The sequence below is a fragment of the Elephas maximus genome, chromosome 14 (assembly GCF_024166365.1).
Source record: "Elephas maximus indicus isolate mEleMax1 chromosome 14, mEleMax1 primary haplotype, whole genome shotgun sequence".
In the NCBI taxonomy this organism is placed as follows: Eukaryota; Metazoa; Chordata; class Mammalia; order Proboscidea; family Elephantidae; genus Elephas; species Elephas maximus.
Window position 1 is genome coordinate 98,817,498 of NC_064832.1, and position 288,358 is coordinate 99,105,855.

The following is a 288,358-nucleotide window of genomic DNA, read 5'->3' on the forward strand; positions in this document are numbered from 1 at the left end:
ATGAGTCTCAATGGCGTTATCACCAAATGCAAAGTAAGGGCGTATTTGAGATAATTTCCCCCCAAATTCCTAATGGAAATGGCAGGCAGCGGGAGAGAAGCACTGACTTTTGAACTGACTGACTTAAAGTTTTTTTAAACTTTTGATTGGATTAAAAAAAAAAATCATGTGGCAGTGTGATAAAAAATTAATGATTTACAAATGACAGAAAAGATATGCTATCTACAATATATGCTGGGTGACTTATTTAAAAAAAAAACAAAAAAAACCCCACATCCATCACCATTAAGGAGGGGACATACCAGAGTTTTTTCTTGTTCTCTCTCATGAAAAGAACAACAAAAACTCTGACCAGACAGAAACAGGAAGCGAACCTTCACTCTTTGGTCCCGGCCCTATACTACAAACTTCAGCCTGGGGCACTTTTTTTAATGGTCAAGTTAAAAACCTATGAAAATAGAAGTTGATCATGGAAATGCTGACCAATCTTTACCCAGGGAAGGGCTGCCAGATAGCACAATATTGAGAAAGCTTTCCCTCAGCACAGTGGCACGCAGCATGGGGGATACATCGTCTTATGGGTGCCCTTGGCCACCAAACAACGGTGATTTAATGTGCTAGAGCCCTGGCCACACGGCAGCTCTGTGACCCTCTGAACCAGTTTTTCTTTCTCTTTCTTTTTAAACTGAAATACGCCTCAGAGGGTATAGGATGGCAGTTTCAGCCTTCATCCAGGAATCTATTGCTTTCTTTCAACAATATCTGATGGCCTTGTTAGCTGCCACCCAGGGTTGGGGTGATGGGCTGGTGGCGTGCGGCCGCATTGAAAACAACACACCAAGGACTTTCAGCAGTTTATTTGCATTTTTTTCTCTGCTTATTTTAATATGCACCACGTGTAAATTAGATGAGGGCTACTGTGAAAACATTTCCAATGACTGAAATCTTAACATTTCCTTCTAACAGTCTGGAGCAAGTCACATATCCATTGATCATGAAGAATAAAATGATTTCTGCTACAATGTCGAGAAAAAATGTGTTCATTCATGTGAACAGTTCCCATCTACGGAGATGGTTTACACAATGCAAGTAATGAAAGAGTTTTCTTTAACTAGTCTACTACCCAACTGAAAAGTGAACCTTAAAATTCCCTTGAAAACACCACATGGTTGGGTCTTGACAAGAAAGGAAGATAGTCCCCGTTCCCAGGCCACCATCGTAAGAGCTATATTAAATACTTGGAAGAAAGGAAATATGGAAATACTCCTGGCATGATTAAATTGGTAATTACAGAGAGACCGTCATGGTACGTATTTGTTCTATGATAAGTGAAATAAAAAATAAGATCGATTTGGTTATAGAAATCCCTTGAAGAACGCCACCACTTGTTTCAAACTTGAACTATCTGAAGAATGTCATGAAAGAAAAAAAAAAAGGACAGCACTGGGCTGAAAGCAAAGCAGTCTGGATACACCCACGGAATCAGCAGGCCTTGAGCTTGTCTGCTAACCCTCTAAGCACATCTCTGCCGTTCAGGATCTCGGCAGCTCAGGGCAGAAACAACTGCGTTCCATCTGATGACTCAATACTTCTACTTGACAGGCCACATTCCACTGTTCACTTGGCACAGATCACTCACATTCTACAGCCGTGCCATGGCACCCTGTGCCAAACAGGCCCTGTGTTCTTCCGGGTGGCCTTTCTGCAGTGGGCAGGGAAAGCCACCCCCAACTACGCAGGGACACAGAGTTCCCCTCAGGTGGACTGGGGCGGTCTGAGCTGCACCCTGTAGGTTCTGTGTACGAGATGCAGTGACAATGCACTTAAAGTCCCCGGGAAACGCAGAATTTGCAGACCAGTAATTTAAAGAAAGAAAGGAAAATGACAGCATGCTGTGGGGAAGCCACCTGCCCGTGGGGCTCTTCATTGCCACCGGTTCAGAGCTGAGGCCCTGCTGAGTCTCCTTAGTCTTAGAGCGGCGCTTCGCTTTGCAGTTTCTACAGAAAGCAGCCATTTCTGATCCGTTCAGGGTCATTTTGTTGTTGTTGTGGAGTGCTGTCGAATTGATTTCGACTCATAGCAATTCCAAGAGACAGAGTAGAACCGTCCCACAGGGTTTCCTAGGCTGTAATCTTTACAGGAGCAGATCGCCAGGTCTTTCTCCCAAAGAGCCGCTGATGGGTTCAAACCAACAATCTTTTGGTTAGCAGCTGAGCGCTTATCTGTTGTACCACCAGGGCTCCTTAGGCTATTTAAGTATGGTTTAAAATCTCCTGAAGGGGGCAAAATTCAAAACAGAAAAAACAAGAACAGCTTAGCCAAGCTAAGCGATTCAGTCAAGCTAAGCACATCAGCCACGCTAAGATGCTAATTTTGTAAGACACCACTCGCTGGTTGTCTCCTAAGCCACAGAGCTGAGCAAACCTCTGGAGGGCATCTAGGTAGGGCCCCTGCTTCCCAGGCACCAGGGCTACACTCTTCTTGAGCTTTGCAGTAATGTGAGTTCCCAAAGAAACAGGAAGCAGCAGGCCTCCGTTCTGAAACGCGATACACTCCGTAAGAAACTCTCTGGGGAGACAGATTTGGTAACAGGAGGGAAAACACCAGCTTCAGACAGATCTTGGCCCAAAAAGAGTGAAAGGGAAAAAATAAATAAATAAACACGTTCCTCTGGACAGCTGCAAATGGTGTTAGAAGGTCATTTTAGGGAAGTTTGATGCCCAGGGGTATCTTCTAGGTCTCCCCGTTCTGTTCCTCCCTGGAGACTGTATGTAGGAAATGACAAAGGAGCCATTTCTGGAGTTCACCAGGCTGGCCGAGGAAACTGTCCGTTGGGGCATTCTCCACCAAGCTTCCAACAGTCACCACCGTTGGCTGAGGACTAACAGTGTAGCTTAAAGGTGTACAGTGACTTGTCTGCCCAGCAGTTTATTTCCTTAAAAACCCCTTCAGGATTATTCCAGAACATTCCGGAACAGTTTTCCCACCTTGTTTTCCCCTCAGCCACCTTGCTAGCACCTGGCTGTCCTACATGTGGACCTCACACCTTGTGTGGCTCTCATACTCAAGACGGCAGTGCATGAGAAGCCAGGCGAGACAAAGAACAGGCTCCAGCTTCCACTTTCTGTTTGAAATTCTGGCCCCACAGAGCACCTGGCAATGTATTGCTCTTGTCCACGAGTTGTTTTCCTGTAGAAGTTGATAAGGGACCGGCAGACCCTACCTCACCAAGCACCAGTGGGGGATGGTGAGCTGCGCGTCCACCCGGCACAAGCAGCAGATGTAGAAGCAGCATTTCTGGGGCGTCATCAGCACATCTTCACATGGAGACAAGTTTTTGGGGGTCACCACCTATTTTCTGGGTCAGGCTGTTATTTGCCACAAAGCCAACTCCCTCCAACTGGGACCCGGGCCTGACAGTTACACATCTGTTGCCAAAATCATTTCTTAGTAGGATTGTGAAGAACCAAAAACAAAACCAAGCCTGTTGCCTTCAAGTTGATTCCAAATCACAGAGACCCCACGTGACAGAGTAGAACTGCCCCACAGGGTTTCAGACGCTGTAATCTACAGGAGCAGGTCACCAGGTCTCTCTCTTTTGGAGCCACTAGTGGGTTCAAACCATCAACCTTTGCCTTAACAGCCAAGTGCTTAACCACAGAGCCACTAGGGCTCCTTCCAGTCATTTATACCAAAAAACCCACTGCTGTCGGCTCGACTCCAACTCATGCGACCCTATAGGACAAAGTGGAACTGTCCCATAGGGTTTCCAAGGCTGTAGTCTTTACAGAAGCAGACCGCCATGTCCATCTCCAGAGGAGTGGCTGAAGGGTTTGAACCACCAACCTTTTGATTAGCAGGTGAGTGCTTATCCACCGTGCCGCCAGGGCTCCTGTGAAGAAAGAGGGGTGCTCATGCCTAAGTTCTAGGTCTGCCATTTTTGTACACTGACGTAAAGGGATAAGCAAGATGTCATTCAGATGGCCTCTTGCCGGACATCTCAGCCTCGAATCAACAGCCCTGAATCTGCAGCGAGATCATGAACCGTGTAAGCAGACGTCCAAAGCCTGGAGAGTTCCCTAAGAGGTGTTCTCAGTAGAATTCTATGCACTCAGAGGGTTATCGTGTGCTATTTTACATACTGCAGATCCTAGCTTGACAGATAAAAACATTCACTGCTTCTAACTTATTAAAAAAAAAAAAAAATGGTGCATTGCTCTTAACCCTTTGAGCACCCTAGCAGCAGCAAGTCGCCATTCTCACAAAAACCCCGTGTTGTCTCACTCAGTGAAGGCTGACCACCACCAAGAGACCAGAACACACTTCCCATGTGGCCGCCCCAGCACCAGCGCTAGATCAATCAGATGGAACCGTTGGACATCAATTTGGAAAACCTCACGAGTCTCAAAGGGTTAAGCTAGGGCTTTCAGTCCGGGGGTCTCGTTAAAAGGGTGAGTTGGGAGAGCGGACCGTCTCGGAGGAGCTTGGGGAGTAGTCTTCCGATTCTGAGTTGAGTTCCGGGGGAGCCGGCTGGGCCTTGTACCTCACATCCTGGTGGCGTCTTCGTCGGAAAACCTGCCTCTCCTTATCAAGAGCGGTGGTCTGGCGGGGGCATAAAATGAGAAAGAGGACAATTAGGCCGCGGGAAATGACAGCATAACCAATGCTGGAGTTCAAGGCCAAAGCGGACCAAAGAACCCGTCTACCAGGGTGCTCTCTGCCAAGTTTTCACAGTCAACACCGCTGGGGAGTTCTCTGCTCCCCACGACCCTTACGATTCAGCAGGCACTGGCAAGGTGGATGGAGGTCTGACCTGGCCCCAGCCCCACCCACATTTCCACTAGCTCCCATCCCAGGCCAGCCAGATGCCCGTGATGGTGGAGGGCAGGCTGACGACCCACGTGCGTCAGCATTCAGCTCAGGGCGGCTGTGCGATAAAGAGGAAAGGTGATGAAGTTGTCAGACAGGGAGACAGAACCACAGGCTCCACACGTTAGCACCTCCTCATTCGGGACGATCTTATTCCCTGCTGATGAGGCAGCCAGGCTGAAACCCTGGGTTAATGTTAATGAAACCAGTGCCTGGAACTGAACGCTGCTTTGAATGAAATTAAACCGAATGGAAAGATCCCTCCAAGTTCCCTTGAAACGTTCATTTTCATTGTGGTGTGTGGCCATTTGTGAGGCTGGAGTTGAGCTGCATAGGTCTCTACGCCTTACTCTTCCTGGGGAAACCTCAGGTGATGTCCAGGATGGGATATCTCCCGCCTCAGCTCTGGAAGTTACTTTGACATCAAAATTGGGAGTGGCATGACTTCGCCCCAGATTTAGTGGGTGTGGGGAGGACAGGCAGTCATTACAGAGAAAGCTCACACAGAGAGCAGAAAAACACAGAACACACATAGAATACACAACGGAAGAAAAATACAGCAACACACATAAAAGTTGAAGGCATCGGCGTTTGGAAGTCCCTCTTTACGAGGCTGTAGCCTGGAGGTCAGCCTGCTTTTTAAAAGGTTCTTTTTCCTCCACCGGGCTCTGTGCCACCATTTTGCCTCTTGAACATTTACTGTTAACTTCTTCAAAGGACAGAGAGAAATTTACAGCCAGCCTGGTCCGGAGAACCAAGTGAAAACTGAGCCCCCTCACACAACTGCAGTGCAGTGTTAGGGTAGCCTCAGGTCTCAAACAGGACTGTCAAAGCCCCAAAATGAAGACAGAGAAAGGGAGACAGCCTGCAGGACGAGCAGAGAAAGCGGCTTCGTCAGGCTCAACCCATCTGCTTTAAAGATAACCCACACGCTGCACAGCAGAGTTACAAACCAGCGAGTGAGGTCAAGTTTAATAATCCACTTCTCATTTCTCTAGGCTGTTAATACAATGATTCAATAGCTGTTTTGTTGAAACGTCCACCTTTGATTCTTTTACTTGTGGAATTTTTTAAGGACCCTCCTATATACTTCTTGGTTCTTATACCCACCGGTTTTACGTTATTTTCAGCATTATAAAATCCAAATTCCTAACTTTATTTAAAACACTGTAAAGTTACAACACATGGTATCTTGCTTTCAAAGCACACTGGACAAGTTCTGTTTGTGGAGAGTCGAACGCCTGTGGAAAACCGATGTTCTATTTAGTCTGACTCACATTAAACCATTCTGTCATTAATCGAGGAAGTAACACAAACTCTTCTCCTCGTCATAAAAACTTTCCACTTCTACCTTCTCCAGAGAGAGACAAATGGCTACTGGCCACGGGCTGAGTTCCGCTACCGCATGGAGGCAGTCAGGTGTAGGACGCGCAGACGGCCCTGAGGCGAGGGATTCTAAGTCCAGCCTCATCCACAGGTGGATGAACCCTTCTCTCTGTTCTCTCGGCCACTCGATAGGAGCAAGGATAATTCTCAACCACCCTCACAGAGAGGTTGTAGGTAAAAACAGGATTCTAAACAGCCAGGCTGTGTAGCTAGGCTCTTTTTTTCCTTTACAATTTGATATAGGAAACCTTGGTGGTATAGTGGTTAAGAGCTACAGCTGCTAACCAAAAGGTCGGCAGTTGGAATCCACCAGGTGCTCCTTGGGAACTCCGTGGGGCAGTTCTACTGTGTCCTACAGGGTCACTAAGAGTTGGAATCGACTCAACAGCAAAGGGTTTCGTTTTTTTTTAATTTGATATAAGATAACATTTTAAAATTAAGTGTAGGTCAGAAGCCTGCCCCATAGGGTTTTCAAGGCTGTGAGCTTTCAGAAGCAGATCACCAAGCCTGTCTTCTGAATACGGCTCTGGGTGGGTTTGAAGCACCAACCTTTTGGTTAGTGATCTAGGGCTTAACTGTTTGTGCTATAATTAAGTAGGTAACTGTAGATCAGAAGGCATGGCCCTGGTGGTGCAGTGGTTAAGCGCTCCGCTGCTAAACAAAAGGTTGGCAGTTTGAACCCACCTAGAGGCTCCTCAGTAGAGAGACCTGGCGATCTGCTTCTGTGAGGATCACAGCCTAGGAACTCTAGGGGGCAGTTCTCCTCTGTCCTACAGGGTTGCTGGGAGTTGGAGTCAACTCCATGGCTGTGTGCAAAAAAAACCAAGGCAAACCCACTGCTGTCGAGTCAGTTTCGCCACCAGGGCTCCGGTACTGCGCGCAGCCTGAGACTAAAGCCGTCACCAGGAGTGCAGAGGAGAGATGAAAAGAAACCAAGTCCCCACTGAGCACTGAATTCCTCCATCATGAATGCCAAAGCTGCCTCTTGGACTTTTCATAGCCTACACACTAATGAAGGAGACCTGGTGGCACAGTGGTTAAAGTGCTCAGCTGCTAACTGAAAGACTGGCGGTTCGAACTCACCAGCAGCTCCACAGGAGAAAGACAGGGCAGGCTGCTTCTGTAAAGGTTACAGCCTAGGAAACCCTGTGGGACAGTTCTCCTCTGTCCTGTAGGGTTGCTATGAGTTGGAATCGCCTCGACGGCAGTGGGTATAAACTAATGAATTTCCTTTTTGCTTAAGCCAATTTGATTCGGGTTTTCTTCCTTGGCAATCAAAGCAGTCCTAACGGATATCTCTCTGAACGGACTTTAATCTTCTCATCGCTCTATCTTGGCTCAAGGTGTTCATCAGCCTCCAACATTCGGTCAGGTTTCACCTCCTGCATCACATCTCCTTTTCCCTTCTAGGTGCGTATTGTCCTGATGGAGCTTTTGGCACCTACCGGCACGCTGGCCTCTTTTGTGCGCAATCTCCCAGGGAGCACGTAACTCCTCTATGAGAACCTGAAGCCTCTGCACTTTTCAGGGTGCCTAGCAGAGGCTGGTGCTGTACATCTTAGGCACATAATAAATGGTTCTTAATTAATGCAGGATTAAATTATTTTAAATAGTTACATACTTGACTTTCTAAGTAACAGAAGAATAGAACCCAAAGTAATTCCATAACACAAAAGAGTAAGAAGTTAGAAGTATTCAAGTCAATATTTAAGGATACAATTTATGTCCCATATGATCGAATTATGTCAGGTAGAATTGATAGCCTCACTAATTCTGCTCAGGCATTTCTCTGTTGAAAACACACCTATGGTAGCCCCATTTCTTGGCACAGTAAGCACTGTTGTATAGACTATTTCTAAAATTTTAATTGTGCCTATAAAATTATCTTGTCTCCAAAATTTGTGCAATTCATCTTTGATGACTGAATTCTTTGGCCCTCAACACAGTTTGAGACACAGATGAATTCAGCAAAGAGATGGCCTATCTGCTATTACATACTTTTAAAAAGGCACTGTAAAAAAACTATATATATATATATATATATGAGCAAACTGATAATTTTCCTCCACCAAAAAAAAAAAAAAAAATTGAAACATAATTCATCCCCTGAAGTCCTGCGTCACAAACTTAAACTCTGGGCCCTTTCCACCATTTCTGAGTGACAAATTTTATCAATCACAAAATCCCCAGAGGTCAAGTCTCTGTCCCTGGACCCCTGTCTGTATAAAAGTCAGGCTGCTGTCTTCAGGTGCAGGCTTACTGCTCCACAGATACCTAAGGCTTCCTTGCAGGTTTCTGATTTTATTTGTTATTTTGTTCGAGCTTGGCTGCTTTGTGGGAATCAGTGTGAATGGGCTCACAGCAGACTTTCGCCAGCAGTGTCCCCAAGAGGTCACCACTTCATTAAGAGCAGGTAAGAGCACCTGAGGAAGCCCTGGTGGCATAGTAATTAAGTGCTACAGCTGCTAACCAAAGGGTCGGCAGTTCGAATCCACCAGCTGCTCCTTGGAATCTCTATGGGGCAGTCCTACTCTGTCCTATGGGGTCGCTATGAGTTGGAATCGACTCGACGGCACTGGGTTTGGTGGTGTTGTGGGAAGAACACCTGAAGCTGGCATTATCACCTGTTGGTATTAATCACCACAGGTTAGAGGTGAGCAAAGAATCCCTTGCGTCTGGATTTGACCACTGGTAAACAAATACGAAGCTCTAAGACAGTTGTCTAAAAAATATACAATGCCAGCTGCTGTTGTATGTACTGGGATGTTGTTGTCAGGACCGTCAAGCCGATTTTCAACTCACAGAGACCCCATGTGACAGAACAGAACTGCCCTGTGGGATTTCCTTGGCTGTAATCTTTATAGGAGCAGATCAGCAGGTCTTCCGCCTAAGGAGCCGCTGGTGGGTTTAAATCGCTGATCTTTCTGTTAGCAGTCGAGGGCTCTTCCATTATTCTTCTATTATTTACTTGAAAGTACTGGCTTGAAGCTTTTTGGATAATTTTAAGATCTTTGAGTAATTTTCAGAAATCCCGGTGGCATCGTGGTTAAGAGCTACGGCTACTACCCAAGAGGTCGGCAGTTTGAATCCGCCAGGCGCTCCTCGGAAACTCCATGGGGCAGTTCTACTCTGTCCGTTAGGGTCGCTGTGAGTTGGAATCGACTCGACGGCGGTGGGCTTGGTTTTGAGTAATTTTCAAATTCTCCTGCATGGAGTATTTAGATGAGCCTTTGGGGCTCATTTGCTTAAAAAAGTCAATTTTAGGATACCAAGACTTCAATTCCTCCTGAATGTGGTCACATAACGATGTCTTTGCGACTGCGCGGAGTCAGTTTTTGGCTCACGGGGACCCACGTGACGGAGTAGAGCTGCCCCACAGGGGCCCCTAAGCTGTAATCCTTATGGGAGCAGGTCGCCAGGTCTTCCTTCTGCGGAACTGCTGAGGGGGTTCGAACCATCAATCTTTTGGTTAGCAGCCGAGTGCTTAAACATTGCGCTACCAGGGCTACTTTCTGTGATAATGCGATGATACTATCCTCTGTATACCAAACTAGCTACTGCTGAGTTAATTCTGATTCATGGGCACTCAGTATGCGTCAGAGTAGGGCTGTGCTCCACATCTTGTTTCTTCCATAGGGTTATATCATCCTTCACACAGGACTCTCACTGCCACTGAGGGGTTTTTTTGTTGTTGTTGTTAGGAAACATACCTGGACCCACTGCCACTGAGTCAGTTCCAACTCATAATAGCTCTGTAGGACAGAGTAGAAGTGCCCCGTAGGGTTTCCAAGGCTGTAATCTTTATGGAAACAGACCTCCACGTCCTTCTCTTGCAGAGCGGCTGGTGGTCTCAAACAGCCGACCTTTCCATTGTCGGCCTGACCACTGCGCCACCAGAGCTCCTCTTCCTAGCCACACTGAACCCCAATTTCCTAGTCCCTTTGTTTTTTCAGACTGAGGGGCGGGGACTACATGTATGGTCCCTAGGGAGCTTCCACCTATAAAATTCTGTGAATATGCTTAATATCACTATCAATCTACTCTAACGGGCTATGTTTTCTCTAAGCAAACAGGACACCTTGGAGCCTAGGGATCAAACTATTTCTATTCTGCAGTATGGGCAGGGTTTGCAAGGGATACACCCCATCTGAATCTCGAGGCAAGGCTTTCTGTCAAGTCAGTAATTACTGGATTTCAGTAATTGCATTTTCAGAGCCATGAGGCTGCTTTTCCTTTTTTTTTTTTCCCTTGCTTTTCTTCATTTATTGCTAGCCGTCACAGATAGTCTTCATTTCATTAATAGGAGAACACCGTTGTGCATTTTGCTTTCAGCTGGTCCATCCATTCCTCACAGCACCAGGAGACTGAGCCGGGATGTAGCCGTTGCAGTATGGATCTCAGCAGCTCTTCCCTTTGCTCCACTCACTCTCAGGGGCTGAGTTACGATCTGCTGGCCATCTTGGAAATGTTTTACTTGCTAGTAAAATTGAACTGACCAAACCAAAAACCAAACCTGTTGCCATCAAGTTGATTCCGGCTCATAGCGACTCTATAGGACAGAGTAGGACTGCCCCACAGAGTTTTCAAGGCTATAATTTTTACAAAGGAACCCTGGTGGTGCAGTTCTTAAGAGCTCTGCTGCTAACCATAAAGTGGGCAGTTCAAAGCCACCATCTGCTCCTTGGAAACCCTGTGGGGCAGTTCTACCCTGTCCTATAGGGTCGCTATGAGTTGGAATTCACTTGATGGCAATGGGTTTGGGCTTGGTAATCTTCACCGAAGCAGACTGCCACATCTTTCTCCCATGGAAGAGCTGGTGGGTTCACATGACCAACCTTTTGGTTCACAGCTGAGCACTTCACCACTGCACCACCAGGGCTCCCGATGAAGGAAATATCCATCCTCCTAGCTGTATTTGGCCTACTGTCCTGCTTATTATGGTTCTGTTTTGTTATGCTTTAATACCCTTTTGGGGTCTTACCAGGAACCCCAGAGTATCTGGATACGTATGTCTCTAAATTAAACATGACCATCAACATGGCAAAAGCAGGACTTCAGGGAATGAAACTGGGTAACCTTCCAAGCTACTTCCTAAGTGTCACTCTAACGTTCCTCTAATCTCCCAGGTGGGGCTGGCCCAGGAACCCCAGAGTATCTGGATACATGACGTAGCATGTTACCCTAATGGTCCTCCAGTCTCCTGGGTGGGGCTGGCCCCATGCTTTTCCACTGTTTCTTAGACATACACTTGTCCTTCTGACCCGCTAGCTCTGCTAATGGATCTCTGATGGCCACCATCAGAGGGTTAATGGTACGGCCACTTGGTGGAGGTGGGCTTAGGATTCCAGAAGGCAAAATTCATGTGCTTCCTCTGCCCTAATAACAAACCAGTTGCCGTCGAGTTGACTCCAATTCTTGGTGATCCCATGTGTGAAAGAGTAGAACTGTGCTCCACAGGGTCCTCAGTGACTGATTTTTCAGAAGTAGATCACCAGGCTTTCTTCCAAGGCACCTCTGGGTGGACTCGAACCGCCAACCCGATTTTCTTATTGTTTGTGGCTGTTAGCTGCTGTCGAGTCAGCTCCCAACTCATGGGGACTCCATATACAGCAGGATCGGACTGCTGGGATCCACGGGTTTTCATCAGTTGGTTTTCAGAAGTAGATCTCCAGGCCTTTCTTCCTAGCCTGTCTTAGTCTGGAAGCTCTGCCGAAACCTGTTCAGCATCTAACAACACACAAGCCTCTACTGACAGACGGGTGGTGGCTGCTCATGAGCCGCACTGGCCGGGAATCGAACTTGGGTCTCCCACAGGGAAGGCAAGAACTCTACCCTTGAACCACCAGCTAACTCACCTGCCATTTTGTTTGTACTTCACTGTAGCAGCAAACTAAGGAACTGTCACAGGAATGGTCTGTCTTAAGAAAATCTATATAAATTTAGAACTGGCTAAGCAGGTAAGTTTTAAGCAGGTAAGTTAGAGGGTAATTACAAAAAATGCTTTTACCTTTCCCAAAAGACATGCTCCTGGGTTGCTATAAATGATTGCCAAACTAACATAACCCAAATTCTTCAAAAACACATCTATCCAAAAATCCAGCTGCCTTTTATTAATGGTCCCTTCTTTGGAAAGTTTGTTCATTTACTCCTTAGCTCCGGAAATGTTTACCGAGGGCCTACTCTGTGCCAGACGTTCTATTAGAAAGTGAAGATACAGTTTCTAACAGGCCTGAGTTCCTGTCCTCATAGAATTTAAATGCTTATAAGTGATGCCTTTTATAAAAAAATTTTTATTGTGCTTTAAGTAAAAGTTTACAAATCAAGTCAGTCTCTCATACAAAAGCCTATGTATAACTTGCTGTATACTCCTCCCCCACACATCTGTCAGTTTGTCATACTGTGGGGGCTTGTGTGTTGCTGTGATGCTGGAAGCTATGCCACCGGTATTCAGATACCAGCAGGGTCACCCACGGAGGACAGGTTTCAGCTAAGCTTACAGACTAAGACAGACTAGGAAGAAGGACCCTGTAGTCTACTTCTGAAAAGCATTAGCCAGTGAAAACCTTATGAATAGCAGCGGAACATTGTCTGGTATAGTGCTGGAAGATGAGCCCCCCAGGTTGGAAGGCACTCAAAAGATCACTGGGGAAGAGCTGCCTCCTCAAAGCAGAGTTGACCTTAATGATGTGGATGGAGTAAAGCTTTCGGGACCTTCATTTGCTGATGTGGCACGAATCAAAATGAGAAGAAACAGCTGCAAACATCCATTAATAATCGGAACCTGGAATGCACGAAGTATGAATCTACGAAAATTCGAAATCGTCAAAAATGAAATGGAATGCATACACATCGATATCCTAGGCATTAGTGAGCTGAAAGGGACTGGTATTGGCCATTTTGAATTAGACAATCATATAGTCTACTATGCTGGGACTGACAACTCAAAGAGGAATGGTGTTGCATTCATCATCAAAAAGAACATTTCAACATCTATCCTGGAGTACAACACTGTCAGTGATAGGATAATATCCATTCGCCTACAAGGAAGACCAGTTAATACGACTATTATTCAAATTTACACACCAACTACTAGGGTCAAAGATGAAAAAATAGAAGATTTTTATCAGCTGCTGCAGTCTGAAATTGATCGAATATGCAATCAAGATGCATTGATAATTACTGGCAATCGGAATGCGAAAGTTGGAAACAAAGAAGAAGGATCAGTAGTTGGAAAATATGGCCTTGGTGATAGAAACAATGCCAGAGATCAAATGATAGAATTTTGCAAGACCAATGACTTATTCATTGCAAATACCTTCTTTCACCAATATAAATGGCGACTATACACATGGGCCTCGCCAGATGGAACACACAGAAATCAAATCAACTACATCTGTGGGAAGATACAATGGAAAAACTCAGTATCATCAGTCAGAACAAGGCCAGGGGCCGACTGTGGAACAGACCATCAATTGCTCATATGCAAGTTCAAGCTGAAACTGAAGAAAATCAGAGCCAAAATATGACCTTGAGTACATCCCACCTGAACTTAGAGACCATCTGAAGAATAGATTTGATGCACTGAACACTAGTGACCGCAGACCAGACAAGCTGTGGAATGACATCAAGGACATCATCCATGAAGAAAGCAAGAGGTCACTGAAAAGACAGGAAAGAATGAAAAGACCAAGATGGATGTCAGAGGAGACTCTGAAACTTGCTCTCAAATGTCGAGCAGCTAAAGCAAAAGGAAGAATTGGTCAAGTAAAAGAACTGAACAGAAGATTTCAAAGGGCCTCTCCAGAAGACAAAGTAAAGTATTATTATGACGTGTGCAAAGAGCTGGAGATGGAAAACCAAAAAAGAAGAGCACGCTCGGTGTTTCTCAAGCTGAAAGAATTGAAAAAATTCAAACCTCGAGTTGCAATAGTGAAGGATTCTATGGGGAAAATATTAAATGATGCAGGAAGCATGAAAAGAAGATGGAAGGAATACATAGAGTCATTATACATTACACCAAAAAGAATTAGTCGATGTTCAACCATTTCGAGAGGTGGCATATGACCAGGAACCGATGGTACTGAAGGAAGACGTCCAAGCTGCTCTGAAGGCATTGGTGAAAAACAAGGCTCCAGGAATTGATGGAATATCAATTGAGATGTTTCAACAAACAGATGCAGCGCTGGAGGTGCTCACTCGTCTGTGCCAAGAAATACGGAAGACAGCTTCCTGGCCAACTGACTGGGAGAGATCCACATTTATCCCTATTCCCAAAAAAGGTGATCCAACCGAGTGTGGAAATTATAGAACAATATCGTGAATATCACATGCAAGCAAAATTTTGCTGAAGATCATTCAAAAACGGCTGCAGCAGTATATCGATAGGGAACTGCCAGAAATTCAGGCTGGTTTCAGAAGAGAACGTGGAACCAGGGATATCATTGCTGATGTCAGATGGATCCTGGCTGAAAGCAGAGAATACCAGAAGGATGTTTACCTGTGTTTTATTGATTATGCAGAGGCATTTGACTGTGTGGATCATAACAAACTATGGATAATGCTGCGAAGAATGGGAATTCCAGAACATTTAATTGTGCTCATGAGGAACCTTTACATAGATCAAGAGGCAGTTGTTCGGACAGAGCAAGGGGATACTGATTGGTTTCAAGTCAGGAAAGGTGTGTGTCAGAGTTGTATTCTTTCACCATACCTATTCAATCTGTATGCTGAGCAAATAATACGAGAAGCTGGACTATATGAAGAAGAACGGGGCATCAGGATTGGAGGAAGACTCATTAACAACCTGTGTTATGCAGATGACACACCCTTGCTTGCTGAAAAGTTTAGAGGACTTGAAGCACTTACTAATGAAGATCAAAGACCACAGCCTTCAGTATGGATTACACCTCAACATAAAGAAAACAAAAATCCTCACAACTGGACCAGTGAGCAACATCATGATAAACGGAGAGAAGATTGAAGTTGTCAAGGATTTCATTTTACTTGGATCCACAATCAACAGCCATGGAAGCAGCAGTCAAAAAATCAAAAGACGCATTGCACTGGGTAAATTTGCTGCAAAGGACCTTTGTAAAGTGTTGAAGAACAAAGGTGTCACCTTTAAGACTAAGGTGCGCCTGACCCAAGCCATGGTATTTTCAATTGCTTCATATGCATGTGAAAGTTGGACAATGAATAAGGAAGGCTGAAGAAGAATTGACGCCTTTGAATTGTGGTGTTGGCAAAGAATATCGAATATACCATGGACTGCCAAAAGAATGAACAAATCTGTCTTAGAAGAAGTACAACCAGAATGTTCCTTGGAAGCAAGGATGGTGAGACTGTGTCTTACATACTTTGGACATGTTGTCAGGAGGGATCAGTCCCTGGAGAAGGACATCATGCTTGGCAGAGTACAGGGTCAGCAGAAAAGAGAAAGACCCTCAATGTGTTGGGTTGACACAGTGGCTGCAACGAGCTCAAGCATAACAACGATTGTAAGCATGGCTCAGGACTGGGTAGTGTTTTGTTCTGTTGTGCATAGGGTCGCTACGAGTCGGAACTGACTCGACGGCACCTAACAACAACAACATCATATAGTCCTAGCGGCTCTTCCCAATGAGACAGCACACTCCTTCTCTCCACCCTCTATTCCCATGTCTATTCAGCCAGCTTCTGACCCCTCTGACCTCTCATCTCCCTTCCAGAAAGGAGCTGCCCACATAGTCTCATGTGTGTACTTGATCCAAGAAACTCACACTTCACCAGGATCATTTTTATCCTATAGTCCACTCCAATACCTGTCTGAAGAGTTGGGTTTGGGAACGGTTCCTGTCTTGGGCTAACAGAAGCTCTGGGGACCATGACCTCCGGGGTCCTTCTAATCTCAGTCAGACCATTAAGTCTGGTCTTTTTATGAGATTTTGAGGTCTGCATCCCACTGCCCTCCTGCTCCTTCAGGGTAATGATGCCTTTTAATTAAGACACTTTTTCTCCCTAAAGTATGGGCTGAAAAACTTTTTTTCTGTAAAGGACCAGATAGTAAATATTTTAGGCTTTGCTCTGAAATCATTACTCAGCTCTGCAGCTATAGGGGAAAAGCAGCCATGGCTAATTTGTACAGGAACAGCTGTGGCTATGTTCCAATAAAACTTTATTTACAGAAGCAGGTAGTGGGCTTGATTTGGACTTCAGTTTGCTAGCCCCTGACCTAAAAATCCCAAACAAACCAGTTGCAGTCGAATTTATTCCAACTCATGGCAGCCCACGGGTGTCGGAGGAGAACTGGGCACACAGGGTTTGCAATGGCTGATGTTTCTGAAGTAGACTGCCAGATCTTTCTTCCGAGGTGCCTCTGGGTGGACTCAAACCTCCAACCTCTAAGTTAGCAGCTGAGCATGTTAACTGTACCACCCAGGATGCTGACCCCAGCCCTAGGAGATAACATTTTAAACTTATTCTACATTAAAACATTTGACTACAGCTCCTTTTTGTTGTTGCTTTTGTGTGCTGTCGAGTTGATTCCAACTCATACAGATCCTACAGGACAGAGCGGAACTTCCCCATAGGTTCAAAGGTGGAATCTACGGGAGGAGATCGCCAGGTCTCTTCTCCCGCAGAGCCACTGGTGAGTTCGAACCACTGCACTGACCTCTCTATTAGCAGCCAAGTGCTTAACCACTGCACCAGCAAGGCCCCTTCACCCGCATGCTAACACCAGATAAGGGCCATATCGTATCAGCGAACATCACTGGGGAGCTTCAGGAGCCACCCAAAGCACGGCAGGTACGGAAATACAGAAAACAGTATCACTATTTCCTTTTAAGCCAATAAAAGGGCAAAAGATTTTGAAGGAAGGGCAAAATAAAGATGATTCGATCAATACTGACTCATTGAAAATCTCCCAAAGTGTGGAGAAACCGCACTTCCGTGACACTTACACACAACAGGTAAGTCCTGGAACGCATGGCAACTTCTCATTTCTAGTAATGAGTGAATTAAATATTAAAAAAGGACACGTATGTGTTCTTGGAATCTTCACTGAAGAGAATTCTAAAAACAAAAGGAAACCAGGTACATCCTCACGAGTGAGCAACCTGTTAAGATTGGTAGGATATAACCTCATTCCTGTCGGCTTTCAGTGGCCATTTATGGAACTGGACGTGGCCATAGGAGGTACTGCTCATCTTCTGGGTCTCTGGTGGTGCAGTGGTTAAGTGCTCCGCTGCTAACTGAGAGGTCAGTATTTTGAACCCACCTCAGGAGAGAGGTGGCAGCCTGCTTCCGTAAAGATGACAGCCTTGGAAACCTGGTGGGGCAGTTGTACTGTTTCTCGTTCTGTCCCTGTGAGTCAAAATTAACTTGATGGCAGTGGGTTTGGGTCTAATAAATGACTCACTCTTTGGTACAGCTGCAAAACCAAACCCCACTACTTTCCTGAGACTTGGCTCTGTAACTGCAGTTTGAGTTGTTCTGAAGTTTAAACCTGTTCCTTTTCTATTTGTTAACCTTACACCCCCCCAAGCTTTCTGTTACAGAGGAAGTCTCCAGAGAGGGAGTTTGTTTGCTCCGTTGCTCAAACAGAGTCATCCACCCTTCCAGCCTGCTCTGACACTCAGCGGGAGGCGCCAAGGCAACTTGGTAGGGAACCTGTAAGCAACTTTGCTGTGTGGGGTTTGGCTGCTGGCTGATGGGAGCCACACAGCCCTCCTTACCCCAAGCTATGGCTCCTTCCTGGCTTTCACACCTGCGCTGAATAAGAGGCATTGAGCAGACCTTATTCCTTTTAACAACTGAGCCTGACAGCATTTTACAAATCTGCAAAGACTGCAGCAGCCACGGCTTTGCCTCACTGCTCACTGTTTCTGGACGGTGCTAGAGTCCAGCATGCACGTTGGAGCCCCATCACATCTGGGGACTGAGCCCCCTTTCTGTCCCAGCTGACCTCTGCCTTTCTCTCATTTAGCATTCGTAACATAGCCTTATTTCGGTATTTGTTTTCTTTAATCGGACTACCCCAGTCTGGCTATTGCCCCCTTTGTGTGCTGAAGGCACTGGGGTCCTTCTCCACATGGCTGTGGCTGTGGCACCCACCAAGATGACAAAGTCACTTGAGAAATGCATCTTTGCAAGAGGACGCATGTTCAGGAGGGGGGAAAGTTGTTGTGCTGTCAAGTCAATTTTCGACTCATAGTCACCCCGTGTGACAGGGCAAAACTGCCCTATAGGGTTTCCTAGGCTGTAATCTTTAAGTGAGCAGATCACCAGGTCTTTCTCCTGCAGAGCTGCTGGGTGGGTTCGACTCACCAACCTTCAGGTTAGCAGCCGAGTGCTTAACCGTTGCACCACCAGGGCTCTTTCAGCGATAAATGCACCAATATATACATGCTACCTGGTGGCTTTGCAACAGGGAAATCATGGCTCTCTAGGCCATGGGAATGTGGAATGGCCCAGGGAGCTCCTTCAGGACTCTTGGTGAGGGGAGCAGGGTCTCCTAAATACAAAAGCCAAGAGGAGGGTGCTGATCCCCCTATAGCTGGGCAGCTGCCCTCTGTTAACAGCCAGGAGAGTGAAGGAGAGAAAAGGAAATGGGTGCCCGCGACATCTCCACAGTCGCTTAAAGGCCAATTACGAGAGACTTCCAATTCTGGGCACCCCAGGGGGACAGTCTTCCATGCTAGGGCTGTCCCCACGCAAGCTGCTTTGCAAAAAGCAAGCCAACTCCCAAGTGTTCGGCTCAGAGAGGCAAAAACAGCCAGGAGCACTTGTAAACACTGCAGTAGGGAGCTGGGTGGGAGGTGCGTAATGATTGTTTATGTTAGAAAGTTGGCTGCCACCACGGTTAGACAAATGCACCCACTTCCGTGGAGATAAAAAGCAAACATCTGCAATCAGCAAGGAGGGCGCTGCGTTCTGGGGCTAAATGGTGTTATAAAACTTCCTAATTAAGCATATACGCCCATCAGTTTTTAGCATTCTTTCTCCCATTTAGCTTCACATAATGGGCGTGCTGTTTAGCACAGCGCTGACCATAAACATTGTTGCTACTGCCCCCAGCTGGAAAACAGAGCAGATTATGTGGGGAAGAAAAAAAAGAGATTATCTCCCATCTGCTCCTGCCCGTTTTTCAAGGGTGTGTTGGCTGATGGGAGCCGTCCAATGGCCTTTTATACTCAGCTACGTTCATTAATTACTGCATTTGCTTGCTGGTTCTCTCCCACCCTTAACTCAGCAGGCTTCGTAATTTCATTTCCTAGAGCTTTATCTTGGTTTTTTTTTTGCTTTTTGAAATTAGATGAATTTATATATGTAATTTTTGTTATACAAATATGCACAACTGTAATTAGATGTGCTTGTGCCTATTTTTAATTGCATATCAACTTTACTCATGTATGTTCGGGTAATGTGCCTGAGGTTAGGAGACACATAATTAAACAAGAATGGCACATGGTGTGATCTGATGCACACACGGCACAGAACCAGGCAAAGCTAATCAGTGTGGAGAGAAGCGGGGTCAGTGTTGAGCCCTCGGGTGTCCCGGCTGGAAGGGCCTGGGGTGGGGGTGGGGTTCCTGGGTGCTGGGAATTCTCTGTGTCTGATCTGGGTGCTGTGTACAGGGGCATGGTCAGTTAGCAAAGATTCACAGGATACGATACGCGTATGCGTATGTGCGTTTATGATATATGCACGCTCCCGAACGCACAGCACCCTTCCGTAAACAAAGATGGGTGGATCATCTTCCACATAACAAGCCAGAAAGGAGTCTGCACAAAGGCAAATCATGATTAATCCCCCCAAAACCCCAACCCACTGCCGTCGAGTCGATTCCGACTCATAGCGACCCTATAGGACAGAGTAGAACCGCCCCATAGAGTTTCCTAGGAGTGCCTGGAGGATTCGAACTGCTAACCCCCCAGCCCCCCCAAAAGCAGGTTCGAAGAAAAATACAACCTTCTGTCTGCAGCTATGAAGCTAATTTACTTAGGAAATTAGAAGGTTGCTGCGGAACTGGTACAGGCATGTTAGTCCAGAAGATACGAGAGACCACGTGAAACTAACTGTAAACACTTCATACAAGCCTGGGTGTTTTCTTGCTTCTTTAAACAGATGTGGGAACTGTCAGGACCTCAGTGTTTGTGGATAGTTTGTGAAGTGAGCCCTTTACTCCTTCCTAAGCCCTGTTTGGAGTGTCTAATTATAGAAAGAAAGTTAGGGGTAATAATTAGGGGTAATAATTAGGGATTAAAATTACATAAATACTTTAAAAAATTTTGTTTTTGCTGTCCAGTTAATTCTGACCTGTGTGTGTGTGTGTGTGTGTGTGTGTGTGTGTGTGTGCGCGTATAGTCCTCCCTTGGTATCCGCAGGGGACTGGTTCCAGGACCACCCACTGGCACCAAAATTCACAAATGCTCATATAAAATGGCATCGTCTTTGCATGTAACCTAGGCACCTCCTTCTGTATGCTTTAAATCACCTTTAATTACTTATAATACTTAACACAATGTAAGTGCTGTGCAAATAGTTGTACACGTTCAGTACTGATGCAACCATCCATCAACCCTAGGCCTAACTACACAGGACAGGTCAGCAACATGTAACATGTTTTCCCAATATATCCAATCTGCAGTTGGTTGACTCACTGGATGTGGAACCTGCAGATATAGAGGGGCTGACTGTACACACACACACACATATATTTATATGCATGTATGTATTTATATGTGTGTATATGTATATTATACACATATATATGTGTGTGTATATATATGTATGTACATAAAATTGTAGCAGTTTAATTCATGAAACGATACCCAGCCACCACTAATTGCTGTAGATAGGCTCCATCATTTGGGGGAAACAAATGCTAAACACACTGGAATTTCTCTCAGCCAACACTGAGACATGGAGCTTCACCTGGAGATAACTTCATGAACACTAAGGTGGAGAAAAGGCCCCCAGGACCTCTTAGAGTACATTTCTCAAGCCATCAATAAGACATGCTTGTGGTCAACCTAGAGAGACCCATGCACTACCCCTTGAAGGCAATGCAGGGGCCGTTGATTGGAACAGAAAACGACTGGATAGAATTCTTCACCCACTTTAAGGAAAAAAAAAAAAATCAATACCTCCCACAGTTACTCTTTCTTGAGCAGATAAACCAGCTAAATCAGTTACAAAATGCTGAAAAGTAACTTCATGCAACAGCTAGTACATAGAGGGCTTTCCAGGGAGAGAAAGAACAATAAAAACAAAAACGAAACGTAACGGAAGGTGGCGGAGAACTGGAAAACACAAGCTCGCCGACACACACAATGCATTCTGGAGCTCACTATGCTGGCGGAGCGTCTACCACTAATGTCGATGCATTGGTTCGTCCATCGCTAAGGGCAAGGCTGGGCTTGGTGGCTTTAAAATGACAGTATATACTTCTGCCCAACAGCCACGAAGGCACGGTAGTTCTTCCACTTGTGGAGGGCAGAAGAGCACTGGAAACCATTGCTGTAATCAGCAACGTCAGAGGCAGAACGCTTTGGCTTGCGCACTAAATATACTGTCCTTTTAACCAGAGGGAGAGTTGATACTGAGCACGTGGAATGGAAAGGAAGCTAGCAAATGTCAGTGTGAACGATGGGCGGAAAAAAAGGAATGAAGAGGGTGTGGCATCTCAGTCAAGATTCAAATGAAACCGATAAAGCAGCATATGGACTGGGTAACAGATCTGAAGCATGTCGATCTACTGAAGGACTGGGTGATGGAGACTGCCAGCACGTTGCCATGGAGACACTGACTTCAGCTACACCATCTCATACCTTATCCAATACATTCCTGGTTGCTGGTAGTAGTCCAAAGACCCTGATCTCTTGATGGTAAACCCGTGGTCCAGCTGAGCAGAGAGAAATGGGGCAACTCAGTGGATCGACATTGTGCTAAGGAATCACGACTCCCGACCAAGCTATTATTCATTGTAGGGTGTACGCAGAGACAGTTACGGTGCCATTTCTGCAGAGAAACTAGCTGATACCCTACAACTGCACATTGAAAACAAACGGCAAGGAAAGACATCTCTTGTGACTATCTCAAAGGGCAACTTGTTAGAACAGACCTAGTTTGTCGAGCAAGCTTTTGAAAGCACGTTTCATAATGATCTCTCAATTTCAAAAGCTACAAACACCTCTTCATATGCCAGGGAATGGAAATGGCTTTACGACTTATTAATCAGGTACCGAAACCAGTGTCAGCACCTAAGAGAAGGCAGACTGGAGCCCCCTCCTCCCCAGCCGTACCCCACAAGGCTCAAATTTGAGGGCTTCTTAACGAGGAAATAAAAGATGAAAAAGGATCAGGTTTTGAGATCCCGTCGATCACAGAGATTTGAATTTCTTTAAGAGTTCATCTTCAAAAATAGGGCTATTCTTAAAGGTGAGTCCTAACTGCATTTCTGAACTAAAAAGACAGTATAAAGGTCAGTAAATTTTCTCTGTGAAAATATGGAAAAGTAAAATACAACCAAAAATATTTTTCACTGTATATTGAAAATTCATATGTACAGTTAAACTCTTAGGATTAACACAAGGCACCATGAGCAAGAGATAGGATACGCTCTCAAAGTCTTCACCCTAGAATAAGACGTTAGCCTTTGGCTACCTGGGAATAAAAGATTCAGTCCCAAACCCTGAAGAGCAACCGTCACGCTCGCTGTATGGCCGCTCCCCGGTTGCCCACCTTTCTTCAGAAAGCGCCTGAGTGCCTTCAGGTGTGGTTCTCTGGTGCTGCTCCTAAGTGCAAGGTGTTTCAAAAACACGCCTTTAAACCAGGCATTCAAGCTAAGAGCTGCTTGGAGGATTGGGCGATTATAAACTCAGCTATCCCAGTGTTCAGGACAGCAATGTGAGATTCTAATCTTTTTTTAAGTACATTTCTTTTTATTTAGAAAAAATCCAAGGAGTTTCATTCCGCCCAGAGAGCCACTTGGTAGCCGGTTCTCTACTGCCCTCTGCAGGCCGAGTGTGGTACGGCACAGCACAGGGCCCCAGGCTCGGGCGTGCAGAGAGGTCTCTTCACAACGAAGCCTCCCAGCACCCCTGTTATCTGCAGGCTGATTAGTATGGATTTGTTCAATTAGTCTGAAACGTTCCATTTGCATGAGAAAGATGCAAAAGAAGAGCTTTAGAGCATTAGGAAAATTATTGGTTAAAATAATATACAGCATTAAATGAGGGAAAAGAAATTGGCTCTGACATCTTGGTCGTCGGCTCTTCATCAAGCTGAGCAGATCTAATAACGCCGTCCTCTCCTCCCCGAGACTCCGAACGTCCACGTTCAAATGTCGTCTCTAATTCCATCTTATGTCTACAAATTGCATTTTAATAACCTTTTGTTTCCTTTTCTCTGTGGGTTTTTTTTTTTTTTAAATCCCTCAACTACTGGGAAAGGTATCCTGAGGACAATGGAGGCTTATTGGCGAGGCAGAGGGTTGTGGCTATAAGGACAGCTGTGGGCTCCGCGTAATCACTGCCTGACCTGAAGGCCAGGACACCTCTGCTCCTTTTCAAAAAGGCCGGTGACCCTATGAGCCTCCAGCTGGTAATTACTCCCCTGGCCAAGTCGAGGCCTCGCGACCGACCTTCGTATAGAGTTATCATCTGTCCTTTCTTTGGTCTTAGGAATGCAGGGGTGGGAAGCAGAGAAGGAAAAACTGTCACCATGAGCCAGAGGTGCTTAGGTCCAGAGCCATGGGAACAAATTAAAGTACGTGTGAGAAGAGTCTATCACGACAGTCTGTTCTCTTTATCCTTTGTCACTCTAAGGAAGTGTCACGAATTCCTTTATAAGCATTATTTATTTACAGCAAGGAGTTATGTTCCTAAGTAGGGAAGGAGTTAGGTTTCTAAGTAGGGAAGACTAATAATTTAATTACGGGTTTCCTGAAAAATGAATTGACACTACAAGATAAATATATATATATACACACGCATATATATATAAACCAAAACCAAACCCATTGCCATCGAGTTGATTCCGACTCATAGTCGCCATACAGGACAGAGTAGAGCTGCCCTATAGGATTTCCAAGGCTTTGATCTTTATTGAAACAGACTGGCACATCTTTCTCCCCTGGAGCAGCTGGTGGGTTTCAACCACCGACCTGTGGTTAGCAGCCAAGCACTTAACCACTGTGCCACCAGGGATCATATATATATATATATATATATATGTATATATGTATATATGTGTATATATATATACACACACACACTAATATAGGTGTATATATATAGTCTTTACACACACACATATAGACAGATATTTTTATTTTAAAGAGTATGTATATAAAAATACACATATATACACACATTGGTTACTGGCCAGACAAAATGAACTCAGTTTTTCAGACTACAAATTTGTCTTTCATATGCTTTAGATCTATGAACACACACACACACACACACACACACACACGCGCACACACAGTTTTATTTTAAAGGGTGTATATAATTTTCCCCAAACCGGTTCTCTGACAGAAGCAGTTTAAAGTCAGAAACATTCTTTTATAGCCTCTGGGGAGAGTACACGCCCAAGGAAAAAACTTCTGTCTGAATGAACTTTATGCTGAAATCAATTTTTTCTCAATGTATCAAACAGGAGTCATTACAGTACAGTATTAACTACGGAACTTTTTATCACGTGGGTGAATCAATAATTATGTTGCCGTATTAAACTGTCCAGGGTCTTTCTAGAACACACCATCGGTAAAGCAGGTTCCTTCCACCCGCTGCCTGTATTCTGCCTCACAGAAGCCTAACAGCTTTGGCTGCAACCCTGTTAACGGCAGGGACGCCTTCTTTCTGTGATTGGCCCTGAGACTTAGTCTTTGCACTTTAAGAGTGGAAAACTTTCACAGGGAACACATCGCCTTATCCAGTGCCAATCTGAAAGTGACGGGCAAAGACGGACCCAAATCACCAGTTTCTAATTCCCAGCCCCACCCTCAGACAGGTGACCCCACAGAGCAGTCTGGGGTGAATTTATGGTGATATTCTATTTCATGTCTGAAACAGTAATGAGCAGCTAACATTTGAATGGTACTTTAGAACTGACAAGGTACTTTAAAAAATATATTTAGCTGAGTAACACCCACTTATTTTGATAATTACAGTAGTTAATATTTATATTTTTAAAACTTCTAAATAAGCATGCAATGTGTAAATCAGCATTGCCCAGCCCACTTTATAATTTATAAATATAATACCAATTTGTGCACTTTCCATGGAAAACAAGTTAGTGATGAACTGAGAAACTGATATTAAATTGTATTTGAAATGGTTGAATCACATTATTTAGGGGAAAAAATCAGCGGGCCTTTGATCTTCAGAGACTAACTGTAGTGTTCTGAGATCCCACTTAACCCTGTGGAGCAGTTCCACTCTGTCCTTAGGGCTGTATGAGTCGGAATCGACTGGACAGCAACACGTTTGGTGTTTTGGTTTACATGGAGTTTTGGTAAACTCACGTGGATTAGATTTCAGAATTGGTCCAGGTTTGATTAAAACAGGATTTCCCCTCAAATCTGTGTTGTCTGTTAATTGGAAAATTGCACTGCAGTTTCTCCCCTTCATCCTTATAAAAATACACCACTGTTGTGAGCAAGCCATTGTTGAGCAACCGAAGCAAACTTAACCAAAGACTAAGTGAAATAAAAGACCAAGAGAAAAGTAAAACAAAAGCAGACTGGCGGAGGTGGAGGAAGCACCCTCTCTAGCAGCCGTATCCCCTGGCAGGGGCAGAAAAGCCGTCCGCTTCATGGACAAGCATGCTGGCAGTCTATTCCAAACGGAAATCACAGGATCCAACTTATTGGAATGGACTTCTCTTTGCAATGAACAATGACAACAGAGAAGAGAATGTCTTGCATAACTGAGAATCGTTAGATTATTACTTTCAAAAATTACTGCCTGAGTATCAGATGATCACAAAGACGACTGACAACCTACAGAAGACGTAAGGACAGTATGTTCCTATGTTCAATTTTCTTAGAAAGAGCTGAGGAGAGAGGGTAAGAGGAACCACTTGGAAAGGCAGAGCGTCCGCCACACAGGCGGGCTTCTTCAAGGGTGTGCACTCTGTTTAGCACTGAGTTTACTCGTGAGCCGGGTTTAGGCTCAGCTTCTTGATGTCCCTGCACATTGACTCATTTAAGGCCCGGCTGGAAGGGCTGAATCAAGAAATGCCAAATGCAAACAGCATGTAGGGCTGTGCACGTGTGCCCCGTACCAGCTATAGAAGCTCAGATAGAGTATTTAGTCCCCTGGAAACGGGAATGGCTGCATCGCATACGTCCGTTATTTATCTGTAGCTTTTTTTTCTATCTGAAGCTTTGCTGTAACCAAAACAGGAGTCGGGGAAGACAATGAACACTCATGGGAGGAGTCCCCCAGGCAGTCCTGCTTCTGAGCATGAGGTACTGTGAAGAGCACAGACTCCTGGAACTCTACCTCAGTGCAATGTTCTGTGCCCAGAACGGAAAAACGCTGCAAGTGATTTTCACATTTGAATACTGTGCTAAAATTTACATGCTCTGAAAAAAAGGGCATTATTAAAAAACTCAAGTAATCTGGGACTTGCAATATATTTACTCCAGAATATGACGCCGGGAAGTATGAGGTTTCATTATTTCCCTGCCCAATTTAATCTTTGCCTAGAGCTGCTACCGAATCCCATGTAGTATATGTCTGTATGTACAGAACAGGAAAAAATACGCCCTGTGCAGCCACATCAATAAAATGGTAAAAGTTAAACAAAAAACAAAAAAAAACTTTTAACTGTAAGGACAGAAATTTCTAAGTAGCAAGACATGGTGACTTGGGTGTTCACAGCAATTCGATTTCGCTGAAGAACTTACTGCGTAGGCTCTCTGCTCTATCCTGGTTTTCATTTTGGTCTAGTATGAGGATCTACTGGATTTTTACACAAATAGTGAGCTATACCTTTTCTGCCAGTCATGTCCTTCCCCCCTTGAGGTATTTTCGTAAGCATGCTATGCTAATTTTTTATGTATTGCTGTAAAAAAAAAATTTGTATATTGCCTTTGTGAAAATACCTGGGGGCAGGGAAGGAGGGCGAGGTGGGACAAACAATGTGTAACATACGGATTTGCGTAAAAATAGGACACAGTGTTCCAGTCTCTCTCAGCTTCCCTTCCCTCCTGGGTTCTGGCAAAAGGACACTGTGGACTCTTTTCTTGGAGCCAAGGAGTTTGCATTGGCAAGAGTCCAGTGTCAGAGAGGTTTTTTGCTTTAAAAAAAAAAAAATTATGAAATTAATATATACTGTGAGATACCCTGGGGCTATGGAATAATGGTGTGACTGCCAGGGAAATGAGCTGCAAAAACACATAACATATATAAGCCCCAAACCTCCTCTCCCGGGTTAAGTGGTCAAGCTGCCTAAAGAAATGACCCGATTCTGCTGTCTCTGGGTGGACTCTCCTGAGAAACGCCTGTCTCTCAGGAGGGCTGCTTTTTAAAACAACGTATAGGTGGGTATTTTAGATGCTTACTGCTATGACAGAAACGCCGGCTGCTGTGCTGTTTGGCTTGGGGCCTGTGTTGAAATGCTTCTTTATCTTCCCGGCTACTGACAGCTGGTGTTCATTTTCTGGGAGGCCATCATCCTGGTACAAAAAAGAAAGAAAGGAGAAAAAGAAAAAAAAAAAAACGAGGTAAATGAAAAATGAAGCCAGAGTCTTCTAGAAACAGGCGAGCGATCTTAAAATTCAGAAGGTGTCAGAGATAAGCCAGGCACCCTTCTCATTAACACTGCTCTGGCAGCATTGCCCAGAGTTTCCTTCGCTTCCCTGTCTGCCCTAAAATTAATTTACTCTGTGTCATCTGACCCTCAGAGGTTTATTGCCAAATAAAAGAAAAATTATTTCTGTTCTGGGTTTCTCATAAAAATCTATTTCAATCATGGCTCAAGGAACATATATCAAGGAGCAAGTTAATCTGGAAATCCAAAAAAAAAAAAAAAAATCAACGTAAACATCTTTTCTTTCTCCCATGACTCCAAAGTTTTATCCTCTTAGCCGATCAGTCAGACCCAGTGCCAAGGAAGCTGACAGACCTGGGCTTGCGCACAGCCAGTAAATAAGCTTGTTCCACAGCTTCTCAATCGGCCATTCTATAATCCCAGACAGGCTTCCAGGCAGAAAGCTCGGCCTTAAGTTCTAGACCATCCTCGCTGCCTTCAAAGTATCTGCTCTTAGGACAAAGCCCACCTGGGCACTCACTAACTAAGACTTCTGCTCTCTGCTGGGCCACCTGTGAGGAAGGCTGGACAGATTGGTCTCCTTTGCTAAAAATACTGTTACGATAAAAACAAAAACAGAACAGGACCATAAATGTGTGCTGCCACTCACTCCCTCATGATGAAAAGGCTGCCTGCCCTGGAAGGTAGACACTGGGTTGTACTCACTACAGAATCCCCAGGTCTTAGCTGAGTGCCTTGGCACATAACCAGGAACCAGCTGCTGTCAGTTCCCACCATGCCGGCTCCACGGGGTCAGGGTAGAACTGTGCTCCATGGGCCTCTCAATGGCTGATTTTTAGAAGTAGGTCACCAGGCCCTTCTTCTGAGGTGCCTCTGGGTGGACTCAAACTTCCAAACTTTCAGTTAGCAAATGAGTGCATTACCTGTTTGCACTACCTAGGGATACCAGATGCTTAAAAAACATTTGTGGAATAAATGAATGAATGGATAATAAAGTGCTTGTAACTAATTGTTAAAAACAAAATTTCTGGCAAGACGCCTTTCGCCACTTTCCTTGCCATCATTTTCCACGTATGTCTTGGCTCCATCCAGGAAAATAAACTTGCTGCTTTCCAAGCATGAAGTGCTGGTCCAGCCAAATGGGATTTACTCTTTTTTTTTTTTTTTTTTTAATGTTGTTGAAAACATACACAGCAAAACATACACCTTCAACAGTTTCTACACGTGCAATTCAGTGACGCTGATTACATTTTTCAAGTCGTGCAGCCATTCTCACCCTCCTTTTCCAAGTTGTACCCCCCACAAACTGACTGTCCCCCAAGATTCCTATCTAACCTTTTGAGTTGCTGTTGTCTATTTGATCCTATATAGATAGATTTTAAAAGAGCGCAGTGTTGAAGGCAGACATCCTTTACTGTTTAAGCTAAATTGTTGTTTGACTGAGCAGCCCTGGTGAGGCATTCGTTACCTAGGGCTTGGCTGCTGACTCAAGGGCTGGCCACTTGAACCCACCGGCCACTCCTTGGGAGAAAGACGGGGCAGTCTGCTTTCATAAATATTTGCAGCCTTGGAAACCCTATGGGACAGTTCTACCCTGTCCTATAGGGTCGCTACGAGTCAGGATCGACAAGACGGCATCAGGTTTGGTTTGGTTTTTGGTTATTGTTTGGTTTAAAGAAGACTGCAGGGGATACTTTCGGCTTAAGGTTTAAAAATTCTCAGGGCAATAGTTCTAGGGATTTATCCAGCCTCCACGGATCCAAAAGATCTGGATTCCAACAGAATTTGAAAAGCTGTTCCCCATTTTCCTCCTTTTCATCAGGGTTCTGTAGAATCTTTGACCAAAATGTTGAGTGATGCGATTTACTCCTCCTTTCAGTGTCTGACCATCCATTTATTCAGCCTGGATTAACTGTGTCACCACAGTGGACCAGACACTGTCGTCAGTCATGGGGAAATGACAGTGAGAAAACAGGCCTGGGCAACACTCTTATGGACCGTGTATCCCTCTTCCTTCAAACGTGGGTCCAAATGACCTGTTCCAAGACATTGTTTTCTTCAATTAAACACAATCCACAATCCATTCTAATGGCTCTTTTGTAAACCTTTAATGTTTTCATTATATCCATTTGCACCATTCTTTTTGATGTTGGGTATATTTTACATGTAAACAGAATCTGAACCCGTGCCCTTCAATACCTCATCTTCCTGTTTCCTGGAGTCTTTAATATAAGCACTCGGTTCAGTTCCCTGGATATAGGGGATACTCACTTTATGGTATCTTTTAGACTGATTTACTAATGACTGTTGTTGTTGTTAGCTGCCCACAAGTGGGCCTCTGATTCATGGCAACTTCATACACAATGGAACAAAATGCTGCTGGACCTGCTCTGTCCCCATGTTCGGCTGCAGATCAAACCACTGTGCTCCACAGGGTTTTCATTGGCTGATTATCGGAAGTAGAGTGCCAGGCCTTTCTTCCTAGTCTGTCTTAGTCTGGAGGCTCCACTGAAACCTGTTCAGCATCACAGCAACACACAAGCCTCCACGGATAGATGGGTGGGGGCTGCACATGAGGTGCACTGGCCAGGAATCGAACCTGGGTCTTCTGCATGGTAGGCGAACACTCTACCACTAAGTCACCGTTGCCGCCTATTAATGGCTAGAAGAAGGAATAATTACTATTTCATCAAGTCACATCTGTAAGCAAATGTGGAAGGATGAGATTTTCCAAGGACACAAGAGTGCATTCAATCCTAAGATGTGGAAAGGATCAGGAATAAAGTGAAAGGCAACAAGAGCCACAGCGAGGTGATACTTGGGGAGGAGACAGAAGCAGTGACCCACGAAGCACCTCGAACATCGAGGTCATGTTAGGGATGTGGGGGATGGGGAGAGAGGGACAGAAGAAGTGACCCATGAAGCACCTCCAACATTGAGGTCATGTTAGGGATGTGGGGGATGGGGAGAGAGGGGACAGAAGAAGTGACCCACGAAGCACCTCCAACATCGAGGTTACGTTAGGGATGTGGGGGATGGGGAGAGAGGGACAGAAGAAGTGACCCACGAAGCACCTCCAACATCGAGGTTACGTTAGGGATGTGGGGGATGGGGAGAGAGGGACAGAAGAAGTGACCCACGAAGCACCTCCAACATCGAGGTTACGTTAGGGATGTGGGGGATGGGGAGAGAGGGACAGAAGAAGTGACCCACGAAGCACCTCCAACATCGAGGTCATGTTAGGGATGTGGGGGATGGGGAGAGAGGGGACAGAAGAAGTGACCCACGAAGCACCTCCAACGTCGAGGTCATGTTAGGGATGTGGGGGATGGGGAACAGAGAGAATCACCACCTACCAGGACAAAGTAGGACACACTGTGTCAAACAATAAACTTATCAACAAGATGAGAAAGCCGTCATGAGGTACCGCAGCCTATGGCTCAGTCGGAAATACCAGAGGGGTTCAGTGACGAGGACATGTTTTCAGCTGTGAAGAGTCTCAGTGGAATTTATGAGGATATGGGGTTTGACCTGGCCCTTAACGATGGCAGGTTTTGAGAGGCAGCGAGGAGGGAAGGAGATGTTTTTGTGTACATGTGTGCGTATGGGAAGACCCAAGGCAGGTCTGCCAAACAATGAGTCAGCCCGTTAATCTCCTGAGTTAAGAGTTTATGTGGGAGAGTAATGGCAGGGACCAGTCCCTAGAGAACGACATTAAGCTTGGTAAAGCAGAGGGTCAGCAAAGGAGAGGAAGACCCTCAACGTGATGGACTGATACCGTGGCTGCAACAGTGGGCTCAAACCCACCTACCATTGTGGGGATGGCACAGGACTAGATGGCATTTTTTTCTGTTATACCTGGGGTCACTATGAGTTGGAACGAACTCAATGGCACCTAACAACAACAACAGCTGGGAAAGCTGAAGGAACGGGAAGAGATTGGTCAATCCAAGGATGGAAGCCTTAGTTTAAACTAGAAAAGAGCTGAGCTTTTTCCTACGAGGGACGTGAGCATAGGAAGCATGAAGGGCTGCCCTCTCTCTGTTGTTGTTAGGTGCCATCAGTCAATTCCAACTCATAGTGACCCCATCCACGTGCCCCGATTTCCCAGGCTGTAATTTTTTGGGGAGCGGATTGCCAGGTCTTTTCTCCCATGGAGCTGTTGGGTGAGTTCGAACTGCCAACCTTAGGGTTAGCAGCTGAGCACTTAACCAGTGGGACACCAGGGCTCCTTGACCTCTGTTTACAGTGCAGCATCCAGCTTCCAATGACAAGCGAAAGAGAAGCTGCAAGATAACCATGAAGAATTAGTTAGAATCGCGTGGTCCAGAGTCTAAACCACAAGGTGGACTCACTGTCATACGTAAAACACGCTTTTTATGGTGGATGATCCAATGGCCCCTTGGAATTTAAGTTAGAATTTTAGAGAGTATTTGAACATTCGACAATGGATAAGATGAAGTGCCTTTATTGAAAGTCTCACGGATATTCGTGTTGTTTCCTTGGAATGGTTTGGGGTTCCGTCTGAAAGAAAGAGGACAGAATGATGGACTGTTGCCACCTAGGGGCCAAACAAGGAGTCCTGGTAGCACAGTGGTTAAGCGCTCAGCCACTAACAGAAAGGTTGGTGGTTCGAACCCCACCAGTCGTTTGCAGGAGAAAGACCGGGCAATCTGCTTCTGTAAAGATTTATAGCCTTGGAAACCCAATGGGGGCAGTTCTACTCTGTCCTATAGAGTCGCTATGAGTTGGAATCGACTTGACAGCAATGGCTTTGGTTTTGGTTTTGGTATGGGCCAAAGCTCACTGCTCATCGTTCCTTAACTGCAAGCCAGCCTACTGCAGGCAACGTGAGTTACACGAGCTTTAGATTATACGTGGGTTACACAAGCTTTACATTACACGATAGTTTTAAAAACATCATCAGGAAGCAGGTCAAAGGAAGGCTTTTCTTTTTAGGGCCAAAAATATGTTAGCATATTTGTAGTCCCCAGATAAGAAGCTGGTGGAAAGGGGGGTCGGAAGACAGGAGAGAAGAGTAATGGGTGTGAGGGCAGGGAGGGTGGGTGGAGATGAAGTAGGGTGCCGTGGGGAGGTCAGGTTCACCTCTTTATCTGAAGCAAGACGAAGTGAAGAGAGAAGGGGTGAATCCTGATCTGAGGTGGAGAGAAGTTAGAATGGAAAAGCGGGGAGAGGACGGTGAAGTGAATATTTATCGTTACATGGTGCTGTGCTAACAATTTCCACGTGTGATTTCCTTCATCCTCAGACTACCTTCTAGGACATGCACTACCAGCCCATTTTGCAGATGAGCAAACTGAGGCTCAGCAAGGTTAAGCAATTTGCTAGAGTTCACACAGCTGGAAAGTGGCTCAGTCAGGACCGCACTAGCTGGGGGCACTGTGCTCATTCTAGCACAGCCAACTGCTCCATCCGAAGGCCTTCACTAGCCCAGCATCCGGCCACAAAGGGCTCCATAAATGAGAAATGAAAGGACAAATTGCATCATCCTTTCCATGATAAAAGTAGCACTTTGGAAAAGGAGAATGAGGGCTGGGGCTGAGTGAGGGGCTCAAACAAAGACTGTTTGGGCAGGCCACCGCCCCTCTGTCAGTTTGTCACTGGTCTGTCAGCTTGTCCTACTGCGGTGACTTGCCTGTTGCTGTGATGCTGGAAGCTATGCCACTGGCATTTCAAATACCAGCAAGGACACCCATGATGGACAGGTTTCAGGGAGCTTCCAGACTAAGACAAGCTAGGAAGAAGGACCTGAATGATCTACTTCTGAAAATCAGCCAATGAAAACCCTATGGATCACAAGAGACCAATGTCTGATACAGAGCTGGAAGATGAGCCCCCAGGTTGGAAGGCACTTAGAATGCACAGTGGCAGCAACAATGGACTGGAGCACACCGACGACCATGAAGATGGCGCAGGATCGGGAAATGTTTTGTTCTGTCGTGCCTCGGGCCGCCATGAGTTGGAGCCTATGCAATAGACCTAATGAGCCTGGGAATCGTTTGGAGGTCAAAAAATGGAATGCTGAGTAATTCTGGGGGCCCATCGGAATGAGGTTAGGGACATCTATGCAAGGCAGAGACCTTGTGTCCACTCATCTGGGTGGGGCAAAGGGGCCCATTAGGGCTGGGGCGCTATGATCCCACAGGTAGCAGTTGGCAGTGGAAGTCCTGCTGAAGCTGATGAAATGAAGTTGTATTAGGTCAACCAGCGTGGCCTGGAAGCAAACAGGAAGAAGACAACACAGTGGGGTGTTCGTAGAAGCACCCTCTACTCCTACTGCCTCTTTCTCACTTCTCCGTCACCACCATCTTAGCCAGAAATTTACCTTGCCCCGTCTTACGCCATCTTCACAATCACCGGAATGCTTGAATTCGTTGTTGCGGCCACTGTGTGTTTTGAGTGACTTCCAGACACACAGGAGAAAGACCGGGCAATCTGCCCTAGGGGGCTCATCTTCCAGCACTATATCAGACAATATTTCGTTGTGATCCATAGGGTTGTCATGGGCTAATTTTTGGAAGTAGGTTGCCAGCCTTTATTTCTGGTCTGTCTTAGTCTGGAAGTTCCACTGAAACCTGTCCACCATGGGTGACCTTGCTGGTATTTGAAATACCATAGCACGGGACCCCTGCATTCTCCAGCTAAGTCTGCTTCCTCATCACGCTCACAATGTATTTCTTTATCATTCCCCGGCCCAGCCCTTGTCCTAATCTTCTATCAAGTCTCCCGGAGACTCTTAAATGCTGGACCTGGGGGTTCAGGCCTCCAGCTTTAAATTTTCCTGAAGGAAAGGTTGAGCTTCCCTCGGGTTATTAGTTCACATTGAAGCAATGAAAAGTAGTGAAACAAGCCTCACCAGTTGTCAGAGCTGCTTTTGACTTTATAAATCTTTAGATATGGCAGGATTTTTTTCCTAGTGAAATAAGGTGTCTCGGCTAGAGGAGGTTAAACATACACATGTGCACACACACACAAATAGACATACGCACACCCCACAGCAACTAAAACGTCTGCATGTAGAGTTTTCTACACACGTTTGGAGGCTTTGAGCCTAATCGGATTAAAAGACATAAACAACTGACTTTGTAGGGAACGAGTCTGAACCGGAGCCATGCTGATTGATGATGGAGATTTAGCTAATTTACTGTCTTGCAGCCATAAAATAAATACGGCTATTAAAAACATACATTTTTATGTTTACATCTTTATTGCCATTATTCACAATAGATCATGTGCCAAAAATGTGCTATGAATTTTCTTAACGTGAAAACCTGGCAATATTTTACAAATAGAGGATTATTACCATACGTTCTGGTTTGGGGGGGGTTGTTCCCCAAGTTTGACATGGGCTGGTTGTGGTTTGAGGTTAGTGGGGTTTGATTTAGACATTCCCATCCACCACTTGGCAGAAAATTGCAACGGACACGAAAGAAACTAGCTCGCAAAACAGAAAGAGCATTCACAGCTGTCTGCAGGACACCTGGACTCCTGGTCTCCATTTCTCTAGGGGCAGATAGGAAAAAGGAGCCCTGGTGGTGCAGTGGTTATAGTGCTCAGCAGCTAACTGAAAGGTCGGTGGTTTGAATCTACCAGTCGCTCCGCAGAAGAAAGATGTGCCAGTCTGCTTCTGTAAAGATTATAGCAATTCTACCTTTTCCTATAGGGTCCGACTACAGGTTAGGATTGACTCCACGGCAATGTTGTTGTTGTTGTTAGGTGCCGTCAAGTCGCCTCCAACTCATAGCAACCCTATGTACAAGAGAACAAAACACTGCCCGGTCCTGCACCATCTTCACAGTTGTTGTTATGATTGAGCCCGTTGTTGCAGCCACTGTGTCAATCCATCTCGTTGAGGGTCTTCGTCTTTTTCGCTGACCTTCTTTACCAAGCACGATGTCCTTCTCCAGGGATTGGTCTCTCTGATAACATGTCCAACGTACGTGAGACAAAGTCTTGCTAACCTTGTTTCTAATGAGTGTTCTGCTCATGCTTCTAAGAGGGACTTGTTTGTTCTTCTGGCAGTCCATGGTATATTCAATATTCCTCGCTAATACCATAATTCAAAGGCATCAGTTCTTCTTCAGTCTTCCTTATTCACTGCCCAGCTTCCACATGCAGGTGCACCTTTGCCCTTAAAGTGACATCTTTGCTTTTTAACACTTTAAAGAGGTCTTTTGCAGGAGATGTGTCCAATGCAATGTGTTGTTTGCCTTCTTGACTGCTGCTTCCATGGGGTTGATTGTGGATCCAAGTAAAATGAAATCCCTGGCAACTTCAATATTTTCTCTGTTTATCACGATGTTGCTTATTGGTCCAGTTGTGAGGATTTCTGTTTTCTTTATGTTGAGGTATAATCCATACTGTAGGCTGTGGTCTTTGATCTTCATCAGTAAGTGCTTCACGTCCTCTTCACTTTCAGCAAGCAAGATTGTGTTATCTGCATAACACAGGTTGTTAATGAGTCTTCCTCCAATCCTGATGCCACATGCTTCTTCATACAGTCCAGCTTCTTGGATTATTTGCTCAGCATACAGATTGAAAAGTATGGTGAAAGGATAAAACCCTGACGCACACCTTTCCTAACTTTAAACCACGCAGTATCCCCTTGTTCTGTTCGAATGACTGCCTCTTGATCTATGTACAGGCTCCTCATGAGCACAGTTAAGTGTTCTGGAATTTCCATTCTTTGCAATGTTATCCATAATTTGTTACGATCCAGAGTCGAATGCCTTTGCATAGTCAATAAAACACAGGGAAACACCTTTCTGGTATTTTCTGCTTTCGGCCAGGATTCCTCTGACATCAGCAATGATATCCTTGGTTCCACGTCCTCTTCTGAATCTGGCTTGAATTTCTGGCACTTCCCTGTGGATATACCATTGCAGCCACTTTTGAATCATCTTCAGTAAAATTTTACTCGTGTGTGATATTGATGATATTGCTCAATAATGTCCACATTCTGTTGGATCACCTTTCTTTGGAATGGGTACAAATACGGACCTCTTTCAGTCAGTTGGCCCGGTATCTATCTTCAAAATGTCTTGGCATACATGAGTGAGCACCTCCAGTTCTGCGTCCATTTGTTGAAACATCTCAACTGATATTCCGTCAATTCCCGGAGCTTTGTTTTTCACCAATGCCTTCAGTGCAGCTTGGACTTCTTCCTTCAGTACGATCGGTTCTTGATCATATGCCACCTCCTGAAATGGCTGAATGTCAACCAATTCTTTTTGGTACAATGACTCTATGTATTCCTTCCATCTTCTTTTGTGCTTCCTGCATTGTTTAATATTCTCCCCATAGAATTCTTCAATATTTCAGCTTGAGGCTTGATTTTTTTTCTTCAGTTATTTCAGCTTGAGAAATGCCGAGCGTGTTCTTCTCTTTTGGTTTTCTATCTCCAGGTCTTTGCACATTTCACTAAAATACTTTACTTTGTCTACTTGAGCCATCCTTTGAAATTTTCTGTTCAGCTCTTTTACTTCATCATTTCTAATGTTTTAGTTACTTGACACTCAAGAGCAACTTCAGAGTTTCTTTTGACATCCATTTTGGTCTTTTCTTTCTTTCCTATTTTTTAACGACCTCTTGCTTTCTTCATGTATAATGTCTTTGAGGTCATTCCACAACTCATCTGGTCTTTGGTCATTAGTGTTCAATGCATCAAATCTATTTTTTAGATGGTCTCTAAATTTAGGTGGTATATACTCAAGGTTGTACTTGGCTCTCCTGGGCTTGTCCTTATTTTCTTCAACTTCAACTTGCAAAGGAGCAATTGATGCTCTGTTCCACAGGGCTGATTTTTATTAGTCAGCATGGAATACCTTGGTAGATCATCCAGGCTTTTGTTTTTAATTCTTCCTTTTTTTTTTTAAACACTTTTTCCTATTATAGTAAAAATAACTGCTTAACCACTGTGCGACCAGGGCTCCTTACATAAAAAACCCAAACTCACTGTCAATGAGTTGATTCCAATTCTTAGTGACCCCATGTGACCCCGACTGCCCCGTAGCCTTTCTGTGGTTGCTATGAGTCAGAATCGACTCAACAGTGGGTAATCTTTACGACAGCAGATTGCCAGGTCTTTTCTCCCAAAGGAGCCACTGGGTGGGTTGGAATTGCTGACCTTTCAGTTAACAGGCGAGCGCTTAACCACCTGCGCTCCTTATCAGTAAGATAGCAGAGGTCACGTATACCCAGGGGCACAGGGCTCATACCGAGTCCATGACAAACACATGAGAGCTTAGTGTACTTTTCCTGATGAACGGTTACAACAAGCAACTTCTGCGGACTAGAGTTTTGGACCCCACTGTCCTCAGGCTCTCTGTCTCATCAGACGTTGCCTTTTCAGTTCCAAACGCACTGGGTGAAGGGTCACGACATAAGAAAATCAGGACAAATGAGAGCATGGGAAGAGCTTTTTGACTGTTTCCTTTGGGTTTACATAGTTATTATTACATTTCCCCCTTAGATCAGCGTCCTCTGTGGTGACCAGACACAACTTGATTGCCAAGTGGGGAACATCTTGTTTTAAACCCCACATTTATCTATTTTGATGCCTTGGTGGTTCACTTGGTCTCAACCATGGCTGTGAACACCTACGAATTTTTCCCCATTATTTTGAGACAAAGTAACTAACCAGTCTTCTGACTTAGTTGCTCCATAAATTCCAAAAGTTAAGCAATCACTATATACATCAAGTCAAAAGAAGTTTCTTTTTCCTAAAACCAATATATTTTTCCCTGCAGAATCTAAGATCTGTTTAAATTATACAAAGGTTTTTTGTTTTTTCATTTTAAATCTCCTAGATGATTACTTAAATGTCACCCTTGCTTTTAGGAAATTTTTTTCGGGAATGTGAGAGGGGAGTGAAATGATAGCAGATGTCTGGGTTCCCGAGGGAGCCGGGAATCTAATCACTCGGCAAAGTGGGACCATGTGTACAAACGAGCACCAGCAGAAGGCTACGGCCCAGACATGCAGCTTGGAAGACGAGCAAACGGGTTTTCCAAAGGTAATGACCGGGAGTCTTCTTCCTTTCATTTCTTTACCCCACCTGTGCTGGGACTTCACACACATGAGGCGTTTGGGTCGGAACCGGGGTAAGAGCTGATGCTGATCCCAGCAGCACTGCAGCTATTCCTGTGTTGTGAGCAAAATGTGCTCAAGTTCACAAAGTAATTTTACAGCAAATACCCGTATCCTGCTGCAGCTAACTGCGGGAATTCCCCCTCCCACCTCCTCTGAGGTTGGGCTCTGGCTCATCTTCCTCCGGGAAGCCTTCCATGGCTCCCTCCCCACAGAGGTGTGCCAAGGCCGCCCTAGCCCCGGCTGTAACTCTCTGGTCCCATCAGGTCCTGCAGGGCAGGACTTCTCATATTCACTGTTGTATCCTCAGAGCCTAGCAGGCCGTGATCTCCCTGATTAAAATGAATTTAGAAATATAAAATGGTCATTCACCGTCCACAGGGAGACCCGGGTTTGATTCCCCTCCAATGAGCCCCACGTGTAGCCACCACCCGTCTGTCGGTGGAGGCTGGCGTGTTGCTGTGATGCTAACAGGTTTCAGCAGAGCTTCCAGACTAAGACTAGGAAGAAAGGCCTGCTGACCTACTTCAGAATATCAGCCAGTGAAAACCCTGTGGGTCACAAGGGTCTGGTCTGAAACTTATCGCGGGGACGGAGCAAGACCAGGCAGCGTTCTGTTCCAATGCGCGTGGGGGCTGACTCCAAGGCAGCTAATTACCACAAATTTGTGATCTATGGTTCTCTTTCCTCCATAGCTCTTAACGAGCCTTCTAAGGACACAGTTCAAATTCAGACTTTCCAGTTTATTCTGTGTGGTCACCTTGTTGCGATTTTTCCAGGGTTAACATACACCTGGACAGTTGTGGACCATGGGCTTTTAATTAGCATACAGGTTAGCCAGCACCACCTGCTGCCACCGAGAGAGGCCGCAGCTGGCTTGTCCCCTTCCGCCCTGCACACCCCAGGGAGAGATGCCACGACCTAGGTGGGCGGCTCTGGAAAGGCCGCTGACCTGTGTTAGCAATCGTTACCGTGACCATGACGTACATGTTACTGTCTTTTACACTACTCACAAGGGGCCCTGGTAGCGCTGTGGTTAAGTGCTCAGCGGCAAACAGAAAGGTCAGCGGTTGGAACCCACCAGCTGCTCTGTGGGAGAAAGATGTAGTAGTCCACTCCCGTAAAGATTAAAACAAAAAACCAAACCCAGTGCCATCAAGTCAATTCCAACTCATAGAGACCCTACAGGACAGAGTGAAGCTGTCCCATAAGGTTTCCAAGGAGCAGCTGGTGAATTCAAACTGCCGACCTTTTGGTTAGCAGCCAAGTGCTTGGCCACTGCACCACCAGGGCTCCCCCGTAATGACAGCCTTGGAAACCCGCTGGGCAGTTCTACTCTTTCACTTGGGGTCGCTATGAGCTGGGATTCACGTGACAGCACACGACAACACAGTATGCTCAGGGTTTTCATATTTCATACGTGTCCACAGACAAGACTTGAGGGCAACTGGTCGTGGAATAAGGATGCCTGGCTGCTGGCTCTGGCTCAAGCACAAGATTGGCTGCTTTGAGCAAACATACCATAGGCTCAGTCTCCTCATCTGTAAAATGGGTGCAATTATAACCACTCTGCCTGTTTCATAGGTTTGTTACTAGGCTTCAATGCAATGCCTCCTAACCTTTCCCATTTCATGATGTTGTATGCTGTCGAGTTGATTCTGACTCATATCAACCCTATAGGGCAAGGTGGAACTGCCTCACAGAGTTTCCAAGGCTGTGACCTTTATGGAAGGAGCCCTGGTAGCACAGTGGTTAAGTGCGTGGCTGCCAACTGAAAGGTTGGTGGCTCAAACCCACCAGCTGCTCTTTGGGAGAAAGGTGTGGCAGTCGGCTCCCGTAAAGATTTACAGTCTTGGAAACTCTGTGGGGCAGTGCTACTCTGTCCTACAGAGTTGCAATGAGTCAGAATCGACTCAAAGGCGATTGGTTAATCTTTATGGAAACAGATCGCCAGGTCTTTCTCTGCAGAACCGCTTGGTGGGCTCACACTGTCAATCTTTCAGTGAGCAGCTAAGCGCTTAAATGTTGTACCACTAGGGCTCCTTCTCCCCACTTTATAGAAAAGGCTAATTTCTGCTGAGCAGCCTGGAGTAAACGCATACTCTGCCTGCCTCCACCCCACCGTCCCAAGGGCTGAGGGCTCATATATAGCTCTGCTACATGGGAAGGCTGAGGCAGACATTAACCACTTCTCCACAGGCTCTCACATTCCTATAGTGTCTTCTTGTCTGATTCTAAGCACACCCCACTGGGACTGAGGGATCAGGTTTAGGTATATGAATGAGGAACCAAGGCCCTTGACCACTGGGGAGCAGATGTGTGAATGAGGAACCCGGGCCCTGACCAATCGGGGGGCAGGTGTGTAAATGAGGAACCCGGGCCCTGATCACTGGGGGGCAGGTGTGTGAATTAGGAACACGGGCTCGACCATCGGAGAGCAGGTGTGTGAATGCAGAACCTGGGCCCTGACCATCGCGGGGCAGTTGGGTAAACGAGGAACCTGGGCCTTGACTGTCGAGGGGCAGCTGTGTAAATGAGGAACCTGGGCCCTGACCATCAGGCAGGTGTGTGAATGTGGAACCTGGGCCCTGACCATTGGGGGGCAGGTGTGTAAATGTGGAACCTGGGCCCTGACCATCGGGGGACAGGTGTGTGAATGAGGAACCCGGGCCCTGACCATCGGGGGGCAGGTGTGTGAATGTGGAACCTGGGCCCTGACCATCAGGGGGCAGGTGTGTGAATGTGGAACCCGGGCCCTGACCATCGGGGGGCAGGTGTGTGAATGAGGAACCCGGGCCTTGACCATCAGGGGGCAGGTCATGGGGAAAAGATGCCAGGCTTTGCCACTTTATCACATCGTCTGCCTCAACACTGCAGTTTCAACCATACTGATCCTCAAGAATTCATTATTTTGGGAAAAAAAACATTTGACTCATCACCAAGGTGACAGTTCAGAGATGTGGACCTACACTTTCTCTTCAGCTGACTGCTATGACATCCAAAGCAACAGGGAGGCTGCAGGACTTACGTCCCTAAGCTCACACTTCTCTGCCTGTCCCTGTCCGTGTCCGTGTCCATGTCTGTGTCCGTGTCCCTATCCATATCCGTGTCCCTGTCTGTGTCCATGTCTGTGTCTGTATCCATGTCCGTGTGTCCCTGTGTCCCTATCTGTATCCATGTCCGTGTCCCTGTCTGTGTCCGTGTCCCTGTGTCTGTATCCAAACCTGTCTGTGTCTGTGTCCCTGTCTGTATCCATGTCCGTGTCCTTGTCTGTGTCTGTGTCTGTGTCCGCATCCATGTCCGTGTCCCTGTCCATGTCCGTGTCTGTGTCCGTGTCCCTGTCTGTGTCCATGTCCGTGTCCCTGTCTGTGTCTGTGTCCCTGTCTGTGTCCGTGTCTGTGTCCCTGTCTGTGTCTGTATCCATGTCCGTGTCCCTGTCTGTATCCATGTCCGTGTCCCTGTCCGTGTCTGTGTCCCCGTCTGTGTCCGTCTGTGTCTGTGTCCCTGTCCGTGTCTGTGTCCGTGTTTGTGTCTGTATCCATGTCCATGTCCCTGTCCATGTCTGTGTCTCTGTCTGTATCCATGTCCGTGTCCCTGTCCATGTCTGTGTCCCTCTCTGTGTCTGTGCCTGTGTCTGTGTCTGTATCCATGTCTGTATCCAAACCTGTGTCTGTATCCAGGTCCGTGTCCCTGTGTCTGTGTCTGTATCCATGTCCGTGTCCCTGTCCGTGTCTGTGTCCATGTCTGTGTCTGTGTCCACGTCTGTGTCTGTATCCATGTCCGTGTCCCTGTCTGTGTCCGTGTCTGTGTCCCTGTCTGTGTCTGTATCCGTGTCCCTGTCTGTGTCTGTGTCTGCATCTGTATCCATGTCCGTGTCCCTGTCTGTGTCTGTGTCCCGGTCTGTATCCATGTCCCTGTCTGTATCCATGTCCGTGTCCCTGTCTGTGTCCCGGTCTGTATCCATGTCCGTGTCCCTGTCCGTGTCTGTGTCCATGTCTGTGTCTACGTCCGTGTCTGTATCCATGTCCGTGTTCCCGTCTGTATCTGTGTCCCTGTCTGTGTCTGTATCCATGTCTGTATCCAAACCTGTGTCTGTCATGTACTCTGGCAGTAAGAGCCATTAAGCCTAATCCTGGGGCTTCAGGTTCCTTGTCTGTCGAAAGAAATAACAATACTTGTTGCTGCGTGCTGTCAAGTCAATTTCAACTCACAGTGACCCTATGTGACAGAGTAGAACTGCCCCATAGGGTTTCCTAGGCTATAATCTTTACAGGTTCAAAAATACTTACATACTTCGGACATGCTATCAGGAGGGACTAGCCTCTGGAGAAGGACATCATGCTTGGGAATGCAGAGGGTCAGCAAAAAAGGGGAAGACCCTCAAGAAGATGGATTGACACAATGGCTGCAACAATGGGCTCAAACATGGCAACGATTGTGAAGATGGCACAGGACCGGGCAGTGTTTTGTTCTGTTGTACAAATGTCACTATGATTTGGAATCGACTCGATGGCACCTAACAACAACAACAATAATAAACTTCACAGGAACAGATCGCCAGATCTTTTCTCCTGCAGAGCTGCTGGGGGGTTCAAACTGCCAACTTTTCTGTTAGCGGTTGAGTGCTTAACCATCGCACCACTAGAGTTCCTCATAACAATACTACCTAGGTTATGGAGTTCTTGGGAAGAACGCAACCACTTAATGTCTGTATAGTCCAGATGTGTGAAGTTAAAGGAGTGCTGGGCAGTTCAGCAGTCTGTAAGTGTTGGTGTTAGCTGCCATCCACTCAGGGAGACCCCACACGCAATGGAACGAAGCACTGCCCCACCCCGCACCATCCCCGTGATCTGTTGTGGATCTGACCACTGGGTCCACAGGGTTTTCGGAAGCACATCACCAGGCCTTTCCTCTTAGTCCATCTTTAGTCTGAAAGCTCCACTAAAACCTTGTCAGCGTCACTGCAACATGCAAGCCTCCACCGAGAGTTGGCGGCTGTGCCTAACGTGCCTGGTCAGGAATCCAACCTGAATCTACCGCATGGAAGGCAAGAATTCTACCACTGAGCCATCAATGTCCTCTTCGTAAGTATCAGCTCTTATCATTATTAATCAAAACAAATCTTATCCATCATTCGTGGAGAGATGCAGGGTTAAGTTACAATGACTCTGCTCCGGAGGATTTCTCCGCTAAAGAAGCATCCTTGGTGCCTTGTACTCAAGGAGTGGCAGTAAGGGCCTCTGGTGGTCTCAGAAACGCAGAGCCTCCAAGCTGGGGAATTAGTCTGCATTTAGCAACATCTCCAGGGAATCTGTGAGCACTTTCAGGTGAGGTCACCTGGATGCGTGGCAGAAAGAGCTGTAAGCAGAACTGCTTCAGGAGCTCAGCTCTCTCACGGGGGAGGATGCTGTACAGACCTGGACCGTATTGTGCGGTTGGTGGTGTGGTAGCGACGGCGGCCACGTGCACAGTTAGAAGCCGGTCCCGGCCACGTGCGCGGTTAGGAGCCGGTCCCATCTGAATCAAACGGGAAGCTTTGTGCAGCCACCGTGAGAAGGGACGGCAGCACAGAATTGCCTGCGCCCAGGGAACACGTCTGAGATCCTGCAGCTATCCTGGCACAGCTGAGTTGGGGGAACAAACGCAAATCACAACCCTTGAGAAAGGAGGCGGCGTCATCAGGAAACCTGCCAACAGTTTGCAGAAGGAAGGTGAGGAGTGATTCCAGGGAGGGAAGGCAGCACTCACATTGACCCAGGGATGCTCCAGAACCTGCACGGCTGAGAACCGCTGACCGACATCCACCAGCAGCATCATGGTGATGAGCTCCTGTGGGGAAGAACACAAGACCCCGTTCAGCTAATGCTAAGGCAAAAAGTTGGGGGTTTTAACACGCGTATGTTCTCTTGTGGTTTGGAGAAGCACTTGTAAAAGCGTTGTTTTTGGTTGCCCTGAGTGGATTCTGATCAGGGCTTCGAGTGGGTTCATTCTGGTTGGAACCCCTGCTGAGAATTTGCATGTCTAACAAGTTCCCAAGTGATGCTGCTGGTTAGGGACCAAGTCTGAGAACCTCTAGAAGGTGCAGCGGTTCTCAAAACTGACCACACGTGAGGGCCTGTTGACACGTAGACTCTGATTCAGTGTACGAAAAGAACCTGTTTGAAGCCCTGATTCTGACTCGTGGGGACCCCACGTGTGTAGGGTAGAATTGTGCTCCGTAGGGATTTCAACGGCTGACCTTCCAGAGGGAGGTTGCAGGCCCTTCCTCTGAGGCATCTCTGGGTGAGTCTGAAACGGCAACCTTGTCGCAAGTGATCAAGTGTTTAGTCATTTGTGCCAGGACACCTTACAAAAACTCTAAACCTCGAATAGATCAACTGATCTAACCCAGGGCTACCTGAACAGCACCTTCAGAAGTTAAAAGAAAGGTTTCAAACATTGGGTTGATGGAAAAAATAAAAGGAATTAATATTAAAATCAATTACTGAAAAAGAGAACTTTTCAGTAGAAAAGAAACAAATTATGTACATTAAAGAACTAACATTCTTTTCCTTGTTTACGATCTTGTACTTTAAATAGATTGCTAAATTATGTAGAAATCACATTAAAAAAAATTTAAATTATATCTTCAGCTTTGCATTTGAAAGGAAAAGTGGGTTTTTTTCCCTCCTAACTGCAAGATGACATGCTTAGATTGGAAAGAATGGGAGGAGATAATACATGCTGATTTGCAAACAGAATTGCCAATGGAAACTACCCGTTGGCAGTCAAAGAATTCTAGGAAATGGGTTAAAATTGCTTAAAAATCCCCAGGCCAATCAATACAAAGACAACAGAACTTTTAAGAGATACATTACTGAATAGTTCTGAAATTAACGGGATGTCTCCACGAGAACGGGTGGATTTGGACTATGAAATCACAGTTTGGTGTAATTTGTCAAATTTGTCAACTTTGCACTGGATGTTCCCATGTTACAAAATGGCTCCATGTGTGTTACAGGTTGATCATGTCCCCCTAAAACGTGTGTTGAAATCCTAACCCTTGCAGCTATAAATACGAACCTGTCTGAAAACAGGGGTTTCCTCTGTCATGTTCACGAGGTCACACCAGAGCAGGGTGGGTTCTAAACCTAGTCGCTTCTGAGTTATACAAACAGCAGAAGAGACAGGCACACAGCTAGTGCCTCCACAAGCCCAGGAGTGCCCAGGACCGCCAGCGGCTACTAGAAGCTGAAGGAGCCCTGGTGGCACAGTGGTTAAGTGCTCAGCTACTAACTGAAAGGTCAGCCGTTCAAACCCACCAGCTGCTCCTTGGAAGAAACCTGTGGCAGCCTGCTTCTGTAAGGACGGCAGCCTTGGAAATCCTACGGGGCAGTTCTACTCTGTCTATAGGGTCACTACGAGTGGGAATTGACTCGACACCAGTGGGTTTAGTTTTGGTTCTAGAAACTGAAAGAGACAAGGAAGGACCTCCGCCTAGACCCACACCCTGAACGTGGACTTCTGGCCTCCTGACTGTGAGAAAATAAATTTCTCTCCTTGAAAGCCACCCACTTAGGTTCTATTTATTTATTTATTTTTGGTTGTTGTTAAACTAGTGCCAGGGAACTACGACAATATGCTTTATGCAGTCTCCTACCTACAGGGGTTCTGACTACCTGGTGGTGGTTGACTTATTTCCATTCATCTAGAGATTCTATCTTAGCTTTCCTCATTCCCTTTTGACTGTGGGCCAGAACTTACTAAAGCAACTCCTGAGTGTGATGCCGTGTGCCAGACGCCGGGAGTGGGGTGTAGGAATGGTTCTTTGTGGTCAATGACTCCAAGCCTCCTACTCTGGGGAGACAGCTTTGGTTGCTGGGCAGGTTTTGAAGAGCGTGCCTGCCAGTGAGGACATGTCCATCCCACCCGACCTGTGCACCCACATCTCTGCCTCTCTGTGGCTTTCCCCGACACCTCTAAATGTCCCACATTTTCCTAAGTTTAGCGGCAGAGTGGTGGACAGCTAAAGGAAAGGAGAGACTGGCCCTGAGTGCATCATTTTCTATGGAAAGTGGCCAGCCCTAAGAAGTTGGGTTTCAAATTATCTTCATACACAGGACAGAGCAAAGGAAAGGCGTATACATTGCACAATCAAAAGAGAATTATTTCTCAACGTCAAATTTTCAAAAAATTTAAGCCAGCCCTTAGAAACACAGTTTAAAAGGGACCAATTAAAAAGTGTACTTTTTTTCCCCCAAAGTTTATTAATATCTCGGTGTGAGGTGTTTTACACTTTTCTTAGAGGACAGTTGTCAGCTAAAGGAACACTGGCCGCGAGCTTTGTTCCTCTCGGTCTTTAAACCCTGGCTGTCCTTCAAAGGTGAGCTTCAATCACAGATCCCCCATCAAGTCTTTCCTCGGACTTTCTCTGCTTTGATTGATCGATTCACTTATTCGTTTATGTGTCCACCATACACTGGGTGCCAGTTACGTCCCGGTCACTGTTCTGGGCGCTGACGACACAGTAACGAGCAGAAGAGACAAAAGGTCTTGCCCTCATGGAATCTGCCTTCTAGTGGGAAGAGACAGAAACTATACACTGCCTCAATGAGATCATTCTACCTGGCTATGCACTACAGCCATTATTTACCTAGCGGAACCAGGTGCTCCGGAGTCGAATCTGACGCGTGGCAACCCCACGCACTGGGAAGAGACAGAAACTATACACTGCCTCAATGAGATCATTCTACCTGGCTATCCACTACAGCCATTATTTACCTAGCGGAACCAGATGCCCTGGAGTCGAGTGCGCTCCAGAGGGTCTTCAGTGGCCGGTTTTTCAGAAGTAGGTCACCAGGCCTCTCTTCCAAGCCACCTCTGGTGGACCTGAAACTCCAACCTTTCGGTTAGCAGCTGAGCGTGCTAAGTGTTTGCATAACCCAGGTATGGCATTTATGTAGACAGATAGATGTGGACAGGTGGCTAGACACTATGTCAGGTAGACATGAAGGTATAGGTGCTGTTGTTATTGTTGGGTGCTATCAAGTCCATTCCAACTAATAGCGACTCCACGTGACAGAGCAGAACTGCCCATAGGGTTTCCTAGGCTGTCATCTTCATGGGAGCAGACTCCCAGGTCCTCCTCTTGTCCAGCCACTGGGTGGGTTTGAACCTTCAACCTTAAAAGTGCTACAGAGGCAAGTACAGCAGGCAAGGAGGGTAAGGACAGGTCTGCAGGGTCTAAGAGCTGCGATTTCAAACAGGGGGGCCAGGGAAGACTTCACTGAAAAGATGAAATTAAGTCAACACCTGGAAGAATGAAGGGGTAAAAGAGGCAGAAATCTGGGGTTTCTCAAGCCTGGGATGGGTGAGACAGCCAGGAGCCACAGCTGGGGAGGGGGGTGGCTCTCTATAGACGCTTGCTGGGATGACCACGAACAGACGACTCGCTGACTGAGAACACGAGTAATTACAACTATAATTTAAACAGAAATCACAGGTATAGTGGTTTTGTTCCTTGCACACAATGGTTTGGAATGGATAATCCCATAAGACACCAGGATATAAGGAAGAGGAAGGTGCCAGAAACCCACCTTGGCAGAGTCGGAGACATTGTCCCAGTACGGAGACGGGAAGTCCATTTGTCCCATCAAAATCTGGTCAAAAAGCACCTCCTGGTCATCGCCGCTTCTGCTCAGGTGAACAACAAAGAAAAAAACAACAAAAACCGAAACACTAAATCACAACTCCACGTATGTCTCCTTCTTCTTATGGGTGGAAGCCTGGTAAATGTGTAAAACGTGTGTGTTTAAGCAATTTCAAGCGTTCAATATGGAATTGTTCTGGCAAATTAAGAAAGCATAAGTCTTTAAAATTCTATGAGTCTTTAAAATTCATAATTCTAAAATTATGGAAGGCGTGTAACTTAGCATGCACCACGTGGAAAAATCACAGCCACCACAAGCTAGGTTCTCATTGTGTTCTCCCTGTGGCTCCATTGTGCAAGAGGACGGATGGCCGCTCTGAAGGGAAAGAGGACCGCTCTGAAGGGAGAGAGGGCCTGTGGGTGCTGAACAGCGGGTCGCGGCCTTACCCATGACCGCTCTGAAGGGAGAGAGGGCCTGTGGGTGCTGAACAGCAGGTCGCGGCCTTACCCATGACCGGTCTGAAGGGAGAGAGGACCGCTCTGAAGGGAGAGAGGGCTTGTGGGTGCTGAACAGCAGGTCACGGCCTTACCCATGACCGCTCTGAAGGGAGAGAGGACCGCTCTGAAGGGAGAGAGGGCTTGTGGGTGCTGAACAGCAGGTCGCGGCCTTACCCATGACCGCTCTGAAGGGAGAGAGGGCTTGTGGGTGCTGAACAGCAGGTCGCGGCCTTACCCATGACTGGTCTGAAGGGAGAGAGGGCCTGTGGGTGCTAAACAGCAGGTCGCGGCCTTACCCGCGGAATGGGGGGAAGCCACACAGCAGGATGTATGTGATGACGCCGGCTGCCCAGATGTCCACCTTGAGACCATATCTGGAAAAGTAAACGGTATTAAGAGTTAGCGACATCAGGCCGGGACAAATAGATGCCACTTCCATTCCAAACCAAAACCAAACAAAATAAAGATATCCAACAACACATCCTAACCCAAAACTTCATGGTTAAGAAGAGGTTAAGAAAAAAACTAAAAATTAAAATTAAACTACTGCATGCCTGGGTCCATATCCAAATATGGAAAGGTGAATGGTTTCAGAAAAAAGGGTTTATTATATTGTTGTTGTTTTGCAATATGAAATAGACTCTGATTCGCAGAGACCCCGTGAGGCAGAGAGCTGCCGCATAGGGCTTCCTAGGCTGTCATATTTATGGGAGCAGATTGGGTCTTTCTCCTGCGGAGTGGCTGGTGGGTTTGAACCACAGACCTTTCGGTTAGTAACCATATCAGAAAAAAAAGTTTATTCTAGTCCCCTAAATTTTGATTAGCTCCCTAATTTTATAAACAACAACACTGACATGGAGAATATTTTCCGATTTATAAAGCACTGACATCTGCTATCTTATTCCACCCCCCTCCCCGACAACCTTATAAATCGGGCAGGACTTACACTTCTGTTGTATACTTCACAGAAGAGAAAACTGAGGTTCAGAGGGGTAAGAAATTTCACCAAGTTCAGACAATTAGCCAGTGGCAGAGCTGGATGCCACCAGAAACTTCAAGAGACAAACCAAACTCTCTTTCCACTCCCTTCCAGGCGGTCCTCAGAGTAAGTCCAAGTTCAAAATTGTGGCTAAGCCCAAGGTCACACTGTGTGAGGGAGTCACTCAAATCTGATAAATAAAGAAGTCCATGTGACCTCAAGGAGACCTGGTGGTGCAGTGGTTAAGCACTCAGCTGCCAACCAAAAGATCGGCAGTTTGAACCCACCAGCCGCCCCGTGGGAGAAAGATGTGGCAGTCTGCTTCCGTAAAGGTTCCAGCCTTGGAAACCCTACAGGGCTAGTTCTGCTCTGTCCTGTAGGGTTGTTATGAGTCAAAATTGACTCGACAGCAACAGGGTACTGGACAAGTAAGAATTAAATTCAGTGGGCTTAATCAGGCCAGTTGCCGTGGGATCAACTCTGACCCACAGAGGCCCTACGTGTGTCAGAGTAGAACTGTGCTACATTGTAAGGTCTTCCAAGGTGCCTCTTGGTGGACTTGAACCTCCAACCATTCAGTTAGCAACTGAGCACATTAATAGCCTGCACTACCCAGGGACTTCTTAAGTGAGCCTATAGAGGGTCCTTAAGGAGCCCTGGAGGCGCAGCCGTTAAGCCGTTGGTTGCTAACCAAAAGGTTGGCGGATCAAACCCATCCAGTGGGTCCATGGGAGAAAGACCTGGCAATCTGCTTCCATAAATATTACAGCCTAGAAAACCCTAAGGGGCAGTTTACTCTGTCACTTGGGGTCACTATGAGTCGGAATGGACTCCACAGCTCCCACCAACAAAAACATAGTAGGCCCTTAGCCCCTCCTGGTTAACACACTTGGCTGCTAGCCAAAAGGTTGGAGGTTTAAGTCCACCCAGAGGCTGCTCAGAGAGTAAGTCCCGGTAACCTGCTTCCAAAAAGTCAGTCATTCAAAACCCTGTGGAGCATCGTTCTGCTCTGACACAGGTGGGTCAGGATGAGTCAGAATCAACTCAACGGTGGCTGAAACCGAATGCAAGTATTAAGCCACCCCCTCTTCCCACCTCAGTCTAGGGTGGACGTTTCCATTCATCTGGTTCTGCTCACAGAAACCAGCAAACTCTCAGTGGCCCCGATGCCTGAATGCACTTGTACGCCTCAGAAAAATCAATGGATCCCCTAGAGGGCCAATAGCGGGAGTGGGAACGGACAATAGGGCCACAGAGAGCAAAACCCGAGGAGGCTGCCATCACCGCAAACAGCAATGTCTGTTTCTTTTATCTCCAAAAGCGAGTTAATCACCACTGCTGTATGTTTCCGTTAGCCAGCACATTTTTTACCCTGGGGTTAATAACTGCTCTTCTACCTTTAACAAAGACCAAATGGAAGCCTTAAATAAGATTGCGGTAATTGGCAACTTGATTGGAAAAACAGAGAAAATGGCTCAACTGTAAAAGTTTAAAAAGAGAGAGAGAGAGAATGAAGGAAACCTGATGGCTCTTCTGTGCGATGGCACAGAGCAGCACTACCGCTGATACTCGTGTAACAGGCTGGCTCTTTTTTAACTGCAGCACTTATGATAAACAGACGCAAGAGAACCGCTCACCCGGTTTCAGCAATGATTTCTGGAGCCACGTATGTCGGGGTGCCACAGACCGTGTACAGGGGCCCGTCCACAATGGTGGCCAGTCCGAAGTCACCCAGCTTGAGGGACTTGCTGCCGTCTTGGTGTTCGTACACCTAAAACAGAAATGAAAAGTGTACCGCTTAAAGCCAAGAGTGCAAAAGATTTTACTTTTTTAAATAACATTTTACTATGTTTTTTGTGAAGGTTTACACAGCTGTTTAGGCTTCCATTTAACAATTTCTACACAAATTGTTCAGTGACATTGGCTACATTCTACACAATGCTTGCACGTTCTCATTATTCCCATTCTGGTGGTTTTGTTTCCATTCATCTAGTTTCCCCACCCCCTTGCCTTCTCATCTTTGTTTTAAAGCAATTGTTGACCTTTTGGTCAAAAGCTTTCTTAAAGAAACAAGGGTCATTGTGATAGGAATCTAATGAATTTTTAACAAAAAGTAAAAAAAAAAAAACAAATCAGAATTTTATCTGGTTCTGCTCACAGAAACCAGCAAATTCTCAGTGGCTGATGCCTAATGGTGTACATAATGCACGTCCTTCTTTGCTGTTGTTGTTATGAGGTGCCGTGGGGTCAGTTTCAACTCATATCAACCCCAGGCGACAAAGCAGAACTGCCTCCGTAGGGTTTTCTAGGCTGTCTGGTCCTGTAAAGATTACAGTTTAGGAAACCCTACGGGGCTGTTCTGCCCTGTCACATGGGGTCGCTGAGTTGGAGTAGACTCCAGGGCGCCTAACAACAACAATCTTGACTGGAGCAGATCACCAGGTCCTTCTCTCAGGGAACCCCTGGGTGGGTTCAAACTGCCAACCTTCCAGTTATCAGCCCAGCGGGCTGCGTCTTCGGATTCCTGCAGACGGGACCAAGCTGAACCCTCAGCAGGCGGCTGCTTGTCACAGAGCGGACAACACACTCACGCCAAGGGGGCTACAGGGCTACTAAAACGTGACTGGATCTATACTTACCAAAATGAGCTATTCTTGAGACCTGAGAACAGCAGGTTACAGATCGGTTTGCATAGAACGTTCAAGAAAGAGAAAAAAGACGTGCAAGGAAAAATTCCGTAAGAATACAAAATGTCAGCGCGTTTGTCGCTGGGTGGTAGGGTTATGGGAGACTTCTCTTTCCCTTTTGCTTCGCTATATTTGATGTTTTCTACAGTTAAAATTGATTCGCATACAAAATGAAATGCAAAGTTATCCAGTCTGTGAAAATAATTACTTCTTCCTCCTAATACATGAGGCTTTTCAAATGCAGTTAGTAAACGAACAAAAAATCTGTGCATCTATTGAAAATCCTTTGTTTTCAGTGCCTCAAGTTTCCAATGCGATCTATTTACGTGTTTTATTAATAACTGACAGGGATATTAACACTTCACTTCGCCTGTGGTGATCTGAAAAGTTTTATCACATGTGGAGTCAGCATTCTGTCCAGACTTCCTTATGAAGGCCGTAAGTCTCCAATCCTTTTACCCAACAAACCACAGAAGGGGATCCATGTTACTGTTGAGGGGTGTTTATACTCCTTTAATCTGAGCCCAAGATCAAACCAAATGGATCTGCTCTTAAAAGGAAAAAAAAAGAAAGAAAGTATCCCAAACAACTTCTTTTATTTCAAAGGGAAGATCAAAGGGCATCTGGAGTTTTGATTCACTGCCTTCTATTGGAATCAGAAGATTGGAAAAAGGGAAGGCCCAGTAAAAGGCTAGTGTTTCCAGCAAGGCTGATCTTGGGGAGGTGTTTCAAGGAAATGGTGGCGTCGACCATGTATATCCAGGTAACTCATCCAGCAGGTCAGGCCTTGCCATCATCTATTACTTCTTGAGCAGCTCGGACCTGCTGCACAGCAGTGCCCATGTGCACACCCCTGGTGTGTCGTTACCATTCACACGCCACGTCTGCCTTCCTTTCCAAGAAGCGTGTTCACGTCTCATCACACTTCGGGCTACGGTGCCAACGCTTGACCAGCTAAGCTGCAGCCTCAGCAATGAGCACTCGGAACTAGCTGCTCTGGCAGAAGCCGGCAGTGAGGGCCTCCTCACTGGAGAGACTGTCTCTCTTCTGGACCAAAAATACTCTGACGTCTTCCCCCTCCTCATAGCAAGGAGCTTTTGTTCGTCCTGATGCTTTGTCCATGATCAAGTTTGAGCTGCCCTTGTGAGGAGTCCAGAGCTTGTGAGGTCACCTGCATTTGAGATGTGAGGACAGAGGCAGCCAGGTGACCCTCACAGATGCTGCCTTGACCAGCTGTCATCTGGGGTGGACACTGTCCTTCCTCCTTTATGAAGCAGCTGCTTAGCCCTGGACACCATGGACAGGTTTGGATTTGGGATTTTGAGGCGTTTGTTGTTGTTGGGTGCCGTTGAGTCGATTCTGACTCACGGTGGCCCTATAGGACAGAGGAGCACTGCCCCATAGGGTTTCCTAGGCTGTCATCTTTGCAGGAGCAGACTGCCACATCTTCCTCCCAGGGAGCAGCTGGTGAGTTCAAACCATCGACATTTCAGTTAGCAACCGAGGGCTTAACCACTGCACCACCAGGGCTCTTTTGGAAGTATTAGAACTGCAAAACACAGTATTGTCTCCAGCCTAGATGTTCTCAAAAAGCCAAGACAAACCTGTTGCTATCGAGTCAATTCCAACTCATAGTGACTCTACAGGACAGAGCAGAACTGCCCCATAGAGTTTCCAAGGCTGTAAATCGTTAAGGAAGCAGAGTGTCACATCTGTCTCCCGAGGAGTGGCTGGTGGGTTTGAACCGCCAGCCTTTAATTTAGCAGTCAAGTGCTTAACCACTGCACCACCAGGGCTCCTTGGAGGTTCTCAGGCAGAAGAAATCCATGAATGTAGTCTCTAGTCATCCACGTGCCAAGCAAACGCTCTTCATGAAAAGAAACCTGAGATGGAAACACCCAGGAGATGACTGAGTTTATCTCCCAGACAGAGCGGAGCTGTTTACGTCCCTAATTCCACTTGGTCTCCAGTAAACCTTACAGAACGCAAAGTAGCCTCTGTCTGACGCTCTGCTGGGTCCAAACAGTCGCGGGGCCTGCGTTGCGAGGCGTTGCAGATTCTGACGTATGTGTCCCCGTTGATAATTGTTTGAAACAAATTTTGTGGCTTTTTCCCTAAACACAGTGTCTGTATCAGCTAACTTCACTCGAGTGTGACAAGAGCAGATGCTGGGGACCCAGTTGTGAGTTACATCTTCACGCTGAGCACGGCTGTACAGGTCTCTCAGAGGCAGCAAAGGTTTTATTTTAGAGCGTCCACATTTTTAAAAATAATTTGCTTTATTTATTTTGCTTGTTGGTGAAAATACACACAGCAGAATATACACCAATTCAACAATTTTCATGTGTTCAATTCAGTGACATTGATGATTTCGTTCAAGTTGTGCAGCCATCCTCACGCTCTTTTTCTGAGTCTACACTCCCCCATCAACGGAAACTAAGCGTCCCGTCTGATACCAGGCACCTGCGTTTCAACAGCAGTTCCATCTAACATACACTCATACGCCAACGTCGGTGACATTTAACTGAGCCATTTGATCCAAAGCCTCAATCCCCACCACCTATGCTGTAGGACATTTGTTGTTGTTGGGTGCCGCTGAGTTGATTCTGACTCACGGTGGCCCTACAGGACAGAGTAGGACTGTCCCACAGGGTTTCCAACACTGTAAATCTTTATAGGAGCAGAAAAGTTTCCATAGCTAAGATAAAAAGCACTAAAAAAACTACCTAAAATAAAGAAATGAACGCTACCTAAATGTAACAATGCTTCTAAAATAAACCAAAACCAATTCAAATAAAACACGTAAACCAGTTGCCATGGAGTTGACTCTGACTCACGGTGACCCCACGCGTGTCTGAGGAAGTGACCCCTACTCACGGTGACCCCACGCGTGTCCGAGGAGAGCTGTGCTCTGTAGGGTTTTCAACAGCTAATTTTTCAGAAGTAGATTGCCAGGCCTTTCTTCCAAGGCACCTTTGGGTGGACTTGAACCTCCAACCTTTTGGTTACCAGCTGAGTGCACGGACCACTGGCACCGCCCGGAGACTCCAAATAAAATACACAGAACCTATAATTAAAACGTTCTATTCACCTCTTTCATCACTTCTACAATGTCCCCTTTTTCTGCTTTGGAAATTCTATAGTAGAACCGTCATAAACACAAAGAGGTTAAAAACAGCTCTGGCGGCACAGTGGTTAAGCACTTTGGCTGCTAACTGAAAGGCAGGAGGTTTGAATCCACCAGCCGCTCCGAGGGAGAAAGACCTGGCCATCTGTTCCTGTAAAGATTACGGCCTAGAAAACCCTATGAGGCAGTTCTACTCTGTCATATGGGGTCACTGTGAGCCAGAATCGACTCAAAGGCAGCGGGTTGGGTTAAAGAAGTTCAGAGACGCTAAGGAGAGACACTAGGAGCTTAGAGACAAAAGCCTGTTACATGTAACTGAAAACATTTCTAGATACAAGCACATTAGAAATACTTCAACAAAGTGTTTTTGCAGGTGAAGAGGAGTCCAGGCCTCCAGTCTGGAACTCTGGTTAACTAATGTCAGGCAGGGCAGGAAGCAAGGTGTTTTCTCTGTCAACACTTTCGGAGAACGCTACAGAAGAATAAATTTCAGGGTTTCCCTCCTTCAATGGACGTACGCCCCTCCCTCCTCAGACCAAACCAAAAACAAAAAAAACCCTTAGCGACCCTACAGGTCGGAGGAGAAGCGCCCCATGGGGTTTTCTAGGCTGTGATCTTCACGGAAGCAGACTCCTACATCTTTCTCCCGAGGAGCCACTGGGTGAGTTCGAACCACCCACCCTTCAGTTAGCAGCGAGCACTTTAACCCCTGTGCCACCAGGCTCCTTTTTCTTCCTCATGGCCAGTGGAGTAATGAGCCTCACAACCGGGGTCACCACTGGCGTCTGCCGCAACCTAAGCTGCGTTCACCCTCAAGTCTTACCAAGCCAATTACAGAGGGCGCGGGAGCCCCTTTACAGATGTAATTAAAACTTTGTTAAAGTCACAGATTGCTAAATACATCTGCTTCAAACACACACACGTCCTCCCAAAACCATCTCCAGAGAAGTTATTTTCCCAAATGACAGCCATAAATCTGCTTTGAACTACGTTTTTAATTAAAAGTTAAACATCTGAAAAGCTTCTAACAACCCTACGTTTAAAACGCCGAGTCCCAGGCTTTGGGGTCTTTGAGTGGATCCGACTTTGTTCACTAGCATTGCTCTTCCTCCTGACGTCTCCGGGAAGGAACCTTAACAGGTGACCCAGACAGGTGTGGACAGCCAGCTCCAGCAACAGGGCTCTGGGATGAGCAGAACTTTTTTTTCCCTAAATTTTATTAATTTTGTTGTTGTTGAGTATAAGCAGAACTTTTTGTGATAACTGTATTTTAAACCCTTTATAAAACATGAAAGGAGCCGAGGTGGTGCAGTGGTTAAGTGCTCAGGTGCTAACCAAAAGGTTGGTGGTTCAAACCCACCAGCCGCTCCGAGGGAGAACGATGTCCCCGTCTGCTTCCACAAAGATTTACAGCTTTGGAAACCCTATGGGGCAGTCCTACTCTGTCCTATAGGGTCGCTGTGAGTCGGAATCAACACCACGGCAATGGGTTTTTTTTTTTTTTTTAATATGACCCACACATGAAGTGACAGCACATTACTTGTCAGCTGAAGAATTTTCACAATGTGAAATATAATTTAATGTTCATTTAATGTTCTGTACATGGTCCCCCACATTTTAAACATGGAAGACTACTAACAAGATGGGGATTAGTGCAGATCATCTAGTATGTAGTGCCTTCCCTGTTTTAACTCAGCAATAAAACTCCGTGATGGTACAATGCTAATTGAATGTGGCTACACGGAACTGTGGGCTGCCATATGCATCCTATTACCATAAAGACTGTCAGTATTTTGTAAGCTACCCTTGTGATCACTGCAGATGGCTACAGCCAGAGAAGTTGTTCTCTAGGGTTTATTATATGGCTATAAAGACATCCCGTGATCTGACAGACTAAATGTGTTCAATGGCAACAATTAGGAAAAGGTTCCAGTTAGAAGCTTGAGGCGCGTCCTAGCCAGAATAGGTACAGCGAAAGGTCAGGTGTGTAGGCATGTGGGCACACTGGTATTTTACACAGGATTTTTCTTTTTTAAGAAGGGCTTCACTTTTTGTTTCTTTTTTCACTTGTTTGGGATTTAGCACTGGCTGGGACTCGTGAACAGTAGTTGTTTGGGCATACACTTGGCTTCCCTTGGATGGGAAACTGAGACCATTTGGAAAACTTGTTTGAAGAATAAAAGATTTAATATATAATCACAAAATGCAGATGGTGACCATAAAATAATATGAAAATTCACAGACAACCTGAAGCCAGGCAAACGGTTTCTGGGATTCCCACAATCCTGAACTAATCGCTGACTGGTATAACAGACATGTTGGCGCAAGTCTAGCTCTGGGTGTTGTGATGACGTCAAGGAAAACCATGCTGAGATGTCAGCGGATCAGTCATTAGCAGCCACTGAAGTATTTTCCCAGAGGAGTCCAGCAGGTAGTAAAAATTATTTCGTAAAATAGAATTGAACAAAAGTGGCGTGAAATTGACAAAACCATGGAAAAAGGTCGATGTACTTTTTAGCAAACATGGTACCCCTTTAAAAGGACATGGACCTTCCTCTAGTCACGGTATTTGGTCTCTGTGATTCTTTCTAAGGAAAATGGATTAAATTCCAATCTTTAAGAAGTGAAATATAGCAACATTTAAAGCAGGGCATTGTTCTGCAAAATGTACTTTCCAGTCCACATGCTTCTAAACTAAACCCCTTGGGGAAAAAAATTAACACTCTAAATCCCCATTTTATACTCACATATAAAATCTTTATGAAATCAAGAGCTTAAAGAACTAATAAAAGTTGTTTAGAAGTCAGAAAGGGGCAAGTCTGAAGAGTGGTAACGATGTTAAAGGGAAAATTAAAATCCCTTTTCAAAGTATTACACCAGAGAAATAGGGGAAGGAGGAGGAGTGGGTGGAAACACCAGGGACCTGACTCTCATGGTCACGTAAAAGCAGTCCTGAGCTGTCTCAAAAGGACTTCCACGTGGCTGCAGTTAGTTAGGCAAACTCTGTCAGGAACTGTCCATCCTGGGGTTTTGCTAAAACTGTGGAAACCCAATACCACTGCAATTTTAAAAATTTCATTCCGTTTTCATCACGCAAGTTACGTAAGTCACTGTGGAAAAACTAGAAAAGACAAATAATTAGAGAGGAAAACATTCTGGAGTCTAGATTTCCAGAGCTTTCTCTCTCCTGCTTTTCTTTTGCCAATAGACAATATGTCATGAACATCGTCCGAGTGAATAAACATGTATCTACGTCATCATTTCAGTGGCTGATGAGTATTTCAGGGTCTTAATGATCACACAAATACTTTGTTTTTAAGGAGTCCTGATGGTGCAATGGTTAAGCATTCGGCTGCTAGCCGAAAGGTTGATGGTTTGAATTCACCCAGCAGCTCTGTTGGAGAAAGACTTGGCTACCATATTTTTATGAAAATAACGTGCACCTTCCACATTTGTTTACAGCAACATGTAAAAAAAATTAGCATAGTGGTGCTTACAGAAATACCTCATGGGGGAGGGCAAACAAACCTAGAAGGCAGAAGTTATTTGCATAAAAATACGATTGATGCCTGCTCGCACAAAGATCACAGCCTAGAAGGCCCTAGGGGGCAATTCTACTCGTCAGGTGGGGCTGCTGTGATCTGAAATTGACTTGATGACAACTTTGCTGTCAGCTGTCCCCCGCTCAGCCCCCAACTCACAGCAACCCCATGCGCGACGGGGTGGGTTGTTGTGACTCGCTGAGTGTCCACTGGCTGATTTCTGGAAGTAGATCACCAGGCCTAAAAGCTTCACTGAAACCTGCTCAGCATCATAGCAACACACAGGCCTCCACGGACAGACGGGTGCTGGCTGTGCATGAGGTATGTTGGCTGGAAAGGGAACCTGGGTCTCCCCACGAAGGTGAGAATTCCACCACGGAACCCCTGACCCCACACACCTACCACCACTGCCGTTCACCGAACAACGGGGTGTGCTGGGCGTCACACGGAAGACTTCCGATGGTCCCCTTTGATCTTCACAACAACCTATGGATTTAGTATTTCGCTGATATTTCAGAGATGAGAAACTGAGTTGCAGAAACGTCAAATAACTTGCCCAAATGTTACGCGCTCAGTAAGTGGCAAGGTCAGAACTTAAACTCATGTCTGCGTTCAGAGCCCGGGATTCCAACCAGGGCATTCTCCTGCCGCCTCCCCATCATGCTGTTATTTAACTGACCAATGCCCTGATGTCAGCTGTTCCAATATATTTTGATTTTTTTCCATACAAAAAAGCACAAGATGAACCCCCGCATAAATGCAGACACATCTGATTTTCTCCCCCTTAGGTTAAATTTCTAGTCTGTGGGTGGCTCAAACGGGTAGGGGCTCGACTACTAGAAAAAAGGCCGGAAACCTCCCGGAGGCACCTCAGGAGGCAGGTCTGGAGATCCGCTCCTGGAAGGTCCCGGCCTTGAAAACCCCAGGGAGCCGGCCTACTCTGTCACGGGGGCTGCGTGAGGTGGGATTGATGCTCCGGCAACAGCCAGCCACAGGGTACATTTCTGGAACAGCCTTACTTGGTCTGAGGGTACACATGTCATTTAAAGCTATGGCCTTTCAGAAAAGCTCCGTTAAGTTCCTTTTCTTCTAACACATGTGAGATTATCGGTATCTTCATTACTTTGCCAACCAAACCACACCAGTCGCCATCAAGCCGGTTCCCACTCACGGCGACCCCACGTGTGTCAGAGTAGAACTGGGCCCCACGGGGTTTCCAAGGGCTGATTTTTGGAAGGAGATTGCCAAGCCTTTCTTCCGAGGCACCTGTGAGTACATCTGAACTGTCAACCTTCTGGTTAGCAGCCGAGCACTAAACCGTTGCCAGTATTGTATATTATTATTTTTAACCTTGGCTAGACCAGTAAGACTATGTCGTTTCAAGTGAAACCAACTGTATTATTTAAGTCCTTGGTGACAGGGATGAATCGTGGACCAGACAGATGCAGACCAACTAAGGAAGCACCCCCTTACACCATGTCTTTTTCTCCCTGGTAGAATCACGGTTTTGAAGAAGGGCCCACAGGGAAAGACGTGCAGAGTGGAACATGACTGTATAAATAACGCGCTGGGGAAACGTTGCATTTATTCTATTTCCACTCAGTTTCACCCAAATTCTGAGAGCGGAACTTTCTTCCAAACACTCACGAAAGATCACCGAGCAGCCTCCACCTGGAAACTTCAGTGACCGTGCCACCTGTAGTAAAGGCTGCTTCATTTTCCAACAGGTCTAAGTGGTACAAAGTTTTTCTTACACCACGTCCACATCTCTCACCTGTCAGCGTCTGCCTTCTCTTCTGTTATACTTCAGTGCCCTTAAATGCGGCACGAAGAAGTTCTCCGTCTTCCACTTGGCAGCCTTTTGTGTTTTGGTGAGCACCATGTGCTTCTTCCTCCACCCCTTTTCTGGGCAAAGCCTCGGCCCTGCTCCCTCAGCAGAGGGACAATGCGTGTCATCAAGGAAGAGCACCCCCTTGGCGGTCAAACTCTCTGAGTTCACACTGAGGGCGAGCGAGGTGGTTCAGTGCCAGAAGTCTCACCTTCCACGCAGGAAACCTGGGTTTGATTCCCACTCAGTGCAGCCCCCACCCATCTGTCCCTGGAGGCTTGTGTGTTGCTATGATGGTGGACAGGGAAAGGCCTGGAGAGCTGCTTCCCAACATCAGCCAGTGGACCACAAAGGTCTGATGTGCAACTGATCACGGGGATGGCGCAGGGCCAGACGGCGTTTTGTTCTGTTGTGCGAGGGGTCGCCATGAGTCGGGCCCATTCGAGGAGAGCTGATGACAAAGTCACATTTGTATTTTTGGCAGACATGTCCCACTGAAACTCACACTGAGCTCAGTCAGCAAACAGCCTGTGACCTGCCATCAGGCCAGGCCTTCCTGTTACTGCTCTCCTGTAATGACCGGTAACCTAAGTACCCCATGCCACTTAATCCATAGGGATCCATGCTTATCTCTAAAGAGGCTTGGTGGAGCAAACGGTTAAGCCTTCGCTGCTAACTGAAAGGTTGGTGGTTCAAATCCACCCAGCGGCTCCTTGGGAGAAAAATGGGGTGATCTGCTCCCATAAAGATTATAGCCTAGAAAACCCCATGGGGCAGTTCTCCTCTGTCCCATGGGGCCTCTATGAGTCGAAAATCAACTCAACGGCACCTAACAACACAACAACAGAGGGTCAAAGATATTTCTGAATCCCAGTTCTGTCCTTTGATATCATACATCTTCAGTTCGCTGGTGATGCTGATTTGGGTCAATAGCAGGCTCATGCAAGGTCGCTGGATCTCTTCCTTTGGGTGACCCCAACCACTAATCAACGCATTTCAGTGGCTCCAGTTCTGAGCATAGTAGGCTGACTGCAAATCCACCCAGCTCTGTTACTGCCCACGACCTCTACGTGCGGGATTCCTGCAGCCCTCCTCCTATCTACCAGTCTGGTTAGCTGTCCTATCACAGAACGGAGTGACGACCACAGAGTCGAGGGATGAAAGCAGAAGGAAACCTGCTTCCTCGTAAGTTTGGTTTGAGTTGGAAGCTCAGAAGAGCTGGAGGCACCATCTTTCACTGTCACTTGAGGTGAAGAGGAGTAACTGCCATCCAGTCAGCCCCTGACTCATGGCAAACCCGTGCATAATGGGACTGGATCACTGATCTACAGGGCTTCCACTGGCTGATTCTCAGAAGTAGATCACCAGGCTTTTCTTCCTAGTCTGCCTTAGTCTGGAAGTTTACTGAAAACCTGCTCAGCATCACAGCACACACAAGTCCCTGCTGACAGAGGGGTGGTGGCTGCAGGTGAGGTGTGCTGTCTGGGTCTCCCTCATGGAGAGTGAGAGTTCCACACTGAGCCACCACTGCCCCAGGCAGCTGCTGTGCTGTTGCCTTCGAGTGGGCTCGGACTCACAGCAACCCCACGTGACAGAGCAGAGCTGCCCCATAGGGTTTCCTAGGCTGCCATCTTCATGGGAGCAGATCGTGGGGTCTTTCTTCCCCAGAGCTGCTGGGTGGGTTGACTCCCCAGCCTTTCAGTTAGGTGAGCGCTTAACCATTGCACCACCAGGGATCCTTATTGCTTGCTGCTAGATAAAACCAATTTAGTAAAAACAAGGGCCGTGGAGCCGTGCGTGTCATTGTGGGCAGCTAGGAGCAGGCGCGAACACCTGGACTGAGAGTTTCTGAACGAAATCTCTAACCCAGAGAGGCAGGTTCTCCCAGGGAGGGCTGCGGGTGGGAGGAAAAAGACTTTTGAAAATAAATTCTTGTTTTTTGAGAACATTACTGTGTTTATTTCTAATAAAAACTAGTTATGTAAGTTATATTTTTGTCAGGGAAGACTGTAAGTTGCTGAAGGAGGTCGTATCTGAGAACACATTTTCAAAGACCCACCCGGCTCCTGGAAGAAAACCAGGCTGCTCCCGACGGTTTTTGCTGCCGCGGGTACCAGCCCGCCATCTAGTGGTGAGTCTTGTAAACTGCAGGCGTTCGACCTTAGTAACCAAAACCAAAACCTGATGCCGTGGAGTCCTACAGGGTCGCTATGAGTTGGAATCGACTCGACCGGCAAAGGGTTGTTTTTTTAAGGGTGTGTATGTTTATTGCTGTGCCCAGTTCCTTCTAGTGCCTGGCCCAAATATTTCTTGAATAACTATTGACACTGAATTTCTGATTCCACTTAAGTGAACAGAGGAGTGGTGAGGAACGAGAGAAAAAAGGGTAAATGCTCCTCATAAAAGCAGTGAGGGGGGCAGTTTTTTATGTGTGTGTGTGTGTGTATATGTGTATACATATGGGTGTGTGTATGTGTGTGTATATATATATACATGGGTGTGTATATATGTGTGTGTGTGTGTGTATGTATATACGTTGTTGTGTGCCCTCAAGTTGATTCTGACTCACCGTAACCCTATATGACAATGTAGAACTGCCTCACAGAGCTTCCTAGGCTGTAATCTTCTTTACAGGATCAGATTGCCAGGTCTTTTCTCCCACTGGTAGGTTCAAACCACCAACCTTTCGGTTAGCAGCCAAGCACTTAACCATTGTGCACAAGGGATCCATAAATACACAAATAAACAAGCATAAAAACAATCATGAAGGACGATTAAACAACTAGAGATGCTCTTTTAGAATGACTTGGCTCACTTTTCATGAGCTCCCTATCTCTGGGGAAACAGTGAGTGTTCTGCACACAAGTGAATCAGAATTTATATATAGAGAGAGCGCCCTGGTGGTGCAGTGGTTACAAAACAGGCTGCTAACCAAAAGGCCCACAGTTCGAATTCACCAGCTGCTCCTTGAGAACCCTATAGGGCAGTTCTACTCTGTCCTATACAGTCACTGTAAGTCAGAACCGTCTCGACAGCAACGGGTTTGGTTTTATATGTATGTACATGTGTATATATGTATATGTATGTATATAAAAAACCCATTGCCGATATATATATGTATGTATGTGTATATATATATATATTTCACATTCTCAAATTAGAGAAGAAAGGGAAAAAGGAAAGAAAGAACTTTTTTTTCTTTTGGGGTAATTTCAAGTGAAATATGTCCAAGTGAGCACATAACTTGAAAAGTACCCTGCAAGTTGTAATTTTAGTGAAAGTGCACCTCTACCACCTTTTACGGCACTTGTAGAAACAGATAACGCTCTGGTGAGCAGCCAGCGAACAAGAACTACACGGCACGGAGCTGCCAAGGGGATTGGAGCTTCAGTTTTCAATCGCTGGGTTTTCAGAGCCTAGGGGAGCTTTTAAACAAAGATCCAGCTGTAAGCCTGTTCCCGCGACACCACCCTACATAATTCCGGATGTAGGAATAATGACTGCAGAAGAAGGAAAACTGCTGCCCTTTACAGGGGCAACTACGCAGACGAGAATGTTCAGGCTGCTTCTGGGATGTGGAATTCGAGGGTAATGAAGTCAGAGCTTGGTCATCTGACCTCAGCTGCCTTCACTAGCTGGCAGCTACAAGACTGCTAACGTATTGCAAAGAACTAATAATACTCGCTTGTGTACTTCCTCCTTGAATGCCCGGCTTCCTTCCTGAATGTGGACTCCATGAAGGCTTGTGACTTTCTTGTTCCCTGGTACGGTCAGTATCTGGCACATGGCAAGCCCTCAATAAGCTCCTCTCCCTAATTCAGAGTTTATGTAGTCTAGATGAAGACCCTCAATGAGACGGACTGACACAGTGGCTGCAACAATGGGCTCAAACACAGCAACAACTGTGAGGATGGAGCAGGACTGGGCAGCGTTTCATTCTGTTGTGCACAGGGTCACCGTGGATCGGAACCAACTTGACAGCACCAAACAACAGCTGGTTCAGAGCCTGGGTCTGGAGTAGGTCAGAACTGGGTTGGGATCAGGGCTTCGAACCGGATCATTCTGGTTCAACCCTCTGCTGAGAATTTGGATTTCCACCCCAGATATACTGAATCAGAATCTGCATTCTAACAAGATCCCCGGGTGATTCTTATGTATAATAAATTTTGAGAGGCAATGCTCTACTAGTGGTTCTCAGAACTGGTCTCTAACCAGCAGCATTAGCACCCCTGGAACTTGCTAGAAATCTCAGCTCTTCCACTGATGAGCTGTTTCACTTCGGGCAGTACCTCCTAGCTAGTCCAGTTTCTTTATCTGTGAAATGGGGCAGTGACAGAACTTGTTGTTGGGTCGTGGAGTTGCTTCTGGCTCACAGTGAACCCATGTGACACAGTACAACTGCCCCACAGGGTTTTCTAGGCTGTAACCGTTAAAGGAGCAGATCGCCAGGTCTTTGTCCCACAGAGTCACTGGGTGGGTATGAACCACTGACCTTTGGCTTAACTGTTGTGCCCCAAGGGCCCCTTTTACCCCCATGGCTATTGTGAGGACTCAAGGGGGCCGAGCACAGAGGCGGTTCTGGATAGCAGCGGCCAGGCTCAGCCTTTATTGTGCACCAGGAACTGGGCCGCTCATCTGCTTTTGAGCGTCAGCTTGCACTGGAATCCCCCCGGGCGTTTGCTGTACTGCGGGTTTTCCTGCCCTGTCACCAGATTCTGACTCGGGAGAGCTGCAAGGGGGCCCACAGTCTGCATTTTTAACAGACATCTGGGAGTAATTCTGCTGCAGGGGGTCTTTGGACCACACTTGGAGAAGTACTGCTTTAGAAAGAAAACCCTCACTTCCCGGGTTTCTGAAGGGATGGGCAAACGAGCAGGAGAGCTGGGATCCCATTTAATGCAGGATGCTTAGAGTTAATGAATAACTTCATCTTTGGGGAAGAAATTAAATAGATTTTATTAAAATTCCAGCCTGAACAGCCAGCAAAATTTATGTTACTCCCTTTTACCAGTGACAGTTGCCCCCTTGTGTTTTCAGCTTCGTGGATTCTCCCTCAAACTACGCTATCCCCATTAATTACCAGGCTGGGAGGACCCGCATTTGCTTGTGTGGAGAACTCTCAACGTTTCCCCAGTGAAAAGCAATACACCATGTGGTTCTAAAAAGAATGTCTCTGTTCTTTAATCTTTCTTCTTCATGATTATATTTATGCCTGGGGAGGGGGGCTGACGTCTTTAAAACCCATTCTGATTTATTTCTCTTGGATTACAGATCATATTACCAGTTACGGCTGTGCTGACCCAGCTCATGGGCACCCAGCGTGTATCAGAGTTGAACTGTGCCCCACGGGGTTTTCAAGGCCTTTGCCAGGCCCTTCTTCTGAGGCACCTCTGGGTGGACTTGAACCTCCAAACTTTTGGTTTTCAGCAGAGTGTGTTAACCATTTGCTCCATGCTGGGACTCCTTAGATCCTATTACTGAGGTGTAAAGTTGGGAGACTAAGAAATTCTAAAACGGCTTTCTTTTTTTTCCCCCCAAGTAACAACTTCGTAGCATAAAAATGCTATAGATAAATAATGTTAAGTGCGAACGCTCTTGGCCACGTAGCCGAAGGCGTTAACCGCAGCCTGGAGCTGTCACTCACACGCACGCCTGGTTTTTATTTGCTACTAAGTTAGGTGGTCTTCATGGCACACTCACTCTTACAGATCAGCCTAAGAGGCTAATTTCCAGCCAGACACACCGAACACCGGCTGGAAACTTGCCATGAAGATAAAATGTTTAAAAAGAAAGATTCTATGGAAGAATCCTGAGCAAAAGGGGGAAAACATAGAACAGAATTTCAAATCCTCATGGAATCCAGACTTCCTGGAGCCACTGAGGATAGACGAGCCCCTGAAACTATTGCCCTGGACTATTTTTTTATTGCACTTTAGGTGATGGCTTACAGAGCAAATTGGGTTCTCATTAAACAACTGGTGCACATATTGCCTTGTGACGCTGGCTGAAAATCCCATGAAGTTTCAACGCTCTCCCCTTCTTGACCTTGGGTTCCCCACTACCAGCTTTCCTGACCCCTCCTGCCTTCTTGTCCTTGCCCCTGGGCCGGTGTGCCCATTTAGACTTGCTTTGCTTTTGGGCCTGTCTAATCTTTGGCTGAAGGGTGAACTTTAGGAGTGATTTTTTTTTAGTACTGAGTAAAAAGGGTATCCGGGGACCAGACTCTCAGGGTTTCTCCAGTCTCTGGCAGACCAGTAAGTCTGGTCTTTTTTTTGTGAATTTGAATTTTGTTCTGCATTTGCCCTGAAATAATTTTTATACCTTAAACCAAAAATATCCCCTGAAGTCTTCCTTAAACCAAACAATAGTTAGCTTAGCCAGTAAAGAATGTCTGCCTTGAGCACTGTGCTCTTTTAAAGAACTCTCTATGTGGGAAACCCTGGTGGCGCGGTGGCTAAGTGCTACGGCTGCTAACCAAGAGGTCGGCAGTACAAATCCACCAGGCGCCCCTTGGAAACTCTATGGGGGCAGTTCTACCCTGTCCTATAGGGTCGCTATGAGTCGGAATCGACTCGAGGACAGTGGGTTTGGTTTTGGTTTTTGGATGTGGGATCAAATTGACAACAGCAACTGAAAGTTCAGGTAGGAATCTTAGGGGCAGTGAGTTTATGTCAAAAGGGAGGGTGAGGATGGTTATACGGCTGGAAGGATGTAGTCAGTGTCACTGAACTGTACACGCACAAATCGTGGGATTGGTGTACCTTATGCTGTGTATACTTTCAACAACAATAAAAGCAAAACAAGTTTTTAAAACGAAAGAAGGAAAAGAAATATTTGTACTCATTCCTGAGTGCTCGGAACTCAAGACGCCCTAAGGTGGCATCGCTCTTACCAGCAGGTTCTCCGGCTTTATGTCTCGGTGGACGATGTTGAGGCTGTGCAGGTATTTGATGGCACTGGCCAGGTTGTACAGCATCCCACTAGCGTCTCGCTCGGTGTATTTGTTGGTGGAAGTGATGGCATCGAAAAGGTCTCCTCCCTGAGAAGAGGGAACAGCCGGTTAGCAGAGGGGCCTGACAGACTGTGCAGGGACTGAAGAACGGACGACTGGTCTGGGCTCCCGGGGGCTGCCAGCCGCTGTGTCCCAAAGACCACAGACACTATGGTGATTGATCTCTCCACAGCGGGAAGCCAGCGGCGTCTCCTCCGGAGCAGGTGGCATAATCAGAACCCAAAGAAATAGAAACATCAGGCTTATTCCAAGCAGTTGTTCTGTATGCATATATACAAAAAGCAAATGGCTCGAACTAGTCTAGTTATAGTGAGGCTTATAAAGAGAAGAGGAGGCAGAAGAATAGAAGGCCAACCACTGGCTAATCTTAACATGATTGACTGACCCCTGTCCCCGCCCTTTACTGAGATCAGCTGGTATCCTGTCATGAGGTGGTCTCTGGCTGGGCTGCTAAAATTTTGGCCCTCAGTCCACCTGTGGAGCCCTGGTGGCACTGTGGTTAAGGGCCACGGCTGCTAACCAAAAGGTCGGCAGTTCAAATCTACCAGCCACTCCTTGGAAATCCTGTGGGGCAGTTCTACTCTGTCCTATAGGGTTGCTATGAGTCAAAATCGACTCAAGGGCTAGAGTTTTCTTTGGATTTTATCCACCTGTGGGCAGGATACCTTTTGAAATTTAAATTGAGTAAGCCTAGAGTCTTTTTTCAAAAGGAACCCTGGTGGCAAAGTGTTTAAGCGCTCAGCTGCTAACTAAAAGGTCAGCGGTTGGAACCCACGAGCAGCTCTGAGGGAGAAATCCTAGTGATCTGCTTCTGTGAAGACTACAGTCTAGAAAACCCTGTGGGGCAGTTCTATTCTGTCACATGGGGTCACTTGACAGCAAAGGTTTTTTTTTTTTTAGTCTTTTCCATTAAATCATCAGGTAATGATTTTGTTGTTGACTGTCCTTTTCTAGCAGGAAGAGACAAATTCGTGTTGCTGTACAGCAGCTCCTGGTGGGGGGAGTAGGGGCACCAATGCCTTTGCAGTTTGGGTCAGGCCTTTTTTTTTTTTTTTTACAGTTAATATTTGGTTCCATGGGTAAGAAAAAAAACCTTAAAATCAAAGATGTCTGTTATTCATGTTTCTCTTTGACAACCCCCAGACACCAGCACAGCCAGAGAGGAGGAGGCTGAGCTGGGTCCCAGGGCAAAGCTGGGTGGTGGCATTCCAGTACTAGGTGCCTCAGACCCATCCATGTTCAAACTTATAGTCCCAGACTTCCCCCAGTGAGGCAGGCAACCCTGCAAACAAACTGTTCTACTGCCTGTGGCATTATTCAGACACACACGTGCACACACACACACTCACGCACGCACACATGTGCACACCCACACGCACACATATACACAAGGCACTCGTGCACACCCACACACGGACATATGTGCACACACTTGCAGGCATGCACACACGAACACACATATATACACACAGGCACCCATGTATACACACGAACACACATACACAGACATGCGTGTGCACACACTCGCAGGTGCACACATGCACGCACATGCAGTCACACACACACACACACAAGCACGCATGCACACATGTGCACACACACACCTTCATGCACACACAAAGCCCTCCATGGGAGTGGGCATTGTGTTTTCTTCAACAAAATTTGCATCTTTGTAAGGAGCAGAGAAGGAATTTAAAAAAAAGGGACCTGATATTGTCATTCCAAAGATGAGCCAGAAAAGGAGGTAGGAGGGGAGGAGGGTGGAGAAATTTCAAAGACAGTTTTCTAGGGTTGTTATGCAGCTGAACTTTTGTTTACCTTGTGCCTTGCTAATTTATTGTAATTTGATGACAGAGAATGATTTTAGGGTCCAATTTTAGTCCCATTTATTGAAAACCCTTGCAGAGAACTTGGGTCTGACTTACTAGCAATGTTCGAATCATTCCTGCATATAACGCAGCCACCCACTGAGGACAGGAGCGAGCTGTTCATCTCTTCGCTAAGGTCCTAAGGGGCCCCATTCTCTTTATAAATAGCAAAAACAAAATACAGCGCTTGTTCGCTGACGGTTTTCAAATCTCACTGTCTGGTCTGAAGCCTCTGCTGCTGCAGCTGCTGCCAAGTTGGCCCCTGGCTCTTGGTGACTCCACGCACAATGGAAGGAGACACCGCCCCGTCCTGCGCCAGCCTCATGATCAGTGGCTGACTCGTCCCTTGTCATCTGTACGGTTTTCACTGGCTGATTTTCGGAAGTAGATGGCCAGTCCTTTCTTCCTAGTCCGTCTTAGTCTTGAAGCTCCGCTGAAACCTGTTCAGCATCATAGCAACTTGCCAGCCTCTCCTGCAGACAGGTGAGTGGCCGGGAACAGACCCTGAGTCTCCTGCCTGGAAGGCGAGGACTCTCCCACTGACCCACCACTGCCCCTTGACGCCTGTCACCCTGGACAATCTCCGTTCTGTAAGGCATCTCCCACTGTCCGCTCAACCTCAGCAGTTCCCCAACCAAACCCACACTCTGTCTTCACAGTGAACTTCCTCCCTCTCGGCTCGCACTGATCTCCAAGGCAAGGCTGCTGTGCACAGTTCTGTGAGTTTTTCCTGGCCACTCCGGGAGGCAGGACTTTCACTGCGTACGGGAATAACACCACTGGAGTTACACAGTACAACATGTATGTGGCTGTGTATGGGGACCCTGCAAAGACTCAAGGAGTACTGGTGGTGCAGCAGTTAAGTGCTCATCTGTTAACAGAAAGGTTGAAGGTTTAAACCCTCCCAGTGTCTCCTCAGGAGAAAGACCTGGTGATCTGCTCCTGTCACGATTACAGCCTGGGGAACCGCGTGGGGAACCGCGTGGGGCAGTTCTTCTCTGTCACATGGGGCCACGCTGGGAGCTGGAATCGAGGGCACCCAGCAATACGCCGCCACCACGGTCCTGGTCATGCAGACCCCCAGACACCCTGTGATCTCCTTTCCTCTTCACCCTCCAAGACTCGGGGAGCCCTACACGTCCTCTTCCAGGCCTGTCTCGTATCCGTCCTCTGGTCCGTCCTCACCCACCCAGTGAAAGTTCTTGCCGCACAGACGTAAATCCCGGGACTGCTGTCATGGCACCTCACGAGCGGCGCTGCTCCCACGACTCTTCACCCAAATGCCCCCAACAGCTCACCTCGGTGTTTCTTTCCCTCCTCAAGAAATCATACTCCTCTCCCAACGCCTGTTCTCCCCCAGCCTTTGACTTTTCTAATCTTATCTCTACCCAACCCCAAAGACAAGTTCCTGTAGAGTCAGCTCTGCGGCGTGGCGGCCCCACACGTCCGAGTGGAACTGTGCTCCATAAGGCTTTCGACGGCTGATTTTCGGAAGCAGGTCGCCAGGCCTTTCTTCTGAGGTGTCTCTGGGTGGACTCCAACACTCTCCAGCCTTTTGGAAAACAGCTGAGCAAGGTAACCATTTGCACCATCCATGGACAACACCACTATCTAGACTGGTGATTTTTATTTATTTTATATATATACACATATACACACACACACGTACACACACATACATATATACATATGTGTCTGTGTAGTTTTTGTTTGGGTGACTACTTAACTCTTCAGTTAGATTAAAATAACAGAAAAGGCTTGAAAGAATATAAATTGATGAAAACTAAACATTCAGTTTTTTTAAATTACAAATCACAGAGAATTTCAAATGAACACAAATGTAGAGAGAAGACGTGAAGTACTTTCACCAAGATTTACCAGTTATAGTTAACACGGAACACAGAACACAGTAGCCCCAGAGCTAAAGCCATTCCTGAAGCCCACCCTTCAGACAAAGACTAGACTTGACTATAAAACATAAAAGAATACTGGTGAAGAGTGTGCTTCTTAGTTCAATTAAATACACGAGACCAGATGGGGGGCTCCTGTCCAGAGGCAGGATGAGAAGGCAGGAGGGGACAGGAACTGGTTGGATGGACATGGGAAACCTGGGGCGGAAAGGGGGGAGTGTGCTGTCACATTGGTGTCACGTAACAATATGTGTGTAAATTTTTGTATGAGAAATTAAATTGAGCTGTAAACTTTCACCTAAAGCAAATTAAAAAAATGTAAAAACAAAAACAAAGGTGAGAAGGTAAGTGGGCAGGGAAACTAGATGAATGAACGGGAACAGAACAACCAGAATGGAAATACTAATGAGGATGCTTAAAAAAAAAAGCAAACAGATTTAACAACTATAAACACTTAGCCACTCATGTATTCTACGGTTTCACAGAATAAAAGTGTAATTCTACATGACAGCATGATATTGCAACATTCTCTGACAGGTTGTAGACTGTTGACATGATTTTTAAGAGTGTATTATTTCTCTGTTGTGTTAGTGACAAAGTTTAAAGCATGTTTTTACAAGAATGGGTGATACATTTGGATATAAACCTGTTGCCGTTGAATTGATTTCCACTCACCGCCCTACAGGACAGAGTAGAACTGCCCCAAAGGGTTTCCAAGGCTGTAATCTTTATAGAAGCAGACTGCCACATCCTTCTCCCTTGGAGCAGAGGGTGGGTTTGAACCGCTGACCTTTCTGTTATCAGTTGAGCACTTAACCACTTTGCCACCAGGGCTCCTTCCTTTGCATATAGTTCATGAGGAAGTCGATCATTGTCTTCAACAACCACCACAACCACAATGACAATACTGGTAGCTAAGGTTTTCTATGTCACACAAACTGATGGAGCTGCTGTACAGGAGCCGTCTTTCTTCACCCCCACAATAACAGGTTGTTTTATTCTCAGTTTACATCTGAGGGAACTGAGGCACAGAGAGTTATACCCAAGATCGTGGAGCTATTTAGAGCAAGATAGGACGTGAACCTTCACAGTTCTAGCGGCAGTACCCTTAACCCTGTGCCACGCACAGAAATGAGAGACTGAAGTATAGTGCCTTGTAAACAAACCAAATCCTTTGCCATCGAGTCGATTCTGAATCACGGCGACACCTTGTGTTACAGAGTAGAGCTGGTGCCTTGTGTAATTTGTTCTCTTTTCCAAAACACATACCTTCACTAATTCCATGACGAGGTACAGTTCAGTCGGCACGTCCATCTCCTCAATCAGAAGAACAATATTGGGGTGCTTCACTCTTCTTAAAATGGATACCTCATTCTGTATCATGTGCTCCTGTCCAAGGGGAAAACCACCTTAATCCATACACACATAAAAACACACGAGGCAGGAACTCACGTGAGAAAAACCATCCTATCTGAGAACCAAGGGAGATGCTTTTGGTAAAACACAATGACTATCTTAGCTTCTAATATTCAGATGGCCTAGAATTTCCAAAAGATGTTGGAGGTCCTTAGATGATGCTTCAACATTTCAGAACCTACCACGATAACTGTAATTTCATTTAGAAAGATGGAACAAAATTCAGATAAAAAATCCAAGGAAGAAAACAAGCAAACGCAGATAAGGAGCAGAAGTAACATATAATCCTTACAAATAACTTCGATTTCAGGAATATTGGTAAGGCTGTATCCTAATCGTAAGTATATAACACTGTATTCCACCAAAACACACTGCTAAGGTGAACCTGTGTTTACCTAGAGTTTATCTGGGAGCTGATCTTTGTGTTTCTATCCCCCAAACACTTTGTTTTTAAAATATGAACTTTATACATACTTTGCCTCGACATTTGCTTTTCTTGATAATTTTCAGGGCATATTCCCTAGCCGTCGACCTGCAAAGAGAAAGGTTTTCATCTTATAAAAATCAAACTTAATTTCAAATCTACTGAATCACTCCGTTAAGGATTCATTTCTTACCCCACGAATCTGGCATCACGATGTGAGTATTTTCTAAGAGACTCTCTAGTCTTTGTTTTTTTTTTCAAAGAAACATGTAAAAGTTTGTGATCTGACCCAGGGGTAACATCCACAAATAGGCTAGCATAGAAAGAGCCTGAGCTGTTGATGGCGGCCTACTCGTAATGGAATACTTGTGGATAAAAACACTCTTTGGTCTCTACTCACCTAGAACAGCAGAGGAGGAAGGAGCCTCAGGAATTGGAGAAGGAAATGGTCTGCAGGTCTAACTGCCTCCATGAACAACGTCCATTGCCACGAGACCAGAAGAACTGGATGGTGCCCGGCTGCCATCAGGTTTTACTGCCTCCATGAACAACGTCCATTGCCATGAGACCAGAAGAGCTGGATGGTGCCCGGCTACCATCAGGTTTTTCTGCCTCCATGAACAACATCCATTGCCATGAGACCAGAAGAGCTGGATGGTGCCCGGCTACCATCAGGTTTTTCTGCCTCCATGAACAACGTCCACTGCCACGAGACCAGAAGAACTGGATGGTGCCCGGCTGCCATCAGGTTTTACTGCCTCCATGAACAACGTCCATTGCTATGAGACCAGAAGAGCTGGATGGTGCCCGGCTACCATTACTGAACATTTTGACTGAGAACCACCAGATGGATCCTGATCAAAAGGAGGAAAAGTGTGGAACAGAACTTCAAATGCATGGGAAACCAGGCTCACTGGATCCACTGAGACTGGGGGAAACTCCATCTGTTGCCTGGAAATAATCTTTAAACCTTGTACAGAAACTATCCCATGAAGTCATCGTGAAGCTAAACAACAGTTGGAACAATTAATAAAGAATGTTTGCCTTGAGCACAGCACTTTAGTCTTCCATATGAGCGTAAACCAACAACAGTTAATCTAAAACACAGATGAGCACTGTTAGGGACAGAGAGCCCAGATTAATGGTGATGAAACATTGTGGGAAAAGATGTCATGATGACACAATGTGAAGTGTGTAACCAGTGTCATTGAACTGTTCACATAGAAATTCTGACTGGATGTATGTTTGGTTGTGTATATTGCCACTAAAAATAAATAAAATGTTATTAAAACAACAACAACAATAAAGTGCCATCCCAGACAGGGCCAGAGAACTAGGATGGAACTGTCTGTGATGCTCTGAAAAACCAAAGTAGAGATTTCCATTTATCACTTCCACCAAAGGGCTGAGGGGCTTGGGCCGCTGGTGAGATGAGAGGAAGATGGCTTAGCTTTGGATTCTCCATATTTGTCATTTGATCCTGTTTCCTTTGGATGAGTAACAGCAAAGAGACAGTAAACTCAAAGGGAAAGGGCTGGTGTGGGGCCTGGGAGGCTGAATCCCACTCTACAGCCTGACGGGAGGCCATGCTAGCGGGTCATGCCCCTGAGCCTGCAGCTGAGGGCACAGAGCCCCGGTAGCACAATGGTTAAGCACTCAGCTACTAACTGAAAGGTTGGTGGTTCAAACCCACCCAGCATCTCTGCAGGGGAGAGACTGTCTACATGAACCACGGCCTCATCTGTCCTGAGACCAGAAGAACTAGATGGTGCCCAGCTACCACTACTGGCTGTCCTGATCAGGGCCACAATAGAGGGGCCCTGATAGAATGGGAGAAAACGTGGAACAGGGCCTCAAATTCCTGAAAACAAACAAACCAGACTTACTGAACCAGTTGAGACTAGAGGAGTCCCAGAGATACTGCCCTGAGACACTCCTCCAACCTTGAACCAAAACTACCCCCAGAGGTCACCTTCTAGCTAAATAACAAACTGGCTCAGAAAATAATGACTATTACTCATAAGTACTGTGCTCCTTTAAAAAATCACCTATCTGAGACCAAATGATCAACAATTACCTTAAAACACAGATGAGAATGTAAGGGGGCAGGGAAGCTAGATTAATGGAAATGGAACAACCAGAACGGAAATGAGAATGTTCTCACATCGTGAAGAATGTAGCCAATGTCACTGAACAATTTGTGCGGAAATTGTTGAATGGAACCTGAACTTCTGTGTAAACCTTCACCAAAAACACAATAAAATAGTATTAAAAAAAAAAATTACAGCCAAGAAAGCCCTGTGGGGCAGTTCTACTCCATCACATGGGGTTGCCGTGAGTCAGAATCAACTCAACGACACCCAACAACCACAACAAAACAACAGCTGAAGGGAAAATGAGAGCAAACGTGGGCTCGGTGGCCTAGAGCTACAAGGAAAAAGGACTTCGTGGGTTTCCCATCTAGAATCTTACATAATAGGATTAAACACTTAATTAAATTTACCCATATTTTATATCGGACAAGGGGCCCTTGGAGGGACCAAAATTAGAATTGCAGGTTTTCATTCTTGATTCCTTGAGAGCAGAACTGTAAAGTCACATAATAAAATCCTTAATTACTTGAAGTATATATTTATAGGACAGTAGCTGAGTCTGGAAAACGAGTCTGAAAAAACAGGTGTTAGCACTAAATGCATACCAAAGAATAAAAATCCAACTGCCTGCTCTGAGCTGGGAAATGAAAGCTTTTGGCAAGAAAGAATATCCTTTCAGGAGCAGCCCAGTGCTTAACCGTTGTGCCACCAGGGCTCCTTCAGGGTACGCAGAAAGACGAACGTAGGGAGGCCGATGCATCGTTTAAGGCAGGTGGCGGCTATGGTTTATGTGGGCCATTAGTCCTTTGGACTAATATTTTCCTTGTGTCGTTGGTTTTCTTCATTCTCCTTTGCTCCAGACGGGATGGAACCAATAGATGTACCTTAGATGGCCACTCACAAACTTTTAAGACCCAAGACGCTACTCACCAAAGTAGGATGTTTTGAAAGTACGTTATGCCAATAGACCTTGATGTCCTGAGACCATGGTCCCCAGCCCTCGGCCCAGTAACTCGGTCCCTCAAGGTGTTTGGATGTGTCTACGAAGCTTCTATGTTTGCCTTGGTCAAGTTGTGCTGACTGCCCCCTTATTGTGTGTTGTCTTTCCCTTCACCACCTGAGACACTGGCACTGCTCATGACGGCTTCGCTCAGGCCCTTCTTGTGTGACAATCACAAGTCCAGAGCCCGGAGGCTCCAAGGTGGAGGTGTCACAATCAAGCCCTCTGTGTGTGCCCGACCTCTCCTCAGTGCTTCCTGGGCCCTGGAGGTTGCTCTGGAACCCAAAACACTCCACAAAAGAGCTCCAAAGCAGAGCACATCTCTACCAGCTCATGTCACAGACCACCAAAATCCTTTAGCATTTCTGCTGGGCTCCTAAGGGACCTCTGGTGGCACAGCAGTTAAGCACTCAGCTGCTAACACAAAGGTTGGCCGTGCGAACCCGCCAGTGGCTCTGTGGGAGGAAAGACCTGGTGATCTGCTCCCGTAAAGACTACCCACTGCCATCAAGTTGATTCTGACTCATAGTGACCCTATAGGGCAGAGTAGAACTGCCCCATACGGTTTCCACTGCTGTTAATCTTATGGAAGCAGACCGCCACATTTCTCCTGTGGAGCGGCTGGTGGGTTTGAACCCAGACCTTTCCGTTAGTAGCCAAGCGCTTTAACCGCTGTGCCACCAGGGCTCCTTCCGTAAAGACTGCAGCCTTGGAAACCCTATGGGGCAGTCCTGCTACACTGGGTCTCTGTCCCTGTTGGGGTGACCCTGCCCCTGCAGGTGGAGCAAAGCTTAAGATTCACCACCCCAGGGTAGCTTCATGTGGATGAGCTACCGTAGCCACGGAAGCACCTTCCACAGAGCAGCAAGGGGCCAGGGGAGCCAATAAATGGGTACCAATCAATCCACCAACCCTCATCATATTTGCGGCCCTTTCCAGACTTCCGAAGGGGCCCTGGTGGTGCAACGGTTAAGCTCTTAGCTGCTAACTGAAAGTTCAGATCCACCAGTGGCTTCACAGGACAAAGACCTGGTGACCTGCTCCTGTAAAGATCACAGCCTAGAAACCCCACGGGCAGTTCTGCTCTGCCACATGGGGTCACTGTGAGTCGGAGTCAACTCCACGGCATCTAACGACGACAACGACCAGGCTCTCAGCTCTCACAGGCCGTGGCTCTGTGCCTCTGAATCGGTGCCCCTGGAAGGAACAAGGCCTGGACCTTCCAGCCTGAAACCTCCTCGGCCCTCTTCTCGGCTCCAGGTGGTGGTATAGGGTGTGGGGACATGACTCTCAGGAAGTGTGGAGGAGCAGTTAGGGTGCCCAGCCCCCTCAGGAGCAGAGAGGGATAACTGGAAACATCTAGACCCCAAGCGGCCCCCAGAAAGCCTGCATACACGTTCACTGAGGGGGCTGAGCCCACCCAGCTCTGAGACGAAGCTGCTGGCCGACCCGACTCCGACACACACGACCCCATGTGTGTCAGAGCAGAACTGTGCTCCAAAGGCTTGTCAATGGCTGATTTTCAGAAGTAGATCACCACCCCTTTCTTCTGAGGTGCCTCTGGGTGGACTCGAACTCCCAACCTTTTGGCTAGCAGCTGAGTACATTAATGGTCTGCACCACCCAGGGACTCCACTGGCCCCCCAGCTCCCCTGATAAAACAAGCAATGGCCAAAGCAAAGCACTCCAAGTCTGACGCTGGGCCGAGTGGTTGGGGCTGTAACTTTGTAGTTGTCCCTTCTCCCACTAGTGGGTAACAGCTGCTATGCCTGACTAGGGTTCAAGATCCCAGGGGTAAACCCTTCACTGAAAACCCTGCCCTTTGGCCCACAGAGTGAGTACCTGGATCTTCACGTTGGTGCAGTGGTTAAGCGCGTAGCTGCTAACCAAAAGGTCAGTGGTTTGAACCCACTAAGCAGCCCCACGGCAGAAAGATGTGGCAGCCTGCTTCCATAAGGACTGCAGCCTTGGGAACCCTACGCGGCAGTTCTACGCTGTCGTACGGGGTTGCGGTGAGTTGGAATCCACCCACTGGCAATGGGATGTGTTCACGTATTTAAATACCATCTTTGCTGGGGTCAGTAGATACGCATTTCAAATCTTTTCAAGGTTGCTGTTGTACAGGTGGTCCTGGACTCAGGATGCGTTCCAGTTAGGAAGAACCCCACGTAGGTCTGTCCCATTTTTTTTGTTCATCTTACTGTTAGTAACGTCTACTGCATACAATGTTGCAGCATGCAGCCTGCGGATGTCATCATATTGTAAGTTTATACGTAATGTTTCCAACCCCAAAGACAAGGATCAGATTTATAAAAATACTGATATAAAAGGCAGTAATGATGAAAACTGAAAAAAAATTTAGGTGTTCACTCAGGTCAGAATTGACTTACGACAGAGTTATCAGAGCGGAACCCGTTGTAAGTTGGGGCTCCCTGTATTTAATTTTAGGATTGTGCACATTAGAGACATGAACTCCTTACAGGAACATTCTGACCTCTACAAATGTCGCCTCGAAAAAGCATAGGAAAACTGTTCGCTATGTCTTTTTAACAAAATTAAAAGACTTATCTCAAAGATTTGACAACTTTTTGCTGAGTACATTACAGAATTTTTTAAAAAGCCCTTAACGTATGGATTGTCCCCAGGAATCACCACAGTGTTCAGATCTGTTGTCAGAAGGGCTTTTCTTTTCTTTCTCTCCTTTTTTTAAATTTCTTTTTACATCTGGGGTTGAGACATTAACTTATTCCACACGTGCCGCAGACTGCGAATAAAGACACACAATGCTGAAACTTTTCTTTAAGCCAGTGCAAACCATACCCTTCTCACCTTTCCACGCACTCCTTGACAACGGCAAAATTCCCGTCTCCTATGGTCCTTCCGACTTTGTATCGCTCCGTTATTGAGGCGGGAATCTGGAAGCCTTCCTCCAGCACTTCTGTAAGAACCACGAGTCAGATTTCAGCGGAAGAGGAGACACAGGTGGTGCAAAAGAGACATTTGGAAGTAAGATCAAATAGACCAGAGCGGATTCCGACGGCTGTGTGGATTTCTGTACAGGGAGGCAAGCCCCCAGCCCCCGCTGACATTAAATGTCCTCAACAGTTTTTACTAAGATGGATGATGAACTTAAAGAAAGCCTACGGGCTCCACCCCACCCACAGAAGGCTGCCCCTCCTGTCTGCTGCAGTGGGGATTCAGGGAAGGAAGTTTGCTCTTCTCATTTCTTGCCAACTTCATGAATGGAGCGTTTACCGAACACCCACTGTGTACCGAGAAATGACATTCCCAAGTACAGAGCAGGAGGACAACCGGGTTCGGAAGACTGGTCTGCTTGGCGTGGTACACACAGGCATGAAAACGTCCTGCTGCATGTGCGTACCTTGACTCCATCCCGAAACCAACACCTCCCTAAAATTCCTCAGGAACTAAGCGTGGGTTCCCGCCCCTCCCCAGTACCACCCTGCAGATTTCAGACAAACGTTATCACCAGCAACCTGCGGAGCAGATGTTGAGTTAAAATAGAAGGGTCTATGATGTCTGTGAACAGAACCACTTTGTAGTTTCAGTTATGGTGTCGCCACTAACACAATGTGTGTCCCCTCTCCCCTTAAATGCGTTTTGAAATATCTTACAAATGCTTAATAATGCTTTAAATACGAGGTCGTAAAACTCAATAAGCCACACTCAGGTCACATAAATACGCTGGATAACCTTTAACTTTTTAGGGTGCAAAATGCCTTTTATAGCTGGGTTTTCAAATTTACATGCGTGAAGGTTATAAATCCTAGATCTCCCTCAGGCAACCTGAACACTGAATGTGACGGAGGGCTCCTCACCTGAGCCTCAGTTATCCATGGAGACTAAAAAGTCCTTCTCATAATTAAAGTCACACCTGTCCTGGTGAAGCCTGTGTTCTCTTCTAGTCTGTTTGTTAGGGAACAACAGATAGGAGCATACAGTCACCAGACTACGGCTTTATGACTGCACTCGCATCTCAGGATTCCAGACTGGTGGGAATTTCTGAAAAGTGTGTACAAATGTGGGACTTTCGATGCCACTACTTTTACCTTAAGGAGGCCTGGTAGCACAACAGTTAAGTGCTCGGCTGCTAACTGAAAGGTTGGCTGTTTGAACCCACCTAGCGGCTCCATGGGAGAAAGACCTGGCGATCTGTTCCAGTAAAGATGACAGCCTAGGAGACCCTACAGGGCAGTTCTCCTCTGTCCTACAGGGTCACTCTGAGTTGGAATAGACTTGATGGCACCCAACAAGATGGGAGGGACCAGGTACCTATGACAATCCCCATTTTACAGAAGACGAGCTAAGATGGGGAGAGCTGAAGGAGCCAAGGAACTTGTCCAAAACAATCCAGCGAGTTAGTGAAAAAGTCCTAAAAGTGAACAGAGCCTGAAGAAACAATGGCAGCAATTACACGCGTTCATCTCAGAAGTGGGCAAGACCTGGCCTCCTTACTCAGGACACGTGTGCCCTCAGAAGGTAGGAACATCCCCAAGTTAGGCTAACTCCCACTTCCTGTTCCCATGTTGCTGTTAGCTGGGGTTGAGCAGACCCTTGGTTCATGGCAACCCCACGTACAATGGAACAGAACGCTGTCTGGTCCCAGCCAGAGGGGGACTAGGCCACTGTGGCTGACTTCGGGAGGCAGATCACCAGGTCCTTCTTCCTAGTCCATCTTAGTCTGGAAGCTCCCCTGAAACCTGTTCAGCATCATTAAAAAAAACCCATTGCCATGGATTCCCACTCACAGCAACCCCATAGGTTTTCAAGGCTGTGAATCTCTACGGAAGCAGACTGCCACATCTTTCCCCACGGTGCTGCTGGTGGTTTTGAGTTGCCTATCTTTTGGTTAGCAGTCGATTGCTTTAACTACCATGCCACTTCCACTGACAGACGGGTGGTGGCTGTGCATTGGCCAGGAATGGAACTCAGGTCTCCTGCACATTAAACGACAATTCTACACTAACCACCACTGCCTCCCTCCCTTTTGCATGGAATAGATACAATCTCGGGGTGTGTCTGTGTGGGGACATAGTCAATCCTATCTCCTTGTGATTGATCCTCGAGAGCTTGTCCATTTCTTTCTGCTTGAGAAGTTACATCTTCCTGGAGTACATTGAGCCAGCCCATCCCATGACCCTTGTGCAAGACCAGCCCTCTTCTCAGATACCAAGTCAAAACTCATCACCTTCTCCGGGCCCGTCGTTCTCGTCCATTGAGCTACAGACTTTGGTGGACGCAAGTGAGGTAGAGGAGCCGCCATGCTGAGAGCTCTGTCGGGGAACAGAAAGAGAGTGAAAACATTGGGTCAGAGTGCCCAGCCTGAATCGCGGGAGAAAGCGGCACCCCCACAGGGAGGGTTCGCTCTTCACACTCAGATGGGGGTTCTTAGACTGGCTCAGGGCACCTCTCCCACCCTGTTAACAAATTAAAACATAGGTTGTGTGACTGTGTCAGGCCAGTCCTTGCAAATTTGGATGTTCCACGGCTTTTTATTCCTTGTTCTCACTGTTGAGGTTGTCCAAATCCGGCCACCTCACCTCACCCTTCCACACTCCCTCTGCCAGTGGACCTCAAGTATGGCGCCCATCTTCTCTCACCCACCAATTTTTTTTTTCTATTCCTTAATAGAAAAAAAATGTTTCTTCTGTTTGTTTCTATGGGGTATCCTAAAACATAAAGTCCAGCCTTACCATATCCTCAGAAGTAAGGTTACAGGGTGGATTTGTAAGAGATAAAGACGCAGCACTACACAGGTCAAAGTAGTGTGCTAAACGTTACATGATAAGGCTGAGGCAAAGTCAGAATAAAAACCTGGGCCTGTTGATTTCCTTCTAATTTCGGTGAACTTTGACCAAAGATCCACGAGGGCCAACAGGGTGCCAACTATATTTGAGAGCCTGGACTAGGAGCCAATACCAAAATTTAATATTATGATTAGCTACAGGCAGGATTGTAACAATGAAGTTTCCACCTCTGAATCATTTCCTTGAGGAAACAATTTGCACATTTGAGTGCTGTTTCTAAACAGTGAACACAGCTTGTCCTAAAAGATCTTCCTTCTCTTTCCCCGGGTGTCTCCACCTGGTTGGTCTGATGGGGGCAGGAGGCGGTGAGGGGCAGTACTGGCTCACGGTGGGCCATCTGTGGAGCGAGACAAGGGAGAGAGCAGCTGCAGCGGAGTTAGTAAGGAACAGGTGGCGAGAAGCAACGTTGACCCATTTCTCCTGGCTTACCTGTCTCCCTTCAACCTCCTCCCTTTCCATCCAGCCTTCCCTGAGGTTTTATAGCATTTCATGACGCCCAGCAGTATCCTGTGTAAGGAATTCAAAGATTTCCTCTTTCATTCAAAGACTAACAGAGCTGGGGAAATTCTAGCTAAGTCACCGCAGGGCCAGTCGAATCAACAGCCGTAGGAGACGTTCCTGGAGCAGCTGAGCACATTCACTGGTTGGTCCACCAGAGCTGCCAGCAGGCAGGATTCGGGGAGGCTGGAACCCACAGCAGCGGTGAGCCTAGCGGTTACTAGCGCACCTCTGAATACCACAGTTTGTGTGACGTGCTGATTATTTTCCATACCCTTCCCCCGCCCCAAAATACCACCAATAAGTCTGGTGACTTGAGCTACCTTCCGTCTTCTCTTACCCTAGTGACCAGTGGGACACATCTGTAACATGTCAGGCTGGGAAGAGGGACTGAGATGCTGACTTTCAGGCAGAGTCTGCCTTAGTGTGATGCTGACTAGGGAGTCACAAAGGACCCCGCTGTAGGCGCTGTAAACATATGAGCTTCCAAGTCATCTCTGCTGACTTGTACCAACGCCTGTTTGTGAAAACCTTGGATTTGTAATATTGGGATATGGGGCTGAGACAAAGCAGGTTTATTATGTCAACGTCTGGAAAAAATAAACATTAGCGTGACCACATGCTAGGGTGGAGGTGTGTGTATTCCAGCACAGTGACACGGTTGATTCCCCACGGCACTGCTGTCGCTGTAGATACAATGGTGTTCCACGCGGAAAGGAACTAAGCAAGTGTCTCGAATGCAGACCTTGTCTTCTGGGCTTTCTGATCCTTGAATTTCTTCCTGCAGCATTGCAGATGGTGTTTAATAACGTGGACGCGTTGTGGTTTGGGGCAGCAGGTGCTGTCTCGCCATGTGTGAGTTATATTTTAGAATACAGAGACACATTCTTTCATCAAGCACCCAGATTAATAGACTGGTAATGTGTTTCCCAGCGAAGAATCCCACAGCTTATGTGCTTAATTCCAAGAGCTTGTTCTTTTAATAAGAACATCACACACTCAATACAAAACTCTGACCCAAGTATACGAAAACATCTCTTTAAACTGTAATGTTTTATAAACTTGCTGGATATTATTTAGTAAACTGCCTTATAAACCAATGAATTGCATTTTCAAAAGTGCCACCAAATGTCTGATACTCTCAGCGCTTGCTACAATGCCAGGTGTGTTTTCTCTGCCTTATGAACAAAAACCCCTAAGGTTTTCACACTCTGGTTTAAAAAAAAAAAAAAGGATTAACACAAGTCTGCTTACTTTTAAAATTGCTTATTTTCAACTTTAGGTTTAAGTTTATGAAAACATACCCCAAAGTCATTTCAAATCGCATCCCAGCTGAGGATACAGATGACTGGCAGTTTCAAGGGAACAAAACAAAACAAAACAAAACAAAACTGCAATCAAGTACAAACAGGGTACTCTGAAAACTGAAAGTTCTCATTTTATTTCTTATGCTAAATGGAGTACAATAAGTGTATTACAGCTCCACAGGAATGATCTCTTCTTTTCCCCAGAGGAGGAAGACAGCAGTTGGCACAGTATTGACCATCATAAAAACCAGCTGCTGAAAAGTCAACCCCAACTCGCAGCTACCCAACAGGTGGCAGAGGAAAGCTGTGTTCTACAGGGTTTTCAACGGCTGGCTTTTCGGACGTACATCACCAGGTCTTTCCTCCAAGGTGCCTCTGGGTGGATGCGAACTGCCCACCTTTCGGTTAGGTGAGCACATTAGCCATTGGCACCACCCAGGCGCTCCGAGATCATCATGAACTCAGAGAATTTCTGGTACTGGAATGGACTTAAATACTGCCTATTCCATCCTCTCCCATCCGGAGACCAAATTCCCTCCTAAGGTATCTCAGCTAGATGGTCTGATGGCCACAGTGCAAATATCCCCAGTACTGAAGACATTCCTTCCTGGGATAGCCCTTTCATTGTTAATATTAGCCAAGGAAGTTCCTCCCTAACTTATATTGAAATTAGATCTCTCTGCGTTGTCCACCCGTTGGTCTCAGCTGTCACCCAGGGTAGGTCTAACCTACTTTCCACATGCTGTGCTTTAAAAAATTTTAGGCGTTGGTAAATAGCTACTGAGCCCCTTCCCTGGCTCCTCTTTTTTTGGTTTGAATATTCTCAGTTTCTCAGCTGATCTTTAGGAGACAGGGCTCCAGGAGCCCTTCGTCCTTCTGTGAACACACTGGAGATGTCAGTATTTATCCTGAATGCTGGTGCTCAAAACTGAGCCTGACGTTCTAGGTGCACTCTCACCAGAGGATAGAGTATTAAATCACTTTAAGATCACATTGGCTTAGCAATAGCTCTGTAAGATTGTAAACTTATGCTCACAGCTGCACCATGTCTCCCTGTTCTGAAGTCTGGAGGTTGGTGTTTTGGAGCAGTCTAAAACTTCATGCTCATTCGTGTAAGACGTCATCTTTATTACATCATTCTAGCCTGTTACTTGTTTTGGATTCCGATTTTGTCACCTAAAATTCCTCTCTCTCTCGCTTCAATCACTTAAACGTCAGTTCCTATCGTTGTCTATGTAATCAATAACAATGTGGAACAAGACAGACCCTACAGTACGCTACTCACAGTAAAAGTCTGTCGAACCGTGGTGGCTTGTGTTGCTGCGACGCTGGAAGCTCTGCCACCGGTATTTCAAACACCAGCAGGGTCACTCTTGGCAGGCGGGCAGGTTTCAGTGGAGCTTCCTGACTAAGACAGACTAGGAAGAAAGACCAGGTGATCTACTTCTAAAAAAACTGGCCAGTGGAAACCTTATGAATAGCAGTGGAACACTGATACAGTGCCAGAAGATGAGCCCCTCAGGCTGGGAGGCACTCAAAAAACGACTTGCTTCCTCCAAGTCAAGTCGACCTTAATTACGTGGATGGAGTCAAGCTTTTGGGACCTCCATTTGCTGATGTGGCATGACTTAAAATGAGAAGACACAGAGACAAACATCCATTAGAAATAGGAACGTAGAATGTATGAAGTATGAATCCAGGAAAATTGAAGATAGATATCCCTAGGCCTTAGTGAGCTGAAATGGACTGGTTTTGGCCATTTTGAATTGGAAATCATATGGTCTACTATACCAGAAATGACATATCAAAGAGGAATGGTGTTGAATTCATTATTAAAAAGAACATTTAGAGATCTATCCGGAAGTACAATGCTGTCAGTTATAGGATAATATCCATACATACGCCTACAAGAAAGACTTGTTAATACAAGTATTATTTTAAGTTGCCAAAGATGAAGAAATTGAAAATTTTTACCAACTTCTGCAGTCTGAAATTGATCAAACATGCAATCAAGATGCATAGATAATTACTGGTGATTGGGACGTGAAAGCTGGAAACAAAGAAGAAGGATCTGTAGTTGGGAAACATGGCCTTGGTAGTAGAAATAACGCTGGAGAACAAATGACAGAATTTTGCAAGACCAACAACATATTCATTGCAAACACCTTTTTTCAACAACATAAATGGTGACTATACATACGAGAGGACCTCGTCAGATGAAATACACAGGAATCAAACTGACTACATCTGTGGAAAGAGATGATAGAGAAGCTCAATATCATTAGTCAGAACGAGGCCAGGGGCTGACTGTGGAACAGGCCATCAACTGCTCATATGGAAATTCAAGTTGAAGCTAAAGAAAATTGAAACAAGTCCACGAGAGCCAAAGTATGACCTTGAGCATATCCCACCTGAATTTAGAGACCATTTCAGGAACAGATTTGATGCACTGAACACTAATGACGGAAGACCAGATGAGCCGTGGAATGACATCAAGGACATCATGCATGAAGAAAGGTCATTAAAAAGACAAGAAAGAAAGAAAAGAACAAAACAGATGTCAGAAAAGACTCTGAAACTTGCTCTTGAACATAAAGTAGCTAAAGTGAACGGAAGAAATGATGAAGTAAAGGGCTGAACAGATTTCAAAGTGTGCCTCAAGAAGACAATGCAAAGTGCTATAATGACATGTGCAAAGACCTGGAGTTGGAAAACCAAAAGGGAAGAATAGGCTCAGCATTTTTCAAGCTGAAAGAGCTGAAGAAAAAAATTCAAGCCTTGAGTTTCAATCCTGAAGGATTCTATAGCGAAATTACTAAATGACGCAGGAAGTATCAAAAGGAGATGGAATGAATACACAGAGTCATTATACCAAAAAGAATTGGTCGATGTTCAACCATTTCAGGAAGTAGCATACCATCAGGAACTGATGGTACTGAAGGAAGAAGTCCAAGCTGCTCTGAAGGCATTGACAAAAAACAAGGCCCCAGGAATTGAAGGAATACCAATTGAGATGTTTCAGTGAACGAATGCAGTGCTGGAAGTGCTCACTTCTCTATGTCATGAAATTTGGAAGTAAACTACCTGGCCAACCAACTGGAAGATATCCATATTTGTGCCCATTCCAAAGAAAGGCGACCCAACAGAACTCAGAAATTATTGGTCAATATCATTAATACACATGGAAATAAAATTTTGCTGAAGATAATTCAAAAATAGTTGCAGCAGTAAATCGATAGGGAACTGCAAGAAATTCAAGCCGGATTCAGAAGAGGGCGTGGAACAAGGGATATCACTGCTGATGTCAGGGGGATCTTGGCTGAAAGCAGAGAATACCAGAAAGATGTTTACCTGTGTTTCATTGACTATGCAAAGGCATTCGACTGTGTGGATCATAACAAATTATGGAAAACATTTTGAAGAATGGGAATTCCAGAACACTTAATTGTGCTCATGCGGAACCTGTACATAGACCAAGAGGCAGTCATTCTAACAAAACAAGGGTGTGTGGTTTAAAATGAGGTAAAGGTGTGCATCAGGGTTGTATTCTTTCACCATCCTTATTCAATCTGTATGCTGAGCAAATGATCTGAGAAGCTGGACTCTAGGAAGAAGAACAGGGCATCAGGATTGGAGGAAGACTCATGAACAACGTGCGTTATGCAGGTGACACAACCTTGCTTGCCGAAAGTGAAGAGGACTTGAAGCACTTATTGATGAAGATCAAAGACTACAGTCTTCAGTATGGATTACACCTCAACGTAAAGAAAACAAAAATCCTGGACCAAAGAGCAACATTATGACAAATGGAGAAAGTAATGAAGTTGTCAAGGATTTCATTTTACTTGGATCCGCAATCAATGCCCATGGAACAAACAGTCAAGAAATCAAAAGACTCATTGTGTTGGTCAAATCTACTACAAAAGACCTCTTTCAAGTGTTAAAAAGCAAAGATGTCAATTTCAGGACTAAGGTGGCCTGACCCAAGTCATGGTGTTTTCAACTGCCTCATATGCATGTGAGAGCTGTCAATGAATAAGGAAGAGGGAAGAAGAACTGTTGTTAGGTGCTGAAGCGTTGGTTTTGACTCACAGTGACTGTAGGTACAACACTGCCCGGTCCTGAGCCATTCTCACAATCGTTGCGATGTTTGAGCCCATAAAGAAGAACCGATGCCTTTGAATTAAGTGTTGACAAAGAATACTTTCCTACGGACCACCAGAAGAATGAACATGTCTGTTTTGGAAGAAGTAGAGCCAGAATGCCTAGAAGCAAGGATGGTGAGACTTTGTCTCATGTACTTTGGACATGTTATCAAGAGGGACCAGTCCCTGGAGAAGGACATCATGCTTGATGAAGTGGATGGTCAGCGAAAAAGAGGAAGACCCTCAATGAGATGGACTGACACTGTGGCTGCAACAATGGGCTGCAATATAGCAAGTATTCTGAGGACGGCGCAGGACCAGGCAGTGTTCGGATCTGTTGTACAAAAGGGTTGCTGTGCGTCAGAATAGGCTTGACGGCACCTAACAATAACAACGAAAGTCATTTTAGCGATCAGCATGGTTCTTTGAATACTGTTTTTACTAACCCACCTAAACATATACAAACAGTGGTAGAACAAGGAGGCCTGTGGCACAGTGGTCAAGTGCTCAGCTGCTAACTGAAAGGTTGCCAGTTCGAACCCACCAGCTGCTCCACAGGAGAAAGATGTAGCAGTCTGCTTCCATAGATATTGTAGCCCTGGAAACCCTAATAAGCAGTTCTACTCTGTTTTATAGGGTTGCTATGAGTCAGAATTGGCTGCAATGGATTTAGTTTTGGGTTAGATTTTGATTATTATCCAACTTAATGGTTGTGAAAAGAGTAAAATGAAAACATGGACACTATTGTTCTTTAGAATAAACATGATGAGACTAACCTTTATTTCTACAGCCAACAGAGCTGAAAAACTACCACGTCTATTTTTGCCTGGGTATAAATTAAATTAACTGACCTAGCTGGTTTTTCTGAGCAGTTAAACTGCTTTATGGTCTACATGTTAATAAGATATTGTGTTTGCTTCACCCAATTTGCTAATTCTGAGGCATCCTTATAGATAGTACAAAATGTAAGTTATTTTATAAGTTTTTTTTTTTCTTTTTTTTACTAACATCAAGGTATGTTCAATCTACAGAATCTAACGCGATGTGGTGCAGCTCGAGATGTGTGGTATTTGAAATGTCACCACCTTCAGGCAGATTTAAGGAGACCCACTGGGGCAGGTTGCTGGCACCTGGATATTTGTACTGGACACCTTCGTAAAAGTGCTGCCTAAGTAAGAACACTTCCCACGCGGAGCTGGTTAGCTCTGGGATCAGGTTTCAGGTGGAGAACATGTCCCACTCTTTGAAGTAAGTGAGAAAGCTGACATAACAGCTCTATCCACATTTTACCAAGATGTATCTGGTGGCCACATAGTAAAAGGCAGTTCATTTTAAATATAAACTGTCTGAGTTACTCCTGCCATTTGTATTAATGGAGTCATTTAGCTGGGGTCCATACCCATTAAGACTCTGAAAATGTTCCATTGATCCAATTGATTTCGTCAAGGTAAAAAAATCTCACAAGATAACCCTGGCTTGGGCTGGATAACTGTATCAACACTGATGCACATTTTGTCTTGGCATAGTTATTAACTTGTTAAATGACTACCAGTTTGGAAAACTGTAAAAAGTGAGAAACCAAGTAGTTATTCTCATATGATTTCTGGATCAACTACATAAAGAAAAGACCAAACAAACAACAACAAAAATATCCACTGCCATCGCGTTGATTCTGACTCATAGCAACTCAGATAAAGTAGGACTGCCCCATAGGGTTTTCTAGGCTGTGATCTTTGCAGAAGCTAACTGCCATATCTTTCTCCCGTGGAGTGGCTGGTGGGTTCAAACCACCAACCTTTCAGTTAGCAGCCGAGTACTTAACCATTGAGCCACCAGGGCTCCTTAAAGAAAAGACAACCAGTAAATAATTAACAAGCTCAAAGAGTTGTCTTGGTGATCATGACTTGAGGTCTACACAATCTGCAAAAATGGTCTCATATGGCAAAAATGAAATCATAACCTTGGCGTAGAGAACTTGAAACCCATGTGTATATAGAAAAACCATGCATTTGTTTACTGTCCAAGTGGGCACAGAACAGTAAGTTGACGGCACAGATCTGAAATAACTAACGTTGTTGTTGCTGAATGCCGTCGAGTCGATCCCGACTCACAGACCCTACGTGGCAGAGCAGAACTGCCCCAACAGGTTTTCTAGGCTGGGATCTTTATGGAAGCAGACTGCCTGGTCTTTTCTCCTGCAGAGCCACTGGATGGGTTTCAAACACCAACCTTTTACTTAGCAGGTGAGCACTTAACCACTGTGCCACCAGAACTCCTTAAATTACTAATAAGATTCTATTATTCAAAAGAAGGCATATGGAAACTCCTTTTCTCAAATTCCTTTGCATTCTTTAGTTTGCTCCACTGAAATAAACCATATGGGATAGGCAATCAATTAGAGCTAAAAATGAATACTGGAAAAACACAAAATGTTATTGTAAAGACTTGGTCAAGCCTGGAGACCTGCTGGAAACCCTGGTGGCACAGTGGTTAAGGGCTAAGGCTGCTAACCAAAAGGTCAGCAGTTCAAATCCAGCAGGTGCCCCTTGGAAACTCTATGGGGCAGTTCTACTCTGTCCTACAGAGTCCACTCTGAGTTGGAATCGACTCAAAGGCAATGGGTTTGGTCTTTTTGGGAGAGTTGTTATTACTGAGATCAGTTTACTTAGAAAACAGAAAAAATGAATATGGGAATATTGGCATTAAGCGTATCCTGCTGAAGCCAAGATTTCAAAAGCTAATGAAAGTAGTTACATCTAGATCTAACATCAAGCCTTTATGGCCCAGTCATTAAGTCACTTACTGAGGCCAAGATCGACGAATTCACAGTCGGGACCACAGCTGTGACTATGAGGCAGACATAGGGCCTTACGAGTTACTCATCAGAAAATCAGAGTCTGGAAAGGAACCAAGACATTTTGTAGTCCACCCTCCTCTCAATAAAATAAAATCCTCCCGCCATGTCTTCTTCAAATGGAAATCCGGCCTGTGACGAGGAAGCTCACTGCTCTTCCAGGCACCTGCCACACTGTGTTTGTTTTACACTCCACTTAGACTCTGTTGGTGCCATCCCGTCAGTTCAGACTCACAGCGACCCTATGTGACACAGAACCACCTCACAGGGTTTTCTAGGCTGTAATCTTTATGGGAACAGATCGTCAGGTCTTTTTCCTGTGGAGCTGCTGGGTGGGTTCAAACCACCAAACTCTTAATTAACTCTTCAAGCGCCTAACCACTGTGCCACCAGGACTCCTTCCTAGTTATATTAAGACAGTACAAATACAATTTGGAATTTCATAGATTTTAAAACATCTCTTCCCAATCCCTCTAGTTTGTTCTGAACATTGATTACATTTAGGTTATCATGGAAATAATAAAAAGAACCTATTAAAACACACTTCAATTTTTAAGATTAAAAGAAATTTAGCAAACACAACACATCTAAACCCAGAATTTTGAACATTTGTAATAATTTTAATGTAAAATACGTTTCAAACTAGGCCAGCAGAATTTTCTGTTCTTCCTCATATCATGTAACGAATACATAAAACATATTATGGAGATTGTTCTAAACTGAAGTTGGAGAACCAAGTGTTTTTTATTATTTATTTTCTCTTCACTATTTATTAATTTTATTATTTAAATTACTTTACTATATATTGATTTATCTTCTATATTTACTTATTCAGTGCTTTAGAAATTATTTGCACACACATGCACACACATATATGCATACACCCACAGTTGCACACATACACGCAAGCAGACACGCATTTGTACACACACCCACTTGTACACACACGTGCACATCATATTTTTTCCCTGTAAATTAAGTGACCTCAAAAAGAATGCCTTCAAGCCCGGGGGACCACTAGTGTGTTTTTTTAAAAAGGCAAGGTAATTTATTTTCCAACCAGTTATCAGTTTGTCTAATTTGCTCTACAGACACCTCTCGGAGAAAGGTGTATTCATGATTTTAAAGTAATTAACTATAGCCAGATTCTTCATCGGATAATCTTATTTTGTTGTTACTGCCGGTATTTTCTGTTTAGGTGTCACGTGGTGCCACCTGGCAGTATCTCAGGTCTCAGCTGATAAAATTAAATCACAAGATTATCACGACAGAAACGCAGTTATGAAGCTACCCTCACACCACGCCCAGTCATCTCACTTTCAACCTCTGCTTGTCATTTTCTGAAAGAAACTCACTGAACAACAAGGCGGTTTTTCCTGTTTATTATACAGTTACTCTAAGGTGGTGTCACAAAGTTATCTTCAGGAGGCATAGCATGGTTCTGCGTGAAACACAAGGTACGGCGTTTTACAATGGAACCACAGCACAAAGCCGTGGAACTTTTAAAACTGGGTAGTTCAATGAAACATTTCACCAGCCCTTAACTTAGCTCCAAAGCTCTGCTGATGGCTCAGGTTGTGAATTTCAGAACGTATTGCTGTTTAACACATTTTAACACTAAATTCCATTTTTTTAAAAGCACGCACCCAAGCAACTCAAACTGTAAGCAGTAAGTTATGTCGGCCTCTTTGTAAAAATTTTATCCCGATTTACAACATTCGTAGGGCATTTCAAGGTAAAGAGTCCTTAAAACAGACAAATTCAATCCCTTGTTTGTTTGCTAATGAGCATAAATTCAGCACACACATTGCAAGAAAATTAACTTTAATAATTCTTTGACTCTAACCTGTTAGCCACCCACCATCCTAGCTTCAAAAACATTTTGTGGCCATATATAATACAAAGGCCCATGTGTTACACACATCATTTACGTGATTTTGGAATTTATCTGTCATCATTACTAAAATGAACTACATTTTAAAGACACCATATATCATGCGCCCTTAAAAATTACAGCCCGGGCCTCAGGTTTCTTATCCTTGCCACATGCATTACAGGCACAGAGTTACAAATATCTTCAGCTGACAGGATAACACGCTGCATCAGGCAACTGGCATGTTGACTTCAGTCTATCTCTAACGTTCACGCTCGGGCAAATACAGTTGTCACTAACATGCACAGCTAGAGATGGTGGCGAGACTCCCAAAAATATGCATAAGTGGGCAGTCAGAGTAACTCCACCCAATTAACACTTTCAAGTGTGTATATACTTATGCAGAGGTATATACACAGAAAAAGCAAATACAGTAAGATACTACTCAAAATACGTCAACAGTTAAGAACAGCGTTTTGGAAGAAAACACAGAATTGCCTTATAAGTTACCTGGCTTTGCTACCAAACTTTCTTCACATCAGACGGCCTTTGGATGATCTCGTCTGTTTATCATTCAACGTAGTGCTCGACTACGCCCAACTCTATTAGTCAGTATTGCATTGCTAGTGAACACTGACTGACAGCCTCTCCACGTCACCAATACACACAATAGTATTTAATCGTTTCAATCACTTAACACCAACACATGGCAATACAAGCATTACATGTGCACTTATATCTAAAATTTAACACAATATTTGTTCTTCAGTTTATTTGGATTTCAATTTTTTTTGATAAATCAGTAGTCTGAATATCTGGGGCCATTTTGGCACACTGGTTTTGCACTTTACTTTTGAGCTTAAGTATGCCCCCCAAAATAGGCCACATTATGACAATTTATGACGTGAAGGCTTTACATACAAGTCCACCAGAGCCAGTAACTTATAAAGCTGTCACAAAGACCACACTTTTCTATTTAAGGACTACACACATATACAAATACTTACATAAGCACACCCACATACACGCTGAGCCCTGCATATTTCCACAAACACCCATACGCCTGTATAGATATATGGCCACATGTAATCTGGGAGTCCAACAGTAAGAATAGATGGAATTATTTTTCAGGAATAGGAGTCTATATCCTCATTCACTTTTGCTAAGGAATGCAGCTTTTAGATGCAGTTGTTTTTAAATGACAAAAAAAAATAAAAAGCTGGATCATGTATTTGCAGTGGACACAACCAAAAATTTCCCTGCTTGTTAATATAGGGAGCACACGTATTAGCCAAAATGTTGGTTCCAAATTTTTTTTTTTAAATGTAATTTGGTTTTTTCACAGACGGGTGGACCTGGCGCTTCTTCCAGGCGATGGTGGGATGGAAGCGCCGTATGTTTTTTTTCCACTGAATTGATTAAGCAAGACAAAGAAGAAACACGCCTCACCGCCTTCACAGCCACGGTCTCCAGAGTCCACACCTAACTTCACACTGGATACACGATTAGGTTTTGCACTTCTAAAATGCTGAAAGCAGGGGAATATTTATAGAATCTTTTCCTACAATGTTTAAGAGGAAAAAAAAAAAAAAAGGCGAGGGCAAATAAAAAGTCTCAAACTTCCACTTCTAGCAGGATGTCTTCATGACACAGCTCAGGTCTACCAGGAGCATAAAAATGCCTGGCTTTGCCGGAATGCCGTCCTGTCCGTAGAACAATTTAAACGTTCAGGGCCTGATTTTTAAAATGAGTCTTAAGTAAGTAAATCTTAAGTGCTTATAAATCACCAGCTTTGTTCCACCAATGAACAGAAACCTGCTGGTGTGCTGTGAAGGATTTTTTTTTTTTTTTTAATTTTTGTATTTCCTGCTTTAGTATAATGGAATTATGCTCCATAGAGGATGGGACTCAAAGCGCTGTTTCCATCTCAGAGGGACTTGAGTTTCATAAAGTAAGTGATATCTACCGCCCTGAACAGCCCTTTAATAAAAGTCATATGTCCAAAAGATTAACCGCTATGGGCGAGCAGTCCCCTTAGAACTGCCTAAGTGGAAAGCTGGCCATGATATCTATCGGCAATTAGTACAAGTTCAGTTCCTTTTCGCCGTGTCTAAACAAAGCCACGGGCTTCATAGCAACTGGCAATATCTGCCGTTTATCCAGAACAAATGGTGTTTTCGGACCTTTCTAGGCTGTAGTCATCCGTAAGATTGACAGGGCCGGGAAGTTAAAATTTTTGTAATTTATTTTTGTTCTGGCCCATCTAACCCCACCAGATTTCAGTTAACTGCTGCTTTCTTTCTGACAGTTTAGTCAAATACATACTGATCTTTTACGGGCTCAACTGTATTAAGTAATGCGTTTTACAAAGACAAAGCTAGGGCAGACACCAGCAGAGGCAACTTCACAGATGTTTACGGTTTCAGCTCAAACAAAGCAGACTTTGATCTCAGCAGGAGTCTCTGTCATTTCTATTGCAAACAGTTTAAAACTTGAAGTCTGGAGCAGGTATTACTATGAACTGTTCTTTCAAGATGGAATGGCTCCATTTGTGCTTCTCAAATAACCTGCCAGAGAAGCGTCTTTCTCTCCAATCGACTGGATAATGAGAAGCTAATTATTACGAGGCTAAGCTTTCAAATGCTGTCAGATAGACTGGATTTTTTCCCCTTTTGGTTGGAATATTTTATTCACTTGGAAAGCACAGTGGTAACACACGTAAGTACAAACCAGATGGTACAATTTGCCAGTGGGACGGTTTATCAAGGAGATGAAGCGATAACAGAACAGTCTATGACAACTGAATTTCCTTCCATCTTGAAGCAAATATTTTGTTCTTTACGTTCAATTTTCAAGGAAAATTTGGAAAAAAAATTCAAGTAAAATTCATAAAAGCCTACAAATGGCATCATACATTCTTGAATTTATGACGTACTGAGACATGTCAAGCCCGCAGAATATCAAAACCACGCTTCACAAGTCTTAAATTGTTAGTGTTGAACTAGTAAAACTACGTGATCACTAGGACCATACACGTTACATTAAAATTTAGCATTCAAATTTTAAAATGATTATATTCAAGCAACGTTGACTGTAATATCTTAAACAGAGCACTCGAAGAGCAGAGTTAGTAGGTTAATGTTTAACAATGAGTTACTTAGCTTAACACAAAAGGAGTTTTGCATATGAATATTTCCAACACACCAGCCAATGGGATTTATCAGAATGGAGAAATCTCCATTTGGGTATTTGGGGCCCGATTTACAAAGCAGTATTTAAGAGAATTTTGCTTTTCAAAATGGCTTTCTGGAAGAAAAAAAAAAAGAAGCACAGGCTTATTTTTTTTTAGGTCTGAGTATATTAAAAAAATGTGAAAATTTTCCTAGCTTCAGTTTTACAGGTTTGAAAAGTTACATAATGGTCATAGGGAAGAATCATACACTTCACAGCGATGCCATCGAACAAGTTCTTCATGTGGGCATAGAGCTGCTTATCTTCATGTTGTTTCCAACAAAATATAATTTAAAAAAGTAAAATATACTTGTCAACAAGAACAAGAAGGACCCCCAGTGCCTAATGTTAGGGTCTTCAAGAGCTGTATCTTTGACCCGATTTTTTCCCCTCAGATCTATCAGGCCATAGACTGACCAGCAGCTTCATCTATCATTCCAAGGAGAAAAAAGTCTACTTGAAGAGTTTTTATTATTTTGCAATTACAAACACCTTTAGAAAATTAGCAATCCAAATTTTTAAAAAGAATATAGCTTTAAAAAATATGTCCGCTGTAGTTGCTGTGCGCCATTGGGTCGATTCCGACTCCTAGCGACCCCACGTGACAGGGTGGAACTGCCCCATAGGGCTTTCTAGGCTGTCATCTTTACGGGAGCAGATCGCCAGGCCTTTCTCCCGAAGAGCTGCTGGGTGGGTTTGAACCACCAACCTTTAGGTTAGCAGGCGAGCATTTAACCATTATGCCATTGGCTCCTTAATATGTCTGCTAGTGTCATTTTAATCTGCTTCACAGACAGTATAGAAAGATTGTATCTAGGTGTATAGTGATAAGTAGGAAGAAAAACTTGTCCACAGAAATTATGACTCTATACTGGTAAGTCTCTAGTGTGTTCTTGTAGTTAATATTGGGTCCATACATGACATTCATCTGGAGCCAGGCCTCACAAAACCTCAGCTCATGAGTGAGTCTGTGTTCAAACTCCCCCAATCAAATCAATATAAGAGATACTAGAAAAATCTCTCCTTTCAGGGCAAATGCCGTGAGAATAAAATGCCTGTACACCTATGTGTGTGTATGATTTGGGCTTTATCATTTCAAGGCATACAAAACTCTTTTGTGTATTTTGCTGTTAGACTCTTGCTTAGGACAAGGGAAACCTTCACCCAGTCACAAACCATATACATTGCTCCATTGATTCTTTTACACTGAGTCTCCTACTGAATCCAAATCATCCGAAGACAGGGGACGATACAGGTCCTGTAAGACGAAGGGCAGTATACATTTGTTTACTTGGATTTGTGGGTGGCCTGTCGCTCCTAAGAGAGCCCTGGAAAGCACCCTTGGCTTCTAACACCCTCAGACCTTTCAGAGTCACAAGAGCAGACAAAGGGAAAGATAATCACTGAGAAACCATCTGAAAAACCAGAAAACAAAACCAAACCCATTGCCATTGAGTCGATTCCAACTCCTAGCGACCGCACAGCACAGCGCAGAACAGCCCCGTACAGTTTCCTAGGCTGTCATCTTTATGGGAGCAGACTGCCAGGTCTTTCTCCTGAGGAGCGGCTGGTGGGCTCCAACTGCCGACCTTTCAGTTAGCAGTTGAGCACTTAACCGCTGCACCACCAAAACAGCCCTTATTTTGCCTGTCGGCAAGTGCACGCTGCTCCACTGCGCGTGAGCTCTTCCCGAGGTCTGCAGCGACAAGTCCAGGCGCCTTCCTTGGACATTGCTTCCCATTCTGGGTGGAGGAACTGCTTACGTGACAACATAACTTATCGGGAGCCCTCGCTGGTGCTCACGGCAAATGCCCCACAGCAGCCACTCAGCGTTTCGTTTGCACATGGCCTCAACCCAATAAACATCGCCTCTTCAAAATTTCGTTTGGAAGACAATGAACGTAAGACGTACAACCCTGTCTCTTCCCAGTGCTCTTCCCCTTCTCCCCAGCCATTCGCCCACCACCTCCCCTCTCCTTCCCTCCGCCTCCTGTGTTGCTAGCTCTCTGCTGGTAGCCAGGCAACCAGTTCAAATCTTCAAGAGGGTCTGGAGCCACCCACTCTTCCCCTCATCTAACTGATCAGATAATCTACCAAAGTCAGGGTGTGGGAGGAACGTTAACTTCATTCAACCTACACGACGCAACACATCTTCCCTGACGCACTAACGAGTGGGACCCAGAAAAGTACAGGGATGGAAAAAAAAGCCTCCAAGATCCGCTGTGTCTACCAGCCAAGTGGTCTAGCCAGCAATTTTAATAGCAGTATTTTGGAAGAATAGGGAGGTTACTTGGCACATTGCTCCAAATATTTTTATGAAAAAAAGTATCTGGCAGACAGACAATTATTATATAAGGCCATCTTAAAAACGTCAAGAGAGGAAATGTTAATATAGGATATTATGGGAAGAAAAGCGAAAAAAGCTGATTAAATCCTTGTAACGCCTGAGACCAAATATACATTTTCTTATTTGCGAAGAAATGCAGCAAAAGTCTCAACATCCTTTAAAAACAGCGGATGCTCCTGTGTTTTTTTTTTTAGGAGGTATGGGGGGGCAGCCAACTCATTTTCCCCTGGCCACGTTGCTAAGCAACACAGAGGAAGAAATAGAAGTAGCTACTGTTTTCCAATTTGCGGTAACAAAAAAAAAAAAAAAAAAAAGTTAATTCTTGGACATGTCTTCTTTTAGCACATGCTACCTATTTTTTTACCTATCAGGAAGACGGCCTGCCAGTGGGGAACGTGGGCCACATCTGAAAAGAATCTGTTTTCAGGGATATTCAGGCCCAGTTTCCTGGGCAGGGTTATTTGGTACAGCTGCCTACACACCACGATGAAGGCTACTCTCTCGGGACCAGAAGTAGCACCCAAAACTGAAACAATTGTGAGTGTCTCCATGCACGGGCACGGTACATGCACAGAGAACATTCCTTTACAGCCCAAATCCAAACACCTGGGAACCCAACAACCTTTGGATACATCTAGTGTCCTGCTCGTGACATGTGCTTAATAAATGTTTTCGGATGATGATAAACCCTTTGCCCCCCTAAAACAAATGGGAGTTTTTTTTTTTTTCCTCCCAAGTAGGGTGCTTGCATTGCTAACTGAAAAGGCAACAGAAGACTCTAAAAGGGGAAATTCTAATGACATAAAATGCTAGGAGCTGGACGAAAATCTTCTGCCTCAATTGGACAAAAGCATAGTGAAGCAAAGAAGTCAGAGGGCAGAGAAGCTGATTCTAGCCTCGTTCTGTCAGCCAAAGGACAGCTCAGCTTTGTGTCACCAAGTGCGGGTCTCCACAACAGGCACACAGGGAGAGAAGCTAGGTCTGTAGCAGGATTCCCAACTAGTCTTTTAATCTCAGTAACTAAGCACGAGCTGCATCCATAAATCCCGAATCCGAGTTTAATTAGCTCAAAGGATGAGGACAGGACCTCTCCAAAGAGGTCCCTGGTGGCACAACAGTTAAGCACTCGGCTGCTAACCAAAAGGCTGATGGTTCAAACCTACCCAGAGACTCCACAGGAGAAAGACCTGGCAATCTGCTCCTGTGGATGACAGCCTAGGAAACCCTTTGGGGAAGTTCTACTCTGTCACGTGAGGTCGCTGTGTGTCGGAATCGACGACTTGACTGCAAACAGCAAACAACTCACCAAGAATCATTTCAAGGGAGAGGGAATGCTCCGTGAAAGAGGTCTTCCTATGCCAATCCAGTGACTGGCCCTGTAGCTGGGGACAGGGCTGGGTGACGTTCATGAGAGTGACCACACTAGCCCGTTCTCACTCAAGGACACATCTTTAGAAGACTAAACAAATTTGGCTGGTTCTTCTTTGAGTCATTCACTAATGATCCCTGTACTTTTAAAATGCCAAACTGAACTGGGGCCAAGAAAACAACTGTATTGAAAGCACTCAGAGGAAACAAATAGAATTATTGCATTTTCTAGCTGGAAAGATGCCTCTTCTCTCTCTTTCTCTCTTTTTTTTTGTTCAACTGCAACCCGGAGAGGATAACAGATTTATGTAAGATAACACAGCCACTTACTGGCGGTGCTCCTGCCAAATCCCTGGCTTCATCAAATCTAAAAAAGCTAAACCTGGTGCCAGGTGAGTCAGCACAGAAAAGAGAATCAAATCTGATATCTGATGCAACAGGTTCCAAAGGGACAGGGGTGGAGGAGGGGTGGCGGGAGGGGGCCGGATTGAGCCCTTCGCCCTCCACTTCCCGCTGGAAGACACTTCTGGCAGGCTGCAGACAGAACTTGGCCACGGACGTGAAGAGAGGGGTTTCCCTCTTGGGTGCAGCTTAAATTTACGGAACTCAGAAGCTTCACTTCAAAACACATCATCAAAGGACCCAAATGGAATATCCAGTGTTAGAACTCAGGAGCCTCGCAGGAGCCCTTGCCAATTAAAATACCCAGTGAGCTAGCGTCCTACTTCCACCTCTGACACCTCCCCGACCTTTCCTTCCCATTCTCTGTTCTTGCCTGTCTTCCTGGAAAGACAAATGGGACAGGGGTGAGGACATGGGAGCAGTCTCTCTCAAAGCCTGAGAGAAGAGCTAACCATCACCCTCCTTCTCAGCGTGAAGAACCTACGCTGTTTCCAGTAACTTCTTCACTTGGGTTTCAGGACATAAGAGGCTAAAAAACCAATGCAGGTGGTGAGGAAGGCGGGGCAGGAGGGGGGTGCTCACTGGGGGTCTCATGCACAAAGGCACCTGTCCTAGGTACTTGTCTCCTGATGCTTGGGCCCTAAGCTCCCCGGACAACCATTCTTTGTCCCAAAACAACTGCCCCACCACGGCCCTCCCCTTTCCTTAAGGGGCTGATAAGCAATGATGGCATCTAATTAAGGCCACTGCCTCCTCGAAGGAAGCTTACTAGACCAGTGCCCATAAAGTCTTCCATGCATTCAGCACACAGAGAGGGGAGGCATCATGTGTATATTATCCTCAGAGTCAAGACTGGGGTGAGTTTACAGAGAAATGAAAAGCCTTGAGTTCTAGCTAAGAGAAACCCCAGCAGTCATAAACAACCCCGCCAGTGGTCACCTCCTGCCCTAGCCTGTTATTACGAGACTCGAGAGGGCGGCTGCGCCCTTCTGCACCGGGGCTCACAGACCTTGAACAAGCTTGCTGGTTTCCTTACCCTCTGCTTCCGGAGGCTTCCGGGGCTGGTGGGTGATGGGCTTGGAGACTTTCCGGAGCGCGGAGTAGAAAGCTGACTACCAGGGGTTCCATTAACTAGAAGCACAAAGAACCAGAGAGAGGGAAAACTGTTAGGTTAAGGAATTTTCAGAAAAGACATGATGAGAGAGGGGTATCTTAATATATGTGGTCATCAGAAAAGCCTGGGCGATGGTCTTCCTCAGAAGTACACTGCTCTGCTAAACTTGTGCTGAGTGTGGCGGTAGGTTACATAATAACTAGAAAGATGTGCTTTTCCTAACTTCCCTGATGAATTTAATTGATGATTTTTGGAATGTGGTAAGGTCCTGAGACATTTGCAGTGGAATTCCTCTGTAATGTTTTAGTTTAGTTTCCCACGAGGAATAAATATTAGCAGAGCTCACACATGCTGTTTCCAGGGCTTGTGAAGAGGTCCCTGCACTTTAAGGTTAACGACCCACCTCTAGAAGCCCTGCACCCCCTGTGCCTGCCATGCCCCTGGCCTGGCTGGACAGACCTGCTTTGAGCGGCACAGAGTCACCGGCCACGGATGCTCAAAAACTCTCAGGGTTTGTCTCTGCTGGTACTGAAGACAAAAACTGCTTTCTAACAGGTTTAAATCACTGGAATGCAACCTGATTCTCGAGACTTTCATACAACATTATCCCTAAGCCACAAAGTTCAAGTAAGCAGTGATTTTTCTCCAGATGATATCCCCTCTGAGAACAATCAAAAACACTTAAAGGCATGGTTTTATCAGATACATCAGGCCGTCTATTTTACCTGTAAAAATGACAACCTGATTGTTCCAGTCAACGAGGAATTAGCAGGGAGGCACAGACACTCTGGGGGTGCAGAGCAAACAGCTCCACGAGGGCTGGGTCGGCGCTCAGGCACTGAACTTACCTTCTCTGAGTTCTAGCATGGACTCTGTCTTAGTGTTGGAGCTGACACTAGCGAGGCGGCCTCCCTTCTCAGCACCGAGCCAGCAGGCAGAGACGGAAGCGCTGGATCAGTTAGGGGTGGCTGAGGCTGCTGAGGCTGCTCCCCAGCAGGCTGGATGAGATGCCGCAGACGCCTTTTCTGCGTAAGGCTGACGTCTTCCCAGCAGCAGTGGGAGGTGCGGGTGCTGTCTCAGGCTACATCCAAGGTGTCAATTAAGCCTCAAGCCAGGAGGGGCCCTGCAGCCCCCACCCCGACACTCACTTCGCACTGAATCATAATGAGTTACCTCTGGGGGCAAGAGCCCCAGTGACTCATCGGGAAATCAGAATGCCAATAGCTCTTCCGAAGCCTGGTGGCTCCGGGGGTGACAAGCACCACCTCACAGCCTTCCCTGCTAAGGTGCAGCCTGTGTTGGCGTCTCAGAGCAGAGTGTTGCCACACAAACAGGTGCTCTCTGCTTTCTCAGTTTCCTCAAAAACCTTCAAAAATGCCCGTACCCCACACTGCTACTAATTTGTAATTTTGTCTGAAATGTACTTTGGTGCTTCCTTTTGAGAAAAATCAAATGACAGCTTTTGGTGGATCATGAAAGCGCTGGGAAGGGTTCTGTTCACCAGAGCCGGCTCTGTGGACTCCGCTAGAGGCCCAGGTCTCCTTGCCTGTGCGGTCTCGCTGTCAGTGGCCCCAACGGGAGGGCCAAGGACAGTGGCAGAGTGGGAATCCACATGCCAACAAGGGAAGGCTTACCCTACTGGCTGGCTGGAAAAAGTGTTTCATGAACCTAAGAGTATTTTCTTTGTCTAGGTCATATCTCAAGACTGCCCAGATTGGGAGGAAAGAGAAAAAAAAAATGAGCAAACGAGGAAGCAAACACAGTATTCACACTTTTCACTTTGGGCACCTCTAAGCAAGGAGCTCTGGTGTTTAAACGCTCGGCTGCTAACCCAAAGGTCGGGAGTTCGAACCCACCAGTGGCTCCCCTAAAGATTACAGCCTAGGACAGCCTATGGGGCTGTTCCACTCTGTCCTACAGGGTCGCTATAAGTTGGAATCAATTCGACGGCACACAACAACTATCTTATCAATGGAATGGAAAGTCAAGAAAAAGGGAAAATGGACTCCCAGGAAAACAGCATTAGAAATGGCTCGCTTAAATAAATAAAACATCAACAACAGTAATGACAGGCTGCCTTTAGTCAGGATTCATGATGTGTGATGTGTGAGGCACGTATAACAATTTGTAATACCTGATCTATGCATTCATTCCACAAACATGTGCAGAACGCTCACTATGCGTTAGCACTGTGCTAGGCGCAGGTGGGTCGGCATAGGACACGACAGGTGTGGGAGTCCAGTGGTTAACGACAATTACGTAGCATCTTAGATTATCCCACACTTATTTCCTATGAAACATACATATATACACACATAAAAAAATTTTAATATACATATACGTAAATACACACACACACACACACACACACACACACACATAGGAGCCCTGGTGGAAAAAGGTTAAATGGTCAGCTGTTAACCAAATGGTTGGTGGTTTGAACCCACCCAGCAGCGTCTCAGGAGAAAAAAACTTTACGATCTGCTCCTATAAAGATTACAGCCTAGGTAACCCTACAGGGCAAAGAGTTGGAATTGACTCGATGGCACACAACAATGTGTTTGTGTGTGTGTGTGTGTGTGTGTGTGTGTACATACAGTTATATATTAAATGAGTATACCCACGCACATTAAATGAGAATATATGCACACATAAATATATATATATATGTATGTATGTATCTAACCCTAACGGTAACTCTATGGGAGTCCCTGAGTGGCACACAAATGGTTAAGTGTGCAGCCACTAACCTTAAGGCTGGCGGTTCAAACCCACCCAGAGGTGCCTCAGAAGAGAGGACTAGTGATTTGTTTCCCAAAGGCCACAGCCTTGAAAACCCCATGGAGCACAATTCCACTCTGCACCCATGGGGTCGGCGTGAGACAGAACTGACGTGACAGCGACTGGTTTTGGTTTTAATAACTCTATGAGGCAGGCAGCATTATTTTTCCCATTTTAACTGAGGCATAATGATGACAAGCAAATATGGCACAGGGCCAGGAATTTAACCAGGGTAACCCAGAACCTACAGTCTTCACCACAACCTCCCCTAACTGCCTCGGCCTTCTAGCTTAGGGGAAAATCAGATAACTGAATCAGCAACTGTGGTTTTGGGATGCCTGCAAGATCATTCCGACTCATAGCAACCCCAGCGACAGAGCCGAACTGCCCCATAGGGTTTCCAAGGCTGTAATCTCTACAGGAGCAGGTCACCAGGTCTTTCTCCTAAGGAGCTGTTGGGTGGGTATGACCCACCGACCTTTCAGTTAGCAGTCGAGCACTTAACCGCTGTGCCACCAGGGCACCTCCAAAATGCTCTAGAGGGAAAAAATACTGGGATGTCCCATAAGAGAATGTTGAGGTAGGAGACAGCGTGGCGCATTAGGCCTGGTTATCTGCTTCTGAAAGTCAGCTGGTGAAAACCCTACGGATCACAGTGGTCCCACCCAAAAACCAGTCACGGGGATGGCCAGGACTGGGCAGCGTCTCACTCCGTTGTGCATGGGGTCTTCGCAAGTGGACGCTGACTCAACAGCAGTGAACAGCCGTGGTCAGAGATGGGGGCATCGCTGGGGCCAGGGATGAAGGAAATATTCCAGAGATTTAAGAGGTAAAATCGATGCCGCTGTTTGCAATCAAGTTGATTCTGACTCGGAAAGACCTTAGGACAGAGCAGAACCACCACATAGGGTTCTCTAGGCTGTAATCTTTCTGGGACCAGATGTCTCTCTCCCATACAGCCACTGCGGGGGCTTGAACCACCTTTCAGTCAGCAGCGAGTGCTTAACCACTGAGCAACCAGGGCTCCTAGTAAAATCTACCAACCAAAAAAACCCAACCCATTGCCGTTGGGTCAATTCCGACTCATAGCGACTCTAAAGGACAGAGTAGAACTGCCCCATAGGGTTTCCAAGGAGCACTTGGTGGATCTGAACTGCCGACTTTCTGGTTAGCAGTCATAGGTCTTAACCACTGCGCCACCAGGGTTTCTGGAAAGAGCTATAGGACTTGGTAATCGGTTGGCTGAAAAAGACGAAGGCTAGAAGGGAGCAGGCTGGGAAGGACATATGGAGCGTGGACTCGGTGAACTGAAGCACTTTACGTGACATTCATCTCACACTGCAGGCTGGTGTAACTTTTCCTGTTTTCAGTGAGGAAACTGAGGTTCAGAGAAGTGGCTCTTGCCCAAAGACAAACAGCTGGAAGCTGGCAGAGCTAGGGCTGGGTCTCACTCAAAAAACTGCACCCTTTTTCTGAGTGGCCTGTTGGCAGCTCAGAACACGTCCAGGGCTCTTGTTCCCTGTCTGTCTGGCTAGGGACATCCAGGTCTCTCTCTCCACCACTGGGTTACTCAGGCTCCCAACCTCCTTTATTTGAAACCACTAGACTCAGGGTGTCAACTTCTGCTGCCACGTCTCTGGAAAAACGAAGCTCTGTACCAAACACATCAGTTACAATCAAACATTTTTGGTGCACAACCTGCTTGAAACTTGGGCACAAGGTGCATTCTTCGAGTCAGAGGTCTGCTCAGACCCTTCCTCCGGCTACCCGAAAAGCACAGGTAACCATTTAAGATGGTTCTTGACAATCAGAGGGTGCCCCGCACCTTGCTTCCGAGTCACTGCTGAATGAACAATTTCATTCATTACTAAGTTTCACACACATTCTGAGCCTTCTTGTTTTTATTCTGTAATACCGGAGGTCACTGAGGATCCATAAAAAGGGCTTTGTTACTCACTGAGTGTCGGTGTTGCTGTGTGCCGTCCATTCTGACTCACAGGGATCCCACTGTGACAGAGGAGAACTGCCCCGTGGGCTTTTCCAGGCTGTAATCTCCAAGGGAGCAGACCTCCAGGTTTTTCTCCTGTGGAACCTCCGGGTGGATTTGAACTGCCAACCTTTTGGTCAGCAGCCGAGTGCTTATCTGTTGCACCACCAGGGATCTACTTATTTAGTGTCGTTGTTGTTGTGTGCTGTCAAGTTGATTCTGACTCACAGGTTTATTAAAATTCAACTTATAACAAATTATTTTATAGAGGTTCTTATTACAAACACTTTTTCTCTTAAATGGGAAAACTTCATATGTTCTTGGCTGCCTTTGTGACAGCTTCTGCCATTTCTAAGCAAGAGGATGTAACTAAAACGTGTTAAAAGCATAGGGGCTCCTAGGCTGTAACCTTTACAGGAGGAAATCGCTAGGTCTTTCTCCCACGGAGCCCCTGGGTGGGTTTGAACTGCCTACCTTTTGGTTGTCAGCTGAACACCTAATTGTTTGGGCCACCAGGGCTCCTTACACTATGTAGGGAGTGGTATATATGTTTGCCTCCAACTAGAATATAAGCAACTTGAAGACAAGGACTATGGTGTAATCTTGTATCACGGGAACCTAATATGTGCCTGGAACACAGTAGGTGTTACTCAGAAAATCTTTCTTTAACTTACCTGGGCTAGTAATAAATAAATAAATAAATAAATAAATATATTTTTTTACTAGCAGGGAGCCCTGGTTGTGCAATGGTTAAGCACTTGGCTGCTAACTGAAGAGCTGGTGGTTCAAACACACGCAGGGACTACATGGGAGAAAGACCTGGCAACCTGCTCCCATAAAGATCAGAGTCTAGAAAGGCAGGAGGGAACAGGAAAGCTGGTAATAGGGACCCCAGGGTTAAAAGGGAGAGTGTTGACATGTCGTGGGGTTGTTAAACCAACGTCATAGAACAACGTGTGTACTAACTGTTTGATGAGAAACTAGTTTGTCCTGTAAACCTTCATCTAAAGTACAAAAAAAAAGTTACAGTCTAGGAAACCCTATGAGGCAGTCCTACTCTGTCACGTGAGATCGCTATGAGTCAGAATCACCTTGACAGCAGTGGGTTTGGGTTTGGGGTACTAACGGCGAAGAGTTTATAGATGCAGTTGAGGTAGGGTGCTAACCCCAACGGGACGTTCAGAGCTTTGAGTAGTGTCTCTGGAGACCACACGGAAGGTGGGCAGTTGGGGAGTTGATGGGTACAGGACAAGGGAATGGAAGGAGGACTGAGCTTCAGGTGCAGGAAAAAGATGTAGAACACAAGGGATGAATCACCAGTCTCTTGATTTTCTTGAGGCAATTTTCCCCCTGACAATTCCTCTGGATCCCCAAAGCAGGAAAGCACCTCCACAGGCCATAGAAGGCTGAGATCTCAGCACAAAGGAACAGAGGGAGCTAACAATTAGCAGCTAACAGTCTGCCTTTGAGGTGTTTGATATGAATCAGAGGAGTCTGACAAATTGGGCTAGTAAGCTAATTAAAATTCTCCTTGCTTTCCCAGGGTTGATTCTTGTCTTATCTGCATATGTTCCATAAAATATTTTTATATAACTACAAAAAAAGTAAAATTTGAAAAGCAGAAATAAGGAGACTTCAGGAGGATTCAGGGGTCACACACAATGACGTTTTAAGCCTGGGGTATGGAATGGTGTTAGGTCAGGGCAGGAGTTTGCAAGGAAGGCAGGCTTAAAGCCTCCTGTGCAAAACCTTTACTTGGAGTGATGCTGTGAAGGGGATTCTGGCACTTCATGTGTTAAAACCGGCTGCTGTTGAGATGTCCCCATGCATGGCCACCCCACATACATCAGAGCACAACTGTACCCACAGAGTTCCCAGGGGCTGTGACCTTCTGGAAGTAGGTCACCAGGACCTTCTTCCAAGGTGCCTCTGGGTGGGTTCACACCACCACCTTTCGGTTAGCCACTTAGCTCTGAACTATTTGCACCACAAGGAGGCCCGGTAGCAAAGTGGTTAAGTGTTTGACTGCTAACCAAAAGGTTGGAGGTTTGAACCTGCCCAGGGGTTCCCACGGGACATAAACCTGGCCATCTGCTCCCATAAAGATTACAGCCTGGGAAACCCTATGGGGCAGTTCTGCTCTGTCACATGGGGTCACATTACGGTGACAGAGTCGGAGTCCACATTACGGCAGCCAGCAACAACAACGTTTACTGTGGCTACCGTAGCTAGGAGTTCTAAAGAACAGGGGTCACTCTGCGAGAAAACGGCGGTTGACTATCTAATTAGGAGTAAAAATTCTAAGAAGAAAAGATACACAAATCAAACTCCTTTCTAACAGTTCAAGGATAGGTCAACATTTGGAAGTCTGTAAGTTTTAAGTGGAAACCCTGGTGGCGCAGTGGTTAAGTGCTACAGCTGCTTTCCCAAGAGGTCGGCAGTTCGAATCCACCAGGCGCTCCCTGGAAACTCTATGGGGCAGTGCTACTCTGTCCTGTAGTCGCTGTGAGTCGGAATCGACTCGACTGCAGTGAGTCTGGTTTGTTTGGAAGTTTTAAGTAAGACTCTAGTAATGAAAATTCAAGAAAGGTAACAGGACTTTTTCATACTTTTAATACTAAGGAAGCAATAGAAACAAAACTCAAATTTATCAGTTTTTGTTGAAATCTCATTAGGGTATATTTGGATGGCACAAACGGTTAACATCCTCAGTTGCTAACCAAAGGTTGAAGGTTCGTCCACCCAGAGGTGCCTTGCAAGAAAGGACTGGCAATCCACTGCCCAAAAATCAGTTTTTGAAAACCCTACAGAGCCCAGTTCCACCCTGACACACGTGGGGTGGCCATGAGTCAGACCTGACCTGACAGCAACTGGCTTGGTTTTACAGTCTTATTTTTTGAGATGTTTTGTTATAACTTTCCCGTTCAGAAAAGGAATTTGTCTAAAAGAATTTTACCTTTTAAACTGCACATTTTATGAGACGTCTGTATTCACAGACAGACATACATGTAAGGATGCAACCCATATTAACCACGCTTTGTAAATGCCCTTCGTATCGTCTTACTTCTTTCAGAAGCAACAAAAAACCATTTTTCCAATTTTTTTGCATCACCGCACTGGGTGACGTAGGCATTGGATTGTCTGGGGACTCGTTATTCTCTGTGTGTTACCAGGGCCCCTGGCTTCCCCTTTCCAGCTCCTGCTGCCTTCGTGGGGCCCTTTCTGTCATGGAGATCACTAAGAATCCAACCGCGGCGTGGACTCCTGTTACCTGTAAATTACTGGGGCTCCGTCTGTGTGCTTCTTGGGAGCAGGGGCCGCTGCTTTAACCCTGCATTGTTGGCATCCTCAGCCTGTGGTGATACCTCAGAATGTGAAAATAATCACCTTACAGGAATGAATTCCTCTGAACTTCCTTTAGTGCTAAGAGGAGAAACAGGTAGGAAACGCGGAAGATTTATCGAGGACTCTGGCTCTGACCTACGAGTGCAGGTTTCGGCCCGGTGAAGCAATGCCATGAAGTCGGGCTGGATCCCTGCACCTCTTGGAATCCACGTGGTTTGGCACTACTACTTATGCCTACACTGCAGGGTGTTGGGACTCTGGGAACTATCGTCTCAAAACAGGTACTGCACTAGCTGTTCCCTGGAAAGCAAAACGTTAACACGCAGAGGATCAGGCTGGTACTGAGGACTGCCAGCCTGCGATGCCCGGAGCACTGGAAGGCTGGGTACCAGCTCTGCACTGCCACTTCATGACTTGGTGACTCTGGGCGAAGCGGCGAGTCCCTGAGTGGCATAAATGCTTAAGCACTTGGCTTCTAACTGAAAGGTTGGTGGCTCAAGTCCACCCAGAGGTGCCTGGGAAGAAAATCCTGGTAATCCGCTTCTGAATGGTCACAACCGTGAAAACCATGTGGGGCCCAGTTCTACTCTGAAGCACACGGGGTTGCCATGAGTTGGAAATGACTTGATGGCAACTGGTTTGGGTTTGGTTTTTGGGGGGCAAAGCAGGGGTCCCAACCCTGCCTCTGCTTCTTTACCTATAAAAATGGAAATAATATCCTGTTTTACTTGCTTATTGTTGGAAGATTGCTGGGAGGATTAAAACAGACAAAAGAGGTGAAAGTCCTGTGTAAGGTGTTTCACTTAAATACGTTAACAGTATTGTCATTACAGCTGCACGGCACAGAAACTGAGCAAATCTTAACTTTATAACATGTTCCAATTTGGGCATAATGGAGGAAGACGAATACTAGGACAGAAGTAGAAATTCAGGTTGTTCCAGGTGTGGGAAACCAAGGTAAAGATTCTTTAACATTAAAAAGTCAGGTTCACCATAGTCTCATGGGACATCTCGGTCTGTCGGCATAACACAGTTCATGAAGCTATGTTCTACATCATAGTTTGGTGATTAGTGTCTGGGATCCTAAAAGCTTATGAGTAGCCATCTAAGATATAACTGTTGGTCTCTACTAGACTAGAACGAAAGAGAAAGACGGAAACCAAAGACTCAAAGAAGAAACAAGTCTACAGGACAGAGTCTATGTGCACTGCAGCCTCATCTATGCTGAGACCAGAAGAACTAGATGGTGCCTGGCTACCACTACTGACCATTCCAGTCAGGACCAGAATAGATGGACACTGACAGAATGAGAGAAAAATGTGGAACAGAACTTCAAATTCCTGAAAACAAACAAGCCAGACGTACTGGACTGGTTGATACTGGAGGACTCCCCGAGACTACTGCCCTGAGATACTCTTCAAACCGTAAACTGAAACTAACCCGAGGTCGCCTTGTAGCTAAATAACAAATTGGCTCAAAAAAAAAAATAACAAATATCATCTGTAAGTACTGTGCTCCTTTAAAAAATCACCTATGTGAGACCAGTCGGTCAACAATTACTTTAAAACAAAGATGAGAATGTCAGGAGGCAGGGAAACTAGATTAACGCCAACTGAACAACCAGAACGAAAATAATGAGAATGCTCACAGATTGTGAAGAACGTAACCAATGTCACTGAACAACTTGTGTAGACATTGTTGAATGGGAACCTAAACTGCTGCGTAAAACTTCACCAAAAACACAATAAAATATTATTTTAAAAAAGTCCGGTTCATAGTGGAAATTGGGTTTGGGGCAACATCGATGTGTAAGAACATACACACTTCAGAATGGGTTTGGTCTCTACTTTCTTCACGGCAATGATACGACCAGGCATGGCTTACTGATCACAAATTCCAAGTTACTGGTGATCAATCAACCAGGTTTTAACTAGAGTTGACAAGGGCTTCATGGAAACCACAGAACACAGAAACACTAGCTGGAACCAATCTGTTGTTGTTGAAACAACGTGTTCCATCCAGTATTTTACTGTTTTCTCGGTGAAGGTTACACAGTGGTTTAGGCTCCCATTCAACAGTTTCTACACAAACTGTTCAGTGATGTTGGTTACGCTCTTCACAATGTGTGAGCATGCTCATTATTTTTGTTCTGATTATTAAGTCTCCATTAACCTAGTTTCCCTGCCCCATTACATTACCTTCTGTGTTTTAATCGGCGAGGTCCACGTGTACTAAAAAAAAAAAAAAATTTTTTTTTTTTTTTTTATACAGTCGCCATTTATGTCGGTGAAAAAAGGTATCTGCAATGAAGAAGTCGTTGGTCTTGGAAAATTCAGTCATGCGACCTCCGGCATTGTTTCTGTCACCAAGGCCATAATTTCCAACTACTGATCCTTCTTTATTTCCAACTTTCACATTCCAATTGCCAGTGATTTTCAGTGTATTCTGATTCCTCTTTAAAGTGTTGAAAAACAGATGTTACCCTGAAGACTAAGGTGCGCCTGACCCAAGCCATGGTATTTTCAATCCCATCATACACACGTGAAAGCTGGACAATGAATAAGGAAGACAGAAGAATTACTGACGCCTTTGAATTGCGGTGTTGGCGAAGAATATTGAATATACCATGGACTGCCAAAACAGTGAACAAATCTGTCTTGGAAGCAGTACAACCAGAATGCTCCTTAGGAGCAAGGATGGTGAGACTTCATCTCACATACTCTGGACATGTTATTCAGAGGGATCTGTCCCTGGAGAAGGACATCATGCTTGGTAAAGCAGAGGGTCAGCAAAAGAGAGGAAGACCCTCAATGAGATGGACTGACACAGTGGCTGCAACAATGGGCTTAAGCATAACAACGATTGTGAGGACGGTGCAGGGCTGGGCGGTGTTTCGTTCTGTTGTGCATGGGGTCGCTGTGAGTTGGAACCAACTCGACGGCACCTAACAACAACATCCATTTTACACTCACAGAAGGAATCGTTTCAAAGGCTGGCAATGACAAACACAAGCACACTTAATACATTTATCTGCTTGCTTTTTTAAATTTCCAAAATTGCTTTTGGTAAATAAATATAAGTCCGCAGAATAGTGACTGTTATGCTACCAGTTAATTCTAAAGTGAAATTATTATCAGCCCTGGTGGTGCACTGGTTAAGCGCTCAGCTACTAATTGAAAGGCTGGCACAGAGATCTGGCCTGGCCTCTATCTTTCTGTGATTCATGGGGACAAAATAAGAAAAGAAAACCCATCTTGAACCCAAGAGGATCTAACTGCCTAACCAAATCCATTGAGGCGGAGTTTAACGCAACTCATAGTGACTCTATGGGACGGAGCAGAACTGCCCCATAGGGTTTCCAAGGCTGTAATAGGGTATCTGCCAGGCGCTCCTCGGAAACTCTATGGGGCAGTTCTACTCTGTCCTATGAGTCACTATGAGTCGGAATTGACTCGACAGCACCAGGCTTGGTTTTGGTTTTTGGAACAGGGTAGCGAAGCATCGGAATACACTCAATGGCAACTTTTTTTTTTTTTTAATCTTTATGAGAGCAGGCTGCCACATCTTTCTCTCTCGGAGCTGCCGGTGGGTTCTAACCACTAACCTTCAGGTTAACAGCTGAGGGCTTAACCACTGTACCACCAGGTCTCCTTTGTAACTGCCTACAGATCTTTAAAATGAAACAAGCAAGCAAAAAAAAAAAAAAAAGAAAAGAAAAAAGCTAAGAGCTGTAGGGTGTATACTGAATCTCTTAAAGCACCTATAAGGTAAAAGACAACAGATTTTGGTTAGATGACTGATTATTAGAAGTGTCGCCCCCTCCACCTGGTGTTTTTTTATTCCTGATACATACTGAGAGAGAAGAGAGAAAAAGAGAGAAAGAAGAGAGAAAAGACTAAGGAAGCTTTGTCAAAGCTGGTTTGAATCGGGGGCTAATTCCGTTTTTAACGTTGGTGTTTCAGTTTTTACAGAGCCCCTTTATCCTCTGCAGTCTTCCATAGTTGTTCTAAGCACCCAAGGGTGGGGCGACAGACTGGCCGGGCACACGGCCTTTCTCCTGTTCTGCTCTACCTACAGTAGCCTTCTGTGGTCCAGGCTGAGGGTCTCCGCTGAGCTCAGCGTTAGCCTGTGGTCTCCCATGGGAGCGTTCCACACTGCAATTCTGCGGTTCACTCTGTCACTGTGTCTCGTAGGTGGTGCCTCCTACAAGGGAACGGTTTTTCTCAAATCTCATTCCAGGGAAGGGTTGTCTTCAGACAGAAGTCCTCTCTTCTCCCAGGGGATTTGGGCATGCATGAGGAATGAACTTTTTTTTTTTTTTTTTAACTTTTTAAATTAATATTTTATTTTTGGTGAAAATATACACAGCAAAACCTGCTCCCATTTAACGGTGTCTAAGAGTTTTTTTCTTTTTTTAGGTCTAATGACGGGTGACAGTGGTTACATTCTTCATGTGTCGCCATTCTCGTTACTTCTCCTCTGGTTGTCTCACTCCCATTGACTTAAGCTCCCTGCCCTCAAACCTTCTCGTCTGTGCTTTAAAATAGCTGTTGTCCATTTGGTCTCATACGGGTAATTTTTTAAAGAACTCAATACTCGAGGGTGACAATCTTTACTCTTTGGGCTAAACTGTTACTCAGTTCAAAGGTGACATCAGGGGATAGTTTCAATTTCGGGTTTGAGGAGCAACTCAGGGCCATAGTCTCGGGGACTCCTCCAGCCTCAGTACATCCAGTAAGTCTGTTTTTTTTTTTTTTTTTTTTAAAGAATTTGAAGTTCTGTGCCACATTTTTCTCCCTTTCTGTCAGGGTCCATCTATCTGTCCTTGATGAGAACGCTCTGTCAGTGCTAGCTGGACACCATCTAGTTCTTGCAGTCTTGCCGGATGCACAGGTGTGCTGTATTATAACTGCCCCCTCACCGCCTCCCTAGCTGCCAATGCACATGACAGCTACCATTAGACATGAAGTAAAGTATGTGCTTTAGGGGGTGACGAAGAAACCCTGCCCTCGGAAGAAACCCAGAACTCTGTTAAGCTGTCTCAGGGGTAAAGGAGGAGGGCTGTTCTCTGGAGCCATTAAATCTAGAAGATCCTGAACAAGGACAATAAATGGTGTCCATTGCCTACAGGGGCCCTCACTTTTATGGCCCTCTTTCATTACCCTTCCCCAACTTGCTCTCTGTACATGCTGTTTGGCACATCGACATGAATGTCCAATTAGTATTTAACCCCAGGAGAGGGGAACTTAGCATTCCTTCCGAGACATGAACTGGGGCGTGCCTGGATGGAATCTCACCCTGTGGACGGGAGCCTGACTTCAGGGAGCCCAGGCTGATGATGGTGGGTGCTCTTCTACCCGTTCCGGTCCTGTTGATTCTGTGAGTGATAAACGCCTGCTGACCACACCATTACAGGTGTCTGGTCCGTGCTCTGCTCCACAGGGTCCTTCACCAAGCGCTTGTGAATGCAGCCACATTGCAGGGCTCCAGGCAGAGGAGACAGTGGTTCATGGGGGCTATTAGTCTCGTGTGAAGGCGCTGTTAAAACCCAAACTGGTGGGCGCCCAGCTCCAGAGTTTCTTATTCAGGAGGTCTGGGCTGGGGCTCAAGGCTGTGTTTCTAAGACATGCTCAGATGATGCTGGTGCTGCTGGCCTGGGACCTCACTCTGGGAACCACTGTTTCTCTAAATGTGAACCACAGATTATGAACTAGTCAGAACCACCAGGAGGGCTTGCTAACTCACAGGTTTATGCCCTTAGTCAGGATCTCAGGGAGAAGGGCTCAGGATGACAAATTTTACCAAGTTCCGCACTCGAAACTCTGAGCGTTGAAGACGGTAAAACACTCAGCTGCTAGCTGAAAGATTGGCAGTGTGCATTCACCCAGAGGTACCTCAAAAGAAAGGCCTGGCAATCTACTTCTAAAAAATCAGCCATTGAAAACCTGACGGAACACAGTTCCACTCTGACACACCTGTGTTGTCATGTGTCTGCAACAACTCAGTGGCAACTGGTTTTTTGCTTTGTTTTGGTATTTACCTTGTCGTTGTTGTTGGGTGCCGTCGATTCAGACTCACAGTGACCTCACGTGACTGAGCAGAAACACCACGAAGGGTTTCTGAGCTGTCATCTTCATGGAGCAGATTGCCAGGCCTTTCTCCTGCAGAGCCGCTGGGTAGGATCGAACAGCCAACCTTTCGCTTAGCAGTCGAGCTCTTAACTATTGCTTAATTGTAACTCCCTTCCTAAATTACCCTTTAGCAGAGTCTCATTTTTGTGTTTCATCCAATCTAGGCCAGTGATGTCATACTGAGGGAGGCGTTCTCAGCCCACCCCAGAGCCAGGAGGGCAAGCAAGCTTCATCTCCAGTACCAGCCGCGCTCTGGGCTCCTCCAGTACCAGCCGCGCTCCGGGCTCCTCCAGTACCAGCCGCGTTCCGGGCTCCTCCAGTACCAGCCGCGCTCTGGGCTCCTCCAGTACCAGCCGCGCTCTGGGCTCCTCCAGTACCAGCCATGCTCTGAGGCTTATCTGGGAAATATCCCTGACCAGTTATGACATTAGCCATGGCTGTGGAAAGGGACAGGTGGCAGCCATAATTTCCACCTTAAGTAAGTGTTGGAGGAGAAGGTATTTGGAGGCCTTTCTAGGGGTCAGCAGGAGTCAGTGAAGCCCCCAAAGGGAAAGTGACTATTTCAGAACCTCACTGGGGCTGAGTGGTCTAGCTATCCAGCTTACTGAGTTCCTCCTTCCCTGGCACACTGTGGAGAACATATCCTAACACCTCCACTTTAAAATATGGAGGCTGTAATTTGCACAAAGCCATGCAGTGGGTCGGTGGGGCCGGAGGCAGGTCTTGCAGCCCTGGCTTAATGTTCTCCTCAGACTCTGACTGGACCCACCACTGAATATGAAAGGGTTTCCACACAGACCTGAAAAGTCTTTCTCCTCTATTTGTAAGAGCTGCCCTGTCTTCGTGAAGCCAGGCAGCCATCCTGAGGGTTGTTTGTATCATTTGATAACCACCGTGAGGGTCGTGTGTATCACAAGACCACTGTGAGGAACATTTGTACCACATCATAACCACTGGGAAGATCACTTGTATCATTTAATAATTCCCATTCAACACGTTCTATCATTTAATAATAATTCCTTCAGTAGTCAAATAGACCTCACTCCTGAGATAAACAAAACAAAATAAGAAAAACACCAACAAACTCTGAACAGATTCATATGAGTCTTAAGACCCAAGAAGAAGGTGGTGGTGAGAGACCCATCCTGTGTACAGCACGCATCCTGCTCAGGGCCACCACGGAGAACCTGCAGAGTGAGAGGAAGCCCAGAGACATGCCCTCACGTCTGGGGTCCCTGGGTGGTGCAAACAGGCCACCACGGAGAACCCGCAGAGTGAGAGGAGGCCCAGAGGCGTGCCCTCACCTCTGGGGTCCCTGGGTGGTGCAAACAGGCCACCACGGAGAACCCGCAGAGTTAGAGGAGGCCCAGAGGCGTGCCCTCACCTCTGGGGTCCCTGGGTGGTGCAAACAGGCCACCACGGAGAACCCGCAGAGTGAGAGGAGGCCCAGAGGCGTGCCCTCACCTCTGGGGTCCCTGGGTGGTGCAAACAGGCCACCACGGAGAACCCGCAGAGTGAGAGGAGGCCCAGAGGCATGCCCTCACCTCTGGGGTCCCTGGGTGGTGCAAACAGGCCACCACGGAGAACCCGCAGAGTGAGAGGAGGCCCAGAGGCGTGCCCTCACCTCTGGAGTCCCTGGGTGGTGCAAACAGGCCACCACGGAGAACCCGCAGAGTGAGAGGAGGCCCAGAGGCGTGCCCTCACCTCTGGGGTCCCTGGGTGGTGCAAACAGGCCACCACGGAGAACCCGCAGAGTGAGAGGAGGCCCAGAGGCGTGCCCTCACGTCTGGGGTCCCTGGGTGGTGCAAACAGGCCACCACGGAGAACCCGCAGAGTGAGAGGAGGCCCAGAGGCGTGCCCTCACCTCTGGGGTCCCTGGGTGGTGCAAACAGGCCACCACGGAGAACCCGCAGAGTGAGAGGAGGCCCAGAGGCGTGCCCTCACCTCTGGGGTCCCTGGGTGGTGCAAACAGGCCACCACGGAGAACCCGCAGAGTGAGAGGAGGCCCAGAGGCGTGCCCTCACCTCTGGGGTCCCTGGGTGGTGCAAACAGGCCACCACGGAGAACCCGCAGAGTGAGAGGAGGCCCGGAGGTGCCTCAGAAGAAAGGCCTGGAAGTCTACTTCCAAAAAATCAGGCACTGAAAACCCTACGGAGCACGTCTTCTAAAGAACTGTGTGGGATCGAACCAACAACAGCGACCCGAGAGGTCGGACAGGCAGCTGGGGTAGTGAGTCATGTGAACGGGGAGGAACGACTTGGAAAAGGAGGGTGAGAATACTGCAGAACTGGGAGAACGCAAGCAGCGCCGCTGAACCGTACATGTGGAGACCGGAACTGCTGTGTGTTTTGCCAGGTATATTTTCAACAACAACTTAAAAAAAAAGACGGGAAATCCCACGGAGCACAGTTCTACTCTGACACACATGGGGTCACCACGAGCTGGAGCTGATTCGACGGCAACCGGTTACAGGTAGTTTTTACCTCCAGAGCCGTGAAAAGAAACCGATGGCTGGAATAAAAAGTGCGTTAAACAAAAAACCAAATCCACAGCAGTCAAGTCGATTACGACTGTCAGTGACCCTACAGGACAGAGAGGAACTGCCCTACGGGGTTTCCAAGGCTGTAATTTTTATGGAAGCAGGCTGCCTCATCCTTCACTGTGGAGCAGATGGTAGGTTTGAACCACCGACCTTTTGGTTAGCAACCAAGTGCTTAACCACTGTGCCACCAGCCTGTGTTAAAAAAAGTCTCCACCAACAGGAACCAGAAAGTCTGTAAGCTATTCCCAGGTGGAACGGATGTTTTAACAGGGACTTCTGGAGTTGGCGCCCTTAGCCTGAGGGTTAACCTTCATGGTAGCGGTGAAGCAAGTTGGTAGTGTACTTCTATCTGTGGGCAAATTTGGGTTTCCTGAGTCTTCACTAAGTAAGTTTTTCCAGTAGCTTGATGCTTTGTCTTACAGCCAACATGCTAGACTCCAGCAAATCTGTTCAAGAACTCTAATGTGTTCTAAAATTATAAACCGGAATCTGCACGATCATAAAAACCTCCCACACTGCGCTTCCCACGCCTCTGCTCACTGTGCGTCGGAAGCACAGTGACCACGGCTGACTCATGTCTCTTTTGCTGCCTTACCTTAGCTGCCCTACCTGAGCCACCCTACCCGAGCTGCCTTACCTGAGCTGGTCGACGCTGGGGATTTGCTGCGCCTGGAAGGTCCTGGGCTCTTGGTGGTGCTCCTGCGCGAAGATGGAGCGATTTTGGTGTAAGAAGTGGATTTCACCACTCGACATTCTGGGGAAAAAACAACAGCCACAAATCATTCCTGGGTAACGACACACATCATCTCAAAAGGCACAACCCACCCGGAAACAGAAACACAGGCATCAGTGCTGTTGTTGGCTGCGACTGAGCTGGCCCCATGCACAACAGGACTGGTCCACTGTGACCCGTAAGGTTTTCTCTGGCTATTTTGGGGAACAGATTACCAGGCCTTTCTTCCTAGTCTGTCCTAGTCTGGAAGCTCAGCTGAAACCTTTTCAACATCACAGCAACATGTAAGACCCCAATGACAGATGGGCAGTGTCTGCACAAGAGGCGTTCTGCCAGGAATCGAACCCAGGCCTCCTGCAAGGAAGTTCAGTGAACCAGCACTAGTCTCGCTGCCATCTGTTCAAACAAAACAATACAAAGCCCACTACTGCGGAGTCGATTCCGACTCATAGCGACCCTACAGAACTGCCCCATAGGGTTTCCAGGAAGCGCCTGGTAGAGTTGAACTGCCAACCTTTCGGCTAGCAACACCACCAGGGCTCTCGCTCTCTCTCCAAATATATATTTATCTTTTGAATTTTAGACACAAAAAAATTATAATTCTAGACCTGATTCTGATGCCTGACTTTAACTGTAATTTTTCTTCTCTATCAAAAAAATAAAATGGATACTTTTTGTATCCATGCAATTTCTAATTTTCTAAGCTCAAAACGTGTTGTTTTCCCATTACATATTCTGAATGACTTTTTTTTTTTTTTTAATAATGTTTTATTGTGTTTTCAGTGAAGGTTTACACAGCAGTTTAGGTTCCCATTCAACGGTGTCCACTAAAGCAGCTCAGTGACTTTGGCTGCATCCTTCACCATGTGTGACCAATTTCACAATGCGTGAGCAAGCTCGTAATTTCCCTTCTGGTTGTTCTGTTTCCATTAATCTAGTTTCCCTGCCCCCTTACATTCTCATCTTTGTTTTAAAGTAATTGCTGACGACTGGTCTGATATAGGTGGTCTTCTAAAGGAGCACAGTACTTACGGATGATGTTATTTTTTGAGCCAATTTGTTATTTAGCTACAAGGTGACCCCAGGGGTTAGTTTTGGTTCAAGGTTTGAAGAGTATCTCAGGGTGACAGTCTCAGAGGGTCCTCCAGTCTCAGTCCGGTAGGCTGGGATTTTTGTTGTCGTTTGTTTGTTTTAGGAATTTGAGGTTCTGTTCCACATTTTTCTCCCATTCTACCAGGGTCCATTCTATCGTGGCCCTGAATGGCTTTATATAAACATTTTTTCTTATTTTTTTCCTAACATTCAAACCAGCAAAGTAGTTCCAATTGTTTAGTATAAAAAAAAAAAGGATACGAGTATGTATGAAACTTAAATGTTTCAAGTCCAGGAAGAAAATGCAGTGACGACAGCCCCTAGAGAGTTGGAGGATTGAACAGCTGGGGCAAAAAGAAGGGGACGGACGTTCTGTTGCAAGCCGTTATTGTTCATGGCTTCCTCTGACCGTTTTCATAGCCAAGAGTGACAGAATGCGAGTCAGGGCATTAGTGAGCCACTGCTGACTGCTCTGACTACCCTGTGCTCCTACCGTCCCAGGGAGGGTGGCCCTGCTAGATTTCCAACCCAACAGCAATACACATGGACATACTGGAGTCTCTGAGCGGTGCAAATGGTTAATGCCCTTGGCTACTAACCAAAAGGTTGGAGCTTCAAGTCCAGCCAGAGGCTCCTAGGAAGAAAGGCCTGGCAATCTACTTCCAAATAATAGCCACTGAAAACCCCATGGAGCACAGTTCTACTCTGATACTTGTAGGGGCACCATGGGTCGGACTCGACTCAACGGCAGCTACTTTTTTACGGACATATCAGCAAATGAGGGGCTCTGGTGGTGCAATGGCTAAGCGCTCAGCTGCTGACCAAAAGGTTGGCGGTTTGAACCCACCAGCTGCTCCACGAGAGAAAAGATGTAGCAGTCTGCTTCCATAAAGCTTAAAAAAAAAAAAAAAAAAAGCTTACACCCTTGGAAATCCTATGGGCAGGTCTACTCTGTCCTATAGGGCTGCCATGAGTAGGAACTGACTCAAGGGCAACAGGTTATCAGCAAACGTGAAACAGGAGAGTAACACTAATAACCCCAGAAGACAGCCTTGGAAGCACCAGGACCGTTCATGTGGGGGAGAACGCTTGTGGGTGCGTCGTAGAGACTCTGATTCACGTGAAGAAGACATCCAGTCAGCTCAAGGCTGTGCGCACAGTTGCCACAGTGGCTGGTGTGTGGTCGGCCCAACCTTTGGAAGTATGTTAGAAACCATATTTTGCTGGTCTGTTGGCACGCTTCCAGCGCCAGTACTGAGGGCTGGGGACATGACAGATTTTGGAAAGGTTCAGAACTCAAAACGCTTAACCACTGGCATAGGAGCAAAGAGAAAAAAACAAAACAAACCTGTTGCTGTGAGGCTGATACTGACTCACAGCGAGTCTGTAGGACGGAGAAGACCTGCCCCACAGGGTTCCCAAGCAGCAGCTGATGGATTTGAACCGCCGACGTTTTGGTTAGCAGCCTTAGTTCTTAACCCCTGCGCCACCAGGGCTCCAGCATAAGAGTATAAAGTCTTTTAACCAGGAGAGAGACTTTTTTTTTTCTTTATAATACTTATTTTGGTGAAAGTAAATATTTTGGTGAAAAGGTACAGCGCAAAATATGCATTCATTCAACAACTTCCACACGTACAGTTCAGTGGCTTGGTACATTCTTCACACCGTGTTAGCAATATGGCTCTTTCTACTGAAATTGTTTCACCACCTTTAATTTAAGACTCCCGCTACCCTGGTCTTCCCATCCATACTGCGTATTTAATTTAAGACTCCCGCTACCCTGCTCTTCCCATCCATACTGCATATTTACTGTTGACAGTTTGGTCACATATACAGTGAAACCTGTGAGAGCCGAGACTCCACGGGACCGCCTTGTTTTGCCGGGTCTTGCAAGTTTTCCGCATTCGACAGGGTGAAGTTTCACCACTTTTCTATCTCTCATTTTAGTGGAAAATATTTGAGTTTTCCTTCCCTGTAGGGCCACTATGAGTCAGAATCGACTTGACAGCAACAGGTTTGGTTTTTTTGGTTTTTCCCTGACAGCTTTCTGCCTTGCACAGGTTCTGGCTATTGCAGGTTTCACTGTGTATAATCTTCTAAGACAACACAACACTCAAGGCACGCGTTCCTTATTAATCAAGCTGAACTGTGGTTTAGTCTAAGGGTGACTTCAAGGGATAGTTCTGGTCCAAGGTGTAAAGAATATCTCAGGGCAGCAGTTTTGTGGGTTCCTCCGGTCTCAGTGGGTCCCGTAAGTCTGGAATTTTAAGAATCTAAAGTTCCGTTCCACCTTCTCCTCCTTTTTGACCAGTATCGATCTATCGTTTGTGATCCAAACATTCAGTAATGGTAGCCGGGCACCATCCAGTCCTTCTGATCTCTTGGAGGCAGTGAGACCTGCACTCCATCTTCTAGGTTCCTGACTCTCCTTCTTCCTCTGCTGCCCCAGGCGAATGGAGACCAACTGTCATACCTTGGACGGCAGCTCGCAAAGTTTTAAGACCCCAGGTGCTACTCACCAAATTAGGAGGTAGAATGGAAACTCTAAACTGTATTATACCAATTGGCTGGATTGTTCCACCGAGCTACAGCCAGGAAGGGGTCTTTTTACCAATTTTTTTTCTTCTTGGACCTTATGTTGGAAAAATTTTAGTTCACGAAACAAATTGCTATTTAGTAATAATACATTTTCTCATTTTAAATCAAAATCAGAACTATAATGAGAACAGGGAGATGAGGACTTTTTGACCCAGGTCATGACCATTTCGAGGTCACATAAATCTTAAACAGTAATTTAAAAAGCTCAGCGTCAAGTTAGCCAGAATGATCCGCTAAAATAGAAAGCTTCCAGATGGTGTGCATTGCTAACTGCACCCTTCTGGGAGCCGCACTGACTTAAGAAGTTGGTTTTCGGGTTTTTTGCACGCTGTTTGCCACGGGTGCCAGGATTGCTAGTTATGGCTCCTCAGGCTACCAACCAGGCCTCTGGATCACATTACAGACCCAATCTCACCACTCTAAGCTGACATCGCTCAAGCTATAAGAAGGAAAGCTGGGTATTTAAGCAGCTCTGTCTCATCACTACTCTGGTGGCGTAGTGGTTATCGCTGTTAACCAAAAGGTCGGCAGTTCAAATCCACCAGGTGCTCCTTGGAAACTGTATGGGGCAGTTCTACTCTCTCCTATAAGGTCGCTATGAGTTGGAATCGACTCAACGGCAATGGGTTTTTGATGTTTTGGTCTCATCACAGCCAATGTGAGTGTTTCATTTGATTTTTGAAATGTTCTCAAGAATTTGTGAGCTCGTATCGTGCCTCTATAGCTTCCCTGCTTCTCTTGAACTTGGTTCTCACCATATTATCAATAAATCAAAATTATTCACTTGTCCCTCTGCCTCCTCGCTCTCTACTCCGCTGGGTGATAACTAGTTCCCGGAACACTAAAAAGCCTGTACTAGCTGCTGCTCCACAAATACTTACTGGCCTGAACTCCTACTGATCCTGTTACTGCCTGTGTGATCGCTCAGCAGTTGCTAAGCTAATTCAACCTCTCCTTTTACAGATGAGGAAACCGAGGCTCAGAGAGTTTAAACAATGTGCACCAGAACTCAAATCTCTTGGGCTGGTGGCTTCTCCACCACCCAGCATCTGACAATGTGACCTAAGCAAGTTGTTCCATTATGAATAAAGCCGGGGCAATTTCTGTACTTACTCTGATTAAAATATGCGAACAAAACACACACCACTTCAACAATTTCTACATGTACAACTCAGTGACACAGGTTACATTCTTCATGTTTTGCCACCTTCTTCGACAACCTTTTCCAGACTAATTTCACCATAATTAACCAAACTCACTGCCCTCCTAAGCAACTCGTCCATCCTTTAGAGTTGCTGTTGTCAATATGGTCACATACAGGTAATTCTTTAAAAAAGTATAGTGCTTAATACAGACATTCTTTTCTAGTTAGGCGAAACTATTATTTTGTTAAAGATGACTTCAGGGGATACTTCCAGTTCAAGGTTTGAAGATTTCCTGAGGGTAATAGTTTCAGGGGCCATCCGAACTCAACAGCTCTATAAAGTTTGCATTCTATGAGAATCTGAAATTCTGTTACGCATTTCCCCCCTTTTTGTTCAGGGTTCTTCTATAGAATCCTTGATCAAAACTTTGAGTAATGGATGCTGGGCACTGTCCTGTTCTTCTGGTCTCATGGCAAAGGAGGCACCTGTTTACACAGGCGACTGGACACACATTCCACTTCCTCCTCCTGTTCCTGACTCTCCTTCTTCCTCTGGTGCTCCCAGTGAAGGGAGGCCAACTGTTGTACCTTGGATGGCCGCCTGAAAGCCTTTAAGACCCCAGAGAGCCAGGGCAAATTCTATCAGTGCCCACGTCAGGGGCGGGAATGCAGGTGGGCGACGGAGACTAAGAAGGCAGACAAACGACTGTTTCCAAATCGACATCAAATCTAAGATTCAATTCCATCATGATGTCCGTCTGCATCAGAAAAAGAAACAAGGAACTTTCTTTCAGAAGTGGAGTTACATGAACTAGTAGCTTGGGAGATCATGGATTCCCAAAGATAATTTGAAATATTATACATCTTACATGGCTTGTGTTCGGGGATAAGGGTGAAGCTTCGTGAGTCATATGGGGAATTAGAATAACTCTGAAAGGCTAGTGTTGAACAAGGAGCTCTGGCGGCGCAATGGCTGAGGGATCAGCTGCTAACTGAAAGGTCAGCGGTTCAAACACACCCTGCGGCTCTGAGGAAGAAAGACCTGGCAATCTACTCTGTAAAGACTATAGCCTAGGAGACCCTATGGGGCAGCTCCAGTCTACTGCACCGAGTCGATGTGAGTCGGAGTCGACTCCACAGGACGTGACAACCACAACACAGCCTAGGAGACCCTGTGGGGCAGCTCCAGTCTACTGCACGGAGTCGATGTGAGTCGGAGTCGACTCCACAGGACGTGACAACCACAACACAGCGTAGGAGAGCCTACGGGGCAGCTCCAGGCTACTGCACAGAGTCGATGTGAGTCGGAGTCGACTCCGCAGCACCTGAGTACAACCACAACATATACAGAAACAACAAAATAACTATAGTAGCTGGTTTTTTCCCCTAGGCACAAAACAAAATCAATTGAGGAAAACGACAGCACCAAGCAATAAATTAGAAACACAACAAAACAAAAAAACTCCACAGTTTTTCCCACTAAAATTTGTATTTCAAGTATTGCTAATTAATTTAAACAGGAATTGTATTTTATAATGGCAAAAAATCCAGTGAAGAAGAGCAAATGTTTAATTACTTTAGAGAGAATGCCAAAACCTTAGTCAGCTTAAAACCACAACTGGAAACTCTGTGAATATCATCTAAATGGCCAGTGGAAACCCTGGTGGTGTAGTGGTTAACTGGTTCGGCTGCTAACCAAAGGGTCGGCAGTTTGAATTCGCCAGGCGCTTCTTGGAAACTCTATGGGGCAGTTCTACTCTGTCCTATCGGGTCGCTATGAGTCGGAATCAACTCGACGGCACTGGGTTCGGTTTGGTTTTTAAACGCCCAGCAAGCAGAAAAACCTTACTTGCTCGCACAAAGGGTGTTTTCACAGCGTCTGGCAAGGACGGAGGCATTAGCCTCCTTTCCCCCTCTGACACGGGGGTGTTAACCTTTTGAGGTGATCGATCACTTATTCGTTCTGATACCTTTGTTGTCACTGTTGTGTGCTATTGAGTTGATTCTGACTCACAGCGACCCTACTGGACAGGGCAGAGCTGTACCACAGGGTTTCCCAGGCTGCAATCTTCACGGAAGCAGGTTACCAGGTCTTTTTCTGCAGAGCTGCTGGGCGGGGGGTGGGGGGGTGTTGAACTGCTGACTCTTCCTTTAGCAGCCAAGCACTTAACTGTCGGGCCACCAGGGCTTCTTTCTGGTATCTTTAAGCATGCACACATGTATATCCCACAGGGTTTCCAAGGAGTGGCTGGTGGATTCGAACTGCTGACCTTTTGGTTAGCAGCCCAGCTCTTAACCACTGTGTCACCAGGGCTCCGTGTACATATATATATATTAACTGTGCTTTAGGTGAAGGTTTACAGAGCAAATTAGTTTCTCATTAAACGATTAATGCATGTATTGTTTTGTGACGTTGGTTGCCAATCCCACGATGTGTCAACACGCTCTCCCTTTCAACCCTGGGTTCCCTATTTCCATTCATCCAGCTTTCCTGGCCCCTCCTGCCTTCTCATCCTTGCCCCTGGGCTGGTGTGCCCATTTAGTCTTGTTTTATGGGTCTATCTAATGTTTGGCTGAAGGGTGAACCTCAGGAATGACTTCAGTACTGAGTTAAAAGGGTGTCCAGGGGCCATACTCTTAGGATTTCTCCAGTCTCTGTTAGGCCAGTAAGTCTGGTCTTTTGTTGTAAGTTAGAATTTTGTTGTACATTTTTCTCCAGCTCTGTCCGGACTCTCTATTGTGATGCTTGTCAGACCAGTCAGTGGTGGCAGCTGGCCACCATTTAGTTGTGCTGGACTCAGTTTGGTGGAGGCCGTGGTAATTGTGGTCCATTAGTCCTTTGGACTAATCTTTCCCTTGTGTCTTTGGTTTTCTTCATTCTCCCTTGCTCCAGATGGGGTAGGGCCAGTGGAGCATCTTAGATGGCCGCTCACAAGCTTTTAACATCCCAGATGCTACTCACCAATGTAAACCCACTGCCATCGAGTCGATTCTGACTCATAGCAACCCTACAGGACAAAGTAGAACTGCCCCATAGAGTCTCACCAATGTAAAGGCACCCTTATCTCTTACTGGGAGTCCCTGGGTTGTGCCAGCAGTGAACACGGCTGCTTACCAAAGGTCTAAGGTTCGAGTCCATCCAGAGGTGCCTCAGAATCAATGCTTGGTGATCTCCTTCAGAAAAATCAGCCATTAAAAACCCTATGGAGCACAGTTCTACTCTGGCCCGTGGGGGAGCTGTGAGTTGGAATCAACTCCGGGCATGGTTTGGTCTATATTTTATTGATCAGTTTCTCTGAGTGGGCAGCTTCTTCTTTGGCTGTGGAGACACTGGACAAATGAGACACTCTGTAGGAAAGATGATGTTGAAGGACAGTAGGGAAGCCACTTGCAGAAGCTTTGGGAAAGGCGTTTCTCTTGCCCAGATGGTGCAATGGCTAAACGCTTGGCTGCTAACTGAAAGGTCGGTGGTTCAAACCCACCAGCCGCTCCTCAGGAGAAGAACCAGGTGATCTTCTCCTGTAAGGATTACAGCCTAGGAAACCCTGTAGGGCAGTTCTGCTCTGTCACACGGGGTAGCTGTGAGTCAGAATCGATGGTACTTGACAACAACAGCAACAAACACTAACGATCAGAGCCTACCCAAAATATAGAACATCGGCTTAAACACACTGACAGGTTCTCCAGTCACTGACCACCCATCGTGGCAAGCGAGCAGGAGACAAGGTCTGATTAAATCTGCTGTAGCAACTCCCTATGTTTACAGCTCTCTGAAATGAAAAGCGTCACTCTTTACAGGCTCTGTACTTCAGGTAGCTTTCCAGGTGTCCCGGGATTGGGTGAGACAGACATGTCAGTGTTTCCCACTTTCTCCCAGGCCTCCAACTCAAGAAGCAGGCATCCGGGGTGGGCGGATTAGAGAGACAAACCAGATGCAGATGTCCAGTGAGGGGCCTGGAGAAGGAATCCAGCTGCAGGAAAACCTCCCTGCACTGAGGAACAGTCAGTAGGTGGGCTGGAGCGTTAGACTGAGGTGCTGAAGAAGAGAAACGGCGACAGAACCTCAGGGCAGGTACCTGAGCTGGCACAGCAGGAAAAGTCATACCTCCAAGGGCCCACTTGTACCTTTAGGACAGGCTTTCGGAAGGCAGAGGTGAAGGTCTGGGTCTATAGGTGTGCTGCAGCTGCCTAGGGAATACTCTTTATACTCCTGGAGCATGCATTTACTCCTCCGCTGTTGTTGCTGGGTGCCGCCCAGTCAGTTCCAACTCATGACAACACCCATGCACAACAGAAAGAAATGCTGCCCAGTCCTGCGCCATCCCTACGATTGGTTGCAGATCAGACCACTGTGATCCACTGGCTGATATGTGGAAGCAGATCGCCAGGCCTCTCTTCCTAAGTTCCCTGGGTGGTGCAGTTTGCTCTCAGTGACTAACCAGAAGGTTAACAGTTCGAATCCACCCAGCAGCTTCTAGGTAGAAAGGACTGACGATCTACTTCTGTAAGATTAAAGCCAAGCAAATGCCATGGAGTAGATCTACGCTGTAACACACGGGGGCACCATGAGCTGGAATCAACTTGATGGCAACAAGAAAACGCCATGGAGTAGATCTGCTCTGTAACACACGGGGGCACCATGAGCTGGAATCAACTTGATGGCAACAAGAAAACGCCATGGAGTAGATCTACTCTGTAACACACGGGGGCACCATGAGCTGGAATCGACTTGATGGCAACAAGAAAACGCCATGGAGTAGATCTACTCTGTAACACACGGGGGCACCGTGAGCTGGAATCAACTTGATGGCAACAAGAAAACGCCATGGAGTAGATCAACTCTGTAACACACGGGGGCACCACAAGCTGGAATCGACTTGACGGCAACAAGAAAACGCCATGGAGTACATGTATTCTGTAACACACGGGGGCACTGTGAGCTGGAATCGACTTGATGGCAACAAGAAAACGCCATGGAGTACATCTACTCTGTAACACACGGGGGCACCGTGAGCTAGAATCGACTTGATGGTAACAAAAAAACGCCATGGAGTAGATCTACGCTGTAACACACGGGGCACCGTGAGCTGGAATCGACTTGATGGCAACAAAAAAATGCCATGGAGTAGATCTGCTCTGTAACACACGGGGCACCGTGAGCTGGAATTGACTTGACGGCAACAAGAAAACGCCATGGAGTAGATCTGCTCTGTAACACACGGGGCACCGTGAGCTGGAATTGACTTGACGGCCACAAGAAAACGCCATGGAGTACATCTACTCTGTAACACATGGGGGCACAGTGAGCTGGAATCGACTTGATGGCAACAAGAAAACGCCATGGAGTACATCTACTCTGTAACACATGGGGGCACCGTGAGCTGGAATCGACTTGATGGCAACAAGAAAATGCCATGGAGTAGATCTACTCTGAAACACACAGGGCACCGTGAGCTGGAATCGACTTGATGGCAACAAGAAAACGCCATGAAGTAGATTTGCTCTGTAACACACGGGCCACCATGAGCTGGAATCGACTTGATGGCAACAAGAAAACGCCATGAGGTAGATCTACTCTGTAACACACGGGGCACCATGAGCTGGAATCGACTTGATGGCAACAAGAAAACGCCATGGAGTAGATCTACTCTGTAACACACGGGAGCACCATGAGCTGGAATCAACTTGATGGCAACAAGAAAACGCCATGGAGTACATCTACTCTGTAACACACAGGGGCACCATGAGCTGGAATCGACTTGATGGCAACAAGAAAACGCCATGGAGTAGATCTACTCTGTAACACACGGGGCACCGTGAGCTGGAATCGACTTGATGACAACAAGAAAACGCCATGGAGTAGATCTGCTCTGTAACACACGGGGCACCGTGAGCTGGAATCGACTTGACGGCAACAAGAAAACGCCATGGAGTAGATCTACTGTGTAACACACGGGGCACCGTGAGCTGGAATCGACTTGAAGGCAACAAGAAAACGCCATGGAGTAGATCTGCTCTGTAACACACGGGGGCACCATGAGCTGGAATCGACTTGATGGTAACAAGAAAATGCCATGGAGTAGATCTGCTCTGTAACACACGGGGGCACCATGAGCTGGAATCGACTTGACGGCAACAAGAAAACGCCATGGAGTAGATCTACTGTGTAACACACGGGGCACCGTGAGCTGGAATCGACTTGATGGCAACAAGACAACGCCATGGAGTAGATCTGCTCTGTAACACATGGGGCACCGTGAGCTGGAATCGACTTGATGGCAACAAGAAAACGCCATGGAGTAGATCTGCTCTGTAACACACGGGGGCACCGTGAGCTGGAATCGACTTGATGGTAACAAGAAAACGCCATGGAGTAGATCTGCTCTGTAACACACGGGGGCACCGTGAGCTGGAATCGACTTGATGGTAACAAGACAACGCCATGGAGTAGATCTGCTCTGTAACACATGGGGCACTGTGAGCTGGAATCGACTTGATGGCAACAGGTTTTCTTCCAGTCTGTCTTAGTCTGGAAGCCCCGCTGAATCCTGTTCAGCATCATAGCAACATGCAAACCTCTGCTGACAGACAGAAGGTGTATGAGGTGCACTGGCTGGGGCTGAACCCAGATCTCCTGCACTGAAGGCAAGAATTCTACCATTGAGCTACCAATGCCCTGTTTACTTCCTGTAGAAACAGTGATTTTTCACATTTCACAGCAGCATCATGTTCTTGGGTGCCTTTGAGTCGATTTTGACTCATAGAGACCCCATGTAACAGATGAGAACTGCCCCATAAGGTTTCTATGCTATAGTCCTTACAGGAGCAAATCACCAGCTAGGTCATTCTCCCATGGAGCAGCTGGGTGGGTCTGAACCAGCAGCCCTTTGGTTATCAGCCAAATGCTTAACCACTGCTACACCAGAGCTCCTTAGCACCATTATGGGTGAATTCAAACGTAAGCTCCTTGCAGTAAGGGTCATCTGTATCCCCACCACCCCCACCCCCCGCCCCTTGTTCCATACTCCATTCAGCAGCGAGGCCCAATCCCTCGACTCTACGTCAATCTTGACACCCCAGGAAGGCTCCCACCCCAACTGGCTGTGGGGTTTACACTGCAACAATCTTGACACCCCAGGAAGGCTCCCACCCCAACTGGCTGTGGGGTTTACTCTGCATCAGTCCTGACACCCCAGGAAGGCTCCCACCCCGGCTGGCTGTGGGGTTTACTCTGCATCAGTCCTGACACCCCAGGAAGGCTCCCACCCCGATTGGCTGTGGGGTTTACTCTGCATCAGTCCTGACACCTCAGAAAGGCTCCCACCCCGACTGGCTGTGGGGTTTACTCTGCATCAGCCCTGACACCCCAGCAACACTCCCACCCTGGCTGGCTGTGGGGTTTACTCTGCATCAGTCCTGACACCCCAGGAAGGCTCCCATCCCGGCTGGCTGTGGGGTTTACTCTGCATCAGTCCTGACACCCCAGGAAGGGTCCCACCCCGGTTGGCTGTGGGGTTTACTCTGCATCAGTCCTGACACCCCAGGAAGGCTCCCACCCCGGCTGGCTGTGGGGTTTACTTTGCATCAGTCCTGACACCCCAGGAAGCCTCCCGTCCCACCCGGCTGTGGGTTTGGAACAAGTGCTACTTTCCTAAGCCCCGTATGTGACACGTCTGGGATCAAAGCAACCAAGATCGAAACATTCTAAAAAATGGGTGTTTTTTTTTAGAAAATAAGGTATTCACAGACTGAGCTGGAAGTAGGGGCATGCGTTGGAGTGCTTAGCTGGAAAGTCCCAGAAACTGAGCTTTGTAAAGTCCCTTCTAAAAATACAGCCGTGTGTGTCTAAACCAGCACCTAGGCAGGCCCGCCATCTCTTCCAGAACACCCAGCTAAGCAGCCCAGATGGCTCACGGCGTGACAGCATGTTCCTGCATGGTGCGGCGGTATCTGTGAGGGGTCACGAAGCAGCCCACCCGGCCCAGCGGATGGCTGAGATGTTATGTAACACCTGCAGAGGGCTCCACAGTGCTGGGATTTTTTTTCACATCTCAAGTCTCCACTCAGACCTGCTGTTTTGACAGCATGGGTGGCTCTCTCTTCCAAATACTTTCCTTCTTCCTAACAGTCAAAAAAGGAGCCTTGGTGGTGCAATGGTTAAGCATTCAGCTGAGAACTGAAAAGTCAGCTGTCTTACCCACCTCGTGGCTCCTCGGGAGAAAAACCTGGTGACTTGCTCCCATAAAGATTACGGCCTAGAAAACTCTTTGGGGGCAGTTTTGCTCTCATATAGCGTCTCCGTGAGTCAGAAGTGAATTGATGGCACACAACAGTCAGACAAAGCTGATTTGTTCATACATAACAATGCAGAGTTGTACAGAGGGGTCCAGCTTGGGTTGGTGGTTTTGTTCCAGGGGGCTACCCAGTAACCTGGATTCCTACTATTTTATTTCTGCCACCCCGAGGGTTCTCATTACGGTCCCAGCTGGCTCATCTTGAATTCGTGTCTGAATTCCAGCTCCACAGGAGAGAAGGAGAGGAAGGTCCCCAGACAGTAGGCAAGTAAGGCTGCTTTGTGCCTTGTTCTACCAGAGCTTCATTCCCTGAAGCTAATGTTCTGTCCGTCTGCCCACATGCTATCCGCACTGTTTAGTGTTGGTTGCTAGATGCTAATCTCTCCTTTGAGATGGCCTGCCAGGCACATTTCTTTTTCTGTTGTTAGTTGCCATCAAAACCAATCAACAATCATCCAACCAACCAACCAATCAACCAACCAACTAACCGTCTAACCAACCAACCAGACATCCAACCAACCAACAACCAACCAACCAACCAACCAATCAACAAACCAACTAACCATCTAACCAACCAACCAACCAACCAACCAACCAACCAACCAACCAACCAACCAACCAACCAACCAGACAACCAACCAGACAACCAACCAGACAACCAACCAGACAACCAACCAGACAACCAACCAGACAACCAACCAGACAACCAACCAGACAACCAACCAGACAACCAACGAGACAACCAACCAACCATCCAACCAACCAACCAATGCCCTTTGAAAAGGCTTTCGGAGGTCCCTTTCAAAGCTGTGGGTAGAACTACAGGGGAGACAGGATCAGTATGAAGCCAGGAGGGAGGCAGGGACAGGTCAGGTCAGCACTGGAAAGTCTGAGTGAGGAACCTGGATTTCACTCTAAGCGAGATGGGAAGTTATAGCAGGGCTTGAGAAAGATCGTTGTTGTAACCTGACTTACGATTTTAAAAGACCACTCTGGCTGCTGTGTGCAGAAGAGGGGCTGACCTGAAAGTGTGGACCGCTGGAGAAATCTAGGGAGAAAGTGCAGTGGCTTGGAACAGGGTGGCTGTAATGGAGATGGACAGGAGGACCTGGGATATGTCATGGAGATAGAGTCCACAAAGCTTGACGCTGGCTGGGGAGGGGTGGTGAGAAAAGGATAATCCCAGCTAACATGCTCTTTGTCGGGTATACACTGAATCCTGGTCAGGAACCTATGCACTGCAGTGGCTTCATGTGCCAAAGGTTGGAGATTCGAGCCCACCCAGAGGTGCCAAAGAGGAAAGGGCTGGTAATCTGCTTCTGAAAGATCACAGCTACAAGAACCCTATGGAGCACAGTCCTACTCTGACAAACATGGGTCACATGAGTCTGAGTCAACCCGAAGGTTCTGGTCTTCCTGCAGGAAGAATAGAAGGCTTTCCAGCTCTTTAAAATGCAGGCATCTCATCCCTCCTATTGTTGCTGGTGCAGTCGAGCCGATTCTGACCCACCCGATTCTGACCCACAGCGACCCCATGTGACAGAACAGAACTGCCCCATAGGGTGTTCCAGGCTGTAGTGTTTACAGGAGCAGATCACCAGGTCTTTCTCCTACGGAGTCACTAGTCGGGTTTGAACCACCAACCTTTTGGTTAGCAGTCGAGTGCTTAACTGTTGTGCCACCAGGCTCCTTTGTCTTTCCTAGACCTACTGAAAAACAATTATCGGAGGTGGGACCTGGGGCATTAAAAAAAAATGCCCAGGTCATTCTGACGGTATGTGTTACGGATTGAATTGTGTCCCCAAAAATATATATTGTAAATCCTAACCCCTATACCTGTGGATGAAATTCCATTTGGAAATAGGCTTTTCTTTGTTATGTTAATGAGACCATAACAGTGTAGGGTGTGTCTTAAGCCAATCAAGTTGAGATACAAAAGATTAGGTACCACAGAAATTAACCCCTGAGGTCACCTTGTAGCTAAATAACAAATTGGCTCAAACACTAATGAATATCACCCTGTAAGTACTGTACTCCTTTAAAAAATCACCAATGTGAGACCAAAAGGTTAACAATTACTTTAAAACAAAGATGAAACTGTAAGGGGGCAGGGAAACTAGATTAACGAAAACAGAACAACCGGAACAGAAATAAAGAGAAAGTTCACTCATTGTGAAGCATGTAACCAATGTCACTAAACAACTTGTGTAAAAATTGTTGAATGGGAACCTGAACTGCTGTGTAAACCTTCACCAAAAACACAATAAAATATTTTTTTAAAAGATTAGGCTCCAAAGGAAGTATAATCAGGAATAAGGGAAAGATAGATGCCAGGTGGATATCTCCAAGAAACTCTGAGAAGGTAGAGAAGCTGAGACAAGATGTTTTCCCCCAGAGCAGACTGACAGGGCCTTCCTCCAGAGCCAGTGCCCTGAATTCTGACTTCTAGACTCCTCATCTGTCAGGAAATAAATTCTGTTTGTTAAAGCCACCCCCTTGTGGTATTTCTGTTACGGCAGCACTAAGGAACTAAGACAGCACCAGTCTACAGAATCGAGAGGTTCTGCTGTTCTCTGGTGTATGGATAAGGAAATTGCTGAAGGGACTCGAGAGGCTCCGGGTTTGAAATAATTGTGCGACTCGGCATTTGGAAAGAAAGGCTAAGCCAAAAGTATAAGGACATAAATTAGCAAGACAAATCAGTACTGAAAAGGCAATAACTATCTGTCCTGATTCAGATTTGGTCCCAACTCAAACGTGCAAAAACAACCAACTATCACTCGGGCTGAGACCCATCCCAAAGCCAGCTCCGGAAGAATAATAAGAGTTCACGTTTATCAGTAAATCACGGCCACCTGGTTTTCATCAGCTACAAGAAGGGCAGGATCTAAAAGATGAAAAATAGAAAAATTACTCAAGAATTGAATGCTCGAAAAGGGGTAAGGATTCCCCCCAGAGAAAAGGGCACACACACACACAAAAAAAAAACCCCAGCATGGAAACAAACTGCAATAAAATGTGATAGCTTTCTCCTGTGTGGTCAGCTGCCGTTTACCGGCCCCAACTCTCGGTGGCTCCATCGGTGACTCCATGCACAAGAGGACAAAATGCTGCCAGGTCCTGCGCTATCCCCATAATCGGTTGTAGATTGGACTATTGTGATCCACGGGGTTTTCACTGGCTGATTTTTGGAAGATCTCCAGGCCTTTCCTCCCAGCCTGTCTTAGTCTGGAAGCTCCCCTGAAACCTGTTCAGCATCACAGTAACACGAAGCCTCCATTGACAGATGGGCGGTGCCTGTGCCGGAGGTGCACTGGCCGGGAATTGAACCAGGGTCTTCCGCGTGGAAGGCGTGCAATCTACCATGGAACCACCGGTGCCCCCTGGGTAGGACCCTCTATACCTGACCTTACCCCACTCTTGCAGAAACAGAGTAAGTGTTTGCTGATGGCCCAGCGCCCACCAAGCACAGGCCGAGGGGTCCAGGGTCAGGAGATCTGGAGGGAGGCTCGCTGGGAAAGGTAAGACCTGGAGCTCTGGGTATCACACCGCAACAACAACAGGTGTGCACTCCAGGTGTGACGTTCAGAAAGGGTAAGGTTTTGTTTCAAATTGTCCTGTGTCCCCTTAATGAGGATGCTGTCAAGTCGATCCCAGCTCATAGCGACCCTATGTGACAAAGTAGAACTTTCCCATAGGGTTTTCTTGGCTGTAGTCTTTACAGGAGCAGATGGCCAGGCTTTTCTCCCACAAAGCTGCTAGGTGAGTTCGACCTCTCTGTTAGCAGCCAAGCTCCTAACCACTGCGCCACCAGGGCTGCACTTAATGAGATTAGGACTTGTCATAGCTTGATGGTCGTAGAGTCCACCGTTCTCCCACTAACACCAAGCTGCAGGCTCTGTGCTGACCAGTAGCTTGGGCTGTTCTGGTTAGGGGAATTCTCCAGAACCTTGCTGCTTCTGAGACCCGGCGACCAGTGGCATCAGCATTGCTCGGGAGCTGGCTGAGTCCCAGGCCCCATCCTGGACCCATGGAAGCAGAATGAGCATTTTACCAGCATCCCTGGTGACTGGAGAAGAACTACTCTAGAACCACGGCGGGAAGCGGGGTCCGTGTGTCGGATCAGTGGTTCTCAACTCTTAGTGAGCCTAAGACTCACCTGAGGAAGCACAAGGAGAAACAGATTCCTGAGTCCATCCCCAGAGGTCCTGATCCCACAGGCCAGGCACCTCAGCTGATTATGATTCTGGAAAGCCAGGAATAAGGAGCCCTGGTGATGCAACGGTTAAGCACTCAGCTGCTAACCAAAAAGTCACCGGTTTGAACCCACCCAGTGGCTCTGTAGGAGAAAGACCTTGTGCTCTGCCGGGCACCCAACAACAACCACCTAAGGCCTTTGGATTCATAATTTTTAAAATATAATTCAGGCTTGTAACCCCGTGATAGAGAAATTAGAATAATCAGAGCCTTAAGGTACAAAAGTGCTGTAAAGTCTGATTCTATGGTCTCAAGAGGTAAAACCTCAGTAACATTTTGCGATTGTTTTTCAATCACGAAGTATTACGGAGCTAGTGTAAGTGTCCTGCATCTAAGGGAATGCTGCTGTCGTCGTGAGCCACTGAGTCAACCTGACTCCTAGTGGCCCCATGTGACGCGCAGAACTGCCCCATGGGGTTCCTAAGCTGTAATCTTTGCTTGAGCAGATCGCTAAGTCTTCCTCCCGAGGAGCGGCTGGTAGGTTCGCAGCGCCAACCTTTCAGTTAGTACCTGGGCGCTTAACCACTATGCAAGCAGGGCTCCTTTCTAAAACAATAGTACTCCCTAAAGGAGGGAATTAAAATATTATCAGAAGTTCCCTTAGATATAGGGGGAAACTATTAGAGAATAAAGGCCGAACAGGTTCTTAAGAAAGCTTTAATTTCCTTCTGAGGAGATGCTCAAAAGTATGGCGGCCAAGTTTTCTCCCAAGGTGTGGACAGTGTTCTAAGCATCTGCAGGCTTTAAAATGAATGGCTTCTCAGGGTCCTAGGGAACTACTCACCCCAAGGAAACAAAGGATGCTAGCAAAAGGCTCCCACTGGTGCTCCACAGGCAACACCTCCCTCTAAAAGTGTGCTACGAGTGCCAACTGAGAGCCAGCGGAGAAACGAACCGATGCGCCGCGCACAGACCGGTGTTCTGTGAACCAGCTATGCTCACGGGCTTCGAGGGTGCTCCTTGAAGAAAGCAGCAGGAGCCGGGCTGGCAAACAGGGCTGGATACGCATCTCCTTCCTCAGTAATTCAGCAGTGAACCAGGTAAGGCCCACAGGTCGGACAGCTCCGTCAGTCTGTCACCTAGCTGACTCCTGCTGCTGCTTCCCCACAGAGAACACAGCCGGGTAGGTTATTTCATTTACAGATTTAATAAGTTAACATAAAAACACAGTATTTCCCAGGTTTAACTGAATTTAAATATAAATTTCTCTAGGGTTATTAATATACTCAAAATTTCAACAGGGCGGCTGTCTTTCACTTCTTCTTCAGTCCCAGTGAAGAAGGCAACTGTGTTTTCAGCTGGACCACAACTGCCCTAAATATTGCTGCTGGTTGATGCTCAGTCAGCCCCAGACTCATGGGGACCCCACACGCAACAGAACTAAATGCTGCCCAGTCCTGCACCATCCCCGTGACGGGCTGCAGACTGGAACATTGTTATTCATAGGGTTTTCACTGGCTAATTTTCAGAAGTAAATCGCCAGGTCTTTCTTCCTGGTCTTAGTCTGGAAGTTCCTCTGAAACCTGTTCAACATCATAGCAACACACAAGCCTCCGCTGAGAGACGGGTGGTGGCTGCGCTTGAGGTGCACTGGCCAGGAATCAAACCCGGGTTTCCCCTGTGGAAGGCGAGAACACCACCAATAAAAAGAGACGCCTTCAGAGCAAAATATATCCACACATACACACGGAGTGTAAAGCTATGGGTGACAACGTCTTCCTGGAGTGAAACAAATTTCTGGAGACAATTTCCTCTTTCTTTACTTCTTCACACTGATGCAATGTTAAGGGAGACATTTTAAGAGCCAGTTAATTCTTGTGGGTAATTCTACATGTCTTCTGAATTCTTAAGCTTTCCCTTGGCCTCACTTTGGCCAAAAAGTGTACTATTTATTAGCCCGTTTCTCATGCTTCCAGGTTACTTCACTGTCCTTTTAACGAGAAGGATATGACACAGCGTCTGCCTCATAAACGCCTTGGCCGTAGAGTCTAATTTTAAAGTACCCACTTCACAAGCCATTTATCTATTTTCCCTTCTGTTCCAAATGACAGACATTGAATTACCTCTTTGGGTACACGTGATTAATTTTCAGTTGCAAAGTGAAGAAAAGCAGAAAAAGTTTAGGAACATCTAAAGCCTCTTTTCTTTTTCACCAGGAGGAACCAGATGATGGGCTGAGAATTTGGTTTTTTCCCTTTTAAACCTATTTGAAGATCACCTGTAAGACAAGGAGTCAGATGTGGCTTGAAATAAATTCTCCATCAGAGCTTATGTAAGTCTTCTGGGTTCTAGTATTTCAAGGCTCGTAAATGCTGCAGTCACACAAAGGCAGCCCCGTAATACGACAGCCGACAATGCTGTTTTGAGAGGGCTGTGGTATTTCAATGAGAAGGGAGACATCAGAGTTGAGTTGAGGCAAAGCTGCCTAAAATCAGATGATATTCTATTCGGACTTGGTCTTCAGCCATGGAACAAATGAGTCATTACTGCAATTCACAAAGCAGTTATCTCCAGCAAAGCAATTCACAAAATGTTTCAGTAAATCACTTCTTTTTTTTGTGGCTTGGTTTAATGCCTTCAAATATTTATCCCCTAAATTGCAATGCTGAGGTAAGGGAGGCCCGTATTTGTATGGAAAAGATGTCCCTTTATTTACAAAACCAAGAGGAAAGTGTCAAACCGTGTTGTGTTCAAGGACATTCAATTTCACATAGGGAGAATTTTTTTTTCCTGTATCTAAAATATTACCAAATCTTTGCTGTCGAGTCGATTCCAACTCATGGTGACCCCATGTGACAAAGCAGAACTGCCCCATAGGATTTCCTAGGCCCTGGTGGTGCAGTGGTTAAGTGTTTGGCTGCTAACCTTTCTCTGCTGGAGAAACCTTTCTCTGTGGGAGAAAGATGCGGAACTCTGCTTCCATAAAGACCAAGCCTTGGAAACCCTATTCAGCAGCCTACTCTGTCCTATAGGGTCGTCATAAGTTGGAATCAACTTGATGGCAACAGGCTTTTTTTTTTTTGTAATGTTTATAGGAACAAATCGCTAGGTCTATTCTCCCATGGAGCCAACCTCAAACCCTTTGGTTAGCAGCTGAGGGCTTAACCATTTAGCCACTAGGGTTCCTTATCTAAAATACCAGAAGAGGTGTACTTAATTCAAAACCATAAAGTGCTATCGCTGTTAGGGAACAGATGGGCAGTCTGCTTCTCTTGATACAGCATGTACCTGATGAAAAATTAAGGAAACCTAAAACCTCATTTAGGTTCCAAAATCCAGTTGCCATTGACTCCGACGCAATAGCAACCCGTGTGTCACAACACAACTCTACTCCGCAGGATTTTCAAGGCTGCGACCTTTCAGAAACAGATCGCCAGGCCTTTCTTCCAAGGTGCCTCTGGGTGGGTCAAACCGCTAGTCTTTCAATTACTAGTCCAGTGCTTAACCATCTGCACCGCCCAGGGACTCCTTCACTTAGATTAAGAGAGAAGATATTAAACAATATGACTCTTGGCAACAAGACTATACTGCAGTCTGCGGGGCCCCATGCTAATGCAAAATGTCAATATTTTATGCAAGTGTATACAGACCTAAGTTAAGTACTGTGCACACGGACCCAAGTACTGTGCACACGGACCCAAGTACTGTGCACACGGACCCAAGTACTGTGCACACGGACCCAAGTACTGTGCACACGGACCCAAGTACTGTGCACACAGACCCAAGTACTGTGGTTACCGGAGGGAGGGGGAAGGAGAACTCACTCCTTCAGAGACACTGAGCTTCTTTCTGTCAAGGATGACTGAACAATGTGGAAACGGAGAACAGTGATGAACACGTTTATGTAACTAAATTGTATAGTGAAGAATGTTGAGAAGGCAAATGTTTTGTTACATACATCTCTGCCACACTTTAAAAAAAAAAAAAAGGATTGCTTCAAAAACTGCATTCCAAAAGGAAAAAACAGAACTTACTAGACCTCATAGCCAGAATAATAACAATAATAAAATGTTCACGAACTGGTGTCGTTTGGTACGCTACCCACATTCCCATCACCCACAGATGTTTCTTTCTTCATGTTCTCACAACACGGCCTGCCTGTTGAATAAAAGTGTCATTTCACTGTGGTGTTTTTATCTCTTTACTACTTAGCGAAACGGCAACTGTTGTTGTTGTTGTTAGGTGCTGTCGAGTCAGCTCCGACTCATAGCGACTCTGTGCACAACAGAACGAAACACTGCCTGGTCCTGCGCCATCCTTACAATCATTGTTATGCTTGAGCTCGTTGTTGCAGCCACTGTGTCAATCCACCTCGTTGAGGGTCTTCCTCTTTCCCGCTGACCCTGTACTCTGCCAAGCATGATGTCCTTCTCCAGGGACTGATCCCTCCTGACAACATGTCCAAAGTATGTAAGATGCAGTCTCGCCATCCTTGCTTCTAAGGAGCATTCTGGTTGTACTTCTTCCAAGACAGATTTGTTCGTTCTTTTGGCAGTCCATGGTATATTCAATATTCTTTGCCGACACCACAACTCAAAGGCATCAATACTTCTTCAGTCTTCCTTATTCATTGTCCAGCTTTCACAAGCATATGATGCGATTGAAAATACCATGGCTTGGATCAGGAGCACCTTAGTCTTCCAGGTGACATCTTTGCTCTTCGACACTTTAAAAGAGGTCCTTGACAGCAGATTTACCCAATCAATGCACCTTTTGATTTCTTGACTGCTGTTTCCATGGGTGTTGATTGCGGATTCAAGTGAAATGAAATCCTTGACAACTTCAATCTTTTCTGCGTTTATCATGATGTTGCTCATTGGTCTAGTTGTGAGGATTTTCATTTTCCTTATGATGAGGTCCAATCCATACTGAAGGCTTTCACCGGCTAATTCTTTTCAGAAGTAGACTGCCGGGTCCTTCTTCCTAGCTTGGCTTAGTCTGGAAGCTCAGCTGAAACCTGTCCTCCATGGGTGACCCTGCTGGTATCTGAATACCCGTGGCATAGCTTCCAGCATCACAGCAACACGCAAGCCCCCACAGTACGACAAACTGACAGACACGTGGGGGAAATGGAAACTATTTCCCCATGTATTTATAAGCCATTTGGACCTTCTTTCTTCTGGACCACCCTTGCCCATTTGTCTGTTGTTTTTGTCCTTTTCTTAATCAACTGGCAAGTTGTCTTTGAATATTATAAACCTTAGCCCTTGATATCATATACTTTTCAAACTGTAGCGTTTTATTTGCTCTGGCTCCAGACTTTGACTTTTATCGTGTTTTGCCCCCACAGAAGTAATTCGATCTGGAAATTGTTTTTCCACGGGGCCCACCCAGTGTGCTATTTAAAACAAAAGGGTCCTCAAGGAGTGTTCTGATTAGATGTGTAAAGTAACAGGTTCTGGAAGTGATCAATAATATACAGCATTTAGGCAGAATGGAAGGAGCCCTGGTGGTGCAGTGGTTAAGCGTCCGGCTGCTAACCAAAATGTTGGCGATTCAAACTCACTAGCTGCTCCTCGGGAGAAAGATGTGGTAGTCTGCTTTCATAAGGATTATAGGCTTGGAAACCCTATAGGGCGGTTCTACTCTGTCCTATAGGGTCACTGTGAGTTGGAATTGCATCAACTTTATGGCAATGGCAACTGGGTCCTGGTGATGCCTTATATCCTTATACCCACAGTTGAGTCACTGTTTGACTTGCAGAGGCTGTAAGGATACTAGTCTCTACATTAAAGCCATTGGTCCCTTTCCCCTACCCTGGATACCACTATTGCTGTTCGGTGTCATCTAGACGGTTCCGACTCATAGAGACCCTGTGTACAACTGAAGGAAACACTGCCCAGTCCCACACCATCCTCACAATCCTTGTTATGCTGGAGCCCATTGTTGCAGCCACTGTGTCAATCCATCTTGTTGAGGGTCTTCCTCTTTTCTGCTGACCCTCTACTTTACCAAGCATGATGTCCTTCTCCAGGGACTGGTCCCTCCCGATAACATTTCCAAAGAAATGAGATGTAGTCTTGCCATCCTCGCTTCTAAGGAGCATTCTGGCTGTACTTCTTCCAAGACAGATCTGTTTATTCTTCTGGCAGTCCCTGGTATATTAAATATTCTTAATATTCTTCACCAATACGATAATTCAAAGGCATCAATTCTTCTTCAGTCTTCCTTACTCATTGTCCAGCTTTCACATGCACAGAAGGCGACAGAAAATATCATGGCTTGGGTCAGGCGCACCTTAGTTCTCAAGGTGACACCTGTGCTTTTTAACACTTTAAAGATGTCTTTTGCAGTAAATTTGCCCAATGCAATATGTTGTTTGATTTCTTGACTGCTGCTTCCATGGGAGCTGATTGTGGATCCAAGTAAAATGAAACAGTGGATACCACTGTAGGGAATAACTATCCCTGGGAATCTCACATTCATCTTCTCTCAGGACTCAGGGCTTCATACAAAGCATACAAATGGAGCCCTGGTGGCATAGCTGTTAAATGCTTGGCTGCTAACCCAAAGGTCACCAGCCTATCAGCAGCCTTGGAAACCCTATGGGGCAGTCTGACCGTTCCATAGGGTCACCATGGGTTGGAATTGGCTCACTGCCAATGGGTTTGGTGTTTTTGGTTTAGTAAGCCTTAGATGATTTGAGGGCATTGATCTTGGCTGCTACCTGATAAGACACCTTTCTGCACTCTGGTGTGCCCCCCATATTACCAAGGGGAACATGACGCCACGGTACATGACCACCATTTCTTAGAGACCTTGTTCCTTCTCACTCTTGAAATACCTGCACTGATTACGCACTGGTTGACTTTTTTGCTTTATTCGTTTATATTCTTTAAGAACTTTGTTCAAACACAACAAATAAAACTCTAGGCATTATTATATTATTTCCAAAAGCTTTTGATGACTGTTACCTGAATCATGAAATTCCTAGCCCCAGAGTATGACTCAAAGTCAAGGTAAAACAACTTCCTTTCCTTGTACAAATCAGATATGAGTCACTGATAAACAAAACCTTTAAAACTAATTGAATTTAGCAGACTCATTCTGAACACACACAACTGGAGAAAAATTGTCAAGTTTTTCTAGCTCGTTGGCTAATAAATTTGTGAGGCATTTCTAGGCCTCAGACTTAGGAAAATGTTAGGTGTCAGTGACCATTCCATAGTGACCAGAAATGAAACAAATTTTATCAAGTGGACTGATACAAACATTCTAGGATACGGTTTGTGCTCTTAGGGATTTACAGTCCATGAAGAGTTTTAGTCTGCTTTTACCATATAAGTGTCCTCTTACGCAGTGAAGGAGTCCCTGAGTGATACAAACGGTTCATGTACTTGCCTGCTAACTGAAAGGTTGGAGGTTCACGTTCACCCGGAGGTGGCTTGGAAGAAAGGCCTGGGGGTCTCTTTCCAAAAACTCAGCCACTGAATACCCTGTGGAGCACAGTTCTGCTCTGACACACGTGGGTCACTATGATCTGAAGTCACCTTGATGACAACTGGTGGAGTTAGCTACCTCTGAATGATTTTATGTCAAGACTGTAGGGCAGAACACAGGTAGAGCAACTATTCTGTGAGACCCTGTAACCATTTTACACTCATCTTCTTTATAACTCAGTATCCAAGGGGCACACTGAGCAAAAAAGCAGGGACTGTCTGCTGTATGAACTTCAGATAAACTCATGATTAGTGTAAGGAATACAGTCTTCAGGGAAAATGAATCCATTTTTATTGATGAAAATGGGCTATTACATCTACTATCACCAATGCAAATTTTAAAAAATGTACAAATACTATAAAAAGTACTTAATTTCAAAGCACTATCAAGACTGTGGCTTACTGTGTCAGGGGTTATATGATCATCTTCCTGGAAGTTTTTTTTTTCCTTCCCTAATTTGTATAATCTTAAGACTTTCCTTAATAATTGCTCTTGTCCTCCTCCATAACTTAATTAACCATCTCCCATGGCGGCACAGTGGTTAAGAGCTACAGCTGCTAACCAAAAGTTAGGGAGTTCAAATCCACCAGGCGCTTCTTGGAAACCTTATGGGGCAGTTCTACTCTGTGCTGTAGGTTGCTATAAGCCAGAACCGACTCAATGGCAATGGGTTTTACTACTTTGAAACATTCTTAGAAGAATACAAAGTGCTCCACTTTACATTTTAATTTAGAAAAACTTCAGGGACAAGATGTTACATCCAAAGGTAAAGACATCTTTTTAATGTCTGTCTTGAAACAGGGTAGAAAATTCACAAAATTTGCTTCCAGGATATATAAGCTTCTCAGAGACACTGGTTAGACTTTATGCAACCACAACAAAGACAGTAAAAGAAAACGAAGAAGAAAGAAATGGAGTCTTTAAAATATGCTGTTAGATTTGATCAAAGAGTCTATAGAAGAATCCTTATCAAAAGAGGGTAATATAGACCAGAATTTCAAAGTTTCATGGAATTCAGACTTTCTGGAGCCATTGAGGCTGGGTGAACCCCAGATACTACTGCCCTGAGATAACCTTTAAACCTTAAACCAAAAATATTCCCTGAAATCATCTTTAACCCAAACCATAGGTTAGCTCAATTAGGAAAGAATGTCTGCCTTGAACCCTGCGCTCTTTTGAAGAACTATCTACATGGGATCAAAATGAAAACAGTAACTCAAATGGTTAGATGAAAAGCTTAGGGGGCAGGATGTTTACACGAACGGGGAGAAACAATTCAGCAAAGGAGAGTGAAAATGGTTACACAACTTGAATATAACCAGTGTCACTGAATTGTACATGTAGAAACTGCTGAACTGATGTATGTTTTGCTGTGTATAGTCTCAACAACAACAACTATATGTGTCTCTGTGTATATGTATACACACACACACACACACACACACACACATACATAAAACCAAACCAAACAGCTGCCATCAAGTAGATTCTAACTCACAGCAAACCTGTAGGACAGAGTAGAACTGCCCCATAGGGGTTTCCAAGGAGTGGCTGGTGGATTTGAACTGCCAACCTTTTGGTTAGCAGCTGAGCTCTTAATCACTGTGCCACAAGGGTTCCTACATACATGCACGCACGCATATACACACACAAAAACAAGCAAACAAACAAACCTGTTGTCATTGGGTCAATTCCAACTCGTAACAACTCTATAGGACACAACAGAACTACCCACAGGGTTTCAGAGAAGCAGCTGGCGGATCTGAACTGCCAACCTTTTGGTTAGCAGCCAAGCTCTTAATCACTGCGCCACCAGGGCTCCATGTATATATACGCACATATATATGCATTAGAACTAGACCTGTAGAAAAAACAAGTGGAGACGATCTATTTTCTTTAAAAGTATACAGAGGGCAGCAATGGAATCCAGCAAAGGCTCCATGAAGCTGGTCAGTGTCTCTCATGAGCTTCACTCTAGCACGTCAAGATGAGCAGGACTTGGTCCTGACTTTAGGAAATTCCAGACTGAACGGAGAGACAAATCTGCACAGATCGACATAAAGTGGTGAGCATGCTGGGACAGAGGACCCAAGTGGATACCGGGGATCAGAGGCTCAGGGAAAGGATACTACCCCATCTGGGTGTGGGCCGATTAGTAAAGGTTTCATGGAAGAGGCAACACCTGAGATAAATTCTGAAGAACGTGTAGAGATAAACGAAGAGAAGGTGCCCCAGGCAGGAGAACAGGACAGCCAGGAACAAACCAAAAACCCAAACCCGTCGCCACTGAGTCAATTCTGACTCATGGCAACCCCACGTGTGACGCAGTAGAACCGCTCCATAAGGTTTTCTTGCTTGTCTTTATGGAAGCAGATCACCAGGTCTTTCCTCCCCAGAGCCGCTGAGTGGGTTTGAACTGCCAACCTTTAGGTTAGTAGGTGAGGGCAAACTGCACCACCTAGGAACCCTGGTCAAGGGCAGGGCAGGTGTGAGCTGGCACAGTGTGTGGAGTGGAGGACTACGAGCCATTCTTTACTGCTAAGTCAATAAATGGCGACGAGTTTGCAGAGACGGGTACAGGCCAGGTGATGTAGGGTCTTTGGGACAACTTAAAATGGCCTTCATGCTTTGCAGGTGAGGGAGAGGGTTATGGAGGCTCCTTGTTGTTTGTTGGGTGCTGTCTAGTCAATTCTGATTCCTAGCAACCCCATGTGACAGAGCAGAAGAACCCCACAGGGCTTCCTAGGCTGTGATCCTTAGAGGAAGCAGGTCACCAGGTCTTTCTCCTGTGGAGCTGCTGGGTGGCTTCGAACCACTGACCTTTCGGTTAGCAGTCGAGTGCTTAACCATTATGCCACCAGGGCTCCTAAGGAAGCCCCTTATTTCTACTGAAATGTTTTGAAGAATGAGAGTGGCTTGATTAGACTTGCCTTCTGGAGCGAACACTAAGAGGCAACGTGGAAGATGGCTTTGCGGGGCAAGGCTGGAGGTGAGAGACCAGCCCAAGGACTCTCCACAGTGAGTGAGAAGTGATGGGTCCCAGAGCAATAAAGACTGAATGCGAGTTTTCAGGAAGTTAATAAATAGTGAAGCAATGAATAAACCAACACGCAGAATGGGTACTGTGACAATACTGCTTAGGCCGTGGCAAGTAGTCACAGTAACAGATATTCTAGAACTTTTTTCCTATCAAAGACTATTAAACTACAGAGAAAAAAAAAAAACAGAGAGAGGAAGGAAAAACACACTTTATTGTGTTTATTTTAAACATATATTTATATATACATACATGCATACATACATACACACACGTACACACACGTACACGCGCACACACATGCGTACACACACGTACACACACATATATTTGAATGGCACATTAACTACCTGATGTGGGTTCGTCGACTGGTTAGTTGGGGGATTTTACTGGTCGGGACGGTAGGGAGTGGATCAAGTCTCTCCCTCTCAAGTAAGTGAAACATAAAAGTTTCAAATCACCCACTAAAAAACAGAAACAAAAAAACTAAGAACAGGAAGAAACGTGATTCAGGAAGTAGTATAAATCACGTGCGTGTCTGATGGAGGGCAATGTGACTGACAGAATTGTATTCGATATTCAAGTACTTACAGGAACCATTCAGTGTACCTTAAGCATTTTTGTTTCTCTTCTTAATTTTTGTGTTTATAATAATTAACTTTCGTTGGGAACTAAGAGACCATCTCCAACATCAAGGGGCAAGACTGTTAATATTGTAGCGGTCTCGAAATATATATACGAAAATATTAAACTATCTGGATCTAATATGTATGACATAAAATGGAACCAGGCACCAAGATGGGGCACGAGAGGCTGGTTACATAAACCCTTCTACCACCGGTATGTCATTTTGTCACACTGTGGTGACGTGCGTGTTGCTGTGATGGTGGGAGCTATGCCACTGATATTTCAAGCACCAGCAGCATCACTCATGGTAGACAGGCTCCAGTGGAGCTGCCATTTTAAGACAGACTAGGAAGAAAGGCCTGATCTACTTCCAAAAATTAGCCAATGAGAACTCCATGGATCACAATAGAATGTTGTCTGACACACTGCTGGGGGATGAGCCCCCTAGGTTGGAAAACACTCAAAATACACAATGGCCTCAACAATGGGCTTGAGCAGACCCAACGATCATGAGGACGGCACAGGACTGGGCAACATTTCGTTCTGTTGTACACAGGGTTGCCATGAGTCACAGTCGACCGAGGGCAACTAACAACATTAACCTTTTACTTTTAGTTTGGTTCTCTTTGATTCCCTTCCTGCCACTTCTGCTTCCAAAGATCTGCTTTGGACACACACTTGAAGTCTATCAAGGCCTAAATGAGTTCCAATTACAGGTACAAGGTATTTTCCGGGAACAACCAAGTGTCTCTAGACTTTTTATCCTAGGAAAGAAGGCCACAGCCCGGAGTCTGGCCCACACTCAGTCTTCCAGGAAAGCGAAGCAAAAGGGACAGCATACATTTCTTGTTACCCCACGTCCCTGAAAAGATAATTTATTGTCTTGTGAGTACACTGTATGTGTAAATAGAAATGAATGAGTGGAAACCACAGTAAACACTCTCTATCCTATGGAGATTTCATTCACAAATATTGGAATAAAACTGCCTGTGGCCTCACAGTTTCAGCCTATTTGCTACAACAATAAAGAGAAAAAAGCTTTGTACAACCTGGCTGGTTTAAAAAGAACTATGAACTAAAATTTTATAATGTATCCAAGCGTGAATGGCTGAAAAAAACAAAAAAAAGCAGCTCTTGGCTGCCATGACTGTGGGTGCCATTTTGTTTGCATGCCAGGGCCCCGTTACGGCTTGGTTTAAGTTCCTGTGTTTCAGAATGTGACGTTTTGACCTTCTTCTTATAGGAGCCCACACTACGGTGACTAACTTTGAGGCATACGTCTGGGTTCCAATGCACTCCACCATAACAAAAACTGGGGACATCTCCCAGTCATTTTCTTACTCCCAACATTCCCGATGGCTGCAACCATGGACTGGCACATACTTGGGATTATAAAGATGGCTCGGGACCAGGAAACGCTTCATTCTTTATACATAAGGTCGCCATGAGTCGGGGCTGACTGGATGGTAACCAACAACAACACTTCCAAGCCCCAGGATGACCAGAGGGAGGGGACAGCTTGAGCGTCTTCCAGAGTAAGTCCGTGAACGAGAAAATGAAGTGTGTGTGTGAGCGTGTGTAAGGGAGGAAGAGCTGACAAAGTGTACATAAAGTGTTGTTGTTGTGCCATTGAGTCCATTCCGACTCCCACGACCCCATGTGATGGAGCAGAACCACCCCACAGGGTTTCCAAGGCTGTAATCTTTACTGGAGCAGATCGCCAGGTCTTTCTCCCACAGAGCTGCTAGGTGGGTTTGAAACGCCGACCTTTCCGTTAGCAGCCGAGCAGTTCGGACCACCAGAGCTCCTACATGAAGTGTTAGCCTGACCCTGATACAGACACTGGAGAAATAAGCAAGCAAAAAAAAATGCTTATAAAAACATGTTTTGGGTGTGTAGAATGAATACTAATTGCAGTAATTTTTCGGAACGGCTTACCACAAGCCTACTTACCATGTAGCACCATGAGGAATATATAAGTCATTAAACAGGTATCGGATTAACTTGTGGGCACTTTAGCTACAACACTGAACTTGGTGAATCTGTAGTAGTCAGCCTTCGTAATTTATCATGGCCATGATGTAAAATCTTGGAAGCTTATAAGAAGTGACAGAGTGAGGAAAGAATCAAATGAATGTTTAAAGTAAAATAATTTTCTCAAAATTGTCATATACACATGAGGAAAGTCGGTAGCCACTGTCAAAGGCTATGCTCCCTACTCTGTGTCACCATTGCTTCAGTTGTATTGACAGTTTGGGGAAAGTGTATACATTAGAACCGACATCTAGCAAATTTTATATCCTCTTTCCCAAACAATATACGAGAGGTATTTTTTCAAATTTAAATATAAACCCAACAAAAAATATCCTCAGATTTCTCCAAAATCATAAAATCATATCTATTCTATTACAAATAGTACCAAATACACTTACTAAGGACATTCTCCATTTTTTATCACACAATATCATGGAAAACATATGTCATAGCAATTAAAATGAAGTAATGCTAATATGGCATCCTTAAACCAAAAAAAAAAAACAAAACAAAACCCAAACCCACTGCAGTCGAGTCGATTCCGACTCAGCGACCCTGAGGGCAAAGCAGAACTGCCCCATAGAGTTTCCAAGGAGCACCTGGTAGATTTGAACCCCTGACCTTTTGGTTACCAGCCATAGCTCTTAACCACTACGCCACCAGAGTTTCCTGTCCTCCTTGGGTGGTACAAACAGTTAAAGTGCTCAACTGAACAACCAAAAGGTTCGGGCTTTGAGTCCACTCAGAGGCACCTTGGAAGAAAGGCCAGGTGATCAACTTCCAAAAGAATCAGCCACTGAAGGCCCGGTGGAGCACAGCTCTACTCTGACACACGTGGGGTCGCCACGAGTTGGGACAGACCCGACGGCAGTGACGACTGGGGTTGATGCTAGAACAAAGTAAGGGAGCAGTCACTGCACGTGAGCAACGGAGAGCTCTAAACGACTCAGGCGGACAGCACGTGGCTAGAGAAAGGTGGTCGCAGGAGAGAGCAAAAGCTGATTCTCCCGGATTTAAGGGGTTTTAGATTCAACTACATACACGGGCTACAGAAACTCTTCACCAGGTTTTCTGTCTGAGATCTATACAGGCGTCCGTTACTCTGTAACAGGGCTTCTCACCTGGGCGCCATCGGCATTTGGGGCCAGGTAATTCTTTGTTGTTGGCCTACCCTGTGCACAGGGGATGTTTAACAGCTTCCCAGGTCTCTGCCCAGTAGATGTCAGTGGCGTCCCCACCTCCAAGGTGTGACAACCAAAAGTCTCCACACATTGCCAAATCTCCCCTCTGGGACAGGACCACGACTGGCTGAGAACTACTGCTTTATAAAATGTGAACATAAAATGTGAACATATGTACAGGAAAAAAAAAATCGCTAATGCAGTCATAATTTAAATACACTAGTTGAGTTCACTATTTTAAACAAGGATAGAGATTTTTTTTTTCCTCTGATGAGAACTATTAAAATGCAGAAAAAAAAAAAATTAAACTCAGCAGAAGAAAAACTCTGGAGTGTTTTCTTTTTTAAAGGTAGGTGTTGAGAGAGAAAAACCAGAAGTAGGAAATGTTCTCTCACTTGTGAAATTAAGAACAGAAGACATAAAATTAATTCAGGAAACAGCAGATTAAAAAATATACTTCAGTTCTATGTTATGATTTAAACAGGGAGACGAAACGATAAGGGAAAGAAGGTATAATAGGAAGAGAGGAGCCCTGGTGGTGCAACGGTTAAGCACTCAGCTGCTAACCAAAAAGTTGGCAGTTTGAATCCACCAGCCGCTCCATGGAAGAAAAACCTGGCAATCTGCTCCCATAAAGATCACAGCCCAGGAAACCCTATGGCAGTTCTACTCTGTCACGTGGGGTCATTGTGCATTGAAAACTAACTAGACGGCACCCAAGAACAACAAAGTAGGAACAGACAGGACAGATAAGATGGAGGAGGTGGGGTGTCAGTGGAAGAAGAAATGGGGGAGAACTTTAGAAGAAAGAGAGACAAGGGGTTGGCAGCCAAAAGTGGAGATTCTCTGGGCCTTCTCTCTCTGTTTCCTTTCACCCTGGGCCCAGAACTTCTCACCCTGGGCTGCCAGAACTCATCTCCTCAGGCCCCACCAGCTGGCACACTGTGTCCATGAAAGGGACACTGGGAAAACAGACTACAAAACAAGTAAGAATAAACCAATGCCAGAAGAGAACAACAGCAGCCACAGAAGGTTTGTGGCTCGGGGGATGTTATGACCAAAACCTTGCTTTATCAGCCAGATCGAGGGTCTATGTGGACAATAAGGAGGAAGCTAATAACTGTTCAGGGGAGAGGTAATAAGAGCTGTTATGAATTGAAATGTGTCTCCCCAAAATATGTATTGAAATTCTGGCCCCTTTACCTGTAAAGCCATCCTTTTCATTCTACCTGGACCCACAGTCAATGCCCATGGAAGCAGCAGTCAAGAAATCAAATGACACACTGCATTGGGCAAATCTGCTGCAAAGGACCCATCTAAAGTGTTAAAAAGCAAAGACGTCACCTCGAGGACTCAGGTGCACCTGACCCAAGCCATGGTATTTTCAATCTCCTTATACACATGTGAAAACTGGACAACGAATAAGGAAAAGCAAAGAAGAACTGATGCATTTGAATTGCGGTGTTGGCGAAGAATACTGAATATACCATGGACTGCCAGAAAAACAAACAAATCTGTCTTGGGAGAAGTACAGCCAGAATGCTCCTTAGAAGCAAGGATGGTGAGCCTATGTCTTACATACTTTGGACATGTTATCAGGAGGGATCAGTCCCTGGAGGAGGACATCATGCTTGGCAGAGTACAGAGTCAGCGGAAAAGAGGAAGACCCTCACTCAATGAGGTGGATTGACACAGTGGCTGCAACAATGGTCCCAAACATAACAACTGTGAAGATGGTGCAGGACTGGGCAATGTTTCGTTCTGTCGTACATAGGATCGCTAAGTCGGGACTGACTCAACGACACCTAATTACAACCACCATACCTGTAAATATGGTCCTGTTTGGAATTAGGGTTTTCCTTGTGATGTTAACTAGGCCATACTCTAGTAGGGTGGGTTCTAAATCTAATCACTTCCGAGTTATACAAAGAACAGCAGAGACATGGAGACAAACGCAGAGAGAAGACAGATGCCACGTGAGGCTCATCTACAAGCCAAGGAAGGATGATGAAGGAATCAATGCCACTGAGACCTGATGGGACTTCTGGCCTCCAGAACTGTGAGAAAATAAATCCCTGTTCTTTAAAGACATCCGCTGGTGGTATTTGTAGTAGATAACCAAGATGTGAGCCTCAGCAGAAGAAAATGAACATAATACAATTGTGTTTGGTATAATATCGTTAGTTTCCTTTTTTAGTAAAGCAAACAAAGTTTTATTTGGCATACACTCAAAAAGGCAAAAGTGGGAAGCTGACAAGCTTGCTGCCACAGCCACGTCTGCCTGAGTCCAAGCAACGTTAGTGACATAATATTATTTGTTCCTTCTAACAATCAAATACAAATTTAAGTTTGCTCAGTGCACAGGAAATATTCCATAAATCCTACTTCAGTTTCATTTGATTGAATTCATCTTAAGGTAACTGCTGCCCCTATTTAAAGTGTAAGGAAACCGAAGCCCAGTGACGCTCGGTGACCTGCCCCAGTCAAGCACCTAGTAAGTTTTAGGGTGATGCTAAAACAGCTGAGCACTTTAACCACTGCGCCACCAGGTCTCCTTCATTAGTGTGTAGGCCATGAAAAGTCCAAGAGGCAGCTTTGGCATTCATGATGGAGGAATTCAGTGCTCAGTGGGGACTTGGTTTCTCTTCATCTCTCCTCTGCGCTCCTGGTGACGGCTTTAGTCTCAGGCTGCACGCGGTACCGGAGCCCTGGTGGCGTAACTGACTCGACGGCAGAGGGTTTGATTTGGTTTAGTTTTTTTTTGCACACAGTGCCAGGATCTGGGTCGGAGCTCCAGCCCCACCTCAGGACTGTCGTTGTTGTTAAGTGTCGTGGAGTCAATTCCTACTTATAGGGACCCTACGGGACAGAGGAGAACTGTGCTACAGGGTTTCCAAGGCTGTAATCTTTGTGGACGCAGACTGCTTCATCTTTCCCCTGCAGAGTGCCTGGTGGACTCGAACCACCAATCTTTTGGCTATATGCTGAGCGCTTGACCACTGCACCACCAGGGCTTCTCAGGATAAAACCCAGGTCTCCTCAGTTCCAAAACCAAGGCTTCATTCACCACAGTGGTCACAACGAATTTATGGCATGTGTCCTGATTCTCCCGTTTTCTTTACCATAACAGACATTGCTGATCAACTTCCTACCAAGAGTCTGGATACGGCCTCAGGCTCCTTCGGAGCCCAGGACCACAGAGGGGCAGCAGCCCAATCAACGTGTTTGGATCCGGTGGTAAACCACGAACCTCTCCAACGAAAGGAAGAGGAACATGGTGGAGCTGCCCTGCCAGGAGAAGCACTGTCAGGCGGGTGCTGAGGAGGGAGATGACTAAGGCTTCAGGCTCAGGTGACTAGGGGATGGTGACACTATTAACAGAAGTAATGGAGCTGGGAAGGAGCCTGGTGGTGCAGTGGTTAAGTGCTGGGCTGCTAACCAAAAGGTCGGAGGTTCAAACCCACCCAGTGGCTCCACTGGAGGAAGACCTGGTGATTTGCTCCCATGAAGATGACAGCCTAGAAAACCCTATGGGGCAGCTCTGCTCTTCACAGGGGGGTCGCTAGGAGTCGGAACTGAGCCAGCAGCAACGGGGCTAATGGAGCTGGGAGCAGCCGCGTATCTGTGAGTAACGGAGTGTGATTTTATTAAACATGTTGAATTTACAGTGAGGGGAGTGAGCAAGCAGTGCAGAGGAAGACAGAGGCAGTAAGTACCTCCTGACATTGTCAGTTTCCTTTATAATATAGGGGCTCTCGGCCCCATAAACAGTGACAACCCCAGAGCTCCACAAATGTAAACCGTGGTTTACGTTGAAAGGACAAATTTTCTTCAAAAACTGTCAGGAGAGACGAAAGGAGGAGGTTTCGGAATCCTGTTTCCAGACGTACTGCGATTTCAAAACCCAACATGCACGGCTGTGGATTGTTTTCTCAGCCAAAACCAAACCCACTGCCTCTGAGTCAATTCCAACTCACAGCGACCCTATTAAATTAAATTAGGCAACACAAATCTTTTTTAACGTGAATAATCATAATTTCAACTTCCGTGGGCCAAGGCCATTTAGATGGAGGAGAAAGCGGGGTGGCAAGGAAAAGAAAATGGGTCTTCGGCAACTTTCTCAATGAGAATTAGAAGTGATTTCTGTAAAACTTCATAAACTGAATTCAGTATCAAACCATAAATGCTTGCTCAGATACAAGATGTTTGAGTTAAAGGGAGTTTTGGTAAGTGGCTTCTATCAGTCACCCTTCCACATAAGCATGAAAACACAGACCTTCCATCTTTCCTGTAAACGTCATTGTGTCGGGTGCAAATTAAACACAACGCCGTGGGAAACGTCTCGTTACATCCAGAAGGCAGCAGCGCTGCTTACAGAATCCTTGATACACAACTTGTTGAGCAATTTTCTTACCTCAAAACAGATGTTCTTCCTAACATTTCCCCGTTAATACGCTTCTTGGTCTTGTTCCTTTTCCCTCTGGCTTGTTTCTTCCCATTTCATTGCCATCTACTTTATGTATGTCTTGGCCAAGTCGTAAAATCAAGTTACAAGGATCCTATTTGGTACCATATGGCTAACATCAGCCAAAGTGCTCTCGATATTTTCTGAGTGATGGGGTATTGTATCTGCTCCCAGAGCGCATTTCAACCTAACAAATGCTGAAGGCTACACACACATGAATGTTCTAGCGTGGAGAACCACTGCCCCCAGCTTTGATATGTGGCCTAAGAGAACACCAAAAGTTAAAACGCACTCTCAGAAGAAAAAACTGCTAAAGTTCACAGACCACTATAACTTTTACTCAAAAACATAAAATCATTCTTGATTCATTTGCCCACAAGCCAAAAAACAGAAGCCCTCAAGTTCACTGACGGGCCTAACGATAACATTTTTTTCCTGCATTTCGTTGTTGGTGCTGTTGGGTCCTGGGGGGCAGAGCTGCCCCATGGGGTCTTCCAGGCTGTAATCTTCCCAGGAGCAGATCCCCCAGGTCCTTCTCCCTCAGGGCCACTGGGTGGGTTCCCACTGCTGACTTTAGCACTCAACCATTGCACCACCAGAGCTCTGCACTGTAGTGAATTATATGACAGGAAAATATTCTGATCTTAAGAAATTCTTCACATAGTTATTTTAGATTCCAGTGACACAAACATCGAACAAGCTCAAACATATTTCTTGATGGGTGTAAATCCACGGAGAAGACTCTGGTTACGTGAATGGTGAGACCTGGGAGACCGGGAACGTGACAGGACTGCCTGGTTTTTCTGCCTTTGACAGGGTGCAGCCTTAACACTTTTTAGAGCTCATTTTAGTGGGAAATATTTGAGTTTTCCTTCTCTGACAGGCTTCTGCCTTTCATGGGTTCCGGCTTTCCCAGGTTTTACTGTAATTTTTCAAACATTTAAAGCTTGCATGTACATGTGGTATGGGGTGTGGTGAAGGCACACAACACCATCACTTAGTTACAGATATTCTAATATGAAGCAGCCCCAAATACTGGCCACCTTTCCAGCAGTAAAAAAAACCCTGACACAGCGTTTTCAGTAGAGAAATCTTCTACAGGCCCTGTTCAACGGGGGGGCTGCTGAGCATCGCACTTGCTGCTCTGATAAGAAAAAAAGGTACAGAGGAAGTGGTGGGTGCTGGGCGGGGCCTACTCTACTCCCACCTCCTCTCCTTGGCCTTTCAGGGAGTAAAAAACCCGTTGCTGTCGAGTCAACTCCAATTATTGGTGACCCGTGTGTGTCAGAGATGCGCTCCGTAGGGTTTTCAGTGGCTCTTTTTTGGAAGTAGATTGCCAGGCCTTTCTTTTGAGGTACTCGGGGTGGGCTGGAACTTCCAACCTTTTGGTTAGCAGCCAAAGGTTTGGACAAAGAAGGGGAGGCACTGGACAGGACAGCCACAAGGGCTGATCTGAGTTACCACAGACAAGAAAACCCGGGTTCAACTGGAGGGAAGGAGCCCCGGTGGCTCAATGGTTAAGCTCTCGGCTGCTAACAGCAAGGCTGACAGTTCAAACCCATCCGCTGCTCCAAGGAAGAAAGGCCTGGCAATCTGCTCCCATAAAGATTACAGCCTTGGAAACCCCGTGAGGCAGTTCTACTATGTCACATGGGGTCGCTATGAGTCGGAATGGGCTCGCTGGCAACAAGTTTGGTTTGGTTTTATATCTATGGGTCTAACCCCACTGGGGAATGGGTTTTCTTTGTTATGTTCACGAGACAGTATTAGTGTAGGGTGTGTCTTGAGTCAATCTCTTTTAAGATATAAAAAAGATTAAACAAGCAAGGAGCAGGAGAGATGAGGGAAGAGAACTGCCAAGCCACATGAAGGTCGTCCAGGAGCAGAAGCTAGAAAGAGACAAGGACCTTCCTACAGAGCCAGCAGGCTACAGAGCCAGCAGGGACAGATCCTTCCCCTGGAGCCGGTGCCCTGAATTCGGACTTCCAGCCTCCTAAACTGTGAGAAACAAACTTCTGTTTGTCGTGGCGACCCCAGGTGTGTCAGAGTAGAACCGCTCCATAGGATTGTCACAGCTGTGACCTTTCGGACCCAGATTTCCAGGACTTTCCTCTGAGGCACCTCCGGGAGGGTTCAAACCGCCAATCCCTGGCTACAAGTTGAGTGTTTAGCCATTTGCACCGCCCAGGGACTCCCTTTACCTCTAGGAAGGGTGAAATGATACAAACCACCCCAGACGTCATTACTCTATAAAAGAACACAAAATCTCCCCTGGGAATGAGACCCTACCACTTCCTGGGATCCAGCATAGGCTCCAGGGGCAGAGCTTCCGGTGCTCAGCACAGGTCTGCCCTCTGCTCGCACAGCTGCCCCCCCGAGCCCCAGCATTTTGCTTCTTCCACCTCAGTAAGGCCACACCCACGTGCTTCTCTCCTGTCTGCTCTGGGGTGCAAACTGTTAACGTGCTCCACTGCTAACCAAAAGGCTGGAGGTTCAAGTCCACCCAGAGGCTCCATGGAAGAAGGGTCTGGTGACCTAATTCCAAAAACTCTGCTTTTGAAAGCTCTATGAAGCGCAGCTCTAGGCTGACACAGGCGGTGGCCACGGGTAGTGGTTACTTGGGGTACAGCAACAGAACCACAAAGGTTAGCTCACGTGTCCCCGATCCTCTCAGAGAACTGCAGTTACCATGGAGACAAACCAGGGAAGGTTTACCAGCAGGTTACCTGCCACTCCCTTACCCACACCTACTTCTCTATGAAAATCGCCTGTTACGGAAATGGGCAATAATGAACTGAAATGTACTAACGGTAAACACAAGGGAAAGTGAAACTCTACAATGATTATGTCACTTCTTTTAAAATCAATCTGCAATCTGTCTCTTCAAGGGAATGAATGAAAGAGAGTAAATGACAAGAAAAAAGCCAAACCCGCTGCTGTCACATGGACTCTGATTCACAGCAAACCCATGGAACGGTGCAGAACTGCCCCACAGGTTTCCAAGGCTGTGAACTCTACGGGAGCAGACTGCCCCATCTTTCTCCCACGAGCTCTGGGTGCAGCCGTGATTCTTCTTCCTAACCACCCTCTCAGATAAATTATTGTCCAGCCTGAGAAACAAAGTTTTAATTCGTATGGAATCCAGGTTTCTGGGTTCCATGGAAGTTGGGGTGAACCACCCAAGCTACTACCCTAAGATGATCTTTGGACCTTGAGTCTTGAGAAAAATGGTTTCCAAAAATCACCTTTAAGTCAGACAACGGTCTAGATTAATTAGTAAAGACCTTTCACCTTAGGCGACCTTTCACCTTAGGCGACCTTTCACCTTAGGTGACCTTTCACCTTAGGCTTTGTGTTCTTTTGAAGAATTCTCTACGTGGAGTCAGTTTCAAGAAACACGCGCCAAAGTTGGAGTAGAAGCTGTGTTTTAGGGTTGTTACTACGTAAACACTATTCTGGCCCTGTTTCCATGGCAATGTCTGTAAGGTAGGGGTATAACAATCTTTGGAAGTTCTTTCCTCCTTGGAACACTCTGACTCCCTCGTAGAAAGGTGGGAGTCCTGCTGGTGCAGTGGTTACACGCTGACTGCTACCTGAAAGGTCGGCATTCCCAGCACTGCGTTAATTTGTTGAAACACCTCAGTTGATATGGTGACCCTAATACCTCACAACATGTTTTCTGCTTTTCAAAATGGTAATTGTTAGCTTGACATAACTAATGCCATAATGATGTTCTAAGTGATCTATAAGCTTTTTTTTTTTTTTTTGCACCAGCTCCACTGGTCTCTTTCCAAGGGGATGCAGAGCCCTCTCAGCTCCTGTGGCCTTGGTCTCTCTCCTCGTCTTTGTTCTTTTGAGAAATGGCCTTCAGCCTGCAAGACGGTAGCTAGGAAGGCTGTCTGGTGCTTTTGGTCTGCAACTTTCTTTCTTGCTCCTTATCTCGGTCAGAGTGCACTTGGCAGGCCAGCTCCACTAGCTGACAGATTCTTATGTAAGTTTTTTTTCAGTCTGTTACAAACAGACAGATTAGAGTCCAGATGTCCGAAATTCATATCTTTAGTTTAATAAAGAGTTTCTTGTAGTTTTGTGATGTATATGACCATCTGTGGTCTACGTGCTTAAAAACATTAGGTAATCCTTGCCAAAATGATATATAAACTCTGATGTAAAAGTTGCTTTTGGGGGGACTCCATAAAGGACAGCCTGTGTTGCTGTTGGGACCCCTCCGTTGGCGTCACCCCCTAATAAACTTCCTCTCTTTCTGACTTGGAGTACCGTTCATTGGCTCGACTGTTCCAGGGCATGGACCCCAATAGGGTAACAATATTCCGTCAATTCCTGGAGCCTTGTTTTTCCCTATGCCTTCAGTGCAGCTTGGAGTTCTTCCTTCAATACCATCAGTTCTTGATCATATGTTACCTCCTGAAATGGGTGAATGCTGACCAATTCTTTTTGGTATAGTGACTCTGTATGTTCCCTCCATTTTCTTTTGATGCTTCCCGCGTCATTTAATTTTTTTTCCATAGAATCACTCAGGACTGCAACTCGAGGCTTGGATTTTTTTTTCAGCTCTTTCAGCTTGAGAAAAGCTAAGCGTTTCTTCCCTTTTGGTTTTCTATCTCCAGGTCTTTGTGCACGTTGTTACAGTACTTTACTTTGTCTTCTCGAGCCGCCCTTTGAAACCTTCTGTTCAGCTCTTTTACTTCATCCCAGCAACAACAGCAGCAATGGAAATATGCAGAAAAGGTTATGTACGCAGATTCTTGGCTATGATCACTTTACTTTGCCACCAAAACACTGTTTTTTCTTATTTTAAAACTCTGGCAGGCAAGATTTTCCTCACGCCATTAAGCAGGAACAGGATAAATGTAAGTCTTGTTATACACTGTTGCTGAGTGGCGTTACCTAGCAAAAACTGTGATCCTGGGGGTGTGAGAATCTCAGGGATGTTGAAAACGCTAAGGCTCACGCTTCTAGAAAATTCAGTTACAGGGAGAAAGCACCATAGAAGAATACACTGGCTAGAAATCGGTAGCTTAGAACAAAACTCGCAATTGGCAGGAACCCAGGGTTTATATGGCTGATCACAGCGCTGACCAGAGAAAACGATTAATTTTTTCTTAAATTCTAGCCTGGATTGTTTTCATTCTAATTTGGTAAGTACGGAAAGAAGTAGGGACTTTTAGGGAATAAAAATACATATTAACACCATTATCGTTAACTTTTTTTTAACAAATGAAACATTAAGCAGGTATTTTCCGAGGCTGCCAAACTCTGCATTGGTGAGAACCTTTCTTACCCACAAAACCAGCAGTCTGGTTTGTCTGTTTTGCCATTTTAACGACTTTTAAGAGTATGATTCAGTGACAGAATTACTGATACCAGGTTGTGCAACCATCACCCCCCATTCGTTTCCAGAAGTTTTGTATCATGCCAAACAGAAGCTCAGTCCCCCTTAGGCAGTAACACCCCACTCCTCCACCCCACCAGCCCCTGGTGACCACTGAACTGTGGTCTCCACGCACTTGCCTAGACATTTCATATAAGTGGGACCATACAATGTTTGTCCTTTTTTGTCTGACCTATTTCACTCAGCATCACGTTTTCCAAGTTCATCCATGTTGTAGCACGTTTCTCTTCATGGCTGAGTAGTACTCCTCTGTGTGTATGTAGCATCTTTTGTTTTTCCATCATCTGTTGATGGCCATTTAGGTGAAGGACATGGCCACCTTCGTCTATTCTGAATATTGCTGCTACGAACACTGATATACAAGTATCTGTCTGAAACTGCCTTCAAGTCTCTTGAGTAACAGGCCTAGAAGTGGAACTGCTAGGTCACGGAGCCCTGGTGGCGCAGTGGCTAAGAGCTTGGCTGCTGACCAAAAGGCTGACAGTTGGAATCCACCAGGCGCTCCCTGGAAACCCTATGGGGCAGTTCTACTCTGTCCTATAGGGTCGCTGTTAGTCAGAATCGACTCCACGGCAATGGGTTTTTTAAGTCTGTGTTTAAGTTTTGCAGGCTGGCAGTTTTTTCAGGGCAAGACTCATGGTCTTATTCATTGTTGTTGCTGTTAGGTGCCATGGAGTCAATTCCAACTCACGGCAACCGTATGCAGTAGAGTAGAACTGTCCCCAGAGGGTTTCTGAGGCTGTAAACGTCACAGAAGCAGATTGCCAAGTCTTTCTCTACGGAGTCACTGGACAGGTTTGAACTGCCAACCTTTCAGTCAGCAGCTGCGAGCTTAACCATTTTGCCACCGGGGCTTCGTAGCATCTAGTTTAGTGCGGGACAAATGGTAAGATCTCAGAATTCGACCAAATGTTAACAGGAAGGGGATTACTTGAAGATTTAAAAAGTAACAACAGTAACTGGAGACAACCAACAGTTTGAGTTGTCTTATGAGGCAATGGGTAGCGAACACATACTGGAAAGAAACATTCAGTGGTACATTTCGCTTTGGAATCCCTACTAATTGTATCCATAATTTCCAATGAGAAAGTTATGTGCTCTAATCAGTGACCGAAAAAACATAAAAATAAAGCTTAAATATAAAAAATCGTGCCATATAAAGAATGTAAAGCAATCATGCTTAGAATATATCACTGTTTTGCAGATTAAAGAAATGGAAAAATCAAATTTTTTTTCAAAATCACAGAAATTCAGTAGTTCTAGGTCAACAAGAAAAATTATGTTGAAGAAAATAACCTCGATGGTAATTGCTATAATATGCAGGAAGTACCTCTAAACCATGTTGTTGCTGGTGACGTCCAGTCAACACTGACTCACAGCGACCCCAACGTGACGGAGCAGAACTGCCCCATAGGGTTTCCTAGGCCGTTGTCTTTATGAGAGCAGATCACCAGCTCTTTGTCCTGCAGAGCAATGGTGGGTTCAAACCACCAACCTTTCAGTTAGCAGGTGAGCGCTAAACCATTGAGCTTCTTTTCTAACACTATGGGACAACGGTAACCCAAGCGCCGGGGCCACTGTGTGACACATTGACACAAGTAATAAAGATAAGCATCTTAAGGCAAGTAGAGGAAACACAGCCAAGAGGATTTGATTTTAAAGACAGAAGTCAGGGATCAGACTCAGGCCAATCCCTCTCCAAACCTAACCAGGATCTGGGGACAAGCACACTCAGAGTCCAGTTAGGAAATTAACTGACACCTCAGGGGAGGTCCCTGGTGGTGCAGTGGTTAAGGCACTCGGCTGCTAACCAAAAGGTCGCTCCAGCGGTTCCCTGGGAGGAAGATGTGGCAGTCAGCTTCTGCAGAGATTACAGTCTGAGAAACCTGTGTGGCATTTCTACTCTGTCACACGGTGGGGGGAGGCATCCAACAACAACAAAGGGGAGGGCCACATTAAGTTCCCAGAATTTAAGGGAGCAAAATCCTAAGAACACTTCTAGCAAAAAAAAAAACCCAAAAAACCATAAATAACTATGGTTTCTGTTGTTCAAATGCAAGCCTATTTCCAGCACAGAATTAATTAGGTGGCATTTGAAAGCGTTCTCATGAAATCCAGCAACTGGGCTACCCCACAAAGGCTGCTATGCAACAGATATAAGGAGTGGCTTCCACCCACTTAGAACTTCCGGGACAGCCTCTGCCTCTCTAGGCAGCTCTCTCCCAGTCCCTGACTCTCCCTCCCCAGCTATGATTAAGGAGTCCCTGGGTGGTGTAAATGGTTAACCACTTGACTACTAGCTGGAAGGCTGGTGGTAGGAACTCACCCAGGGGCGCCTTGGAAGACAGGCCTGGAGATCTGCTTCTGAAAAGTCATAGCCTTGAAAACCCTATGGAGCAGTTCTATCTGCACACATATGGTTGCCATGAGTCAACCCCACAGCAAGGAACCAGGACTATGCTTATCTCCCTTTATTTATGTAAGATGGAGTCCCTGGGTGCTTCAAGTAGCTAACTCACTCAGCTGCTAACTGAAAGGTTGGTGGTTTCAGTCCACCCAGAGGAACCTCAGAAGAAAGACCTGGCAAACTGCTTCCAATAAATCAGCCACTGAAAACCTGATGGAGCACAGTTCTATTCTGAAACGCATGGTGTCGCCATGAGTGAGAATCAACTCGGCGGTACCTTTTGCTGTTTCTTTATATGTAAGATGTTCAGCCTTAACACAGCACACAGTGGGCGCTCAATAAACGTTAGCCTTCATCTCTAATCCTGCCCTTCTCCTTTTCCCTTTTCAGCTCTCCTCTTCCTCAGGTGTGTCCCTCTTTCTCCTCCTGCCTCTTCCCTCTAGTGTCTCTATCCTTCCAGACTTCCTTCTACAAATAGGTCAACATGTTGAATTGAAATAAAAAATATATATGCATATATATACATATATGCATGTACGTATATGAATATATACAATAAAACCTGCTAAAGCCAAAACCTGTGTAAGGCAGAAACCTGTCAGAGAAGGAAAACTCACGGTGTTTATGAGCTACAATTCTTAACACAGAGTGAGAGAAAAGCGGTGAGACTGTACTCTGTCAGAGGCGGAACACTTGCGAGACCCAGGAAAACAAGACAGCCCTGTTGAGACTGGCTCTCACAGGCTTCACTGTGAGCATATACATATATATGGAGCCCTGGTGGCACGGTGGTTAAGAGCCCTGCTGCTAATCAAAAGGTCAGCAGTTTGAATCCACCAGCTGCTCCTTGGAAACCCTATGGGGCAGTTCTACTCTGTCCTACAAGAGCCACCATGAGTCCGAATCGACTTGCCGGCAATGGGTTTGGTTTTGGTTTTATATATATATATACATACACACTTTTATATACATGTATATATATAAATACGCATCGTTAAAGTAGAGAAACTGAGGCTGAAATTGACAGATTCCTCTCAGGACACAGGAAAATTCACTGAGGTCACTGATGGTTGTGGACTGTACCCCAAAGACAGACACAAGAAATAACGTGGAGAAACAGCAGCCACGAAGTTGTGCAAACTCCCCTTTGTGACAAAGATGCTTGTTAACCGTAAACTAGCTCAGAGCCTATCTCATGCCAGAATGTATTTTTAGGTCATTCCCCTGCTTCCTGAGACAGAACACTTGGAATTCCCTGAGTAATTGAGGTGCCTTTTATTATTTTAAAACTTCTGGGCTATACCTGAGGGTATGAGCAAATGAATGGACGGTTGGCCAGGCCAGAGACCACCCAGTAACTTGATGTCAGCTGCTCTCAGAAAGGCAGTCATGATTCAATCAATCACTTTAAGATGTTGCTGTTGCTGGATGCCATCGAGTTGGTTCTGACTCAGAGGAGAACTCCCTTTATGGGAGCAGATTGGTAGGGCTTTCTCCTGAATCCAAATCATCATGATCCCACGTGACAGAGAACTGCCCCATAGGGTTTCCTAGACCGTAATTTTTTATGGGAGCAGATCGCCAGGTCTTTCTCACAAGGAACAGCTGATGGGTTCAAGCCGCCAGCCTTTAGGTTTGCAGCCAAGCCCTTAACCCTTGTGCCGCCAGGGCTCCTTACATTAAGACTAGGCAACGGTTAACCTTCTATTTCCTCATCTCATCCTTTAAACACTGCATTGTAACTAGCCCACATTGAGCCATTTCATTTTTTTAGAAACACAATTGTCTCTCTGTATGCATATAGGATAACTGCTCAAATAAACCCTGTATACTTTAATTTCCTTGTGCTAGGATTATTTTTTAACACCATCTATCCTTATTCTCAAAAAATGATTATTTGACACCAACTGGCAACAGAAGAAAAAACAGAAAACTAGACTTCATCAAAATTGAAAAATTCTGTGCATCAAAGTATCTTATCAAGAGACAACCTACACACTGGGGGAAAATATCTGGGGACCACATATGTGATAAACATCTAATTTTCAGAATATATAAGTAACTCCTACAAGTTAACAACAAAAAGACCAGCAACTCAATTAAAAAATGGGAAAGGACTTGAATACGTATTTCTTCAAAAAAGATACACAAATGTCCAATAAGCACATGAAAAGATGTCCAACATCCTTAGTCATCAGGGAAATGCAAACCAAAATCACAATGAGACACCTCTTCACACCCACTAGGATGGCTATTATCAGAAAAACGTACAATAAAAAGTGTTGGCAAGTATGTGGAGAAACTGGAACACTCATCTGTTGCTCGTGGGAATACAACATGGTGCAGCTGCTGTGGACAACAGTACGTAGGTTCCACAGAAGGTTGAACATGGACTTATGAGAGGACCCAACAATTCCAGTAGTAGGTACATTACCCAAGAGACTTGAAAGCAGGGACGCAAACAGATACCGGGACGCTGCAGCGCTATTCACGATCGCCAAAAGGTGGAAACAACCATCAACTGATGGACAGGTAAACGAAATGTGATATATCCATACAATGAAAAATTACTCAGCCATGAAGAGAAATGGTTCTGATACACACTACGACACGGATGAACTGTGAAAACATTATGCGGAGTAAAATAAGTCAGACGCTAAAACACAAATAGTGAATGACCCCATGTATATGAAATGTCTAGAACAGGCAAGAAAACCTTGGTGGCATCTTGGTTAAGAGCTCAGCTGGTAACCAAAATGTTGGCAGTTGGAATCCATCAGGTGCTCCTTGGAAACCCTATGGGGCAGTTCTACCCTGTCCTATAGGGTCACTAGGGGTTAGAATTGGCTCGACTGCAACGGGTTGGTTTTTTTGTTTGTTTAGAATAGGCAAATGCATAAAGACAAGAATTTATTAGTGGTTACCAGGGGCCGGGGGGAGGGAGAAGTGGGAGAGTTACTGCTTGAGGGGGACTGAGTTTTTGTTTGGGGTGAAGGAAATCTTTTGGGAATCAATAGTGGTGATGGTCACAGAATGCGGTAAATTTAATTAACATCACTGAACTGAAAATTAAAAATGGTTAAAACGGCAAATTTTATGTTATACGTATTTTATCAGAATACAACATTTTAAGAAGTTAATCTGTTGTTGATGTTTTTAGGTTCTGTCGAGTCGGTTCCAACCCATAGTGACACTATATACAACAGAAAGAAACAATGCCCAGCCCTGTGCCATCCTCACAACTGTTGTTATGCTTGAGCCCACTGTGGCAGCCACTGTGTCACTCCATCTCGAGTGTCTTCCTCTTTCTCGCCGACCCTCTACTTTCCCAGGCACAATGTCCTTCTCCAGGGACTGATCCCTCCTGATGACATGTTCAAAGCACCTGAGTTGAAGTCTCGCCATCCTTGCTTCTAACGAGCATTCTGGCTGCACTTCTTCCAAGACAGATTGTTTGTTCTTCTCGCATTCCATGATATATTCGATAATCTTCACCTACACCATAATTCAAAGGCGTCAATTCTTCTTTAGTCTTTCTTTTCATCATCCGGTTTTCTCAGGCATATGTGGTGATTGAAAACACCATAGCTTGGGTCAGGCACACCTTAGTCCTTAAAGTGACATCTCTGCTTTTTAACAGTTGCAGCAGATTTGCCCAGTGTGATGTGTTGTTTGATTTCCTGACTGATGCTTCCGTGGGCACTTGTTGTGGATCCAAATAAAACGAAATTTTTGACAATTTCAATCTTTTCTCTGTTTATCATGATATTGCTCACTGCTCCAGTTGTGAAGATTTTTGTTTTCTTTATGTTGAGGTGTAATCCATACTGAAGACTGTGGTCTCTGATCTTCATCAGTAAGTGCTTCAAGTCCTCTTCATTTTCAGCAAGCGAAGTTGTGTCATCTTCGTATTGCAGACTGTTAATGAGCCTTTCTCCAACCCATAATGTCACATTTTTCTTCATATAGTCCAGCTTCTTGGATTGGATTATTTGCTCAGCATACAGACTGAATAAACTTGGAGAAAGGATACGACCCTGACACACACCTTTCCTGACTTTAAACCACACAGTATCCCCTTGCTCTCTCCGAACAACTGCCTCTTGATCTATGTACAGGTTCCTCATGAGCACAATTAAGTGTTCTGGAATTCCCATTCTTTGCAATGTGTGATCGTTAAGGTTGTGTGTTAACTTGGCGGGGCCACGATTCTCAGTGGTTTGGCAGTTATGATGCAGTTGGGCTGCCGTATGATGATGTAACCACCTCCATAATGAAATCTAATATAATGTGATTACCTTCATGATGGATCTGCCGTGAGTAGCCAATCAGTTGAAAGGGAGTTTCCTTGGGGGTGTGGCCTGCACCCGATATAGGTGGACTTCCTGGCAAAGCTCGCTGGCTTTTGTTTTGCTCTGGGTCCTGCATTCTGCTCGTCAGCATCTAGCCTCCAGTTCTTGGGACTTGGGCCAGATGCCTGCCATCTTACCTGCTGATCTTGGATTCATCAGCCTTCTCAGCCATGAGCCAGCAGCTTGCTGTCTGACCTGTGGATCTTGGGTTCACCGGCCCCTGCAGCTATATGAGTCAGGAGAAGTCTCCAGCCTGATGCCTGACCCACGGACTTGGGACTTGCCAGCCTCAACAACCGCGTGAGCCATTTCTCTCTATATGTAATATACATATATACAAACTTCACTGGTTTGCTTCTCTAAAGAACCCAGCCTAAGACACAATGTTACCCATAATTTGTTATGATCCACACAGTCCAATGCCTTTGCACAGTCAACAAAACACAGGTAAACACCTTTCTGGTACTCTCTGCTCTCACCAGGACCCATGACATTGGCAATGATGTCCCCGGTTCCACGTCCTCTTCTGATTCCGGCCTGAATTTCTGGAAGTTCCCTGTCGATACACTGTTGCAACCACTTTTGAATGATCTTCAGCAAAACTTTACTTGTGTGTGATATTGATGATATTATTTGATAATTTCCACATTCAGTCTCTTTGGCATAAATACGGATCTCTTCCAGTCAGTTGGCCAGGCAGCTGTCTTCCAAATTTCCTGGCATAGACAACAAGTGAGCACTTCCAGCGCTGCATCCATTTGTTAAAACATCTGGTAAAGATTACAGCCTAGAAAACCCTACGGGGCAGTTCTACTCTGTCACAGCGGGTCACTATGGACCAGAATCGAGTCCCCAGCCACGGGTGAGTCGAAATGTGACCCTCTTTGCAAATCGTATATTAAATAAACTTTACTCAGTTTCTCTTATTGGTTTATTATGACTTTTGTTTTAACACTGGGTTGAGGCAGTTCGTGTGGCTTCATTTGTTCTGTTCTGTTTCGCTGTGGTCCTCAGTGAAGGCTTCCTGCGCTCAGTGACGCTCCAGGGGAAGTCACGGAGGCCTGTGGCAGGCCTGATCGCCCTGAGGTAATCAGTTTACCTCTAAATACAGAAAGCCAGGCTGGAACGACGAGGTGGAGGGCAAGGTTGTCAGGCGAAGCAGAGGAGAAAGCCAAACCAAGTACTGATTCAGTTTTCTTCTTGTTGTGTTTCAAACAAAACAAAAGCCGAAAACAAAAAGAAAATGAAAGCTTATAACCTGGAGACTTAATTTGAATCACAGCTGCGTGACCTTCTACCTACATGTTGGAAGTGCCATGGTAACCGTGTCATTCTTTTAAAAAATAATGAGTTATCCCGAGGATATTTTAAGCCGAGATTAGCACAGCCTTTCCCCTGGGGGGCCGCCAGCTGGGAGGCTTTCCAGAGCTGACTGGGGAGTCGCATTGGCCTGACACACTTTCAGGATTTCTAGAGACTTCCAGGTGAGGACGCCAGGCGAGAGCAGGGAGCACACTCCAGCTGCTGGAGGCTGCCCTTAAAGCCAGATGAAGAGAGAACAAACAGAGACCCTGCCCGAACACCGCCACGGAGCTGTTACTCCTTGCTCTAAACACTTCCACAGGGTCGCCCTTTTTTGGCGTAACTGTTGCTGGGTGTGGTAGAGCTGATTCCAGCTCATACTGACCCATGTGACAGAGTAGATCTGCCCCATAAGATTTTTTTTTTTTTTAATTTTTATTGTGCTTTAAGTGAAAGTTTACAAATCAAGTCAGTCTCTCATACAAAAATTTATATACACCTTGCTATATACTCCTAATTGCTCTCCCCCTAATGAGACAGCCCGTTCCCTCCCTCCATTCTCTCTTTTCGTGTCCATTCTGCCAGGTTCTGACCCCCTCTGCCCTCTCATCTCCTCTCCAGTTAGGAGATAACCAACACAGTCTCATGTGTCTACTTGATCCAAGAAGCTCAGTCTTCACCAGCATCTTTTTTTATCCCATTGTCCAGTCCAATCCCTGTCTGAAGAGTTGGCTTTGGGAATGGTTCCTGTCTTGGGCTAAAAGAAGGTCTGGGGGCCATGACCACCGGGGTCCTGCTAGTCTCAGTCAGACCATTAAGTCTGGTCTTTTTACAAGAATTTGGGGTCTGCATCCCACTGCTCTCCTGCCCTCTCAGGGGCTCTCTGTTGTGTTCCTTGTCCCCATAGGGTTTTCTAGGCTGTGATCTTTACGGGAGCAGATCCCCGGGTCTTTCTTCCACGGAGCCACTGGGTGGGTTTGAACCACCAATCTCTCAGTGCACAGCCGAGAGCTTAGCCGTTGCATCACCAGGGCTCCTCTTTAACAAGCTAAGAAGTGCTATCTTCTAGGAGCATGTAAAATAATATATCCATTTGGCGTGTCCTTATAACACCCAAAAAACCCAGTGCCGTCGAGTTGATTCCGACTCATAGCCACCCTGTAGGATAGAGTAGAACTGTCACATAGAGTTTCCAAGGAGCTCCTGGCGGATTTGAACTGCCCACCTCTTGGTTAGCAGCCGTAGCACTTAACCACTACACCACCAGGGTTTCCATCCTTATATAACTTGATGATTTTTTTTTCTTTCTAAAATGCATCAAATCGTAAGTTTGGAATAATTATACTGCTTCCTGGAAATCAAGACACAATTTGTTCTATAAATTGTATCAAACTTTGTAAGAAAAGGAAAGTATGGTGTTACCCGTGGCCACCATAGCTAATACCTGGCAGACACGCTATCTGGGAGCGTGCGCAGATTCAGGCCTGAAGTGTGGAGCAGAGACGACTGGTGTGGGGAGACTGTTCCCGTCCGAGTGACCAAGGACAGTACATTCTAAACCTTGAACCAATCGGTCACGTTGTGGGGACGGCAACTAGGGTCACGTAACAATACGCGTATAAATTTTTGTATGAGAAATTCACTTGAGCTGTAAACTTTCACCTAAAGAATGATTAAAAAAAAAAAAGTTACCTGATTTGCAATGTGGTATTTATTCCCCAAGGAACCCTGGTGGCACAAAGGCTAAGCGCTCGGCTGCTAACTAAAAGGTTGGCTGTTCAAACCCACCAGCAGCTCCGTGGAGCAAAGACCTGGTGGTCTGCTCGCATAAAGCTTACAGCCTAGAAAACCCAGAGGGGCTGCTGGATTCTATCACATGGGACTGCTGGGTCAGAACTGACTCGCCGGCTCCCAACAGTAACAACGTCTGTGTCTATCGCAGTGCTAACGTCCCAGGCACCCTCTTGCTGTACTGCAGCAGAGTGAGAGAAGTCCAGCCCTGACAGTGAAGGACTCAAATGCCAACTCTAAATCTTACTATCTGTGTTCAGACATTCAATTTGTGCGACAAACACCTGTTGGGCAGCTACTCTGTGCTCAGTAGGCAATGAACGAGAAGGCAGACCGGGCGCCCCGCAGACCGGGCGCCCCGCAGACCGGGCGCCCCGCAGACCGGGCGCCCCGCAGACCGGGCAGTGTTTCCTTCGTTGTACACCGGGTCACCACGAGCTGGAATCAACACGGAGGTAGGTAATGACAGCAACAACCAACCTCGCATTCCCCCTCTGCGAAATGGGGACGATGACACTACCAATTTCACAGGGCCGTTTTGAGAATTATGTAAATTAATCCATATAAAGTGTGCCGTGGTTAAGAGCTCAGCTGCTAACCAAAAGGTCGGCAGTTCAAATTCACCAGCCACTCCTTGGAAACCCTATGGGGCAGTTCTATAGGGCTGCTATGAATTGGAATCAACTCGATGGTGACCGGTTTGGTTTTTTTTTAAAGTGCTTAGCACTGCGTCTGACAGAGAAGAGGAGCTCGTTAACCAGCAGCAATTGTTCTCCCCTTCAAATGCACCCACATGGCACAACCAGGTTAATTTATAAATTACTACGTTCTCTGTGTCAACCCCTGTTCAAATTTCACAAAGCTTCCCCTCCTGTTATATACCAATAAATGATAACCCCTTGCCCTAGAATGTCTCTAGGTACACGTGTACGGGTGTATGTGTGTAACTACAGAAACAAGCTGCCTCCAACTTACCGTGACCCCAAGTGTGTCTGAGTAGAACTGTCCTCCACAGGGTTTTCAGTGGTCGACTTTTCAAAAGTAGATCTCCAGGCCTTTCTTCCAAGGCACCTCTGGGTGGACCTGAACAGCCCACTTTTCAGTCAGCAGCCAAACACATTGACTGCCTGCACCACCCAGAGACTCCATCTGTCACTACTGTTGCTGGGTGCCTTCGAGTCGATTCCGGCTCATAGCAACCCCGTGTGACGGAGCGGAACTGCTCCACAGGGTTTCTTAGGCTGCAATCTCTACGGGTGTCGACTGCTACGGCTTTCTCCCGTGGAGCAGCTGGTAGGTTCAAACTGGCGTCCTTTTGGTTTGCAGCTTAGCGCTTTAACCACTGCACCACCAGGGCTCCGTGTGACATGCACAGAGCAGAACTAGTCACAGAGCTGTGGCAAGGGCTAGCCAGTGAAGACTGGATTCCCTAAGCAAATCAGAAGAAGCCCTGGTGGCGCGGTGGTGAATGCACTCGGCTGCTAACCAAAAGGTCAGTAGTTCGAATCCCCTGGCGGCTCTGCGGGAGGAAGACCTGGCAATCTGCTTCTGTGAAGACTACAGCCTGGAAAACCCTATGAGGCAGTTCCACTCTGTCCACTAGTTCGCTCACATGCTTACATGCCCACTCCCCCGCACACTCATCCTCCCACTCACACACTCATCCTCCCACTCACACACTCACTCACTAATTCACTTACTAATTCACTCACTCACTCACTAATTTACTCACACACACACTCATTCACTCACACACACTCATTCACTCACACACTCACTAATTCACTCACATGCTTACATGCTCACTCACACACTCATCCTTCCACTCACACACTCATCCTCCCACTTACACTCACTAATTCACTCACTCACTAATTCATTCACACACACGCTCATTCACTCACACTCACACACTCATTCACTCACACACTAATTCACTCACACACACTCATTCACTCACACACACATTTGCTCACACTCACACTCATTCACTCACACTCACACACATTCACGCACACACTAATTCACTCACATGCTTACATGCTCACTCACCTGCACACTCATCCTCCCACTCACTAATTCACTCACTCACTAATTCACTCACTAATTCACTCACACAACTCCTTCACACACACTAATTCGCTCACACTCACATTCACTCACACACTCGCTCACACTCACACTCATTCACTCATTCATTCACACACTCATTCACTCACACTCACACACTCATTCACTCACACTCTTTCTACACACACACTCATACTCATTCACTCACACACTAATTCACTCACACACATTCACTCACATTCATTCACTCACACACTAATTCACACACACACTCATTTACTCACACTCACTAATTCACACACTCATTCACACTCACATTCACTCACACTCATTCACTCACACACACTAACACACTCACACTCATTCACTCACACACTCACTAATTCACACACACACTCATTCACTCACACTCATTCACACTCACACATTCACTTACACTCACACACTCACTCATTCACTCACACGCTCACTCAGCTGAACCTCTGTGGTCTACTAGCCCCTTAGGCTTTAGCTGGAATCAGACACCCTCAGGGAAGACTTTCCCATACCCAAACAACACTTCATCTCCATAGTAAGAGGTCCCTTGCACTTCCACTCTCGTAAACACTCCGTGATTCATTCACCATCTCATGTGAGACTCTGAGGTCCCTGTGGTAAGAACCACATCTGTTTTATGTAATATGGAATCGGCCGCAACTAGAGGGTGTGTGATCGGCATGGGTGTGTCCATTTGTCCTGGAGAAGCGGATGCCCAGAGAGCCGCCTGACGGTAACCATGCCCCAAAGCACTCTGAGGACAGCCACTCTGTAGATATAAACGGGCAGTGTTTTCTTTGGGTTCTTGAAATGACTTGGCTTATATGCTGGCACATTAGAGGACTAGAGAAACATTAACCTGTGAGTTACGCAGAACAGACAGGACCATCAGCGAGTACACTCCAGTGAGAGACTGGGAACGCGCTCAGGAAGGGAAGGCACTCAAAGAAGACCCACAGGTCTGCGCTGACCAAGAAGAGGCATGAACAGACCACTGTCGCCAACAGAGATGGCAGGAGCTGGGGCCTCAGGCCTCCTGCCAGGGACGTAAGTGCCTGCCGCCTGTGTCTCTACTAGGATGAGAACCCAGACTCCTAACCCGGCCCTGCAGCTGGCTCCCCCACAATTCCCCTGAGCGGTGGAGAAGTGTCTGAGTCACTGGGAGATGGCCAAGATGTGGTGGGCTGCCCTGGGCCTGGGGCAGTGTGGGGGAGGAGGTAATTGTTCCTTGGGTGGTGGGTGGCTGACGAGGGAGCAGCAGGGTAGAGGCTACAACACAGATGACAAAGCTGGTGGCGTTAACTCTAGGGACAGACGACGCACAGCCTGAGTCACCCGTGAGTCACAGTCTGAGAGCAGAAGGCACAGCCCTGGATTGTGTCTGGGCAAAGGAAGTAAGGTGTCCTTTGAGAAGGTATCTGTGTTCTCTTCTGTCATCAGGAGCAAAAGGAATGACCACCAACAGCAATTAGAGAGAGGCCAAGCTATGACATTAAATAAAAGCCATACAAAGCGTATCTTAAAACCAAAATACCAAACCTGTCTCCACTGAGTCGATTCGGACTCACGGCAACCCTACTGGACAGAGTAGAACTGCCCCCTAGGGTTTCCAAGGCTGTAGTGTTTATGGAAGCAGACTGCCACATCTTTCTCCCATAAAGTGGCTGGTGGGTTTGAAACGCCAACCTTTAAACTCCCTGAGAGCTATAACTGGTCCCAAGAAGAGACGGCAAAGATAACGGGGAGCCGGCAGGGGTACCTGGGTTCCTGCTCCAGTTCTGCTACGCACCTCCTGTGTGATCTTGGGGAGGTGACTTCAGCTCTCTGAGGCTTTGCTTCCTCAGCTCTGCTCTTCTGGAAGACACTAAAGATGCCCTCGGTAACGGATGCATTCTGCCACTTCTTTCTCTCATGGAAAGGCTGGTGGGTTCGAACCCCTGACCTTTCAGTTAGCAGCCGAGCACTTATCCGTTGCGCCACAGTGCTCCTTATCACATAGGTAATAGTTTCATTAAGGGTCAGCAAGGGTAACCTTAACATTGCTCCATCTTGTTTTCTGTTACTTCCTTCTCCTCCCTGACATCTGTGGCGGTAGACATGTTCTGTTACTTCCTTCTCCTCCCTGACATCTGTGGCGGTAGACATTTTCTGTTACTTCCTTCTCCTCCCTGACATCTGTGGCGGTAGACATTTTCTGTTACCATCTTCTCCTCCCTGACATCTGTGGCGGTAGACATGTTCTGTTACCATCTTCTCCTCCCTGACATCTGTAGCGGTAGACATGTTCTGTTACCTTCTTCTCCTCCCTGACATCTGTGGCGGTAGACATGTTCTGTTACTTCCTTCTCCTCCCTGACATCTGTGGCGGTAAACATGTTCTGTTACTTCCTTCTCCTCCCTGACATCTGTGGCGGTAGACATTTTCTGTTACTTCCTTCTCCTCCCTGACATCTGTGGCGGTAGACATTTTCTGTTACCATCTTCTCCTCCCTGACATCTGTGGCGGTAGACATGTTCTGTTACCATCTTCTCCTCCCTGACATCTGTAGCGGTAGACATGTTCTGTTACCTTCTTCTCCTCCCTGACATCTGTGGCGGTAGACATGTTCTGTTACTTCCTTCTCCTCCCTGACATCTGTGGCGGTAAACATGTTCTGTTACTTCCTTCTCCTCCCTGACATCTGTAGCGGTAGCCATGTTCTGTTACTTCTTTCTCCTCCCTTATATACATAGAGGTAGACATGTTCTGTTACTTCCTTCTCCTCCCTGACATCCGTGGCGGTAGACATGTTCTGTTACTTCCTTCTCCTCCCTGACATCTGTGGCGGTACACATTTTCTGTTACTTCCTTCTCCTCCCTGACATCTGTGGCGGTAGACATTTTCTGTTACTTCCTTCTCCCTGACATCTGTGGCGGTAGACATGTTCTGTTACTTCCTTCTCCTCCCTGACATCTGTGGCAGTACACATTTTCTGTTACTTCCTTCTCCTCCCTGACATCTGTGGCGGTAGACATTTTCTGTTACTTCCTTCTCCTCCCTGACATCTGTGGTGGTAGACATTTTCTGTTACTTCCTTCTCCTCCCTGACATCTGTGGAGGTAGACATGTTCTGTTACCATCTTCTCCTCCCTGACATCTGTGGCGGTAGACATGTTCTGTTACCATCTTCTCCTCCCTGACATCTGTAGCGGTAGACATGTTCTGTTACCTTCTTCTCCTCCCTGACATCTGTGGCGGTAGACATTTTCTGTTACTTCCTTCTCCTCCCTGACATCTGTAGCGGTAGACATTTTCTGTTACCTTCTTCTCCTCCCTGACATCTGTGGCGGTAGACATTTTCTGTTACTTCTTTCTCCTCCCTGACATCTGTGGTGGTAGACATTTTCTGTTACTTCCTTCTCCTCCCTTGTATCTGTAGAGGTAGACATATTCTGTTACCTTCTTCTCCTCCCTGACATCTGTGGCGGTAGACATTTTCTGTTACTTTCTTCTCCTCCCTGACATCTGTGGCGGTAGACATGTTCTGTTACCTTCTTCTCCTTCCTGACATCTGTGGCGGTAGACATTTTCTGTTACTTTCTTCTCCTCCCTGACATCTGTGGTGGTAGACATTTTCTGTTACTTCCTTCTCCTCCCTGACATCTGTGGCGGTAGACATTTTCTGTTACTTCCTTCTCTTCCTTGATAGCTGTAGAAATAGACATCTTTGATGATTTCCTCTTCAGATTCTCTCCCCTTAGCCTGTGTGGTGTTTTGCTGTCTTGGTCTCCTCTCACCTTCTGACTGCTCAGCTTCCTTCAGGTGTGGTTTTCTGCCATCTGTCCCCGCATGGTGGCTCCCTGACGTTCACTGTCCAGCCCACTTTTCTACTTAATCTGCTGTGTATTTGTAGCCAAGTTCATCTGCTCTAACAGCTTCAGCGATGACGGTTATGGTAGACAGTGACGGTGACAAATAGTCACCAGATGGTCTGCAATAAGCAAACCCTTTGAAGTCTGTATAATTTTCCCTATTTTACAATTTAGGAAATTAAAGCTTAGAGATGATAAATAATTGTCCAAGGCCACACAGCTAGTTAGTGATGAAAGCAGTTTAAGCCCAAGTTCGTCTGCGTTTGGCAACACACTGCTGACCTCCAAATACGTTGTGGTTGCTGGTGCCGTCCCGTCAATTCCGACTCTGGGTGACCCCATGTGACACAGCAGAGCTGCCCCATGGGGTTTTCTAGGCTGTGGTCTTTACAGGAGCAGATCCCCAGGTCTTTCTCCTGTGGAGCCACTGGGTGGGTTCAAATTACCGACCCTTCTGTTAGCAGCAAGCGCTTAACCACCACGCCACCAGGGCTGCTGCTTCTAATTAGATGTTCTCTCCAATCTACATCTTGCCGTGACCCCGTGAGCTTCCCCCTGTGGGCCTCCTTATGATCACTCTATAGCCACCTGGGATCCAGCATAACCACACTGAGTCGACATCTCTGTGGGTCCCGTGATGGCTAAGGCGCCAGCATCCTCCTTAACACCAAATCCCTCGACTTCACTCTCAACATCTAACCTTTTGCCCCCTGCTTTCCAAAGCTACTGCCATTATCTTTGTTCACTTCCTCATAACCACCTGCTTCAAAAAAGAAAAACCAAGCCTGCTGCCGTCAATTCCGACTCATAGAGACCCCGTGGGACAGAGTAGAGCTGCCCCATAGGGTCTCCAATGCTGTAATCTTTAGGGGAGCAGACTGCCACATCTTTCTCCCGAGTAGCCGTGGGTGAGTTTGAACCATCGACCTTTCAGCAGCTGAGCACTTAACCACTGTGCTACCAGGACAGGGCTCTTGTTTAGACATTCATAATGATTCTTGAGCTTGCCTTCCTGTTCCAGAACTGAACACAGCATTCCATGAGGGCTTCACACTCACCTAACAGAGGCTACGGATTTATTCAAATACAACCCAGGGGTGAAGGTGGTCTCTTTGAACAGCTGCCACCCGATGCAAGCTCACAGCCAGTGTGTCAGCTGAACGCTCTGGGGCTTTCTGTTTAATTGATTACTTTAACTCTAGCCCAGCACTTTGAATGTGTCCGTGACAGATAGCATCTTCTTGATTTTATCCAGGAATCCTGGCTATTTAAGAGCCTCAGGCATCCCAGTTCTGCTCAAGTATTCAAAATGGCAGAGAAGGGATTCGAAGCAAGGTCCATCTGGTTTCCAGGCCCTTGCTTTTCTCAAATAAATGATGCTGCTGAGGGCTGGCCCGCCCAAATATCAAGAGTATAGCTGCCTAAATGCTCCCAGACAGGAGGGAAAGAAACAGAAAAAGCTAGAGTAACCCTCTCATGCTTCCTTGTGGGCAGCGGTGGCAAGGTGGCCTCAGGCCGACGTCCAGCTTCAGCTGGGCCATTCTTCCCCTGAAGTTGGGCGATCGTCCCACAAAGGAGGCCAGCATGCTCTTTTGTCCCCTGCACTGACCGGAACATTCTCCTGAGCACAGGAGGGTGTTGTTGTCATTGAGTCAATTTTGACTCATAGTGACGCCATGTGACAAAGCAGAAGTGCCCTATAGGTTTTTCTAGGCTGTAATCTTTACCTGGGCAGACTGCCAGGTCTTTCTCCCAAGGAGGCGCTGGGTGGGCTTGAACTGACAACCTTTCCGTTAGCAGCTGAGCACTTAACCATTGCACTACCAGGGCTCCTTCAACCAGGAATACGCAATGTATAATTAAAGTCTATATGCATAAACTCATCTGTCTGCAAAAAGATCAGAGAGATGAGACAAACAAAAGAAAACAAATAAACAAAACAAAAAAAAAAGCGTTCTTGACTTAAGGGGATGAAATTAACATAATATACTGTTAATTAAAAAAAAAAAGATTAAAATGGAAACAAACAACTTAAAACACATTAAAATGGAGTATGACTTTTTTGTAGCCCAAGAAAAGTACTCTATCAAATTGACTGGTGTTGTTCCTTTGAAAATACCCCTAAGACGTTTTACTTTACTTGGACTGACCCCATCGGCCAGTCAAAAGATGGGATTCTCTCCTCAGGTCTGTACTAACGTGGCGTGAGCATTCGCACAGTTCATCATCTTCTAAATGTGCTGCGGCTAATTACGTGAGTGCGCATATCTGGTTTGCGGCCAGCAGCAGAACTCTGTACTGAACTCTTCAGAGTGACAGTAATTCTCTCACTTATAACCTCCTTTCAGCAGTTAGCAAAGAAAGCTTGGCATAGGACCCCCAGTCATGAAGGAATTTTAACCAGTCTCCCTCGCTGCCACCCGCAGTCCAGTGAACTTCCAAAGACGACACGTTAACTGCATCAGTCAGGTTAACTACTCTATGCAATTGCAAATGAGAGCAGGAAAGTTTGATTCTAAAATTATTGACTTCCTTGACGGTAACTTATTCATCATCTGCTGAAGTACAGTGGACGGCTTTTAAAAAATACTGTCTTGGTCACTTTTTTGTAAGGGGTCAGGTTAGTAAATCCTTCATGCTTTAAGAGCTGTACGGTCTGTGTAACCGTTCACCTCTGCAGTTGTAGCGTGAAAGCAGCCACAGATAACACAGGGCACATGATACATACTGCATGAGCACGGCTGTGTTCTAATAAAACTTTATTTACAAGAACAGGCGGTGGGCCGGATTCGACAGACAGACTGTAGTTAACTGAACGCTGGTCTGAATCACTGATTGTTAGTCTTGTGAGGAGTATGTTCCTTCATGAGAACTTAATGAGAAGCATGGCTCCTACCCCAGAAAAATACACATGTGCACACAGGGGCGCATGCTCACATACGCACGGGCGCACACACACACACACACACACACACACGCTACTACTAAGCTTTCAACTTCAGGAAACTATATATCCCTGAAACTCATCCTTGAATCCAGGTTAAGACCTTCTGGTCTGGGTGGTGTTTCCTGACAGATAGCTTCTAGAATGGTCTACTGGATACTCTGGGACAGCCAATTAAAAAAAAAATAATTGTTGAAAGTATACACAGCATAACATTACCAATTTAGTAGTTTCCACATGTACAGTTCAGTGACACTGACGACATCCTCGAAGTTGTACAACCGTTCTCACCGTCCTTTTCCGAATCACTCCTCCCCATTAACATAAACTCACTGCCCCCTAAGCTTCCTAGCTAATCTCTCCAGTTGCTGTCGTCACTGTGATCACATACAGAAAGTTCTTAAAAGAGCACAATGCTCAAGGCAGACATTTTTTACTAGTTAAGCTAAACTATTGTCTGGTTTTGAGAAGACTTCAGCGGATATTTTGGTTTAAGGTTTAAAGATTATATGAGGGCAACAATTTTAGGGGTTCATCCAGCCTCCATCGCTCCATGGAAATCTGAAATTCTGCTCTGCCTTTTCCCCCTTTTGATCAGGATTCTTCTATAGAATCTCTGATCAAAATGTTCACTAATGGTGCCGAGGCTGAAATCCTTTACGGAAGCAAATTGGAAGGTCTTTCTCCCACAGAGCGGCTGGTGGGTTTGAACCACCAAACTTTTGGTTAGCAGTGAGCACTTAACCATTGTGCCACTGGGGCTCCTTAGCAGTGGAAAAACTGCAGGCATTCTGGATACTTTCTCAACCATAACTACATTTATGACCAGAACACAGTGATATTTTCCAATTTAATCGGCTGCAAGCCTGTGGAGACAGGAAGAGGACTGTAGTTTGGAGATCTACAAATAGATAATTTTCCACATAGGAAATTAAAGCGTTGCATAATACATGCAATCTTTTCTTTTCACTTTCGCTGCTGGTCCTCATGTTGTTGTTGTTGTTAGGTGCTGTCGAGCCAGTTCTGACTCTTAGCGACACTATGCACAACAGAATGAAACACTGCCCGGTCCTGAGACATCCTCACAGTCTTGCTATATTTCAGCCCATTGTTGCAGACGCTGTGTCAATCCATCTCACTAAGGGTCTTCCTCTTTTTCGTTGACTCTCCACTTTACCAAGAATGATGTCCTTCTCCAGGGATCAGTCCCTCCTGATAACATGTCCAAAGCACATGCGACGAAGTCTTGCCACCCTCGCTTCTAAGGAGCGTCCTGGTCGTACTTCTTCCAAGGCTGATTTGCTCGTTCTTCTGTTATATTCAATATTCTTCACCAATGCCGTAATTCAAAGGGATCAATTCTTCTTCGGTCTTCCTTATTCATTGTCTAGGTTTCACATGCGTATGAGGTGACTGAAGGCACCACGGCTTGGGTCAGGCGCACCTTAGTCCTCACAGTGACACTCTGCTTTGCAGTTGCTCTTTAAAGTTGTTTTCATTGCCCCTCAGTGACCCTCACAGGGGACGTTCCACTCTTTGATGCGGTCATTCCATTTCTTCCAGCTTTGTTGGCTTCTCCTTTGTCCTTATTCTCCCTGTTGGACTCAGATGATCCTCTTGGGAGGAATTTAAAGTAGCTCCAGCCCAGCTTGCTCCCATAGAGCCATGGAAACCCTCATATACCCTTTGCCTCAGCAGTATGCCACCAGTGCCAGCCAGCCTCCTTTACTCTGCTGCCAAAGATCCTTAGGTGGAAGGCAAACACTCAAACACCAGCCTGTCATTTCTCTCTACCTGCAGAGGATGGGGGCCCTGATGGTGCAATGGCTAAGCACTTGTTGTTGTTATGTGTTGTGAAGTTGATTTTCTACTCATAGGACCCCATGTGACCGAGCAGAACTGCTCCATAGGGTTTCCTAGCCTGTAATCTTTACAGAAGCCGATCGCTGGGCCTTTTCTCCAGTAGAGTGACTTTTAAAGGGCCCCTTTAAAAGTCACATGGAGGGTCATATTTATGTGTTGGGAGTCCCTGGGTGGTCCAAACAGTTAACACGCTCGACTACTAACCAAAAAGTTGGAGGTTTGAGTCCACCCAGAGGTGCCTCAGAAGAAAGGCCTGGCAATCTACATCCAAAAAACCAGCCATTGAAAACCTATGGAGCATAGTTCTACTCTGACACACATGGGGTCACACGAGTCAGGGATCATCTCCGCAGCAACTAGTTTTCCTGTGAGTTATTGCCTACTGGTATCTGCGCCCTATATATTGCCTGGACATGGTAGGTGAGCTTAGCTTGCTAAATGAGTGAATGTAGGAAAGAATGAATGAATTTTGTCAGCAGTCAAACCCAGTCTTTCTCCAGCCTCTGGGGATCTCGCTCAGATCCTCAGTGACCTGGTGGCCTCCTGGCATCACCGGCTCCGGACAGAGCCAGGGGCCACCTCCAGATGGATGTGGGCACAGAGACAGGGAGTCGTTTCACAAGGGAGGACCCCAAAGGCTGGGACCTAATTGTGTTAGAGGCCCAACTGGTTCCTAAATGTGTCCCCCTCACCTCCACCACGGGAACAAGACAGCAACAGACCCCACCTTTGGGTTCTAAAGGGCCCCACGAGCAAACTTCAGTGACATCTGCCTCCATTACACCTTGTAAATGACTCTGTGGCCAGGCCCCGCTGCAATCCAGTCCATTAGGAGGTGTGGCCGAGCCGAGGCTACGTTCACTAACGTCACTCGCCAAGTGACGAAGAACACAGTTCTGAACCTGCTTCGACATTTATTCTCTCACTAAGGTCCACTACAACCCAGAAGAAGAGCTGCTTGACAGAACAGGAAGCAGGCCTGGAGGTATCGAGGCCACACAGCAAGTGGACGTGGACTTGGACTAGACTTTTGTCTCCTGGCCTCGCCCAACGCTGTTTCTGCTCTTCAAGTTCTAAGCCTATCTTCCTGTCATGCCGAGCTGGGGAAAGCAATCAAGATCCTGGGGTGAATGGAGCCTGAGGTCTCATCGCCTGACACCTTGTTCAGGACGTGGGCTCCCAAAAGTGGTCAGGATAAGGTATGGTACAGATCGAGTCATGCCCCCGAAAATATGTGGCCACTGTCAGCCAGCTTGTTTTACTGTGGGGCTTGCGTGTTGCTGTGATGCTGGAAGCTATGCCACCAGTATTTCAAATATCAGCAGGGTCACCCTTGAGGACAGGTTCCAGCAGAGCTTCCAGACTAAGACAGACTAGGAAGAAGGACCTGGCAACCTACTTCCAAAGAGGATTGGCCAGTGAAAACCTTGTGGATAGCAACAGAATGTTGTCTAATATAGTGCTACAGAACCAAAAAAACTCGCTGCCATTGAGTCGATTCCGACTCACAGCGACCCTGTAGGACAGAGTAGAGCTGCCCGACAGAGTTCCCAAGGAGCACGTGGTGCCACAGAGGACTGGGGAAAAAGAGGTACCTTCAGTAAAGATTCCCGTTAAAAAAAAAAATTGCCATGAAGTTGATTCTGACTCATAGCGACCTAGACGCCCCTATGAAGCAGCTCTGCTCTGTCACATGGGGACGCTGTGAGTCAGAATGGACCGGAGGGCACCCAACAACAACAACACAACAGGTACGGCAGTGAGCCCCATCACACTACCATCTCGCAGTCCGTCTGATGTCAACTGAAGGTAAGGTTCACGTGTGCTTACTGTCAGACAACATTGCGCCTAACCAAGCTGACAGAGCTGGTGGAAGACAAACGCAAAACAAGAGCACTGCTGTTTGTTTGTGCCTACTCTGTCTTATCTCCTTAGAGACAATGTACCCTGTAAAAGTCCTTGCAGATCCTCATTCAGCTTTCTAATAGCTCTCTCCCAGACAATTCTGCCCCACCCATCAACATTCGCAAGCGGGCATTCCAGGCAAAACTACACAGCGTCCAAGGCAGAGTCCTGTACGACTCAGGAAACGAATGCTGCCCCAACCCTCAGGGACATTAAAAAAAACCCAGAAAACCACGGTTGCCGAGGAGCCGGTTCAGACTCCTATCCACCCCGCGTGTCAGAGCAGAACTGTGCTGTGGGTTTTCAGTCGGTGATTTTCAGATGTAGGTCACTGAGCCTTTCTTCCAAGTAGCCCTGGTGGCCCAGTGGTTAAGAGCTACAGCTGCTGACCAACAAGTCAGCAGTTCGAATCCACCAGCCGTTTCTTGGAAACCCTATGGGGCAGTTTTACTCTGTCCTATAGGGTTGCTATGAGTCAGAATCAACTCGATAGCAATGGGCTTGGTTCGTCCAAGGGGTCTCTGAGTAGGTTCGAACCGCCAACCTTTTGGTTAGTAGCCGAGTGCTTAACCATCTGGGCCATCCAGGGACTCCTTCAGAGATATTAACTCACTGCTGCCGAGTTGATTCCAACTCATAGTGGCCCCAGAGTACAGAGTAGAACTGCCCCACAGGGTTTCCTAGGCTGTAATCTTTACGGGAGGAGATCACCAGGTCTTTTCTCCTGCAGAGCAGCTGGTGGGTTCAAATAGCCGACCTTTCGGTTAGCAGCTGAGAGCTTAACCACTGAGCCACAGGGCACCTCTCCTTCAGCTATGAGTGGTCCAATAATAAGAGGGACCTCCCACCACAAATGAGAACCTTTTGGGCACAGTAGTTCAATCAAGTCAAAACACAACCATCTGTGTCATTCAGATCATATTTTTCCCTAGTTGAAGGGATTTCAAGAGGGGCTCTGATTGATTGCTGAGATCCACAGACACTCCGTTGCTAATCAAAAGGTTGGAGATTCGCGTCCACCCAAAGGCACCTTGGAAAAAAAGTCTGGTGGCCTACTTCTGAAAAATTGGCCACTAAAAACCCTATGGAGCACAGTTCTGCTCTGACACACAGGGTCGACCTGAGTCAAAGTCAACTCAATGGAAACTATTTTTTGTTTTTAACTAATAAATATAAGGCTATACCTGTGCAAATCTAAAGACAGGCCAAAACGAACAAATAAAAATTAGTTTAACTTGTAGCCCAGATTAAAATTAAATCTGACCAACTCCAAGCAACGTCCAAGTAAAAATATGTCAACTTAAAGCAATGCCGACTGACACCAGAATGAAGAGCATGTGGGCATCTGTTGATAAAAAGAAAAATTCAGACAGGCCGTGGAGAAATCAAAAGAGGAGGACAGACAGTGAGGCTGATGTGTAGGGTGACCTGGAGACAGCAGGGTGAGTGGGGAGGAAGCTGGCCACCCCAGTTTGGAAAGGCGCTGGCTTTGAGGCTGGGGGCCTCAGGCTATTCACCGAGGAGCACTGCCCTCTCTAGTGGGAGGTGGACGTCCCTCAACAGTCGCTTTATAATGGCAACAAGTCACCACGCATCAGTTCATCACCAACGTACAAACAAAACCATGCTAAGCCTCCGTCCTCCAATCTGGCATTTCCCTTGGTGGCGTTTCATCGTTCTAAATTAGACAGCAGGCTGCGCGGGGAGAGGATCTGTCGGCCTGTCTGTCTGTCTCTATTTACGGTGCAGCGTCAGCCACGTCCAGGTGCTAAGGACCCACTGAGAGATGACGATAGCGCTAAAATGCCTATGTTTCCAGCTAGAGGAAGGAAGGTGGATGCTTCTGCTTGAGAAACTTTAGGAAGAAAGGAAGCTCCCTCGCCGTTTCTAAGGCTGATCTGGCTCCAGTGTCTGCCTGTGAAATACACGCCTTTAACGGCGAAATTACTCAAAACAAAAAAGACCTTCAGAACTGCCTTCTTCCCGTAGTAACTAGGGGATACGAGATGGCTAACCCTTAACGCACTGGGAAAGCCTAACCCCCTGTCGTGGAGTCCATGCCAACCCACAGCGACCCTAGAGGACAGGACACAACTGCCCCACAGGCTTTCCAAGGCTGTCATCTTTACGGGAGCAGGCTGCCACATCTTCCTCCTGCAGAGTCCAAACTGTAGACCTTTCTGTTAATGGCCAAGCGCTTAACCACAGCATAACCAGGGCTCCTTAATGCACTGGGAGCCGGATGAATTTTGAAAGATAAAAGTGCTGCCTTGTAGCAAAAGATCATCTGGTGCTTTAAATCAAGCGGAGCCCTGCACGGGGCAGGAGCACTAATTCTGAAGATGTCTGTCACCCGCCCCCCACTCCCCTGTCCCCCTGCCGCCCCCACTCCTCCTTTTAGGAAGCCACTGGGGAACAAACCAAATGAAGCACCAATGTGCAAACACCATTTAGCAAGCACAGACACGCTAGACCGAATCACGCTCTGAGCACTTAAAAAAAGGTTCAAAATTTAATACATTAGCAGCAGAACACGCTGTACAAGCAAAAGGAAAATCACAGCTGTAGAGGCGTGAGCTGTGTCTCAAGGTAAACTCAGGGCGGAAGTGAAATCTCAATTTAGATTCCTTTTCTAACCCCCGCCTCCCAGCCTTCCAGCCCACGTTCTCTGTTAGGACGGGAGGGGGCGGACCACTGTTACTAAGTAACGCATTTCACACCAAGAAACAGTGAAGGTCTGGGTTAGCTCAGAAAGCAACAAAGTTTGTGCTTGAGAACTGTGATCTTTTTAAAAATTACCCACATGAGACCAAATGGACAACAGTTACTGTAAAGTACAGATAAGAAGCTGGTGGGGGTGGGTATCAGTGAGACTAATAAATGGGAGTGGAACAACTAGAAGGGAGAAAACGAGAATGCTGACACCAACTGAGGAGTGTAACCAATGTCCCTGAGCACTGTGCGCAGAAATTGTGGCATGGGAACTTGTTTCGCTGTGAATACTTTCACCAAAAATACAGTAAAATATTAAGAAAGAAAGAAATGGTTAGGGCATACCCATCGAAGAGGACAAAGGACACGAGCTGTCACCAAAGGTGTTGGAAGTGGTCCTTTCCAGAGACAAGCCACAAACGACAGGCAAGGTGTCCTGCTGTGTGTGTGTGTGTGCGCGCACACGCGTGCACATACGTGCTTTCCTCTGTGTGTATTCTTTTTAATGGGAAAAGATTCTAAAGGGAAATCAGTATTTTCTGGTATTTTTCTGTTGCACTTCTCAGAACATCTACCTGCTACCTGTCGCAGGTAAATAGGGGTTTCTGCAGCATCCTGGATTGAAAGCATGTTGATGAGGAAGGGAACAGCTGGCTGCCTGGGCTCACTGGGCCTGGACAGGAGGGAAAAGTGGCTCATAAGGCCCATAAGTGGGCGCTGGATACAGCCAGGAGGGCTTGGGAACCCATGGCTACCTTGGTGTTGATTGGAAACTGAGCTGTATTCCCGTTCAAGTTTGACAGACCATGCCCTCTATCAAAGCAACAAATGTACCTTTCATTTCAGAACGCATCTGGTCTTCCTGACCGTTGTATCAAAAGCATCTATTTTCCTGAAATTGAAAGTCAAGGCAGTGTATTTTTCTCAAAACTGTGCTGTCAGCACTTCTGTCTGAACTCATAATGTTAACTTGTTCTACACAACAGCAAAGCTCGCGATGGGGAGAGGCCCTCCCTGAGGGCACCGTATGCTTGATATATTTACATGAATCTTTGCTCCACAGGGCAGCTTCTATCAGAGAGAAAGATGGAATGCACCCCAGTTAGGATGCTTGAGCCAGAAAAACTTAAGCTTCTTCAGCCAATTCAGCTACAGAAATTTTTACTGGGCATTGAAGTGTTTATGATAAACAGGCAATATTTCTTATTGTATCCCTCCCTGTCTCTACAAACTGAGTTATTTTTAAATGGTGAGATGATTAGAATGTGTGAACACTTAAGGGATACATTTATAGATGGATATCTTCATAAATTAATCACAGTAACATACATGTATATACACATAGGAGCCCTGGCAGCGCGGTGGTGAAGCGCTAGGCTGCTAACCAAAAGGTCGGCGGTTCGAACCCACCAGCCACTCCACAGGAGAAAGGTGTAGCAGCTTGCTTGCTTCTGTCCTAGAAGGTCGCTCTGAGTTGGAATTGACTCAATGGCAATGGGTTTTGTATATATACAATAAAACCTGCAAAAACTGGAGAACGTGTAAGGTGGAAACCTGTCAGAGAAGAGAAACTCAATACCTTCCTAAAACGAGGGATAGAAAAGCATAAGACTGGACCCTGTCAAAGGTGGAAAACTTGTAAGACCCAGGAAAACAAGGCAGTCCTGGAGAATTCGGGGTCTCACGGGTTCCACTATATACGCATATGATATTAACAACAACAAAAACGGCTGTCATCAAGTCAATTCCAACTCCCACTGAACCCACGTGTGTCAAACTGCTCCACAGGGTTTTCAATGGCTGTGACCTTCCCTCCAAGGCGCCTCTGAGTGGATCTGAGTCACCAACTTTCAGTTAGCAGTTGAGCTGTCTGCGCCACCATGATACAGGGCCTCCGTGATACAGACATGACATATGAACACGCACCCGCAGTGTTTGGGTGGGACCAAGACCTTACCTCACTTTTCCTAGTTTTGTGGGTCGGTGCTCAGGTATTTCCCACATACTTTGTCAAAAGCTAACTAATCTGCTTCTTCTGCGTTTATCTAAGCAAAAATTCATTACCACGTCAGAAAGCACATCCAAATACACAGATTTTGAATTGTCAATAAACACGTACGATTTCCCTAATTAGATCAGAAGTAACGTTACCAAGGAAAGGTCTCTTTGTTCTGTGCAGTAATCTTTCCTGTAATACTGTTAAAATCCTGAAAGAATGTCTCCACAAACAACTGCCTCCTTCGCCATGAGACCAGAAGAACTGGATGGTGCCCGGCTACCATTACTAAACGTTCTGATCAAAGATTCTATAGAATCCTCATCAAAGATTCTATAGAATCCTGATCAAAAGTGGGAAAATGCAGAAGGGAATTTCAAATGCTCATAGGCTCCAGACTTTCTGGAGCCATGGGGACTAGATGAACCCCCGAAACTCTTGCCCTGAGATAATCTTTAAACCTTAAACCAAAAATATATCTTGAAGTCTTCCTAAAACCAAATCTTGAAGTCTTCTTAAAACCAAATGATAGTTTAGCTTAATTAGTAAAAAAAAAATCTGCCTCAAGCACCATGCTCTTTTAAGAACTATCTGTACGGGATCAAAGTGACAACAGCAACTGGAAAGACGAGACAGAAAGCTTGGAGGGCAGTGAGTTTATGTAATGGGGGAGGAGCAGCTCAGAAAAAGCAGTGAGAATGGTTGTACGACTCAAAGGATGTCATCAATGTCACTGATTCGTCACGTAGAAACTGGTGAGTTGCTCTACTGTTGCTGTGTATATCCTCAACAACAAAATAAAAAAAGATCCTGAGACCATTTATTGTATCACAAAAAGTATTCTTAAAAAGTCATAACCTTTAATATTCATTCCCTAAGACGCTCCTTGCCCTCCTTGTCCACTCTTTATTGACGACAGACAAGCATATCCAGCTTCTTAGCTCCTTCCTTTCTGATACCGCACAGATGCTAATAACATACAAAGTCTGAAGTATTTCACAGAAAAAGGTTACCAAACCACCTTCCCAGTTAGGAACTGAAGGAGGCCACAGGAAGGAGCTCCTAGAAACATACTCAACAATCTTATGAGTATGAATCCCTCAACTATCAATTTTGAGAAAAAATGTGTATAATTAAAAATGTAGAAACTCACTCCACAAGTAATTAAGCGGTTATAAATTAGCCATTAGACATTGACTCTTCCAAATGATTTAACTTTTCCAATGATCATCTCATCTGTTTTCTATATTAAAAAAAAAAATCAAAGAAACCTGAGATCAGAAGAGACATGCCAGTGGAGGATGTGAAACTGATGTGGTAGCTCCGGAATTGACGTAACCTTGGCCCAGTGCAGCTCGTTTTGAGAAGCTGCCTCAAATTTCCCCTGGTTTTGAACTTTTTTTGTATTTTTTTTTTTTTTTTTTCCTTACCACTTTCATCTAGCAAGAAATCATCCTGGTAACGGAACTTCTCCGGTCCACATGCAATAAAAATGTCATCATCACCAAAGAAGTCTTGAAGGCACATCACCTAGGAGAGAAAAGCAGGAGACTCAGCATGGGGTCAACACATCCAGCCCCTCCGCAAACCCCTCCCATCTAACGGATCAACAGGACCGCTTCGCCAGAGAGATTTCAAAAGAGGGATCCTAGCATCTGTTCCTAGTAAGAAACATGTTACATTTCAGACGGCAGGAAGTCAGGATAAGCAAAGTGGAACCAGTAACTGTCACATTTATGACGTGATACATCAGTAGACTATGAGGTAAGAGCCCTTTGTTTTCATAACAGAGCTGAGGCAGCCACATGTGGAAAAGGGTTTCCTCAGGAGCCTTTTGAAGGCCATGCGCCTTGACAGCAGAAGAGCAAGCACGGGGTCTGAGCAAGGAGGTTTTAGTAACTGATCCTATAGTAGGTACGCACACGGGTACTTGCTGCTCTGGGAAACTACTGAAGAAAAACATTGATGTCCTAATGTTAATGTAACTATCTCCTCTGGACCCGTTCTACCTCCTGCTGAAAGAAAAATGACCCTTCGTTAAAGGAATCACAGAAAGATTATCACTGAGATCTGGAAGTGGAGACAGCAACACCGGCGTTAGCACTCAGGCTGCTGCTCCCGCAGCCGTTGTTGCTGCCGCCAGGTCGGCTCCGATTCACGGAAACCCCAAACGTGACAGAGTGAAATGCTGCCCAGTCCTGCGCTGTCTTCATGATCGTTGGTATGTCTGAGTCCGTCATCGTGACCACAGTGTATCCTGAGTGCCTTCCACGCTCAGGGGTTCACCTTCCAGCACTATATCAGACGCTGTGCTGCTGCGATCCAAAGGGTTTCCATCGGCTAATTTTCAGATGTAGATCACCAGGCCTTTCTTCCCACTCTTAGTCTGGAAGCTATGCTGAAACCAGTGTGGCACGAATGCAACACACAAGCCTACGCTGACAGAGGGTGGTGGCTGCACATGAGGTGAGCTGGCGGGGAACTGAACCCCAGTCTCCTGCGTGGAAGGTGACGGGTTCTACCACGGATCCACCACGGCCACCATGTTCACTGTTAGCTACTCCTTTATTTGTCTGCAGTTTCACCTGCAGGGCACTTCTGGGTTTTGCTCTCTTGTCAATCCTTGGTAGCTGTCGTGTGCTTGTTGTTGTGTGCCGTCAATCCTTATTGCTATGTGCCATCCTGGTTCATAGCAACCCCGCAGGACAGAGTAGAACTGCCCCACAGGGCTTCCAAGGCTGTAATCTTTATGGAAGCAGAATGCCACGTCTTTTTCCTGTGAAGCAGCTGGGGGTTCAAACCACCGACCTTCTGTTTATCAGTGTTTAACCACAACACTACCAGGGCTTCTGGCAGCACTACTCTGACACAATTATAAGTCCTGTTCTAAGACCCGGAGTAGGAGTCAGGAGAACATAGCTTTATTTGTTGTCATTGTTTTCAGGTGCCATCAAGTTGGTTCCAGCTCATAGTGGCCCTATGTGCAACAGAATGAAACACTGCCTGGTCGTGCGCCATCCTTACAATCATTATGCTTAACTCCGTTCTTGCAGCCACTGTGTCAATCCATCTCATTGAGGGTCTTCCTCTTGATCGCTGACCCTCTACTTTACCAAGCATGATGTCCTTCTCCAGGGACTGATCCCTCCTGACAACATGTCCAAAGTAGGTAAGATGCAGTCTCGCCATCCTTGCTTCTAAGGAGCATTTTGGTTGTACTTCTTCCAAGACAGATTTGTTCATTGTTTTGGCAGTCTATGGTATCTTCAATATTCTTCTCCAACATGTCAATTCTTCTGTCTTCTTTATTCATCGTTCAGCTTTCACAACCATATGAGGCAACTGAAAATACCATGGCTTAGGTCAGGCGCACCTTAGTCTTCAAGGTAACATCTTTGCTTTTCAACACTTTCAAGAGGTCTTTTGCAGCTGATTTGCCCGGTGCAATGAGTCTTTTGATTTCTTGACTGCTGCTTCCATGGCTGTTGATTGTGGATCCAAGTAAAATGAAATCCTTGACAATTTCAATTTTTTTTCCTGTTCATCATGATTTTGCTTATTGGTCCAGTTGTGAGGACTTCTGTTTTCTTTATGTTGAGGTGTAATCCATACTGAAGGCTGTGGTCTTTGATCTTCATCAGTCAATACTTCAAGTCCTCTTCACTTTCAGCAAGCACGGTTGTGTCAGCTGCATAACGCAGGTTGTTAATGAGTTTTCCTCCAATCTTGATGACCTGTTCTTCTTCATATAGTCCAGCTTTTCAGATTATTTGCTCAGCATACGGATTGCATACGTATGGTGAAAGGATACAACCCTGATGCACACCTTTCCTGACTTTAAACCAATCGGTATCCCCTTGTTCTGTTCAAACGACTGTCTCTTGATCTATGTATAGGTTCCTCATGAGCACAATTAAGTGTTCTGGAATTCCCATTCTTCTCAATGTTGGCCATAATTTGTTATGATCCACCCAGCCAAATGCCTTTGCATAGTCAATAAAACACAGGTAAACATCTTTCTGGTATTCCTTGCTTTCAGCCAGGATCCATCTGACATCAGCAATGATATCCCTGGTTTCGTGTCCCCTTCTGAATCCAGCCTGAATTTCTGGCAGTTTCCTGTTGATATACTGCTTCAGCCGTTTTTGAATGATCTTCAGCAAAATTTTACTTGTGTGTGGTATTAATGATATTGTTTGATAATTTCCACATTTGGCGGGATCATCTTTCTTGGGAATAGGCATAAATATGGATCTCTTCCAGTTGGTTGACCAGGTGGCTGTCTTCCAAATTTCTTGGCATAGACAAGTGAGCACCTCCAGCGCTGCATCCGTTTGCTGAAACATCTCACTTGGCACTCCATCGATTCGTGGGCCTTGTTTTTCGCCAATGCCTCCAGTGCAGCCTGTACTTCTTCCTTCAGTACCATTGGTTCCTACTCATATGTTACCTCCTGAAATGACTGATCATCGACCAATTCTTTTTGGTATAATGACTTTGTGTATTCCTTCCATCTTCTTTTGATGCTTCATACATCACTGACTACCCGAAGCCCACACATCATTGCATTTAAGGAATCTAAATAAAGCTATTCATCAGATTTAGCCTGTGAAAACCTTACAAATAGCTTTATTTAGAATCCCCAAATACAATGATGTGTGGGCTTCAGGTAGTCTTTCCAAAGAATCTCTCATTTCTAAATAATCACTTAGTTGACATTTCAAAACCAAAATTTATATAACAGTTTATAATAAACATTAAGTATGAGTAAAATAAGGAGCCCAGGTGGCCCAATGGTAAAGCACTCAGCTGCCAACTGACAGGTTGGCAGTTCGAACCCACCAGTGGCTCCACAGGAGAAAGACCAGGTCATCTACTCACTGTGAAGATTACAGCCTAGGAAACCCCACGGGGCAGTTTACTTGGTCACATGGGGTTTCAATGAGTTGGAATTGACTCGATGGCATCTAATAACAACAACGAATGAGATACATCCGTGGTTATCAGTGTTTATTCTGACTGTGAAAGCTTGAAAACACAAGATTGAAGAGGGACATTGTAGTTGTTGAGGATGATGGACTGAAGGTCTTTAAGAACTTCTACTTTGGGTAAAAAATGGTCCTTTTGATTAAATGTCCATCAATAGTTGAATGGACAAATTGTGATACAAAGGAATATTACTCACTTATATAAGAAGATTAAAATACTAATACATGCTACAACATGCATGAACCTTGAAAACAAACCTTATGATGGCCCTTCTCCAAAAGAAGAAAAATATTTTCTAAAGGAAATTGTCCCTTCTTTCAGCATATTCCCACCGTTTGCATTTCAGAACACCAGGCTGCTAATCAGAAGGCATTCATGTATGTGTGCATGTTTTATGCCACTGCTAAGTGGGCAAATAACTACGTTCAAAACCACAACACGGTACACACAGTGCTGGGCAGCACCCTGGTGGCGCAATGGTTAAGCACATGGTTGCTAACCAAAAGGTTGGTGGTTCAAACCCACCCAGCGGCTTCACAGGAGAGAGACCTGGCCATCTGCTTCAGTAAAGATTACAGCCTAGAAAACCCCATGGGGCAGTCCTACTCCATCACGTGGAGTCACTAGGAGTTGGGATCAATTCGATGACACACAGCAGCTACAAAAACAACCAACTCCTTTAAGTGTTTCACTGATGACCATCCTCCATGCCTGAGAGTGGAAGGACAGAGCAGACAGCACGCCATCTTGGACGGGTTAGGTATTATTCTCTTGGCAATGGGAAATGAAACACGATGAAGGTTTCGTGTCCCTTCCAATTCCAGGATTCCAAGAACATAAAAGGAATGGGGTGGTTGTTGAAGAGAATTTAACTGCCATCACGCAGGAGGAAAAGATGGGATAAAGTCATGTTAGTGCCAAACAACATGTATTCATTCACCTCTCAATCTTCCATGACTGAAATCAAATGACTGGTTGAATTATCAGAAACTGCCAGTTTTGGTCCTTTCTGCTTTACATCCTTTAGCCACTTCCCTGCTCACAACCTCACGCTGGGGAAGATAAGTAAGGTCAGTAGATCAAGTTAGATCTTCAAGTTAGAAGCCTTGGAAAAAGATTTGATAGGGAAGGAAGCTGAAACACCAGATTACAATAAAGATGGCCTGAAGATCACCTGTTCACTTCAGTTACCCATGCTCGCTCTCCATCAAGGAGCCTGAGTGGTGCAACGTTTAAGCGCTTGGCTGCTAACCAAGAGGTTGATGGTTCAAATCCACCCAGTGGCTACACAGGAGAAAGACCTCGCAATCTGTTCCCATAAAGATTACAGCCTAGGAAATCTTACGGGGTAGTTCTACTCTGTTACATGGTGTCACTGAGATGGAATCTATTCGACGGCACCTAACTGTCTCCCTCACTGATCAAAAGGTAGCTGCAATGTTTTCCATTTAACGAAGAGTAATGGAGGAGATTTACAACCCTTTTCTCTAGACAAATACACTTTGAGAGTTCTCCTTCAGGCGTTACTGTGCAGTTCTGATATGAAAGAATTTTAAGAGTTAGCAAAATAGAAAACTAATGTTTTGCATAATAATGTAATTTTACATATTTATACAGTGTTAGTCTTTTTAAAATGTGATGTTCTCAAAAATTCAATGTGGCTGCCAGCTTAAAAAAAAATAAGTTCTATTTATGGATAAAATAATACTTCTTGCTACAAGTCTTTGCTCAGTTGGTATCAGATGTTAAATGCATTCATCAAGATTGGATACAGGGAAAACGTGGAATGGAATTTCAAATGCTCATGGAATCCAGACTTTCTGGAGCCATTGAGGCCGTATGACCCTCAAGATTATTGCCCTGAGATAATCTTTAAATCTTAAACTGAGACTGTCTCCTCTAGTCGTCTTTAAACCAGTGGTTTGGCTTTTTTTTTTTTTTTTTTTTGGCTTAATTAGGACAGAAGGTTGCTCTTGAGCATCGTGTTCGTCTAAAGAATTCTCCATACGAGATCGAGTTGAGGACGGCGTCTTGAAAGGTTAGATGAGCAGCTCAGGGGGCAGTGAGTTTATGTTGATGATGGGGAAACAGTTCAGAAAAGGATACAGAGAAAGGTAACACAACGTGAAGAACGTAACCAACGTCACCAAATCATACACGTAGACATTGCTTAACTGTTGCAGGTTTTGCTGTGAATATTGTCACCAAAAATAAAATTAAAAAAAGACTAGATACACGGAAGATGCAAAGGCAGAAATATAAGCTTGAGAAAAGAGAGTCATCCAACCTGTGGGAGAAGGAATGGCACCTCTCCAAGTTTTCCTGCCTCACCATCAACCCCTTGTCCCCGCCCCCGCCAAGAGTTGGCACTGTCAGTGCCTGCTCTTCTCCATTGTCTCTCGAGGGCCATAGATTCTGCCTCTGCAGCATCGCTTAAACCCAGTCCTCTTCTTGGCCCCTCCCCATGCCCATGTCTGACCAGAGTTATGCCCCTCCCTGTGGGCCTCAGCTCTTCCCACTCATGGATTTTGTCAGACGTGCCTCCTTTCTCCCCAATCCATCAGTTTAATTCTCAGTCTGCTTTTACTTGGCAAACTTCCAAAATCTCTCTCTATTGCTCAGAAAACTATTTATGGCTTACCATCACCAAATTAAAGTTCATTCTTTCTGAGCTTGGCAAACACCTCAAAATCTGGGCCCAACCCACCTTCCGTTTACAGTAGTTCTAGCCATGGCATAGTGCTTGATACTTAATAAGCATTTGTTGGATGGATGGGTGGGTGGGTTGATGGATGGATGGACAGAGGATGGATGGATGGAAGGATGCAGCTGGATGGATGATGGATGGATGGATGGATGGGTCAGTGGATGGATGGAGGATAGATGGATGCATGGAGGATGGATGGATGGATGGATGGATGGATGGATGGATGGATGGATGGATGGATGGATGGATGGATGGATGGATGGATGGATGGGTGGGTGGATGGGTGGATGGATGGATGGAAGGATGGATGGACGGATGGTGAAGGATGAATGGATGCATGATGATGGATGGAATAGATGGTGGATGGGTGAATGGGGGAGCCCTCATGGTGCAGTGGTTAGGAGCTCAGCTGCTAACCAAAAGGTCAGCAGTTTGAATCCACCAGCTGCTCCTTGGAAATCCTACTGGGCAGTTCTACTCTGTCCTATAGGGTCGCTATGAATCAGAACCAACTTGACAACAACAGGTATGGGTCAGTGGGTGGGTGGGTGGATGGGTGGGTGGATGGGCAGACGGACAGATGGATGGACTATGCTCTAACCTGAAACATTTTCCAATCTCTCTCTTACTTATTCTCCCCTGAAAAGGGCTTGTTCTTTCCTACTTTTGTAAGTTTTCATATGTATTTTTTTTTTCATTTGGTATCCCGTCCTGCCTACTCTCTGCTTACTCATCCCGCCTGAGGCCCAAGGCTCAGTCAGTGGTTCAAGCACCGCCCTCTTCATCTACTTCAATCCAACGTGACTCATCCACTGTGCTAGGCTTTTAGGGTACAGCTGCCTGACATTCACCTCTTCTATCCCAGTGCATATGAGTGCAAACTTGCAATCCAAAGAGTTCCTAGCATACCATTTTTAATCAGTAATTCAGCAGGGATGAACTTGGCTTTGTATCAGGTCTGGAGTCTGGTTGTCTGAGTTCCAGCCCGGGCTCTGTCACCATTGCTGATGTGGGCGAGTCATGACCCTCAGTCAGCGTCTTACAGGGAGCACCATTTCTGATAACCCTAAATTCAGTCTACTGGGTGCCATTCTTCGGAACTACTGGAAGTCTGCTCTGGCACAATTCCCAAAGCAGTACAGCACTGTTGTCAGAGCCTGGGTCCTGAGTCAACTCCAGCTCTGCTACCCTTTGTGACTCAGTTTACCGTATGGGCTGATTTGAGGATTAGATGAGTTAAGACTGTGTCTCCTTAGAAGACAAAGCCTTCAATAAATTTTAGCTATCGTTAATACCCCAAGTATTTTTATTTCCAAATAAATATAAATGAAATTTAAACTTAATTTAAACAAATAAAAATTTAAAATCAGAGTATGTAGCTTCTGAACCCAGTCCCTGGGTGGAGCAATGGTTAACACACTTGGCTGCTCACTGAAAGGCTGGAGGTTCAAGTCCACCCACAGTGCCTTGAAAGGAAGGCTTGGCAATCTACTTCTGGAAACCAGCCATTGAAAATCCTATGGAGCACAGTTCTGCTCGGACAAGCATGGGGTCTCCATGAGTCAGAACTGACTCGGCTGCAACTGCTTAGCTAGCTTCTGAGCACTATACCCATAGGATTCTTTCATAAGTAGATTTTTGATAAAACGTAGCAAATTGGTAGCCCTTCACACTTTTCGAATAGGGATTCTACCAGTATTACTTTGGTGAAAGACAGACTTTGCATTGCTGTTGTTGTGAGGTGTTGTTGAGTCAACTGCGACTCATGGTGACCCCATGAGACAGAGCAGAATTGCCTCATAGGGTTTCCTACGCTGTCATCTTTATGGGAGCTGATCACCATGTCTTTCCCCTTCGGAGTCGCTAGGTGGGTTTGGACTGGCGATGAGCTGAGTGCTTAACCGTCTGCACCACCAGGTTCTTTTTATTTTGTAGGTGAGTTGATTCCGACTCATAGTGACCCCAGAGGACAGAGCAGAACTGCCCCATAGAGTTTCCAAGGGGCACCTGGTGGAGTCAAACTGCCGACCTTTTGGTCAGCAGCTGTAGCACCTAACCACTACACCACCAGTGTTTCCATACTTTGTATTAGCATCAAGGAATTGTGTGAAGCTGGGAAAGCTGCTGACACGGATCTGGGATATGGTTTAGGCTTCCACTGTAAAGATGCTACAGAAAGGCATTTGCAAGTATGTTGACCTGGTATTACCAGACCAGAGCTGTGAACCGGTGTCTTACCCACGGCCTCTCGGGATCCATCATCAACTTTCAGTTTGGTAAGAACTAGAAATTCGTATTCCTCTGAGGAAACAGTCCCCTGTCAACATGCCCCTACAGCGGAAAGGAAAATTTATGCCTGATAAATGCAATGAGTTGGAATCAACTTGACAGCAACGGGTTTGGTTTTGGTTATATGCAATCCAGAAAAGAGGCGATTAGTTTATGGCAAACAATGCTGGGTGTCTATTAAGTAATTTGCACATCTTACCTAGTGCTTCGGTTATTACATGAAAATCTAATCCCTCCCCCCCGCCCCCCCCCCAGGTAATTCCATTTATCCCTCTGCCGGGGCTTAGAATAACACTCTACGCACTGTACCTGGGAAACCACGGACTGTAGTTGCCAGGTGTGCTCGATGACGCACTGGAATGGGGGTCAGCTTTGCTATCAGCATCAGATGACTCTGGACAAGTTACTTAAATTCTCTTGGTTATCAGTTTCTGCGCTGATTCTAATACAACTTTTTACCACAAGTAATTATATAAGAAAGACATACAGAAAAGATGAAAGCTCTCTTTTTGGTGTGATGTAGCAGCAAGAGTAATTCTATCTGTGTTATCACATTGAACCCTCAGCACTAGGGGACAGGCGGGCTTTATTTAACAGCACTCGGAGGCTACTAAAGGAGCCCCGGTGGGGCTGTGGCTACGCCCTCAGCCGCTAACTGAAAGGTTGGCAGTTAAAACCCACTCAGCGGTTCCAATGAAGAAAGGCCTGGGGATCTGCTGCCATAAAGACCACAGCCTAGAAACCCTCATGGGACAGTTCTCCTCCGACACACGGGGTCACTAGGAGTCGGAAATCAGTTTGACGGCACCTGACAGCAGCAACGGATGCTGTCGTAACCAGCTGTCGTGGGGACGACTTCAGCTCATGGCGACCCCGCGTGTGTCGGGCTCATGGCGACCCCGCGTGTGTCGGGCTCATGGCGACCCCGCGTGTGTCGGGCTCATGGCGACCCCGCGTGTGTCGGGCTCATGGCGACCCCGCGTGTGTCGGGCTCATGGCGACCCCGCCTGTGTCGGGCTCATGGCGACCCCGCCTGTGTCGGGCTCATGGCGACCCCGCCTGTGTCGGGCTCATGTGACCCCGCCTGTGTGTCGGGCTCATGGTGACCCCGCGTGTGTCAGAGCAGGACTGGGCTCCCCAGGGTTTTCCACGGCTGGTTTTTCACAAGCAGATCACCAGGCCTTTCTTCTGAGGCACCTCTGGGTAGACGCAAACCACCAACCTTTCAGTTAGCAGCTGAGCATGTTAACCATGTGCACCACCTGAAACCAGATGCTAATAGTATCCCCATTTGACAGAATAAATAAATAAGTAAACAAAACAGATTAACCGACCTGTAGAAGATACCAAGAATTTGCAACCAGGTTAGTCTGGATTCAGATACCAGCCCTTGACTACCAAAACCAAACCTATTCCAATGCACAGGACTGTGTACCTTTGTGGCTGTGTATTCTGAATTTCACTCAGTAAGACCATTATGACAGTTATCACATACACTGCGTTAACAGTGTCTAACTGATGCACAATATAGACTGTTACAAAAATAAGCCTGTTGCTATCGAGTTGATTCCGACTCATAGTGACCCTACCATAGGACAGAGGAGAACTGCCCCTGAGGGTTTCCAAGGAGCGGCTGGTGATTCGAACTGCTGACCTTTTGGTTACAGCCACCAGGGCTCCATATAGACTATTAGACATTGTTAATGCCCAGTAGTGTCTGATGACGGAGCCCTCGTGGCACAAAGGTTAAGCACTCGGCTGCTAACCAAAGGCTGCAGTTCAAACCCACCCAGCAGCTCGCTGGGAGAAAGACCTGGTCATCTGCTCCCATAAAGACTGTTGCTGTTTGCAGCTGTTTCTTCTCACTTGCGTAGTGACACATCAGCAAATGGAGGTCCAGAAAGCTTTACTCCATCCACGTCGTTAAGGTCAACATAAAGGTGACAGCCTAGAAAGCCCTGTGGGGCAGCTCTACTCTGTTGTTGGGGTCGCTGTAAGTCAGAATCGACTTGACGGCACCCAACAACAACAACCATAAAAAGAGTGTCTAATAAAATGAGGGGAAAATGTTTTTAAAAAGGCAAGGTTGAATCATTTCTCACGGCTCAAGGCAAATATTCATTCTTCTGACTCTGCTGGAAAATCTAACTCCAAGTCTTCTCCATTAATTTGTCCTTATGCACACTCATCCCAGGAGTCTAGGCTGCTTACAGGGGACACAAAACCAGTGCAGACAAATATGGGCTTCCAGTCCTCTCTGCTTCCGGCTGGGCTGCTCCGCTAGGGCTGAGATTCAAACAAAGGCAATAACGGCATCTGCCAGTCACACGTTCCCAGCGCAAGACTGTGGAATCCGGTCCCCTCCCTGGAATGAGGTCTCCATGGTGACGCTTACATCACTGGGTGTGCAGATGGGAAGGCATTTTCTTTACGAGAGTGCCCTCTACAAACCAAACGGGGGATCTCTGCAGCCCTGGGCCTTCCCAGTTTTCAGCCCTACAAGTGGGTAGATCTTTATAGCAGGTATGTCTCTGGTTGTGTTGGAGACACTAAAATATTTTACTGTCTTCTATTTAATTTTTTCTGTGAGATTATAAACAATTGCAAAAATAAAAGCAAGAAATTTAGTCCAATTATTCGAATCACTGAGTACAGCGTATCTGCCCGTGTGTTTTCCTTTTCTCTTTTTAAAATGTCGTTGCTGTTAGCTGCCACAGTCGGCTCCCGACTCAGGGGACCCCACACACAACAGAACAGAACAAAGCGCTGCCTGGTCCTCTGCTGTCCCCGCGATCAGCTGCAGGTCGGACCGCTGTGATCCACGGGTTTTCACTGGTCCTCTGCTGTCCCCGTGATCAGCTGCAGGTCGGACCGCTGTGATCCACGGGTTTTCACTGGTCCTCTGCTGAACCCGTGATCAGCTGCAGGTCGGACCGCTGTGATCCATGGGTTTTCACTGGCTGGTTTTCTGAAGTAGATTGCCAGGCCTTTCTTCCTAGTATCTTAGTCTGAAAGTTCCACTGAAACCTGTCCAGCATCACACAAGCCTGCACCTACGGACGGGTGGGGGCTGCACATGAGGTGCACTGGCCAGAAATCAGGCCCAGGTCTCCCTCATTGAAGGCAAGAACTCTACCACTGAGCCACCAACGTCCTCTTTTTAAAAATTACTGCTGTAGTTGTGCGCCATCAAGGTGATCGCGACTCACAGCGGCCCTACAGTGCACAGCAGAACTACCCCGTAGGGTTTCCAAGGCTGCTATCTTTATGGGAGCAGATCCCCAGGACTTTCTCCCGAGGAGCCACTGGTAGGTTTGAACTGCCCACCTTTCAGTTAGTAGCTGAGCGCTTAACTACTGAACCAGGAGGCCTCCTTCTTTTTTAAAGTACTTATCTCTAATTTCTCATTCTCCTTGATAACAGCTAGGGAAGGTACGCCTAAAGGTTGTGGTTCATACATCAGTGAGATGCTGTTTACCTGAGCAAACGCGCTTACGTTTGTGAAAGACGGAGTCATCTGTGCGTTGGAGGCGCCAAAGTCATCAGCTCCCTTTCCCGCACAGCTCGTCACCCAACCATTGTAATCTGCTTTCAGTTAAAGCTTGGCACGTACGGGCCCTCATCCTGCCAAAACTTAATTTCAGGAAGGTCTCCTTTTCCCTGTCCTTCCATGTTGGCTTCCTCCCTGCAGTCTTGGCACTGAGCCTTCTTTTCCACCTGATGGTCCAAGTCAACTCTTCAGACTTGCCAGTCCTTGATCATGTCAGTCCACACGTTTCTGGTCCTAGAAGATGTCTGCAATTAGTTTGGCAGCCAAATACCAGGAACACGTTATGTTATTGGTGACTCAGTGATTAAGCATTCAGCTGCGAACCAAAAGGTGGGCAGTTTGAACCCACCAGCTGCTCTGCGGGAGGAAGACTTGGCACTCTGCTTCTGTAGAGATTTACAGCCTCGGAAACCCTATGGGGCAGTTCTAGTCTGTCCTATGGGGTCACTGTGAGTTGGGATCGACTCGACACCAGTAGGTTTCAGAAACTCATGGTCCCTTTGCTTTATCACCTTTTCCTTTCTTTGCTGATAAACTTATCAAGCAAATTACAATTTATTTTACAACTGTTCTTATAGCCAGACATTTCTGATAAAGAAAACTCCTTTAAAGAAATTCTGGTTCTTGGCCAGATAAGGAGAGAGCCATAAAGAAAAAATATTATATAAATAATAATTAAAAAAAAAAAAGAGATGCAAATAAAGACCCTCAAACTACTTTTTATAGGTTTTATATCATATGAAGCTGCTCTAGGACACCATTTTTCAAAATTGGATAAAATTGTTGAAATTCAGGCAAAAAGCTAACATTGGAACAACTGGCTTAAAAAAATGGAAACAGAAAATTTATTTTCCTTTGAACTGCAAGCAATTTAGCTTACTGGGCTAATTGGGGGAAAAACAATTATAGATCTGGAATGCGGTCTTTAAGTATGTGCTCATCTTCTCTAGGTTACGTCAACATCTAGAACATTCTGCCACAGAGTGAACCTTGCATCCAAGGATCACTGTCTGCCATGGGTAAGCTATTTAATGTCCTCAAGCCTCAGTTTCCTGGTATGTAAAACGAGGCTACCAGTGCTTACCTCAGGGACTATGAAAATTCATGAAATACTGTATGGCCCCACAGAAAGCCCAAAAGACTCCACAAGAAAACTACTGGAACTAATAGAAAGATTAAGCAGAGTGGCACGTTACAAGATAAACATACAAAAATCAGTTGGATTCCTATATACCAATAAAGAGAACCAAGGAAATCAGGAAAACAATACCATTTACAATAACCCCTAAAAAAATAAAATACTTGGGAATAAATCTAACCAGGGATGTAAAACATCTATACAAAGAAAACTACAAAACACTACTGCAAGAAACCAAGAGAGATCTGCATAAATGGAAAAACATACCATGCTCATGGATAGGTAGACACAACATTGTGAAAATGACAATTCTTCCCAAAGTGATTTACAAATACAATGCAATACTGATCCAAATACCAATGATATTCTTTAACGAGATGGAAAAACTTATCATTAACTTTATATGGAAAGGGAAGAAGCCTGGATAAGTAAAGCACTACTAAAGAAGAAGAATAAAGTAAGAGGACTTGCACTACCTGACCTCAGAACCTACTATACAGGTAAGGTAGTTAAAAAAGCCTGGTACTGGTACAACAACAGACACATTGACCAATGGAACAGAATTGAGAACCCAGATGTGAATCCCTCCACCTGTGGTCACCTGATCTTCAATAAGGACTCAAAGTCCATCGAATGGGGAAAAGACAGTCTTTTTAACAAATGGTGCTGGCAAAACTGGACGTCCATCTGCAAAAAAAATGAAACAGGACCCATACCTCACACCATATACAAAACTAACTCAAAATAGATCAAAGACCTAAATATAAAGCCCCAAACTATGAAGTTCATAGAAGAAAAAATAGGATCAACACTACAGGCCCTAATACATGGCATTAACGGGATACAAACGATAACCAACAACACACAAGCTCCAGAGGATAAGCCAAATAACAGGGACCTTCTAAAAATTAAACACTTATGCTCATCAAAAGGCTTCACCAAAAGAGTATAAAGAGAACCTACAGACTGGGAAAAAATTTCTGGCTATTATGAATCAGACAAAGGTCTAATCTCGAAAACCTACAAGAAAATCCAACACCTTTACAACAAAAATAATCCAACTAAAAAATAGGCAAAGGAAATGAACAGACACTTCACCAAAGAAGACATTCAAGTGGCCAAGAGACATGTGAGGAAATGCCCACGATCTCCAGCCATCAGAGAAATGCAAATCAAAACCACAATGAGATATCTCACCCCAGCATTACTGGCACAAATCAATAAAACAGAAAATAACAAATGTTGGAGAGGCTGCGGGGAGATCGGAACTCTTATGTGCTGCTGGTGGGAATGCAAAATACGACCATTTTGGAAAACAATATGGTGCTTCCTCAGAAAGCTAGAAATAGAAATACCATATGATCCAGCAATCCCACTCCTGGGAATATATCCTAGAGAAATAAGAGTTGTCACACAAACAGACATATGCACACCCATGTTCACCGCAGCATTGTTCACAATAGCAAAAACATGGAAACAACCTAGATGCCCCTCAATGGATGAATGGATAAACTGTGGTACTTACACACAATGGAGTACTACACAATGATAAAAAACAACAATGAATTTGTGCAGCATCTCATAACATGGATAAATCTGGAGGGCATTATGCCGAGTGAAATAAGTCAATCACAAAACGACAAATATTGTATGAGACCACTACTGTAAAAACTCATGAAAAAGGTTTACATACAAAAGATGCAGTCTTTGATGGTTACGAGGGAGGGGAGGGGTGGGGATAGAAAAACAAATGACAATAGATAAGTGGAAACTTTGGTGAAGGGTAAGATAGCACAACTTCTACAAAGCAAAATCACGGTAGCTCCATAGACACAGCCACACTCCCTGAGGGACTGAATTGCTGGGCTGAGGGCTGTGGGGACCATGCATTCAGAGAACAGCTAGCTTAATGGGCATAACATAATTTATAAGGAAAACGTTTTACATTCTACTTTGATGAGTAGTGTCTAGGGTCTTAAAAGCCTGTGAGCAGCCATCTAGGATACTACAGTGGTCTCACCCCTTCGGGAGCAAGGAAGAATGAACAAAACTAAAGACACAAGGGAAAGATTAGCTCAAAGGACTAATGGACCACATCTACCACAGCCTCTACCAGACTGAGTCCAGTAGAACTAGATGGTGCCTGGGTACCACCACTGACTGCTCTGACAGGGATCACAACAGAGGGTCCCGGACAGTATTTAGATGAAGGTTTACAGAACAAACTAGTTTCTCATCAAACAGTTAGTACACACATCGTTGTATGACATTGGTTAACAACCCCACGGCATGTCAACACTCTCCCTTCTCAACCCTGGGTTCCCTATTACAGCTTTTCTGTCCCCTTCTGCCTTCCAGTCCCTGCCCCAGGGCTGGTGCGCCCCGTTAGTCTCGTTTTGTTTTATGGGCCTGTTCAATCTTTGGTCGAAGTATGAACCTCAGGAGTGACCTCATTACTGAGCTGAAAGGAATGTGCAGCTATTACTATCAGGGCCAGTATGTGTAAGGCGGAGTCCCTGGGCAGTGCAAACGGTGATGTGCTCAGCTGCTCACTAAATGACCAGAGGCTCGAGTCCACACAGAGGTGCCTCGAAAGGAAGGTCTGGCCATCTGCTTCTGAAAAGTCAACCACTGAAAACCCTGCGGGGCACATTTCTACTCCGACACACCTGGGGTGGCTGCACGTGGGAGCCGACTAGGAGGTAACTGGTTTGGTTTCTGGTTCTATCTGTGAGGCACAGCAGGTAGACCGCAGCACTGGCATCACTCTGAGAGACGTGGGGTGTCATTTAAGAACAGAATTCTGAAGACCCCTGGAATATGTGGAAAAGAAGGGTGTGGAGAACGGACTTTACTTCAAAAATTTCCAGTCTGGTCTCTCGCCAAGTTAACGCTGCGTCAACCTCGTTACTGTGATTGGTTTCTTCTATCAAGACACCCTTCACTGCTCTCGACCAGTGCTTTAGAAAGGCTGACTCTGCTTGCCACTCAGGAGACTCAGTGGTTAAGCTCAGCTGCTGACTGAAAGGCTGGCGCTTCAAACCCACCCAGTGGTTCCACGGAGAAAGGCCTGGCAATCTACTGCCATAAAGATCACCGCCTAGGAAGCCCTACGGGCAGTCCTCCTCTGCCACGTGGGTCACTATGTGTCAAAACTGACTGGACAGCGCCTAACAACAACACTTGCCGTTCTTCCACTTAAGAAATTAAATCACAGTCCAAGGAAATAGAAACCACAACAGCAGAGTCCTTGGGGAGGGCACAAATAATCTGATCTGAGCTCAGGAGCACACCATGTCAGCTACCTCAAGGTGGTATTCAAGAAGGGCGGCCAAGCCAAGGAAGGGAGCCTTGGTGGCACAGTGGTTACGTGCTCGGCTGCTAAACAAAAGGTCAGTGGTTCAAACCCACCAGCTGCTGCATGGGAGAAATACGTGGCAGTCTGCTTCTGTAAAGATTACAGCCTTGGAAACCCTACAGGGCAGCGCTACTCTTTCCTGTAGGGTCGCTATGAGTCAGAATCAACTCGATGGCAATGGGTTTGATTTTGGGGGGAAGCCAAAGAAGTGGTTTATCTCAAGAGTCTGATTCAGCTCATAATTTTCAGTGCCTGGAAAAGAATTAAATTTATACGATACTGCTGAGAGGATCTCCCAAAAGATTCCTGTAAGTAGGTCGCTAAGATCGTGGGCACAGTTTCTAATCAGGCAGAAACATCTTAAAACGATAATTGGAAAAAGAAGAAAGAAATCTATTAGGAGAAGCATGAAGGTGTTCAGTACAGAGCGGGCACCATCGTTAAGTGCTCAGCTGCTAACTGAAAGGTTGGCAGTTCGTACCCACCCAGTGGCTGTGGGAGAAAGACCTGCTGATCCGCTTACGTAAAGGTTATAGCCTAGAAAATCCTATGCGACTGTTCTACTCTGTCACATGGGGTCACTATGAGACCAAGTCGACTCGACTGCACACAACAACAGGAGATTGGGAAAAATAATCCCCAAGGGGGGAAACGTGGCCCTGAGAGTCAATACTTGGATGTTTGGAGAGCGGTGCTGGACGTAATGCTAGCTTCAAACAGTTCTGAAAATGCTTCTCGCTCTGTGAACAGCACAGGTGGTGCCCTGGCTGTGTGTGGGTGTCTGGCCGGGCTGTGTAGGGGACTGAAGCAGGCAGGGCAAAGAAACATTCCTGGGAGTTGTGGCAAACTGGAGGGGTCTCTGGGAGGCGCAAATGTTCCAGTGCTCGACTGCTAAATGCAAAGTTGGAGTTCCAATCTGCCCAGAGGCACCTCAGAAGAAAGGCCTGGCCATCTACTTTCGAAAAACCAGCCACTGGAAACCCCATGGAGCACAGTTCCACTTTAGCATACGTAGGATCACAATGAGTTGCAATTGGCTCAATGGCAACTGGTTTGGTTTATTTTTTTGGTGGCAAACTGGTAACACACGCCTAATACATGCCATGGCTAAAGAGAACGGTGGCAGACACAGTGTTCCAGCAATTAAAAAAAATTTTTTTAACAATAAGAATTGCTGGTAAGTTGTACACACCCTGATTTTTAAAAATAATAACAACACTAATAAACCAAACAAATTGCTTCTCTGGTCTGGATTTAGTCCATGAAACTTTTAATCTAGAAATAACCATATAAGGTTCCTGGAAAATAGCTGCTCCTGTGCAATGCCTTACAGAAGTTTACTTTAGTTTTAAATAAATGTTTATTCTTTGTTAGGGGACCCCCTGTGTTAGGGTCCCCCGTTTGTAAACACCAAGGTGAAGGGTAAGGATGTGCTATGAGGTTCCTACTAACTGCTCTTTAGCCTGGAAAACACCACGAATGGGATGAGTTTGGGGCAAACCGAACTTTGAGCAAAGAGCCCCGGTGGCAGAAGGGTTAAGTGCACAGCTGTTAACTGAAAGGTCGGAGGTTCAAACCCACCCAGCTGCTCTGCTTCTGCAAAGATTACAGCCTAGAATACCCTATGCGGCAGTTCTATTCTGTCACATGGGGTCACCTTGAGTTGAAATGGACTTGACAGCACCCAACAACAAACTGAACGTAAAGGAAGTAAGTTACTAATCAGCTGATGCAAAGCCTGGTTTTTCAGGGTTCTTGGTGGGCAGGTAAGTTAGGAAACACGTATTACAAAGGTCGAGCTTCACGTGCAAAATCCGAACCCAACACAGAAAAGTGTGTACAAGGCAACACCAGTAGATGCAGTTCACCTGGGACAGGGGTTAACGCGTGGCTGACTGCCTCATGACAACTGCCTCCTTTCCGTGAGATGAGAAGACATGGATGGTGTTGGGCTACCGTCACCAAACGTTTCGCTCAAAGATTCATTAAAAGAATCCTGATCAAAAGGGGGGAAATACAAAACGGAAATTCAAATTCTCACGGAATCCAGACTTTATAGAGACATTGAGGCTGGATGAACCCCTGAACCTACTGCCCTGAGACAATCTTTAAACCTTAAACCAAAAATATCCCGAAGTCTTCTTTAAACCAAACAATAGTTCAACTTAATAAGTAAAGAATGTCTGCCTTGAACATTGTGCTCTTTTAAAAGCTATCTATATGGGATCAAACCGAAAACAGCATCTCAAAAGGTTAGACAGGAAGCTTGTGGGCAGTGAGTTTATGTTAATGGAGGAGGAAGAATTCAGAAAAGAAGGCTGGGGATGGTCGTACAACTCGAATGTCACTGCACTGTCCACGGAGAAACTGCTTGAATTGGTGTATGTTTTGTTGTGTATATTCTCAATAACAACATCAAACTTATTTAGAGCAACTAGCAACATGCTGACTTACTCAGCATGTGCAAGACCAGTGAATGCTGGTCCTGTGACTATCACTCCCGGTGCCTCAGAAGGCGCCCTGACCACACAAAGCCCTGCAGTGTGCCAGGCCTGGAGAAAAAAGGTCTGACACACATGACTGGGTTGATTACCCGCAATAACCCTTTGTTAAATCAGATTTTTAAAGACTTTTGCAAGAAAATCACAATTCAAAGAATTGGCATGTATTTGGGAGATAAAAACAGGAAGCTAAATCATTTTGCCTCTTGTGATCTTGTGCACTGCCTTGTCATTTGAGGTTGCAGATATAAAATTACATTCCCACAACTGCCAGCAACATCTGCAAATGTTGCTTGACATTAAAGTATGGAGTTGGTTGCTTTAAACATTTCTATTTCTAATTTACTTATCAGAACATACAGTTTGACATTAAAAGGGATTTTTTTTACATACGATCCAAAGTAGTCTTCTCAAGTAAATGATATTCTTCAATGATAATTCCCTAAAGCTGATATCTCCAAAATTCACCATCACCATCAACACCACTGATACCATCATCACCACCCTCAACAAATGCACCCCCACCCCTACCCCCACCACTCTCATAACCACCATCATCATCACCACCATCAGCACAGACACCATCACGACCACGACCGCCATGACTACGTCCACAGCAGTAGCCCTCATGAGACTTCAGAGTGTTTTTTTTTTTTTTTTAATGAGGTGAGGGCAAAGCCTCTTGTCTATGATGCTTAACCACTTCTAATTTATAATGTTTTAGAAGGTGCCCCCAACCATGCAAAGCCCTACACCGTGCCAGACTCCATGAAAGATATGACACACATTATTATGTCAACTTCTCACAATAAGCCTGTGGTAAATCAGATTTTTTAAAAAGTTTTGCAAGCAAATCACAATTCAAAGAACTGGCATGTACTTGAGAGAGAAAGACAGGAAGATAAATCACTTTGCCTGTGGTGTTCTCGTGCACTGTGGCACTCAGTAGAAATCCAACCTTAAATTACACTCTAAAATTATTTTAGGAAAAAAATACTTTAAAAAAAAGCCGAAACTCAAATTCAGCTAATACTATACCAACATTTACACAGCTGCCAAAACATTACTGAAGAAAAATATTTATTCTTACAAAAATACATCTGACAGTAAGTCAGCTTTTAAAAGTGTTGAGGAAAACAGTCTCTGGAATTGTTTGAATAATAATAACAATGTTTGCCCATAATTGTATTAAGACCTAAGGTGAGAGGTTGAGAGACAGACGGCAATAGTAAGATCAAAAATTCTATAGTCTAAAATGATGGCTTGGTTTCAAGACATTGTGTTCTTACAAGTAAATGCTGACATGGGCTATAACTATGTACTCAGAGATAGTTCTTGGTTTAAAAAATCATATAAAAAAAATTTTTTTTTCCACAACCAAAACAGCCTATGGTAACATCTCTTCCTTGCCTCCATCCTATACTCTGTGAGGAATGTGGGGCTCCCTGCCATTCTCCCCACCGTGACTTCAATGTCTGCAGAGGTTTAGTGGATAACTGAGCAGTGAAGTGGACCGGGCACAGCGCGGTGGCACACACAGCACCGAGCGGGCACCCACACAGGCAGACAACAGGAGCTGCTGTGGCCTGCCCTCCTGCAGCACACATGCTCCACACAAACGGGCAACAGCCACTCGGCACTTGGCACACAGAAAAGCCGCCCTCAGATAAAGTGAAATCAGGTTTTCATATGTGTTCTTGATTTTTAAAAGTTGGTGATAAGTCGATTTTTTTTTAATATATAAAACATTGTGTATTTCAAACAAAACATACCTATGCCCCGTGTTCAGCCTCTGGGGAAGAATTCCATGCTAAGTGGTCAGCGGCCACGGCTAAGGTTCACAGGGCCAGTCCCTCCTGGCCGTGCCAGAAGTCCCAGCAGAAGCCACCAGGTTTCCTGACAGACACCAACTCATGTAATTTCCAAAGGAAGGTAGGTGCCACCAACCTGCCACTTTTGGAAATCGTTGATGGGTGCTGTTGAGTCAATTCCGACTCATGGTGACGCCGGTGACAGAGCACAACTGCCCCACAGGGTTTTTTTCCTAGGCTGTCACCTTTACAGGAGCAGAACACCAGGTCCTTCTCCTGTGGAGCTGCTGAGTGGGTTCAAACCCCAGACCTTCCACTTAGCAGACGAGCACTTAGGATTTGCACCCACAAAAAACCAATATCGCAAGCCATGTATATGCGTGTGTACATGTGTATGTGTGTAGTGAATATGTGAGTATGTTTGTGCATGTGTGTGTTTGTGTATGCATGAATGTGCATGTGTGTATGTGTGTACAGTGTGTATCTGCATGTATGTGCATACATGAATATGTGTATGTGCATGTGTGTGTAGCTGTGTGTATGCGTGTACATGTGTATGTGTGTAGTGAATATGTGGGTACGTACATATGTGTGTGCATGTGTGTGTGGGCATATGTGTGTGCATACATGCGTGTTTGTGTATGCATGTATGTGCATGTGTGTATCTGCACTTGTGTGTACGTGTGTGTGTGTGTGTGTACGTGTGTGTGTGCCATGTGTGTTACACTGGCATCCTGAGAGAGAAGTGGCTGTCATCTAAGGTTGTGTCCTGTGTCTGTCCTGTCTTCCCCCCAGGCCTGATGGTGAGGCCCTGGCTCCCCCTTCCTGGGACAGAAGAGGAGAGAAACAGACAGTGTAGGGGGCCCATGACAGGGAAATCCAGAGCAAACGTGACTAGCTCGGCAGAGAAGGAACAAAACTAATCCCCTCCAAAAAAGACCAGATTCGTATCCCACTTCACTCTCCTCGCCCCCTCAGGCATCCCCTGGCCACAAGGGATAAAATCGTTTCAAAGTCCCTCTTAAAATAAAAAATAATCCTACGCAGTAATTTTCCCTTTGGCCACATCTGCTCTGCTCAAATGGGAAAAACTACTGGGACTGTTAAAAACTATTAGAATCATTAGCTCTAGCTGGAAAGAAGGAGCAATGGCGAAGCGCTCGGCTGCTAACCAAAAGGTTGGTGGTTTGAACCCACCCAGCAGCTCCATGGGAGAAAAATCTGCTCCCATTAGAGCCCAGGAAACCCTAAAAGGCCGTTCTATTCTGTCACGTGAGGTCACTGTGAGTCGGAGTCGACTTGGCGGCCCCCAACAACAACAGCTGGAAAGAAGCAAATAAAACCCAACCATCTAGGGAAACAGATTTGGGGCTTAAGACATCAGAGGGAGACGATAAAAACCAGAGCTTTTCACGAATAATTTGTAACGCCTGATTTTTATTTATTGGGTTTCTCACAAGCCAGAGGTAAGCTGATATGAGTCTTCTTTCCTTTCACAAACTTCCTCTCTTTTATTACCGACCTTCTCTGAATGTCCTTCATAGCTGTCAGGTGTCCACTCCATATGTAAGGGAATGTCTACCTAGCATGGGAAGACGCCGTCCATGTCTCAGTGAGAATGTGCCCATGCTTACACGTTTGTTCGCTCCAAACTTTGTCAAACAAACGCACCCAAAACAGAAAAGCAGACGCCAGTGGCTTTGGGCACATCCTCAGGCTTAAAACTCAATTCCATTCGTGACTGGCTGGACGACTTGTGATTCGGTATCTGGAAACTCCCACTTCTCCGCAGAGAGAATGAGGACAAGACGGTGTCTACCTCCAAGGACGGTAGAAAGAATCAGGTGAGAGGGTGCGTGGATAACTGGTCAGGCACAGAACAATGATCAGAAGACGTAAGTCGTAACGTAAAGCCCTGAAACCAGCGTTAGGGGCCCCTGGGTGACCCAAACGGTTTAACACTTGACTACTGACTAAAAGGTTGATAGTTCAAACCTGCCCAGAGGCACCACAGAAGAAAAGCCTGGCAATCTACTTCCGAAAACTCAGTCATTGAAAACTCTACGGAACACAGTTCTACTCTGACACACACAGGGTCTCCAGGAGTCAGAACTGCCTCGATGGCAACAGGTTTGCTTTTTTAATTTTATTTTTTGGTGTAAGTGAATGTAGGTGGAGCATAATCTCCCCAGATCATTCTCAGAAGAGGCCAGGACCGTGGACCGGAAGACCACGTAAACCAGCAGCTTCCCGCTCGTGAAAACCAGCCGAGCGGCTGTCAGACTTCAGACAGCTGTCGGCATCAGGCCTGCAATCAACACGAACCAAAGCACATGAAAACAACGTTCCTTTCCTTCTGTCTGTTGCCCAGTTTCCTCTAAAATGCTAAGAATACAATAACCGTACTAATCCAAGATGTCTGCTTGCATCACTTGAAAATCGACCGTTCTTTTCAAGAGCCTTACAAGCGGAGGACTGGAGGCGCCCACCCAGGCTGAAGCACTTGTCCACGCCAATCACAACTTCCTAGATATTAAAGAAAAGGAAATACAAGCATGAACTGCCCCAGTGAGCAGCCACTGAAAGCTTTACAGCCATAAAAAAAATCCATACCCATTCAACATAAATCTCTAAACCGAGGTTTTCGCTTTGCTGGTCCCGCAGACAAACTTTGGTGGGAATGGGTTATTCACAAGCCTGGGTCTGACTCTGATATCAGGACACGCCGGAAACAAGGCTACTATCGCCACCCACCATAGCAACGGTTATAAAATGCGTTAGACAAAGCCGTCACCATAATTTAATTTCTAAAGTACGCTGAGCCGTAAGCATCTTGTTGTGGTATTTATAGAGTTATGCTACTCTTCAGAGTCCAAACCATAAACTGTTAACACAATTTTTGAGCTCAAGCAATGCCTTTTTATAAGCCTTTCTGTGAATCGAATCGTTATGTTTTGCAACACTCAGTCAAGGGTGGGTATTTTTCACGCACATAAAAATACAGAATATCCTAAAAACTTCCCACAAAAGACCCCCATCTCCTCTGATGAAAAAGACAGGAAGGAAGGCTCACAACATAATAGGTTTTTGTTAAACTTAAACCTGTATTTTTTTTTTAGCAACATCAGCTGTTCATGGCTTCAATTTCCACTGACCTTAAATTCTAGAGGGGGGCTTAGAGAAACCCTGAAGCCTAGGACATTCTATTTAAACATCATGAAGTTGTGTTAACCTGAATGACAGGCAAACACATTGCATTTACCCTTTCCACATTTGCACCAACTATCACTTGTGCCACGATGACCAAGTATGGTTTGCACCTTGTTCTTTGTCCTTACACGTATGCACGTGTGTTTGTGTGTGTGTGTACACAATCCCAACATCTGCCAGTTCCGCATTCTCTAACACGTACAATTCAGGGCCGTTGTGACACCATCCTGTCCTGCAGCCATCTCCACTATCCGCTGTGCTCAACGTCCATCACCGTTCACAGGAACTCACTGCTTCCTAAACGACGTCGTCCTTCTCCCCCCCTCCCACCCCGGTAACCACCAATAAACTTCGGGACAATGACCAGTTCTTGACTGCCTGAGAGGTGCTTGTTAGGCTCTGGGTTACCCAAATTCTCTTGCCTTCTCTGGTTGCCTTTTCTGAGCTGTTCATTGTTAGCTTGTTGTTTTGCATTCTAAGTTCTTTAGATACAGGAAAGCCTTATAGGACACCTCCTTGGCTTCTAAGACAGAAACAGGGAGAGAAGACAGGCCTGGCAATGCCCTGAGAGCAGGTGGGAAGACTCCAGGATTGTGAGTCAACAGGCCTGGGTTCCCGGGTCTCGGCTGTTAATAACTCTCAGTGTGGTCTCTCACCATCTCTAAGGGCCATTTCTGTCTTCTTTGAAATGGAGTAAACCCAATGAGGAGCAGCAATGCCTTGTCTAGCTCTTTTGTTTCTTGGTTTACAAGGAAGCACATGCAAGGGCACACTGAGGAGGCATCTGGCATTGAGAGCCAGCTTTGGCGTGGTGGCTCAGTGGCTGGATTCCCGCCTTCCATGGAGAAGACCCAGGTTCAATTCTCGGCACCTCATGTGCGGCACCTGGCAGCGTTTGGTCTCATCGTGCGTGGGATCGTATGGCTCAAGGCATTAAAGATAACAAACATCTTTACCAACACATTGAGAAGCTCTACAGATATTTAATAAAGCGGGGGGAAATGAAAACACAACTAATTCTATAATTTATTAGATGCTCTTACCAAATGTGTGGTAGGATAGGAAGCTTTGTTTAGCCACGTTTTTGTGACTCTGAAGGCTCGGACTGTAAAGAATTGATTACATGTTGAAAGACTAAAGGTTATTGCTAAAATTTTGGTATGTTCTAGGCAAGGATAACCTTAAAACTCAAATATTCTAGGTGTTTCTAGAACCATGCAATAGTAAAATTATTACTGCAGTATTACAACAACTTGGGAAAACAAATTTGCTTTTAGGGAGAAAGGACAATTAACCAAACCCACCGCCATCAAGGTGATTCCAACCCATGGTGACCCCACAGGACAGAGTAGAACTGCCCCATAGGGTTTCCAAGGAGCAGTAGGTGGATTGGAACTGCCGACCTTTTGGTTAGCAGCCAAGTTCTTAACCGCTACGCCGCCGGGGCTCCTGACTCCTAGCCACCCTGTAGGACAGAGCAGAACCTGGAAACAGGGTCTCCAAGCCCGTAGTCTCTACAGAGCAGACTGTTGCATCTTTCTCCTGCAGAGCAGCTAGTGTGTTTGAACCAGGACCTTTCGGTTAGCAGCTGAGCACTTAACCACTGCACCACCAGAGTCCTGGAAAGTACATCTAGGACCAGAGAACAGTAGTTATTACTACTGTATTAGAAAGTTAAACTTTGCGGAAAAACTCTTTTTTAGATTAAAAAATGCTTTTAAAAATGCAGTAAAATCTTCCTTATTAAGTTATAGGAAGATAATTGCAAATAATCAAGAATTATTATGGCTCCTTTTCTGTGCAGAACTTCTGGGAATGAAATTATGTATAGAAGATACAGGGGTGTAGAAAACTGCAGAATTAAAGATATTCAAAAGGAATATGTAGGCAAGTGCCAGACTTTGAGAATTTATAATACAGGGTGGTGAGAAAAAAAGAAGTGAAGCAATTTCCATGAACAATAAATCCAGAAGAATTCCAGGAGCAAACATTTTGTAAAAAAGAAATAAACGTGTAATTGTATAAATGTATGACGTGCCAGGATTTTAAAAGCCTCCGGCTTCCTCCCCTTTCTGCAGGCCAAGCCTCCGCCTTCCTGAGGCCGTCACACACAGCCAGCCAAACAACACTGAGGCACGGAGCCTGGAGTGTTTATCTTCATCTCATGAACTGGAACCACTGTAAATGGCTTTGCTAGAACATGCATTTGTTTGCTTGCATCCAAGTTTTTCTACACGTACAAAAACTTGATCGTCTAAAAACGTGTGTCTGTGGAAGCTATGACTGAGTAAAACAAAAAAAAACCTAGTTGCCATCAAGTTGATTCCAACCCAGGGCGCCCCCACGTGGGCCAGGGCAGACCTCCGTGCCGTAGGGTTTCCAATGGCTGCTGTTTCAGAGCTAGATCGGCAGGCCTTTCTTCTGAGGCACCTCTGAGTAGACTCGAATCTCCAGCCTTGAGGTTAGCAGCAGAGCACCTTAAACATTTGCACCCCACACCCAGGACTCTGTGCTCTGTACACATGGCTCTAAGTTCATCTCATACTACAATGCTCTGGTTTAGCCAAATTTTATTCATTTAGTTGTAAGTGATGTTCCCACAATTAAAAACTAGGAAGAAGGACCTGGTGGTCCACTTCTGAAAAAAATTAGCCAGAGAAAACCTTATAAATAGCAGCAGAACACTGTCTGATATAGTGCCAGAAGACGAGCCCCCCAGGTTGGAAGGCACTCAAAATACGACTGAGGTAGAGCTGCCTCTGCAAAGTAGAGTTGACCTTAGTGACGTGGATGGAGTCAAGCTTTCGGGACCTTCATTTGCTGATGTGGCACTGTGACTCAAAATTAGAAGAAACAACTGCAAACATCCATTAATAATCGGAACCTGGAATGTACGAAGCATGCATCTAGGAAAACCGGAAATTGTCAAAAATGAAATGGAATGCAGAAAGATGGATATACTAGGCATTAGTGAGCTGAAATGAACAGGAATTGGTTGTTTTGAATCAGATAATCATACAGTCTACTCTGCTGGGAATGACAACTTGAAGAGGAATGGTGTTGCATTCATCCTCAAAAAGAACGTTTCGAGATCTACCTGGAAGTACAGTGCTGTCAGTGACAGGATAATATCCATACACCTACAAGGAAGGCCAGCTAATATGACTATTATTCAAATTTATGCACCAACCACTAAGGCCAAAGATGAAGAAATTCAAGATTTTTACCAACTTCTACACTCTGAAATTGATCAAATATGCAATCAGGATGCACTGATAATTACCGGCGATTGGAATTCCAAAGTTGGAAACAAAGAAGAAGGATCGGTAGTTGGAAAATATGGCCTTGAGAGCTGGAGAGCCCATGATAGAATTTTGCAAGACCAATGACTTCTTCGTTGCAAATATATTTTTTCAACAACATAAATGGCAACTATACACATGGACCTCGCCAGACGGAATACACAGGAATTGATTCCATTACATCTGTGGAAAGAGATGATGGAAAAGCTCAATATCATCAGTCAGAACAAGGCCAGGGGCCGACTGCAGAGCAGACCATCAATTGCTCATGTGCAAGTTCAAGATAAAACTGAAAAAAATTAGAACAAGTCCACGAGAGCCAAAGTATGACCTTGAGTGTATCCCACTTGAATTTAGATACCATACCAAGAATAGATTTGATGCATTGAACGTTAATGGTTGAAGACCAGAGGAGTTATGTAAGGACATCATACATGAAGAAGGCAAGAGGTCATTAAAAAGACAGGAAAGAAATAAAAGATCAAAATGGATGTCAGAAGAGACTCCGTAACTTGATCTTGAACATTGAGTAGCTAAAGCAAAAGGAAGAAATGATGAAGTAAAAGAGCTGAGCAGAAGATTTTAAAGGGCGGCTCATGAAGACAAAGTATTATAATGACATGTGCAAAAACCTGGAGTTAGAAAATCAAAGAACACGCTCAGTGTTTCCCAAGCAGAAAGAACTGAAGAAAAATTCAAGCCTCGAGTTGCAATATTGAAGGATTCTATGCACAAAATACTGACCAATCCAGGAAGCATCAAAAAAAGATGGAAGGAATACACAGAGTCACTGTACCAAAAAGAATTGTTCGATATTCATTTCAAGAGGTAGCTTACGATCAGGAACTGATGGTACTGAAGGAAGAGATCCAAGCTTTACTGAAGGCATTGGCAAAAAACAAGGCTCCAGGAACTGACAGAACACCAACTGAGATGTTTCAACAAATGAACGCAGAGCTGAAACTGCTCACTCGTCTATGCCAAGAAATATGGAAGACAGTTCCTGGCCAACTGACTGGAAGAGATCCATGCTTATGCCTATTCCAAAGAAAGGTGATCCAAACGAATGTGGAAATTATCGAACAATATCATTGATATTACATGCAAGTAAAATTTTGCTGAAGATCATTCAGAGGTGGTTGCAGCAGTACATCTACACGGAACTGCCAGAAATTCAGGCCGTATTGAGGAGAGGACGTGGAACCAGGGATATCACTGCTGATGTCAGAAGGATCCTAGCTGAAAGCAGACAATACCAGGAAGATATTTACCTGTGTTTTATTGACTATGCAAAGGCATTTGACTGTGTGGATCATAACAAATTATAGATAACGCTGAGAAGAATGGGAATTCCAGAATACTCAATTGTGCTCATGAGGAACCTGTACATAGATCAAGAGGCAGTCGTTTGAACAGAACAAGGGGATATTGCTGGTTTAAAGTCAGGAAAGGTGTGCATCAGGGTTGTATCCTTTCACCGTGCTTATTCAATCTGTATGCTGACAAATAATCTGAGAAACTGGACTATATGAAGAAGAACGGGGCATCAGGATTAGAGGAAGACATATTAACAACCTGTGATGTGCAGATGCTACAACCTTGCTTGCTGAAAGTGAAGTGGACTTGAAGCACTTACTGATGAAGATCAAAGACCACAGCCTTCAGTATGGCTTGCACCTCAACATAAAGAAAACAAAAATCTTCACAACTGGACCAATAAGCAACATCATGATAAATGGAGAAAAGATTGAAGTTGTCAAAGATTTTGTTTTACTTGGGTCCACAATCAACACCCATGGAAGCCACAGCTGAGAATTAAACTACAGATTGCATTGGGCAAATCTGCTGCAAAAGACCTCTTTAAAGTGTTGAAAAGCAAAGATGTCACTTTAAGGACTAATGTAAGCCCGACTGAAACCATGTTATCTTCAATACCCTCGTATACATGAGAAAGCTGGACAACGAATAAGGAAGACTGAAGAAGAACCGACGCCTTTGAGTTGTGGTGTTGGCGAAGAATATTGAATATACCACGGACTGACAAAAGAAAGAACAAATCTATCTCGGAAGAAGTACAACAGACTGCTCCTTAGAAGCAAGGATGACGAGGCTTCGTCTCATGTACTGTGGACCTGTTATCAGGAAAGATCAGTCCCTGGAGAAGGACATCATCCTTGGTAAAGTAGAAAGTCAGTCAAAAAGAGGAAGGTCCTCAGTGAGATTGACTGACACAGTGGCTACAGCAATGGACTCAAACATAGCAACAATTGTGAGGATGGCGCAGGACCAGGTGGTGTTTCGTCTGCAGTATGTGGGGTCGCCATGAATTAGAATTGACTCAACAGCACCTGGCAACAACAACAACAAGTTTTAAGTGGTGTTCCCACACTTAAAAACATTTACTTCCACAGAAAAGCTCCTGTCCAGGGAAACCCTGAAACTTCTCACATGAAGCAAAGCTCAGAGAAAGCAGCTAAGGAACAGTTAATAATCCATGCTGTTCTCTCCCCTCTTCCAGGGAGCAGTTCTCTGCTTCTCTGCTGCTGCTCTCAGGGGTGGGAACTGGTCCTCCCCTCCCTCCCTCCTTTTCTTCCTTCCTTCCTTTCTCCCTTCTTCCTCCTTCCCTCCTTTCCTTTCTTCTTTCCCTTTCCTTTCCTTCTCTCTCTCCCCTCTTTCGTTCTTTCTTTCTTCTGTTACACCACCTTGGAAAAACGGTTCAGGACCATATGAAATAAGAACGACCAAACAATTCAAGAACAACAGAGAAACTGCACAAGATTGGAACCTCTCATCTCAAAAAAAGGAGGACCTTGGGGAGCATTCGCAGACAATGAGGCGCTAAGGCTTTGAGAAGCTAAATCAGAGAGCTAAAAACAGCAGACTTACAATGAAAGGAGGAGGGTGGAGGGAGAAGATGAGAAACTGTGTGGGAGGAGGTAGAGGATTGGGGGAGGAAGGGGGAGACGGCCACCAGGGGTGGGGGACAGAGTGTGTGCAGGGGAGGGGAAGGCAAGGGGAGCAGGAAGAAAGCATGGAACACGACCCCAATGCCAGCCTGCCCTTCCTACATTTTGAGTGTTTCTCTGTATGTGTTTAATAAGCTCCATGCAGCTTGAGCTCACGAGGTGGGTTCCTGCTTCCTGCCTCCACAAAACTGGACCAGAGCAGGTGAGCCTTAGGGATACTCTGATGGCCTGCCACAGAGGTAGAGCCCTGCTTGCCAAAAGGCTGCCTTTTCATGGAGACACCAGGGTCATCACAAAGCTCTACTTCCCTGGAGCAACAAAGAAGAAGAATCAGGAATCAAATGAGGAAATGAAATGAGTGTTTGATTGCCTCCGAGGACAATGGCCTCCTTGCCATGAGACCAGGACTGGATGGTGTCTGGCTACCATTACTGAATGTCTTGATTAACATCTCTATAGCAGAATCCTGATCAAAAGGGGGGAATGTAGAACAGAATTTCAAATTCTCATGAACTCCAGACTTTCTGGAGCCACAGAGGCTGGATGAATGCCCAAAACTATTATATCTTTAAACCTTAAACCAAAAATATCCCAGGAAGGCTTCTTTAAACCAAACAACAGTCTAGCTTAACTTGTGAAAAATGTCTACCCTGAGCTCTGTGCTCTTTTAAAGAACTATCTATATGGGATCAAAAGAAGCTCTGGTTGCACAATGGTTAAAGCACTCGGCTGCTAACTGAAAGGCTGCCGGTTTGAACACAACAGTTGCTTAGTGGGAGAAAGGTGTGACAGGCTGCTTCTGTAAAGATTACAGCCTTGGCAAGGTCATGGTAGCTCCAAAGACACATCCAGACTCCCTGAGGGACTGAACTACTGGACTGAGGGGACCATGGTCTCGGGAAACTTCTAGCTCAACTTGGATGATAGTTTATAAAGAAAATGTTCTACATTCTATCTTGGTGAGTATCATCTGGGGTCCCAAAAGCTTATGAGCGACCATCTAAGATACTTTACTGGTCCCACCCTAACTGGAGCAACAGAGAATGAAGAAAACTGAAGACACAAGAGAAAGATTAGTCCAAAGGACTCATAGACCACAACTACCACAGCCTCCACCAGACTGAGTCCTGCACAACTAGATGGTGCCCGGCTACCACCACTGACTGCTCTGACAGGGATCACAATAGAGGGTCCTAGACAGCTGGAGAAAAATGGAGAACAAAATTCTAGCTCACAAAAAAAAAAAAAAAAAAAAAGACCAGGCTTACTAGTCTGACAAAGACCGGAGAAACCCGGAGAGTTTGGTCACTGGACACCTTTATAGCTCACTAATGAAGTCATTCCTGAGGGTTACTCTTCAGCCAAGATTAAACAGGCCCATAAAACAAAACAAGACTAAATGGGCACACCATCCGAGGGGCAAGGACAAGGCAGGAGGGGACAGGAAAGCTGGTAAAAGGGAACCTAAGGTTGAGAAGGGAAGAGTGTTGACATGCCGTGGGGTTGGCAACCAATGTCACAAAACAGTACATGTATTAATTTTTTTAATGAGAAACCAGTTTGCTCTGCAAACCTTCAACTAAAGTACAATAAAAAATAAACTAAAAACTAAAAAAAAAAAAAGATTATAGCCTTGGATACCCTATGGGACAGTTCTACCTCGACTTGATAACGATGGGTATTATGGGATCAAACTGATAACAACTTGAAAGGTAAGAAAGCAAACGTAGGGGAGATGATTTTATCTCAAAGGGGGGCGGGGGGACAAACCAGAAACCAGAGTCCACAAACCTTCCGCTTTCCCTGGAACTGCTCCTGCCCCGCATGTCTCCTGTATGCTCTGTCAGCCCTACGGTCCCCTCCTCTTCTCCCGCTCTCCCGGCCCCCGGACACCCCACTCAGTCAGGGAGGGAGGGAACACACTTCCCTGGGAATGTCCCAAATGTGAATGCTCGCTCCCTCAGTGCCCCCAGGTGGCAACACTCTAGCAACAGGTTGTTCACTCAGCTACACTTGCCCTTCACTGGGAAAGGTGTCCAGGCAACAAGGAGGGATGCCAGCAGCCTGGAAGCAGGCCAGAAGACGCTTCTCCACAAGGTCCAACTCTGGCCAGTTGCGCCTGGGGTCCAGTCCAGGCCAGCTCCCCAAGGCCCACGAGGTGGTCACAGCCCAAGTTGCAATCCAACTGTGAGGGAAGAATTCCAGCAGCACCCCCTCATAACTGGCTTTCAGAGACACTCTCGGTGTACTGACTTTCAGTATATTCTAGAATTCAGGTTCTCTGAAGGTGCTTAGCAGAGTTGTCTTTGGGCTCCTGGGTCAGGACCACTGGGGTCTGTGCCGGCTTGTCAACCCCAAGTCACCACCCTGGGCAGGGGACACGGGTTTGCTCTTCAACAAGCTGACCAGGGGCTTCGTAGGCCTGGAGGATGCAGACCTCTGCTCTGAGGTTTCGGATTTTATTTCACACAGAATTCCCCATAGTGGCTCCCTAAGGGAAGACCATGGCCCTGAGCCCCCACCCCCAACTTCCTCCAGCGGCACTGCTGTCATGGATTGAATTATGTCCCCCCCAAAAATGTGTGTATCAATTGGGCTGGGCCATGATTCCTGGTATTGTGTGATTTTCCTCTATGTTGTAAATCCTGCCTCTGTGACGTTAATGAGGGAGGGTCGGCTGCAGCTTCATTAGTGAGGCAGGACTCAACCTACAGAATCAGATTGTGTCTTGAAGCAATCTCTTGAGAAATAAAAGACAGAAGCGAGCACAGAGATAGGGGGCCTCATACCACCAAGAAAGCAGTGCCAGGAGCAGAGCGTGTCCTTTGGACCCAGGGTCTCTCAGCAGAGAAGCTCCTAGTCTGGGGGAAGATTGATGAGAAGGCTAACAGAGAGAGAAAGCCTTCCCCTGAAGCCGACGCCCTGAATTTGGATTTGTACCCTACCAGACATTTTTTTAGACGGAGAGAAAATAAACTTCTGTTTGTTAAAGCCATCCACTTGTGGTATTTCTGTTACAGCAGCACTAGATGACTAAGACATCCACTTGTGGTATTTCTGTTACAGCAGCACTAGGTGACTAAGACATCCACTTGTGGTATTTCTGTTACAGCAGCACTAGGTGACTAAGACATCCACTTGTGGTATTTCTGTTACAGCAGCACTAGGTGACTAAGACATCCACTTGTGGTATTTCTGTTACAGCAGCACTAGGTGACTAAGACATCCACTTGTGGTATTTCTGTTACAGCAGCACTAGGTGACTAAGACACCATCCACTTGTGCTATCTGTTACAGCAGCACTAGATGACTAAGACATCCACTTGTGGTATTTCTGTTACAGCAGCACTAGGTGACTAAGACATCCACCTGTGGTATTTCTATTACAGCAGCACTAGGTGACTAAGACATCCACTTGTGGTATTTCTGTTACAGCAGCACTAGGTGACTAAGACATCCACCTGTGGTATTTCTATTACAGCAGCACTAGGTGACTGAGACACCATCCACTTGTGGTATTTCTGTTATAGCAGCACTAGGTGACTAAGACATCCACTTGTGGTATTTCTGTTACAGCAGCACTAGGTGACTAAGACACCATCCCCTGGCGGTATTTCTGTTACAGCAGCACTAGATGACTAAGACATCCACTTGTGGTATTTCTGTTACAGCAGCACTAGGTGACTAAGACATCCACCTGTGGTATTTCTATTACAGCAGCACTAGGTGACTGAGACACCATCCACTTGTGGTATTTCTGTTATAGCAGCACTAGGTGACTAAGACATCCACTTGTGGTATTTCTGTTACAGCAGCACTAGGTGACTAAGACACCATCCCCTGGCGGTATTTCTCTCATAGCAGCACTAGATGACTAAGACATCCACTTGTGGTATTTCTGTTACAGCAGCACCAGGTGACTAAGACACCATCCACCTGTGGTATTTCTGTTATAGCAGCACCAGGTGACTAAGACACCATCCACTTGTGGTATTTCTGTTATAGCAGCACTAGGTGACTAAGACACCATCCACTTGTGGTATTTCTGTTACAGTAGCACTAGGTGACTAAGACACCATCCACTGTGGTATTTCTGTTATAGCAGCACCAGGTGACTAAGACACCATCCACTGTGGTATTTCTGTTATAGCAGCACTAGGTGACTAAGACACCATCCACTTGTGGTATTTCTGTTATAGTAGCACTAGGTGACTAAGACACCATCCACTGTGGTATTTCTGTTATAGCAGCACTAGGTGACTAAGACACCATCCACTGTCGTATTTCTGTTATAGCAGCACTAGGTGACTAAGACACTGTCCACTTGTGGTATTTCTGTTACGGCAGCACTAGGTGACTAACACAATGGCCCTCTGCGTTTCTACCTCCTCCTTTTCTGAACATCACACAAGGCTGTGCCTGTTTCCAGGCCTCAACACAAAGTCACATGAGTACCTACAGCTTGTCACACTGAAAAGAAAATGGTAGCGTTCTATTATCCCTGCTCATGGGGAAGGAAATTAACAACTTTCTGCCGTTTTCCGTACTGCTCGCATGACGTCTGGACCTCGTGCTAGTCTGAACGTGGACTCGTTCTAGTGGGTTTATTATGATCTTATTAGTTGCTGGTGGCACAGTGGCTAAGTACTTGGCCGTTAACCAAAAGGCCAGTGGTTCAAACCTACCAGCCACTGCTGGAAAAGGATGTGGTGGTATGCCTCCCCAAAGATTACAGCCCTGGAAAGTGTATGGGGCAACTCTGCTCTGTCCTAGAGGGTCGTTAGGAGTTGTTATCGACTTGATGGCACACAACAACAAAACGGCATTGTCCCCGAATAAAATCTTAATGTCTTATTACCAATGATTCCTTATAAATCAGTGTCAATTTCGAATGCTTCGCTGGACCGACATAAATCGTACATGAAGAAAACACCAGCTCATTTAAGAACTGATTTTCTGCTTTACGCAACTTGGTATTCCGTTTCTTTATCCAATAATCCTACACGCACTGCTTTGAGAACAATCCTCCCTGCCTTTAACTTTACTTCTAAAAAACAAGATTTTAATTGAGGCAGAATAATATGTCATTTTAGTGAACAAACAATTTTAAAACTGAGATCCACCAACATGTAATACCATAATTATCCACATGGTGGCAGCAGACCTCCAGTAACGTCCAAGCTACTTGGTCTGAACCCTCCTGTACAAACCGCAGGCTGAAGGCATCACGTTAAGATGTCTGCACTTTTTCTATACGTGCACGACTGCACGCAACTGTCACAAGTGAGGACAGCATGAATCAGCAGAGCAATGAAATTACCTTCTGGAAGGACTGTACACTCAGGCTAGCTCCCAACATCGCACAGGTCTGACTGACGCCAGCACTCGGAGGAATACAGGAGCCCTGGTGGTTCAGCGGGTTCGGTTTTGGTGGTTCAACAGTTACCCAAAGGTTGGTGGTTTGAACCCACCCAGAGGCTGCGAGGGAGAAAGACCCAGAGATCTAGGATCACAGCCCGGAAAACTGTCACGGGGTCCCTACAAGGTGAAATAGACATGGCGGCACCTGACAACAAGAGAAATGTGTATATACCATATATATATACCATACACACCATGTACGCCGTATGTATATACACCGTATATACCATGTACATCATACATACCCCATACACACCAGTTGCCGTCGACTCCAACTCATGGCAACCCTGCATGTCAGAAAAGAACTACGTCCTGTAGGGTTTCAATGGCTGACTTTTTTTTTTGAAATTGTGCTTCAGGTGAAAGTTTACAGAGCGAATTAGTTTCTCATTAAACAATTAATACACAAATTGTTCTGTGACATTGGTTGCCGACCTTGTGATACGCCTAGTCTCCCCTTCTCCGTCCCTGGTTCCCTGTTTCTGTTCAGTTTTCCTCTTCCTTCCTGCCTTCTTGTCTTTGCTTTTGGGCTGTGTGCCCCATTTAGCCTCGTATGCGTGATTGAACTACGGAGCACGTCCCTCACATGTGCTATTGTTTGCCCTATGCTCACTAAAAACCCACTGCCCTCAAGTCAATTCCGACTCATAATGACCCTATTGTTTTTGTTGTTGTTGTTACATGCCATCAAGTCGGTTTCAACTCATAGCAACCCTATGCACAACAGAACGAAACACTGCCTGGTCCTGAGCCATCCTTTCAATCGTTGTTATGCTTGAGCTCATTGTTGCAGCCACTGTGTCAATCCACCTCGTTGAGGGTTCTTCCTCTTTTCCACTGACCCTATACTCTGCCAAGCATGATGTCCTTCTCCAGGGACTCATCCCTCCTGACAACATGTCCAAGCTATGTAAGATGCACTCTCGCCATCCTTGCCTCTAAGGAGCATTCTGGCCGCACTTCTTCCAAGACAGATTTGTTGGTTCTTTTGGCAGTTCATGGTATATTCAACATTCTTCACCAACACCACAATTCAAAGGTGTCAACTCTTCTTCGGTCTTCCTTATTCACTGTCCAGCTTTCACATGCATGAAAATACCATGGCTTGGGTCGGGCACGCCTTAGTCTTCAAAGTGACATCTTTGCTCTTCAACACTTTGAAGAGGTCCTTTGCAGCAGATTTGCCCAGTGCTATGAGTCTTTTGATTTCTGGACTGCAGCTTCCATGGCTGTTGATTGTGGATCCAAGTAAAATGAAATCCTTGACAACTTCAGTCTTTCCTCCGTTTATCATGCTGTTGCTCACTGGTCCAGTTGTGAGGATTTTTGTTTTCTTTATGTTGAGGTGCAATCCTTACTGAAGGCTGTGGTCTTTGATCTTCATTAGTAAGTGCTTCAAGTCCTCTTCACTTTCAGCAAGCAACGTTGTGTCATCTGCATAACGCAGGTTGTTAATGAGTCTTCCTCCAACCCTGATGCTCTGTTCTTCTTCATATAGTCCAGCTTCTCGTATTATTTGCTCAGCATACAGATTGAATAGGTATGGTGAAAGAACACAACTCTGACGCACACCTTCCCTGACTTTAAACCAATCAGTATCCCCTTGTTCTGTCCGAACAACTAACTCTTGATCTATGTAAAGTTACCTCATGAGCACAGTTAAGTGTTCTGGAATTCCCATTCTTTGCAGTGTTATCCGTAATTTGTTATGATCCACAGAGTCGAATGCCTTTGCATAATCAATAAAACACAGGTAAACATCCTTCTGGTATTGTCTGCTTTCAGCCAGGATCCATCTGACATCAGCAGTGATATCCCTGGTTCCACCTCCTCTTCTGAAACCGGCCTGAATTTCTGGAAGTTCCCTGTCGATATACTGCTGCAGCCATTTTTGAATCATCTTCAGCAAAATTTGGCTTGTGTGTGATATTAATGATATTGTTCTATAATTTCCACATTTGGCTGGATCACCTTTCTTGGGAATAAGCATAAATATGGATCTCTTCCAGTCAGTTGGCCAGGAAGCTGTCTCCCATATTTCTTGGCATAGACGAGTAAGCACCTCCAGTGGTGCATCTGTTTGTTGGAACATCTCAATTGATATTCCATCAATTTCTGAAGCCTTGTTTTTCGCCAATGCCTTCAGAGCAGCTTGGACTTCTTCCTTCAGTACCATCAGTTCCCAATCATATGCCACCTCTTGAAAAGGTTGAAGACTAATTCTTTTTGGTACAATGACTCTGTGTATTCCTTCCATATTCTTTTGATGCTTCCTGCGTCGTTTAATATTTTCTCCCATAGAATCCTTCACTATTGCAACTCGAGGCTTGAATTTTTTCTTAAGTTCTTTCAGCTTGAGAAATACCGAGCATGCTCTTCCCTTTTGGTTTTCCATCTCCAGCTCTTTGCACACGTCATTATAATACTTTACTTTGTCTTCTTGAGACACCCTTTGAAATCTTGTGTTCAGTTCTTTTACTTCATCAATTCTTCCTTTTGCTTTAGCTGCTCGACGTTTGAGAGCAAGTTTCAGAGTCTCCTCTGACATCCATCTTGGTCTTTTCTTTCTTTCCTGTCTTTTCAATGACCTCTTGCTTTCTTTATGGATGATGTCCTTGATGTCATTCCACAACTCATCTGGTCTGCAGTCACTAGCGTTTAATGCGTCAAATCTATTCTTGAGATGGTCTCTAAATTCAGGTGGGATGTACTCAAGGTCATATTTTGGTTCTCGTGGACTTGCTCTGATTTTCTTCAGTTTCAGCTTGAACTGGCATATGAGCAACTGATGGTCTGTTCCACACTTGGCCCCTGGCCTTGTTCTGACTGACGATATTGAGCTTTTCCATCATCTTTCCACAGATGCAGTCGATTTGATTTCTGTGTGTTCCATCTGGCGAGGTCCATGTGTATAGTCGCCGTTTATGTTGGTGAAAGAAAGTATTTGCAATGAAGAAGTAATTGGTCTCGCAAAATTCTATCATTCTATCTCTGGCATTGTTTCTATCACCAAGGCCGTATTTTCCAACTACTGATCCTTCTTCGTTTCCAACTTTCGCATTCCAATTGCCAGTAATTATCAATGCAACTTGACTGCATGTTCGATCAATTTCAGACTGCAGCAGTGACCCCATAGGACAGGGTAGAACTGCCCCACAGAGTTTCCAAGGAGTGGCTGGTGGATTCGAATCACCAACCTTTTGGTTGCAGTCGAGCTCTTAACCACTGTGCCACCAGGGCTCCTGTTTGCCCAGTAGACCTGTCTAATCTTTGGCTGAAGGGTGAACCTCAGGAGTGACTACAGTACTGAGTTAAAAGGGTGTTCGGGGGGCATACTCTTGTGGTTTCTCCAGTCTTTATCGGACCAGCAAGTTTGGTCTTTCGTGTGAATCTGAATTTTGTTCTACATTTTTCTCCTTCTCTGTCTGGGACCCTCTATTGTGATCCCTGTCAGTGTCAACGGCTGATTTTTTGGAAGTAGATCACCAGGCCTTTCTTCCAAGGCACCTCTAGGTGCACTTGAACCTCCAACCTTTAGGTTAGCTGGTGAGCGCATTAACTGTTTGCACAACGCCGGGACCAATAAGAGTAATAACTACTATTTGTCAAAGGAACCACGATGGCACAGTGGTTACGCACGCAGCTGCTAACCGAAAGATTGGCAGTTCGAACCCACCGGCCATTCGTTCCTCGAGAGAAAGATGTGGCAGTCTGTTTCCAGAAATATTACAGGATGGAAAACCTTATGGGGCAGTTCTCCTCTGTCCTATAGGGTCGCTATGAGTTGGAATTGACTGGAGGGCAGTGGGTTTGTTTTTTTTCCCTAGTGAGTGCCAAGCACTGTGCTAGGTGCTTTACGTATATTGTATCAGCTACTTCTTTTAACAAGGAGCCCTGGTGGTCCGACTGTTATGAGCTCAGTTGCTAACTGAAAGGTTGGCAGTTCCAACCCACTCAGTGGCTCCATGGGAGAAAGACCTGGCAATCCACTTCTGCAAGTATTACCGCCTGGGAAACCCTATGGGTTGGTTCTCCTCTGTCGCCGTGAGTCAGAATCGACTCGAGGGCACCTCACAACATGGGGTGGTTCTTCTCTGTCACTGGGAGTCAGAATCGACTCGAGGGCACCTCACAACATGGGATGGTTCTCCTCTGTCGCCGGGAGTCAGAATCGACTCGAGGGCACCTCACAACATGGGGTGGTTCTCCTCTGTCACTGGGAGTCAGAATCGACTCGAGGGCACCTCTCAACACGGGGTGGTTCTGTTCTGTCGCCGTGAGTCAGAATCGACTCGAGGGCACCTCACAACATGGGGTGGTTCTCCTCTGTCGCCGTGAGTCAGAATTGACTCGAGGGCACCTCACAACATGGGGTGGTTCTGCTCTGTCACTGGGAGTCAGAATCGACTCGAGGGCACCTCACAACATGGGGTGGTTCTGCTCTGTCACCGTGAGTCAGAATCGACTTGAGGGCACCTCACAACATGGGGTGGTTCTCCTCTGTCACCGTGAGTCAGAGTCGACTCGAGGGCACCTCACAACATGGGGTGCTTCTGCTCTGTCACCGTGAGTCAGAATCGACTCGAGGGCACCTCATAACAACAACTTCTTACAACACTGCCTTCCTTGAGTAACAGTCACACTGTTATACTGGTTTATTTTTAAAATGGGGCAACCAAACCCTCCAGGATCTGATAGCCAACCCCTCTGCTAAGCAACGAGACCACAACGGGGTGAAGACACGTCTCTGGCCTGGAGAGCTAAATCCAACTGGGGTGGTGAGCAACAGACACGAAAAGGCACTGTCCAAGAGATGTAACCAGAAAGGGAAAACCCAAACTGGAATTAGATGCCATCTAGTCAATTCCGACTCAGAATGACCCTATGTAACAAAGTGCTCCCTAGGGCTTCCTAGGCTGTAATCTTTACTGGAGTCCTAGGCTGTGATCTTTATGGGGGCAGATCACCCGGTCTTTATTCCACAGAGCCTCTGGGTGGGTTTGAACTGGCCACCTTTTGGTTAGCAGTTGAGTGCTTAACCGTTGCTCCATCAGCACAATGGAGGAAATCAGGTCTAGCAGCACTAAGTGACGCGCCCGGGGTTACCTTGCTTGCTGAGTGGGGCCCTCAGTGGTGGGCGTGGAGAGACCGATGAAGGAGCCATTACTCAGAGCAGCAAGACACAAGGAAGTGGGCGCGCCATGGGTCCACCTTAAACCCTGAGTCTTGACTCCGGACTGTGGGATGTTTGTTGTTGTTGTTCAGTGCCTTCAAGTCAATTCCAACACATAGTGACCCCATGTGACAGAGCAGAACTGCCCCATAGGCGTTCCTAGGCTGCGATCTTTACAGAAGCAGACACCAGGTCTTTCTCCCATGGAGCTGCTGGGTGGGTTCGAACCATCAACCTTTCAGTTAGCAACCGAGCACTTAACCGTTGTACCGCCAGGGCTCCTTGCAGTGAGGGACAGAAAGTCTCTAAACAACCCCTGCCGCTGCTTGGCCAGTGAACAATAGCCAGCTCTTAAGTGGTCTTGTTCTCAGAGTCGTCCTTCCGTTACACCCTGAAGGCCACCCGCCCTCCTTCTCCACTCCCAGCGCCAAGTACTGACTCACTGCATTTTGGCTCAAAGGGACTGGACTGGACAGTTTCTCCTTAAAAAGATGCTGAGCAGGCTGCTTGGTCAAGCGGTGATGATTCATGAAGCGGGAACAAATGGCCTGAGGAAAGGCGGATGGTGGCCACTGACTGCATTCAAATCCTAACAGCTGGAGAGCCCAGAGTCTTTGCAGCCAGGGCTGAAAAGGACCTTTATCTCCGCATGGCAACCACATGCAGGCGGCATCCCCCTTCCAGACCTGGGGAATTCACTGAGCGCCTTTGACATCAAGCCAGCTGACTCCTGAGAATACTGGGTCTTTTGTACTTTGGGGTAAACCCAAGGACAACCTAAAGTTTGCTGTTGGAAATACCATAATATCTTATATGTTGTTGTTGTTAGGTGCCAGCGGGTTGATTGAGACTCATTATGATCCCGTGTGACAGACCAGAACTGCCCCATAGGGTTTTACTGGCTGTAATCTTTACAGGAAGGAGCCCTAGTGGCGCAATGGTTAAGCACTCAGCTGCTAACCAAAAGGTTAGCTGTGCAGGCCCACCCAGCGACTCTGCGGGACAAAGACCTGGCTGTCTGCTCCCATGAAGACAACAGCCTAGGAACGGGGCAGTTCTACTCCGTCACAGAGGGTCACTGTGAGTCACATCAACAACAACAATCTCTACAGGAGTAGATCGCCAGGTCTCTCTCCTGCGGAGATGCTTGGTGGGCTTGAACAGCCAACCTTTCAGTTAGCAGCTGAGTGCTTCACCATTGTGCCACCAGGACTCCTTCAGTTACTGCTAGTGGAGTTAGCTGCTGTCGAGTCAATTCCGACCCATGCTGGTGTGGATTCACCTACGTGAAAACTGCTGTCTAAGTATTCAATAATGCTTCTTGAACCTGGAACCAAAGAGCTTGGATTTTTACAACCAGAGCCTAGCAGACAATCCCAGAGAGTTTCCTTTTGGGCTGTGACCTTGAGGGTGGGTGTCTGTCTTTTAGCTGAGGGTATGGCTTTAGTCAATATTCACAAAGAAAATGCTAATATAAGTGAGGACAGCAAGACTTCATCTCATGTACTTTGGACATCGTCTTAGTCATCTAGTGCTGCTATAACAGAAATACCAGAAGTGGATGGCTTTAACAAAGAGAAACTTATTTCCTCACAGTAAAGTAGGCTAAAAGTCCAAATTCAGAGTGTCAGCTCCAGGGGAAGGCTTTTTCTCTCTGTCAGCCTTCTCATCAGTCTTCCCCAGCCTATGAGCTTCTCTGCACAGGGACCTCGGGTCCAAAGGACGCGCTCTGCTCCTGGTGCTTCTTTCTCGGTGGTATGAGGTCCCCAACTCTCTGCTTGCTTCCCTTTCCTTTTACGTCCTAGAGATAAAAGGTGGTGCAGTCCACACCCCAGGGAAGCTCCCTTTACATTGGATCAGGGAGGTGACCTGAGTAAGGGTGGTGTTACAATCCCACCCTAATCCTCTTAACATAAAATTACAATCACAAAATGGAGGACAACCACACAATACTGGAAATCATGGCCCAGGCAAATTGATACGCACATTTTTGGGGGGGACATAATTCAATCCATGACAGACATGTTATCAGGAAGGACCAGTCCCTGGAAGAGGACGTCATGCTTGGTAAAGTAGAAAAGGGTCACCAAAAAAGAGGAAGACCCTCAATGCGATGGACTGACACAGTGGATGCAACAATGGGCTCAAACATGATTGTGAGGATGGCGCAGGACAGGGCAGTGTTTCGTTCTGTTGTACACGGGGTTAATACGAGTGGGAACAGAGTCGACGGCACCCGGCAACAATAGCCTCTGGCCATCTTGTCAATTTCTGACGGGCAGCCGCACAGCTGTGAGAACGAGCAGCAGCCAAGGCTCCCTCACGTTGTGCATCAGATGAGCCTGCGGAAGTGCTGGGTGCTGTCACCCAGATGGGTGAGTTTCTCCCAGCTGAGCTGGGGGAGAAGTCAGTGAGCAGAGCCCGGAGGAGAAGTGGTGGCCTCAGGAGCCTGACAACTGAGGAGAGAGCCGACGTCTCTCCCGACACGCTGTGGGGCTGAGGCAGGAAGTCATCCAATCCAGGGCTCCTGACAAATTCTGCACTCAAACCGCCTTAGCTGTCACCCCATGCTTGCTACAGTCTGCTTCTCTTTGTTCCATCTTCGTGTGGGGTAATTCTGCCACATTAAGCCTTTCAGAAGATGGGGAAAATGCTCTGCAGAGAGAGAAATTCCTCTCCATTTTCCCCTCTGGCTCTGTTCCTAGCCCATTCACATTCTCTGTGTCGTTTTCCAGAACTCCCCTGGCCCAGAGAAACCTGCTCTTCCCTCTCACCCACCCTATAAGCACACTCACGATGGCTTCTCTGCCACCTAATGCCTCTTCCTCACCTCCCTCCAAAGCCCCTACCTCGGTAGGTACCCTGCAAAATATGCATGCAGGCACACACACGCACACACATGAACACATGTGCACACACAGGCACGCACACATGCCCAGGCACGCACAATGCACATCCACACACAGGCCCAGACACGCACGACGTGCACACACACACATGCACTCACATGCACACATTCCCAGGCATGCACAATGCACACACATACGCACACACACGCCCAAACACGCACTATGTGCACACACACACGCCCAGGCGCACACAATGCACACGCACATACGCCCAGAAACATACAATGCACACATGCACACGTGCACACCCACATATGTACGCACACACGTGCACACACACCCACCCATGTATGTACACACAGGCACACACGCAGGTGCACATGTACGCACACACACGCATACATACACACACATGCATACCCGAGAAGCCGCCCACTGTGCCGGGCACCAGTTCAGCAGCACAGTAGTCACGTGTCTCTGCAGTGCCTCCCATCACCATGGAAACGAGCATTTGCAGGCACAGTCATCACCGGGGCCTGTCAATCCACATGTGAGCGTGTGTGCTTAAAATAGAAGTTCTGTGAATAAAAACAGCAATTAGGGAAATCTGGAGACCTTTCTGAATACCAATCCATCTGGCCCTGCTGCCAGTGACTTCCTTTCCAGTCATCTTTCTCCACCCCGGTCCCTGGCAGAGGTGAAGAAAGCCAGCAAGCCTGCCCTCCTTGGAAACAACGCCCTTTGCAACAGGGATTAGCTGTCTGTAGGGATTTGTAGGTTGTGCGGATCAACAGGAGCAGGTGCGGCTATCCCTTAAGAAAAGCTGACACTGAACCCTGTTCTCTGCTGTAAAATAGTCAGCGCACTTAAACTACAAAAATGGGAGACAAGAGAAGTCTGGAAATGACAAACGCTACGCGGTCAGAAGGCAGCTAAGACGTTGTTGTTGTTAGGTGCCATCGAGTCAGTTCCGACTCACAGCTACCCGACGTACAGCAGAACGAAACAGTGCCCGGTGCTGCGCCATCCTCACAACTGTTACGCTTGAACCCACTGTTGCAGCCACTGTGTCAATCCACCTCATTGAGAGTCTTCCTCTTTTTTGCTGACCCTCTGCTTTACCAAGCATGATGTCCTTCTCCAGGGACTGATTTCTCCTGATAACGTGTCCCAAGTATGTGAGACATGGTCTCCCCATCCTTGCTTCTAACAAGCATTCTGGTGTGCTTCTTCCTAGACAAAGTTGTCTGTTCTTTCGCAGTCCACGGTGTAGTCAATATTCTTCGCCAGCACCACCATTCAAAGGTGTCAGTTCTTCTTCAGTCTTCCTTATTCATTGTCCAGCTTTCACATGCATGTGAGGCGGTTGAAAACACCATGGCTTATCGGGTCAGCTGCACCTTAGTCTTCAAGGTGAAATTTTTGCTTTTCAACAATTTAAAGAGGTCTTTTGCAGTCAATTTGCCCAATGCAACGCGTCTTTTGATTTCCTGACTGCTGCTTTCAGGGGTGTTGACTGTGGATCCAAGTAAGATGAAATCCTTGACAACTTCAATCTTTGTTTATCATGATGTTGCTCATTGGTCCAGTTGTGAGGATTTTTGTTTTCTTTATGTTGAGGTGTAATCGATACTGAAGGCTGTGGTCTTTGATCTTCATTAGTAAGTGCTTCATGTTCTCTTCACTTTCAGCAAGCAAGCGTGTGTCATCTGCATAACATGGGTTTTTAATGAGTCTTCCTCCAATCCTGATGCCCCGTTCTTCTTCATACAGTCCAGCTTCTCAGATTATTTGCTCAGCATACAGATTGAATAGGTATGGTGAAAGGATACAACCCTGACGCACACCTTTCCTGACTTGAAACCAGGCAGTATCCCCTTGTTCTGTTCAAACGACTGCCTCGTAATCTATGTACAGGTTCTTCACAAGCACAATTAAGTTCTGGAATTTCCATTCTTTGCAATGTTATCCATAATTTGTTATGATCCACACAGTCATAGCCTTTGCATAGCTAATAAAACACAAGTAAGCATCCTTCTGGTATTGTCTGCTTTCAGCCAGTATCCATCTGACATCAGCAATGATATCCCTCTCTGAATCCGACCTGAATTTCTGGCAGTTCCACACTGATACACTGCTGCAGCCGCTTTTGAATGATCTTCAGCAAAATTTTGCATGCGTATGATATTGTTCGATAGTTTCCGTATTCGGTTGGACCACCTTTCCTGGGAATAGGTGTAAATACATTTCTCTTCCGGTCAGTTGGCCAGGAAGCTGTCTTCCAAGTTTCTTGGCATAGATGAGTGAGCAGTTCCAGGGCTGCATCCGTTGGTTGAAACATCTCAATTGGCACTCTGTCAATTCCTGGGGCCTTGTGTTTCGCCAATACCTTCAATGCAGCTTGGAGTTCTTTCTTCAGTACCATTGGTTCCTGCTCATATTGTACCTCCTGAAATGGCTGAATGTTGACCAATTCTTTTTGGTATGACGACTCTGTGTATTCCTTCCATCTTCTTTTGATGCTTCCTGCGTCGTTTAATATTTTCCCCATGGAATCCTTCAGTATTACAACTCGAGGCTTGAACTTTTTCTTCAGTTCTTTCAGCTTGAGAAATGCTGAGCGCTTTCTTCTCTTTTGGTTTTCTATCTCCAGCTCTTTGCACATGTCATTACAATACTTTACTTTGTCTTCTTGAGCCACCCTGTGAAATCTTCTGTTCAGCTCTTTCACTTCATCATTTCTTCCTTTTGCTTTAGCTGCTCAACACTCGAGAGCAAGTTTTAGAGTCTCCTCTGACATCCATTTTGGTCTTGTCTTTCTTTCCTGTCTTTTCAATGACCTCTTGCTTTCTTCATGTATGATGTCCTTGATGTCATTCCACAACTCACCTGGTCTTTGGTCATCAGTGTTCAATGCATCAAATCTATTCTTGAGATGGTCTCTAAATTCAGGTGGGATATACTCAAGGTCATACTTTGGTTCTCATGGACTTGTTCTAATTTTCTTTAGTTTCAACTTGAAATTGCATATGAGCAACTGATGGTCTGTTCCACAGTCACCCCCTGGCCTTGTTCTGAAAGACAATATTGAGCTTTTCCATCATCTCTCCACAGATGTAGTTGATTTGATTCCTGTGTATTCCAACTGGTGAGATCCATGTGTATAGTCACCGCTTATGTTGGTGAAAAATATATTTGCAATGAATAAGTCATCGGTCTTGCAAAATTCTATCATGAGATGACCAGCATCGTTTCTATCACCAAGGCCATATTTTCCAACTACTAATCCTTCTTCTTTGTTTCCAACTTTCCAATTCTAATCACCAGTTATTATCAACGCATCCTGATTGCATGTTCGATCAACATCAGACTGTAGGAGCTGGTAAAAATCTTCAATTTATCTTTGGCCTTAGTGGTTGGTGAATAAATTTGAACAACAGTCGTATCAACTGGTCTTTCTTGTAGGTGTATGGATATTATCCTATAACTGACAACGTTGTACTTCAGGATAGTTCTTGAAATGTTCTTTTTCACAAAGAATGCAACTTCATTTCTCTCCAAGTTGTCATTCCCAGCATAGTAGACTATATGATTGTCAGATTCAAAATGATCAAACCCGTCCATTTCAGCTCACTGATGCCTACGGTATCGATCTTTATGCATTCCATTTCATTTCTGATGATGTCCAATTTTCCTAGATTCATACTTCGTACATTCCAGATTCTAATAATTAACGGGATGTTTACAGCTGTTTCTTCTCATTTTCAGTTGTGACATAAACACCAAGAAAGCACACCAGGCTGTGAATAAAGCATGCTGCCTGTTTGGTGGTGCAGTGGGTAAGCACTCAAGTGCTAACCAAAAAGTCAGAAGTTCGAGTCTACCCAGAGGTGCCCAAAAGAAAGGCCTGATGAGCTACTTCTGAGGAATCATCCTTCCAAGCTCAGTGTAGCACAGCCGTACTCAGACACACATGGGGTTGCCATGAGTTGGAAGAAGCTTGACGGCAGCTGAGTGGTTAAGTGACTCCCTCTCTCTAGACGCTGGTAAGTGGTAACGAGATGCCTTCTCCTCTTTGGTGATACTACACGGAGGGTCACTAAAAGCCCTGGCTGGTGGGGGTGAGGAATTTGGTGGCCTGGGGCCTGAGGAGAGGCTAGCTGTGAATGGGGCCACTGAGTCCATGCTGCCTCTTCCAGGCCATCTGCTCGCCCCTTCTAGGACCTTCCTCCCTTCTGGCCAGGTAGCAATACCAACTAGTCAAACATTAAGGTTTTTTTCTAAAATGTATATTTGAGGCCTCACCCAAAACATAAATGTTTTTCTAGTGGAAGAGAGAGCTATTTTATCAGGAAGTATCCACGTTTTCACACAACGGTATGATTATTCCTTTCAAATGCTTATTCCCACATTTAAGGAGAAGGTGCTGTTGTCAGGTGCCGTTCAGTTGATTCTGACCCATACTGACCCCATGTGACAAAGCAGAACTGCCGCATAGGGTCTCCTAGGCTGTAATCTTTAAGGCAGCAGATCGCCAGGTCTTTCTCCCACAGAGCCTCTAGGTGGGTCTGAACTACCAGCCTTTTGGTTAGCAGCCAAGTGTGTAACCGTTGCACTACCAGGGCTGCTAAGGAAAAGTAAGACATCTGGATAACTGTAATCACTGAGCTGGAGAAGACATCAGGAGGCCATAAGGTCCACCCCTCACTTAGAAGGCCGATGAAGTGGTGGTATCTCTCTTTATAGAAGAAGCAAGGGAGGGTCGCAGAGGTTGAGACTCAGTTCAGAGCCCACACTATGAAGTGAATGCCTAGAAGCCCAACTCCTTGGATCCTGGTGTGGTTTATTTCCACTCTACCTCTCATGATTAGATGTTTGACTTTCATTGCTATACCTCAGCTTGTATACAGGCTTGTAATCAGAGCTGAAGAGCTAGCTAAATAGTGCGTTGCTGGGTGCCATTGAGTCAATCCTGATTCATGGGACCCCATGTGACCAAGGAGAACTGCCCCACAGGGTCTTCTAGGCTATAATCTTTGTGGAAGGACAGTGGCAGGTCTTTTCTCCCACAGAGCCGCTGGGAGGGTTCCAGCCACTGACATTCCTCTTAGCAGCAGAGCCCTTTAACTGTTGGCCCACCTAGGGGCTCCTAATCCTGCTTGTTATTGCTGCATGCTGACAGATCGATTCTGACACATAGCAACCCCGGGTGACGGAGCAGAGTTACCCCATAGGATTTTCTTGGGTATAATCTTTACAGGAGCAGACAGCCAGGTCTCTCTCCTGCAAAGCTGCTGGGTGGGTTCTAACTGTTGACCTTCCAGTTAGTGGCTGAGCACTTAACTGTCTGGCCACCAGGTCTCCTTAGCTCAGGCCTGGTGGGGCCGGACACAGCAGACCCGTATTTTCTTCTTCCAGCCAGCAGTATTTTGGGCTTTCTGGTCAACCAGCCCAGCTTGCACGATGGCCAAGATGAAGCCCAGGACCAGTCCCCAAGGGCGAGAGCAGTGTGCTGAATCAGCACCTGCAGTGGGGACAACTCACCGAGGCCTCTGGCAATGGTACATCACTGATGCCCGAGGCGGGGGCCCATTTTGTACCAGTGCTGTGCAGCCAGCTGCTCTGAGCTCCCAACACCAGCCCCCACCCCCGCCGGCACCCCAGGACGGCCCCCTGGACCTCCCCTGAGCTCTCAGGCACCCGTGTGTCCCACCCGGATGCCACGTCAGAGTTTTGGGGAAAAGCAGCACTGACTTAATTTTCCATTTGCATCTTATATCTATTTCACTATTTATGGTGTCTTATTTAAAAAATTCCCAAAGAGCAGCCTAACAGAGCTTCCCCACCAAACACAGATGGTTCTCCCCTAACTTGTTCCATTTCAATCTCTGCTCCTGAAATCTATTTTTCGACAGATGACCTGAAGTTCCAGAAATGGGTTACTCCTCACTGTCTTCTGAAATAACACTGTTTCCAGGGAGACAGCAAAGGAACCAGCGGTCATGATTTTACCGTGAGCCGTCAGCTTTCGCCCACAGCTCATTCGTTATTCATTCGCAGCAAGGAAATGGCCGAAGCCCAGAACTGTACACAAGGCACCATCAGCCCACGGCCATGAGGGAGATGAAGAAAATTACCTACTGATGCTCTCTAGCCTGCAGGCACGTCCTTTGTAAACATAAAATCCCAACAAATGGTGAATTAGGGACTTTACAAAGTCTCCCACGACTGGGAAGAAAATGGGATGTAGAACCCATGCCATGGAGCCCCTGAGTGGTGCAGACAGTTCATGTGCTCAATTGTTAACTGAAAGGTTGGTAGTTCAAGTCCACCCAGAGGTACCTCAGAAGAAAGGCGATCTACTTCCAGAAAATTGGCCTTTGAAAACCCAGTGGAGCACAGTTCTGCTCCGACACACATTGGGGGGGGGGGGGGGCGCGGGGTCACTATTCGATGACAACTGGTCTCCCAGAAAACAACTGGTCTACCCATGCCATATTTACTCTCTGGAATACTTCATACCTGAATGGACTATCTCTCCTTCCCAGACGCCCTTACAATATATGTGTACCTGAAACGTTTAGGTGTCTTGCACTTTGTAAAAGATGCATGCTCCTGATGAATGGACAAACAAAACGGGGTACATGTACACCAGGGCGTATTATTTCAGCCATAAGAGAAAGGAAGTCCTGATACACGCTACAACACGGATGAACCCTGAAACATGATGCTGGTGAGATAAGCCAATCACAAAAGGACAAATATCATATGATTCCAATTCTGTGAAATATCTACAATAGGCAAATGGGTGGAGATGAAAGTGTAGTGGCCCCCAGGGGCGTGGAGGGGAAAATGAGGAGTTTTCGCTGACGGGATATTGCAGTCGTCTGGAGTTGCTGACGGGTCACCGAGGTCATCTGGAGTTGCTGACAGGTCACCGAGGTCATCTGGAGTTGCTGACGGGTCACTGAGGTCATCTGGAGTTGCTGACAGTTTACCGAGGTCGTCTGGAGTTGCTGACGGGTTACCAAGGTTGTCTGGAGTTGCTGATGGGTTACCAAGGTTGTTTGGAGTTGGTGAGGGGTTACCGAGGTCATTTGGAGTTGATGGTGGGTTACCAAGGTCGTCTGGAGTTGCCGACTGGTTACCGAGGTTGTCTGGAGTTGGTGAGGGGTTACTGAAGTTGTCTGGAGTTGCCGACAGGTTACTGAGGTTGTTTGGAGTTGGTGAGGGGTTACCGAGGTCGTCTGGAGTTGGTGAGGGGTTACTGAGGTCGTCTGGAGTTGGTGAGGGGTTACTGAGGTCATCTGGAGTTGCTGACCGGTCACTGAGGTTGTTTGGAGTTGCTGACAGGTTACCGAGGTTGTTTGGAGTGACAAAATGTTTGGGAAATAGACAGTGGTGACTGCACAACATGATGAATGTAGTTAATGTTACTGAATCATACAGTTAAAAAGGCTAAAATGGCAGATTTCTTGTTAATACATTCTTCCAGAATAAAATTAATTTAAAAAAAAAGTGTGCATGACGAAGAAAGACCAGGCTTATTGGCCTGACAGAGACTGGAGAAAACCTGAGAGTGTGGCCCCCAGACACCCTTCTAGCTCAGTAATGAAGTCACTCCTGTGGTTCACCCTTCCGCCAAAGGTTAGACAGGCCCATAAAGCAAAACGAGACTAAAGGGGCACAGCAGCCCAGGGGCAAAGACCAAAAGGCAGGAGGGGACAGGAAAGCTGGTAAGAGGGAGCCCAGGGTCGAGAAGGAAGAGCATTGACACGTCACGGCGTTGTTAACCAGTCCCATAAAATATGTGTATTAGCTGTTTAAAGACAAGCTAGTTTGTTCTGTAAGCCTTCATCTAAAGTACAATTAAAAAAAAGGAAAAAAGAAAAAAAAAAGTGTGCCTGAAAGTAAAAAGAGATCCATGCTCTGGAAATTAAAAATACGACCTTGACGGAAATATTGCTCGCATTTTTCATCTCTAAAGAAAGTAAACTTTAATCTAAAAAATCATATTTGATAAACTAAGAGTTTCTAGGTGGCAGATATAAATGTGGCATTAGGAAAAGCAATGCTTAAGTCATAAATTATTATTATTTTTTTATATTTTAGAGCAGGCACAAGGCCAGTCTGAATGACATTCTTTTAAATTTGTCTGCTAAAACTATGAATATCATGCCTGAAGGCAGCACGCTCTTGGAGTAATCAATCAGTGTAGAAAACAGATCCATGGTCTTAGGACAAAGTTCCCAACAATCTCTCTTTATACCACGAGCTATTTGTCCCCAGGGATATAAACGTAAGTTTAATATCAGAGTATAAGCTGTACCAATACTAAACACCAAAATAAAACAAAGCAAACAAACAGAAAAAAAAAAAACTAGTATTTGTGTGCATTTAAGGAATATGTTTTCTAATCCAGAACCCATTTCTAATACCGCACTTCAAAATCCATTACCTAAAGAGGCCTGGTGGTGCAATGGTTAAGCACTTGGCTGCTAACTGAAGGTTTGTACTTTGAACCCACTCGGTGGCTCCTTGGGACAAAGACCTGGCGATCTGCTCCCATAGAGATGACACCACAGGACACCCTACGGGGCAGTTCTACTCCATCACACAGGGTCGCTACAGAGTCAGAACTGTCCTGACCGCACCCGACAACATCAACACTCGCTACATTGTGAAATATTGGAAACACACGGCTGCCACTGTTTATGTTTTGAAACAACGCTTTTCCACATCCTGCCCTTGAGATCACTAATGGCTCCCCTCTTTCAAGGCAGCCTAAGACTTTGCAGAGCTCAGCAGCTTCATCAATAAATCAAGGCCAGGGACCCATCTTGAGTAGCAAAGGAGTTTAAACATAAGCAGAACATTTTAAAGTCCTGAAAGACAATGGAAAGAACTTGGCAACAAGCAGGAATGGAGCCCAGGTGATGCAATGGTTAAGCACTCGGCTGCAAACTGAAAGGCTGGCAGTTCAAACCCACCCAGCACCTCCACAGGAAGACCTGGTGAGCTGCTGGGGCGTCCTGCTCTGTCACATGGAGCTGCCATGAGTTGGAATTAACTCAGGGCCCTGATACAACAACAACAATGCCCACGAGAGGGAGGCACCGTCCACACCTGCCCGCCTGGGCAGGCTGCCAGCATCTGGGGACTTCTGCGTCCATTGTTCCTCCTCCTCAGTGTGTCTGGACATCAGTTCCCACTGGGATCCTTGGCCGTGTCGGCTGTCTGCCTGGAAAGCCTTCTGTCCTCCTCCCCTTGCCCGTCCCTCATTGCAGGCCTACCGCGTCCCCACACCACCTGGGAGCCGGCCCTGGCAAGCCCGTCCACCTTTCCGTCAGCAGCCAAGCACTTAACTGTCTTCGCCACCCAGAGGCGCCTTGATTCAAAGAAGTTTGGACCAAAACTGAGCTTATCTGAATCAGTGAAGTTTGTCTACTTTGAACATTCTGCTCTTTTAAAGAACTATCTATATGGCATCAAACTGACAACACCAACCCTAAAGGCTGGAAGGGAAGTTTAGAGGGCGGTGAGTTCAAGACAACGGTGGTGGAATAATGTGGAAAAGAGAGAGAATCATTGCACAACTTGAAGAATTTAACTGGGGTCACCGAACTGTATGTGTAGAAATTGTTGAAACAGTGTATCTTTGGCTATGTGTACTTTCACACACACACACACACACACACACACTCACACGCGCACACAAAACCAGCAGATAAAACTCAGTAGCACAGGGAAGTCTTAACTTGGAGTTCAAAGAGAGCTCGTAAACTTCAGGGGATCATTTTGGTTTAAAGTTTAAAGGTAGTTTCCGGGGTTCATCCAACCACAATGGCTCCAGAAAGCCTGGATTCCATTGAGAATTTGAAGTTTTGTTCTACATTTGCCCGCTTTGATCAGGGTTCTTCTACAGAATCTTTGATCAAAACCTTCAGTGATGGTAGCGGGGCACCATCCAGTTCTGGTCTCACAGTGAAGGAGGCAGTTGTTCACGGAGGCCATTAGCCACACATCCCATGTCTTCTTCCTACCCCCGACTCTCCTCCTTCCTCTGTTGCTTCAGGTGAACAGAGATCAACTGTTGCTGATTTTTAAACAGATATCCTAGGCTAGGAAATTTTTTAGGGAGGTATTTTGGAATATTTCAACCCATTGCAGTGGAGTTGATTCTGACTTATAGCAACCCTATAGAACACAGAGCTTCCAAGGAGCGGCTGGTAGATTCAAACTCCAGACTTTTTGGTTACCTGCTGAGCTCTTAACCACTGCACCACCAGGCCCCACAAGTTTCTCTGACTCTCATAGACTCTCTTGTACATCACGCCTGTGGAGTAGACCTGGACACTAAAATACTGAGCACGGACACTGGCATTTCCAAATGTCCTCAGTGTGCGGAGACTGCCTTGGCCTTCTGTAAACCAGGCTCCTAAAGGGCGAGAGCCCTCCCATGTGGGTATGGCCTCTCCTGGGCAAACCTAGGCAAAGGCTCTGGAATGTTTGGTGAGCTTGAAACTGCTGGCCCTATTCTCAGCCTACTTAGCTATTTTGTAAAAACTACTAGAGAGATCTGAAAAATGGCATTGATAAAGCTTTTTTAAACGCCTGCCAAGTGCACATAAATCACCCAAAATGTCAAACAAGAATCTAGATGACGGTTTTCATCACGAGAATTGCATCTTACGATACACTGGCCTGAAAACACCTTGGTTTCACTGCTTCTCTGAGAAGTCCCATGGCCCTGATCACAAATGGCCAAATCCTTTCGGATTTATAGTGAAATCTCAGGCAACAACTTCATCTCACGCACACGCCATTCCAGTTCACGCTCCGTCCCGCTGAAAACCTTAACACTTAAGAGGTAAACGGCCAAAAGTCATTTCTGCCGGATTGAAGCTCCAAGCAGTCTGTGCCCACTTAGGAGACAAATAACCGCCTTTGACGTGGGAACACGCTCAGGATGAGATACTGACAATTCGCCAGGCTCCAGTCTCTAAAACGAAGACTCACACTGGGCCGTTGTTAGGTGCCATGGAGTCGATTCTGACTCGCGGGGACCCCACGTGACGGAGTACAACTGCCCCGCAGGGTTTCCTCTAGGCTGTAATCTTCACGGGAGCAGATCACCAGGCCCTTCTCCTGCAGAGCAGCTGGGTGCATTCCAATCACCAACCTTTCAGTCAGCAGCCGAGCGTTTAACCATTGCATCCCAGGGCTCTTTTGCTTGCTTTCTGTAATCTGGGCTCAAAAAGGGGGTGAAAGGTGAAATCATCGTATGGATATATGACCAACTCCTCAGTGGCAAAACTCTCACCTCCACGCGAGACCCAGGTTTGATTCCCGGCCAATGCGCCTCATGCGTAGTCTGTCAGTGGGGGCTTCATGTTGCCGTGACGCTGCACAGGGTTCAGTGGCGCTTCCAGGCTAAGAGGGACCAGGAAGAAAGGCCTGGAGATCGACTTCTGAAAATCAGCCAGTGGGAACCCTGTGGACCACAACCACTCGATCTGCGATTGATCATGGAGATGGTGCAGGACCAGCAGCATTTGGTTCCATTGTGCACGGGGTCACCACGAGTCTGGAGGTCGACTCCATGGCAGCTAACGGCAACTTTCCGCCAGAAATCTACAGCTGACATCCCACTGTCATCTCAAAGCTTAAAATTCATGACCACTGGTCAAGAGAACAGCTTCCTCTCTGGACAGCGACGTCGCAGTTCACCCAGCGCCTTGACTGGCAGGATCAGACGTTCAGTTTGCCTGGGAGGGTTGCACGTTGTCTGTTTCCCCCACGGCCTGACTAGGTAGCATTCGTCTTGCAAATGTTCCAGGTTGGACAGTCAATTATATGGTCACTCCCAGCCCCCAAATCCTTCATTTTCCCTCAGTGACACTTGCCGTGCCTCCCTTCATTGCTCTCCCGTCATCTTTGGGAATGGCTCTGATACCGCACCCCACGCGATCTCCATTCTCACATGCGTTACATACGTGAGCCTGCTGCTCTACGGCCCTCAGAGACTTCATAAGAGGAAGTCCAAATTCAGGCATTCAATATCTTGCATATCCCGGCCTTAACACTGTTTTCCAACCTTGTTTCCCACTGTTGGGTGCCATCGAGTCATTCCAACTCACAGCAACTCCCTGTGACACATCGGACTTTCTAGGCTGTAATCTTTACGGGAACAAATCACCAGGCCTTTTTTCCACAGAGCAGCTGGGTCAGCTTGAAACGCTGACTTTTTGGCTAGCGGCCGAGCACTTAACAACTGCGCCACCAGGGCTCCTTTGTTTTCTTACTCCCTTCCGTGACACGTGGTCCCTGCAAACCTGCTTTCTCAGCTTCCACTGGCTCTGCTTCCCTAGTGTCCTTCTGCAAGCTGCTTCTGCCCACTCCTATGAGAGAGACCTCTCCTCCTTTCCAGACCCAACCCAAGCCTCAATTCTTCCCTACAGCTTTCGCTGATGTCCCCTGCCTTTGAGCACTCTCCTTCATGGCAACCCTGCAGCAAGCATCCTCACAGCTATTCATTCAACACGTGGCATAGCCCACCCTGGCGTCCCTGGGTGGTGCAAGCAGCGAGCACACTCGGCTGCTAACTGAAAGGTTGGAGGTTCGAGTCCACCCAGGAGCTCCTCAGAAGAAACGTCTGCTGACCACTGAAAACCCTGTGGCACAGTTCTACTCTGACACACGTGGGGTCACCATGAGACAGAGTCAGCTTGACGGCAATTGTTTTTTGTTTTACGGCCCACCTTGATTTCTTCTTTGCCTCCTTGGTGTCTCTATTCTGTCTCTCCAAGGAGACCTCAAGCTCACCAAGAGCAGGGACCCTATCTTATCATTCTCTCTGTCCCCTAAGCCACCAATGCTTGCCCAAAGCAGGCAGGAGGTAACAGGAAACACAGGAAACTCATAAGACATAGCATGGATGGCCTTGGGTTTGGCACTGTCTAACTGTGAAACCTTGGAAGAGAGGCTTAACCCCTCAGCCTCAGTTTCCACATATTTACAATGGGGATGATGACAAGAACAGAAGTAGTAATAATCATAATGAAGACCCTGTGTGGTGCAAATGGTTAACACGCTCAGCTGCTAACTAGAAGGTGGGAAGCTAAAGTCCATGCAGGGGTGCCTTGGAAGAAAGTCCAGGTGATCTGCTTCCAAAAAACCAGCCATTGAAAACTCTCTCAAGCACAGTCCTACTGTGACACACATGGGGTCGCCAGGAGTTGGAATCAACTTGACAGCAACAGTTTTTAATAAAAACAACAATTACAACAACTCATACCCTGCCTTCATCTTCAGGTTGCTGTGAAGATCCAGAACAATGGAAGTCTGTTGTGAATTACAAAGTCCTATACACAACAATTGTTGCATCTGAATTACAGCGCTGGGGGAGAATATTGAATATACCATGGACTTCTAGAAAAATTAACAAATCTGTCTTGGAAGAAGCATGCTCTTTAGAAGCAGGGATGGCAAAACTTTGTCTCACGTACTTTGGACATGTTATCAGGAGGGACCAGTCCCTGGAGAAGGACATCATGCTTGGTAAAGTAGAGGTTCAGCAAAAAAGAGGAAGACCCTCAAGGAGAGGGACTGACACAGTGGCTGCAACAACAGGCTCCAACATAGCGACCATTGTGAGCACGGCGCAGGACGGGGCAGCATTTCCTTCTGCTGTGTGTCAGGTCACTGTGAGTCGGAGCCGACTCAACGGCACTTAACAAGAACAACATACACACGAGCGACTGCTGCAAATCCCTCCATAATGATAATAGTAATGCTATCTAGCCACAACCTAATCAGAACTTTATATCACAGGGTGCTTCTGAGATCCACGAGGCTTGAGCTGGCTGCACCCTGGGCAGTATCACAGCTTCAGTTCAATTGCTTTCTTCAACGCTCATGAAGGAGTGAGGGGCCGCGCCAACCTCGCGGTTAGCGTCTTTCCTTCCCCATTCAACACTGAAGTCTTTTCAGAGCTGGGGAATATGAAAGGCAAGAGAGACGGCGGAACAGAGCCAGCTACGTGTCTGCTCCTTCTGGCGTTTCAGACGCCTTTCAAGTCCTTTTCTCCAGTCTCCAAGCACCCTTTTGAGATGGCAGCAGTCAGCCTGTGAGCTTTTAAAACAAGAAACAAGGGAAGCCAGCCAAGGAGCATGCAGCCTCCAAAGGCATTATTCAAGCCCTTTCACGGGAGGAGAGCCCTGGTGGCGCAGTGGTCAAGAGCTCAGCTGCTAACCCAGAAGTCGGCAGTTCAAACCCACTCTGTCCCATAGGATCACTGTGAGTCAGAATCAATTCAATGGCAACAGGTTTGGGTTTTCTGTTTGCTTGTTTCGTAGGGGTGGGTGAAGGGCATGGGGATTTTTGTAATCACCCACACATTACAATTCCTATCCGGGCTTGATGGAGGTGTTCCAGCTAGGCAGCTCTTCTGGAACTTTCCGTGAGCAGAAATCTGTGCTTTGATGGATGTTTGTGGCAGGAGTCCAGCGAATTAGCAAGATAAAACGCGAGTGTGAGAGCAGGGACGTGGTCCCGGGGAAGCTGTACTGCTTCCTGTAAGCTCCCCACACGGCAGCAACGTCAATCACAGCCCACGAGAGGAATACTTAGCTGACCTCAAGCCACATTTTCTTAACTAATAAAACATCCTTACATCAGCTAGCAAGGGTACAGACGCTAAGCTAACGTAAGGTACCAATTCTGCAAGACAGTTTGCCCCTAGTAATTATCCTAAAAATAAAGGAAGGCAGCCAAGCGGAGAAGCGATCTATTCCTTTAGAGAAGGCCCCCCTTGTCCCCTCAAGCTTCACCATTAGTGAGACTGGCTTAGATGGATGGGAGGCTTCACGCAGCTTCTGCCCAAGACCAGCCTGGCACTATTTTGGCAACGCTCCGGCCTGGACTCAGTCTTCCACTGTCTGGCCCTGCCCGTGAACCTCTGAACGTGACCTGAAGCTATTACGGTGTTAACTTCTCCTACAATGGCATCGTTAGGCAATCAGCCACGTCTCATCCACGCCCCCTCCTCCCATACCACAATGCATCTAACTGCCGTTGACATAAATCGGAAATGGCCGTCATGAAAATTCTTTCAAAAGCACGCAGGTTGTAACTGGAGTGCGTCTCCTCTGAATACACAAGTAGGCTGAAAATTTAGAAAATGAGGAAGAGCAATTTATGAATTTCCATCAAATATACAGCATACTTCTGGGCAATTTTTTCCAAATACTTTCAAAGGCAACTTGGTAACCAGGTGCCATCTCCTGGTGAACCCAAGTGTGTCAGAGTAGAACTGCGCACCACAGGGTTTCCAATGGCTGGTTTTTCAGAAATAGATCACCAGGCCTTTCTTCCGAGGTGCCCTGAGTGAACTCGAACCTCCAACCTTTCAGTTAGCAGGGGAGCACGTTAACTGCACCACCAGGGGCTCCATAGCTGGATGGTGGCGAGGTTTCTTCCGGTTCTTTAAAGCCTCTGCTCCAGTAGAATAGGGCCAGGAGAACAGATAAAGCTGCTACATCTAAAGATAACCATGAAGGTTTCTTCTTTCACACCAGCATGTCGATACGCCCTCGTTTTCCAGTATCTTACTGGAAAGACGTCATCTAAGCACCTGAGTCTCAAAGGATTCAGTGGGGGAAATTATTTAATGTTTGAGTGAACTAAGTTCATTTGACTACTGAATCTAATGCTACACACTTTCAACACCCTACTAATATGGGGCAATCTTTTCAATGGGCCACACCAAAATATAATAAAAGGTACAAATATAACTCAGGGAACAAAGAATAGGAAACTAATCTGGTCACTTTATTTTTAAAAAGCCTGAAAGAATAAAAACATTTTGTTTTTATACGAATGTTCCTTTACGTTTCTTATCTTCACTGAGACCAGTTTAAAAGTTGGGGAACAGTCAGATAGGCCGTTCGATATCATCAGCCATTAACAGAAAACTATCATTTTGAAAGAAAATTTCCCCTCTTCCTAAATCAACAGAGAAGACACCGCCTTTTCTGATGAAATCACAGGTGGGCAAATAATAGAAGATGCTAATTATTAGTGGCAGGCTGTGACAGGCAACCTGAAACACCAATCAGCCCAGCCATCTGAGATTACACATACTTGTCATAAAGCTTTGTAAACACAAATCTAGCAGAAATGTTTCAAACAAATGCGCTGAGATTAAAGCAGCTGGTCTAAAACATCACTTAAATTAGACTTTCTTAAGGTTAGCAGGCTTCTTGACCTATTTTAATTATAAATAAAGTCATCAATGCTTCCTCTGGGTTAAAGGGTGCCCCCCCACCAAAAATATATATATGCTGCAATCCTAACCCCATACCTGTGAAAATTATCCTGTTTGGAAATAAGGTTGTCTTTGTATGTATGTCAGGTCATATCCAAGTAGGGTAGGTTCTAAATCTAATCACTTCTGGGTTATAAAAAGAGCGGATTAGACACAGAAATACAGGGGAGAGGCCAGACAACATGTGAAAATCATCTACAAACCAAGAAGCCAAGGAACACCCAGGGCTACCCTACAGGAAGGAGTCGAGATCAAAATTTGGATTTTTAACCTCCAGAACTGTAAGAAAGTAAATTTCTGTTCTTTAAAGCCACCCACTGTGGTATTTGTGCTACGAAGCACAAGGAAACTAAGACGATGATCTGTTGTTGGTGGTGCTGTCTCTAGTCGATTCCGACTCATAGCAACCCCATGTGACAGAGTAGAACTGCCCCATAGAGTTTGCTAGGCTGTTATCTTTACAGGTTGGGCAAATCTGATATAAAAGACCTCTTTAAAGTCTTGAAAAGCAAAGATGTCACCTTGAAGACTAAGGTGCGCCTGACCCAAGCCATGGTATTTTCAATCGCATCATACGCATGTGAAAGCTGGACAATAAATAAGGAAGACCGAAGAAGAATTGATGCCTTTGAATTGTGGTGTTGGCAAAGAATATTGAATATACCATGGACTGCCAAAAGAACGAACAAATCTGTCTTGGAAGAAGTACAGCCAGAATGTTCATTAGAAGCAAGGATGGTGAGACTGTGTCTTACATACTTTGGACATGTTGTCAGGAGGGATCAGTCCCCAGAGAAGGACATCATCCTTGGTAAAGTACAGGGTCAGCGAAAAAGAGGAAGACCCTCAACAAGACGTACTGATACAGCTGCTGCAGTAATGGGCTCAATAACAATTGTGAGGATGGCGCAGGACCAGGCAGCGTTTCCATTCGCTGTATATGGTGTCGCTATGAGTTGGAACTGACTTGATGGCACCTAACAACACCAATCTTTTAACAACAGCAATCTTTATAGAAGTAGCTCATTAAGTCTTTCTCCCACAGAACCGCTAGGTGGGTTTGAACCGCAAATCTTCTGGTTAAAAGCCAATCCTTAACCGTTGCTCCACCAGGGCTCCCAGACAATGTTCTGAGCAGGAGAAATACAGGAAGGCCTGTCTTCCTTGGAACATGCTCAGCTGTCCCGTGTAGCAGAGAGCAATGCCTTCCGATCTTGCCTATATAAAGGGTCTGAAGTGTTGTCAGGTCTTATCACTCAATGCGTCGCCCCCTGTACACAGGCTGCTTTCATGGACACAGACAGCAGGAATTCATTTTTGTAAACTTAATACTGAGAGTCAGCATTCGATCTGTTGGCCACAAACCTAGAGCCATATATTCAGACCTTTTTTTTTTTAAGACCTCTTATTTTAACCCTGACTCCTGCTAATATTTTGCAAGCAGTTAAGAGCGTTAACGTTCTTTAACCATTTCGTACCTGCACGCGGAAGAACAGTCTCCTCCTGGCCTGGGGTGCAGTTTAAGGAATACCTGAGAACAAGGCAGGGGCCCTGGTGGTGCAGTGGTTAAGCTCTTGTCTGCTAACTGAAAGGTCGGTGGTTTGAACCCACCAGCTGCTCCACAGCACAAAGACGTGCAGTCTGCTTCTGTAAAGACCACAGCCTCGGAAACCCTATGGGGCAGTTCTGCTGTGTCCTTCAGGGTCTCTACGAGTGGACGGCAGTGGGTTTGGTTTTCTGAGTAGAAGGCAGTATGGACAGTATGTTGGTTTCCAGAATGGCTCTCCCTCCACCCTCACCCCCACCACACCCCGGGGCTGTATCTGTGATTTCAAATTAAAATATTCCAAGATCAGGAGAGCCCATTTCCACATGATCTCCAGATCCTGCCTGCTGACCGTGAGCCAGTGTCTGGATTTAGGTTATGTTGAACGAGGAGGAAAGGAGAGAAGCCCCACGGACAACACGAGGCCTGGTGGCACATGTTCAGTGTCATATTTTTCTACTTCGTCTTAAGGACTTTTTGAACCAATTTTTCTAAGGTTCTACAAAATCTTAGGATTTTAATTTCATTTTACTTATATTTTAACTTTAGGGCAGTCGAATGGATACAAAGCCATGTATCAAAGAGGTCAGTAACTAAAGTCCTGAGAAGGTGAGGATGAGAGAGGGTTGTATGAAGAAAACTTACTGAGCCCTTGTGGCTCAACAGTTAAGCGCTCGCTGAGCTGCTAACTGAAGGTTGGAGGTTCAAACCCAACCAGCAGCTCTTCAGGCAATCTGCTCCACAAAAATGATAGCCTAGGAAGCCTATGGGGCTATTGTACTGTCACACGGAGTTGCTGAGTTGGAACTGACCCGATGGCACGCAACGACACAGCCAGAAAAGTGGCCTGAATAAGCAGCTGGAACAAGGAAAACTGTTGACCATATTTCACATGAAAAGTAGACTGGCTCATTTAGATAAATTTTCAGTAATAAAACTTGAAGCAAAAATGCTCAACTGCAGAGCGCTGCACCAAACTACAAGAACACCTCCAGATCTACACATTCTGACTACAGTATTTTTAATGCAAACAACACATTTGTCTTTTTTTTTTTTTTGGCCAACCACGCCCAGGCCCACCCCCCCCAAAAGGTTTTCGTAAATGTGCGGTGCTAATTTTTTAAATTGTACTTTAGATGAAGCTTTACAGGGCAAATTAGCTTCTCATTAAACAATTAACACATATATTGTTTTGTGACATTGGACGCCAGCCCCACAACGTGTCAACGCTCTTCCTTCTCAAACTTGGGCTCCCTATTACCAGCTTTCCTGTTCCCTCCTGCCTTATAGTCCTTGCCCCTGCACTGGTATACCCATTTAGTCTCGTTTTGTTTTATGGGCCTGTCCAATCTTTGGCTGAAGGGTGAACCTCAGGAGTGACCTCATTACTGTGCTAAAAGGGTGTCCCGGGGTCACAGTCTCGGGGTTTCTCCAGTCTCTGTCAGACCAGTTAAGTCTGGTCTTTTTTTGTGAGTTACAATTTTGTCCTGCCTTTTTCTCCAGCTCTGTCTGGGACCCTCTATTTGTGATCTCCATCAGAGCACTCAGTGGTGGTGGCCAGGCACCATCTAGTTGTGTTGAACTCAGTCTAGTGAAGACTGTGGTAGTTGTCGTCCATTAGACCTTTGGGTTAATCTTTCCCTTGTGTCTTTGGTTTTCTTCATTCTCCCTTGCTCCAGCTGGGATGGGACTAGTGGAGTATCTTAGATGGCCGCTCACAAGCTTTTAATTCTACCAAAGTAGAATGTAGAACATTTTCTTTAGAAACTATGTTATGCCAACTGAGCTAGATGTCTTCTGAAGTGTGTTTTGTTTTAACAGCAACAAGTTAAAAAAAAATTAGTTGAAATATTTCTACGTAACGGAGAAAGCAATGTTGTTGTTAGGTGACATTCAGTCGGTTCTGATTCATAGCGACCCCATGTATAACAGAACGAAACACTGCCTGGTCCTGCGCCATCCTCGCAATTGTTGCTATGTTTGAGCCCACTGTTGCAGCCGCTTGTCAGTCCATCTCATTGAGGGTCTTCCTTTTTTTTTGCTGACCCTCTACAGTAATTTATCCACAGGAAACCTACTTGGTTTTGTTTGTTGGTTTGTTTTGCTTGTTTTTTGTTTCATCTGTTTAAAAGACCATTTCGTTACAAGCCTCATGACTTAAAATCTTACTTGGAACTTTCTGAATGAGAAGGAATGTTTTCCCTACAAATTGTTAATGTCATCAGAGAACCTATTCAAGCCTACACCACCTCATGACCATCGGTTTTAGAAGCCACTGATAGATGTAAACACATGATTGGCTACTGAACTGTTTTCCATTGTCAGGGTGAAATCAGCCCTTGAAATCTGATCCGTGTTTGCTCCATTCAAATCTGGAAAAAGCCAGGGAAATGAAAATGTTCTTTGCTCCAAAAACAACCTTTCAACCTTCTGGTCTACCATAACTTATTTATTTATTTTCCCTTAAAACGAGAGATGAGAGAAACTATTATCAATGTCCAGGTTTTGGTTGGGTGGAGGCCTATCTTCATCAGTAATGTTGTTGTTGGGTGCCGTCCAGTTGACTCTGACTCATAGTGACCCCATGTGACAGAGTAGAGCTGCCCCATAGGGTTTTCTAGGCTGTAACCTTTACGGGAGCAGGTCACCAGGTCTTTTCTCCCATGACGCTGCTATATGGGTTCAAACAGCCAACCTTTTGGTTAACAGCTGAGCACTTAACCACTGTGCCACTAGGGCTCCTTCTAGCCTTAGATAAATGCCATCACCTTGCATTTTTGGCTAGAAGGTTTTTGTCCGGAAAAAGCCGTAATTCGATCAGCTCTTTGCTGAAAACCCGTGGGCCAACCGGCACCTCAAATGAGCCCACGGTCTTCACCTCCTCTCACTATACCCTGTGAAGATCCAGCCTAATCTTCACAAACCTGCCTTCACGCCTTCTGAAGGCCGATCCTCTTCCTCCTCTTCTGATTCTGCAGCGTGGTCTGTCCCTCACCTTTCGACGGAGAGACCCTCAATCTGTAGCCTTCATCCCCTTTTCCTCTTCAACAGGAGTCCTCTTTCCCTTATCACCTCTCTTCCCTTCAGACAACAAACTGCCTCCATCTCCCTTATCCCAAAAAAATAACTCAACCTATCTTGCCCCTCTGGCTCCCACCACTTGACCACCAAGCCCTCAGAAGACACAGTCCCACCCACTCATCCACATCCACTCCTCAACTTCTGAAAATGTCGGCTCTCATCAGCTCAGACCGACACATCCAAGTATCTGCTGCAATGTGGGCTGAACCCAAGTTCCCGCCATGTGACACTCTGACCTGCTTCCTGAGCCCGTTTCTGCCCACATTAGAACACCCTACTGGAAGCATTCTACTCAGCATTCTCGGTGCCTGCAGGGGGTTTTGTCTGCTCCTTTGCTGACTATTCACGGAACACTTCTTAATAATTATGGACTTGTACTGAATACCTGGGGATAAAGGAAGGGCCATCTCACTTGTTCCACCACTCCCTCTCACTTTCTTTTCCTTGATCCTTCCTGAGCAACTGAAAAATTCTTTCTACTGGCTTTTAGCCATTAGGCTATTGGTGTGTTCCCTGTAGAAGCCAGCTTAGTTCCATCCGCATCGTAGACATTCAATGAATATCTGCTAAACTACAGTGAATGTAGCACCACCCTTCTGTCAGGAGGTCACCTCCCACCTACTGTGGTGGTTTGTACATTGCTGTGACAGTAGAAGCTAAGCCATCAGTATTTCAAAGACCAGCACAGCCACCCATGGTGGAAAAGCTGCAGCAGAGCTTCCAGACTAAGACAGACTAAGAAGAAGGACCTGACGGTCTACTTTCAGAACCCAGGCAGTAAAACGCCTATGGATCACAACAGAAGATTGCCCAGTACAGTGCAGCAAGACGAGCCCGCTAGGTTGGAAGGCATTATAAAACAGCTGCAACGATGAACTCTGACGTATCAACCATCGGGAAGATGGCGCAGCACCTCACTCTGTTCTACAGGCGTTGCCATGTGCTGGGATTGACTCGACGGCAAATAACGCTACAGTGAACGCAGGTGTATTTTATTACGTTAAGCACCTTGTGGTCATTCTGTCAAACTGAACGCTGAATAAGATGATACAGTAGTATCACAGGAGGTATAAGGGACTGGGTTTACCCTGTCACAGCTCAGTACGGGGCGGGGGGGCTTCTCCCCTGCTCCAGTCACACGGAGGAGCGCCTGACAGACCCGCACTTAACGTTTGCTGAGTGAATGAATGACTGACCACTACCAAGCTTGCTTTATAAACAAATATCTCGTGCGGTTATTTTTTTAAATCATTAGTCTTTTTTATTGAAAGTGTAGTACATGAACTAAGGGATTATTATTAATTTTTTAGCTAAGGTGATGCTACTGTGGTTGTACTTAAAGAAAGGCTTCCTTGCCATTTTAAAACCATACCCTGAACTACTTCCAGAAAGAGTTAGTTGAATGAAATTGCACTTATCAGAAGTTTTACTACTAAAATATCTAAATCATTTACTATTTTCTAGGCAGTGAATCCAAAAGATATGGGAACAAGATAAAAAAAAAAACATTGCCACGCGTCGATTCCCATTCAGAGCAACCCTATAGGACAGAGTAGAACTGCCCCATAGGGTTTCCAAGGAGCAGCTGGTGGATTAGAACTGCTGACCTTTTGTTAGCAGCCAAGCTCTTAACCACTGTACCACGAGGGCTCCAGGAACAAAATAAGTACAAATTTAATGGTGAGAAGGAATTCTGATTTTTAGGGTACAATTTTCAAATCCCCCAAATAAATATCTGTCACCAAAGACTTATTCACAGACAGTACTTTCACTCAGCACTCCTGAGAGTCTGATTACGCTCAGAGCTGTGATGGCTGAACCTGAACCTCCTAAAACCTGTCAGTCCAACCCCACGCCTACCAGGGTGGAGCTGGACTCCGCGGCGTTCTCAATGACGGCGTTCCCAATGGCTGAGTTGCCTAAAACCTGTCAGTCCAACCCCACGCCTACCAGGGTGGAGCTGGACTCCACGGCGTTCCCGGTGACGGCGTTCTCAATGGCTGAGTTTCCTAAAACCTGTCAGTCAAACCCCACGCCTACCAGGGTGGAGCTGGACTCCATGGCGTTCCCAATGACGGCGTTCCCAATGACGGCGTTCCCAATGGCTGAGCTTCCAGGAGTAGATGGCCAGGCCCTCCTTCCGTGGCTGCTCTGGGTGGACTCAAACCTCCAACTTTTCCATTAGCAGCCGAGTGCTTAACTGTTTGCACCACCCAGGGACTCCAGAACTCATGAAGGCCTCCTCAAAGTTTGCCAACACCATGTTTCTTGAGGTAAAAGTCTGGGGTGGTATGTTGTTGTTGGGTGCCGGTGAGTTGATCCCGACTCATCTCAACCCCTTGAGACAAGTGTACCTACGCCATAGGGTTTCCTGGGCTGTAACCTTTACCAGAGCAGGGGCCAGGTCTTTCTCCTGTGAAGCCGCTGGTGCGTCTGAACCACTGACCTTTTGGTTAGCAGCCAAACACTTAACCACTGCACCACCAGCTGGTACAGGCAACCTTAATTTTATTTCTTTCTCTTCTTTTGTCTCTCTCCCTTCAAGGACATTTTGGAAGAGAAAAACACTGCTCTTCAGGCTCAGGCCCAGCACTAAACTGCCTTCCTTCCACCCGGCTGAACAGGGTCACCTCCTGCTCCAGGGAGACTGGCCCTTGTCCTGGGGCCTTGGCCTCTCACTCTTCCTTGCTGTGTGTGTGTGTGCTTTCTGGTCATACACAGACAGCCATTATGAGGCTGGAGTTTAAATGCAGCGCTATTAAAATAAACCGAATTCTTCCCTCCTTATTACTGCTCCCTGATGTCTCATTATCCCTAGTTCTAAACTGTCCCGTGTGGAAGCTGGAAAAGAAAGAACTCTTGGGAGGTTGTGTAGAATGATGGTACCTGAGGCGGAGGCCCAGTCAGAGCAAACCCTGCACTGTTGTTGACAGAAGTACTGCTTTTTATACAGAAATAACAGTAACAACAACTGAAGGCTCACAATTCATCCAAAAAGTCTTAAGCTCGAGGGAGCTAGGATTTGGTTTCCGAACTGGAATGATGGGGGAGAGTGGCTGGTTACCTGCTGTGGCTGAAAAGGAAGGAAACCAGGTAACTGTAACCCTGGATCAAGGAGGGTCTTCCCCCATTCCCTCCTGACTGTGACGACCATCTCCCCATGACACATGCCGGGTCCACCTTCTTCCCTCGGTTCTTCCTCTTATTCCCCAGGCTAATCTGAAGCAGAGACGTCGCCTTGAGGACTAAGGTGTGCCTGACCCAAGCGACGGCATTTTCAATCGTCTTATATGCTGGACAATGAAAAAGGAAGACGGAAGAAGACCTGGTGCCTCTGGATTGTGGCGTTGCTGCATATGCCGTGGACTGCTAGAGGACAAACAGCTCAGTCTCGGGGGAAGGACAACCTGCGTGCTCTTCAGAAGCGAGGATGGGGAGACTTTAGCTGGCTTGCTTTGGACACGTCATCAGGAAAGACCAATAGCTAGGAAAGGACATCATGTTTGGTAAAGCTGAGGGTCAACGAAAAGGAGGGACACTCTCAATGAGATGGCCTGACACAACAGTCACAACGACGGGCTCAGATGCGCCAGTGACCACAAAGACGGCGCAGGGCCAGGCAGTGTCTCCTTCTGTTAGCCATAAGGCACCGTACATTTGAGCCGACTCAGTGGCACCTAACCACCATCTGAAGCCCACACCCCTCAGAGGCCGCATCAAGGACCCCAGCCCTTCTCCCAGACTGCTCCCTGGGCACGGACTCTCTTCGGCTGTCTTTCTTTTTGCCTAGGAGCTCTGGAGTTTCATAACGTGGGGGCATGACCTTTGGGTCCCATGCTCCCGGCACAGACTCTGCTGCACCCCAGCTGATGTTAGTTCCAGGGGTGAGGCTGAAGGCTTCCAGCCTCTAGGCTGACTGGATCCAACAGAGGCAAACATAGCAGTGCCACAGAGTTACAGGGGACGAGCTCCACACCCAGGGGTGTGAGATTTGTGGGACCTCTCATTTGCAAAACTGTATCAAGAGCAGGATGTAGTATTTTTATATCTAAAAGCAATTCATAGTTTATATGAGGTATTCATTTTAAATACCTCATATAAATTACCACTATATGACATTTATGTACCACAATATTGTTGCTGAAAAGGAGCCCTCAAGGTGAAACGGTTCAGCGCTCAGCTGCTAACCAAATGGTTGGCAGGTCGCACCCACCCAGCCGATCCACGCAAGAGAGACCTGGAGATCTGCTCCCATAAAGGTTCCAGCCTAGGAAACCCCACGAGGCAGCTCTACTCTGTCCCATGCGGTTGCCGTGAGTCAGAACTGACTTGATGACATCCAACAACAACATGTCATTGCTGAAATTATTGAAAGTAAGCTGACTTTAAAGTCTTTAAAATGTCATTTGAAATGTATTATTTAGACATCATAAATAAAATGCAGTCACCTGCAATAATCGCATGTTAACCATATTGTTTTTTCACAGCCAGAAACCAAAAAACACGAAGTAGAAATATCTTCTGAGCATCTCTTTTCGACATATTCACACTCTCAATTTGTTAAGTGCACACCCTGTTGTTGGGGGCCGTGGAGTTGATTCCGACTCATGGTGAACCCACATGACATAGGCTTTTCTTGGCTGTAATTTTTATGGAAGCAGATCACCTGGTCTTTCCCTCCTGGAGCCGCTGGGTGGATCTGAACCGCCAGCCTTTCTGTTAGCAGCCAAGCACTTAACCGCTGAACCACCAGGGCTCCTTACATACCCTACACATGATTACAAAAGTAAAGATATAAATAACTGATTCTTTAGAGGCAGTAACCAAGCCCAATGTTGAATTATACATCTAATAGCAAAAAATATTGCTAACTTCTTTTTTTTTTTTTCCCCAGCATCATCAAAGCAACAGTCTAGTGGAAAGAAACGACTCGGCTATAAACCAGGAGATAAGGTTTTGGTTCCTTCTTGGTTTGTGGGATCTCTTGCAGATTATTTCATTTCCGTGGACCTCAGTCTCTTGTTGTCGCCTGGATGCTGCTGAGTCGATTCCAACTCAGAGTGACCCCACGTGACGGAGCAGAACGGCCCCACAGGGTGTCCTAGGCTGTAATCTTTGTGGGAGCAGATCGCCGGGTCTTTCTCCCATGGAGCTGCTGGGGGGGTCTGAACTCCAACTTTTTGGCTAGCAAATGAGCACTTAATGACTGCACCACCAGGGATCTGTAAAATGGGGGGCTGCGGCCAGATGCCCCACGCCCCTCAAGTCCCTGCCATCTCTAGCATTCTAAGGTGGCTGGGGCTCCTTCAGCGTGGAGCACAGACAACACCCCTCAGCTGTGACACGACATCCCACCGACCTGGGGTTCCTCAATGAAAAGACCATGGGACCAGAAATACGTTGTACAGTCTACAAGTCAAAGTTGGGAGGCAGAAAAAGTACAAGGAGCCCTGGTGGCACAATGGTTAAGCACTCAGCTGCTAACTAACAGGCTGGCAGTTCAAACCTCCCAGCGGCATGAGGGAAAGACCTGGCGATCTCCTTCCTTAAAGATTCCAGCCTAGGAAACCCTATGGGGCAGCTCTACTCTGTCACATGGGGTTGGGTCGCTGTGAGTCAGAAACCACCCCACAGCACCCAACAACAGTAGAAAAAAGGACTGTTGTGAGAAAACAAGGTAAAAAATGCAAGACTCATCACCCTGGAGAATGTTTACACAAAGCTTTCTTTTAGTTTGTTTTGATTTGGTGGGGTAAATTCTTTCCCTTCAGGATAAAGGGTCAGGACCCATGATCCGCATCTTACTGAATCCCTCTTAATTAACCTGGGCTCAAAGCACGTCACTGTGCCGGTCCAGCTAACTGGAAGCTTTACCAGGTTTCTTTTCAGTATTAGCTGGCTGAAGCTTGGGGACACTCTCACCTGCGTGTCACTGTACAAAGGATGACTCCAGCTTTGGTTACCTACCTCAACCCTTTTACAAATATAACGAGGCTACAGAGATCGTCTCTTTACAGACAAGAGCTGTGGTCACAAGGCCAGGTACGAGGGGTGAATAGCAAGAATCCAGTTTTTATTCTGGGCAGTGGCCAACTCAAGGCTTAGCTCCGAAGTCTGGAACCAAACTTTAATTTAGCAAAAACTAAAAAACGTAAGCATAGGCTTTTTGGTCTTTCCATTCTTCAGCAAGTGAAGTAACAAATAAAATCAATAAACACAACATGGTTGATGAAACACGCTGACAACTCGTACATTTTTAGAATGCTTTTGAGTTTCAATTTGGTATCATCCTACTCAAGTCAAAGAATTTCCTCAGGAGAACACAGCTACAAACGTCTGCTAGGATAATACATGCCAGAGAATAAGATGAGTTTCGAGACACCTTATTAAACTATCCGTACCGTACAGCTAAGCTTAAGTACCAGCATATGCCATTGTAGAAATAGCTAACGACTGATATTCAAAGTTTGAAAATCTGTTTTTCAAATATAACATTCTAAGCAAGGAACAAATAATGAAAGTTAGAATATAGGGTTTCTTTTTTTATTACCATGGTAGAACACATATAATTAAACATTTGCCCACTTTCACCTGCGGAGCCCAGTGACATCGGTTACCGTCACCACGCTGTGTAACCTTCACCTCTGTCCCTTCCAAATCCTCCCAACACCATTAACAAGCTCGGTGCCCCCAAAGCAGTGACCCCCTTTCCCCTCCTTCTCACCCTAAGTAACTGCCAATAAGCTTTGGTCTCTGTACATTTGCCTAGTTCACATAAGTGGATCCTACAGTATTTGTCCTGTGTGGCTGACTTCTTTCACTCAGCAGCATGTTGTCAAGGTTCGTCCCTGCTGTGGTGTGCATCAGGACCTCATTTCTCGTCATGGCCGAGCAGTATCCCCTGCGTGCATGGATCACATTTGTTCGTCCGTTCATCTGCTGACGGGCGTTTAGGCTGTTTCCACCCTTTGGGTATTGTCAGTAGTGCTGCTGTGAACGCTGGTGCATGGAAAATTAGAATATTGCTCTATGTCGGGACACAAAGCACTTGCTAAGGGATCAGCAATTTTGAAATAAACGTTGAAACCAGTAGGAAAACGCCACCTTCTGGTTCATCTGCAAAGGCGTACGTTACGTCTGTCCGACGGAGCCCTGGTGGTGCAGCGGTTAAGCGCTTGGCTGCTAACCGCGAGACTGGAGGTTCAAACCCACCTTGCAGCTCCACAGGAGAAAGACTTGGCGATCTGCTTCCCCAAAGATGACAGCCTAGTAAACCTCACGGGGCAGTTCTACTCTTTCACATGGGATCGTTGTGAGTCTGAACTGACTCAACTGCACACAACATGTCTATTCGCAAGTGTGTGTGTGTTACTCTAGGACTGTTGCTCCTTTCAGCCACCCGCCATCCTCGTAACTAACGATACAATTTCATTAACTATTGTTGTAAATCTTATGGGAAATTAACTAAATCAATGAAACATTCTAAAGGATCAGCAGTTCTTAAGATGCCAGAAAGGGATAATGCCAACTTGGGGGAAAGCCGGGGTGTACCCTGAGGGCGGGAGGCTTCAGCGAGGCAGGCCAGCTCTGGCTCTCTCTGTCACCCTCCTTTCTCCGCCTGTCTACGGCAGGTGGTCTGGTCCAGGGAGCCCAGGTGGGCACAGTTTCTCCTCCTGTCTACGGCAGGTGGTCTGGTCCAGGGAGCCGAGGTGGGCACAGTTTCTCCTCCTGTCTACGGCAGGTGGTCTGGTCCAGGGAGCCCAGGTGGGCACAGTTTCTCCTCCTGTCTACGGCAGGTGGTCTGGTCCAGGGAGCCCAGGGGGGCACAGTTTCTCCTCCTGTCTACAGCAGGTGGTCTGGTCCAGTGAGCCCAGGTGGGCACAGTTTCTCCTCCTGTCTACGGCAGGTGGTCTGGTCCAGGGAGCCGAGGTGGGCACAGTTTCTCCTCCTGTCTACGGCAGGTGGTCTGGTCCAGGGAGCCGAGGTGGGCACAGTTTCTCCTCCTGTCTACGGCAGGTGGTCTGGTCCAGGGAGCCCAGGTGGGCACAGTTTCTCCTCCTGTCTACGGCAGGTGGTCTGGTCCAGGGAGCCCAGGTGGGCACAGTTTCTCCTCCTGTCTACGGCAGGTGGTCTGGTCCAGGGAGCCCAGGTGGGCAGTTTCTCCTCCTGTCTACAGCAGGTGGTCTGGTCCAGGGAGCCCAGGTGGGCACAGTTTCTCCTCCTGTCTACAGCAGGTGGTCTGGTCCAGGGAGCCCAGGGGGGCACAGTTTCTCCTCCTGTCTACGGCAGGTGGTCTGGTCCAGTGAGCCCAGGTGGGCACAGTTTCTCCTCCTGTCTACAGCAGGTGGTCTGGTCCAGTGAGCCCAGGTGGGCACAGTTTCTCCTCCTGTCTACGGCAGGTGGTCTGGTCCAGGGAGCCGAGGTGGGCACAGTTTCTCCTCCTGTCTACGGCAGGTGGTCTGGTCCAGGGAGCCCAGGTGGGCACAGTTTCTCCTCCTGTCTACGGCAGGTGGTCTGGTCCAGGGAGCCGAGGTGGGCACAGATTCTCCTCCTGTCTACGGCAGGTGGTCTGGTCCAGGGAGCCCAGGGGGGCACAGTTTCTCCTCCTGTCTACGGCAGGTGGTCTGGTCCAGGGAGCCGAGGTGGGCACAGTTTCTCCTCCTGTCTACGGCAGGTGGTCTGGTCCAGGGAGCCGAGGTGGGCACAGTTTCTCCTCCTGTCTACGGCAGGTGGTCTGGTCCAGGAAGCCCAGGTGGGTACAGATTCTCCTCCTGTCTACGGCAGGTGGTCTGGTCCAGGGAGCCGAGGTGGGCACAGTTGCTCCTCCTGTCTACGGCAGGTGGTCTGGTCCAGGGAGCCCAGGGGGCACATCCACATCCTCTCTTCAGCTACCGTCCACATTTTGTGAACAACCTCCCATCCTACCTGGTGCTGGAAAGCCAGCTACATAAACTACTGAATGAATAAACGCCTGATGCCAGACTGACCTCAGTCTATCTCATGCAACTGTGCTGACTGTGAGCTAAATGTTCCAGGCCCCGAAAATCCCCAGAGCTAAACCTTAGAGAGGAGCCCTGGAGGCGCACCGGTTAAGCGCTCGGCTGCTAAACGAAAGGTCAGCAGTTTGAACTGACCCAGCGGCTCCGTCGCAGGAAGGAACCTGGCGATCTGCTTCTGTAAAGATTACAGCCTGGGAAACCTCGGGGCAGTTCTCTGCCATGGGGGGCCGTCATGAGTCAGAACTGACTGGAGGACAGCCAACAACAACAAACAACTCTGGAGGCCAGGGAGGGGGGAGGCATCCCGAAGCCTCTCATTCTATCCCAACAGCTTTGATGGAGACCAGGGAGGAGGGAGGCATCCCGAAGCCTCTCATTCTATCCCAACAGCTTTGATGGAGACTAGGGAGGAGGGAGGGACCCCGAAGCCTCTCATTCTATCCCAACAGCTTTGATGGAGACCAGGGAGGAGGGAGGGATCCCGAAGCCTCTCATTCTATCCCAACAGCTTTGATGGAGACCAGGGAGGAGGGAGGGACCCCGAAGCCTCTCATTCTATCCCAACAGCTTTGATGGAGACCAGGGAGGAGGAAGGGACCCCGAAGCCTCTCATTCTATCCGAACAGCTTTGATGGAGACCAGGGAGGAGGGAGGGACCCCGAAGCCTCTCATTCTATCCCAACAGCTTTGATGGAGACCAGGGAGCAGGGAAGGATCCCGAAGCCTCTCATTCTATCCCAACAGCTTTGATGGAGACCAGGGAGGAGGGAGGGATCCCGAAGCCTCTCATTCTATCCCAACAGCTTTGATGGAGACCAGGGAGGAGGGAGGGACCCCGAAGCCTCTCATTCTATCCCAACAGCTTTGATGGAGACCAGGGAGGAGGGAGGGACCCCGAAGCCTCTCATTCTATCCCAACAGCTTTGATGGAGACCAGGGAGGAGGGAGGGACCCCGAAGCCTCTCATTCTATCCCAACAGCTTTGATGGAGACCAGGGAGGAGGGAGGGACCCCGAAGCCTCTCATTCTATCCCAACAGCTTTGATGGAGACCAGGGAGGAGGGAGGGACCCCGAAGCCTCTCATTCTATCCCAACAGCTTTGATGGAGACCAGGGAGGAGGGAGGGATCCCGAAGCCTCTCATTCTATCCCAACAGCTTTGATGGAGACCAGGGAGGAGGGAGGGATCCCGAAGCCTCTCATTCTATCCCAACAGCTTTGATGGAGATCACGGAGGAGGGAGGGATCCTGAAGCCTCTCATTCTATCCCAACAGCTTTGATGGAGACCAGGGAGGAGGGAGGGACCCCGAAGCCTCTCATTCTATCCCAACAGCTTTGATGGAGACCAGGGAGGAGGGAGGGATCCTGAAGCCTCTCATTCTATCCCAACAGCTTTGATGGAGACCAGGGAGGAGGGAGGGATCCCGAAGCCTCTCATTCTATCCCAACAGCTTTGATGGAGACCAGGGAGGAGGGAGGGATCCCGAAGCCTCTCATTCTATCCCAACAGCTTTGATGGAGACCAGGGAGGAGGGAGGGATCCCGAAGCCTCTCATTCTATCCCAACAGCTTTGATGGAGACCAGGGAGGAGGGAGGGATCCCGAAGCCTCTCATTCTATCCCAACAGCTTTGATGGAGACCAGGGAGGAGGGAGGCATCCCGAAGCCTCTCATTCTATCCCAACAGCTTTGATGGAGACCAGGGAGGAGGGAGGGACCCCGAAGCCTCTCATTCTATCCCAACAGCTTTGATGGAGACCAGGGAGGAGGGAGGCATCCCGAAGCCTCTCATTCTATCCCAACAGCTTTGATGGAGGCCAGGAAGGAGGGAGGGATCCCGAAGCCTCTCATTCTATCCCAAGAGCTTTGATGGAGACCAGGGAGGAGGGAGGCATCCCGAAGTCTCTCATTCTATCCCAACAGCTTTGAGGAATCACAGATCCCAACAGCTTTGATGGAGGCCAGGAAGGAGGGAGGGATCCCGAAGCCTCTCATTCTATCCCAAGAGCTTTGATGGAGACCAGGGAGGAGGGAGGCATCCCGAAGTCTCTCATTCTATCCCAACAGCTTTGAGGAATCACAGAACTAAGACGGGGATAATAAGAACTGCATTTCCAACTGAGTTTACGTAGGTGTAATCCATCCAATTTACCATCCTGAAGGTATCGAGGGTTTGGAGAAACATATCCTCAAACACCCATGGAAAAGCGTAAACTGTAAAAAAACTTTGTGAAAAGAATTCGATGATAATTTGAAGAAGCTTAAAAGCTTATCAATTTAACTTCAGATAATTTATCATAAGGAAATATTTGAGAATATACAAAATATTTGCTATGAGACTATTATTTATGGCAAGGTTGTTTATAAGAATGGGGGAAAAAAAAAACCTGGAAAAAACCAAACAGGCAATAATAGGGTCTTGGGAGAATAAATTAATCTAGGTCCATACAAAAATATATACCCTTTGAAATTTTGTTAAAGAATATTGATTGCTGGCATGAAAAAAATGCACAGTATATTGATAAGCGATAAAGATTATAAAGCAATTATACACTATGATGTCTAGTTTTAAAAAATACATTTATTCAAAGAAAAGTTTGGAAGGAAATAATAGAGATTTTATGTAAGTAGTTGTGTTTTTTAATTACCTGCACTTTCTAATTTTCCTATAATGCACACATATTTCTTTTGTAATAAAAAATTGAAGTTGTTCTTATAAAAGAACAATGAGCAATCAAATCTTATGTCTTTGTGTTAAAAAAAAAAAAAAAAGACAAGATTTCAGTATCATTCACTGTGGAGTTTCCACAGCCTGAACCAGCAGGGGCTCGATAAATATCTGTTGAATAAATGAAGGGGTAAAGCGTCAGGGAAGAAAAAAAGATACGCAGAAGATACATCAAGAAAAGCAAGACACGTCAGATGGTCTTAAAGATAACACGGAACGAGCAGAGAACACACTTGCTGATAAGGTTTACGGAACAGTAACAGCTACCATCTACTGTTCACTCCGTGCCAGTGGGCGTCCCTGGGTGGCACTATGGTTAACTCGCTCGGCTGCTAACTGAAAGGCTGGAGGTTCAAGTCCACCTAGCAGTGCCTCAGAAGAAAGGCCTGGCAACCTACTGCCAAAAAACCAGCCATTAAAATTTTAGGGAGACAGTTCTACTCTGACACACATGGGGTCGCCGTGAGTCAGAATCGACTACACAACAACTGTTTTTTTGTTTTGTTTTGTTTTAACTTAATTCTCACAACAACCCTGTTAAGTATTCATTTCTTTACAGATGAAGAAAGGTGTGGTGTTGAGATGCTGAGTAACTTATCCCAAAGTTACATAGTTCTGAGGCAGTAGAAGACATACTGGAACCCATGTCTGGGACTTCAAGGCCTGGCTCTTCTCCTGGGACACAACACTTTCCGTCAGCACTTGGGACCATGGAGAAGCAGCTCCACATGAGTTAGCTGCTGGTTCTAGAAAGCAGTGATGTTGCCACCACATCAAGGAAGGCAGAAATCACTTCCGAAAATGGAAGGTAAAGCTATTTTATTTTTAGGACACTCTAATTTTGGCAAAGAATATTGAATATACCATGGACTGCCAGAAGAAGGAACAAATCTGTCTTGGAAGAGGTACAGCCAGAGTGCTCACTGGAAGCAAGGATGGCAAGACTTCATCTCACGTACTTTGGACATGTTATCAGGAGGGACCAGTCCCTGGAGAAGGACATCATGCTTGGTAAAGTACAGGGTCAGCGAATAAGAGGAAGACCCTCAACAAGATGTGCTGACACAGTTGCTGCAATAATGGGCTCAAACATAGCAACCATTGTGGGGATGGCGCAGGACCAGGCAGTGTCTCGTTCTGTTGTACACGGGGTCGCTATGAGTTGGAATCGATCTGAAGGCACCTAACAACAATTTAAGCAGACGGTAATATTCTTCTTACAATTAAGTTTCTCACCTCACAACACTTAATAAAATTTCTTAAAAGCAAATACTAATTCAGTAAATTTGTTTACATTTAACTCATCTAGGAGAACACTAATGTGTTAGTTTCTAAATACCAAGGAGCAAACCTAAGCCATTTCATGTACACGACCTTCTAATAATCCTCATTTGAATTACTTACTGCTGAAGATTAATTTATAAACAAGTTCCTTTTTGTCATTTAAACAAAAATGAAACATGTGCAAAAATGTTAAATATGCAGTCAAGTAATTGCACTATTAATTCTCAATCAATAATTAGTTTCTATATTATGAAACTTAAAGGGCACAAACAGAAGTGGGTTTGAACTTAGGACAAGAGTGAACAAGGGGAGGGAGAATTACCAGGTAATTCTGCTGAACGCATTTCCTTATCTCTATCCTCAGCTGTTGTTAGGGGCCAACAAATGACTCTGACTCACAGGGACCTGTAGTGACACAGCAGAGCTTCACAGGGCTGTGCTCTTTGCAGAAGCAGGCTGCCAGGTCTTTCTTCTGAGGAACTGCTGGGTGTGTTGGAACCTCCGACCCTCCGTTTACCAGCTGAGCACTTAACTGTTATGCCACTAGGGCTCCTCAGAACTAGTTAAGCTAATATAAAAAGACTAGTAAGCCCAGCAAAGCTTCAGTGAAATATGACCATGCATGATTCTTTCAATAGAAAAGCAGAATATAAACTTGAAAAGCTACATTTATTTAGAGATTCTAAATAGTATAGTCGTCATATGTCATAAAGCTTTAAAAAAAAAGTTTGAGATCTGAGCTTAATAGATTGTAATCTAAAAGTCCTTGCCAAGAGTAAGTATGTGGAAAAGGTAACTGAACCTTCTGACAAAGGAGGTCTGTTCTGAAGGTAGAGAACAGCAAACACAGATGCAGTTCTAACCCTAACCCTAATGTTCACCAAACGCAGCTTTCACACATCAGTCCTCCCACTGCAGAGGAACAGTGAGACAGCAATGACCACATACACAGAGAATCCAGTAAACAACTTTTCATCATAAAAAGCATTGTCAAACTATTGCGCTCTTTTAAGGTCAAGGCAGGAGCCCTGGCAGCCCAGTGATTAAGCGCTTGGTTGCTAACCAAAAGGGCGGCGGGTTGAACCCACCCAGCAGCTCTGCAGGAGGAAGACGTGGCAATCTGCTCCCATAAAGATTACAGTCTAGAAAATTCCATGGGACAACTCTACTCTGTCAAATGGGGTTGCTATGCATTGCAATCGCCCTGATGGCACCCAACAACAACACGGTTAGAATGACCACCTCTTTCTGATTTGCCAAGGACTTTCCTGGGTTTAGCACTGGAAGTGCCACATTGCAGGAACCCTCTCAGTCTCAGACAAACCCAAAGGCCTGATCAATCTATCTGTGACTTGGCTAGATATAACCACCAATAATTAGTTTGCTCCAAAAGGATTTACGGATCCTATATTAGCATAAGAAGCCCTTGTGGTGCAATGGTTACGCACTCGGCTGCTAACCAAAAGACTGGCAGTTCAAATCCACCCAGGGGCTCCGTGAGAAACAGACCTAACAATCTGCTCCCATAAAGATTACAGCCTAGGAAACCCCATGAGGCAGCTCTACTCTGCCACATGGGGTCGCCAGGAGTTGGAATGACTCTGGGGCACCTGTTAACAAGGTCGAAGTAGAACCAGTAGTAAGACTCTAAAAAGAAGACATCAGAAAAACACAACAGAAAAATGCTTTTATAAGGTTACCCACTAACCCGCTGTCAGCGTCTCCTGATCACTTTATAAAAAGGACGCAAGAAAACACACTACTCCGCGCAGTAGCTACACCTGCTGCAGGTAAATGCCCCCGCTGCTGGTGGAGGGAGAAGTTAGAACTGCACAGAAACGAGTCGCTTTTAGGGAAACCGTGGGTGGACAAGCAGGAAGAAAGCTTGAAGACAAGCACGATTTCCAGGGAGAGCACCTGGGAGCTGGGCGCCCAGTCCACGGGGGTGGAGGTGGGGCGGACACTGAGCTTAGAGAAACTCTATGAGCACTTCTGGTTTAAACTGAGACATCGAACGAGGAGGGACCACAAGTACCACAGCTACCTGTGGAACTGTATACAATGAAGCAAGAGACATAATACACTGTAGGACACATAAGCAAATCTGTACATACGTTTTAACAATGTACAGCACTCTTGTGCTGTTGGTGCGGTTGAGTTGTTTATTATCTCAGGGCAATGGTTTCAGGGTTTCATACAGCCTCCAAGGCTCTAGGAAGTCTGGAGTCCATGAGACTTTGAAATTCTGCTCTGCACTTTCCCCTTTTGATCAAAATTCTTCCAGATAATCTTTGATCAAAGCGTTTAGTAATAGTAGCCAGGCACCATCTAGTTCTTCCGGTCTCATGATGAAGGAGGCAACTGTTTATGGAGGCAGTTAGCCACACAGTCCACATCCTCCTATATTTTTAAATTCCAGTATGTGTAAATATGGAAAACTCTGAATTGCTGTTCCATCTGCTTAGATTTATAACACAAGTTTGTTTTTTTTAACATATATAATGATTTATATCTCAATTGATGAGAAGTTTACACAAATTTTGTTTTTAGAATATTATTAGTGGGCTACATGGCTGTTTTAACACACTCTTGAAGAATCAAACAGTCTTGCATTTGAAGGGCAGTGGGCCAAGCCCTCTACTTTCCCAATAACCAATATGCATTGCCAGAAAGTCAATTTCACCTCATAGCAACCCTAAAGGACAGAGTACAACTGCCCCATAGGGTTTCCAAGGCTGTAATCTTTATGGGAGCAGACTGCCACATAGTTGTCCTGCAGAGCAGCTGGTGGGTTCAAAGTGCTTAACCACTCGGCCGCCAGGGTCCCGTTTTCCCGGTAAGCCCTAGCCAAACGTCTTTGGTGAAACCTCAGAACATCACAGGGCTGTGAGCAGAGATGAACACTGCATACTAGAAGGATCTAACGATCTTAAAAGGAGGCTAGCAAGCAGCAAGCCGGATGAAGTACACAAAGGAGATGGAATATATCTTATTTCTTAAAATCATGTTTCCTTTATGACACTTTCTAAAGTCATACTATTCATGGGTAAAGAAACTCCGGAAGAGACAAAGAGCAAAAGAAAAATACATCGAAACATAAAACTCTAAGCATTTACTGCCTTTGAACAACTAATGAGACAGATTTGTTATAAACAGTATGTGCACCAATCACAGGGTATGAAAAAACTCAGTAAGACACTTAACAGAGTTATGTTCAGTTCGTCTTTATCTGTGGCTCCCAAGAAGTCAGGAATAATTATTTTGAGTGCCATTTACAAGCCCTGAATCATCCACACAATAAAGGCAGCTCTCATGAGTAACTGTAATTATTTTATGAAAATTCACACATATTTTTAACTTCCTTCTTATATACTAAAAATATTTCCCATTATACCTAATTGCAATTCTCATCATTTCCAATAAGTAACTATTAGCAGGATGCTGTTTTTAACACCAACCTTCTCCTCGATATTTTATAGACACCTGAAGGTGATATACATTAAAAAATCTAAGCTTGGGGGAGTAAGCAGGTGCAATTTCTGTCATTTGAAAGACTTACTTCTTAGTTCAAATGAAGTCTACTCTGTCCTGCAGAGCTGCAGTACTTCAGACGGGAACTATCTGAACTACTGACCGGGCTGTCGACTTTCACTGTCACATAGGAAATGCCTGCAGCCAAAGGCGTTAAGTTAAAACCTTGGAGTGACCAACGAGCCTACTGTATATGAAAGCCCAAACCTGAGGAACTGTTTTCAGAAAGTTTATCAGTAGGAAAATATTTAACAAAGCCACAGTAAGTTACTACGAACAAGTCAAAATTCTCGATCTTTTCACTATCCTGAAAAAAAAAAGCCTTCCAGTAAGACCAAATTCTATCAAGAAAAAGTCAAATTACGCAACATAATAGCATATTTAGATTATTCCTAAAAAAATTTTTTAAAAGAAAATAGATGCTTAAATTTAAATTACAAAATCATCAAAATTGGTCCTTTTAGTGAAACTGACACATTGAAGATAAACCGTGCTCCTTTCCCATAATCCACAGCAAAGCCACAAACAACGGTGTGCGGCCACTTCTCCTCATCCTTCAGAGCTTGGCCCAAACACCACGTCCTCCAAACAAGTTCTAGCGTCTGATTATTCAGCCTCATACACACCGCTCTGTCTCCTCTCTCTCTCTCACACACACAGAACCTATTTTTTTATTTATTGTGGTAAAAATACATATAACAAACATTTTCCAACACTGTTTACATGAACAATTCAGTGACACAGGTGACACCTGCCACGTCGTCCCACCAACACCACTGTCTCCAGATTTTCCTTCACCAGAAACTCAACACCCTCCAAGCAGAGACTCCCCTTTCACCCTCCCTCCCACCTCTAATAACTACAAATAAGCTTGGCTCTCTATACACAGGCCGACTTGAAAAAATTCATACAAGTAAGATCACACTTGCTCTTGAACATCGAGTAGCTAAAGTGAAAGGAAGAAATGATGAAGTAGAAGAGCTGAGGAGAAGACTTCAAAGGGCGGCTTGAGAAGACAGAGTTTTATAACGAAATGTGCAAAATCCCGGAGTTAGAAAACCAAAAGGGAAGAACATGCTCAGCATTTCTCAAGCTGAAAGAATTGTAAAAAAAAAAAAATTTAAGCCCTGAGTTGCAATACTGAAGAATTTTACAGGGAAAATATTGAACAACACAGGAAGCATCAAAAGAAGGTGGAAGAAATACACAGAGTCACTGAACCAAAATGATTCGGTCGACTTTTAACAATTTCAGGAAATAGCATATTATCAAGAACCAACGGTACTGAAGGAAGAAGTCCAAGCTGCACTGAAGGTACCGGTGAAACACAAGGCCCCAGGAACTGGGGGAGGGTACCAACTGAGCCGTGTCCACAAACAGATGCGGCGCTGGAAGTACTCCCTCGTCTATCCTGAGAAATGCGGAAGACATCTACCTCGCCAACTGACTGGAAGAGATCCACACTCGTGCCCATACCAAAGAAAGGTGATCCAACAGAATGTGGAAATTACTGAGCTGTGTCACTAAAATTACACGAAAGGAAAACTTTGCTGAATACCATTCAAAAATGGTTGCAGAAGTACCTTGACAGGGATCTGCCAGAAATTCAAGCCAGTTTCAGAAGAAGACGTGGAACCAGGGATATCACTGCTGAAGTCAGATGGATCCTGGCTGAAAGCAGAGGATACCAGAGGATGTTTACCTGTGTTTTATTGACAATGCAAAGGCATTCGACTGTGTGGATCATAACAAACTATGCATAACACAGTGAAGAATGGGAATTCCAGAACACTTAATTGTGCTCATGAGGAACCTTTACATAGATCAAGAGAAGGTTGTTTGAACAGAACAAGGGGTACTGCATGGTTTAAAATCAGAAATGGGTACACCAGGGTTGTATCCTTTCATCATACTTATTCAGTCTGTATGCTGAGCAAATAATCTGAGAAGCTGGAGTATATGAAGAAGAACTCGGCATCAGGATTGGAGGAAGACTCATTAACTACCTGCATTACGCAGATGACACAACCTTGCTTGCTGGAAGTGAAGAGAACTTGAAGCACTTACTAAGATCAGAGACCACAGCCTTCAGTATGGATTGTACCTCAACATAAAGAAAACAAAATCCTCACAACTGGACCAGTAGGCAACATCAGGGTAAACGGAGAAAAGATTGAAGTTGTCAAGGATTTCATTTACTTGGATCCACAATCAACACTCAGGGAAGCAGAAGTCAAGAAATCAAACAATGCACTGTATTGGGAAAATATGCTGCAAAAGACCTCTTTAAAGCATTCAAAACCAAAGATGTCACTTCGGGTCAGGTGTGCCTAACCCATGACTTAGTATTTTCAATCGCCACATAAATGCATGCGAAAGCTGGACAATGAATAAGGAGGACCAAAAAGAAAGAATGTGTGTGAATTATGGGGTTGGCGAGGTATACTGAATATACCCTGGGCTGCCAGAACAAACAAACCTGTCTTGGAAGAAGTACAGCCACAGTGCTCATTAGAAGCAAGGGCGGCCAGACACCGTCTCCCGTACTTTGGGTATGTTGTCAGGAGGGACCAGTTCCTGGAGAAGGACCTCATGCTTGGTACAGGAGAGGGTCAGCAAATGAGATGGGCTTATACAGTGGCTGCAACAATGAGCTCAAACATAACAAGGATTGTGAGGGGCGCAGGCCTGGGCAGTGTTTCATTCTGTTGTGCACTGGGTCGCCATGAGTCAGAACCGACTCGACGGCACCTAACAACAACAGGCTCATACAATATTTGCCCTTTTGTGGCTGACTTATTTCACTCCACAGACTATTTTTTATTTGTGTCTGCTCCATGGGGATCCACTGATCACGTAAGAACTGACTAGATGGCACACGACAACAAAATTGACTTTAGACATTTTTATAAGCCTATACGTAACAATTTTCCCATATAATTATTTATGAAGGCCATGATTTTGGGGGGAAAAAACGAGCTGTCGACAATTTTTAAATACAGAAATAAATTTTAAAAGTTTTATCACTTTCCCATTCAAATGTTTCTCTCTTACTCATATTTAATTTGTTCTCATATAAACTATGTGAATTATAAGTGAACTTGTCAAGGACAATCTCCTCCAAACTCAGCTTAGTACTAAGAATATTCTTACAACATTTTCCATATGGCCCTGGAGTGCCTTCCTGTTCACCAAAGTGCAGATCCCAACTGCTTACTTGAGAATTTTAAATTTATCTTGAGGTATAACTGGTATCTTCTTATCTAATTAGTATGCAAACTTGTTCTCATTTTGCTTTTTCTAAGTACACCACCAAAACAAGCTCCATTTTTTCCATGATTAATGTCAAAGACATTCTCTGAATTACTTTCTTTCTGTTGTTTTCTCCAAAATTTTAATTAACCTGCTTATTAACCTCCTGATTGTGTTCCTTCAGTTATTACAGGAACTGATGAGACGGTTCTTGGGATTAAAACAAACTGTTCTGCATTCTCGATGTCCAGGCCCGTGTGGTAAACGCCTCAGTTTTTAAATCGCTTGGCCCGTCATCTTAAGCTTCGGACATTTCGGCTGAAATATATCTCCTTAAAGCCCCAAATTCCAGATCTGAAAACTGTAACTGCAATGGTTAAGCGCTCAGCTGCTGACCGAAAGGCTGGCGGTTCAAACCCACCAGTGGCTCCGTGGGAGAAAGACCTGGAAAGCTGACCCCCAGCCCCCTGAGGAGATGACAGCCTACGAAGCCCTATGGGGCAGTTCTACTCTGTCCCATGGGGTCGCAGTGAGGTGGGACTGACTCAGTGGCAGCCAACAACAACTATATATATATATATATATATATAATGTATGCACACACATATTTAAACTTAACTTACGTAATAATGACCGCACCTCTTTGTTCACGCTGCATCTTTTTTGTATGTTTCACTCATGCACCTATACAGCACTTTTCAAAATTCCATACATTATTACTGAAGCATCAAATATGAATGGGGTCTTGATTATCCTAGAGATTTCCTTTTTTGACTTATTTGTTCATATGCCTCTTATTCAAGGAGCCCTGGTGGTGCAGGGATTAAGCACTCTGCTGCCAATGAACAGGTCGGCGGTTCAAACCCACCAGCCGCTGCTCCACAGGAGAAAGATGTGGCAGTCTGCTTCAGCAAAGATTCACAGTCTTGGAAACCCCATGGGGCGTTCTACTCTGTCCTACAGAGTTGCTAGGAGTCAGAACCAACTCGATGACAGTGGGTCTGGTTTTGGTGTATGCCTCCTATTCACTGCTTCCAGCTCTTTCTCGATACAAACTGGAGCTATGAAGGGAACTAACGTTAAAAGCCAGTGAAAGAGGCATAACTGTTGGTATCTACTAGTCCAGAGCAAAAGAGAAAGACGGAAACCAAAGACTCAAAGAAGAAACTAGTCCACAGGACAAAAGTCCACAGGAACTACACCCTCATCCACCCTGAGACCAGAAGAGCTAGACGGTGCCCAGCTATCACTATCAGCCATTCTAATCGTGGCTACAAAAGATGGACTCTGATAGAATGGGAGAAAAACATGGAACAGACCTTCAAATCCCTACAAGAAGAAGAAAAAAAAAGACCTACTGGACTGGCTGTGGCTGAGGTAGCCCCCAAGAATATCACCCTGAGATACTCTTCAAACTTGAACAGAAACTAACCCGCTGAGGTCACCTGGTAGCTAAATAACAGATTGGCTCAGAAAATAATATCACTAGTAAGTACTGTGTGCTTTAAAAAATCGTCTATACAAGACCAAACGGTCCACAGTTCCTTTAAAACAAAGATGAGAATGTAACGGGGCAGGGAAACCACGGAAACGGAACCAGAACTGAAATCGTGGGAATACTCACGTAATGTGAAGAATGTAGCCAATGTCACCGAACAACTTGTGTAGAAACGGTCACATAGGAACCTAAACTGCTGTTAAACCTTCACTGAAAACACAATCAAATATTATTTTAAGAAAAGAGGGTTACATTAGCGAAGGCTTTCTTCACAGATAATGTGAAAATAAATTACAGCCCAACTGACTTGCAATTACCACCAATTTGAAACAAAGGAGATTTTACTGTATACAATTACATAACAGCTTCATTAGGAAAGAAGGAGCCGTGCTGGGGCAGCGGTGCAGCATCTGGCTGCCAACCGGAAGGGGGGCAGTTTGAACCCATCCAGTGGCTCCGCGGGAGAAAGACAAGGCAACCTGCTCCCGAGAGATTACAGCCTGGGAAACCCGCAGGGCAGCCCTACTCGGTCACACAGGGTCGCTGCGTTGGAATCGACTGAAGGCCCCAACAACAACGTTACTGCACTATAAGCTACTATATTATTTCTAACCACCAGTGCGTTACCCTAGTTCACGATAAAATGCCTAAGAGGCTGTTGACTGAAGCTACTCCTGCTCAGATGAATTTTGAGCAGTTATGTTTCCAAGGCAACAGGTTCTCTGTCAGCCAAACATGTACCGAGGGCAGTGCAAAAACATTTGACTAAGAATAATCCAATCGTATGATAAAATGTGAATTCAAGTGTCCCCCAACCCCTACACCAACACTTGAAAGAGGTTTTCATTTCTGGCAAAATTGACTCCATTTAATAAACCCACCACAGCATGTATTTCAAACAAACATTTATGTGACACAAAGCATCTGACTTCCCATTAGGGTGTATCCACAGATTTCAGAGTTCTTGTAGATGCAATACAGCTCTGCTGATGAAGAGTGGACAGGGCCTCTGCTTTCTCCATTGTTGTGGCTGTATGCCTTTAAATCGATTCTGACTCATAGTGACCCCATGTGACAAAGTAGACCTGCCTCAAAGGGTTTTCTAGGCTGTAATCTTTACAGGAGCAGGCTGCCAGGTCTTTCTCCCGTAAAGCCCCTGGGTAGGTTCAAACCGCCAACCTTTTGGTTGGCAGCCAGGCGCTTAACCATTGCACCACCAGGGCTCCTTGATATTAGGAACTTTGTATCAGCTTTCCTCATTGACCCAAAGCAAAGTGCGCTGCTAAAGAGGCCTTCTCATTCTTGAAATATCACAATTGAATCTTCTTATTGAAAAACACATTAAAAAGTTTTAAAGTACTTTTATTGATTTTCTAATTTCACTCTTTCACAAATGTTAGCTAAACTAATTGGTCTAAAATCTAAGGCTTCAGGTATTTTCACACAGTGAGATCCTCACAGGATTATTTTCTGTGATAAAATTAAATGTGATCAAATTGGACACATACTGGCTAAGACATGGCCTCCGTGATGTTACTGAGCTCTGGGCGAGTAAGCAAACCTGACAGCTTCACCACGTGGCCGTTAGAGATGGACATCTCAGTGCCGACCCCCCACGGTAACTACTGCAGTGCCGGGTACGTGTACGGCTGGTCTGCCAGGCATTCAAAGTGCCACGAATCGGGACATGTGAAAATACATCTTGACCTAGTACATCCCAACACCCGTCTGTCAGCATGTTTTACTGTGGTAGCTTGGGTGTTGCTGTGATGCTGGAAGCTATGCCACCAATATTTCAAACACAGTAGGGTCACCATGCTGGACAAGTTTCAGTGCAGCTTTCAGACTATGACAGACCATCTATTCCAAAAATCAGTCAACGAAAACCCTACAGATCACAAAAGAATATTGCCTGATACAGCACTAGAACATAAACTGCAACAATGGACCTGAGCACAGCGGCGACAGCAAAGACGGCACAGGACTGGGCGACGCTTCGTTCTGTCGGACATGAGGCTGCCATGAGCCGGAGCCGACTGGACAGCTGCTAAAGACAACCACCTAGTACGCCGGCTGGGGCAGTCAACTGCCTGTTCTCTGTCGAGGGTTGTGGTGAGACTGACGCAAACTTGACTTAAAGCAACAAGAACAAGAGACCTACTGGACTGGTGGACCGGTTGAGACTGGAGGACTCCCCAAGACCACTGCCTTGAGGTACTCCTCAAACCTGGAAATGAAACTAACCCCTGAGGTTGCCTTGTAGCTAAATAACAAACTGGCTCAAACAATAATGAATAGCACCCATGAGTACTGTGCTCCCTTAAAAAAAACTGTCTGTATGAGACCAAAAGGTCAACAACTACTTCAGAAGAAAGATGAAAACGTAAGGGGGAAGGGAAACATGAATGGAAACGGAATAACCAGAATGGAAATAATGAGGATGTTCACTCATTGTGAGGAATGTAACCAATTTCACTGAACAATTTGTGTGGAAATTGCTGAACGGAAACCAAAACTGCTGTGTAAACCTTCACCAAAACAAAATAAAATATTTTTTCAAAAATTGATTTTTAAGTTGTTATTTTGAAAGACTGGCTTTTTTTTTTTTTAATTGTACTTTAGATGAAGGTTTACAGAGCAAATTAGTTTGTCATTAAATAATTAATACGCATATTGTTTTGTGATGCTGGTTGCTAACCCACGACATGTCAACACTCTCCCCCCTTCCTGACCTTGGGTTCCCTGTTACCAGCTTCCCTGTCTCCTCCTGCCTTCCAGTCCTTGCCCCTGGGCTGGTGTACCCCTTTAGTCTCATTTTGTTTTATAAGCCTATCTAATCTTTCGCTGAAGAGTGAACCTCCGGAGTGACTTCATAACTGAATTAAAACGGTGTCCGGGGACCATAATCTTGGGGTTTCTTCAGTCTCTATCAGGCCAGTAAGCCTGGTTTTCTTTTCTTTTTTTTTGTGAGTTAGAATTTTGTTCTACATTCTTCTCCAACTCTGTAGCTCTGTCCGGGACCCTCTATAGTGATCCCTATCAGAGCAGTCAATGGTGATAGCCGGGTACCATCTAGTTGTGCGGGACTCAGTCTGGTGGAGGCTGTGGTAGTTGTGGTCCATTAGTACTTTGGACTAATCCTTCACTTGTGTCTTTGGTTTTCTTCATTCTCTCCTGCTCCAGATGAGGTGAGACCGGTGAAGTATCTCAGATGTCCGCTCACAGGCTTTTAAGACCCCAGATACTACTCACCAAAGTAGAACGTAGAACATTTTCTTTATAAACTCTGTTATGCCAATTGAGCTAGATATTCCTGAGACCGTGGTCCCCACAGCCCTCAGCCCAGCAATTTCATCCCTCAGGGAGTCTGGATGTGTCTGTGGAGCTACCGTGACCTTGCCTTGTACAGGTTGTGCCGACTTCTCCAGTATTGTCTTGTGTTACCCTTTACCAGTTACCACTTATCTATTGTCTAGTTAGTGTTTTTCTCTCACCACCCCCCCCATAGCCATCAAAGATTGTTTCTTCTTCTGTGTAAACTTTTTCACGAGTTTTTACAGTAGTGCTCTCATACAGTATTTGTCCTTTTGTGATGGACTTATTTCATGCAGCATAATGCCCTCCAGATTCACCCATGTTGTGAGCTGCTTCACAGATTCACCATTGTTCTTTATTGTTCTGTGGTATATTCTATTGTGTGTCTGTACCATAGTTTATCTATTCATCTGCTGATGGGCACTTAGGTTGTTTCCATCTTTTTGCTGTTGTGAACAGTGCTGCAATGAACATGGGTGTGCATGTGTCTACTCATGTGATGGCTCTTATTTCTCTAGGATATATTCCTAGCAGTGGGATTGCTAGATTATATGGTATTTCTATTTCTAGCTTTTTAAAGAAGCACCTTATCGTTTTCCAAAATGGCTTTTCTAACTGGTTTTTTTTTTTTTTTGTCTTGTCTTTAATTATGAAATGCAATTTACATTTCCTGTGGACTTACCTACTGACTATAGCTATGGCAGCTAAGTAAGGCTATTTGTAATGGGTCAAGCACATGAAAAAAGATTTGATTTCTCTAAAATCCAACTGCACGGCAGAATAACGAATTGATGTTTGATTAAGTTCAAAACTGATCTTCTGTCATAAATCTCCACACAGTTCTCATGGAGACTCCAGGCTGGCCTTTGGGGAGGATGACCTGACCACATCACTCATCTGGCTACCTGCTCCCAGGTTTCTCTGCTTCTTCCTGGGAGGCCCATATGGTCTGGCCTTTACCAGCCAGCCTCTCCAGCTTCACCTGGGGTCGCCCCTTACTCTCTGCTCCACGCACACTGAATTTCTCTATACCACACATACATGTTGTTGCCAGTCACTGTCACGTCTGCTCCATGTCATGGTGGCCACATGTACTACAGAACAAAGCGCTGCCTGGTCCTATACCTTCGCAATTCTTGGCAGCTCAAGTCCATTGCTGCAGCCTCTGTGCGTTTTGAGTGCCTTCCAACTTAGGGGGATCACCTTCCAGTGCTAAATTGCATAATATTCTCTGTGATCCATGGAGTTTTCATTGGCTGATTTTCAGAACTCAATTGTCAGGCCTTTCTTTCTACTCTGTCTTAGCCTGGAAGCTCTGCTGAAACCTGTCCACCACGGGTGACCCTGCTGGTATTTGAAATACCACTGGCATAGCTTCCAGCATCACAGAAACACGCAAACCACCACAGCACGACAAACTGACAGACACGTGGTGGACATTAGTACACATACATGTATATTTCATCATTTGTTTTTAAAAGGTCGGTCTTATGATCTTCTATCAGGTCCTGAATTACTCCCTGGTAATAAATTTGATAATGAAAGGAAGCTCTTTTTTCCTAGTCAACAATTAAGACTGTCATTTGTTAAGTTGTAAAGATAATGCAGAACGTATACATAGACCAAGAGGCAGTCTTTGGAACAGAACAAGGGGATATTGCATGCTTTAAAATCAAGAAAGGTGTGCATCAGGGTTGCATCCTTCCACCATACAAGGGGATACCGCATGGTTTAAAATCAGAAAAGGGTGCACCAGGGTTGTATCCTTTCATCATACTTATTCAGTCTGTATGCTGACCAAATAATCTGAGAACCTGGACTATATGAAGAAGAACAGGGCATCAGGATTGGAGGAAGGCTCATTAACAACCTGTGTTATGCAGATGACACAACCTCTCTTGCTGAAAGAAAAGAGGACTTGAAGCACTTAATAGTGAAGACCAAAGACCACAGTCTTCGGTATGGATTACACCTCAACATAAAGAAAACAAAAATCCTCACAACTGGACAAATAAGCAACATCGTGATAAACGGAGAAAAGATTGAAGTTGTCGAGGATTTCATTTTACTTGGATCCACAATCAACGGCCATGAAAGCAGCAGTCAAGAAATCAAAACATGTATTGCAGTGGGAAAATCTGCTGCAAAGGACCTCTTCAAAGTGTTAAAAAGCAGAGAAGTCACCTTATGGTCTAAGGTGAGCCTGACCCAAGCCATGGTGTTTTCAATCACCTCATATGCACATGAAAGCTGGACGTGAATAAGGAAGACCAAAGAATTGATGACTTCGAATTATGGTGTTGGTGAAGAGTACCGAATATGCCATGGACCGCTAAAAGAACTAACAAATCTGTCTTGGAAGAAGTACAACCAGAATGCCCCCTGGAAGCAAGGATGGCGAGACTCTGTCTCACATACTTTGGACTTGGTATCTGCAGGGACCAGTCCCTCGGTCAGTGAAAAAGAAGACCCTCAACGGGATGGTTTGAAACAGTGGCTACAAAAATAGGCTCAAAGATAGCAATGACTGGGAAGCTGGTGCGGGACTGGGCCCCGTTTCTTCTGTCGTACACGGGGTTCCTATGAGTCAGAACTGACTTAACAGCACCTAACAACAACCAAGATGAATCTTGTCACCATAGGTCTTACATATAGCTATATAAAAACACGACCTGCAGTGGTCGGCTGCCGCTCACTGGCGGTGCAAAATTCGTCTGACAACATGGCTTTGCTGTTGTTGTTGCCGGCGTGTGAGGCTGTCCTTTTTCCCACGGTGGAGGCTGTCCTTTTTCCCACGGTGGACCGGTTTTGCGTTTGGCTTCTGCCCAGTTGGGCTGCTCATTGACTCTGACTGCGTCCCCACCCTGCTCCCTGCTGGGCTTACCTGTTAGACGAGGGTGGTCAGAAGCCAAGACAAGGCTCGTCAGGCAGCCTATCATTTTAGCCAGAAGTACAAAAGGACCCTTCTAAACCATCCTTATTCTTTCTGCCACCCCATTGGGTGGCTCAGAACCCCAGTGTAGTGTCAACTTGAAATTAAAAAACCAGCTGCCGTGGAGCCAACTGACTCGTGGTGATCCACTATGTCCCAGAGCAGAGCTCCATAGGGTTTTCAATGGCTGATTTTTTAGACAAAGACAGCCAGGCCTTTCTTCCAAGGTACCTCTGGGTGGACTTGAACCTCCCACCTTTCAGTTAGCAGTTGAGCATGTAAACATTTGCACCACCTAGGAACTCCAAATTGGAAATTAGCTGCTATGCTTCTATAACTCATGTCCAAGTATCTATGACTTTTATAATTAATTAGTAGAAGTAAATTTGAAGATTCACACCATAACATTCCATTTTTTATCTTACAAATTCTATTCTAAAAGAGACTCTGTCTTAGCTGTTTTGAAGGCTATCAATCAAATGGACTCCAACTTGGCCCCTCATGTTCCCAGGGAGGGGCTGTCCCTTTTCCCATTGACCCTTCTGATCACACCAGGAAAGGAAAGTGGGCCCAGGGCCTTTCTTGGCTCTCCCCCACCAGGGGACAGCCATGTGAGGCTTAGCCTTACACCCTTCTGCACAAACACCCCTTTGGTGTCTTCAAGTCAACAGGGGCCCCTCAGAAGAAAGGCCTGACAATCTACTTCTGAAAAGGCACCCACTGAAAACCTAGGAAGCACAGTTCTACTCCGACACCGTGGCAACTGGTCTACTTCCCTACTTACTTTTATTGCAAATGGAAGGTGTAGACCTGGGTCACTAAAAGTTTCTTTGGGATTTTATACAAGACTCCTTGATCAAAAGGGGGGAAATCGTAAATTAGAATTTCAAATTCTCATGGAGTCCAGAATTTCTGGGGTCACTGAGGCAGGATGAACCCCCAAAACTGTTGCCCTAAAATAATCTTTAAATCAATCCTTAAACAAAAAATATCCCGACCTCTTTTTTAAACCAACCAGTAGTTTCGCTTAATCAGTAAAGAACGTCTGCCTTGAGCACTGTGCTGTTTTAAAGAACTATCTACATGGGATCAAACTGACAATTAACCCAAAAGGTTAGACAGGAAGCTTAGGGGGCAGTGAGTTTCTATTAATAGGGGTGCAACAATTTGGAAAAGGAGGGTGAGGAGAATGTAATCAAGGTCACTGAATTGTACATGTGGAAATGGCTGAACTGGTATATGCTCTGCTGTGTATATTCAGAACAACAAAAAAAAAATAATTTATTTTTAAAGTTCCTCTGGGTGAGAGAGAATTATTTCCAACATCACTAAGAATAATTCCTTGTAATAAAAACAAACGAATAAGCAAAAACGAATCTTCACCTTTTTCCTGAGGCAGAAGCTGGACCCGGATTCAGGGGAGCATGGGTGAGTGACAACTGTGTGTTTGCCGTAAATAACAGGATCCATGGAGAAAACTCACTGTGCGCCAAGTGCCATCCTGAAGGAAACAGGCAAATAGCAACTGAAGATTTCTTTCTTGGCCTCCATTCTTGCTTTTAAGAGATGAACCACTTAAAGACATTTACATGCGGTCTGTCTTCAAGCCAGAAGAAGCTTTCAGAGTTTGAGGCGATGTCCTATTGGCGTTTCACGTTAAATCGGATGCGATGATCTCATTTTAGCTGTTATTGCTCTCGCGAATTTGGCCATCTGGGGCAGAGCTGGATGAGGAGTCAAGGGCCTTTCTAGCTGTCCAATTTCAAGTCTCTCAGCCTTTTTTAAACTTTAATCTGAATGGAGTAAAGATACTTGCTCTGCACTCTTCACGGGGTAATGCTGTTATTGGGAGTTGAGGCGATTCCGACTCACTGAGACCCTATGTGACAGAGCAGAACTGCCCCAGAGGGTTTTCTAGGTTGTAACCTTTACGGGAGCAGATCACCAGGTCGTTCTCCTGTGGAGCTGCTGGGTGGGTTTGAATTGCTGACCGTTCAATAAGCAGTTGAGCACTTACCCACTGTACCACCAGGGCTCCTTGTGGGATGCCGGGCCTTCCAAATGTTTGCCAAGTGAACGGGATCCTCCCTGGTGTGGGGTGAAGAATTCTGAACCAAGTGTGGTTCCCAGAGCTCTATAGCCTTGCTCTGGTCAGGAAAGAGAGGGGAGACATGGAATCTGAGGGAAACGGGGCAGAACTTCAACTCAAGGTCCAAAGAAGCACTGGCACTCCTTGGCACCTACTTTTTCCTTTTAATCAAACAAAAAACTAGGAAGCTTTTCTAGCATGGTTTCCTAAGCTGCGTGTGCACAGTTGGCCTTTTGGAAGCAACGTGTTTGATAGCACTCTTCAGGCAGGTGCTGGCGTGTCGTCCGTAAATACTAGCTCGATAATGAAAACAGCTGACATTTACTTAATTTTTGTTTGTTTGCTTTTTCATTTACATGATTTTTCATGGGAGCATTGATGGTCCAGTGGTAAAACTCTGGCCTTCCATGTAGGAGACGCAGGCTCGATTCCCAGCCAATGCACCTTACACACAGCCACCACCCACGTGCCGGTGGAGGTTTGCGTGTTGCTGTGACACTGAACAGGTTTCGGCAGAGCTTCCAGACTAGGACTAGGAAGAAAGGCCTGGAGATCTACTTCTGAAAATCAGCCAATGGAAATCCTACGGATCACAACCATTCGATCTGCAACCAATCATGGAGGTGCAGGACCAGGCAGTGTTGTTTCATTTCTGTGTGCGTGGGGCCACGAGTCAGGGCCAACTCCACGGCAGCCAACAGCTCCTTAATTTTTATTACATGATATGATAGGCACAGGACAAAGTTAGATCCTTTCATACTAAAAACAACTCTGTGCATTAGGTACTATCACCGTTCTCACTTGGCAGGTAAGGAAACCGAGGTGTGGAGAAGTTTGGGGGGCTGCCCAAGGCCATGTGGTTGGGAAGTGGCAGTTTTGAGACTTGACGCTTCTCTAACTCCAAAGTCAGTGCTCTCAGCCATCTGCTTTAGAAAGGAGTCCCCTGCGGGCAGGACGTATGTTTAACATTTTGTGATTCACAGTGTCACACTGTACAAATAAAGAAGGAATTTTACATGACTCAGTAGTCAGCCGGTGTCCCTGGTGGTGCACATGGTGGATGCGCTCACCTGCTAACTGCAAGGCTGGAAGATCGAGTCTACCCAGAGGCACCTCAGACAAAAGGCCTGGCAATCTACTTCCAAAAATCCAGCTGTCGAAAACCCCGTGGAACACAGTTCCACCCTGACACACGTAAAGGCACTATAAGTCGGAGTCGACTTGACAGCAGCTGGTGAGCAGCCATCAGTCAAGGAACCCACAAACACAGCCCTTTCACAAATGTCCAGCTGGGGCCTTTTTTTTTTGGTCTTTCACTGTTCTGGAAAATGCAGTTTTCAACTTAAAAGTGGCTTAGTTAAAAAGATATAAATATCTCACTTCAGGTAAGGAATGACTGGGCAATTGATCTGGGAACACAGAGACTCTCCAAGGAGGAGAGGGCTTTAAAAGAAAACTCCAGAAATAACTCTTGGCCCACCACGTATTTCTGATGTGTGAAACTGCAACCCACAGCCAGATCCTCTGAACAAAACCTGTGAAAATCAAAGGACGTAATCTGGTAGGGTTTTTTCTAACGTGAGAGCTATACTGAGCAGCGGACAATTCTGGCTGAAATGCTTCACTCTTCCGAAAGGCAGCAGCTGGCCGCTGGTATAAAAAGCAAACCGGTGAATAAAATTCACACGATTCAGGATGTGCGACACTGGTGATTTTCACTCGGCACTACTTTCTTCTGAAGCTAACCCAGTTTAGGCAAACGCTGCCTGTAAAAAATCCATTTTTAATTTAAATTTGTCAATTTCCTTGGCAAAATATTCTGCTCTCACATGTGGAAACACAAACCCACTGCCCTGCTAGCCCCCGGCGCTGAGCTGTGAGGCCAAAAAAAGCAAACCATGGACTCAGTGAAACAAAGACCTAAATTTACCATAAAGTCCTGAAGGTGTAACTGAGAGACAGAAATATGTTGTCTTATAAAGTGAATCGTTTCCTAGCAAAATGCTTCCGAATTCAGTGCAGAGATTTTACCCTCAATTTAAAATTGAGATGGGTCTACCAAGTGCAAGACATTTATGTAATGCAAGTAATTTCTCTTTACATCGATCAATCACAACAATTTGATTCAGGTACAGGAGTTAATTTCATGAAATTCACACTTACCCCGTTCCACCCACCCTCACAGTATAGGTTCAGCAAAACGACGCTATAAATACCTCCCAGGACACAATTTTCTAGACGGATTTCCGCAATATTATGTAACAGCTTTTTCCAGTTTTTCTGGGAAGTGAAGTTTGTTCTACATCCCATTTCATTGAAAGCAGTTAAAACAGGAAAGCTATTATTTAAAAATATATATATTCTTCAATTACTTTTAGAAAATGTTTTTTAAAAAGATACAGTGATTTATAGCACTCATGATGAGAACAAAAAAGTACATTTGGGGGAGTTTAATTGTGCATTATTGTGGGAAGGTGGTGTGTTGATTTCTCTCTGAAACCCTGGTAGGTAACCTGCCGGTAAAAGACACTGAAACTACCAGAAAACTACTCAGATAAAAGATGACACAGGAGCCAGGAAACTAGAAAAACAGGAGAGCCCAAAAGGAGGGTCCCAAGAGAACGGTGATGGGAAGGGCTGGGGTCATGGGAAGGGCTGGGGTGATAGGCAGGGCTGGGGTGATGGGAAGGGCTGGGGTGATGGGAAGGGCTGAGGTCATGGGAAGGGCTGGGGTGATGGGAAGGGCTGGGGTGATGGCTCTGCATAAGACCCAGAGATCAGCCGGAGCCACCAAACAGGAGAACGGAGGCTTCTAAGAGACGCCTCCAAACAAAGGCAACTGACAGATTCGCCGAGGCATTTAAACATTTGGAAAATAATACTCATTAGTGTCTAACATGTCTGAAGGAGCATTTAGATACATACATGCAAAAACTAAGCAAGTATGTAAAAATCAGGCAATTTATGTTTTTGGGTGCCGTCGAGTCAATTCTGACTTCCAGCGACCCCATGTGACAGAGTAAAACTGCTCCATAGGGTTTCCTAGGCTGTGATGTTTGCAGGGAAACCCTGGTGGCATAGTGGGTAAGTGCTACAACTGTCAACCAAGAGGTTGGCAGTTCAAATCCACCAGGTGCTCCTTGGAAACTCTGTGGGGCAGTTCTGCTCTGTCCTATAGGGTCACTATGAGTCGGAATCGACTCGACGGCAATGGGTTTGGTTTTTTCTTTTTGGTATTCTTTACAGGAACAAATCGCCAGGTCCTTCTCCTACGGAGCCACTAAGTGGGTTCAATCCACCACCTTTCAATAAGCAGCTGAGCGCTTAACCTCTGCACTACCAGGGCTGCTTCAGGCAATTCATGACACCAAGCAAAGATAATATATCGTGTAGGAATCCCTGGGTGGTGCAAACAGTAAAGTGCTTGACTACTAACCGAAAGGTATTGTGTAATAAACGAACAATTATAGCGTACTACTTTTTTTTTTTTTTTACTTGGCTCTGCAATAAGGTGTAAACGCTAACTAATGACTTAATAAAAAAAATTATCAAGACGAAGAAGAATGGAGGCAGGAAACTGGGGAAGATATAAGGAAGATAAATCCTCACTTATCGAAAAATAACTAGAAAATAATATCTAAACTTGATAAATCGAGAAACAGCAGAATAAACATTTTTTTAAAAAGAAACTCAGAGATAAAAACCCAAGCTGCTTTCAGAAAAAGTCTAGAGGGTAGGACCGGCATGGAAATGAGCGACAAGAAAGTCCCCTGGTTTGCCATAAATCTTTTAGTACTTTTTAATTTCTAAGTTCATGTACTTATTTGTTGTTGTTGTTGTTAGGTGCCATCGAGTCGGTTCCGACTCATAGCGACCTTATGCACAACAGAACGGAACACTGCCCGGTCCTGAGCCATCCTTACAATAGTTGTTATGCTTGAGCTCACTGTTGCAGCCACTGTGTCAGTCTACCTCGTTGAGGGTCTTCCTCTTTTCTGCTGACCCTGTACTCTGCCAATCATGATGTCCTTCTCCAGGGACTCATCCCTCCTGACAACATGTCCAAAGTAT

The 288,358-nt window shown here is 45.9% G+C and overlaps 1 protein-coding gene across 3 annotated transcripts; it reads right to left on the reverse strand.

Moving 5' to 3' along the window:
* Nucleotides 1–223: 223 nt before the first annotated feature.
* DCLK1 (doublecortin like kinase 1) lies at nt 224–189,991 on the reverse strand. 3 transcript variants are annotated; one of them, XM_049853463.1, is made up of 15 exons: nt 189,871–189,991; nt 119,535–119,651; nt 102,034–102,128; nt 82,354–82,438; nt 79,974–80,082; nt 74,102–74,159; nt 73,481–73,600; nt 68,314–68,460; nt 51,875–52,008; nt 49,555–49,632; nt 48,708–48,804; nt 44,881–44,961; nt 27,815–27,928; nt 22,068–22,141; nt 4,454–4,602 (listed from the first exon to the last, which is right to left on the reverse strand). In XM_049853463.1, the coding sequence occupies exons 1-15, from the start codon at nt 189,965–189,967 to the stop codon at nt 4,545–4,547; spliced, it is 1,464 nt and encodes a 487-aa protein (XP_049709420.1). In that variant the 5' UTR covers nt 189,968–189,991; the 3' UTR covers nt 4,454–4,544. The 3 variants fall into 3 exon arrangements, with proteins under 3 accessions (XP_049709419.1, XP_049709421.1, XP_049709420.1); XM_049853462.1 differs by lacking the exon at nt 22,068–22,141 and having other exon boundaries at nt 224–4,602; XM_049853464.1 differs by lacking the exons at nt 22,068–22,141; nt 119,535–119,651; nt 189,871–189,991 and adding an exon at nt 102,960–107,354 and having other exon boundaries at nt 224–4,602.
* Nucleotides 189,992–288,358: the final 98,367 nt, after the last annotated feature.

Bases quoted from the DNA above. Each gene is read 5' to 3' on its own strand.
- DCLK1 (XM_049853462.1), bottom strand. From the start codon at position 189,967: ATGTGCCTTCAAGACTTCTTTGGTGATGATGACATTTTTATTGCATGT. The intron at 74,160-79,973 runs GTGAGAAGGGTA...TTCTCTTTGCAG, and splicing joins GTCAAGGAGTGCGTGGAAAG to GTCGACGGCTAGGGAATATG. The intron at 4,603-27,814 runs GTAAGCATCTAA...TGCCCCCGCCAG, and splicing joins CCGGCGTTTCTGTCATAGCA to ACCACCGCTCTTGATAAGGA.